Genomic DNA, 273950 nt, shown 5'->3' with positions numbered 1-273950 from the left:
TCCCCCAATAACCCCCTTACCCTGCTTTTAAGTCTCATTCATTTAGAATGCAACTAAAATCCTGCAAGATCCTATATGAATTGTCCCCAGGCACCCGCTCTGACAGAAGCTCCCAGCCATCCCGGTTTCCTCTGCTTTAAGGTGTCTCTTGTTCATCACTGCATCCCTTACATAGTTGTTCAGTTGCTAAGTCATGTCCAACTCCTTGCAACACTATGGACTGCAGCCTGCCAGGTGTCTCTGTCCTTCACCACCTCCCAGAGTTTGCATCAGTTCAGTTCAGTGCAGTTCAGTTGCTCAGTCGTGTCCAACTGTTTGCAACCCCATGGACTGCAGCACGCCAGGCCTCCATGTCCATCACCAACTCCTGGAGTTCACCCAAACTCATATTCATTGAGTCGGTGATGCCATCCAACCATCTCATCCTCTGTTGGCCCTTTCTCCTCCTGTCCTCAATCTTTCCCAGCATCAGGGTCTTTTCCAATGAGTCAGCTCTTCGCATCAGGTAGCCAAAGTATTGGAGTTTCAGCTTCAACATCAGTCTTTCCAATGAATATTCAGGACTGATCTCCTTTAGGATTGACTGGTTGGAGCTCCTTGCAGTCCAAGGGACTCTCAAGAATCTTCTCCAACACCACAGTTCAAAAATATCAATTCTTCAGCACTCAGCTTTCTTTATAGTCCAACTCACATCCATACATACTGGAAAAACCATAGCCTTGACTAGACGGACCTTTGTTGGCAAAGTAATGTCTCTGCTTTTGAATATGCTATCTAGGTTGGTCATAACTTTCCTTCCAAGGAGTAAGCGTCTTTTAATTTCATGGCTGCAGTCACCATCTGTAGTGATTTGGGAGCCCCCAAAAATAAAGTCTGACACTGTTTCTACTGTTTCCCCATCTATTTCCCATGAAATGATGGGACTGGATGCCATGATCTTCGTTTTCTGAATGTTGAGCTTTAAGCCAACTTTTTCCCTCTCCTCTTTCACTTTCATCAAGAGGCTCTTTAGTTATTCTTCACTTTCTGCCATAACGGTGGTGTCATCGGCATATCTGAAGTTACTGATATTTCTCCCAGCAATCTTGATTCCAGCTTGTGCTTTATCCAGCCCAGCATTTCTCAAGATATACTCTGCATGTACGTTAAATAAGCAGGGTGACAATATACGGCCTTGACATACTCCTTTCCCTATTTGGAACCAGTCTGTTGCTCCATGTCCAGTTCTGACTGTTGCTTCCTGACCTGCATATAGGTTTCTCAAGAGGCAGGTCAGGTGGTCTGGTATTCCCATCTCTTTCAGAATTTTCCACAGTTTATTGTGATCCACACAGTCAAAGGCTTTAGCATAGTCAATAAAGCAGGAATGGATGTTTTTCTGGAACTCTCTTGCTTTTTTTGATGATCCAGCAGATGTTGGCAATTTGATCTCTGGTTCCTCTGGCTTTTCTAAAACCAGCTTGTACATCTGGAAGTTCATGGTTCACGTATTGCTGAAGCCTGGCTTGGAAAATTTTGAGCATTACTTTACTAGCGTGTGAGATGAGTGCAATTGTGTGGTAGTTTGAGCATTATTTGGCATTGCCTTTCTTAGAGATTGGAATGAAAACTGACATTTTCCACTCCTTGTTTCATTAATATTTACACAGGTCTACAAAAAAGGTAGAGACATATATACATATATATATAAATAATATATTTGGGTGCATATGTATATGTAATTACTTCTTTATTTTAAAATTATTTCTTTATTAGGCTGCAATGGACCTTCTTTGTAGCACACAGGCATGTCTCCAGTTGTGGCTCCAGGACTCTAGAGTGCATGGGCTCAGTAGCCCTGTGGCTTGTGAGATCTTAGTTCCCCCCAACAGGAATCAAACCCACTTTCCCTGCACTGGAAGGCAGATTCTTAACCACTGGACCACCAGGGTTATTGATGTTATTAATTATACCCTGTGTAATTATTTAAATTGTAGTGCTTTATACTTTTCAAATTACCTTTACTTTCCCCCCTTTGATCTCTATCTTGTTTCCAGAAACTTTCTATCAGTTTCTACCAGTTTTTTAAAAACTCACCTATTCTTGATATCAGATTATTAAGAGGTTAGCAGTCAGTAGAAGTAGTTGATAAAATAAAGGAGTCAATCCTTGTGGCATGTTGGTGCCTTTGAGAAAATAAATTAGTACAGAAATAGATGGGAAAAAGTGTGTTTATTTTCCATTAGAAAATACATGAAAAAGTCAGTGGTTTGTTAGAGAAGGCAGACTGGATGTATTCAGTTCCTCTAAGGTAAAGGAGCTGCATTTAGGGGCTCCTTTAGGCTGTTGTCCATGATTCTCCTTTGTGAATCACAGACAGCAGTCTCAAATCAGAGCAAAAAGTCACACATCCTTAGATTGGAAAATCTGTCTTGTCTTTAAGCCTCTCTTGTATGGATGATGGTTCTATCCATCATGGTGTCATTTAATGAGATTGAAAGCCTGGGTCCCTGTGCCCTCAACAGGAAGAAAAATTAACACGTGGCTTCAGATTCTGTTTATGCTTCTGCTGTGACTGGAAGTCATTTTCTAGGTTGGATGAAAACAATCTTTATTTTTTAAACTGATGTGTAGTTGCTGTACAATATTATACAAGTTAGAGGTATGCAATATAGTGACTCACAATTTTAAAGGTTATACTCCATTTACTGTTATTATAAAATATTGGCTATATTCTTTCTGTTGTACAATACATCCTTGTAACTTATTTTATATCTAATAGTTTTGTACCTCTTCCTCCTAACCCTTATATTGCCCCCTCCCTTCTCTCAAACTACTCGTTTGCTCTCCATATCTGTGGCTCTGCTTTCTCTTTTTGGTTATATTCACTAGTTTGTTTTATTTTTCTAGATTCTGCATATAGGTGATATCACACAATATTTGTCCTCTCTCTGATTTATTTCATGTAGTGTAATGCCCTCCAATTCCATTCATGTTTCTGCAAATGGCAAAATTTCATTCTTTTTTAAGGCTGAGTAAATGTGAATGATGGCTTCCCTGGTGACTTAGCGATAAAGAGCCCGCAATGCAGGAGACTCAGGTTCGATCCCTGGGTTGGAAAGATCCCCTGGAGGAGGAAATGGCTGCCCACTCCAGTATCCTTGCCTGGAGAATCTGATGGACAGAGGAGCCTGGTGACTACAGTCCATGGGGTCACAAATAGTCGGACATGACTGAAGCAACTGAGCATGCAAATGTGAATGACACGAACGCTTTGAGGTAAAGAGGATAAGCCAGTAGTTTTCCTGAAGACCAAACAGGAAGGAATACACTGAAATAACAGGAAGGTTAGGACACCGGCTTCATCTGTGTTCTTCATTTCCACCTGAGCAAACCACCACAAAAACAGCTGACATTTATATCATGCTTCTTATATACAGTTACTACTTCAAAAGCTTTACATCTATTAAATTTTTAACTTTCATGCAACAGTTCAGGAAGGGATGAATTTTACTCTCCTCATTTTTTATTTTGTGGGCTCCATGAAACACAGAGTAATGAACTCTTTTCCCCAAAGTCACACAGCTAGCAGTGGCAAAACTGTCATTTCAATTTAAATTCTCTGAGTCCAACACTGCAATAAAACCTGGACAAAGCTCTCTGAATCTATTTCCCAAACATGAGTAACCACAGCTACTTCTATTTTTAACATCTTTTTATATGGCTTCCTCTTCTGCCACAAGAGAGGAACAAAAAGGGCAACTGATACTCTAAAACAACAAGTGTTTCTCCCCTAGGGTATTTCTTATGCTCCTCAAAGATACTAAGAACAAGAAATTCCTGTTGCTACTCCAGGGACATCAAGGAGGTGCCAGAATACTGTGTGGTTGCTGGCCTGGGAGCTGGAGGAGGGAGGTGTGAGAGCGTTAGAGGGGCTTTGAGTGCTTCTCCTGAGTCATCAGTGTTTTGGGTATTTACAAATTTTTTAAAAGATTTTTTTGACATAGACCATTTTTACTGAAAGTCGCTCAGTCGTGTCTGACTCTGCAACCAGTCTGTGGAATTCTCCAGGCCAGAACACTGGAGTGGGTAGCCATTCCCTTCTCCAGGGGATCTTCCCAACTTGGGATCAAACCCAGGTCTCCTGCATTGCAGGCAGATTCTTTACAGCTGAGTTATCAGGAATGCCCAGTTAATAAACAAAAGTCTTTTAAAATTTAAAATTTACATTTTAAAATTTAAAAAATTTTAATTAATTAAAAAAAAGTCTTTATTGAATTTGCTTCAATATCGCTTCTGTCTTATGTTTTGCTCTTTTGGCTCTGAGGTATGTGGGATTTTAGCTCCCTGGCCAGGGATTGAACCTGCACCCCCTACATTGGAAGATGAAGTCTTAACTACTGGACCACCAGGGAAATCACAGGATATTTATGATTCTTACAAAAAAAAAAAAAAAAAACGGTGCACATTGGCTTTAATTCCACTCTGGATCATTGGAAGCTCCTAAAATAGAAATTATTGCAAATGTTCGGCAAACATGGGAAAAGAATCTTCGATCAGTCTTTTACTGGCTTACACATAAAAGCCATGTCTTGCTGATACTCTTTGTAGAACGTGAGATGTTTTGATATTTATGTTGTTGAAGTTGTAAAAATAGAGAAGTGGAAAAATTGTATAAGTAAATCAACAAGAACCACTTCCTAATACTGAACATATGCCCATTCTTACAGACAAAATCTTTTTTTTTGGATGACGTGATTTTTCTTCTGCAAATCCAAATCTTTATTTTGTCTTTTTGCTCTTTGTACTGTAGAGCTTGGAAAAGGCGAATCTATTTTCGCATTTCAATAATAAGCCTCAACAGCCTCTGTTTAAATACTTCCTGTGATAAGAATCAAACAACTCAGAGGACAGATTTTCTATTTTAAGAAATACAGCTTGGAGTATGAGAACATTGATATTGACGGTTGGCAATTGTCAGAGCATGTTTTCGTGGTGTGTAAGGACAAAATATTCCTCATGACCTGTGGCTAAGGAAACGTCCATCTGACAAAAGTGTATGGAGGATATTGTTTGGGGTCTTTAACCACCAGGACTCCACAACTTCTTCTCCTCACAGCCTGTATCTGGCCCCATATTTAGCCTCTTGGTTGCCCAAATACTAGTGTTCATACTCTATGCTCACCCCAAGCTGGAACCTGAATCTAGGGACGTGCTTAACTATAGTTACTTTCTCCGTGACACCACTCTGCTGAGTTCTGGCCTAGAGTGATTCTTCTGGTAGCATGTTTAGAATAGCAAACTTCTGTAATTCTACTTCCTAATTTTCTTTTCTTAGAAATGTTATTTATTTACTTGGCTGTGCTGAGTCATGTGTTTCCCTGGTAACTCAGAGGTAAAGAAAGTGCCTGAAATGCAGGAGCCTTAGGAGATGCAGATTCGAACCCTGGGTGGGGAAGATCCCCTGGAGAAGGGCGTGGCAACCCGCTGCAGTATTCTCGCCTGGAGAATCCCCAGGGACAGAGGAGCTATAGTCCATAGGGTTGCAACGAGTCAGATACGACTGAAGCGACTTAGCCCTCATGTACACTGTCTTAGTTGCAGCACGTGGGATCTAGTTCTCTGACCAGGGATTGAACCCAGGCATTAAGAGTGTGGAGTCTTAGCCACTGGACCACCAGGGAAGTCCTGTCTATTTCCTAATTCTCTACTCGAGACAGTTTTTAATTTTTCTGACCTGAGGAGCCAGGCCTCTAGCACAAAGACCAGCCCTGTCTCAAAATCACATTGAAAAACTGTACTGGTAAACAAGAAAACTTCCCTTTTTAATTATAATAGTGATATGAACACTGAAAACTCAAATGAGACAAGAGCTTCCTTTTAAAAAATAAAATAGCCATACTCTAGTTCCAAGTATGGTTCTAAGGCAATGGATACTACTCAACACTCATGTGGAAAAAAGAGCCAAAGAAGTAACAACTGGAAGTAGATTGTGTAACACTGGATTTGAAAGTCATCCATGATGTGAGTGTTGTCCTGGAAGGCAAAGTTATGATAGCCCCAAACGCCACAAGAGAATATTTGTTACAAGTGGTGCTGGAAGAATATGTATGGGAAGAAAACATTATCCATATTTTTAGTTGTTTTCCTTCAAGACTGAGAGTGTAACAGATACCTACTTCAAACAGTGATATATTTTTCTTCTCTTTATTTTTTATTTTTTTAAAATTTTATTTTATTTTTAAACTTTACAATATTGTATTAGTTTTGCCAAATATCGAAATGAATCCGCCACAGGTATACCTGTGTTCCCCATCCTGAACCCTCCTCCCTCCTCCTTCCCCATACCCTCCCTCTGGGTTGTCCCAGTGCACCAGCCCCAAGCATCCAGTATCGTGTCCCGGGACTTTCCACTTAATGAACCAGTGGGTTTCAGTTCTTCAGAAGAAGGGTGTGTGTGTTGTGCTAAGTTGCTTCAGTTGTGTCAAACTCTGTGCAGCTCTGTAGTCTGCCAGGTTCCTCTGTCCATAGGATTTCCCAGGCAAGAATACTAGAGTGGGTTGCTTTGCCCTCCTCCAGGGTATCTTCCCAATCTAGGGATTGAACCCAAGTCTCTCGTGTCCCCAGCATTGGCAGGTGGGTTCTTTACCACTAGCACCACCTGGGAAGCCCCTCAGTGGAAGGCTAGGACACACTACTTAATTGCTTGGATATTTATAGGACTCTTGCAAAAAGCAGGATCCTGGGAGGCAAGGTTTGATGAGAGAGAAAGGCTTTCTACATTTTCAAACTCCTTAAAGATTGGTGGTCTGAACTTCAGCTTTCACTAGGGATTGCAGGAAGAGGGAGCAGATGGGCTGAGATCTAGGAAGGATATTGATTGCACAGGGAAGAACCGGAGATCCCCAGGGGTGAGTGGAGAAAAGGAAGACAGAGGACATGGTCAGATCAATGATTCCTTCCTCCCTGTTTCACGTCAAGGCCTGGAAGTGAGGTATTAAAAACAACCAGGTAAGGTTTCGGGCATGTAAGAGAAGAAGGGCTTTCTCTCCATTTTTTCTGGGCGCAGGCTGGAATTTCAAGTCCCCTCATTGGAAAAGACCCTGATGCTGGGAGGGATTGGGGGCAGGAGGAGAAGGGGACAACAGAGGATGAGATGGCTGGATGGCATCACCGACTTGATGGACATGAGTTTGAGTGAACTCCAGGAGTTGGTGATGGACAGGGAGGCCTGGTGTGCTGTGATTCACAGGGTCACAAAAAGTCAGACACGACTGAGTGACTGAACTGACTGACTGACTGACAGAAAGAAGAGCAACCAGCCAGGTGCATCCAGTTGACAGGTTAGAACAGATGTTGGGGGTGTTGTCGACTCCTCGCCTCTCCAACCAAGGCAGAGTTCAGTCATCGTGGAGGGACAAGCACAAGGATCTGATCAGGAAAGAGAAAAAACTGCAAGTTTTCCTCCCAGTGACTTTTAGCAACGAATAACAGAGACTGCAGTTTCGACCTCTGGGTCAGGAAAATCCCCTGGTGGAGGGCATGGCAACCCACTCCGGTATTCTTGCCTGGAAAATCCTATGGACAAAGGAGCCTGGTGGGCTTCAATCCATGGGATCACAAAAAGTTGAACATGACTTAGCACCTAAACAACAACAAACGAATAGAAAAATGCCCAGTGTCCAGGGAAGATCAGAAACAGCCTCAGAGAAGTCAAACAGTGCCGGGAGCCGGCATATTGCGTATTGAGTGCATATTGCATATTGAGTGCAGCACTTTCCACAGCATCATCTTTCAGGATCTGGAATAGCTCAACTGGAATTCTATCACTGCCGGGAGCCAGCGTGAGGAGCTCCACCATGACAAAGGTCATGAGGAAGGAGGCTTGGCATACGCAAAGGCGGGATTGAGCCTCAGGAGTCCCCCTGGAAATTCTCGAGCATCTACCGCCAAAACCAGAGTCTGCCTACTTTCTGCTTTGTGCTTTCACCTACACCTCTGACTTTACGGGGGGCTGTCCCCCACTACCTCTCTGAAAAAAGAGTTAGCTTACAGCTCCAGTTAATAATTCCTGGGTGTGACAGTGTTTCAACCTACAACTCCTTTGGAAGTCCTCTAGCCTGCCTGAATAGGTTTTTCCGGCCACATGTGATTATTCAGAGCCTCCCAACTGTGAGAGGCAGGAGATGTTCTGAACTGTCTAAACACAGATTCCTTTGAGTAGTTAAAAGATTGATTAGAAATTGTATTGGTGAAGGGTTTTTCACTTATTGGGCCAATGTTTGCTGCCGAGTCTCCATACTCCTTACCTACTGTGTCCTTGGCAGTATATTGATTGATATAATGGGTGTATAGAAATGTAAGTAGTAGCCTCAATGTTTGTAACCTTGGACCCTTGAGTTAGTTCTTTTCTTGATTGAGCCCACCTCACCTTTGCCCTATAGGAATGCAGCTTTGTCCAATGCTTTTTTGGAGGCTGGTGCCTGACTTTGGAATAATCACCTTTAGAGAAAAATAAGTTCCTTAAAATGTTAACCCGCCTCCTGGCCAGAAGATGATGTAAATCACCTGAACTTTTGCATATGATAAGTTTGAAAGCCTGGCTTCGATTAAAACCAGGAACTGCTGTCCTTGCATGACTCCACCCCTTCCCCCATTATCCTCTATGCACAACTTAAGGTATAAAAACTACTTTGGAAAATAAAGTGCGGGCCTTGTTCACCGAAACTTGGTCTCCCCATGTCGCTCTCTCTCTCAAATTCTGGCTGAGTCTCCATCTGGAGCGCGGAACCCGCCATGCTTGCTAATTATGCCTGGGCTTCTAAGATCCGACCGGGGAGGCCTTAGTGTCTCCTCTCCTTCGGGAGAATGGAAGGACGCCTGCGGCCTACGTAAGTGGTGCAAACTTCTTGTCTTGAAGTTTTATTGGTCTCCCGCGTAAACCAAGCTACTCAGCCTCTTTTCTCCACTGAATTTTCCTACTGAGCTATCCTCATTCTATTTCTCTTTATATCCTTAATTAACGTTTAATTAAACAGTTGTTTCCTGATCCTCGCCTACGCCGTCTCTCCTTCGAAGTCTCTCCTTCTACCCTGGATCAGCCGGGGCTGGACCCTGGCAAAACAGGGTGAGAGCCCCAGGCCTCAGGATCCTTTCCTCCTCATCTCCGCCTCCACACATTCTCTGATAGAGGAAACATTCTGAACACCTGAGCAATCACCTGAAATAAAAAAAGTTAAACCCGAGTAGAATTTTAAACAATATGGGTGCCCAAGTTATATTTCATTGGCAAATTTAATTGCACTTTTTGCTTCAAACCTTTACAGGTCAAGATGGGAAAGCTTTCCTCGTTCTCTAGAAAAATAGAGAATGCCGTGCGTTTCTTATTTTTTCCCCCTCTTCTGAAAGTGTTGTAGAAATGCTGATTCCTCCACAGAAAACAAAACTCTAGATGTGCTTGTTAACTTTATTTGGTCCAGGCACTAACTCCTATTGAGTAAATTCTAAAATTCCAAAAATGATTTCATGTTTTCCATGATCACATCACCTTGTTGGACTGTAGCAAGGAGATCCCTGTATCCTTTTCAAGACCTGTTTCTTTTTTACTCCTGAAAGTGGAAGTGTTAGTTGCTCAGTTGTGTCTGACTCTTTGTGACTTACGGACTGTAACTCGTCAGGGAGGCTCCTCTGCCCATGAAGTTCTCCAGGCAAGAATACTGGAGTGGGTAGCCATTCCCTTCTCCAGGGGATCTTCCTGACCACACAGATTATATCTCAGATTCCCATTAACAGGTTGGGCTATTGGCTATGGCTATGGCTACATTCCAGCCAATGGAATGTAGAAGTGATTTATTTTTTTATTGAAATATAATTGCTTTACAATGTTGTGTTAGCTCCTGCTGCATGACATAGTGAATCAGCTAGGTATTATACATATATGCCCTCCGTCTTGGATCTCCCTCCCACTCCACCCCCCTCATCACTCATCTCAGTCATCACAGAGCACCGAGCTGAGCTTCTTGTTCTATATAATAGCTTCCCACCAGCTGTCTGTTTTACAGCTAGCTTCCCACTAGCTCTTTGTACTTATGTCAAACAATCTCTCAATTCCTCCCACCTTCCCTTTCCCGCTCTGTCCATATGTCCACTCTCTACATCTGCATCTCTATCCTAGCCCTGGAGATAGGTTCATCTGTGCCATTTTTCTAGAATACACACGTTCATATACAATATTTGTTTTTCTCTTTATGACTTACCTCACTCCATGTGACTCTAGGTTCATCCACATCTCTACAAATGACCCAATTTTATTCCTTTTGATGGCTGAGTAATATTCCATTTTATATATGTACCATGCCTTCTTTATCCATTCACCTCTTGATGGACATTTAGGTTGTTTCCATGTCCTGTCTATTGTAAATGGATGGAAGCGATTTATGTTGCTTGGCGGTCTGGCCCCTAGAACCTCCTACACATTCCCTGTTACTTCCCTCACCTATCATTTGTGTGCTGAAGATGTAGGTAAGGACTCATTGGCTGGAAAAGCTGATATATGCCTTGATCCCTGAACAATTGTGTTTGGAACAGAGCCCCAACCTCCACCTGTCAAGAATTATGAAGGATCTGGGATTTTACAAGACTCACAGGATAACTGGTGTATCTGCTACTGTTCCGTGGATCTTGGAAGAAGACATAAAACTCCGTAGTCAGAAACAAAAGGCTTTACTATTCCTGGCAAAATCGGTAGCCAGAGCTTCCTGTTGGTTTTTATCTATTTTTCTTGTCTCCCAAGTTCTATTCAGGCTACACAGGACATGGGAGAGATGTCTCCACATGCAGTGAGCTACGTTATAGGGAAGGAAACTTAGCTTGGGGAAGTCACCACTTTTATTGTAAGCAGAATCAAGCCTGCCCTTTTCTATGGAGAAGACATTACTTCGTCTTTCAAGGCTGACACAGTAACTATAACCCTGCGGACGGTCCTGGTAAAGAATGGTAAAGGTCTGACTGAAATTTGCAATGATGCTCAGAGTCCAGGCAGGACTGGATAGGAAACAAACTTCTATAAGGTTAAGCCATTGAGCTCCTGGGTTGCTGTAGTATTTGCCAGTCCTACCTGATACATGGATTTACCCAGAAAGAACCTTCCTTGCTCAACCCAGAAATGTAGCAGTAATTTCTCCACTTCTGCCTCATTCCATAGATTTTATTTTCTTCTTCTTCTTCTTTCTTCTTTTATTTTCTTCATCTGCAGCTGTTAAGCAGCCAGGGGCTATATTTGTAGACTAAAGAAGCTATGCATTTCTTTCTAAGGTAACTTTATCTTCAAAAATTATGACTAGAATGCAAGTATCAAGGTTTTGGTTTAATTAGATTCAGTGTTAATTTTTTTATTTAAACATCTACACTTGAAATATTTGATGAGTAGCAGTTTGGACAAATTGGCAAAGATTTTCAAGGTGTCCAACTAATGAGTCATTTCTAAACATAATAAATAAATACTATTACTTTTATTATACTAGTATTTATATACTAGTGGTAGTATTTGCCTGATTAGTGTTATTATTAAGTTTTTAATACCTATTTCTTTAACTTACAAAGGAAAAGTCAAGTGCTAAAAGTATTGTAATGACAAGTGTCATGGAAAAGAACTAACAGAATGACATTTTGCAATATCAGGGGCAAGATCATTAGAATATGTTCCTTCTCCATGAGTTACTATGGTGAGTTCTTTTGATGTTTAATGCTGAACTAGGAAAATTGCAAAGAAGATATAGTTTTCAGTGTCCTGAAAACTGGGACACATTTTACTTTATGCCAAAAGTAAAAGTCATATTTCTGGAAATAATATTTAACATCTAATAATAATAATATTTGGAAGAGGGCATGGCAACCCACTCCAGTATTCTTGCCTGGAGCATCCCATGGACAGAGGAGCCTTGTGGGCTACAGTCTAAAGGGTCGCAAAGAGTCAGACATGACTGAAGCAACTTGGCACACACCCAACAATATTATTTAACATTTCCACCACTGATATGAATTACGAGTGTCTGCTGTGTTCATAATGATTGGTTCTCTCTTGTTTTAAAGGTGAAACTGCTGACCTGTCACTGGCAGATTAAGCCATTTGAATGGCTTTCCAGTAATAGAGATAGATCCATACATTCTCAATGCCCTCCTTTTTTTGACCTATTTAAGGGCAAATTGCACAGTGTAGCCTGAAAACACAGAAAATTGGCCTACCTGGGGTACTGAACACACAACTTTGACCTGGTTGCTAATACATTAGCACCATTTTCTACTCAAAAGAGCAACTCTGTCACAGACTCAAGATCTCTGCCCCTGTAACATGTGTGTTCTTAATCAATTTTGTATTTTCACAGGGTCCTATGCAGGCTGTACTGTGACTCTATCACATTGAGTTATATTTCTGTTCAAATAGAGAAGCATAAAAAATATATATTTTTTTATCCTAGAGGTGATCATTCTGGGATTTTATGTTTTGTATCTGGGTGATGTAATTTACAACTACCTCACCAACTTCCATGATGGATACCTGCTGTGCCAAGACTAGTAACTGTCTGTACTGATATATGGATGGATGCTATTTTCTGAACTGATTGGTTGATGTTTGTTTTCCCCAGAAGATTTATGTTGTCTATTAAATCTTCCACCACCATCTGGTATAATTAATGACTTGTGAAACTTGCCTCTTGTAGCCCCAAATCCATTGATGGCAGACAATGCAGGTGGGCATTCCATGAGATGAGCCAAGGTTTCAAAAATAAACATTTCCTCAGCCAGCAGAGGGCAGATATACAAAGAGCCCACCTGGAATTTATTCTCCTTCCCCATTCACTGTTCCAGAATCCCAGAACGTGGGGCAGCAGCTAGATTTTGACTATGACTGAAACTGAAGCTTCACTTTAGTACACTGAAGCCTAGTCCAACTTATGTCATCACCCAGAGGTTTTGACGTCAGACTTATTTGTTATTTGCTAGTACCTTTGTTTTTTTGTTCTTTATTCACAACTCTTTACATTACTCTGTGCTCTATTCTGACCTGACAAATTGCCATTTTCTTCTATCTCATTTTTTCCCCAGAAATAATGTATAATCATGATAAAACCATTCAAATATTAAAAAGTATTATAGAACATCCCTGATGGTTTCAGTGGTTAATAATCCACTTGCCAACACAGGGGACATAAATTCGATCTCTCATCTGGAAAGATTCTACATGCTGTGGGGCAACTAAGCCTGTGCACCGCAGCTACTGAGACCACGAGCCACAACTAGTGAAGCATACGTGCTCTAGAACTTGTGCTCTAGAACTTGTGCTCTGAAACAACAGCAGCCACCGCAATGAAAAGCCTGCACACTGCAGCTAGAGAGTAGCCCCTACTTGCTGCAACTAGAGAAAAAGCCCGCATGCATCAATGAAGACCTGGCACAGCCAAAAATAATAAAATAAACAGAAAATAAAATTTTTAAAATTTAAAATAAAGTAAGAGCCTAATATTATGCAAAAAAGTAAACATTGTTAATAGTTTGCTTTGTTTCTTTGGATGAATTTTTTATGCATATGACATGTAAATAATACATATGTATTTTGTTTTGCATAAATGGAATCATACTATACATACTATTTTGAATTATTTTTCTACTATCAAGTTTTTGAATATATATATATCACCCAATTTTTATATAAGGAGGGTCATTAACTATGTTATATAAACCAAAAATCCTGAGATAAGAAATCACCAAGGCTTTATTTACTCAGTTGTCATTGGCAAGTCGGCTTTCTCTTCCTAGTTACACAATGGCTGTCGTAGTAGCAGAAAGTGTATTCTGGCATATGCCAAAGCATTGTTTTGAAAGAGGAACTGTCTTTTCTTGTTTCTTTAAGAGTGAAGAAATTAACTGTACTTCAGTTAAAAAAAATAAAGAGTGAAGAAAACTTTTCCCCTTACACATCATTGGGCAGATCGCCAAACACCCACATTGAGGCAAAGAGGATGAGACATGATTGTCGATTGTCTAAGACCAGTTACAATGAGCCCTAGGAATGACATGGGAAAGGGGCATTCCTTCTGCAGCAAAGAAGGTGAACACAACTGGAGCTCTGGTAATGAGGAAGAATGGGGAAATGGTTGCTGTATAGGCAGCTAATAGTATCAGTTATAGTCACTTTAACCCTTTTTTTCAAAGCTGTGTCAATTATCCTTAAACATTTATTCCTTCTTTTAAATTTGAGAGTCTGTTTGTCATATTTTTCTCAAAGTCCACCTGGGTTTTGATTGGGACCATGAGGAATTTCTGGATTATTTTTCTTTATGTGTTTCTGTGTAAGGAAAAATATCTCTGCAATCTCAGGTTTTTCAACCATGAACATGGTTATCTCTCCTTTTATCGAGTTTGTTTTCAAAGTCCTTAACAGAGTTTAAAATTGTTGTAAAATAACAATGATCTTGTTGGAGGTTTACAGGAATAATATGACCAGACCTTCCAGATAGCTGCAAGAACAAAGGATTCTGGTGCCAAAATGTTTGCACACACCCCTTCCCCCTTTAGTATAAAGAAGCCTGCATTCTAACTTGGGTAAGATTTTTGGGGGACACTTGTCCATTATCTTCTTGGTTTGCTGGAGTTGCAAATAAAATCACTGTTTCTTGTCCCAACAACTCATCACTCGATTTATTGGCCTGCTGTGTGGTGAGCAGTATGAGCTTGTTATTCAGTTACAAAAGTAGTTGGTTTTATAGAAGAATTCCAGATGAAAATATAGGAAGAGTGATAGTATTATAAATGAACCATTTTATAACTTCTACAGTAATAACTGTTTCAAGCAATAATCATTAATGGATATCAAAACATCAAGAGGAAAGTTGATGACTATAATAGAAAGATCAGACAGGCACTCTTGAATTTACGTGTTAGTAAATGTAAACATGTCAATATTTCTTGCAAAATATCTTGGACTTGACTGTAAGTGAGATTATTAATTTAACTTCTGGTTTAATGAGAGAAGAAGAGCAGGGGGAAAGTTAAATATCACCAGGGGGAAGCAAATAGACAAATTCTGAAGGAGGATATTCTACAGAAGAACCATCTTATTTCATCCATAAGTCAATGACATGAATACAAAAGGGAGGATGACTGTTCTAAACTAACAGCGCATACTAAGTGGCTTCAGTCATGTCAGACTCTGTGACCCCCTGGACTGTAGCCCACCAGGCTCTTTTGTTCATGGGATTTTCCAGGCAAGAATAAGAAGTGGGTTGCTGTGCCCTCCTCCAGGGAATCTTTCCAACCCAGGGATTGAACCCACATCTCTTAGGTGCACCTGCGTTGGCAGGAGGGTTTTTACCACTAGCACCACCTGGGTAGCCCAAACTAACAGAAACCTAAGAAATATAACCATCATATGCCATGTGCGAACCTTGTTTTTTTTCTATTTCAAAGGAATCGCAAAAGATATTTTTGATACAACTGAGGAAATACTATTACAAACAAGTTATTAGATAATCTCAAAGAATTATTGTTAATTCTGTTACAAAAGAAAATAAGATTGTTATTACATGAATAATGCTCCTAATTTCAGTGACATCTATGGAAGTACTTGTGATTTTAAATAAGATAATACCAAGAATTTTCCTGAAAATTCTGTAGCACCAACTCCACCCTCCAACACATACCCCTAGAAAAGAAAACATAATGAAACAAAAATGAAGGAAAGAAAATGGGAAAAAAAAATTAGTTGAAAAGAGTATTTTTAAAGTGTTAATAGTAATAACAGTTTAATCTGAGAAATATGTAGTTCGCTTATACAATTAACTGTACATTTCTGTATGCTTGACAACTTTCATTTTAATAGATTTTTCTTTTAAAGTTTGAGTGATCTCTGGGAGATGGTGAAGGACAGGGAAGCCTAGTGTGCTGCAGTCCATGAGGTCACAAAGAGTCAGCATGATTGAGTGACTGAACAACAGAAGATTTAAAATCTAAAATCAAATTATTTTACTTTTGTGAGTCATAAATCCAAAAAATGTAACTCCTAATCAAATTTTCTTGATCTTTGAAAGTCCAAAGAAATTATAATCTAACTTTCTTAAATTAACCCCCTACCCCAATTTCCCAATCTTTTTTTCTGCTTAATCTCAGCCAGGTGCATCTCCAACTGCATGAATAGATTTAGCATTTGCTTTTTTTTTTTTTTTTTTTACAGTGGTCCTTAGTTTAGGTTTTTCCTCCAAAAATTCTAATTTCTTTTGCTTGAGATGAACTAGAGCAGTAGTTCTCAAACTTTTATGTATCTTAGAATCCCCTGGAAGGCTTAATAAAACACAGATTGCTGGACCCTATCCCCTGGTTTGTACTTTCTTTTTCTTTTCTTTTTGGTTGAACCACGTGGACTGTGGGATCTTAGTTTTCTGACCAGGGATCAAGAGGTGCCCCCCTTACAGTGGAAGCACCGAGTACCATCTGCTGGACTACTAGGGAGGTCCCTGATTTGCATTTCTGAACAGTTCCCAGATGCTATTGGTGGTTCTGGTAGCAGTCTGGGGACCAAACCCTGACACTCACTGCGCTGTGGAACTGGCAGTTTTTTAAAAGCTCCGAGCTGATTTTAATGTCAGTCAAGGCTGAGAACCACTGTTTGAAAATGTTCAGCAGGTACTATCTGTAACCGATGTGGGTGTGGTTCTTTGGGGACCTCAGAAAATTAAATATGACTCATCCTTGAATGGTTCTTCCCTCATAGCTCAGTTAGTGAAGAATCTGCCTGCAATGCAGAATACCCCAGTTTAAATCCTGGGTTGGGAAGATCCCCTGGAGAAGGGATAGTCTACCCACTCCAGTATTCTTGGGTTTCCCTTGTGGCTCAGCTGGGAAAGAATCTGCCTGCAATGCAGGAGACCTAGGTTTGATCCCTGTGTTGGGAAGATCCCCTGGAGAAGGGAAAGGCTACCCACTCCAGTATTCTGGCCTGGAGAATTCCATGGACTGTATAGTCCACAGGGTCACAAAGAGTCAGACACGACTGAGCAACTTTCATTTTCACTTTTCATCTTTGAATGACAGGCTACACAGGATAATCAGCTTCAGACCCCACACCTACCCCACCACAAGACTAAAAAAAAAGAAAAAAAAATACCTCCTAGAGAAGACCTATACCAAGCAAAATGATGTTCTTAGAACTTGCTGCTGCTGCTAAGTCACTTCAGTCATGTCTGACTCTGTGTGACCCCATAGACAGCAGCACACCAGGCTCCCCCATCCCTGGGATTCTCCAGGCAAGAACACTGGAGTGGGTTGCCATTTCCTTCTCCAATGCATGAAAGTGAAAAGTGAAAGTGAAGTTGCTCAGTCATGTCTGACTCTTCTCGACCCCATGGACTGCAGCCTACCAGGCTCCTCCGTCCAAGGGTGTTTCCAGGCGAGAGTACTGGAGTGGGTTGCCATTTCCTTCTCCATCTTAGAACCTAGAACTTGGTAAACTCCAAAGATGGGAACTCTGTAAGTGTATTAAGGAGACTGATGGAAAAGAGAGAACCATGAATGATTTCTGGCTCACCAGGATGCCAATCCATCTAAGTGAGTTGTTCGGATTCCATGGTTTGTCAACATTAATTCACCAGAGGTAATTATGTGCGTGTGTGTGTGTGTGTGTGTGTATTAGTTGCTCAGTTGTGTCCAACTCTTTGCGACCCCATGGACTGTAGACTGCCAGGCTCCTCTGTCCATGGAATTCTACAGGCAAGAATACTGGTGTGTTGCTATTTCCTTCTCCAAGGGATCTTCCCAACCCAGGGATTGAACCCAGGTCTCTTGTATTGCAGGCAGATTCTTTACCATCTGAGCCATGGGGTTTCCTGAGGCAATTACGCTACTGTGCATTTGTTAGAATATCCCCTGTCTATATTTTAAAATAGTTTTTTCTAAAGTTTTTTTTTTTTTAATGGGGACCATTTTAAAACCTTTATTGAATTTGTTACAGTATTGCTTCTGTTTTATGTCTTGGTATTTCTTGGTCTTGAAACTCGTGGGATCCTAGCTCCCACACTAGGATTTAAACCATATCCTGTGCATTGAAAGGCTAAGTCTTGCCAGGGAAGTCCCTGTTGTTGTTGTTCAGTCGCTCAGTCATGCCCAACTCTTCGTGACCCCATGGACTATAGCGTACCAGGCTTCCCTGCCCTTCACTGTCTCCCAGAGTTTGCTCAGTTTCATATCCATTTGGACAGTGATGCTGTCTAACCATTTCACCCTTCAATCTTTCCCAGCATCTGGGTCTTTTCCAATGAGTTGGCTCTTCACATCATGTGGCCAGAGTAGTAGGGTTTCAGCTTCAGCATCAGTCCTTCAGTGAATGTCCAGGGTTGATTTCCTTTACAACTGACTGGTTGTATCTCCTTGCAGTCCAAAGGACTCTTAAGTGTCTTCTCCAGCACCACAGTTCAAAAGCATCAACTCTTAAGTTCTCGGCCTTCTTCATGGTCCAATTCTCACATCTGCACATGACTACTGGAAAAATCACAGTTTTGACTATATAGATCTTTGTTGGCAAAGTGATGTCACTGCTTGTTAATAAGCTGTCTAGATTAGTCTTAGCTTTTCTCCAAGGGGCAAGCATCTTTTAATTTCATGACTGCAGTCACCATCCACAGTTATTTTGGAACCCAAGAAAATGAAATCTTCACTGTTTCCACTTTTTTCCCTTCTACTTGCCATGAAGTTATGGGACTGGATGCCATCATCTTAGTTTTTTGAATGTTGTGTTTTAAGCCAGTCTTTTCACTCTCCTCTTTCACTTTCATTAAGAGACTCTTTAGTTCCTCTTCGCTTTCTGCCATTAGAGTCGTGTAATCTGCATATCTGAGGTTGTTGATGTTTCTCTCAGCAATCTTGATTCCAGCTTGTGCTTCATCCAGTCCCACATTTCACATGATGTACTCTGCATATAAATTAAACAAGCAGGGTAACAATATACAGCCTTGACATACTCCTTTCCCAATTTTGAACCAATCCTTTTTTCCATGCCAGTTTTAACTATTGCTTATTGAGCTATATATATAGAGATTTCTCAAGAGACAGGTAAGGTGATCTGATACTCTCATCTCTTTCAGAATTTTCCACAGTTTGTTGTGATCCATACAGTCTAAGGCTTTAATGTAGCCAATGAAACAGAAGTAGATGTTTTTCTGGAATTCTCTTGCTTTTTCTACAATCCAATTGATGTTGGCAATTTGATCTCTGGTTCCTCTGCCTTTTCTAAATCTAGCTTGTACATCTGGAAGTTCTCAATTCACTTACTGTTGAAACATAACTTGAAGGATTTTGAGTACTACTTTGCTAGCATGTGAAATGGGCAGTAATTTGAACATTTTTTGGCATTGCCTTTTTATGGGATTGGAATCAAAACAGTTTTTCTACTCCTATGGCCACTGCTGAGTTTTCAAATTTGCTGACATATTGAGTGCAGCACTTTAACAGCATCATCTTTTAGGATTTTAAATAGCTCAGCTGGAATTCTGTTATGTCAGCTAGCTTTGTTTGCAGTAATGCCTCTGAAGGCTCACTTGACTTCACAATCCAAGATGTCCAGCTCTAGATGAGTGACTACACCATCATGGTTATTCAGGTCATTGAAACCTTTCTTATATAGTTCTGTGTGTTCTTGCCACTTCTTAATCTCTTCTGTTTCTGTTAGGTCCATACCACTTCTGTCCTTTATTGTGCCCATCCTTGCATGAAATGTTCCCTTGATATCTCCAATTTCCTTGAAGAGAGCTCTAGTCTTTCCCATTCTACTGTTTTCCTCTATATCTTTGCATTGTTCAATTAAGAAGGCCTTCTTATCTCTCCTTGCTGTTTTCTGAAATACTGCATTCAGTTGGGTATATCTTTCCCTTTCTCACCTGCCTTTTACTTCTTTTCTTTCCTCAGCTATTTGTACAGCCTCCTCAGACAACCAGTTTGCCTTCTAGCATTTCTTTTTCTTTGGAGTGGTTTTGGTCACTGCCTCTTGTACAATGTTGTGAAGCCCTGCCCATAGTTCTTCAATTGCTCTGTCTACTAGATCTAATCTTTTGAATCTATTCATTATCTCCACTGTATAATCATTATAGATTTGATTTAGGTAGTATCTGAATGGCCTAGTGGTTTTCCCTACTTTCTTCAATTTAAGCCTGAATTTTGCAATAAGGAGGTGATGATCTGAACCACAGCTAGCTCCAGGCCTTGTTTTTGCTGACTGTATAGAGCTTCTCCATCTTCGGCTACAAAAAATATAATTAATCTGATTTTGGTATTGACCATTTTGGTGATCTCCTTGTGTAGAGTCATATCTTGTGTTGTTGGAAAAGGGTGTTTGTTATGACCACTATGCTCTCTTGACAAAACTCTGCCAGCCCTGCTTCACTTACTTGTTACTCCAAGACCAAACTATCTTGTTACTCCGTGTCTCTCTTGACTTTCTACCCTCGCATTCCAATCCCCTATGATGAAAAGGACATTTTTTTTTTTTCGTGGTGTTAGTTAGTTAGTTTTTCATAGAACAGGTGAACTTCAGTTTCTTTGGCATAGTGGTTGGAGCATAGACTTTGATTACTGTGATATTGAATGGTTTGTTTTGGAAATTAACTGAGATCATATTGGCATTTTTAAGATTGCACCAAGTACTGCATTTTGGACACTTTTGTTGACTATGAGAGCTACTCCATTTCTTCTAAGGGATTCTTGCCCACAGTAGTAGATATAATGGTCATCTGAATTGAATTCTCCCACTTCCATCATTTTATTTCACTGATTCCTCAGATATGAATGTTCAATCTTGCCATCTCCTGCTTGCTGCTAAGTCGCTTCAGTCGTGTCTGACTCTGTGTGACCCCATAGATGGCAGCCCACTAGGGTTACCCCCGTCCCTGGGATTCTCCAGGCAAGAACACTGGAGTGGGTTGCCATTTCCTTCTCCAATGCATGAAAGTGAAAAGTGAAAGTGAAGTCACTCAGTTGTGTCCGACTCTTAGTGACCCCACAGACTGCAGCCTACCAGGCTCCTCTGTCCGTGGGATTTTCCAGGCAAGAGTACTGGAGTGGGTTGCCATTGCCTTCTCCTGCTTGAGCACATACAGTTTACTTTGATTCGTGGACCTAACATTCCAGGTTCCTATACAATAATTGTTCTTTACAGCATTGGGCTTTACTTTCACCACCAAATGCATCCAAAACTGAGCATTGTTTCCACTTTGGCCCAACCACTTCATTGTTTCAGAGCTATTAATAGTTATCCTCTGCTCTTCCCGCATAGCTCAGTCGGTAAAGAATCTGCCTGCAACGCAGGAGACCTGGGTTTGATTCCTAGGTCAGGAAGATCCCCTGGAGAAGGAAATGGCAACCCATTCCAGTATTCATGCCTGGAGAATCCCATGGACAGAGGAGCCTAGCAGGCTACAGTCCATAGGTTCGCAAGAGTTGGACATGACTTAGTGACTAAACCACCACCACTTCCCCAATAGCATATTGGACCCCTTTTGACCTGGGGGAGCTCATCTTCTGGTGTCATATCTTTTGCCTTTTCCTATTGTCCACGGGGTTCTCCAGGCAAGAATACTGGTGTGGACTGCCATTTCCTCCTCCAGTGGACCGCACTTTGTCAGAACTCTTCACTACGACCTGCCTGCCTTGGGTGGCTCTGCACAGCAAGTCTCATAGCTTCACCGAGTTACACAAGCCTCTTCGCTATGACAAGGCTGTGATCCATGAAGAGGAGGGATGTCCCAACCTGTGTACCTTATGGTCTTTCTCAAGAATTGAGGATTTCAATGGTGGCAATCCCAGTTCTCAGGTCTTTCGTGGGTCTCTAGTTTTACCTCAGCAAGAATGTACAAAATCTCTTTATTTCCACTGATCCTTTGAATTTGGGCGCTGTTCTACTTTTGTGAGCCAAGTTCAGCTCATGACACAGGGGCAACTGTGACTGCCTCTCATTGATGAAGTGTGTGTGAAACCTACTTCTTCTGGAAGATTTTTACCTAGTCTCCATTTAGGTTTCAACTAGAGAAGATGCCTGAACTGAGAAGACCCTCAGTTCCTGAACTGAGGGTCTCAAAATGTGCCACCAGGGGCATAAGGTGGATGGGCACCTCTGCCACCTGCTCCTTAAGACATGTTCTGTCAGCCTTTGTTTCATGCCCTAAGTAGCATTTCTTACTCTTATATCTTTATTTTGTCAATTGCAGGATATATCTTAAGTATTTTGCTTCCCCTCTGCTCTTTCTTGACCTCTTTCAGAAAGGTTTGGCTGAGATCCTTGCATTTAAAATGCTTGTACCCTTTACTTCTCTACTGTAGAAAAACCCCAAGATGAATGCATTTTTGTTTTTAATTCTTTCTTTCCAGCCCATATGTTTATTTTCTCATTTGTTCTATTGGAGTTTGCTTTGTGGTATTTCTCATAGTAAGATAGATGAGTCATTTAAGTTATGGATCTATTAAAAGCATCAATGTTGAAACAAACCTCATCCATCTTCACCTTTTTGAACCGACTAATTTGACAGAGGAGGTATTTTGTATTCTGTGAACATCTACCACAGGCCTATTTTTGATCTATTGTTGTCCTACCTGGCTCCCTTTTATCTTGGCTCATCCTGGTTGGGTCTTTCCTTAAGAGTCCCAAATTCCATACATTTCTTGGCATGTCTCTACAGGGCCTGGCTAATGCTTGCATTGTCTACTTAGAGTAAATGTGTTGTTTTGAAGCTCATCCAATAATTCTTTGAATAATTTACTCTGTTCTTGGTTTCCCCCATCAAATCTGTCCAAATTTTATTTAGCAATTTTGCAAACCTTTCCCAATCTTCAAGGGTAATTCTCCCAGTTAATTATACTGTGGTCTCTCTGCACCTTTGATCCTGTCTCCTGTTGGGGGTCAAAGGCTGGGCCCTTCCTGATGATGGTCTGAGACCTCACCGCTCTTCCTTTGTCCGATTTATTGGGGCTCCAGTCGCCCTTTCTGTTATACAGCTTGTACATCTCTCTTTTCCAATAGCTGGATAGATCTTTTTCTCCATTTTAGGTGTATTTTTGCTAGTCTCTAAAATCTCATTTTCCTTTCATGTTTCTCTAGTATGCCCTCAATCCCACTTCCTAAGAAAATATCTTTTTTTTCCCTTCAGTGTAATAAAGGTTTTTCCTTTCTTTTGATTTTATTCTTCTGCTGCTTCTGTCCTGATAGTAAGTCAGTCAGACTAGGTGGTTGAAATGTGTGTGTGGTGAATGTGTAAAGGACATATTCAGATGCTCCTATTTTGTTGAATTTTACATGTCAAGATTGATGTAAATTCTGTCCATTCCACCTTACTTTCTGAAAATTCTGTTCCTATTATTTTGTTTCTATTGTTTCTAAAGATGTTCGTGGTTTCTCCACCTACTATCTTCTTTCCTAACTCCTTTTTATATTTTCAAGACATCATTCCCTTCCTTTCTTCCTCTTTTATTATGTTACTATATAGTCTATTTCATTTTCAGAAGACAGTTTTACTTTCCTTGTCATCTGCTTCCATTATAATTCATTAACTGGACCATGGCTCAGTCAAAAGCATATTTATTTCCAAACTTGGAAGTTTTTTCCATTATATTTTTGTTACTGACTTCTAAGTTGAATTAAGGTCATAGTATATCATTTATGTGACTTCAAATCTTTTTGTAAATAATTCACGTGTATTTGAAAGAATGTGATTTGTAGAGTTTGTGCTTATGTTCCAGAAGCACTGCTGTTCATCAGGTCAGATTTGTAGGGTGCGCTATTCAAACATTTTATAGCTTTTTTTAAAATCTGAATTCTAATCTACTGAAGGAAGAGGTGTTAAAATTTTTCCATTCTGATTGCGCAAGTATTAACTTTCCCTTATAGTTATGTAAAATTTTACTCTCTATATTTTGTGGTTATAAACAGGAAAGTACACATTTAAAAAATTTATATTTTCTGAATGTTTTATTTTTATGAATAAATGTTTTCCTTTTAGGAATAAAATTTTTCCCTAGAATCTTCAATAAAAAGTTATATAAAAGTGATGAGCCTGTACTCAATGATCAACTGTAGCTTCGGTAAAATTAATACTTCTTGTAAGGTGCATCTGCTAGTGATGGATTTTTTAAGTTTTTGTTAATCTGGGAATGTCTTGAAATTCACATTTGTTTTTTGAAAGACAGTTTTTCTGGATATAATATTCTTGGCTGACAGTCTATTTCTCTCAGAACTTTGAATATGCTGTCCTACTGTTCCTTGGCTCCATGATTCCTGATGCAAAATCATGGAATGTGTGCATTTATTAATTATTATTTTTCAAATATTCCTCCTTCTCAATTTTCTCTCACCTCTCCTCCTAATATGCCCATTATATGTATGTTGAATGCTTGAGGGTTTCCCATAAGACTCTGAGGCTCTGTTCAGTTTTGTTTTTTCTCTTTTCTTTCTACTCCTAAGTGTATATAATATCAAGTAACCTAGGTCATAGTTTTATAGTTTTTTCTTCTGCCATTTCAAATCTGATGTTGAGCCCGTCTAGTGAATTTTTCTTTTCAGTTATTCTTTTCAACTCCATAATTTCTCTTTGGTTCTCTGTCATAATCTGTCTCTTCATTGACATTCTCTATTTGGTGACACATGGTTCTCACACTTCCCCTTAATTCTTTAGTCATGGTTGTTTTTATTTCTTTGAAAATATTTATAATAGCTTGCTTAAAGTTCTTGTCTAGTACATCCAGTAGAAATATTCAGGGACAATTTCTATTAACTTTTTATTTTCTGAGTATGGGTCATAGTTTCTTGTTTCTCATCATTTTTTTTTTGTTTAAGATTTAATATTTAAAATAATAAAATATTTTAATTCTGGGAATCACAGTCTCCTTCTTCCTCCTTTAGGGTTAGTTGTTGCTTTTCATTGGTATTATTACTGTTGTTGCTGTTTGATTGTTTAGTGACTTTCCTGGACTAATTCTATAAAGTTTATATTCTGCATTCTGTGCAGCAACTGAAATCAGTTAACTTATTGATCAGGTAATGATTCTAATAGTTATTTCAATAACTATCCCAGCCTTTGCTAAGTATCTTTGCGCGGATGCATGCACTGGACCTGTTTTCAATGCTACAGCAGGAAGTTCACAACTCTGCCTTAACTCTCTTCTTGCTTGCACAGTCTCAAGGTCTGTGAGAAGTTAGGGATTGTGTTAAACAATTGCCATTTATTGTTTCAAGAAATATGCTAGGACAGAATAGCTTGCACAGACCATGTGCTGAGTCAAGTCTTGAGAATGAAGCTTTTTCAGGAAACTAACAGATATTCAGATACTGACAATTTTCTGCATATGGGATTTTCAGGCAGCTTCAAATCTGTCTGTCCTCTCTAGGTTCTCTAGTGTGCTGGTTTTCACACCTATGACAGTTGTGAGGCTGTTGGCTTTCATGGCTACCATGGAGCTGGAAAGGCAGATGAGACTAGAGCAAATTAAAACATCACAAGGCTCATAATTACTACTGAGATGCAGCTGTTTTCTTGAATAATACCCCTTAGATTGTTGTAAACTAGTAGTTAATTTCCAGAGTTCTAAGAAACTTGATTTTGACAACATCTACTTTTATGAAGGAGATGATTTTCAGAGATCCATATTCCACAATTCTGGAAGTACTTTCCCCCCATGTTTTGAAAATCTTTCAAAAAATATTTTCAATTTCTTTTTCTCATTGTGCATCTTTCTGGATAATTCCTTCTGAGCTATCTTGCATTTTACCAGTTCTCTCTCTAGCTCTGTCTCATCTACTGTTTAAATTTCCAACGAATTTTCATTTCAGTGATGATGTTTCTTTGTAACAGTGTTGTCATAGCTTGTGAGCAACCTCTCAACTTCAAAGAAGTAAAAAGGAGAAATAAATACGTATTATGTTCATGAAATTGATTATTAGATTTTTTTCAATTCTAGAAGCTCTGTTTTCATGCTTTTCAAATCTCTTGGTCATTCTTTACAGTTTTCTGATTTCAGATACATTCAAATAAATCTTTTATGTTTTAAGCATAGTAATTATAGAATTATATATCTGATGATTCTACTATATCATCCTTTTTAATGTCTGTTTCTACTGTGTATTATTTCTGCTATTTTGCTGCTTTGTTTCTCCCTGTTTCCAGTGATTTTGGGGGGTGATTCACGAGTGTTTCCTGTAAAATTATTTTTGGAAGTTCTTTGATGCCCAGGATGAAGATGAGTTCCACAGAAAGAATTTTTGTTTTCATTTGATATTTCCAGGTAAAACTATTCAATATCATCTGAGATAATTTTAAGCCAAATTTTCAACTTGAGGTGTTTTTCGCTATCCAGGAAATAAGAATAGAATCTAATAATCCATCTAATAATCTAATAATCACTAGTTTTCCAATTTTTCAAGCTCATTCTCACTGTCTCCATTTTTTGTTCAACTTGAGATGGTGTTCCCTTTGTTTCCTAGGTTTAGGATAATAGCATGAATTGACATTGTTTTTATATTTATGGGGCTTAAGGGCTCTTCTTAGTCTCCAAATTTGTTAACATAATGCTCACAAGCTGCCCCAGCCAAAACCTGGGTGGTTTAAAAAAATAGAAATTTATTATTTTGCTCATGTCACAATCAGATGTAAGTCAAATGGCTCTCTTGGGTTAATCTCCATCTCAGTCCCTTTCTAGAAACGTTGAACTTTTAGCTTAACAAGCCAAGGACCTTGTGGATTATGCGAAGAGTCAGGCCTGAAGCTGCATACATTAAATTCTGCACCTATTCCATTGTCCAAAACTAGACATGTGCCTTCAACATTCCTATAAGTAGGAATGGGAAATACAGTCACCCTGCAGGTCTAGGATGAAGAAAGGGGATGTTTGGCACATACATTGTCTTTGCCTATTCCTTCCACCCGTGACTATACACTCCTATAGGTGGTGAAAACAAAATCAAAAGTTGTCTAGTTTTATCAAGTACTCTTAGGGAAAAATTAAGGCTTGGTTTCCCTCTGTGGGTCTCTGCCTTCATTTAGATTTAGACATTGAGATTGCTTACTATCTCTTTTTCTCTTTAGCGACTTTAAGATGAGATAAAAACATATAAATTGTATGCAACATTTGTAGTTATTTTCAGCTAGAGTGATGATAAAGAAATTCAGCCAGCATGAGGTCGAGAAGTGTCATAAAAACATTTTCCACTGCGTGGGCTTTTTAGGAATACCCCTAAGCGTGTGATTCCCAAGAGCTTAAATACCCTAAATTATTTGTTTGGAGCTGGTAATTATTAGTGTCTTGTTTTGCAAGTCTAAATAGCACATGTCTGAAGATAGAGTAGCATTACATACAGTTTAAGTGACCTCATCTTTAAGCCTCATACCAACAATTTCAGGAAGGGCTACTTTGTCTTTCTAGATGAATGAGGACGATGCTTGGTCCTACCATACATCTACTTAAAGCAGAGATGATGTGCTTTTCCATGAGGCTAATCATAATTACTCATTCTAGCCTGCATCTATCTGCCTCCCTCATTCTTGGGCATTGCTTTGTTTCTTCAGTTTTTCTCTGATGCTTTCTTTTTAAATTGGTTCTGCCAGCATGGCTGTGTCCAGGCTTTGTACGCCCAGGGATGAGGGAATCCCACAGTCTTACTGGAGTCTGGATACTACACATCGGCTTTCAGTTTGGGGATCACTTTCTCACCCCTCACTTCTTCCGACTCTTGGCATCTGGACTTCTGATGCATGTTGACTAACTCTGAAAATATAGTTTTTTTCTTTGATTAATGTCATTCATCTAGGGCTTCCCTGGTTGGCTCAGTGGCTAAGAATCTACTTGCCAATGCAGGAGACATGGGTTCAATCACTGATCTAGGAAGACTCCACATGCCTCGGAGCAACTAAGCCTGTGCATCACAACTATTGAGCCTGTGTTCTAAAGCCCAGGAGCCACAACTACTGAGCCTATATGTGTAACTAATGAAGCCTGCATGCCCTAGAGCTAGTGCTCCACAACGAGAGAAGCACTGCGATGTGAAGCCCGCTCACTGTAACTGGAGAGTAGCCCTCACTCGCCACAGCTGGAGAAGAGCCAGCACGGCAATGAAGAGCCAACACCAACAAAGATAAATAAATGAACAAATAAAGTGTCACTCATGTAACATCCCTCTTTTTATGAAAAAATGTAGAAAGGAGAATTCAAACTTCGACTTCTTTGTGAAACAGTTCAAAGCTACAGAAGCTGTGGCCTCAGACCAGGGTTTCAAACTACCTAAGCCAAATTATATTTTCCTCACTGCTTAAAATGTCAGTGAGGTATGGGTATGATGCCAGCCTGTTTCTTTTTTAAATTTAATTTAATTTTTATTTCATATTAGAGTATAGTTGGTTTATAATGCTGTGTTAGTTTTTGCTGTAGAGCAAAATGATTCCGTTATACATGTATCCATTCTCTTTCAGATTCTTTCCACATATAGGTTCTTACAAAACACTGAGCAGAGTTCCCAGTGCTGTATGATATTGCTGTTGTTTAGTCGCTAAGCAGTGTCTGATCCTTTTGCGATCCCGTGGACTGTAGCCTGCCAGGTTTCTCTGTCCAAGGGATTTCTCAGGCAAGAATACTGAGGTGTATTGCCATTTCCTCTTCTGGGGGATCTTCCCCATCCAGGGATCGAACCATGTCTCCTGCATTGGCAGGCAGATTCTTTACCACTGTGCCACCAGGGAAGCCCCATGATAAATTGTACATCCTCGTTGATTACCTATTTATGTATAGTAGTGTGTATATGTTAATCCCAAGGTCTTACTTTATCCCTTGCCCTCACCTTTCACCTTTAGTAACCATAAAGGTTAACCACCAACTTTTACATAAAGGTAGCGACTGAATCTGTTTGTGTTTGGTAAATAAATTCATTCAGATGATTTCTGTTATAGTTTATGAAGATCATTCTTACTTAACAAGATTTACACATGAAATAAAAAATAATAAAATAGAAATATTTGAAATATTGAAGATTAAAATAGAAAAATTGAACACTTTAGTAGCTTTCTCTCAGTGCCAGGTTTCAATTGAGTAAGATAGATTTTCATGCAAATGATGAAGCTTATAAAAGTCTCAAAGACATTTAATCAAGGTAATATTCTATTTTGCTTGGCCCAGATAAATACAAAGATTTACAAAGAAATTATTTTCTGTACACGTTGGCAATGAAAGTTTCAGGAATCTATTAAATACCTAGTTCAAATAGAGAAACATTTCTGTCTCTTGCTTCTGTCTTGAAGCAACACATTTTTCTTGAATCTAATTTGTTTGTATAAGTATTAGTGATTCACGCCAGGATTGTCACTAAGGAGAACAATTTTTAGTACACATTTGAAAGGAGTTAGATGAAAATATGAATTTATGAGCCAACATAGGAACTAAACTATTTCTCCCATAATTAGCCTTTTATTACTATTTTCAGATACATAATACGTATTTATCATTTACTGTTTTAAGGTAGAAAGACTATTTCTTTCATAGTAAGAGGCAGTATTCCTCTTGGATATAGATTTCTGATGCAACTTGACCCTTTTCCTTTCCCTGACATGGATACACCTTGGCAAGTCACTTAGCTTTCCTTGGGCCTTGGCGTCCTCATCTACAAGTTGGGTCAAATAACAGCAAATCATTTCCTAGAGTTTTGAGTGTGAAGAGAGCTAACATATGTAAAGCATTTGGAATAGCTCTTGGGGCATAGTAAGCATTAAGTGTTACCTGCTACAATTATTAGCCTAAAAAGCATTTTATTAACTTTATTGTTTCATATAAGTAAACTATTATTACAGTAATAAAAGTAATTTAAAAATATTATATTCTATGGTTACCAAAGGGGATGGTGGAGACAGAGAGATAAATTAGGAGTTTAGGATTAATGTATACATACTACTATACATAGAACAGATAACCAACAAGGACTTACCGTGTAGCACAGGGAACTATATTCAGTATTTTGTAATAAACCATAATGGAAAAGAATCTGAAAAGGGAATATATATATATATATCAATATATACTTGCATATTGGAGAAGGCAATGGCAACCCACTCCAGTACTCTTGCCTGGAAAATCCCATGGACGGTGGAGCCTGGTAGGGTGCAGTCCATGGGGTCGCAAAGAGTCGGACTCAACTGAGCGACTTCACTTTCACTTTTCACTTTCATGCATTGGAGAAGGAAATGGCAACCCACTCCAGTGTTCTTGCTTGGAGAATCCCAGGGATGGGGAGCCTGGTGTGCTGCAGTCTATGGGGTCACACAGTCAGACACGACTGAAGCGACTTAGCCGCAGCATACTTGCATAACTGGTTCAATTTGCTGTACACTTGAAACTAACACAATGTAGTAAACTAAGTATAATAAAAGACAAATGTTATACTCTTACAGACACAAGTCTCAACCTTTTTGGCGTGACATCTGTCACAGACCTGGGTAAACTTCTCAGTGTGTAGCTTCTTCATTTACAAAAATGAAAATCACACTCGTGTCCACTTACAAGGATGTTCTGAAAACCAGTTGAATGAATATGAGTGAACAAATACCTAATAGAGAGTGTGGGTACAGTAGACATCCAACAAATCAGAACCATCCCCATATCCCCATATCACCATCACTGTGAAAGTCCATATGACTCCTTTTATTCTAAGTTTTATCTCATTCTGATCCAGTCAAGTATTAAATGGAACTCAGTGATGTATCTTATGTTCTGTTTTCAACCTTCTACTTTTTTTGTTTGTATTTGTTAAATGCACTATTAGAACATTTTACTAAAAGTAACAGAACATTTCTTGTACAGTTTGGTGAAGTCAGAGGAATATTTTGAAAATTTTTATCTAGTTCCCCTTCTGATTTTCAGGATTGTGTCTCTGAAATGTAAAAATCAAAATCAAACAACAATAGCAAAAACAAACCCCCGCCAATTCTAGGGGACAGGGAGAAAGTTTACAGTGTTTTGAGTAATATAAGATTATCCATCTTTCATGTGTTATGCCAAGTCTTTAAAAAATTATCTCATTCTATCCTCATAGCTGGGCTTCCCAGGTGGCTCAGTGGTAATGAATCCGCCTGCTAACACAGGAGACTCGGGTTTGATCTCTGGGTCAGGAAGATCCCTTGGAGGAGGAAATGGCAACCAGCTCCAGTGTTCTTGTCTGGGAAATCCCCTGGATAGAGGAGCCTGCTGGGTTACCTTCCATGGGGTAACCAAAAACCTGGACACGACTTAGCAACTTAATAATAACAACAATTCTCATAACCACCCTATTATTCTCCCCATTTATAAATAAATTAACTGAGTTAGAGAATAATTGAATAAGCTAAATAATTTGTCCAAGGTGACACCAGTATTAAATGGCTGAGCCAAAGGAGTTAAATCTATGAAATCTAGTTCTCATACATGGACTCTTAAATAAAATATTATGATTCAGAGAAAGGATTTTGTAATGGGGTAATTTAATCTTTTATAACAAATGATTTTTCTCAGTGGATTCATGCTTCCTTATGACATTATAATCAGAGAAACCTAGAGTAAAGGGAGACAAATATGAAGTAGTAATTTGTAAAATGAACATTCTTCTGGAAGGTTTTTTATGTGTGTAGAGGAATCTTCACTTTTATGTTTGTTTAATCCTTAATACAAATATTTACAAATTATTTTTATAACTATATGTAGAAATTTATTTATGTAGTCAATTAAAATTTCCACATACTTAAACATGGTTGTAATCAAAGTTTTTGTAAGTCTAGCACAGCAAATTTTTAAAAATTTTTTGAAATCTTTAAAAAATGCATTTAAAATAAAGCAACGATTAAAAAGACTTTTTTCTTTGTTTTTATACCCAAGCCAGTTTTAAATATACCATGGCTCAAAATGTAGCTTTATCTTTTTACTCTTATAGAGAGGTTTTGCTACATGCAAACTAGAGAATTTTTCAGTTTTTACTCTCACTCCCTCCCCCATACTCTTTTGTTAGTAAACGTTTGATTTATTGAGACACTCTCCATTTTCAAAAATAAAGATTTTCTCTGATTTATTTCATACATAAATCATCTATCCACTTAACAGGGTGAACCTAAGTTTTGCACTTTCAGTGCCTCTCAGAGATGAATAGTATTACCTGAGCCTGAATACCCATTTAGGAGTAAATCGAATTTACTTATTATTATTCCAGGTAGTGTTAGTCACTCAGAGGTGTCTGACTCCTTGCGACTCCATGGACTGTAGCCTAGCAGCCTCTCTTGTCCGTAGAATTTCCCAGGCAAGAATACTGGAGGTCTGAGTTACCATTCCTTTCTCCAGGGGATCTTCTTGACCCAGGGATCAAACCCAGGTCTCCTGCATTGCAGGCAGATTCTTTACCATCTAAGCCACCAGATTCCAGGTAAAGAAGTACCAGTTTCCCAAGTATTTGAAAATATATTCATGCTGGCATTCTGCACCAAAAGCTAGTTTCCTTTTTAGCCCTCCTTTTTGCTATCATTTTAAAGAAGTGCCACAGGAATGATATTACCTCTCCAGTGGAGGCCAGCTGTGCAATCTTCAGAACTGTGGAAGCTGCCATTCCTGATCACAGGATCTGTTCCTTTTCAGGGTTTATGTGGTTGTATAAATCAGGGCTCTGTCACTTGAGTCAGAAACTAATTGCAAATGGTCAGTATGACTGAAAACATCTTTTTTTAAGGCCTTAGGAAAGTCTGGTAGTGGAGCCTGTGGTCTTTCACCCAGAACCTGTGATACTTATCAGAAAACCCCAAACATTGAAAACTGTAAAAGCCACCGGAAACCCAAACAAGTACTTGACCTAAAAATAGACACAAATAAGCATGTAGATGTTGAGAGACACAGATGAGAGTTTTCCAGCCTTGATTCTCGTGATATTTTGGACTGGGTAATTTTTTGTTGTGGAAGGCAGTGTTGTGCACTGTAGACTTTGCTGGCACCCCTGTTCCTGGTCTCTACCGCTAGATGCTTGTAGCACCCTCTCCCCCAGTTATCACAGCCAAGACTGTCTCCATCCAGACACTGCCCAGCAGCACCTGGAGAAAAAATCTCTTTGGTTGAAGACTGCTGACATACATATGTCATAATCCACTTGTATGGTGCTGAACGGAGAATCAGACACAGTTCAGTTCAGTTCAGTTGCTCAGTCGTGTCCAGCTCTTTGCGACCCCATGGACTGCAGCACGCCAGGCCTCCCTATCCATCACCAACTCCTGAAGTTTACTCAAACTCATGTCCATCGAGTCGGTGATGCCATCCAACCATCTCATCCTCTGTCGTCCCTTTCTCCTCCCGCCTTCAATCCCTCCCAGCATCAGAGTCTTTTCCAATGAGTCAACTCTTCCCATGAGGTGGCCAAAATACTGGAGTTTCAGCTTTAGCATCATTCCTTCCAAAGAAATCCCAGGGCTGATCTCCTTCAGGATGGACTGGTTGGATCTTGCAGTCCAAGGGACTCTCAAGAGTCTTCTCCAACACCACAGTTCAAAAGTATCAATTCTTTAGCGCTCAGTCTTCTTCACAGTCCAACTCTCACATCCATACATGACCACTGGAAAAACCATAGCCTTGACTAGACATAAGCATCTTTTAATTTCATGGCTGCAGTCATCATCTGCAGTGATTTTGGAGCCCCCAAAACAAAGTCTGTCACTGTTTCCATTGTTTCCCCATCTATTTGCCATCAAGTGATGGGACCAGATGCCATGATCTTTGTTTTCCGAATGTTGAGTTTTAACCCAACTTTTTCACTCTTCTCTTTCACATTCATCAAGAGGCTCTTTAGTTCTTCTTAGCTTTCTGCCATAAGTGTGGTGTCATCTACATATCTGAGGTTATTAATATTTCTCCTAGCAATCTTGATTCCAGCTTGTGCTTCAGAATCAGACACAAATAGAAGCTTTTTTAAAAATCGTCTCTTGGGCTTCCTTGGTGGCTCAGTGGTTAAAAAAAAAAAAAAAATCCACCTGCCAATGAAGGAGATACGGATTTCATCGCTGATCTAGGAAGATCCCATTTGATGTGGAGCAACTAAGCCCGTGCACCACAACTACTGAGCCTGTGCTCTAGAGGCTGGAGCCATCCTGTGCTCTGCAACAAGAAGCCTCTGCAAGGAGAAACCTGTGCATTGCAACTAGAAAGTAACCCCTGCTGGCCACAACTAGAGAAAAGCAATGAAGGCACAGCATAGCCCACCCCCTTAAAAAATGAAAAAAAAACTTTTCTCAATTTGATATTGCTGATGGGAAATGAGGCAGAGGGGCACTCCACACTTCCTGTTTCCCGACTCATTTTTGCAATCAGTTGCCCTATCTACTGGTCCTTCACTCTTACTGCTGGTTTTTCAGTTTGGTTTTTGTTTTTTTGAATCATAAATGTAGAAAAAGACACTTATAAATTGTATTAGCTTGGGTGCTTTCCATTAGATTTGGCAGATCCTAACTAAAACGGACTAACAAACGTAGTAAATTTATTCACTCAATAACTGGAAAGTTCAAAGGTAGAGCTACAGAAATAGACCCAGAGATGTACATGATACCATCAAGGACTCAGTTTCTATCTACATCTAGAGGCTCTACTTTCTCTGTGTTGACTCCTTGCTCAACTCTCTTTGCATGGTAGTAAAGTGTTAGTCTCTCAGTCATGTCCAACTCATTGTGACCCCACAGACTGTAGCTCACCAGGCTCCATGGAATTCAACAGGCAAGAATACTGGAGTGGGTTGCCATTTCCTTCTCCAGGGGATCTTCCTGACCCAGGGATTGAACCCAAGTTGCCTGTATTGCAGGCAGATTCTTTACCATCTGAGCCACCAGGGGAGATGGACACCAATATCTTAAGATATACACTCTACTAGTTCAAGTTCAGTAGAAAGAGAGCTTCACTTTCCCAACAAATTTTTATAAAAGTCTTAAAACAGAGTCTTATTGGCAGTGGTTGGCCCAGGTTGGGTCAGGTGCCCATTCCTGAATCAATCACTCTGGTACGGGGAGCCTCAGATTTTTTATTGTCCATGCTTTGTCCACAAGCCTTTTCCAGAAACTGGGATAATCAGCTTTACCTAAGTGACATCGACAGATATATTTTTTAAGCATGTATTTTATTATTTTAAAATTGCATTTATTTTTGGCTGTGCTGAGTTCTTTGTTGCTGCACAGGCTTTTCTCTTGGTTGCAGGGAGTGGGGGATACTCTCCAATTTTGGTGCACGAGCTTCTCATTGCAGTGGTTTCTGTTTTTGCAGAGCGCAGGCTCCAGGGCACTTGGGCTTCAGTAGTTGTGGCAAGTGGGTTCTGTAGCTGCGGTTCCCTGGGTTCTAGAGCACAGGCTCGGTAGTTGTGGTGCACGGGCTTAGTTGCTCCACAGCACGTGGGATCTTCCCTGGTCAGGGGTTGAACCCCTGTCTCCTGCATTGGCAGGCAGATTCTTTACCACTGAGCCACCAAGGAAGTCCTAACATGGACAGAGATTAAAGGATGTTCGACTTTCCTTATGCTAGGACTTGAAGAAAAAGAATTAGAGACAGGGAAGATGGAAAACTAAGTCGACCATTCTAAATGTGCTCATTGGAAATTCTAGGAAGAATGTTCTGATATATTTTGGTCCACAGTTCAAGAATGTTCTTAACAATTCATCTCAGTAGACAATGCATTTAGTAGAACTTCTCAGAATTTGATATATCATCTTCTCTTAGCTTTAATTTATAGTGCTCATGGCAGCCTCTCTGTATATATTTTCATTGTCATTTTAATTAATACTATTTGATTGAAAGGATTTGGTGTTTTATTTTAACGAAAGAGGTTACTTTCTTATGCCATAAATATATTCATGCCACACTGCAGTACTGTAAATGTTAAGCATCTCGTATTTTATTGATAACTTTGGTAATCTTATAAGTTGATTTTAATGTTGTTTTCAACCTAACAACTATAGAAAAAGCAATTTCTGCATGCTTAAAGAATATGAGAACTGGCATCAAAGATACTCATAGGAGAACACTTAGACAATTTCATTTTCTGAGAAACATAGCAATCTTTTATATGCCAGCTCTAAGGCAAAATAATTGACAATGTTTTTGCACAGAAGAAGACTTTTAGAAATTTGTTTTAGTGTGTGAGAAACTTAATTCAAATCCAAAAAACGATAATACTTTGTACCCAACTAAGGTTTTTGCTTTTGTATCTATATTATGGGAAATGTATTCTGCATAAGAAATAAAGATCTCATATACCCTATTTCTTCCATTTTATTTTCCCCACTTATCTTGTCTCCCCTTTCCAACTTTACCTCTTCTCCCCTTTTTACACTGCATTCTCCTTTTACCCTGATTTGTACTTTTCCTTTCATTTCTCTTTCCTTTTTTAAAAAACTCTTTATTTCACATTGGCACATAGCCAGTTAACAATGTTTAGTGATAGTTTTGGGTGCACAGCAGAGAGAACCAGCCGTACATCTACATGTATCCATTCCCTGGTGGCTCAGTTCTAAGCCACCTACAATCCAGGAGCCATAGGAGACACGGGTTTTATCCCTGGGTCGTGGAAAGAGTCCCTGGAGGAGGGCATGGTATATCCCACTCCAGTTTTCTTCTGGTGGCTCAGATGGTAAAGATCTGCCTGCAGTGCAGGAGACCTGAGTTCGATCCCTGAACCAGGAAGATCTCCTGGAGAAGGGAATGGCAACTCACTCCAGTATTCTTGCCTGGAGAATCCTATGGCTAGAGAAGCCTGGCGGGCTACAGTCCATAGGGTCACAGAGTCAGACACATCTAAAGCAACTTAGCACACATTCACCCCCAAACTCCCCTCCCATCCACACCACAACATAACACTGAGCAGAGTCCCTTGTGCCAAACAGTAGGTCCTTATTGGTTATCCATTTTAAATATTATTTCTGTTCCTTTCTGTTTTTTCCCTTTGGCTTAGTTTCTTCATCTCTTAATAGTCATTGAACAGCCTGAAATGGCTTTACTGAGTTTCTATATGAATGAGAGAATTGCTGCAATTATTTAATTCTACTGACTGCAGATTTTTAATCCTCTTACCATTTATCTTTATGGGCCTTTCCAAAAGGTTTTTCACTAGTGAATAATCATATACAGAATTAAACTTTCTACAGTGGACCTTACTGATTGTCCACAGAAGTCTGTTCTCCCCTTATAGTAATTATTGCTAGAAATAAGTGCCCAGGTGCAATCAAATGTACATGGAGATGGGATCTAACAAGGTTTTACTTAATACTTTATTGTAATATGTTGAATTTACATACAGTAAAAAGTGCACTTTTTGATGTACAGTTCTATGTGTTGTAAAAGATTAATAAAGTCATATAATCACCACCACTGGCTTCCATGGTGGGTCAGTGGTAAAGAACCCACCTGGCACTGCAGGAAATGGGGGTTCAATCCCGGTCGGGAAAATCCCCTGAAAAAGGAAATGGCAACCCACTCCAGGATTCTTGCCTGGGAAATCCCATGGACAGAGGAGCCTGGTGAACCTGGTGTGTCCATAGGGTCACAAAAGAGTTGGACATGACTTAGCAACTAAACAACAACAATCGCTGCCATCACAATCAGGAAACATAATCCTTTCTTTACCTAAGAAAAGGTTTCTCATGCTACTCCTTTGTAAACAAGTACCATCCAAACCCAAACCCACAACCAATGATCTGTCCTCTACCCTATGATCCTGCCTTTGCCAGAATATTATATATTTGGAATTGTACAGTATGCAGCCTCTTGAGTATGGCTTTTTAAATCTGGCATGATGCATTGAGGTTTACTCTTGTTTTTGTGGTATCAATAGCTCTTTTTAAAATATTGCTGAGTAATATTCCTTTTTATGGATGTAATAGAGTTTACCACTCACCAGAAGACATTTGGGTTGTTTCCAACTTTTGGCAGTTATAAATTAAACTCCTATGCACATCCTTGTACAGATTTTGAGTGAACATAAGCTTGTATTTTTCTGGATAAATATCTAGGAATGAGATTGCTGAATCACACAGTAAATGTATACCTGGTGATGGTGGTTTAGTGGCTAAGTGTCTGACTCTTAAGACCCCGTGGACTATAGCCCACCAGGCTCCTTTGCCCATGGGGTTCTCCAGGCAAGAATACTGGAGTGGGTTGCCATTTCCTTCTCCAGGGATCTTCCTGACCGAGGGATCGAATCCAAGTCTTCTGCACTGCAGAAGGAACCAAGGAAGTTCAAAGTGTATACTTAGCATTGTAAGAAAATGCAAACTGTTTTCCCAAGTGACGGTACCAATTTTGCATTCCCATCAATCGCATGTGAAACTATTAATTGCTTTGCATACTCACCAGCATTTAGTATTGGTAATGGCTTTTAATTAAACTTATATAATTAATCAATTAAGCTATTTAATAGATGTGTGGTGATACTACAGTTTTAAATAAGTATTCATTATTCATAATGAATAATGATGACAAACATCTATGTGTTTATTTTCCATTTGTATATCTATTTTTTAAAGTGTCTATTGATATCATTTGTCCTTTTTGAAAAACTGAAATGTTTGTTTTCTCATTCCTAAGTTTTGAGAGTTCTTTATTCTAGATACCAGTTTTTTGTCAGTAATGTGACTTATAAATATTTTCTCAAATTCTGTGGATTTTCATTTCATTCTCTTTATAGTGTCTGTCAGAGATATAAATACTGTAAATTCGATGAAATACACTTTATCAACTTAAAAAAAAATGACTTAGTGACTAGATCATAGTATCTTGCGAACTTGCTACTCATTTATTAATTCTAGGTGCTTTTTTATAGCTTACTTTGGAATTTCTGCGTAGATAGTTATTTAATCTAAAAGTAGAGAAAATTTTATTTGTTCCTTTCTTATCTGCAAGCTATTTATTCTTTTACTGTTTTATTGCACTGGTTAGAACTTCCAGTATAATACTGCATAGGAAGGGTGGAAGTAGATATCCTTACTTCATTATTGATCTTAGCAGCAAAATTTTTAGTCTTATCAATAAGTGTTATATAGAATGTAGGTTTTTCTGAGTATTTTTGTAGATGTTCATTATCAGGGGCAAAACATTCAATCATTCATCATTTAAGTGGGAGGCAGAATACAGGTTTTATGTAGATATATTTTATTAGGTTAATGAAGTTTGTATTCCTAGTTTGCTAAAGGTTTATATCATGAATGGATGTTGAATTTTGTAAATTGCTCGCTTTTTGTATCTGTTGAGATAACTTTGTAGTTTTTCTTCTTCTAAAATTATGAAATACATTGATCATTATCCTTCAATTCTTAGGAAACAGCCACTTGGTCGTGATGTATTATCCTTTTAACACATTGTAGGATTCTATTTGCTAATATTTTGTTGAAAAGTTTTGTGTTTGTATTCTTTTTAATTTATTTTTGATTATTCTTGATGGATAATTTTATCTAGTTTTTATTTCTTGTAATGTCTATGTGTGGTCTTGGTATTAGGTAGTGTGGTGTCATAACATAAGTGGAGAAGTGTTTCTTCCTTTTCTTTTTCCTGAGGAGCTTATATAGAACTGGTATTATTTCTTCTTTGAATGGCTGGTAGAATTTGACAGTCAAACACTTTGTATATGGAATTTTTGTTTTAGTTGTTTCTTTTTAAGTGAGTTTTAGTAGTCTTTCAAAGAATTTAAAAAATTCATTTAAGGGATTATTTTATTTTATCCACATTTAATATTATGGGCATAGAGAAATTGGTAGTGTTTTCTCTTTATCTTTTTAGTGTCTACATGGTCTGTAGTAATAGTTCTTCTTTCTTTTCTGTCATTAGCAACGTGTATTTCTGTGCTTTTCCCTGAGAGGCCTATCATTTTTATAATTTGATTCAAGTAATTGGCTTTTAGTTTTATTTATTTTCTCCTAAAAATTCTAAGTCATTGATTTCCGCTTTTTTGTTGTTGTTGTTATTTTCTTTGTTTTGGATTCAATTCGGTCTTCTTTTTTAGTTTCTTTAAGTGGAATCTTAAATGACTAATTTGAGACATTGTTTCTAGCACAAACTTTTAATTAATTATATTTATATAAAATATAAATAGTCTAAGCACATTTTATATATATATATATATATAATATATATATATCCCTCTAATTCCTGATTTAGTAGCCCACTACAAATTTTGATGTTTCATGTTCATTTTTATTCAGTTTAAATGACTTTTCCACAACTTGTTTAACCCTCATGGCATTTAGAAGAAGTTGTTTAATTTTCAATTGTAGGAGGGAATTTTCCATATATCTTTCTATTATTGACTTTTCCCTAGACTTCCCAATAAGTACAGCTAAAAATCCTGGACAGCATATTGAAAGCAAACAGAGAAGACTTTGAAAGACAGAGAGAAAGAAGAAAGACTAAGGACTTGGCAGAGTCACTGGCAGAGTTCCTTTCTGTTACTGCTGTTGCTGTTGTTGATTAATATCCCCTGGCCTGGGTGCTGCAGAAGAAAACGTGGAAACACCAATGTAATGATGATTAGTTGCTCAGTCATGTCCAACTCTTTGTCACCCCAAGGATTGTAAACTGCCAGGCTCCTCTGTCCATGGGATTCTCCAGGCAGGAATACTGGAGTGGGTAACCATTCCCTTCTCCAGGGTATCTTTCCAACCCAGGGATCGAACTTGGGTCTCCTGCACTGTAGGCAGATTATTTACCATCTAAGCAACCAGGGAAGCCCTTACTTTACCACTAGCGCCACTGAAACACCAATGTGTATAACAAAAAATGTTTCAAGAAAAACTGACTCTCTCTAGCCAAAGGACCAGGAAGGTGGAAGATGAGCAAGAAGGAAATCTTTTAGACACTAACAACCTTAATGCAACCCACTAAAACCCAGAATAAATAGTTGCCATATGTTCTTCTTCCAAGGCTGAGGAGGCTAGACTTCACCGTTGCCCAGCTGTAATGACTCTCCCCACCTCCTCCCACTGCCCGCGGTATCAGTAGAGAACATGGAGACGTGGACTTCAGTGCCCACCTGGGAGTAATAGGAAAGTTCCACTTCTCCCCAACTGGCCTGGTGTTAGAACATCTGCTAAATCAGAGGTTTAAATGAGTCTCATGACAATACTCAAAATGTCCAGAATACTATCAGAATCACTCATCCTAAGGATCAGTAAAATCGTAATATATGTGTGTGTGTTAATCGCTCAGCTGTGTCCAACTCTTTGTGACCCCATGGACTGTAGCTCACTAGACTCCTCTGTCCTGGGAATTCTCCAGGCAAGAATACTGAAGTGGGTTGCTGTTTTTTGGTCTGCTGGCTGGAAAAAGAAGATTTCTCTTTGAGTTTTTCTTATTTGCTGTGCACTGGGCCACACTTGGGTCAAAGTAGGGTGACAAGGGGAGGAAAAATTTTAAAACTTCACTCTTATACTGATTATTTGATTCTGCTTCCCAATCTCCCTGCTACTTTTTAATTTTCAAAGCTCTCAGGTGGGTGTGTCTTGTGTCTTGTCCAGAGTTGTAATTGGGCTATAGTAGATGGACACCATCCTGGCCAGAGTGGAAATCTAAACACATTTTGAAGCTAAGTTGCTAGTCCACCTGCCCTAGGTTTGGAGTTGTGAAAACTCTGTGACAAATTACCTGGGGCAAATCTTACCTATGAAATTTGGACTCTAAAATTTTGATTTTTTTTTGGTCTATGTCTGTTTTGCAAATAAGATCATCTATATGTGAAATCTAAAATTTTGACTTTTGAGGAATTGGTAAAATGCATTGAGAAGGAGAGGAAAAATAAGGAATAAGTGGCCAGAAATACAGTCCTTTGATTACAGCAAACTGCTTTCATGAAAATTAAATCCCTGATGGGGCTAAGGAAAAAAAAAACAATGTGAGACAACATAAAGTAGTTCTTTAGAAACCAAAGGAAAATATACTGACTCTGCACATTACCAGATTGCACATTATTGCTAGCTGGGAAAAGAAAAACTCCTTCCATAAGGTGACTAGCTTGCCTAAAGGGTCTTGTCAAATTCACTCTATTTGTTCCAGCTTGGATAAATTTAAGTTCAGTAGTACTGATGGGGCGTCGAAGAAGGATGTGTGAGGAGGGTGCTGAGGTTGCTCCACCTGTTAGGCGGTGAAAGAAAAAATGATTGACTTGAGTCCTATGGGAGGGGTCCAAGGCCATATGCTATGGCTACACTAAATAGCCTTGGGTGATACAGTTATAGCACACTGGTGAATAATGTACTGCAACACTTGCTCTATAGCGCTAGGAAAAATCAGGAGACCAAAACAAGTCTTTAGGGATATGGTGATTTACAATGTGAAGAACTAGCATTATGGCAAAACCGTTATTTGGAAAGTGAGAAACAAAAGAACCATATCAAAATAAATAAATAAAACCTCCTAAATGCAAAAACCTGTAGTGGCATTACCTATGTACTTGAGTGCATAGTTGGAATAAATATGTTTGTGAAAGAAGGGCTTTGCCATTGTGTGCAATCTCTGTTGCTTGATTTTAATTGGTCATATTAATTATGGATTTTTTAAATTGCCTACACCCTCCTTGCTACTAAATACTAAACACGACCAAGACCTAAGGAAATAACAAGAAATTTCAGTTTTAATTTTTAAATGTTTTAAATTTTAATTTAAGTATTTTAAAGGATATTAATTCCCAGAAACTGGCTCTGCAACCATCCTCTCTGGTCTGTGAGAAAAAAAACAGATGATTCATGGAGATGAAGTGCTGTTTATTGTGATTAAAGCAAGTACTTCCACTGATCACTCCTGCTGTGTCACAAGTGTGGAAAGCTGCTCAGAAAATGCAGTAAGCTAAGCTGACTGGGATGCTGTTATAGTCTCGGCTAATACTTTCTTTACTGTCCCAGTCTTGGAAGCAAGTCACGCAAAATTCTCCTTTTTCATAGAAATCACTGATATACATTCACCATCCTCTCCTAAGAGTTATTGAATTTTCCAGCGCCTTTTGACAACCTAGGGAAATTTAGCCCAACCACAGTCAAAGGCTAAGTGAATATGTGCATTAATGATCATGTAAAGGTTTCCCTCTCAGAGAAGGAAGACCCCAGGATTTGAAAACAGCACTGGTACATATGACTAGTTGAAGATGGTTAATATGTGTGGCTAAGACACAGAGCTGAGTTCATCATCTAAATGCTTGGGAACTCCTTGGGTTGGAGACCATAAGAGGCCACCCAAGGCAGGGAATAAACTGATATATTTGCCAAGCCCTGCTAATAAGATAGTCTTCACCGGTGGCACTAGTGGTAAAGAACCCACCTGCACTGCAGGTTAGACATAAAAGGCACAGGTTCAGTCCCTGGGTTGGGGAGATCCCCGGAGGAGGAAACAGCAACCCACTCCAGTATTCTTGCCTGGAGAATCTCATGAACAGAGGAGCTAATAAGATACAGAACTTGTGGGGCACTTTAGGTTTGGGGGGACACCATTGACTGTTCCTGAGCATCTTGCAAGCACTAATATATTAAATGACAAGAAAGAAATCTGAATGAGATACAAAACAAAACCAGGCTTTGAGAGATTTGCAGAGGAGGGTTGTGGCCTCAAATAGTACCATTTGGGTTACCCTAATGCACAGATTATTGTGGAGGCTTTTACTAGCTAAATACACACAGACTAGTCTCTTGCAGAAGTCTTTAATGCTACCCTTCCCTGCCCAAGTTGGTAGTTGCTGAAATATTGTATTCAAGGTTCCCTGATGCTGAAAAGAGATATGACTCTTGAGAGAGAATTACCAGCCTTTTACTGGGCATTAATGGATATTGTTCCTGCCACTCAGGTATTTAAAATAATTCTGAGATCCGAAATACCTTCATGTCTTGGGCAATGTCAGAATCATGCCGTTTAGGAAGAAGCAGCTCAGAAGAGTTCAGTGTTAAAATGGAAATGATATATATAGGAATATCCCACAGGCTATGGCCCTCGGGATGTATTAAGACATTGCATCCATAATTATATCACCACCCTGCCCTTAGAGCCAACCACAGGAGCCTCCCAAACTGGCAGCTCTTAGTGCTAAATGGTTTGAATCACTGGTTTCTCTTCTTGTTAAAGCAAAGTCAATTTCCTGATTTACTGGTAGAAGTTCCCAAACTGGAGAATGCTTTGCAGTCTCGAAATTTGCCCCATTTGATCAGTGGGTCAGAAAACCTGAGCTGCAAAAACCAAGGATGAGTTTGAACAGTGGTCAAAATTGAGGGTAATATATCTGTGGTACAGCAAGATCTTGATCTTACCAAGATCTTAATGTATAGTCAGGAAATGCTTTGTGGAGAATATAGTTATGAAAATTCCTATAGGAATTCCAAGGATGAATTGAAGTGGCCTACGTAGATGCCAATGAGGGAAGCCCAGTGGGTGCCTCAGAAGGGGACTGGAATGTAGAACTGTCGTTGTCCAGACCCTGGAAATAGCTACCCAGATACATGAACTGAGCTGCATGATAGATGCTCAAGTTATGAAATGTCGGTGAAAACATGACAAATTCCTTTGCCTCCTCCTGAAGCTGCTAATGAACTAAAAGATTGTATAAAACGTCAAGAAGAAAAGATGGCTGAAGACGGCTTTAGATAACAGTCTCTGAGTTCAAGAGCCAGCATTTAGCCGACAGGTGGATAGTAGGAATCTCATGAGTAGCCCTAGCTGGCTTCCAGTGGGTCCTCCCTGGAATAGAATGTAATTTTTTTTGGCCTGTGCTTCCCCAGTGACCTCAGCAATGGCTGAGAAGCTCATCTAAGGTATGGGGTATGCATTAGCTGGTCCACTGGACCAGAGTTCATTGGACTCTATAGTTAGCTGCTGGTTATGTACAGAACTGGACTAAAGAAAGTAATAACATGTGGACAGATGTCCCTGACCACATGCAGAGCCGAAGTTTGGTTGAGAGCTAGAATGAGCAATTAAAGCACCTAATAACAAACCTGGGGATGATAAGGCAAGAAAAGATGGCTGACTCATATGATGAATGTGTGTTTCATCTGATTATATGGGTAATAAAGGGGAGACACCTTTGGACAGGTTTCTGGAATGCGGATTGGGAAGAAAGGAGCGGAGTTTGATGCACTCACAGCAATTCTGCTTTCTTCCTGTCTCACAACATTTTTTTCTTGTTTTCCCTCATTCAAATGGGCTGGTTCTGAGACTGCTCTTGTGGGTCTGGAAAAGGAAAATAGTATTCAGAACACTACTTTTTAAAGAAGAAATGTTTTTTTAAATTATTTATTTATGTACTATTGGCTGCACTAGATCTTCGTTGCTCTGTGCAGACTTTCTCTAGTTAGAGCGAGCGGGGGCTGCTCTCTAGCTGTGGTGCATGGGCTTCTCACTATGGTGGCTTCTCTTGCAGCAGAGCACAAGCTTGAGGCATTCAGCAGTTGTGGCTGGAGCTCAGGCTCAGTAGTTGTGGCACATGCCGTTTGTTGTCCCGCAACATGTGGGATCTTCCTGGACCAGGGATCAAACTCGTGTCTCCTGCCCTGGCAGGCTGATTCTTAACCACTGCACCACCAGGGAAGTCCCAGAACACTGTTTTAATTGCTTTGAATTTGACTCAGTGTATTCTTAAGGGACAGTGAGTTGGGTAGCATGTCATGTGCTTAAACCAGGCTATCTCACTGCCTGGTGGTGGAAACAGGCTCATCACCCTTACTCTTTCTAACTCTAGTCCTGTTTCCTCAGCAAGGACAGAAGAGGAAACTCTGGCAAGGCTGTGCCTGCAGCTTGCTCTATGGTTAGGCTGGGACTCTCAGCCAGGAAGGCCAAAAAAAGGTAATAAATGAAAGCAAATGGAAACTGCAGAGGATGGAAAGGAGTTAGGTAGCAGGGTGATGATGCTAGGAATAGGCATCATCACATTTTTCCTGGGAGAACAATCTCAGAACAAGAGAATCAATACTTGTAGCTGTTTCAGATGTACTGTTGAGTCATGGCCAAGGCTAGGCAAAGCCCCGAGATTTGTTTTCCCCTGAGAAGGAGATCTGGACTGAAGCCATACTATAAGATTCATCTGAAGAATGTACTTGGGAAACTTGGAGAAAAGCTTAATCAACAGCATCTTATGATGAATCACTGGAATGAGAGCAGGTTGCAAGTGCCATTTGGGTGATGTTCTATTGATTGTGTTTATTGTATTGAATCTTTTGTGGTTTTAAAAGAAACCTATCTTTGAACTGGAAGAGGAATCACAGGTTTAGCATCTATAGCTGATACCATGGCTTGCCAAGATGACAGCCTGCTGAGGCAACTGGGTATGATGGGAGACGATTTGCTGCCTGCCTTAGATATCAGGATCTACTTTGCTCTTTCAATAATACCAGATGTGAATGCAGATAAGAGTGCTTTACAAGCCTGTCTTGATGGAATAAGGATGATCTTCCAGAGGGTGAATACTGGTTTGATATGATTATCATATATCATTGGTAATTTATGCCTGGAACTTCAAAAAGAAAAATTATGGAGAGTTTTACGGTTTACTTAAAATGAACTGTATCTAGGAGTTTCATAGGCTCAATGAACACAATTTCTGAATGTCACTCAAACCACAAACATATGGTGGGAAACATCTGTTGTGCCTTAATCAATATTAGCCATAATTTACTAAGAGGGACTTTCAGGTTTGGGGCGTTGGATTTGGTACATGAAAACAAGTGGAGATAGGGGGTGGCATCATGATAGTAAAGATCTGTTAAGCTGGAAAATGACAACTAGTGAGATAGCTACAGGCTTGGCATTGGGTCTGGAAAGATGATGAAGCAATAGGAGAACGGACTTTCCTTATTTCTAATCTGATGGAGGGCCAGGCTTGGTAATATCTCTGGGGGAAGGCATGAGCCTTGGCACGTTGCTTACAACAGAATCTGATATACTTAAAAGGGCAGTGCCCGAAGATACAATAGAGGTTCAGGCTAGGAGGGGGCATTTGCAGAAAAACTGAACCCAGCCTAAGCTATGGCAAGATATCACCAGAAAGTAGGTTCTTTTTTTTGGTTCCATTACACCACGGTGCCATTAATTAAAAATATATTTATATTCCCTGTGGCATATGTTGGTTAGATTTTTGACAAGTTAAGTATCATTGTTGACCACACAGAATAGCAGGCCCAGACTCCAAACCTTATGAAATCGAATCTGGATTTTAACAAGATGCCCAGGTGAACTGTATGTGCATTAAGGTTTGGGAGACACTGGAATAGGCTTTTTTAAATCCTTCTTATGATATAGGAATGCTTTCCTTTTCTGTCAGTAGATCTGAAAGAATAACTAGGGACTTTGCCTGGTTCTGATATTTGTGTGCACGTGTACTCAGTTGTTCAGTCATGTCTGACTCTTTTGCAACCCCATGGTCTGTAGTCCCCCAGGCTCCTCTGTCCATGGAATTTTTTAGGCAAGAATACTGGAGTGGGTTGCCATGCCCTCCTCCAGGGGATCTTCCTAACCCAGGGATCAAACACATGTTTTTTGTGCCTCCTGCATTGGTAGGTGGATTCTTTACCAATAGCGCCACCTGGGAAGCTATATTATCTAGTGTAAAAGAGATTTGTCAAGTGCCAAATGCTTATCCCGTCCCTTGTTTATCAGCTTCCCTTGTGGCTCAGCTGATAAAGAATCCTCCTGCAATGCAGGAGACCTGGGTTCGATCCCTGGGTTGGGAAGATCCCCTGGAGAAGGAAAAGGCTACCCACGCCAGTATTCTGGCCTGGAGAATTCTGTGGACTGTGTAGTCCGTGGTGTCACAAAGAGTCGGACACGACTGAACAACTTTCACTCACTCACTCAAATGTTTATCCACAATGCCCAGGTTAAGTTTTTCTTGCTTCATTTCACCCAAACATCTCTATTGGTAGATGGTTGGGGACAGCTCTGAGTTTCACTCAGACCACAAATACATGATGGGAATATCTGTTGTGCCCAAATCAATACTGGCCACAATATACTAAGAGGGATTTGTGGGTTTGTGGAGTTGGACATGGATACATCTAAATCCTCTCCTGCCTTTGACTTCATCTTCCCACATTTCATTTTCATCTTACAGCTTGTATTAGTGTTCTCCTGAGACACAGAACCAATAGAAAACACATGCATATATATATATATATATAGCAATCATGCATATATATATATTCCTATATATAGGAATTGTCTTGCATGATTATGGAGGCTGAGAAGTGCTGTGATCTTCCATCTATCTGCAAGCTGGGGACAAAGGAAAAAAGCTGGTGGTGTAATTCCAGTCTGAGTCTTAAGGCTGAAGTATCAGGGCAGTTTATGGTATAAATTCCAGTGCAAGATCAAAAGACGAATAATCCAGCTTGAGCAAGTAAGCAGAAAGATAGAAAGGAAAAACTCCTCCTTTCTCTGCTTTTTGTTCTGTTTTGGCCCTAAATGGATTGCATAATGCTTACCCATATTGTGGAGGCCAGTATATACTTTACTTAGTCCACTGATTTTGATGGAGGAAACAGAACAGGCTCTATCTTGAAAGCAGGACTCCCTCTTGGGCTGGACTGTGGACTTTGAGCTATATGCCCAGTATCTATGGAAACGACATACCAACTGGAAAACCAGGCCCCTAAAAGGAAGAGCCCAGGGCTCTCCATCACCTAAAAGAATACCTGATTATTTGTGTAACCTAATAGAATCACACATTCTATTATGATTATTGGGGTATGACCACAGTTCAGTTCAGTTCAGTTGCTCAGTCTGTCCGACTCTTTGCGACCCATGAACTGCAGCAAGCCAGGCCTCCCTGTCCATCACTAACTCCTGGAGTCCACCCAAACCCATGTCCACTGTGTTGGTGATGCTATCCAACCATCTCATCCTCTGTCGTCCCCTTCTTCTCCTGCCCTCAATCTTTCCCAGCATAAGGGTCTTTTCAAATGAATCAGCTCTCCGCATCAGGTGGCCAAAGTATTGGAGTTTCAGCTTCAACATCAGCCCCTCCAATGAACACCCAGGACTGATCTCTTTCAGAATGGACTGGTTGGATCTCCTTGCAGTCCAAGGGACTCTCAAGAGTCGTCTCCAACACCACAGTTCAAGAGCATCAATTCTTCAGCACTCAGCTTGCTTTATAGTCCAACTCTCACATCCATGCATGACTACTGGAAAAACCATAGCCTTGACTAGACGGACCTTTGTTGGCAAAGTAATGTCTCTGCTCTTTAATATGCTGTCTAGGTTGGTCATAATTTTCCTTCCAAGGAGTAAGCGTCTTTTAATTTCATGGCTGCAGTCACCATCTGCAGTGATTTTGGAGCCCCCCAAAATAAAGTCTGACACTGTTTCCACTGTTTCCCCATCTATTTGCCATAAAGTGATAGGACTGGATGCCATGTTCTTGGTTTTCTGAATGTTGAGCTTTAAGCCAACTTTTTCACTCTCCTCTTTCACTTTCGTCAAGAGGCTTTTGAGTTCCTCTTCACTTTCTGCCATAAGGGTGGTGTCATCTGCATATCTGAGGTTATTGATATTTCTCCTGGCAATCTTGAATCCAGCTTGTGCTTCTTCCAGCCCAGCGTTTCTCATGATGTACTCTGCATATAAGTTAAATAAGCAGGGTGACAATATACAGCGTTGACGTACTCCTTTTCCTATTTGGAATCAGTCTGTTGTTTCATGTCCAGTTCTAACTGTTGCTTCCTGACCTACATACAGGTTTCTCAAGAGGCAAGTCAGGTGGTCTGGTATTCCCATCCCTTTAAGAATTTTCCAGGTTTTTGTGATCCACACAGTCAAAGGCTTTGGCATAGTCAATAAAGCAGAAATAGATGGTTTTCTGGAACTCTCTTGCTTTTTCCATGATCCCGCGGATGTTGGCAATTTGATGACCACAGGCCTATTGATAATTGTCCACTGTTAACAACCTAGGCTTAAGGCCTATGATCACGGGTTAAGTTTGATTGTATCTTTCTTTTTCCTTTGTTCAGACTAGTTTCAAGGAACCTTACACACTTAGGGTATATAAGGTTTTCACAAAAACTGCTCAGGGTCCTTGGCTAAGAGGAGATTCTGTCTTGGGCCGCCAGTTTATTACACTGGCGGCCCAATAAACTCCACTATCTGCATTGTCCTTCTGAGTGAGTTTGTTTCCCAGAACATATGGCTACAACAATTTTAATGCTAATCTCATGAACAAATACCCTTACAGACACACCCAGAAATAAGGCTTAATTCTGGGCACCCTGTTGGCACAGTCAGGTTGACAAAGAAAAGTAACCATCACACAAAGAAATTTTTTTGTTCTTCACCTTTTCTACGTTTATCACTCCAATTTTAACTCTAGGTGGTGTGAATGTAAGAATAATGGCAGAATTTTATAACTAGAGGGATGTTCAAGATAAGCAGGCACAATTCCCTAATTTTAGAAGAGAGAACTATGTGGCCTAGAAAAATTAAGTGACTTTGTAATCTATTGGGGGTGGAATTTCATAGAGTGTACATATTGACATTTAGGAAAAATAAATTATGCCAGATGGAGTGGGCAATAGTCTGCAATGGGTCTCATAAAATAGATTATCTTACAAGGTACCCAAAGAATCTATTTGAAAAAGGCCGTGTGATAAAAATCACCGTAGGCCACTGAAACAGCATTCAATACAAGTTTCCCTCTGGATGTTTTTACTTATAGGATCAAAGGTATTGGACTGTGGAAGGTGGCTAGGCTCACCACTATACCATCAATGCCCTAAGGTATTTGACTCTAAAGAGAGGAAATGTCTTTGCTTTAGGCTGTGAACTTGGGGATACAGACTTGTCTTGATAAACACTTTTTTTCCTGTTTCACAAGCACTTTGTATAACATAAAAGTCTGTCTTAAGATACGCTATCGGAATTATGGGTAGGCAAAGTCACCGAATACCTGTTTTATCTCCATTAACACACAAAAGAAGATTAGTGCCAAAAAGGATGGGATTTAAGCAGTGTGTGAACTGGGACTGTGTCTGTTTTGTTCATAGTTGTATGTTTATACCTATAGTATTCTTGCCTGGGGGTCACACAGAGTCGGACACGACTGAAGTGACTTAGCAGCAGCAGTGGTTTAGCCTTAAAAGATAGCCTTTTATTTGTATTTGATGTTACCTAAGTCATTTAAAATTTAACTGAGAAGGCAAATCATGTAAATTTAATATATAGGTAGAAGGCGTAAGGTATAGTTCGGGTCGAGGCAGAAAAGAAGGAGAGATGATCTCAACGGAAGCAGGTTACCTTTATTTAGGCAAGGAGGAGTGACAGTCAGCCTAACAACCAGACTGAGAGCAAGAGGGATCAGGGAGGCTTCATACTGAAAGGGAGGTTTGTGGAAGCAATAAGGGAAACTTTAGTCAGGCGGGATGATTTGGATATTCTTTAGTTAAGATGGCATTTGTAGTTGGGCAGGGGGGTGATAAGTCCCTGGTATATACAACTGGCCTGGAGCATCAGGGCAGGACTAAAGTTCAGTTTTGTTTTCTCAGAAGTTAGATGATTCAGCAAGGGCCTTTGATACTGTTGTTTTCTTTTCTAGGCCCAAAGACTCCTTCAGGAAGACAAAGTGAAAATTCAAACCATGTTGAAATTGTTCTAGAAGCACTACTAAAAGAGATTTATAGATATTCGCATAAAATCAACCAGGGGAGTTATGACCGTGGCTTAGAATATTGTGGGGAGAAATGAACATTCATGAAAAAGATGGGATTTGAAGATGGGTGAGATCTACACAGGCAGAATGTTAAATGAAGCTTGTATAAACAAAGTAAACACAGGAAAAGTAGGAACATGAATAGAATGACTTGTTTGGAGGCAGTGTCTTGAATGGGAATACAAGTCTGAGAATAATGATTAGTGAGATTATGGTGCATGTAGCCTGCTTGACTATGGATTTAGACACACATACTTGGAAACTGGGAGTCCTTGTTTAATGGCAGGATGACACAATTAAGAGTTTCTTAGAAAGATAAGCATGTCAATAGTCCACAAGATGGAGGAGCAAAAGGACTGCAGGCAAGGATTAGTAAGATAAAATCAGAAGCAGACTCTTGGGAGCAACTCAGGAAGATTGGATTCTAAAGACACACAAAGAATTAGCCGAACTTAGTACCCATTACATGAGATACATTCACTAATGCTTCATTCTTTCTACCTATAACCTAGGGACTTAGAATTTTCTTAAAGAAAGATGAATATCATATGTAGAGTTAATCAATAATATAGTCTTTTCAATGTGAACAGATTCATTTCAGTTCAGTTCAGTTGCTCAGTCGTGTCTGACTCTTTGCAACTCCATGAATTGCAGCACGCCAGGCCTCCCTGACCATCACCATCTCCCAGAGTTCACTCAAACTCATGTCCACCGAGTCAGTGATGCCATCCAGCCATCTCATCCTCTGTCGTCCCCTTCTCCTCCTGCCCCTAATTCCTCCCAGGATCAGAGTCTTTTCCAATGAGTCAACTCTTCGCATGAGGTGGCCAAAGTACTGGAGTTTCAGCTTCAGCATCATTCCTTCCAAAGAACACCCAGGGCTGACCTCCTTCAGAATGGACTGGTTGGATCTCCCTGCAGTCCAAGGGACTCTCAAGAGTCTTCTCCAACACCACAGTTCAAAAGCATCAATTCTTCGGTGCTCAGCTTTCTTCACAGTCCAACTCTCACATCCATACATGACCACTGGAAAAACCATAGCCTTGACTAGACGGACCTTTGTTGGCAAGGTAATGTCTTTGCCTTTCAATATGCTGTCTAGGTTGGTCATAACTTTCCTTCCAAGGAGTAAGCGTCTTTTAATTTCATGGCTGCAGTCACCATCTGCAGTGATTTTGGAGCCCCCCAAAATAAAGTCTGACACTGTTTACACTGTTTCCCCATCTATTTCCCATGAAGTGATGGGACTAGATGCCATGATCTTCATTTTCTGAATGTCGAGCTTTAAGCCAACTTTTTCACTCTCCTCTTTCACTTTCATCAAGAGGCTTTTTAGTTCCTCTTCACTTTCTGCCATAAGGGTGGTGTCATCTGCATTTCTGAGGTTATTGATATTTCTCCCAGCAATCTTGATTCCAGCTTGTGCTTCTTCCAGCCCAGCGTTTCTCATAATGTACTCTGCATCTAAGTTAAATAAGCAGGGTTAGTTATTACATTATTTTCACGTTGGTTTAGTTTTTTATGTACCTATTCGTATTTCAACTCCAAACTACTTAATACAAGTGTCTAATCTCAACACATTCAAACAGAACAGGAGATCACTCAGGTTCTTTTTCTTTGCTTTCTTCCTTATTTTTCTTCTTCTTCTGTTTTTTTGAGAACTCCTTTCTCAGACCCTCTGTATTCCGGGTCCAGTTTGGATTGGCTACTCTCTTTCCTTCTCTTTTCCAGTTCTCTGTGGTTTTAAATGAGCATTCTTCTCCTCTCTTAACATATTATTAATAGTTATACTTCTTTCTAAAAATTCTTTGTTACCGCAGAGATTGCAATACACATTTTTAGTTAATCTCAGTCCATCTTTAAACAATGCTATGGTGATTCATGTGCAGTGCAGGTACCTTCAGATCAGTCATTCAGTCATGTCCGAATCTTTGCAACCCCATGAATTGCAGCACGCCAGGCCTCCCTGTCTATCACCATCTCCCAGAGTTCACTCAAACTCATGTCCACCGAGTCAGTGATGCCATCCAGCCATTTCATCCTCTGTCGTCCCCTTCTCCTCCTGCCCCCAATCCCTCCCAGCATCACAGTCTTTTCTAATGAGTCAACTCTTCACATGAGGTGGCCAAACTACTGGAGTTTCAGCTTTAGCATCATTTCTTCCAAAGAAATCCCAGGGCTGATCTCCTTCAGAAAGGACTGGTTGGATCTCCTTGCAGTCCAAGGGACTCTCAAGAGTCTTCTCCAACACCACAGTTCAAAAGCATCAGTTCTTCGGCGCTCAGCCTTCTTCACAGTCCAACTCTCACATCCATACATGACCACTGGAAAAACCATAGCCTTGACTAGACGGGACTTTGTTGGCAATGTCTCTGCTTTTGAATATGCTATCTAGGTTGGTCATAACCTTCCTTCCAAGGAGTAAGTGTCTTTTAATTTCATGGCTGCAGTCAGCATCTGCAGTGATTTTGGAGCCCAGAAAAATAAAGTCTGACACTGTTTCCACTGTTTCCCCATCTATTTCCCATGAAGTGATGGGACCGGATGCCATGATCTTCATTTTCTGAATGTTGAGCTTTAAGCCAACTTTTTCACTCTCCACTTTCACTTTCATCAAGAGGCTTTTTAGTTCCTCTTCACTTTCTGCCATAAGTGTGGTGTCATCTGCATATCTGAGGTTATTGATATTTCTCCTGGCAATCTTGACTCCAGCTTGTGCTTCTTCCAGCCCAGCGTTTCTCATGATGTACTCTGCATATAAGTTAAATAAACAGGATGACAATATACAGCCTTGACATACTCCTTTTCCTATTTGGAACCAGTCTGTTGTTCCGTGTCCAGTTCTAATTGTTGCTTCCTGACCTGCATACAGATTTCTCAAGAGGCAGGTCAGGTGGTCTGGTATTCCCATCTCTTTCAGAATTTTCCACAGTTTATTGTGATCCACACAGTCAAAGGCTTTGGCATAGTCAATAAAGCAGAAATAGATGGTTTTCTGGAACTCTCTTGCTTTTTCCATGATCCAGCAGATGTTGGCAATTTGATCTCTGGTTCCTCTGCCTTTTCTAAAACCAGCTTGAACATCAGGAAGTTCACATACCTTAGAGCAGAGTGTTTCCAGTTCCTCCCTCCTGATCCTTCCTATGATATTGCTGGCATTCATTCTACTTCTACATCTGCTGTAAATACCCTATAAATTGTTACTGCTATTACTTTTAGCAATTATCTTTAGCTAAAATAAGAATAAGAAAGAAAACATTTTCATTGTACCTTCATTTATTCCTTCTCTGATGGTCGTCCTTCCTTTATGTAGCTCTGAGTTTCTGACCTATACCATTTCCTTCTCTCAAAGAACTTCTAACAATATGTTTTGCAGGGTAGATCTACTGGTGATGAATTCCCTCATTTTTTGTCTGGGAAAGTCTCTTTGAGTTTTTTTTTTTTTTTTTTACTTTTGAAGAATACTTTCACTGAGTATACAATCCTAGGTGAGTGACTTTTTTTTTTTTTTCTCAACACTTTAAATATTTCACTACATTATCTTCTTGCTTGTATAGTTCCTGATGAGGAACTGGTTGTAATTCTTATTGTATTTCCTCTGTGTATACTCCTTGTTGACTTGTTTCAAGATTTTATGAGAAAATGTCTTTGATTTCTATAGTATATGATAAGTTTATATGCAGTTTTTTTGTGTGTGTGTATATTTATCTGGCTTGGTGTTCACTGAGCTTTCTGGATCTGTGGTTTGATGTCTATTATTACTTTTGGAACATTCTAAACTATTATTACTTCAAGTATTTCTTCTGTTCCTTTCTCTCTTAGTTTTCTTTCTGGTATTGCAATTAAACGTATTTAACACCTTTAAAAAAGTTGTTCTTGGTTGTTTGTTTTTTCTTCTAGTTTTATTGAGATATAATTGACATACTTCACTGTATAAGTTTAAGGTGTACAGTGTAATGATTTGACTTATATGCATCATGAAATGATGATCAAAATAAGCTTAGTGAACATCCATTATCTCATATGGAAACAAGATTAAAGATACAGAAAAAAATTTCCTTGTGATAAGAACTCTTGGCATTTACTGTTTAAATCATGTTCATGTATAACATATAGCACCGTTAATTAAATTTATCATGCTGTATGCTATATCCCTAGTATACTTATTAATCTAATAGCGACAAGTTTGCACATTTTAACCACCTTCATCCAATTCTTCTCTCCCCTACTCCAGAACTGGTAACCAAAAATCTGATCTCACTTTATATGAGTTTGTTTGTTTTTGAGGTGTAACTGACCTATAACATTATGCTAGCTCCTATTACAAAACACAGTGATTTGATACTTCTATACATTTCTATACAAAATGATCACCTTGGTAAATCTAGTTACAATATGTCTCCATACAAAGATATTGCATAATTATTGACTGTAATCACCACACTGTACATTTCATACTCATGACTCTTATATTTTGTAACAAAGTTGTATCTCTTAATCTCCCTCACCTGTTTCTTTCCTCCCTTGACCCCCTCGCCTCTGGAAACCAACCACCTGTTCATTCTTCATATCGATGACTCTGTTTCTCTTTTATATTTATTCATTTGTTTTTTAGGTCCCACATGCAAGCAAAATAACATAGTATTTGTCTTTCTTTTATGATTGATTTCAGTTAGCATAATACTCTCTAGGTCCATAATGTTGTTGCAGATGGCAAGATTTCTTTCTTTTTTTTATTCCATACAGTATATGCATATATATTACATCTTCTTTATTTATTCGTCTATCAGTTGACACTTAGGTTCGTCCATATCTTACCTTTGTAAATAATGCTGCAGTGAACATAGGGGTACATATAGCTTGTCTAATTAGTGTTTTGGTTTTCTTCAGATATATACCCTGATGTGGATTTGCTGTATCAGATTGTAGTTATATTTTAAATTTTTTGAGGAATCTCCATACTATTTTCCATTGTGGCTGCATCAGTCTATATTTTCACCAGCGGTGCATGAGGATTCTCTTTTCTTTACATCCTTGCCAACACTTGTTATATGTAGACTTTAACAATAGCAATTGGACAGATATAAGTTGATATCTCATTGTTGTTTGGATTTGCATTTCCTTGATGACTAGTGATGTTGAGCATCTTTTCATATGCTCATGGGCCATCTCTATGTCTTCTTTGGAAGAAAAGTTTATTCAGATCGTCTTCTCATTTTATTAAATTGAGTTACTTATTTGTTTGGTGTTGGGTTATATTAGTCTTTGTATATTTGGGATATTAATTCATTGTCAGATACATTGTTTGCAAATATCTCCTCCAACTCAGTAGATTGCCTTTTCATTTTGTTGATAGTTTCCTTTGCTATGCAAAGCTTTTTAGTTTGTTGTAATCCCATTTGCTTATTTTTGCTTTTGTTTCCCTTGCGTGAGAAAACATCCAAAAATATATTGCTTAAGACTGATGTGAAGGAGAGTACTGCCTATATTTTATTCTAGAAGTTTTATGTTTGGGTCTTAGATTTCAAGACTTTAATCCATTTTGAGTTTACTTTGCATATAGTGTGAAATGGTAGTGCAGGTTGATTCTTTTGCAAATAGCTCTCCAGTTTTCTCAACCCCATTTATTGAAGATACTGTCTTTTCTTCATTATATATTCTTGCCTCCTTTGTCATAGATTAATTGCCCATATAAGTTTAGGTCCACTTCTGGTCTCTCTATTCTGTTGCAATTAGTCCATGTGTCTGTTTTTGTGCCAGTACCATGCTGTTTTGATTATTGTAGTTTTGTAGGGTATTTTGAAATCAGGTTGCATTATACTTCCAGCTTTCTCAAGATTGTTTTGGCTCTTTGGGGTCTTTGGGCTTCCATACATATTAGAATTAGTTGTTCTAGTTCTGTGAAAAATGCCATTGATATTTTGATAGGGAATATGGTCATTTTTGGAGAAGGCAATGGCAACCCACTCCAGTGTTCTTGCCTGGAAAATCCCGTGGACGGAGGAGCCTGGTAGGCTGCAGTCCATGGGGTCACTAAGAGTCAGACACGACTGAGCGACTTCACTTTCACTTTTCGTTTTCCACGGGGTCGCACAGAGTCGGACACAACTGAAGCGACTTAGCAGCAGCAGCAGCATGGTTATTTTAATAATATTAATTCTTCAAATCCAAGAAAGCACTATATCTTTCCATACGTTTGTATCATCTTCAGTTTCTTTCATCAGTGTCTTGATTTTCTGAGGACAGGTCTTTTGCCTCCTTAGATTTATTCCTATGTATATTCTTCTTTTTTATATGATCATAAATGGGATTGTTTAGTTGGTTTCTTTCTGATAGTTTGTTGTTAGTGTATAGAGATGCAACAGATTGCTCAATTAATTTTAATTGCAACTTTACTGAATTTACTGATGAACCCTCATAGTTTTTTGGTGGCATCTTTAGAATTTTCTATGTATATTAGCATGTCATTTGCAAACAGTAACAGTTTTACTTCTTCCCTCCCATTTTGTATTCCTTTAACTTTTTTTTTTTTTAACTCCAATAGCTGTGGCTAGGACTTCCAATGCTATGTTGAATAAAGTTTGAAAGAAAGGGCATCCTTGTCCTGTTTGCTCTTAGGGGAAATGCTTTCAGCTTTTCACCACTGAGGATGATGCAAGCTGTGGGCTTATCAAATATGGCCCTTATTATGTTGTGGTATGTTCCCTTTATGCCCACTTTATGGAAAGTTTTTTTTTTATCATAAACAGATGCTGAATTTTGTCTAAAGCTTTTTCTGCATCTATTGAAAAACACTTGACTTTTGGTTTTCAATTTTGTGTGGTTTGTGTGGTGTATTACATGGATTGATTTGCAGATATTGAGCCATTCTTTGATGCCTAAGATAAAACCTACTTTAACATGGTGTTTGTTCCTTTTAATGTATTGATGAATTCAGTTTGCTAATATTTTGTTGAGGATTTTCCACCTATGTTCATCAGTGATATTGGCCTGTAATTCTCTTTTTTACGGAATATTTGTCTGGTTTTAGAAAGTGATTTAGAAAGTGAAATTTACTTGGTCGTGTCTGACTCTTTGTAACCCCACAGACAGACAGAATACCAGACCACCTTACCTGCCTCCTGAGAAATCTGTGTGCAGGTCAAAAAGCAACAGTTAGAACTGGACATGGAACAATGGACTGGTTCCAAATTGGGAAAGGAGTACATCAGGGCTGTATATTGTTACCCTGCTTATTTAACTTATATGTAGATTATATCATGTGAAATGCCAGGTTGGATGAAGCACAAGCTGGAATCAAGGTTCATGGGAGAAATATCAATAAGCTCAGATATGCAGATGACACCCTTATGGCAGAAAGTGAAGAAGAACTAAAGAGCCTCTTGATGAAAGTAAAAGAGGAGAGTGAAAAAGTTGGCTTAAAACTCAACATTCAGAAAACTAAGATCATGGCATCTGGTCCCATCACTTTATGGCAAATAGATGGGGAAACAATGGAAACAGTGTTAGACTTTATTTTGGGTGGCTCCAAAATCACTGCAGATGGTGACTGTAGCCATGAAATGAAAAGACGCTTGCTCCTGAGAAGGAAATCCATGATCAACCTACACAGTGCATTAAAAAGCAGAGATATTACTTTGCCAAAGAAAGACCCATGTAGGCAAGGCAACAGTTTTCCCAGTAGTCATGTATGGATATGAGAGTTGAACTATAAAAAAGCTGAGTGCTGAAAAATTGATGTTTTGAACTGTGGTGTTGGAGAAGACTCTTAGAGTCCCTTGGACTTTAGGGAGATCCAACCAGTCCATCCTAAAGATCAGTCCTGAATATTCATTGGAAGGACTGATGTTGAAGCTGAAACACCATTTGGCCACCTGATGCGAAGAGCTGACTCATTGGAAAAGACCCTGATGCTGGGAAAGATTGAGGGCAGGAGGAGAGGGGACGACAGAGGATAAGATGGTTGGATGGCATCACTGACTCAATGGACATGAGTTTGGGTGGACTCCAGGAGTTGGTGATGGACAGGGAGGCCTAGCATGCTGCAGTTCATGGTGTCGCAAAGAGTCGGGACACGACTGAGGGACTGAACTGAACCGAACTGATAATTTGTTTCTTCATATTTTCTATTTCTTCCTGGTTCAGACTTGGGAGAGTGTACATTTCTAGGTATTTTTCCATTTCTTCCAGATTTTCCATTTTGTTAGTATATAGTTCTATGCAGTAATCTCTTATGATCCTTAGTTATATTTCTGTGGTATTGATTCTAACATTTTCGTTTCTGATTTTATTTATTCAGGTCTTCTCTTTCTTTTTCTTGATGAGTCTAGGCTAAAAGTTTATAAGTTTATCTTTTCAAAGAAGAAGTGTTTGGTTTCATTGATCTTTTCTGTTTCTTTGGTCTCTATTTCACCATTTCTTCTCTGATCTTTATGCTTTATTTCCATTTACTAACTTTGGATTTTGTTTGTTCTTTTTCCAGTTCCTTTAGGTATATGATTTTATTTTTATTTGACATTTTTCTTATTTCCTGAGGTAAGCTTGTACTGCTATAAACTTCCCTGTTACAACTGCTTTTGCTGCATCTCTTGTATTTTGCATCATTGTGTTTTAATTTTCATTTGCCTCCAGAATGTTCTTTCATCTTTGGTTTCTTCAGTGATCCATTTGTTGTTTAGTTGTATATTGTTCAGCCTCCATTACTTGTGTTTTTTACATTTCTTTTTTCCTTGTAGGTAATTTCTTGTGACATAAAATTGTCAGAAAATTTTTTTTCCTTTTTTTTTTTTTTTGCCACGCAGCATGTGGAATATAAGCTCCCTGACCAGGATTGAACCCATTTCCCGTGTGTTAGAAGCACTGAATCTTGACCACTGAACCACCAAGATTCTTGATATGATTTCAATTTCCTTCCATTCACTGAGACCTGTTTAGTGTTGTAGCATATGATCTATATTGGAGAATACTTCATGTGCACTTGAAAATATCGTGTGCTCTGCTGCTTTTTGGATGGAATGTTTCATATATATGTAAAATTCTTCTGGTCTAAAGTGTCCTTTAGCCTTGTATTTCCTGATTATGAATGATCTGTCCGCTAATGGAGTAGTAAAGTCCTCCACTACTGTTGTGTTACTGTTGATTTCTCTGTTAATGCTTGTTAATATTTGCTTTATATATTTAGATGCTTCAATGTTGAGTGTCTATATATTTATACTTCTAATATCTTCTTGGGTTGATCCTTTGATCATTACACAATGGCCTTCTTTGTCTCTTACTACAGTGTTTGCTTTGTGGTCTATTTTGTCTTATATAAGATTGCTACCCCAGATTTCTTTTGATTTCTATTTGCATGATATAATTTTTCCCATTGCCTCACTTTCAGTCTCTGTTTGTCTTTAGATCTGAAGTAAGTCTTTTTTAGGCAGCACACATATGTATGTATTTTGTCTTTGTATCTATTCATCCATTCTATGTCTTCTGATTAGAACATCTAGCCTATTAAAATTTAAAGAAATTATTGAAAGGTAAATACTTTTGCTATTTTTTCTATTTGCTTTGTTTTTGTAGCTCTTTTTTATTCATTTCTTTTTCTTTTCCTGTCTTCCCTTGTGATTTGATGACTAGCTTTAGTATTTTGTTCAAGTTCCTTCCTTTTTATTTGTGTGTGTATATATGTGTGTGTGTGTATCTAATATAGATTTTTGGTTTGTAGTTACCATGAGGTTTATATACAGCAATCTCTACATATGTGTGATTAAGTTCCTGATCTCTTAAGTTCAAATGCATTTTAAAAATCTGGTATTTTTATTTCCTCCCCCACTTTCACTGTTTTTGACATCATATTTTACATCTTGTTCTGTGTATTCTTAACTACTTGTTGTGGAGATAGATACTTTTACTACTTTTGCCTTTTGATCTTCCTACCAGCTTTATAGGTGGTTGATTTACTACCCTTCCTACATATTTGCCTTTACAAGTGAGTTTTTTCTTCTTGTAATTTTCATATTTCTAATTTTGGCTTTCTTTTCTTTTGCTTACAGAAGTCTTTTTTAACATTTCCTGTAAAGCTGGTTTGGTGGTGCTGAACTCTTTTAACTTTTGCTTGTTTGTAAAACTTGTGATCTCACCATCAAGTCTGAATGAAAGCCTTGCCAACCAGAGTTTTCTTAGTTGTAGGTTTTTCCCTTTCATCATTTTAAATATATCCTGTGACTTCCTTCTCGCCTGCAATTTTCTGTTGATAAGTCAGCCGATAGCTTTATCAAAGTTCCTTTGTATATAACTTACTATTTTTACCTGGCTGTTTTTAATATTCTCCCTTAGCTTTAACTTTTGTGATTTTAATTACAATATGCCTTGGTGCGGTCCTCTTTGCGTTGATCCTGTTTGGGACTCTCTGTGCTTATTGGACCTGTATATTTGTTTCCCATGTTAGGAAAATTTTCAGTTATTATGTCTTCAAATATATTCTCAGCCCCTTTATCTACTTCAATAATATGAATGTTAGACTGCTTGATGTTGTCCTTGAGTTCTATTAAACTGTCCTCGTTTCTTTTTTATTCTTTTTTCTGTTTAGCTTCAGTGATTTCCACTACTCTCTTCCACCTAGCTGATACATTCCTCTGTATCATCTAATCTACTGTTGATTCCTTCTAGTGTACTTTTTATTTCAGTTATTATATTCTTTATCTCTTTTTGTTTTCTTTTTATATTTTTAACTGTTAAAAACTTTCAACTTCTCTGTTCATCTAATTTTCTTCCAGGTTCTTTGAACAGTTTCAGTGGCTCAGTGGTAAAGAATCTGCCTGTCAGTGCAGGAGACATGGGTTCAATATCTGATGTGGGAAGATCCCTTGGAGAAGGAAATGCAATCCATTCCAGTATTCTTGCCTGGAAATCTCCATGGGCAGAGGAACCTGGCATGCTGTGGCCCATGGGGTTGCAAAGAGTTGGACACAATTTAGCGACTGAACAACCAACAACCAACAGTGATTATTACCTTATGCTCTTTATTGGGTAGATTTCTTATCATTATCATCACTTTACTTAATTCTCCAGGAATTTTATCTTGTTCCTTATTTTGGAACATATTCTTATGTTGCCTCATTTTGCCTACTTTGCTGTATTTATTTCTATGTATATGGTAGGTTGGCTGTTTCCCAACCTTGGAGAAGATGCTTTTTTTTGGGGAGAGGGTGAGACATCCTATGCATCCAACAGTGTACTCCCCTCTGATCATCAGAACTATATGCCCCAGTGGTGCTCTCTCTGTGGTCTGTGTGTCCCTCTGCTGTCATGGGCTCACTACTGTGAGCAGTCTGCTAAGTGTGGCTGGCCCTTGGTCCACTTGATTGCCAGGCCTTGTCTTGTGTAGAAGTTGGTGCCAGATCATAAGGTGGCTTGTTACAGAGCCCTATCATGTCTCAGAACTAGTGCTGGCCCACTGGTGGTTGGAGCTGGGTTCTGTGGCAGAAGCTGTGGGACCAGGGATCCTGGATTTAATTTTGTCCTGGTGGTGGATGGGTCCAGTTCTTGATACAGCTGGATGTAGTGTTAGAGATGTCGCAAAGCTGTTGGATCCTAAGGAGTTCAAGGTGTCTTGGAGCTGGTGTTGGTCTGCTCGTAGGCAGAGCCAGGTTCTGGGGTCTCTGGTTGCAAGGCCGTGAGGGTCCTGGAGCTGGTGCTGGCCCTCTAGTCAGTGGGGCTAGTTCCTAACACTTCTTATTGTGAGATCAGGAGTGTCTCAAAGCTTGTGCTGCCTTTCTGGTGGGTGAGGTCAGATCCCAGGGTGAGTAGCTGAATTGTCCATGGTGTCCCAGAGCTGGTGTTGGCTTAGTGGTGGATGGGTTGTATCTTTACATGGCAGGCTGCAGGGCTCCCACAGTTCTGAGGCTTGTATCTGCCTGTTGGTGGTGGGTCTGTGTCCCTACCTGCCTAGTTTCTTGGCTGTGGGAGATCCAGTGCTGGTGCCAACGGTGCAATAGGTGGGGCCAGGTTCTGGCATGAAAAAGCTAAAGGGAATATTTCCAAATGGTGATTTCCAGCAACATTTTTCTCATAGCAGAACAAGCTTCTGCAAATTACTGTCCCCAGTGTCCTTGTCCCCAAGGTGAGCTCCAGTTTCTTCTTGTCTCTCTGGGAGGCTCTCCAAAAGCAGGGTGAGTCTTTCCCAGTCTCCTTTCACGCTGTCGCCTCTGACCTGTGTCCTCAACCATTTGCGATTTTGTGTGCATTCTTTAAAAGTGAAGTCTCTATTTCCCACACCCCTCTGGATCTCCCTTCCCAAGAGTAAGACCCACTGACTTTCAAGGCCAAATGTGCTGGGGCCTCATCTTCCCAGTGCAGGACCCCCAGGCTAGGGAGGTCTTCCCCTTGTTCCTTGGGAAGAACCTTGAAATTGTAATTATCCTCTCATTTGTGGGTTACCCATTTAGAAGTATGGGTCTTGGCTATATCATGTCTCCACCCTTTCTGCCCACCCTTTTCTAGTTTCCTCATTATAGCTTTAGTTGTAGAATATCTTTTCTGCTAATCTTCTGGTCTTTCTCATCAAAAGTGTATTGTATATAATGGTAATTATATATATATATATATACAAAATTACCATGGGATTGCAAAGAGTCAGACATGACTGAGTGACTGAACTGAACTAAATAATATATTGTACATGGTTTTAGTTTTGGTATGTCTGTGGAAGGTGAATTCAATCTTCCTACTCCTCAATTTTGGTCATCCTCCAGGAAATGCCTATTTAATATCTTTTGAATTAACTATTTTCTATTGCAGCCATGAAATTAAAAGACGCTTACTCCTTGGAAGGAAAGTTATGACCAACATAGATAGCATATTAAAAAGCAGAGACATTACTTTGCCAACAAAGGTCCGTCTAGTCAAGGCTATGGTTTTTCCAGTGGTCATGTATGGATGTGAGAGTTAGACTGAAGAAAGCTGAGCGCCGAAGAATCAATGTTTTTGAACTGTGGTGTTGGAGAAGACTCTTGAGAGTCCCTTGGACTGCAAGGAGATCCAACCAGTCCATCCTAAAGGAGATCAGTCCTGGGTGTTCATTGGAAGGACTGATGCTGAAGCTGAAACTCCAATACTTTGGCCACCTCATGTGAAGAGTTGACTCGTTGGAAAAGACCCTGATGCTGGGAGGGATTGGGGGCAGGAGGAGAAGGGGACAACAGAGGATGAGATGGCTGGATGGCATCACTGACTCTATGGACATGAGTTTGGGTACTCAGGGAGTTGGTGATGGAGAGGGAGGTCTGGCGTGCTGCGATTCATGGGGTCGCAAAGAGACAGACACAACTGAGTGACTGAACTGAACTGAACTGATCCCACATTTAGTTTGGGAATTTACTTAGACCTGTCTTCTAGCTTGCTGATTCTCTCCTCAGCTATATGCAGTACTGATAAGCTCATCAAATATATTTTTTATTTCCATTATAGTGTTTTTCGTTTTCCAGCATTTTCATTTGATCCTTGCTTAGAGGTTCTATTGCTCATCTTACATTAGCCACTGGTCTTGTGTGCTATTTATCTTTTTCATAAAAGCTTTTAACATCTTAATCACAATGATTTTAAATTCTCTGTCTGATAATTCCTACACTTGGGTCATATGTTCTTTGCTGGGTCTGGTTGTGATGCTTGCTTTGTTTTTCATGCTGTTTTTTCTTTTCTTGTTTTGTAATATATAATGTATAATTGTCTTGCCTTATTATTTTTCTTGAAAGCCAGAGATGATGTATTGAGTAATAAGAACAGACATAATTAGGCCTTTAGTGTAAAGTTTTGTGATAATTTAGCAGATTTTTTGCCCATGTTTAATGTTTGTAGTAGCTCCAAAGTGCCATAGGCTTCAAATTGCTCTAACATCACTTGTTTTAACTCATCTATTGACTTGGGGCTTCCTCTAAGTGCTTTCCTCAGAGAGAATTTGCATCTTGTAACTTTTCAGCTATATCCTCTGCTTAGAAACGTATTAGTCTGGTTGTAAGGGGTAGAAGGGGCTTTCCTGGTAGCTTGGCTGGTAAAGAATCCACCTATAGTGCAGGAGCCTGCTGTTCAATTCCTGGGTCAGGAAGATCTCCTGGAGAAGGGATAGGCTCCCACTTCAGTATTCTTGGGCTTCCCTGGTGGCTCAGATGGTAAAGAATCTGCCTGGAGTGCAGGAGACCTGGGTTTGATCCCTGGGTTGGGAAGATCCCCTGGAGGAGGGCATCACAACCCACTCCAGTATTCTTGCCAGGGGAATCCCGTGGACAGAGGAGCCTGGTAGGTTACAGTCCACGGGATCGCAAAGAGTTCGATACAACTGAGTAAGCACAGTACAGCACAAGATATGGAGGAAGGCAAACGTTCCATGATATTATGATCAAAGACCTGTGTCCCTGGGCTGTGAACTTCACAAATGTTACATAGTTTTGTTTTCTCAGCTTAATTGAGGCAGGAAGATACCTGTTAAAATGGGAGAAGTGCTCTTCCTCTAGATGGGATAGAGATATGATGGGACTTTGCTATCAAGAATCTTCTGAGCATATTTTACATATTTTACAATGGTTACTCTTCTCTACCCCTACCAGAGCCTTAAAAGGATCTTTCTCAGTTTTTTACCCTGAGAGCCTGGTGGGATTCCTGGAGTTAAATTTTACAAAATAGGGACCCACCTCATTATTACTCCTAGGAGTTTCTGACTCTTGGTTATCCACATTCAACTCCCAGAAATTCCGTTTTTACCAACTCCAAGTTATGATTCTTTGCTCCTACGAGTTTTTGGCTTCGTATCTTCTACTTCAAATAGACAGGTCTGAGCTCTGGCTTTGGATCTGCCTATGTCTCTATACATGGACATCACCAGATGGTCAACACCGAAATCAGACTGATTATATTCTTTGCAGCCAAAGATGGAGAAGCTCTATACAGTCAGCAAAAACAAGACCAGGAGCTGACTGTGGCTCAGACCATGAACTCCTTATTGCCAAATTCAGACTTAAATTGAAGAAAGTAGGGAAAACCACTAGACCATTCAGGTATGACCTAAATCAAATCCCTTATGATTATACAGTGGAAGTGAGAAATAGATTTAAGGGCCTAGATCTGATAGATAGAGTACCTGATGAACGATGGAATGAGGTTCGTGACATTGTACAGGAGACAGGGATCAAGACCATCCCCATGGAAAAGAAATGCAAAAAAGCAAAATGGCTGTCTGGGGAGGCCTTACAAATAGCTGTGAAAAGAAGAGAAGCGAAAAGCAAAGGAGAAAAGGAAAGATATAAACATCTGAATGCAGACTTCCAAAGAATAGCAAGAAGAGATAAGAAAGCCTTCTTCAGCGATCAATGCAAAGAAATAGAGGAAAACAACAGAATGGGAAAGACTAGAGATCTCTTCAAGAAAATCAGAGATACCAAAGGAACATTTCATGCAAAGATGGGCTTGATAAAGGACAGAAATGGTATGGACCTAACAGAAGCAGAAGATATTAAGGAGAGATGGCAAGAATACACAGAAGAACTGTACAAAAAAGATCTTCACGACCCAGATAATCACGATGGTGTGACCACTGACCTAGAGCCAGACATCCTGGAATGTGAAGTCAAGTGGGCCTTAGAAAGCATCACTACGAACAAAGCTAGTGGAGGTGATAGAATTCCAGTTGAGCTATTCCAAATCCTGAAAGATGATGCTGTGAAAGTGCTACACTCAATATGCCAGCAAATTTGGAAACTCAGCAGTGGCCACAGGACTGGAAAAGATCAGTTTTCATTCCAATCCCAAAGAAAGGCAATGCCAAAGAATGCTCAAACTACTGCACAATTGCACTCATCTCACACGCTAGTAAAGTAATGCTCAAAATTCCCCAAGCCAGGCTTCAGCAATATGTGAACCGTGAACTTCCTGATGTTCAAGCTCATTTTAGAAAAGGAAGAGGAACCAGAGGTCAAATTGCCAACATATGCTGGATCATCAAAAAAGCAAGAGAGTTTCAGAAAAACATCTATTTCTGCTTTATTGACTATGCCAAAGCCTTTGACTGTGTGGATCACAATAAACTGTGGAAAATTCTGAAAGAGATGGGAATACCAGACCACCTGACCTGCCTCTTGAGAAATTTGTATGCAGGTCAGGAAGCAACAGTTAGAACTGGACATGGAACAACAGACTGGTTCCAAATAGGAAAAGGAGTTTGTCAAGGCTATATATTGTCACCCTGTTTATTTAACTTATATGCAGAGTACATCATGAGAAACGCTGGGCTGGAAGAAACACAAGCTGGAATCAAGATTGCCTGGAGAAATATCAATAACCTCAGATATGCAGATGATGCCACCCGTATGGCAGAAAGCAAAGAGGAACTAAAAGGCCTCTTGATGAAAGTGAAAGTGTAGAGTGAAAAAGTTGGCTTAAAGCTCAACATTCAGAAAACGAAGATCATGGCATCTGGTCCCATCACTTCATGGGAAATAGATAGGCAAACAGTGGAAACAGTGTCAGACTTTATTTTTGGGGGCCCCAAAATCACTGCAGATAGTGACTGCAGCCATGAAATTAAAAGACACTTACTCCTTGGAAGGCAAGTTATGACCAACCTAGATAGCGTATTCAAAAGCAGAGACATTACTTTGCCAACAAAGGTTCATCTAGTCAAGGCTATGGTTTTTCCTGTGGTCATGTATGGATGTGAGAGTTGGACTGTGAAGAAGGCTGAGCGCCGAAGAATTGATGCTTTTGAACTATGGTGTTGGAGAAGACTCTTGAGAGTCCCTTGGACTGCAAGGAGGTCCAACCAGTCCATTCTGAAGGAGATCAGCCCTGGGATTTCTTTGGAAGGAATGATGCTAAAGCTGAAACTCCAGTACTTTGGCCACCTCATGCGAAGAGTTGACTCATTGGAAAAGACTGTGATGCTGGGAGGGATTGGGGGCAAGAGGAGAAGGGAATAACAGAGGATGAGATGGCTGGATGGCATCACTGACTCGATGGACGTGAATCTGAGTGAACTCCGGGAGTTGGTGATAGACAGGGAGGCCTGGCGTGCTGCGATTCATGGGGTCGCAAAGAGTCGGACATGACTGAGCAACTGATCTGATCTGATCTGATCTGATGTCTCTAGATTGGTGGTTTGCCTTGTGACCTCAGTTCTCTGATGGTGCAAGAGAAGTTGATTTATAGCTTGTTCAGCTTTCTGGGAAGGATGAGAGTTACAATTTCCAAGTTACTTTTGAGCTAAAACCAGACATTATTAATTGTTCTTCTGATCTGAGGCTATTTCCTGAGGAATTCCCTTTGTTCCCCTCTTGTATGAGAATCTTGGATCCCTAATTCATTTTTTTCTTGGTAAACTTATTTTAGTGGACTCTTTCCAGTATCTTCCCAGGAAAGAGTGCCCAGGAGTAAAATTTTTAAGACTTTTGAAAATTTGAAATCTGCAGTTGAAAATTCTATTCTATCCTCAGGTTTGAGTCACATGTTGACTCTACAGAGAACTTGAGGCTATAAAAAAATTCCTTAAGAATTTTGATGACTTAACCCCATTTCCTTCTGGTTTCTAATGCTTTTTTTGGATAAATCTAATGCCATCATTATTTCCAGTCTTTTGTGTTTAAAAAAAATCTTTCAAAAATTTTTCTTCCTTGCTTTCTAAAATTTCACTGTCATATATCCTTTGTTGTGGGGTTTTTTTTATTCCTTATGTTGAGTCCTTGATGGACTCTAATTTTAAGACTTTTTAAGTATGTCTTTGAAAATTTTCTCCTAGTTTTTTTTCTCTTCCATTCCTATTATTTTGGATGTTTATTTTTCTGCTCAAATCTGTTCTTTTTTGCTCTTTTATCATTTTGATCTACTTTCTGGGAGACTTCTTCAAATTTGTGTTTCAACTCTTCTATGAATTTTGTGTATGTGTGTGTGTGTTTACATGTTTTTAATCTGGTCATCTGAATATGCCTTTTTTTTTCTCACTTCATGGATTGTCTCTTAACCCTGTGAAGATTTTATTATAGTTTTTATTGGAGATTTCCCCACTCTGGGTTGATTTTTTTTTCTTTTGCATTTTTTTAGATCCTTGACTCCCCACTCTTATTTAAGATTGAAGCCTAACAAAGAAGCCAGTGGGTCTGTGTGAGTTGACTTTATCTACTGATGGGATTCACCACAGGGTGTGAGGTAGGGATATGGCTATTTGGATGGAGACCTCCTGCATATATCACAATCTGTAGGTCTTCTTCCTTGTGCTGGTCAGTCTCTCTAGAAAGCTGATCTCTTATGTTAAGCCAGGCTACAGGACACGACTCTTCCTAGAGACATTACTTCCTTCTAAAGACTTTCAAACAAACCTCTTATTTTCTTTCATCCATTACTTACAGAGCCTTTGAAGAACTCCATCGTGCCAATTAGTTTGACTCTTGTTGGCTTCAATCTATATTGCTCTATCCTGTGTGCCTACACACACACACACACACACACACACACACACACACACACACACACACTATCACTTGAAGGCCTAGAGTTTTCTCCATTCTGATAAATCAGTTATCACTCTTCAATTGCTTACTCGCTTGTGAACTTCTTGACATCATTTTTCTCTTTATGCATCCTTTCCTTTCTTGTTTTTTTTTTTTTTTTTTTTTGAGTTTATGCCTCTTTTATTCCTTTATTGTCCTTTTAGTGGGGTCACAAGATGGAGTGAAGATAAGCAAATGCATTTATTCAGTCTTTCTCACACTACAACCCTATTTACTTTGGTATTATAACTTGTTGTGAAAAGGGCATGGTTTTGGCTTTTATCTCTTCATTCCAAGTCATTCTGACAACAAGAACTTGAGAGGAGACTGAAGAAAGGATGACATTTTTGAATTTTTAATCTTCTAATGAGATACTTCTATGTGACTATTAATATTTCTCTACATACCATTAGTGTCCAAGCTAACTTGTAAGTTGCACCTGACCCATTCACTCTGATTATCTTTCTGCATTTTGGTCTCTCTTGACTGTTCAATGAGAGGGGCTCTTTTTCTCTCTCTTCTCCATGGCTTTAGTTCTGTGATGGATGTATCTTAGACCACTTTCAGAACTCCAATGTCACAAAAGTGCTGCCCATCAAGTTTACTTATGGTATCAGGTAGTTTTGCCCATGGTGTTTACATGATGTTTACTGGTCCAGTAAAAGACATTTATAGAGCAAAGCCCGCTTGTGTGTACTCAGATGCTGAACTATAAAACAACACCTAAACTGCCTACTAAAAGTCATATAAGCCAAAGGGCTAAATATCAGGTAAAATATTTTATTTAAAACATTAAACATGGAGGTTTATACCTTTCCTTAAACAGTGCTGCCTTAGCAACAGCTGGAATAAATTAGAAATGCTCAGATTTATCAAGAAAGGAATCAAGCAACAATTGTTGAGTATGTATGTGTTCAAGCCTGAGATGGCACCTGGAGGAACATGAAAAAAATGTAAAATATTGTTTCTGCTCTTCCCCAGACATTGATCCTCCTTTGGATGAAAAGTATAGGCTTGTTATTTGATACATGAGACCCAATATTCTTACTACCCCATTGCTGAGACAAAGTTACATATGAAAAATGCTAGCAACAGAACACGACACATCTAAATGTTTAATCATCTGTCAGAGACAGGTAACTCTACAGACATTCAGATCAGGAGGTCAAAGGGAACAGAAGCAGAAATCAGAAACGTTTAATGAGTTCCTACTCACAAAGTCTATGTTTTAGGTGATCTGGGAACACATAGAGGGAGAAATCCCCAGCACCTTGGATTGGCCTTCAATGATGCACTGTATTTGTATGGAGGGAGAAAAAAAGATATCCCATACAAGAAGTACAAGGACCACAAAACACAGTGACAAAAGAGATGCCTGTGAGACTTGGAAGGGGGACAGGCAATGGTCTGCCTAGATTCAAGTGTTCAAGCTCCAGAGAAGCAGATAATGAGGCTGGATTGTAGGGAAATAGAATCTTAATTTTCAGAAGAAGGAAAAACAGCACACTGCATCACAGAAGCCCCTCAGTTTAAGGCACAACTTTGCTGCATTTTTAAATGATGTTAAATAGGGGAACATTCACACAGACCCTTCATAACCATACCATATTTGTGGTTTCTGTCCTATTGATTTGTAGCCCTTAAATTGGAATAGGCGTATCCCTTGGACTAGCGGGGGGAAAAGAGAAATTAGGATAGTCTGGGTTCGATTTAAATCACTGAAACAAAGGAGGCATATGATTTATCCAGTCTGGCAACTATGGGACACGTTTCCCTGGCCCCTTGGACCACCCCCGTTCCCTGAATCCCCTTCCCAGAGCAGAAGAAAGTGGGTTGGGTATTTTGCCGGACTTCAGGTAATCATCATTTTAAAGACTCTGGATTAGGTTCCACTGTGTAAGATGTAACTTTGGGGTTTCACGCTTTTTCGTCTCTCTTGATTTGCCTAAAGTAAGTAGGAGGTATTTCTGGGGCATGCTTGCAGGCGGAGGGCAGTGGGCTTTGGAGGGAGGATGAAACTTTGGTGGTGATTTTTGATAAATAACTTTCCATCAACTTCTTAAGTCCCATCTCTCAGTAGATAAAGATGCATCAGGCCACCTAACAGTCACTGTAGATTTGAGGGACGCGGTAGCCAAAGTGGGCTTGAGCAGCTGAAGCTATGGCCTTAAATTGTGATCTCCTGACGACGAAGGCGACCCCGGTAGCAGGCTGCGGGATTTCTTTGTCCCTGCACACTTCATGCTTGACGCGATGCCTAAGCAAACAGTACAGGCAGCCGCTAGGAGGTAGCCGCGCTATTCGCCCGGCCACCAGTGGTCGCAGACACTAAGGGTCTCTGGACTCCGCCGGCCCAGGCGGGTGGCGCTTTTCCAAGGTCGGGGTTGCGATAAGCTGGTCGCTTGAGCTAGAAAGACGTCGAGGAACAGACGGCCCTGTCGTCTAACAGGGAGAGAAGGCGACCGGGCCTCCAAGGCATTGTCACGTCCGTCCCGAGGTCGGCTCGCTTGGCTACCAGCCGACCTCACATCTGGATGCGGCAGCGCCTTTCCCCGCAGGGCGGAGGCGAAGCGGAGGACCCCGGGGTGCAAGTACCTCCTCGTGAGCGCGCGCGGGCCCGCGAGCCCGCGAGCGTGTGTGCCCGCCTGTGCGCGCGCACGGGGACCACGGGAGCCGCGGCTTCGGGACCGGGGAATGGGGGTGGGGGCCCAGCAAGGACTCAATCTCCGCCGGCCTCCTCGCGCCTCACTGCGGGTTAATAACCAACCAGTTAGAGAGAGCCGAGCGTGACGGCGGCGGGGTGACAGCCCCAGCGAGCCGGCTGCGTGTCGGAGGGTCAGACTGTCCGCCAGCTTCGGCCACGCTCAGGGATTTGAATATATACATTTTGGGGGAGGGGGGTTATTATTTATTGTTTTTATTTTATTGTTTGCCTCTACCTCCGGAGGGACCAGAGCAGGAGAGGGGGGTTCTTTCTCCAGCCGAGCGTCGCGGATCTGAACGGGTCAAAAGAGGCAATTTTGCGGGTGGGGGAAGGAGGGGAGACCTTGATTTCCACCAATCCCCGGGCGTGTGTCTGCGAAGTCCCGGGCGCCGCGGAAGGCTGCGGCGCGCCGCTGAATTCACTGATGAGAGCGAGTTCTTTTCTTCTCCGGGAGGGGTGGGGAGCGGGGGTCCTGGCAAGCCAGGAGGAGAAGCCCGGGGCGGGCTAGCGGTCCCGGCCGCCGTGGAAATTTCCAAGGACTTGGCGCGTCTAGGGGGCGGCGTGGGGCGGGCGGGGGGGTGCCTGGCGGCGCAGCAGAGCGGGAGGCGGGGAGAGGCGGCGAAGGGCGCAGGAGCATCGCTCGGAAGGGGACGCCGCGGGCCAGATGTCTGGGAGGGAGCCGAGCCTCTCCCCGGACCCACGCCGAGGGCGACGGTGATGCTGCAGAACCGGCGGGAGCAACACCCCGCCGCCGCCCCCCACCCCCTGTCCCCGCGCTCTCGGAGACCCCGGCGCCCGCCTTCTGCAGGGAGAAACGACCATGGCCGTAGCTCGTGACTTGCTCCCCGGCTACTTACCCTAGCAAGATATCCTTGAAAAAGTTGCATTGGAAAAAAACATCTTTGCGCTGACCTTTGGGGTCCTGGGCGCCCAAGGAGCGGGCGTCCCAGTGCGTGCAAGAAAGCGGAAGGTGTGTGTGAATGGAGGGCCGGCGGGGCGGGAACCCTCCGCTGCCGCTGCGCCTAGCCTGGTGCTGAGGCTCCGGCCCTCGCCCCCAACCCCCACCCCGGGACCCCGGAGCTGCGATGAGCCCCTGCGGGCGGGCCCGGCGACACACATCCAGAGGGGCCATGGCCGTCCTGGCGTGGAAGTTCCCGCGGACCCGGCTGCCCGTGGGAGCCAGTGCCCTCTGCGTTGTGGTCCTCTGTTGGCTCTACGTCTTCCCTGTCTATCGGCTGCCGGACGAGAAGGAGATCGTGCAGGGAGTCCTGCAACAGGGCACTGCGTGGAGGAGGAACCGGACGGCCGCCGGAATCTTCAGGTACTCCTGCCTTCGCGGCTCCACCCCACTCGTGTCCTTTCCTCCCCGGGGCGCCGAGGACAGGGTCACCGGAGAGGACTGCCTCGCAGCGGCCCTTTTTTCCGGGTCTTCTTATCCTTCTGCCCTTTCCTTGTCGTTCCCCAACCTGGAGACGGTAGTCAGGGGGCCCTTCCCCAGCTCTTAACCCCCAGAGATGTGCGGACACCCGCCCTGGCCATGAAAAGTCTTTTCGCCTTTCTTCCCAAGCCTGACTGGTAGTCAGCGATTTGCCGATGACCGAGGGGAATAAAAAGCTAGGCTAACTTTGTCCCTTGAACTTAATGAGAATGTATCTTAGGCTCTGTAGAAGTTCAGAGCAGTGGAGAACTAGAAGCAGGTACCAGGCATCTTCCTGGGGTTTGGTGAATGGTTGGTAAGAGAAGTCACTAACGAGGGAGTCGTGGACAGTGAAAACATGGACACCCAGCCTGGCTCCGCTGCTTTGTGCAGTGAGCCCATAATAAACACAGGACACTCGTTGATAACCCTATCTGCTAAAGAGTCAGGGACTAGGTGATTTTTATTGGGGCTTTATCAACTTTCTAATAATGGATATTATATCCTCATTGTACCCTCTCCGCCCCCCAAACTAAATCTTCAGAAGGAGGAGTTAATTTCCCCCAAGGTCAGGTACCTTTGCGGGATCAGGGCTGAAATTTTTGTCACATAAAGCAATTTTGCTCGGCTTAAACGGTGGCTGTCTTCTGGTGACCGGGAGATTGCTTTAGGCAGGGGGTTGAACTCAGAAAACACACAGAACTAAAACCAGCTTGGAAATCAGAACTCTGAGGATCACTCAGAGGTCGAAGTTTCCCTTCCTTTCTGGGACGTTCAGCCTAAGGGTCTAAAAATGAGTTCTTGGCGGGAGGAACTGTGCGGGAAGACTGGAGGTAAGGCTGACCTGCTTCCCTCTGCTGCTTCTCAGTCCTCCTGGTCATGTTGAAGGGACACCCTGGTGCTTCTCTCACTGTCAGGGGCCCCTTTCACCTTCAGTCCCTTCAGCTGAAGATGATGCCCTTGGCTCTTCCAGGGATGGTTGCAGTCTAGGGATATGGAGGGGGTAGACAGTGCTTTCCTATGCGGAGCAAAGGAGTATAGGGCCAGGTGAGAACCAACTGAAACAGTTTCACAGCTGTTACAAATGCTCAGAAACATCTGTAAATTAAACAAGAAAACAAACAAACTTTGAAAACATATGGTTTCCCTCCCTTTCTCAGGCCTGCTCCTGAAAAGAAGGTCAAAGAGGTAACAGCCAATCCTTGCAGGGAAAGGCAGCGGAATTCTCTAAACTGGGAATTTCCTTTGCTCTCTTCAGAATTCTGCTATCATTAAGTTTAAAAATAACTCCACTCCCCTTAAAAATATATAAGAGCTCATTTTCTCTCACCTTCACGATATTGATTGTTTTACTCAAAGGGCATAGCATGCAGCAGTTCTTTGCTCTAAAGACAGAAAGCACTTTCATTTCAAGTACTATAAGGAAATGAGTTCAGAACTTCCCATTCGTTTGCAATGAATGAGCCCATTTTTTTGTATAGGAGGAGTAAGAATGAAGCTCTGTTAGAGACTGGATTTCTTTCGGAGGACATCATCAAGAGGAAAATGCTTCATTTTCTGAGAAGCCCAGGCGGGTTGTTCCTGAGACACACTTGCCTCTTACTGTCTGTAGCCTGGGGTGATGTTCAGTGTGCTTGGCTGGCATGTGGGCTAGTCTCTCTGTGCAGAGAATTACTTATGAAAATCCACATGAATTTGAGCAGACTCAGGGAGATAGTGGAGGACAGGGAAGTCTGGCATGCTGCAGTCCATGGGATCGCAAAGAGTCCGACATGACTTAGCGACTGAACAAGGACAACAAATAAAAACTGCCTGAACACATGTCTCTCAAAGTTAGTATTTATAAAACTGTGTAAGAGGTACCGTTGAATGCATGCTGCTTGACTCAGGCAGTAAAGAATCTATTTGCCATGCAGGAGACCTGAGTTTGACCCCTGGGTCAGGAAGATCCCCTGGGTAAGGGAATGGCAACTCACTCCAGTATTCTTGCCTGGAGAATCCTATGGACAGAAGAGCTTGGCGAGCTGAAAAAGAGTTTGGGCTTCAGAGTCGAATCCTGAGTTTATCCTAGACTGCCATGACTAGGTAAACAGCAGAGTATCTTCAGCAAATTACTGTATCTTTTTGAGTTTTAGTTTCATTATGAATAAATGGAGATAATAACATCTACCTGGCAGAGTTGGTGTAAAGTTTAAATAGGAAAAAAAAAACCAACACTGCCCAGTGTCTGGCACATATAATCAGTCAGTAGTATCATTCCAGTTGTTATAAATTGTAAGTTGTATATGTTACAACTTAAATAAGGGCACTTGGCCAGGCCAAAAGAACTTGGAATGTTTCACCTGGCAGATTTGCAAAGAATCATTATTAGTCCTAATATGCCCCACTGCCCTCCCCACCCCACCCCGACACTTTACACTGAAGCTAATAAACAGGGAGGAGGATTTTGAAAGATAGTCAAAATATCATTGTTTGTTAAGTCTTTTTTTTTTCTACTCTGAATGATTAATTGATTTTTTAACATCTGGATCATTAGTATGTATATAGTAGTGTTGTTCAGTCGCTCAGTTGTGTCTGACTCTGTGACCCCATGGACTGCAGCACGACAGGCCTCCCTGTCCATCACCATTTCCCGGAATTTGCTCAAATTCATTTCTATTGAGTCGGTGATGCCATCCAACCATCTCATCCTCTGTTGTACCCTTCTCCTCCTGCCCTCAATCTTTCCCAGCATCAGGGTCTTTTCTGATGAGTCAGCTCTTCACATCAGGTGGTCAAAGTATTGGAGTTTCAGCTTCAGCATCAGTCCTTTCAATGAATATTCAGAATTATTTCCCTTAGGATTGACTGGTTTGATCTCCTTGCCACCCAGGGACTCTCAAGAGTCTTCTCCAGCACCACAGTTCAAAAGCACCAATTCTTTGGCGCTCATCGTTCTTTATGGTCCAGCTCTCACATCCATACATGACTACTGGAAAAACCATAGCTTTGACTACACGGACCTTTGTTGGCAGAGTGACGTCTCTACTTCTTAATACACTGTCTACGTTTGTCATGTGGTGGTGGTTTAGTTGCTAAGTCGTGTCCAACTCTTGCGACCCCATGGACTGTAGCCTGCCAGGCTCCTCTATTCATGGGATTCTCCAGGCAAGAATACTGGAATGGATTGCCATTTCCTTCTCCAGGGGATCTTCCTGACCCTGAAATCAACCCGGGGTCTCCTGCATTGCAGGCAGATTCTTTACTGACTGAGCTATGAGGGAAGCATTGTGAGCTATGACATTTGTCATATGTTTGTTAAATATGAAACAGGTCAGCCAGAAGCCTTTGTTGCGTTAAGGAGACACAACTTTGGCAAACAGGTATCTGTGTTTTCCAGTCTGACAAATCTTCTGCACAAATACAAACACGTGTACATAAATGTACAATGTACACATATGTGTGGGGATATACACACATTTATCCATAAACCATGGAATGATGTATGTATATGTATTGACATAAATACATATATTCATATATGTGTGCATGCACGCTACGTCTTTGTGATGCTATGAACTGTAGCCCACCAGGCTCCTCTGTCCATGGGTTTCTCCAGGCGAGAATACTGGAGTGAGTTGCCATGCCTTCCTCTAGGGGATCTTCCTGATCCATGGATTGAATCCACAGCTCCTGCGGCTCCTGCATTGCAGGTGATTCTTTACCACTGAGCCACCTGGGAAGCCCGTATTCATATACACACACATGCAAATAATTGCAGCCAGTCAGTCAACCCATATTTAATGAGTGACTACAGTGCACCGGATATGAGTTAGGATAGCAGTGGACAGGATGGACAGCTGCTTTCTCTGAGACAGCTTACCTCCTCCTGGGTGGTGACTGACAAAAACATATGAGGAAAGAATGGGATGGTCTTTAAGTCTTGTAAAATCCTGTGAGGACAAAAGAAAGTGTTTGCTTAGGTTTATAAGCATCAGAATTTCAGATTCCATTTTGCCTTTTGTGCTTCCACTTACTTTTGTGATTTTCTTCTCCAAGCTTAGAGCTTGTTAAGTGCTGATCCCTCAGAGGGGAACTTTGACAAATCCCCCCTGAGGATGAGGAGCAGCAAGAAAGCAACCAAGCTTTAGGAGTGTTGCTAAACAGAAAGTTTCCCTCTCATCCACATAGCGGTAGAAAATACATAAATCAGTTCACCCTACCACAGAAACTTAAACTTTCTAGGCAACTCGTGCTGCTTCTGATTAAACAGTCAGGTAGTATGTTCTGTGTTGTGTGCTCAGTCATGTCCTGTTCTTTGGGACCCCATGGACTGCAGCCCACCAGGCTCCTCTGTCCATGGGATTTCCCAGACCAGAATACCAGAGTGGGTTGCCATTCCTTTCTCCAGGGGATCTTCCCTGATCCAGGAATTGAACCCGCGTTTCCTGCATCTCTTGCATTGGCAGGTGGATTCTCTACTGCTGAGCCACTTGGAAGGTCCTTAAGTAGCATGAGGAGAGTGGCATTTGTCTCTTCTGTCAGGTCCTTACCCATTGTGTTTGTTCCTCAGAAATAAGCTTCTGTTCCAGGTTTACATGCAAGGCTTTATTCTTGGCACCTGACGTGGTAACAGTGACAGCAAAGCCAAAGAATTATTAGGCCCTGTTATGCGCATGGCACTATGTTCAGTTCAGTTCAGTTGCTCAGTCCTGTCCGACTCTTTGCGACCCCATGGACTGCAGGATGCCAGGCCTCCCTTTCCATCACCAACTCCTGAAGTTTACTCAGACTCATGTCCATTGAGTCGGTGATGCCATCCAACCATCTCATCCTCTGTCGTCTCCCTCTCCTCCTGCCTCCAATCTTTCCCAGTATCAGGGTCTTTTCACATGAGTCAGCTTGTTGCATCAGGTGGCCACAGTACTGGAGTTTCAGCTTCAGCATCAGTCCTTCCAATGAATATTCAGGACTGATTTCCTTCAGGATGGGATGGTTGGATCTCCTTGCAGTCCAAGGGACTCTCAAGAGTCTTCTCCAACACCACAGTTCAAAAGCATCAATTCTTCGGTGCTCAGCTTTCTTTATGGCCCAACTCTCACATCCATACATGACTACTGGAAAAACCATAGCCTTGACTAGACGGACCTTTGTTGGCAAAGTAATATCTCTGCTTTTTAATATGCTGTCTAGGTAAGTCGTTAACTTTCTTTCCAAGGAGTAAGCGTCTTTTAATTTCATGGCTGCAATCACCATCTGCAGTGATTTTGGAGCCCCCCAAAATAAAGTCTGCCACTGTTTCCACTGTTTCTCCATCTATTTGCCATGAAATGATGGGGCTGGATGCCATGATCTTAGTTTTCTGAATGTTGAGCTTTAAACCAATTTTTTCACTCTCCTTTTTCACTTCATCAAGAGGCTCTTTAGTTCTTCTTCACTTTCTGCCATAAGGGTGGTGTCATCTGCATATTTGAGGTTATTGATATTTCTCCCGGCAATCTTGATTCCAGTTTGTGCTTCTTCCAGCCCAGCATTTCTCATGATGTACTCTGCATATAAGTTAAATAAGCAGGGTGACATTTCCCGATTTGGAATCAGTCTGTTGTTCCATGTCCAGTTCTAACTGTTGCTTCCTGACCTGCATACAGATTTCTCAGGAGGCAGATCAGGTGGTCTGGTATTCCCATCTCTTGAAGAATTTTCCAGAGTTTGTTGTGATCCACACAGTCAAAGGCTTTGGCATAGTCAATAAAGCAGAAATAGATGTTTTTCTGGAATTCTCTTGCTTTTTCGATGATCCAGCAGATGTTGGCAATTTGATCTCTGGTTCCTCTGCTTTTTCTAAAATCAAGTTGAACATCTGGAAGTTTACGGTTCACATATTGTTGAAGCCTGGCTTGGAGAATTTTGAGCATTACTTTACTAGTGTGTGAGATGAGTGGAATTATGCAGTAGTTTGAACATTCTTTGGCATTGCCTTTCTTTGGGATTGGAATGAAAACTGACCTTTTCCAGTCCTGTGGCCACTGCTGAGTTTTCCAAATTTGCTGGCATATTGAGTCCAGCACTTGCACAGCATCATCTTTTAGGATTTGAAATAGTTCAACTGGAATTCCATCACTTCCACTAGCTTTGTTCATAATGATGCTTCCTAAGGCAGTATGTTAAGTGTTTAAATATCCTGTCTGATTTAATTCTCCTAAGAATGTTATATAAATGGGTACAGTACTATCCATTGTTTACAAAGATAAATGTGCCCTGGTCCCTGCCATCAAGGGACTTGCTGTCATCCTGTGCGACAGGCATATATGTATTTAATCAACCAATGTCTTGGCAATAGAGCTGTTAAAGGGAGACAGCATAACAGAGTGAAAAATTTAGCAGATTGTGGAGCTGTCAGCAAATGCTTGGAGTTCCCTGTCTGGTTGTATGACCACTGGTAAGTTCAACTCTCAGAGCTTCACCATCCCTGTTTGTAAAATGGGGCTTGTAGTCATTTCTTACAGGTTTATTGTGAAAGTTACCTGATAGCATACAGATAGCACTTAAAAGGACGTTGCTTGCTTCGTACCTCTGTTTAATAAGTGATCCTTGCAACAGTCAAAATAGAAAGCAAAGGGCTGGGGAAATTCACAGAACTTGGCGCTTGATTCTGGGGAAGGAGGGAAGCTGAAAGGAAGTGGTATTTGTACTCAGGCTTGAAGGTTGTTAGGATGGGGGAGTAGTGAGAGAGGGCAAAAGATGTTCCGGGCAGAGAGGACACCAGTAGTGAGAGCGGAAGGGTGGCGAAGGGTCAGGTGTGTGCTTCCTGCCTGGAAAGTCTTTAAGTTGCTAGTCTTTAAGTCTTTAAGCAGTTATAGCTTTCTGCACGTTCCTTTCTGTCCTTGTGTTTAATCTATGGTTTCCAGAAGCTTTGGGTGTTTCCACAGCTGCCCTGGTGAGTGCAGAAGGGCATTGGGTGGTGGTAGTGAGGGGATGAGAGGCGGGGTGCAGACGTCTGTGCATATGGAATGTAGGTTCATCTTTGTTAAGTGTGGAATTCGTGGAATTCACTGCAAAGGTCCTTTAGGAAGACAATGGTTTCATAAATTTGGTGCTTAATGAAAATAAGCTGCCATTATGTTGCAGATTCACACGTGAAAAAACTTGACCAGCAATGACCGTGGTGGGGTCAGTTTAGTCAGTAAGTCATGTCTGACTCTTTTGACCCCATGGACTGTAGCCCTGCAGGCTCCTCTGTCCATGGAATTTCCCAGGCAAGAATAATGAAGTGGGTAGCCATTTCCTTCTCCAAAATAGCAAAAATAAGTCATGAACATTGCTTGGACTCATGATATGTATCAGCTCCTGTTCTTAGTGCTTGTATTGGTTATCTTGTTTTTCCATAGCTATTTTATTAAGTTCCCATTTTATATTTGTATGTTCTTTGTTTTACAGTTGAGGAAATGGAGGTTCAGAGAGAACCATTAACAAAGTGATGGAGTTGGGATTCCACCTAGAGATATTAGACTCTAAGCACATGCTTGTTCCCTGATAATCTTGGGGAAATGATGCATTGCTGATGTCTCTTACGATCTGGCCATGATTACTCCTCTGCCATCATCTTTCATCAGTATTCCCCTTTATGATTTAGTCAGATTGATAAAGGATACAGTCCCTGAAACAAGCCAGGCTGTATTGGTTTTGCTTGTACCATGCCTTCTACCTGGAATCTTTTCTTTCAAGACCACAAGGTCCAGCCTTCACGGGGCCAATCCTTACTTCTGTCTCCATAGTGCCTAATAGTGGTTAAGAACAAAGTTTCCGAAGTTAGCTGTGTTCAAATCCTGATTCCACTGTTTGTTTTGTTCTTGAGCTAACCGGCCTTCATGGTCCATTTTCTCACATGTAAAGGCTGGCTTTTTGTAGAAGTGTCGTGAGTTTAAAATAGATAGTGCGTTGAAAATGCTGAGAGCTGTTTCTGGCATATAGAGTTGGCCCTTTGTATCCACAGGTTCCATATCTGTGGGTTCCACCTCAATGGGCTGAACCAGCTTCGGGTTGAAATTCAAGACCGCAGTTGGCTGAATCCTCCAATGCAGAATCCGCAAATATGGAGGGCAGACTCTACTAGCCATTGTACATCAGGGACTTTAGCATTGGGGAATTTTGGGAGCTGGGTGGGGGTGGGAGGGTAGGGAGCTGGGATGGCGGCCTGAAACCAATCCCTCGAGGGTCCTGAGAGCTGAGTGTAATAAGTGCTTGGTTCACATTAACTTCCCTCAAGGCAGCTTTCCTTCCTTCTCCCCCAGGCTGTGTTAGACTCTTCTCCTTTAAAACAAACCAGACAAAACCAGCAAGAAGAAAACATTATGCCTATTATTGCATTTTTTTCCACTGACCCAAAATATCTACTACTGTTTCTACCACTATTAACATAGAAGGTGCTGGAACCACAACAATGAACTTAACAGAATCCTTACTTTCCTGGAGATTTATAGGCTGATGAGGGGAGACATAAACAGATATATATATATAAGTATCTGGTAATTTCTCAAGCTGTATTAAAAGTACCAGTTTATTTGTCTGCCTTTTCTGCCAACTCCTTCATATTTGCGTACCTGGAGCTGAGCATGGTTACTGTCACACTCATTTTGCTTGAGTTACTGTGTGAATGAACATTTTATAAAGGAGTGGGCCCGGTTAGCCAGTCAGTTACCTGCAAAGATTTATTGAGGTTCGACACTCTGCTTGGCTGTGTGGGGTCAAAGGAGTAAACAGCATCCTCTGTAATTTCTAAGAGTTCTTCCTCTAGAACAGTTTCCTAGTCTTAGCACTACTAACACCCGTGTGTGTGTGTGTGTGTGTGTGTGCGCGCTCAGTCGTGTCCGACTCTTTGCGACCCCATGGACTGTAGCCCACCAGGCTCTTCCGCCCTTGAGATTCTCCAGGCAAGAATACTGGAGTGGATTGCCATGTCCTACTGCAGGGGATCTTCCCCACCCAGGGATCAAACCTGTGTCTCTTGTCTCTCCTGCAGTGGCAGGTGATTCTTTACAAACTGCGCCACCTGGGGAGCCACTAACATCCTGGGCTGGATAATTCACTGTTTTGGCAGCCCGTCCTATACATTGTAGAATGTTCAGCAACACCCATGTCTTTTGTCCACTGAATGAAACAACCAGATATGTCTGCAGACTTAGTAAAATGTCTCCTGAGGGGGGCAGAATGGCCCCTGTTTGGGAATCACTACTTTAGAGAAACAAAACCAATCCAGTTGACAAGATTTAAGAAATCCAGAAAACATCACGCAATTAACAGTGAAATGCAAACTGCAAACTGTGAATGCTCTGACTACCAAAAGAGGAGTGAATGAATGGTACTTTGATAGATGGCCAGGTCTTGGTTAGGGAAGGGTAGGGAACCCGGGACACATTTGGGGAGATTTATGATAAGCATCTGTGTCTTTTGAAAGCTTGTATGTGAGCCTGTCAGTTGCCCCCTTAGACCTTGGCGAGAGGAGCCCGTGCTTCATGTCCTATGTTTTGGGGAAGCTCACTTGGCTCTTTTCTCATCTCACCCCTTCTCAGTCAGGCAAGGCTCAATGGGGTCTTTGTAGCCTGCCTGCCCTCAGGGAGCGTTTCCCCCTTCTCCATCCTAAGGGTGGCTTGCCCCTCTGCTGTGTGCACTCCTAGACCCCCAGACAAGGAACAGTTCTTTGCAAGAATGGGAGGCTGTGAGAACAACTTGCCTCTGGGGTTAGGGGGATTCATGTGTACACATGTGGGGAGAAGTTCTCCTTGTGTTGCCATGTTTCAGTATGAAATGCTCTGGGATTTGAGAGGCCTAAATTGGAATCTGGCATTCCAGGTTGTTATATAGGTATGTTTGTCCAGGGAAAAGATTAGGAGAGAATATATATTTTACTTGTTTGTTAATGTGATTATAACTTTTAATTAAATATTAGACACATTTGTAATACCTTTGTCTTCTGCCTTGCAAGTAGGGTCTTTTTTTTTTTTTTGGCAAGGTGGGAGCCTATTTGTCTTAATTTTGCAGAGGGGTATTTAGGAAGCTAGTTGGATCAACTGGATAATTGTATATGTTAGTCTAGAGCACGGCCAGTTTGTCTTCTGACAGAGTTCTGTCTGGAAGCCAGAGCTGTTGTATCAAACTAAGAACATGCAGATTGGAACCTGCTAAAGGAGGCAATATAAGCTTCCCACTGGGAGGGCAGGTACCTCCGTCAGTATCCAGTTCCCATTTTGGGGAGGTGAAACCCATGGTCAAATTGATTTAGGACAAGGTTTTAATACACTCAAAGAAGAGTCCAAGATATGTTACTTACAGATCTAAGAAGCCAGGGGGCGCTGTGAGCTGGGGGAGGGGCTGCCCTCCATCCCAGGCTAGGAGCAGGAGATAAGAGAGCCGTGTTGCTGCTGTTGTTCAGTGGCTCAGTCGTGTCCGATTCTTTCCGACCCCATGGACTACAGCACTCCAGGCTCCCTTGTTCTCCACTGTCTCCCTGAGTTTGCTCCGAGTAATGTCTACTGAGTTGGTGATGCCATCCAATCATCTCATCATCTGCTGCCCCGTTTTGCTTTCAGTCTTTCGCAGCATCAGGGTCTTTTCCAGTGAGTGGGCTCTTCACATCACGTGGCCAAAGTATTAGAGCAGGGTAACAAGCATCTATTACTTATAAGGTGGTGGCGGGTGGGGGGTGACTGGAACTTTTCGCGGGCTTAAACTCTTAAGTGGTTATTTTAAAAGGTGCCTGGGAAAAGGCAAAGAGGGAACTTATGGCAGGCATCCTAAACTTGAGTCCTAATCAGAATGTCCAGACTCTTGAGTGTGAGCAGGGTTATCATACTGTTAAATGCCTAGGCAGCAAGTCAGTAAAACGTTTTTTTCTTTTCCTCAAGGGTCATTTTTCTCATCACAACTGTGAATCGTTGTGGAAGTGATGCTGACTATGTATGTATCATCAATGCAGTCCTTAACAATGAAGTTGATCTATTTACAGGAAAATCCTTTTTAACTTTTTCATTCTATTTTGGCTCTTCTGGGAGCTGTGTGACCTTGGGCAAGCTGCTTAACCTCTCAGTTCCTTTGTTATGTCATCTGAAAAATGGTGTACTTTGCTAACCCACTTCCTAGGTTTATGATGTTAATTAAGGGAGATAATTAGTGTACAGTCTGGAGCCATCCTCAGCCTGGCTTGGCGAGGTGACAAAATGATTGTTCCCACCTGGAAAGAATCTGGACTTCAGAGCCCCAGAGAATCAGGTTTTAATCCCAATTCTGTCATTTATTAACTTTGTGACCTTGAAAAATTTATCTGGCTTTTCTGAGCCTTAGCTGTGGGTGGCAGTTTTTACCGTGAGAGTATTAGGTGCTGAATAATTGCTAATTATTAAGCCATAATGATGAGAAATGCTGCTTCCTGAGACACATCCTATGCCTGTTATTACACTTTTAGTAATAGAATAATGACAATAAAATGTGACCTTATGATATCGTTCTTCCATAGTGTTAGAGTGAAGGCTGCTATAAAGTGGCCAGGAGAATTTTAAGCGAGAGAGCAGGCCCCTGGCATAAATCTCCTGTTCATTCATTCATTCAGTCATTCCTTTATCTACATTTAGTAAATGCCTCCTGCGTGCCACTTAGGTGCTGGGATACATGATGAAAGTTAGACATGGTTTATGATTTTATAGAATTTACAGTTGCATCAAGTGTCATTAGTTAAGTCACTAAGAAATTGAGTCATGTGTTCCAAGGGTGAGAGTTTGTTTTAAGTAATCATGCTGAGTTTTGAAGCAACCGATTTTCTCCCCTTTCTGTTGGACCGTCTTCTGGCTATGGCACTGCGTGAGAGGGAATCAGCCAAGACCGTAAGAGCTGTGTCACTCCTTTAATTGGTGCCAGGAGGAAGCTGAAATGAATTCAGAGCTACAGTTCTCCATTATTCAAGGCTTAAGTAACAGACTGCAAGCCAGAGATTTATTTCCAAGTGAATGTAATGAGAAAGGGCTTGTTTTGAACAAAGTGCTTGTTTCAATTATTGATAAGACAAATGTATACATGATTTTTATATCCCTCATGCTTATTTAAAAAATTTATAATGTTTATTATTGGTCTGATTTTGGAAGTCAAAGATACCGACTGTAGGAAAATTTTTAATGTAGGAAAAAGAAGAAAACAATCACTTGTAATTCCGTCCTTCAGAAGTACTCATTGTGAACAGTTTTTTGTGTTTGCATGTGAATGTATGCTAAATTGTATGTATTTTGTATATTTAGTTTTATATCCTTTTAAAATCATTCAGTGTTATATCTGTAACATTTTCTCATATAATTAATTTTTAACTTACAACCTTGTGATAGTTTTGTGATTTTCATTTTGGAAAAAGATTATTTACCTATGTTTTTAAAAAATTTTTATTGGAACAAATTACTTTCTTAAAAAGGATCCTTAAAAAGGATATTGACAGGATATGTTAGATTCTTTTAAAATTTCTTCATATATATGGTGAATACTGAATGTGTTAGTCACTTACTCGTGTCTGACTCTTTGAGCTATAGCCCGCCAGACTCCTCCTGTCCATGGAATTCTCCGAGGAAGAATACTGGAGTGGGTTGCCATTCCCTTCTCCAGGGAATTTTCCCGACCCAGGAATTGAACTGGGGTCTTCTGCATTGCAGGCAGATTCTTTACCGTCTGAGCCACAAGGGAAATACTGAATATGGAAAATCATAAAGCCTCTTTAAAGAGTTCTTCTTTCTCAAAGTTGACACTTAATGATAAGAGCAATACTGTTTTTATTTGTGAAAGTGACTGACATGTATTCACCCAAAGAGAAACATTTCTAATATTTTGGTATATGTTCTTCTAGACTGTTCATTCTATGCCTGTGTGTGTATACAATGAATTTGGACAGGACATTGTGAATATTTTTGTAGTAACAGTATATGTAGATCTTCATCATCCCTTTTTAATGGCTGTAAGATTTTCCTTTTGTGGGAGAGTAATTTATTTAAGTAACCACTGTCATTGGATATTCATGTTGCAATTTCTCACCTATGTAAATAATGCTTTTATGAACATCTTGTATAACTTTAAGTATTTATTTATTTTCTAAGTATAAATTTCTAAAAGTGGTTTCTTGATAGTTTTTCCCCACTAGCATCAGTTCTTTATAACTGGTGTGTTTGGTTGTGCATAGGAAGTTTGACTTCGGCTAAAGGGCAGATTTGAGTTTTCCTCCATTTCAGTGTGGATAGCAATTGTGTAAATAGTCAGGCATACAATGATTGTTAACATTAAATGATGAAATTCCCCTTAGGGAATTTTCAAGAAGCCAAAGCAGCTAAGAAAGATTCCCACAAAACAGGATACTTACAGTGGCAGTTTTCCCTTACTGAGCATTGCAGGCCTATTAATAGCTATGAGGAATTTATTTAGTGCAATGGAGCATGTACCTTTATCTGCCATGGTTATCCTTCCCATTAGCATGGTCTGTCATGTAGTTTTAAAAAGCAGTGCCTTATTTTGTAAATAAGTTCATTTGTATTATTTTTTCAGATTTCCCATATAAGTGATATCATATAATGTTTGTCTTTACTTTACTTAGTATGATCATCTCTAAGTCTATACATGTTGCTGCAAATAGCAATATTTCACTCATTTTTATGGCTGAGTAATATTTCATCATAGAAATATGTGTGTGTGTGTATATACATATATATATTATATATGTGTCTATATCACATCTTCTTTACCCATTGATCTGTTGATGGACACTTAGGTTCTACATCTTGGCTATTGTAAACAGTGCTGGTGTGAACATGGGGTTTCATGCATCTTTTTGAATTTGCATTTTCATACTTTCCAGCAAGTAGACGCACAGACACAGAAAACACACTTATGATTATGAAAGGGAAAGGAGTGGAGGGATAAATTAGGTGGATGGGATTAAAATTAAGATGCATGCTACTATTTATAAAATAGATAACCAACAAGGGCCTACTATATAGCACAGGGAACCATATTCAATATCTGGTAATAACCTAAATAGAAAAGAGTCTGACAAGAATATATATATGTGTGTATACACACACACACACAACTGAAACACTTTGCTGTATATCTGAAACTAACACAGTATTGTAAATCAACTATAGTTGTTTTTTAACAGCTATATTAGTTGTTTTAATAACTAATAAAAAACTGTTTAATCAACTATATAGTTGATTAACAACTATATCTCATAAAGGCACTGCCTTTATGAGATCATTTGTATCATTTTCCCAGAACTTAAGCAGTTAAATAAAACTGTGATTTAAAGGGGAAAATGGAATTCCCTGGCAGTCCAGTGGTTAGAACTCTGCACTTTCACTGCCAAGGGCTCGGGTTCAGTCCCTGGTCAGGGAAATAAGATCCCACATGCTGCATAATGTGGCTAAATAATAATAAGTGGAAAGAAAAGGGAAATGAACTTTTGCTTCATTATAGAGCTTTCAAGGAAAATTGCAACTGTGTTAAAGCAATTGTATTTTCTGACTCTGTTAAGAGTTTTTTTCTTGTTTATTGAAATTAAAACTCTTGAGCTTGAATCTGGAGCAGAGCATAACCACATGAGTGGAGGGTGAAGGTGCAGTAAAAAGGCACAAAACCCTCATGATGATATTTGGTTGGGTTGGGTTTTTGGAGGTTGAGTGATGATGATTGAGTTGACGTTGCCTGTCATTCCTGTCCATGTCCTTGTCCCCTTGCAGCTTTTTGAAGCAACTTACACATTGTTGCTTTGGTGTTTTAGGGTCAGAGATTGAGTCTTGTTTTAATTTGTTTTAGATCCCTCATCACAGTCATTACAAATTTAAGAAGTGTTTGTTGATGTCATATAAATATTCACTCCCAATTCATTCGTTCACTCCTCCACTCATTCCTTCCTTCAGCAAATATTTCTTCAGTGCTTTCTATGTGCTGGGTGCTGTTGCTAGGCTCTGGAAATAAAGAAGTTAGTCAGAAGGACATGGGCCTTCCTGCAGAGAACGTAGAAGCACACAGTATTTTTAGGAACAGCCATGGTCTCCAAATACCCTCTCAATTCCTTTTGGGAGGAAAGCCAAATGCCGGTTGACCTTCACTTTCAGAACTGAGCTGTGATAATGTCTGTATTCGGCAGAGTCCAGAGAAGGCCCAAGTTCCTCCTCTGGCCCACTGAGGTTTTGACCTGCATGGGGAGATGCACCCAGAGGTCTCCACACAGTTCAGTGGTATAATATCTTTTGACTCTGGGTAAACTGTGCAACATATGAGATGTCAGAGAGGAAAAGCTCTTTAAAGCATTGCTAAAAGATACATGAGGGGAAAGCACAACAATTACTATGGAATAAAAGAGATGGAGTAGCCAGCTGGGTTGGATGAACAGCTGATCTGCCCTCCTCTGGCCAGGCTGCCATAGTGAGAGGGAGCTCAATAGGACTTGGAGAGGCAGGAAGCAGGAGGTGTCCACTGGGATTGGGGAGCCTCAATTTGGGGGTAAAAACATGGTCATTTTATTCTTTTCCTGGTAACTGCTCCAACTATGCCTTGTCAAATCTATTGCTTGACCCTCACCCTTAAGCCCCTTTAGGATGCCAATGGATCTGTGACCAACCTGGCCAGACTGTATCAATTTACATCCACCTTGATTATTGGGATAGTCTTATTCTGGTATTTAGCTCAGTTATGTTGCTTTTAAAGCACAATGAAAACTCTTGTGTGTCTACCACTTCTGCTAGCTTTGAGGGCTTCCCAGGTGGCACTAGTGGTAAAGAATCCACCTTCCCATGTGGGAGATGGAAGAGACTTGGGTTTGACTCCTGGGTCCAGAAGATCCCCTGGAGGAGGGCATGGCAACCCGGTCCAGTATTCTTGCCTGGAGAATCCCATGGACAGAGGAGCCTGGAAGGCTACAATCCATAGGGTCGCAAAGAGTTGAACATGACTGAGTGAGTGAGCATGCATGCACACATCTGGGGTGGGAGTGTGCAGGGCACCCTCTGCTGCAGAGCCCCAATCTGTCCCCTGCCTGAGAACTACTCCCTTCCCGCTGTGCAGGGAGAATGAGACTATTTCACAGTCCGTCTCTTGGTGACTGCTGCTTTTCATGTGAACCCTGATGGGCTGCCCACATCTTTTTTTTTTTTTTTTTTTTTTTGCTACATACCACCATTCAGTTCAGTTCAGTTCAGTTGCTCAGTTGTGTCTGACTCTTTGTAACCCCTTGGACTGCAGCACAACAGACTTCCCTGTCCATCACCAATTCCCGGAGCCTATTCAAACTCATGTCTATCGCGTCAGTGATGCCATTCAATGATCTCATTCTCTGTTGTCCTCTTCTCCTCCTGCATCTTCAATCTTTCCCAGCATCAGGGTCTTTTCCAGTGACTCAGCTCTTCACTTCAGGTGGCCAAAGTATTGGAGTTTCAGCTTCAGCATCAGTCCTTCCAGTGAACACTCAGGACTGATCTCCTTTAGGATTGACTGGTTGGATCTCCTTGCAGTCCAAGGGACTCTCAAGAGTCTTCTCAACACCACAGTTCAAAAGCATCGATTCTTTGGTGCTCAGCTTTCTTTATAGTCCAACTCTCACATCCATACACGACTACTGGAAAAACCATAGCTTTGACTAGATGGACCTTTGTTGGTAAAGTAATGTCTCTGCTTTTTAATATGCTGTCTAGGTTAGTTATAACTTTCCTTCCCAGGAGCACCATACGCAGGCTCAGATGCCTGACTAGGGATCACACTCGTGCTCCTTGCAGTGGAAGTGTGATTCTTAATCCCTGGACTGCCAGGGAAGTCCTTGCCCATGTCTTTTAAGAGCAAATTGTCCCTATTCCTTTGCTTGCTGGGAAGTCTTCTAAGGTGGAAGAAAGATGCTGTCCTTGCCATACCAAAGGGAATTTCACCACCTTTCAGCCTCAGCCTCACCATATCTTTCCATGTCTGTTTCTTCTTCCCAGACAGCTCAGGACCAGCACATCAAAGCATCTGGGATGAAGTGACAGTTTCTTTTTTAATGCAGACCCTCAGGCCCTTGATAAGTGGTTCTTTTGTTCCCCCACCCCTCTTCTTCCCTAGTTGGCAAGGAAGGAGAGGGATATCTAGCCTCTCTGTAGAGTGGGGAAGCAGTGGCATCATGGCAGAAGTGGGACTGCTCATTCCTCCTACGCCTTCCGAGCGTGGCTCAGTGGCATGGTGCCAGTGCTGCTCCTCTGTCAGGTACCATCACTTACAAGACTTGTAGAGGGGTGGTTGCTCTGACTTCTGGCAGCTTCCTGAACTTAAAGCATGGGGAACTTATTGCCCACTTTGGTCTCAGTTTTGGGCAATGATCATAATGCCCAGATAGAAGAAAAACCTTCATGTTTTGTTCTATTTGTCCCCTGGATGAGTTTGTGCATCCTTCTAAAACTCAGTTATTGTGTATTGTTTCTTAAAGGATCCTCATGGCCCCAGGAACAGTGAAACTTTCAACCTAGTTGATTCACTTTATCCTGAGCAGGTGATCAAGGTCTCATATCACAAAAGGCATCCATGCTCCCCTCCCTCTCATTTTGGGGGTTTACCATGAGTGTTTCCAACTGTTGCCTCATAGTTTAGGGTCACTCTTCTGCTGCCAGTTGGTTTTCATTTCCTTTTCCTTTCACTTTATAAGCTTTGTTGTTGTTGTTTAAAAGCTCTGTTGTTCAGTCACTCAGTCGTGTCCAACTCTTTGAGACCTCATGGACTGCAGCACACCAGGTTTCTCTGTCCTTCACCATCTCCTGGAGCTTGTTCAAACTCATGTCTATTGAGTCGGTGATGCCATCCAACCATTTCATACTCTGTTATCCCCTTCTCCTGCTTTCAATCTTTCCTACAATCAGGGTCTTTTCTAATGAGTCAGCTCTTTGCATCAGGTGGCCAAAGTATTGGGACTTCAGCTTCAGCATCAATCCTTCCAATGAATATTCAAGATTGATTTCCTTTAGGATTGACTGATTTGATCTCCTTGCAGTCCAAGGGACTTTCAGTAGTCTTCTCCAACACTACAGTTCAAAAGCTTCAATTCTTCAGCATTCAGCCTTCTTTATGGTCCAACTCTCACATCCATACATGACTACTGGAGAAACCATAGCTTTGACTAGACGGACTTTTGTCAGCAAAGTAATGTCTCTGCTTTTTAATAAGCTGTCTAGGTTTGTCATAGCTTTTCTTCCAAGGAGCAAGTGTCTTTTGCTTTCACAGTTGTAGTCGTGAAATAAAAGCTTGGGGAGTGTGAAATGAAAATATCTCCTGCCGTATCAATAAATAAGAAATATCACAGCCAGCCTCGAATTCTGGCCTCCAACTGTGAATGAGGGCTCCCTAAACTACGATCCAGTGGATGCTGCCACCCACCAGGGTAATTGCTGAGGAGCTGGGGGAATGCAAGAAGCAAGATGAACAAGGAAACAGAATTGGCCCCAGATAACTGAGGTGCATATGAAAGGAATGAATTCAGTGAGCCCAGAGACTTGAATCTTCCCATACATAGAATGCTAAATTGCTTAACTTGATACCTGATCTTTGATGTTCAGACTGCCCAGCTCCCTTTGTTGCAAACTGGAATATAGCCTGAATTCCTCTCCTGCCTCTTTGGAGCAGTTTTATGAGAGCTACTGACATGCTGTCTCCCTGGCTGGGAGTCCTAAACATTCCCACCAAATAAAATAACTCTGTACATTCAAGTTGTGACTATATTTTTTAGTCGAGAGGGGACAGATCAACAAGTGTGTTGGCTTAAGCCAATCCTATGGAAGGATACCCCTTTGGCTAGGTACCCCCAGTCTTGATTATCTTGGGTGCTCCCTCTTCATCAGAGTAGGGGAGAATCCCCACTAGTGCCTCAGCAGGGTTCTCTGACTCCAAGTTTTCTCCTTTTCTCTCTTTTTCATAGACATATAGTTAATTTACAATGTTGTCACAGTTGTGCAGCAAAGTGATTTATATATATATATATATATATATATATATCTACTATATATCTATATATTTATCTCTCTATATATATCTACTCCCAGGTGGTGCTGCTGCTGCTAAGTCACATCAGTCATGTCCGACTCTGTGGGACCCCATAGACGGCAGGCCACCAGGCTCCTCTGTCCCTGGGATTCTCCAGGCAAGAACACTGGATTGGGTTGCCATTTCCTTCTCCAGTGCATGAAAGTAGTGGTAAAGAACCCGCCTCTCAGTGCAGGAGACCTAAGAGACACGGGTTCAATCCCTGGGTCAGGAAGATCTGCTGGAGAAGGGAATGGCAACCCACCCCAGTATTCTTGCTTGGAGAATCCATGGACAGAGGAGCCTGGCAGGCTACAGTTCTTGGGGTTGCACAGGGTCAGACATGACTGAAGCAACTTAGCATATATATAGACACACACACACATACACATATTATTTTTCAGATTCATTTCCCTTAAAATATCATTAGAAAATACAGCATCTAGTTCCCTGTGCTATACAGTAGGTCCTTGTTGGCTATCTGTTTTGTATATAAGTAATGTGTGTATGTTAACCCCAAACTTCTAATTGGTCCCTTCCCCTTCCCAGTTTTTTCTTTTATTTTTCTTTCTGATGAGGCTATGGTGTGGTAGTAGTAGGGCCCTTGATTGCTAATGAATGTGCCTCAAGCCCTCCTGGGGGACTGACCACATGTCCAGTGTGACTCTTAACTCAGAATATGGCTTACTTAGCATCTGTGTCTCCAGTTTTGGACTTCAACCATAATTCCAGCATAAAATCCCACTGAAAATCTTGTTATGGAAAAAAGAGAACTTGTAGATAAGCCAGAAGATAGCTCCTGGTGTATCAGATTTCAAGATTTAGAACTTTAAGCAGTCTGAAAGATTCTCTTTACATTTTAAAAATAGAGATGCAATATGGAAAATTAAGTTTATATTAATTAGCATTTATTGAGCACCCGTTACGTGCAAGCACTGTGTTAGATGGTCTTATACGCAATATATCCATCTAACCCTGGATTTTAAAATCAGCTCCATTTTTCAAACAGTAATGCTGATATTTTTAGTAGTATTGTCATTATTTATTTTGTGTCTGCCATATGCCAACCCCTGCTTTAAGCACTTTACACAGTGTAATCATTTAACATTCACAAATGCTCTGGGAGGGAGATATTATTGTCCTTATTTTATAAAGAAACAGGCTATGAGTAATTACTTGCTAAGTCCATTTAGATTGTAGGTGGTGCTGAGAGCTAGCATTTAATGAATGCTTACTATGTGTCAGATCCTCTTTTAAATATTTATGTGTGTTACCATCATCATAGGAACTTTGTCAGTTAGTCCTTCCTCACTCTGGAACAACACAAATTTATTATTTTACATTTTTACAGAAGAGAAGTCTAACATGGGCCTCCTCTCAGTGGGCTTAGATCAAAGTGTCAGCAGGCTTCATCTCTTTTTGAAGGTTTTAGAGGAGGGGCCATTTCTTTCCTCATTCAGGTGGTTGGCAGCATTCACTTCCATGTGGTTGAAGGAGGAGGTCACCGTTTCTTTGCTGGCTGCCAATTGAAGACTGTCTTTGACTTCCAGAGTTTGTGTGCTCTTGCTTAGTCACTTAGTCGTGTCTGATTCTTTGTGACCCCATGGACTGTAGTCCACCGGACTCCTCTGCCCGTGGGATTCTCCAGGTAAGATGCAAACGCATGGACTGTAAGTCCACCGGACTCCTCTGCCCATGGGATTCTCCAGGAAAGAATACTGGAGTGGGTTGCTGTTCCCTTCTCCAGGGAATCTTTCCGATCCAGGGATCGAACCCAGGGCTTCTGCACTGCAGACTGATTCTTTACCACCAGAGCCACCAGGGAAGCCCCAAAGGCCACCCTTATTCCCTGGCCTATGTTTCCCTTCTTCTTCCTTAAAAACCCCCAGGGGACTTCCCTGGGGACGCAGTGGATGGGAATCCACCTGACAATGCAGGTGACTTGGGTTTGATTCCTGGTCCAGGAAGATCCGACATGCCGAGGGGCAGCTAAGCCCATGAGACACAACTACTGAAACCTGCACCCCTAGAGCCTCTGCTCCATCCACAGCAAGAGAAACCACAGCAATGAGAAGCTGAGCACCCCAAGGAAGAGTAGTCCCTGATTGTGCAACTAGAGAAAGCCTGTGTGCAACACCAAAGGCCCAGTGCAGGCAAGTAAATAAGTCAGCTAAGAGGAAGGAAAAACTCCCAAGAGCTGGCTGGGTTCCCCATCCCACCTCTCACCTCCTGCCCCTGCCTTTTTTAAGATGGTATTTTTAAAGAGCAGTTTTAGGTTCACAGCAAAATGGAGATGGTTATAGGGATTTCCTGTATATCCTCTCCCCCACATATGAATAACGTCCCTCATTATCAACATCCCCCACCAGAGTGGGACATTTGTTGCAATTGATGAATTGACCTAATTACTCAAAGTCCATAGTTTAACTTATTAGAATTCACTCTTGGTGTTGTACATCCTACAGGTTTAAATAAATGCATTATGACATGTATCCATCATTATAGGATCATACAGTGTACTTTCACTGCTCTATTAATGCTCTGTCTATTCACCCCTGTCCGTTCCTCCCAACCCCTGGCAACCACTAATCTTTTACTGACTCCAGTTTTGCCTTTTACAGAAAGTCGTATAGTTGTGTATATACGTATATATATGTATACACACACACACATATATATATAACATCATATAGTATATGAGCTCTTCAGATTGGCTACTGTCTTTTAGTTATGTGCATTAATGTTTTTCCATATCTTTTCAAAGCTTGACAGCTCATTTCCTTTTAGCCCTGAGTAATATTCCATTGTGTGAATCTATCACAGTTTATTCATCCATTCACCTACTGAAGGGCCTCTTGGTTGCTTCCAAGTTTTGGCAATTAGGAATAAAGCTTCTATAAACATGTGTGTGCGGATTTTTATGTGGACATAAGTTTTTAAACTTGTGTGGGGTAAATATCAAGGAGTTTGATTGCTAGATTGTATGGTGTGTGTGTGTATGTACTCAGTTGCATAAGAGTATGTTTAGTTTTGTAAGAAACCGTCCAGTTGTCTTGCAGGGTGGCTATACCATTTTGCATTCCCACCAGCAACAAATGAGAGTTCCTGTTGCTCCACACCCTCACCATCGTTTGGTGCTATCAGTGTTCCAGGTTTTGGCCCTTCTAATAGATATGCAGTGATATTTCATTGTTGTTTTAATTTGCATTTTCGCTATTACGTATGATGTGGAGCATCTTCACCTGTTTATTTGCCATTTGATAAGGTGTCTTTTAAGGTCTTTGGCCCATTTTTTTCAATGTGAGAACTAATTGACATGTAACATTATGTTAGTTTCAGGTATACAAAGTAATGATTCAGTATTTGTATGTATTGTGAAATGATTACCACTATAGGTCTAGCTAAAACCCACCACTGTACATAGTTACAGACTTTTTTTCTTCTTGTGATGAGAGCTTTTAAGCTCTACTCTCTTAGCAACTTTCAGATATACAATACAGTGTTACTGACTGTAAATACTGACTTCCCAAGTGGCTCAGCTGGTAAAGAATCAACCTGCAATGTAGGAGACACAGGAGACTTGGGTTTGATCCCTAGGTCAAGAAGATTCCCTGGAGGAGGGCATGGTAACCCACTCCAGTATTCTTGCCAGGAGAATCCCATGGACAGAGGAGACTGGTGGGCTACAGTCCATGGGGTCACAAAGAATCGAACACAACTGAAGTGACTGAGCTTAGCACATTACTCAGTTACTGTGCCATGTATTATATACCCAGAATTTATTCATTTTAAAACAGGGAATTTGTACCTTTTGGCCTCTTTCACTCATTTTACCCACTTCCACCCCCAGCCTTTGGCAAATAGCAATCAGTTCTCTGTATCTATGAGTTGGTTTTTATTTTTTGTGTTTTTTTTTTTCCATTTAAAATTTGAGTTATTGTTTTCTTGTTGATATATTTTGGATAAGTCATTTATCAGCTATGCTTTGCATATATTTTCTCCCAGTTTCTGGCTTATCTTTTCATTCTCTTGACAAGTCTTTCACAGAGCAGAAATTTTTAATTTTAATAGAGTCTAGTCAATTATTTGGGAGAAGGCAGTGGCACCCCACTCCAGTACTCTTGCCTGGAAAATCCCATGGGTGGAAGAGCCTGGTGGGCTGCAGTCCATGGGGTCGCTAAGAGTCGGACACAACTGAGCAACTTCACTTTCACTTTTCACTTTCATGCGTTGGAGAAGGAAATGGCAACCCACTCCAGTGTTCTTGCCTGGAGAATCCCAGGGACAGAGGAGCCTGGTGGGCTGCCGTCTATGGGGCCACACAGAGTCGGACACGACTAAAGTGATGCAGCAGCAGCAGCAGTCAATTATTTGAAAATAATTATCAGTTATTTCTGTCATGGATTGCACCTTTGGTATTGGATCTAAAAATCATCACTACATCTAAGGTCATCTAGGTTTTTTTCTATGTTATCTTCTAGGAGTTTTATAGTTTTGCATTTTACATTTAGGTCTGTGATATATTTTGAGTTATTTTTTGTGGAGAGTGTAAGTTTGTGTCTAGATTAATTTCTTTTGCAGGTGGATGTCCAATTATTTCAGTACCAGTTGTTGAAAAACCTGATAGTCTTATTTTATTGATGGAGAAAATGAAGCAAAGAGAGTTTTTAAAGACTTTGCTTGGGCTTATGCAGTTAGTAAGAAGTCTGTCTGGCTCTAGAGCTCGTTGGATCTAGGGTTCGGGGGCTCCTTACTATGCTGGATGCCCCCTTTGCTGTAGAATCAATATCAACATTCAGGGCTTTCAGTTAAAGCCTAGTATATCTCCTTGTGTGTGTGTGAAACTGTTAGTTGCTCAGTTGTGTCCGACTCCTTGCAACCCTATGAACTGTAGCGCGCCAGCCTCCTCTGTCCATGAGATTCTCCAGGCAAGAATACTGGAATGGGTTGTCATGCCCTCCTCCAGGGGATCTTCCTGACCCAGGGATCAAACCTGGGTCTCCTGCCTTGCAGGCAGATTCTTTGCTTTCTGAGCCAGCAGGGAAGCCCGTATCTCCTTATATTGAAATTTCAACAATGGAAAGAATCTCAAATGGTAAAATTTCAGTCTGTGAAGGTGAATTATCACTTGCTGTATCTTTACTTTATTATTATCCAAGACTGTTTTTACCTGCCCACTTTTCAAGGATCCTGCAAGTCAAACAAAGATCTTGGGTTCAAGTCAGTGGGAAGGTGCCTCCTTCCTTCTCTCTCTGCCTAACATTTCTTGTTCATCCCAATGGCTTAGTTTTAGAATTGGTTTTATTTTTTTCTTTCTTATCTAGCTGTCATAGCTTACTTACTTAATTCTCATTCACTCATTCAATGAATTCTCATTCATTCTCTGAGATGGATGCTAAGAAATGATACCAACTATGCCATGGTCAGGGAACTGAAATCTATAAAACTGAGAAGCTGAAGTGGGACAGCCAGCCACGTGGAGGCCTTTTCTGTGTCACCTGAAAAGGGAAGTTACCCTCTCTCTTTTATCCATTGCTGAAATCCCCAGGGGCTTCTCTTTTGGTGTCAGTCTCTGTGTCTGAAATGGAAGCCATGTGATAATATTTGAGTTATTCATGACCAACCTAGATAGCTAAGAGTCAGACATGACTGAGTGACTTCACTTTCACTTTTCACTTTCATGCATTAGAGAAGGAAATGGCAACCCACTCCAGTGTTCTTGCCTGGAGAATCCCAGGGATGGGGGAGCCTGGTGGGCTGCCGTCTATGGGGTTGCACAGAGTCAGACACGACTGAAGCGACTTAGCAGCAGCAGCAACCTAGATAGCATATTCAAAAGCAGAGACATTATTTTGCCAACAAAGGTCCATCTAGTCAAGGCTATGATTTTTCCAATAGTCATGTATGGATGTGAGAGTTGGACTGTGAAGAAAGCTGAGCACCGAAGAATTGATGCTTTTGAACTGTGGTGTTGGAGAAGACTCTTGAGAGTCCCTTGGACTGCAAGGAGATCTAACCAGTCCATCCTAAAGGAGATCAGTCCTGGGTGTTCTTTGGAAGGACTGATGCTACAGCTGAAAGTCCAGTACTTTGGTCACCTCATGCGAAGAGTTGACTCATTGGAAAAGACTCTGATGCTGGGAGGGATTGGGGGCAGGAGGAAAAGGGGATGACAGAGGATGAGATGGCTGGATGGCATCACCAACTCGATGGACGTGAGTTTGAGTGAAGTCCGGGAGTTGGTGATGGACAGGGAGGCCTGGCGTGCTGCCATTCATAGGGTCACAAAGAGTCGGACACAACTGAGCGCCTGAACTGAACTGAAAAGGTAATTCATCAATCCAATGTGTAATTTCTGCTTTTTGAGAATTCTTTATTAAGGTAATGCATTTTTATTGTAAAAGTTAAAACTCACAAGTGTGCACTGAGCAAAGAGAAAATTCTTCTCAGTCTCATTCCCTGTAGGTAAAGAATGTTAATGTTTTGATGTGTATCATTCTGATGTTTCTTCTGTTTAGAGTATAATTTAGTACCCAAACTGGATACATGTGGTAAAATACTATCATTATTCCAGGACAACAGCAATAAAATAGGACTATTTCAAACAAGCTGGAATGTATTGAGACAGCCCCTCTACTTTATTTAAGTGTTTTTATTCACATCTCTGTAAACATCTAGATAAACTCCATATATATTATATAGTGATGGCTTCTAAGATGGCTTCCAATGCTCCCTACATCCTGGTATTCATGTGTCATCCCCTCTTTTTGAATGCAGGCTGGGTTTAGTGACTCACTTCTGGAATAGAATAGATTACTGTGGAAATGATGGTATGTCATTTCCAAGATTAAAGTATTCTTTTTTCCTCTCTCCATTGGGTCACTTGCTCTGGGAGAAACATCTGCCATGTTGTAAGGGCACTCAGGCCGTTCATGGAACTGGGGTAAGAAATTGGCACAGAGTACATGGCAGGGGACTGAGGTGTCTTGTCAACGGCCAGTGAGAAACCAAGCCTCCCAACAACCACAGGAAGGAGCTAGGAAGTGGGTCCTCTGGTTTTCTGCAGCCAACATCTGCAGTGACTGCAGCCAACATCTTGACCTGAGAAACCCTGAGCCAGACTCTTGTAGCTCAGACACTCCTGACCCTCAGAAACTGTGTGAGAACTATGTCTTTATTGTTTGAAGCTGCTGAGTTTTTGAGGAACTTGTTAATGTAATAATAAAGGGCTAACACATTTATAAAGTAATTATCAGATCACATAAAAATTATTTTTAATAGCATCCATCTTTTCCTGCCCACAAAGTATCAATCAGTTGATACCTCATTTAGTTTGTGTAGCACAAAGCAGTACTATCTCATTAAACAAAAAGATGGCGAGAATATAAAATTGCATTTTAGAATTGACCATGATGGGTTTTTTTCCTTCTTTTTAAAACCAGGAGCGACGTAACATTCTGGAAATAGGTGTTTCTGCTCCTCAATTGTCTCCACAGGATAGTGTCTTTTTTTTTTTTTTTTCTGATTGATTGAAAAGATTTATATTATAAAGATACCAGTTTTCTCCAAATCTAAGGCATATGTGTAATGCAATTACAACCATGATATCAATGCTATTATCTTTCTTTTGTAACTTTATGAAACTATTCCAGTGTTTTGGAAGAAGAGTAAATAAGCAATAATGAAATTAGTGGGGGAGAGAAATAGGTATGATTGGGGGCAAAGGGTGAGAGGGTACTTGCCCCAGCCTGTAGTAAGGCATGTGAGAGCTACACTGGTCTTAAGAGTGTGTGGTGCATATGAGGAGATGGACCAGACTGAAAACAGAGCCAAGGATGTATAAGAAAGACATGGCAGGACTGACACCCCAGTCATTGTGGCATAGTTGTGGCTTCAGTCTTCCTTTAGAGACGAATCTTCAGGGTTACTCTCTGGTCTCTGGGGTCGGGGTAGGGGCTGTGCATGATTCTTGAAGGCTGAGGCAATATTAATTGTCCATATCAAATTTAGGCTGGGGAGGGCCAGTTAATAGATATCGTAGGTGCTCAAGTCTCCTAATCCACCCTTTCTCTCCAACCCAGATGGAGAAATGATGACGTTTCACAAACAGATTAAACAGAAAAATACAGCTAATCCTGAGCTTAAGTGTTAAACCCAGTTCAATTCTGGACAGATTAAAAATTTACATGTTAACTAGTGTTAGTTGCTCAGTCGTGTCCGACTTTTTTCGACCCCATGGACTGTAGCCCACCAAGCTCCTCCGTCCATGGGATTCTCCAGGCAAGAATACTGAAGCAGGTTTCCATTTCCTTCCCCAGGGGATCTTCCAGATGCAGGGATTGAACCCATGTCTCCTGTGTCTCCTGCATTGGCAAGCAGATTCTTTACCCCTGAGCCACCAGGGAAGCCCAATAAAAATAAAAAGAATTAAAAGGAAAGGTTGTTTTTTTTTTTTTTATCTGTAAACACAAGAATCGGGCAATCAACTTTACCAGTTTTTTTGTTGTTTTTTTCTTTTATGGTTTTTAAACCTTCTTATCGTGATTCCAGCAGCCTAGGATATTTTCATCTGGTAATTTTCTGATTTAACTTTTTACATTTAAATTTTAGATCTGTCTGTGACTTATCTTAGTATAATGAGGTAGAGATCCAGTATTTTCCCCATATGTTCTAGCATCATTACTTAAAAACAAAACAGAAAACTTACCCTCCCTGCACTGATTTGAAATGTCAAGTTTATCCATGCTAAATAATTCTATATGTGTGGGTCTGTTTTGGAAGTTTCACTTTCCTTGCAAAACTCTATCTCAGTAGTTCTGTTTTACAATCCTACTCTCTCAATTACTGTAGCTTTATAGTAAAGGCTAGTCATCATTTCTTTGTCAGAGTTTTCTTTGTAATTCTTTCATGTTTTTCTCTTACGTACACTTGAGATTGCTTTTGAAGTTCAAGTGATTCCTGTTGATATTTTCATTTGAGTTTCATTAATTTATATGTTACAAAGTTGATGTTCTCTACCCAGGAATAAGATATGTTTACTTACATATTCAATCCTTCTTTTATTTCCCAAAACAGAATAGTGTTTTCTCTTAGATTCTATACATTTCTTATTGAGATTGCTCCTAATTATTTTATCTTTTTGATGCTTCTTTTTTTATACCCACTAATATCTTCTTTTCATAATTATTTGTGATTATTTTTTGATTAGAGGAAATTTATTAATTTTTATTTATAACAGTCTACCTTATTTAAGTTTCTCAAGTGTTTTTATTTTCAGTTTATCTTCTTTGGGTTTCCATATATGCACTTGTATTTTTATATGTAATAAAAATACTTTATAAATAATAATTTGTTTTCTAATATTTACCATTTCTGTCCTATTTTTTAATGGGCTTGCTTGTGGTGTTTCTTCAGTGGATTTGGCGCTGGATTCCTTTCTTCTTCTGTCTCTTTCTTCAGTTGAATCTTGTCCCTAGTCAGTTTCTAACTCTGGGACCTGGGGCAAGTCCCATGGGGACTTTCCTCAAGACTCATGAGGAAAGTGGAGCTCAGAGAGGTAGTGAGTGGCTAAGTCAGGATGCAAAACTCTGACTCAGGACTCACTCTCTAAGCCTATCTCTAAATGTGGCCTCAAAAATGATTTTGGAAGCTTGTTTGCTCCCCATCTCCCTCTTCTCTTCCCCTTCCTTCCTGCCTGCCTCTCTGTCTCCCTCTGCCTGCCACCGCCCCCACCCACTGCTCCGCGCACTCCTCCCCTTCCTCCTCCTCCTTATTCTTCCTTCTCCTCCTCCTCTCATTCTCCCCCTCCCTCCCTTCTTCCCTTCCTCTCTTCCCCTTCCCACCCCTCCTCCTTTTCATCCCCCTCCTCCTTTTCATCCCCCTCCTCCTTCCTTCCTCATCCTCCTCACATTGCTCCCAGTCTCTCCCACTCCTTCCCTTTCTCGCTCTCTTTTTCCACTCTCCCCCTCCCCACTGCTTATTGCCTATAGATCCTCTAAATCTAGTCACCAGACCTCATCCCAGATTGCATCCTGTTGGAACAGTGGTGGTGGGATTCTGCAGTTGACATAATAAACATCCAGATAAAGCCTTATGGTGACTGGAAACAAGATAAGATGGACCTCTGACTTGAAGAAACAGCAGATTTCATCATATAGCATCTCCTCTTTTTGAGGGCCTTTGGGAGGAGGGTCCTGAGTTGGCTGGTTGGTTTGCCCTAACCATTTTCATCTTCTCCAGATTATTCAAAGTCATTATTTCTTCACTCCTTCAAGGACTCTTGCTGCATATTCCCTCCTTAGCCTTCACTACTGTAAGGTCCTCAGTTGGAGAGGGAAACACAGCTCACTGTGAGAGGCTTACATGAATCTGGTTTCTGGAAATGTCATTATTTTAGGAGGGAGCACAAGAGGGGGGGCAGGAAAATAGTTTAGATTTTTGTGGGGAAATGGAAAGCAAGAGGCAAAATAGAAGTTCTGTTCAGAAAAGAGGAAATTGGTGATAGGTTTGAAACATCGGTATGTGTTAATTTTGTTTTTTTTTTCTGCACGTGTCTTACTTCAGAGAGAGATCGGCTGCTCTGAACCAAGTTGTTTTGTTAACGAAGCACCGGTTTATCATAAGTGGCTGGGATGGGGCTGGATAAGGAGTAGGAAAAATGAGAAAAATAGCAACTTCTTACTTGCAAATGATAGAATTTCAGCTCTGCTTAGTGCATCTTTTATTCAGCAAATTATTGTTGCTCTCCTACTATGATGGTGACTTTGAGGAGGGATACAGAGAAAGGGTAAGGCATAGTCCCTGACCTCCACGTGCTTGTAGGGAGTGGGTCAGACAACTCAGTGATGGTACTTGGTGGTAGAGAAGACCACTGAACCTAGGCCTGAAAGACGAGTGGGATTTGAATTGGCAGAGAAATAGTAATAGCACACTCTGCGACTAAGAAATGCTTTCTGGTTGTGAGCTAGCGCTGAATGGTTGGTTTCAACAGAATTATGTAAGTGTGAGAATGAGAGAAAAGCTCAAGCAGTTCGGATGGGGTTCAATAGGCGTTTAAGAGCCACTGTAAGATCCTGGATGTGGAAATTACTCAGTAACTGTGATTAGGAGCAGACGTCTGGTAGTGGCGTGGGGGCAGATTGGCAGAGGCAGGAGTGTGAGTTAAGAGCCTGGCATGCCAAGAGCTTGATGTCAAGTGCAGAGATGGAATTGGCATAGAGTGGAGATCTAAGAGGCCTAGGAGATGCTCAACACATACACACTATTGATACTATGCATAAAATAAATAACTTATGAGAACATACTGTATCGCACAGGGAACTCTACTTAATGCACTATGGTGATCTGAATGGGAAGGAAGTCCAAAGGGAGAGGATACACGTGTATTATGGCTGATTCCTTTTGCTGTACAGTAGAAACTAACACAGCATTGTAAAGCAACTATACTTCAATAAAAATTAATTACAAAAATAAAAGACCTAGAAGAAAACCCTCTGGACTGAAAAATGGTTTGGTAGGGTTAATGGACAAAAAGGAAGATACAGCATAATTTAGATTTGAGCCTCAGGTGCTACTATACAAATCTGGACCAATAGACCAATTTGGCATTATCTGCATACTCTCCTCCTGAGTCATGGAGTCTGCACTGGAATCGAATTTTCTTCTGCTGGTTGAGCCAGTTATCATTCCGTCTTTCTTCTTTAAATATTTGCTCCATTTTAGATGGGATTCTCAGTGCATTCCCTTAGCTCTTGCTTCGGCTATGTGTTGACTTGTCCTTAAGTGATCCTCCAGAAGATGCTCCAATGAGTGAAAAGTCAAAGCTCTCACCATGATGGCATAAATAGAGGGGCAGTTAGGAACCTCTGTTAGGAGACACACAGGCTGGCTTCCTTTTCTGTCTTTGATACTGTGTTTGAGAGCTCTTGGATGAGTGAAGATCTACAGTGAATGCTGAGACCAGTGATCATGGGCTTCTCTGGTGGCTCAATGATAAAGAATCCACCTGCCAATGCAGGGAACACGGGTTCGATCCCTGGGTCAGGAGGATCCCCTGGAGAAGGAAATAGAAACCCACTCCAGTATTCTTGCCTGGGAAATCCTGTGGACAGAGGGGCCAGGCAGGCTACAGTCTGTGAGATTGCAAAGAGTCAGACACAACTGAGAGACCAAACAACCACCACCAGTGATCATGGAGGAGGGAAGGGGAGAGTATAAGGCTGGCCCAGTTCCATGTTAATCACTTGGTCGTTTGCTCTGTTCTGGCCCATGAGCTCTGGGTGTTTGTGTACCAGGTGGGCCTGAGCTGGTAGGGTCTGGATGGATGGCACAGGCAGACATCTTGGCATATTTATGCCCTTCCTTTATCCATCTTCTGATAAACCAACTCAGTGCTCTAACGATCACAGGGCACTTATTCCAAATGCACCCCTTTCCCTTCAACACACTCAAACATAGACACATACACACACATGCACGTGCCCACATGAAGCAAATACTTTCTCACTAGACATTTAATAAAAATGAAAGTCACTAAATTTGCATTATCAGCGCATTCCAAGGCATAATCAGAGCAGGTCTGCTGATGCCAGGTATCTGACCACTAATTGGTAGCCCATATGGCCTAGGACCTTCCTGCTGGCAACACATGCCCTTGGCTTCATGGACATTCCTAGCGTATTCCAGATATAAAAGTTCCTGGTGAGAAGTTTCAAGTACTTTCCATTAAAATTGGGAAATTGAGCTTAGGCACACATTCATCAATTTTGGTACAAATTAGTTTACATTTCAGTAATTCTCTTTTGTTGTTGATCATCAGGTCTGTCTGGCTTAGTAATCCATTTCCCTGAAATAGGGTGACATTTGTGGACAAGTGGTTACCCAAGTCCTTTGGCTCAGGCTGGAATTCTCTTCTCATTTTCTGCTCCCTTGGGTCTTGTCCCATTTTTTCTTCCTGATGGTTTCTGTGTGGAAATAAGTCCTCCATCATTTGTTCTGCATTTTTCCTATTTTCTTGTTGGCAGAACTCAAGTGTGTTATTTGGTAGCTTTAATCCATGAATTCTTCTTGTCCTTCTTTGTAACCTAGTTTACTTTATGTTTAAAAATGAATTAAAATTATAATTGTAATAAAGGCTAATTAGTTTGGGCAATGTGACAGGTTCCCCAAAAGGAATTTCTATGACTGATCTTGTTTTGTTTTCTCCACTTAGCTATGTGGTAGATACTGTTTTACTTATATTTCCAGTTGAGAAAACAAACACAGGCTTAGAGAGTTTAAGGAAAGTGCCTAAGGTCTCCTATGTATTAAGAGTAGGACCAGCATTCAAATTCAGGGCCACGAGCTATAACTATACCAGCACACTTATGGATGATTCACATTTGAACTGTAAATAATAGAGGTATGTCTCAAAGTTATTTGAAAATTATAGCATATGACACTGTCAATGTACATACTCATCTCTACCTGCCAAAGAGTTAGTCTAATAATGAACGAGAAACTAAAGTTGTTGGCTAAATTAATCAAAAGTTCTGCTTAAAATTTTAAAGGACCTAAAAATTGAAAAGAATATAGGATGCTTGGTTCAGCAAAGTTTTTTGAATTTGCCCATGATTATTTCAATGCTTTTTAGGAATTCAAGTATTAAGTTATTAAAAAAAATTTTTTTTTCCATTTCTGTCATGCCCTTTCTTGGTTGGCATGCCACATACAAACATCATCTGCCTTAACCAAAGGTTAATCCAGCAAACACTAAAGTAATTTATATTTACAAATGAGCAGTAGCCATTGAAAATCACAGCCAGTTCCCCACAACACTGATGACTCGCTAATATGACACGTCTTTTCTAGCAATTGTGGGAATCTCAATACTGCCTGTGTCGGGCTCAAAGGAAGCATTGTTCTACAGCCAAGTGTGGCACAGCAGCCAGGCTTCTCTGTAGAATGTTGAGTGGGAATTCTTGATACCCTCTAAAAATGTCATAATTCTAGTATTTGAAGACTAAATTTTTCATCGCTCTCAAAAGTTAACTTGGTAGATTGTTGGGAGGTGGTGCTTTGTCATATAGTAACATCAGACTCTGGTAGAGAGACTTGTTATTCATCAATTGGGACTCAACAAGTGTCTTACTGTTTATGTCACTTCATGTCCTATCGGTAAGACCTGTTGGTCTAGTATTTTGGCCAAAAGGGATGGGGAAGGAGGTAGGAGTTTAAAGCTGATTAGTTTAAATATTTATGTAGAGAAGAGTGAGGATCCTATTAATATTAACCCTTTATCTTTGTAATAAGCAGTCGAATTTAAGAAATATTTCATCAACTTGAGTTTGATTTAAGCACCCGTAAGTCTGGTAGGTGTGGTGTGGTTACCAGCATCAGTATTTTCCAAATAGTTCAGTTCAGTCACTCAGTCATGTCTGACTCTTTGTGACCCCATGGACTGCAGCACGCCAGGCTTCCCTGTCCATTACCAACTCTCAGCTTGCTCAAACTCATATCCATCGTTGGTGATGCCATCCAGTCATCTCATTCCTCTGTCATCCCCTTCTCCTCCTGCCTTCAATCTTTCCTAGCATCAGGGTCTTTTCCAGTGAGTCGGTTCTTCACATCAGGGGGCCAAGTACTGGGGTTTCAGTGTCAGCATCAGTCCTTCCAATGAATATTCAGGACCGATTTCCTTTAGGATTGACTGCTTTAATCTCCTTGCGGTCCAAGGGACTCTCAAGAGTCTTCTCCCACACCACAGTTCAAAAGCATCAATTCTTCAACAGAATGAAAACCACAATCACAGAAAACTAATCAAACTGATTACATGGACCCAGCCTTGTTTAACTCAATGAAACTATGAGCCATGCGTGCGGGGCCAGTCAAGACGGGTCATGGTGGAGAGTTCTGACAAAATGTGGTCCACTGGAGAAGGGAATGGCAAACATTCAGTATTCTTGCCTTGAGAACCCCACGAACAGTATTTGCCGAATAGTGAAGTGAAAGTCACTCAGTTGTGTCCGACTCTTTGCAACCCATGGACTATATAGTCCGTGGAATTCTCTAGGCCAGAATACTAGAGTGGGTGGCCTTTCCCATCTCCAGGGGATCTTCACAACTCAGGTATTGAACCCAGGTCTCCCGCGTTGCAGGCAGATTCTTTACCAGCTGAGCCGCAAGGGAAGCCCATTTGCCATAAGCAACTTGTCCAGCATCATACTTAAGAACTACTCTCCCTTTTGAATGTTACTCCTCTTCTTTTTGTTGTCGTTGTTTAGTCGCCCAGTTGTGTCCGATTCTTTGCGACCTCATGGACTGTAGCCCACCAGGTTCCTCTGTCCATGGGATTTCCGAGGCAAGAATACTGGAATGGGTTGCCATTCCCTTCTGTAGAGGATCTTCCTGACCCAGGGATCGAACCTGCATCTCCTGTATTGGCAAGTGGATTCTTTACTACTGAGCCACCACAGAAGCCCTCTCTCCTTTTTGCTGGTGGGATAAAGTTTAAACTTATTAACTAGCCATATAAAGTCCTTCATAATTTAATCTGGTCCTCACCTACTTTTTAAGTTCATTCTCCTGTGTAAACTAACGCATGCTTATTTGCCATGTATATTTTGCCTTCTCGGAGTACTTGTGGCTCTGTTCATTGTGTTCAGGGTTACTCAAATTTAAAACTTAATGGACTAGAAAATTACCAAAGAAATTAAGCAGTGGACATTAATAAAGTGGATAATTTTGTATTCTGGCAAGTAAGGAAATTCTAAAATACCACCATTTCATTAAAGACTTTACTCATTACCATAAAAATGTATAAAAGACAGGGACGTCCCTGGATGTCCAGTGGTTAAAACTCCATACTCCCAATGCAGGGATAGAGCGGGCACAGGTTCAATCCCTTTTTGGGGAACTGACATCACACATGCTGTGTGGTACGGCCAAAAAAATAAAAATAAAAAATAAAATTTGAAGTAGAAAGGACATAATCTCAGGAAAAACAGGCTGCTAATTAAAGTAATATATGAAAGCCTCATTCATTGCCTGTATTTTCCTCATTTTACCAGAGTTGGTTGAAAAAAATGTTCTGGACTGGCCCTGGCCTGTGGAATTTAGGAGCTTGGTGCTTTTGTACATGCTGTTTTCTTGGTCAGAAAATCTCTGTTTTTCTCATGCTTCAAGCCTTTGGTCTGTCTGGCTAAATCCTCTTAGTCCTTCTATTCTCAGCTTACGCGTTGACCTTAGAAAATCTTTTTCCATCTTCCTCCACCTATTCTTTGCCACACAACCCAGCCCCTCAGTTATCTCTCCTCAATGGTGTTCTGTGCATCCTCCTCCAGACACTGATAAATGGTGCTGAGGTTGTTTATTTGCTGCTGTCTCTTGAAAAAGACTGTGAGATATCAGGAGACAGAGACCCATCTTATTCACCTTCATTCATAAGGTTTAGCATACAGTCTTTGCACACAGTGTGAAATAAGCATTTAATCAATGAATAAGTGAATGAATGAATGCATGGCTATCTGGGTACCCTTTATGCCCTTGGCTTGTGTCTTGTTCATCTTTTGTGACCTGCAATTTCCAGCACAGAGGATTTATTCAAACAAACACAAGCACTCATTGAACTGAATTAATTTATGGATTTTTGACCTCATCAGTTCTCCTATTTTTCTTTGTCAAGGAAAACTAATTACATTCTCCATTATCAGAGTGTCTGGGAAAAGTCTGCAGCTGCTGTCTAGAGTACTTCCACAGGCCATAATGCTTCTGTCAGCTTTTCTGGTCAGTTTGTCTTTTTCTTGTAGTCTGTTCACTTTTGGTTCACTATGTCAGTGATCACATTTTTATGTATTTTTATGGCAAAGGAATGTTAAGACATGCTATAAGGGAGGTATGGAGAATATTTAGCATTTGTTGTAGTCTGATCTTTCTAAATCCACATGGGCTTATGATACTTTTCCTTTTTGTTATTATTCCTTCAAAAAATACATACCTTTTTTGCCTTTTAAAATGTATGTCAAAATAATTTATCCAGAAAGGATAGCCACAGCTTGTCTTGAGATTCAGTAGTGACACAAGCCCCCTCTTTTGGGGACATACAGTCTCTAGGCAGTAGGAGGTCCTGGGCTGAGCACTTTCCCCACTCACAAGATGACTTTAACTCATGTTATTTCACTGACTTGCTCGGTCACAGTGGGACCCATTCATCGACCCTTCTCACAGAGATACTCCATGTAAACAGCAAATGACTGAGAGTTCTTCTCTAAAGTTGTGCAGCCACAGGAAGCCCGGGCTTCACTCTGGGCTTGGGTCTGTGCCTTGGAAGAAACATTTGCTCCTCTTCTTGAAACTCTCTTCCTTTGCTTCCCATGGCATGCCCTTTTGTTATGAAAATACCCCTACTTTATATTGTCAGAATAATAATAATCACAACAACTTATGAGCACTTCCTATGTACTAAGTACTTTATATGTCTTATTTACAATCTTTTCAATACTTGTCAACTAAAATTTCCCCATTTCATCAATGAGAAGATTGAAAACAAGAGTGTAAAGTAGTTTGGCCAAACTCTGCAGTAAGTGGCAGAGTTAAAGCTGTGTGATCCCAAAGCCTCTGTTTTTTCCAGCACTGTGCCTCCTTCTTCATCAGGTGACCTGGGTTTTCTGCTTAATTCTTGTAAAGAGAGATAAAGTACCTGACTATGGGATTGTATGGAGAAGGCAATGGCACCCCACTCCAGTACTCTTGCCTGGAAAATCCCATGGATGGAAGAGCCTGGTAGGCTGCACTCTATGGGGTCGCTCAGAGTCGGACACGACTGAGTGACTTCACTTTCACTTTTCACTTTCATGCATTGGAGAAGGAAATGGCAACCCACTCCAGTGTTCTTGCCTGGAGAATCCCAGGGACGGGGGAGCCTGGTGGGCTGCCGTCTCAGGGGTCGAACAGAGTCGAACACGACTGAAGAGACTTAGCAGCAGCAGCAGCATGGGATTGTGTCGAGAACTAAATGAGGTAGCATATATTTGAAAGGACTTGGCATAGTGTCTTGTGCCTCATAAGAACTGAATGCTTTTCTTGTGGTGGTGGTTCAGTAGCTAAGTCGTGTCCAACTCTTGCGACCCCATGGAATGTAGCCCGTCAGGCTCCTCTGTCCATGGGATTCTCTAGGCAAGAATACTGGAGTGGGTTGCCATTTCCTTCTCCAGGGGATCTTTCCAACCCAGGGATTGAACCTGGGTCTCCTGCATTGCAGACTGACTCCTATATTGCAGGTGGATTCTTTACTGACAGAGCTGCATAGGAATGCTTTTCTTAATTCCTTCTTTTTTCTCTATGTCTTCCTTTCTCCATTAGTCCAACCTTGACCCCCAATTTTAGATATCTCCTGATGGTCCATTCTAGATTTGTTCTCTTTTGTAGCTCTTGACGTGATATTGTTAGTGTTCTCAGGTTGAGTGTAAGGAATGTGACTGTGATTCGTTCCTTCATTATTAGTAGAATCAAATAAAAGTACTAGGAACCAAAGTTCGAGCCTTGGGACATAACCACATTTAGGTGATGGGAGGAAGAAGTGCTATTTTGTCAGGAAAGAGAGAAAAAGCAAATAGGAGGTGGTTAGGTGGGTTGATACACTGTTTTGGATATCCAGGGCAGAGAAACTTACAAGAAGAAAGCAGGTGGTCAACAGTGTTAAATGCTGGAGTGACCAGAATGAGTAAGGAATGAGGAAAGGCTATCTGACTTGGTTTGCTCATTTGGATATATTTGAAGACATTAGAGAGGGTAGTTTCAGTCAAGTTGATGCACTGGAGGCAAGTGAAAAGATTAATGAAGAAATAGAAACAATGAGTGCATTGAGATGTTTTGTTTGTAAAAGACTTCAGAGAGATTTTAGCATATCTTAAAGAAGGAGGCATTTTGGGGGGAATTTTTCTTCTGTTAAGGACAAATATAAATATTTTTATGGTCAAAAGCTAAGGACTTAGATAAGAAGGAGCCTTGGAAGAAGCTGGAGGCAGGGGGGTAAGTGATTAGTCAATCTAAATCAATTTTAAAGAAAATCTGAGAATATGGTCTTAAGATCACAGAAAGAAAAAAATTATTACTTACACTTTTCTCAGTGTGGATGTATTGCTTTTTAAATTTCAATTTCCTATTTGTCCTTTTAAATATTTTTCAGATTTTCTATAACAAGCATTTATTAGCTTAAATTTGTAAAAGCTCTAAAAATTAATCAAATTTAACCTGATAAAGTAACAAAATGGTAAATATAAATACATAATGTGAATGAATAAAAATAAATTTGACAAATGTGATAAATTGATAAAATAACAAAAATGATAACTTTCAGAGCACTAAAAAGGTATAGAAACATAGAAGATAAATAATAAAAGTCCCTACATATCCTAATAGCCCATTTCTATTTCTTTAAAGCAACCATCATCAGAATGATTTTCCCTGGCAGCCTTTTAGTTTTATACACATATGTTTTCAAATCAGAAAACATTATTGACAATCACCAGTAAAGAAGCTAAACTGGAAAAGGTTAATACCACTTGGCTTCTGGTTTTCTGACCTATCTTGAAAGACTAATAAATAATAATAGAAGAATATAAATATGAATAAACTTGTAAGAGTGAATAAAATGGAAGAGGAGACAATAGCAGACAAAAGACATCAACACAATTTTTGGAGATAAGAAGCAGATGGCCCAATCACGTCTGACAACATGTAGAGTACAGAAATTTGAAATACAACAGGGTAACCCAGCAAGAAGGAAACCAGTTTATGTTGCAGAATTCCTGATAGACTCAGCACTTAGAGGTGAGTGCCAATGACACTAAAAGCAGGAAGATTGATTGAAAGTGTTCCTGATCTCCCCTTGCCCACAGACACAAGGAGCTGCCTTTGTCCATGTGTCAGACGACTAGAGATGAGACAGAGAGGCTGTGCACCTGGTACATCAGCTGAGAACAGGGGAATTAAGAGAAAGGTTGTATTCTGGAGTGAGATATCAGCCTCCTCTTTTCACTTAGCTCCTAGAATGTTATCAACCAGGCTTATGTTGATTGGCCAAGAAGTTCGTTCTGGTTTTTCCATAGTATCTTTTTGGCCAGTGAACCTTTTGGCCAGTCCAATAACATCAAGAAATTGGAAGATTCCTCAATGGGAAAACTGACTAGTAAAAGAGAAAAAGATGTGGATACTGACATTTAGGGATCCTCTCATGAAATGACTGGGTCCCTATTGGATCATACTCTGATGAGGCTCAGCAGTTGGTAATTACACACAAAGATCTTTTATTCATCACTTTAGTACATTATTTTTAACTGTAAACATGTATAAATCTGTAAATATTTTTAGAAAATCTCTAACATGAAAGAGACCAGTGTAAACCAACAGGAAAAACATACATGAAACAAACGATAAGGAAGCAGAAGAATATATAACAAATGATACGGTTATGAGTCTCACAAATTACATTGCATTAACAAAGGTTAGGAAGCTATGAACAAAACTTTCTGAAGACCAGAAAGAACTTTTTGATATTAAAAATGTGGTAGTGGAAATTAAAAGTTGAGTAGGTGAATTTGTAAAATAACGTTTAGAAAATAATATCATCTCGAAATAGGAAAGAAAAATAAGACAGTGAAAAAATGGGGAAACGGTGAGACGTTTGATATAGAAAGAGAAGTGTAGAAGAAAGGGAAGGTAAAAGTTACTAAAGACATAATATAAGGTTGTTTCCAGAACTGAAGGACGTGCTTCCTGATTGCAAGGGAATACCAAGTGTCTAGTACAGTGAATGCAAAAGACCTATCCAAGCCATATTATTGTGAAATTTCAGAATCCCTAATTTAGGATCTTAAGAAGATGAAAAATGATTAAAATCAAATGATTAGAGATAAGAACAATCCCACATTTCTCAACAAAAACACTGGAAGCTAGAAAACATGGATAATGCCTTCAAAATTTGAAAAAAAAATTCTAAATTGTAATTTTACACCCAGCCAAACTAAGTAAGAGTGTTTTCAACATTCAAAGAGTCAAAAATGTACTTTGCTGCACTGCTTCTCAAGAAAGAAATAAAATATATGCTATACCCAAATAAGAAAGTACTAAAAAAGAGAAAATATGGATAAAGTAACTGAACAATACAATACAGAAAAGAGGTGAAGGCAGTTTTCAAGATGACATGTGTTTATCAGAGCTAGAAAGAATGCAGCCCAGATTGGAACTAGAGGGCAAAGGGCTCCAGAAGAGATGTTCCCAAGAAAAAAAATCAAACTGACTGATTTCTTGATGTGTTTGACCACATTGACAAAAATTTACAGTTCTTTGAAGAATTAGAAGGGGAATTATTGGAAAGCGCATGTTATTAATAAATGAAGCTAATGAAAAAAGTTAGGCAATATTTAACTCCAGGAAGAGCAAATTTTAGAAAGCCTTCAAGACAGGAAATACAGTGATAATACTCAGCTATTAAATCATACTTAGAGACTCATAATACTGTAATAATGTTGGTTAAGTTAAATAGTTTATGTAATTCTTTAGGGAATGTGGAATGAAGAGAAGTCTGTGCATGTTAATTTGGGGTGGGACTGAAAAGTGACATCTTCATCTTCCATAGTTCAGTTAGTTGATAGTACAAATAATTAGAAAATAAAAATAGCATTATTTGAATGGTAGTCAGAAATAGGAATACCATTGCTTTTTAATCTAGACATCTTTGTGAAGAATATGAAAGGGAACATTTGTTTTTGTTGCCTTATAGTAGCTTAAGCTCTGTAACTATTTTGTGTAACAATATTTTTTTGAATCAAGAGGAACCTCATTAGTATAGAATTTAAAGTAAATACTTTGAAAAATTTATCCCAGGAAAACAATCATGTGTATGTTTACAAATCTAATAATGCGAATGTTTACCACAGTGTTGTATATAGCATCAATAAATTATAAGCAGACTAAATTCCCATTTCTAAAGGGCAACTACTGAGCATTTTGTTTACTGCTGTGTCTGAAATCTTTGATGCATGGTAGGTACTCCATAAATATTTGTTGAGTATTTACTGACTAAGGGAGTAATTGACTTAATGCATAGGAAAAATGCACACAAAAATCTATTAATAGTGATTCTCTCTCCCTGGAGGGATAATGTTTTTTTGTATTTCCCTCAGTTGAATGCAGTCTTGTTCACCTCTAAGCAGTGAAAGCATTGAGTAGGCTTATCTGGTCTCTAGTTTGCAGCTTTTTTTTGTCTTTTATTGACAAACTAAAAATGTTTTTTTTTTCCCTTTAATCTATCATTTTTCCTTCTCTTTTTCCAATTGTTTCTTTATCCACTCTATCAAATGACTCATTCCATCTACACTTGTAATATCCTTTATTTTCTCAGTGCTTTTAGCTTTTAAAAGTCATCTCCACTTTTGTTTCCATTTTTAAGCATATGCTTCTCCTTAACTGTTGCTGTCAACTCTCTCAATGCTTTTCTATGTAGATAGGGTCAATGATATCCACAAAACAATTCAAAATTGAGTACGAATGTAGTGAACCTAGCAACAAGAAGAGGGATAATAGATAGATGAAATGAAAATGCCTGCCTGATTGTTTTCACAACATGTTGCAGGTAAACTGAGTTTATACGTTTGACCTGGACAACAAGGTGTATTCTCATCTATGGAAGTTTATAGAGTGGACAGTTAAAAATAGATACTAGTCATGCAAATAGCTGACTTGTTTGTGGTTTGATTTGATATAAAGAAAATGTAACTCTAACTCCAAGGAGAAACCAGCTAACACATCCCTATGTCTCTCTTCCTTTAACCATACATTAAATGGAAACTAGATAATGGTCAATTGAAGGTTGTTGACAACCTGAATGGCTGATATTCTGTACTGAGTAAAGAGAGACCCATATGTTTTGGACAAGCAGGTGGCACAGTTAATATTCTGGTAAGAAAACTGAGAATCCCTGGTTTGTGTTGTTGCACAGAATTCCATCCTGTGAAAATGGGTCATAATGCAAAAGCCAAAATTTTTATCAGAAAATAATTTTGAACATGTTCAAATACCAGAATGATTATTCACTGAAATGCCAGGTGTGTGTGCCATAAATCATAGAAGAGACAGCCATGGTCTGGAAAAATTTTAGGACTAATGCTCCAGTCCTGCACTGAAGGCAAAGCTGAGGTGAATCCAACAAACTTGACTCCTGGGCTTGAACTTCTAAAATTTACCACTTAGGTCATCTTATGTTTGTTGGTTCAGTTTCCTAGTTTAGAAAAATCTGTATAGTTTGGAAGACTTACGTGATTTCCATCACATTTGTCTCCTTTTCTACTAACTCCTTGCCACCTACATTTGTAATATCCTTTATTTTCTCACTTCTTATCTTTCACAGATAATAATCTCAGACCTAGGCCTTACTATAATAAGAAAAGTGGTTCTGAAGAGAGATGTTTTTATTTTATTTTCAGCATAATGACTTACATGCATCATGAAAGGATTATCACAATAAGTTTACTGAGCATCCATCATCTCATAGCTACAACATTAAAGAAATAGAAAAAATATTTGTCCTTAGGATGAGAACTCTTAGGATTTACTCTTTTAATCTTTATATATATATCTGTGTTACTTATATTTATCATGTTGTACATTATATTCCTAATATTTATTTATCTTGTAACTGGAATTTTGTACATTTTGTACAATTGCCTTTTCCCCACTCCATCACCTCTGGAAACTGAAAATCTAATCTCTTTTTCTGTGGGTTTGTTTTGTTTTTGAAGTATAATTGACCTACAACACTATGTTAGTTCCTGTTATACAACATAGTAATGTGATATTTCTATACATTTCAAAATGCTCACCATGGTAAGTCTAGTTACCATCTGTCACTATACAAAGATATTACATAATTACTATCTTCCCCATACTGTACATTATTTTTAAAATTTTATCTTTTATTGAAGTATAGTTGATTTACAGTGTTGTTTTAATTTCAGGTGTACAGCAAACTCAGCTACATACATATATATATACACACACACATGTGTGCATGCTCAGTTGCTTCAGTTGTGTCCAACTCTTTGTGGCCCTATGGACTGTAGCCTGTCAGGCTCCTCTGTCTATGGGTATTCTCCAGGCAAGAATACTGGAGTGGGTGGAGTAGGTTGCCTCTAGGGGTCTTCCTGACCTAAGAGGGTTCTTTACCCCTTGTGCCACCTTGGAAGCCCATATATATACATAAGTACATATACTTAAGATTCTTTTTCCTTATAGGTTATTATGAAATATTGAGTATAGTCTCCTGTGCATACAGTAGACCCTTATTGATAATCTGTTATATGTACAGCAGCCCCACACTGTACATTTCATACCTGTGGCATTTATCTTGTAACTATGAATCTGTACATCTTAATCTCCCTCACCTATTTCTCTCCTTTGCTGACCCCCTTTCCCTCTGGCAACCACCTGTTTGTTCTCCATATCTATGAGTCTCTTTCTATTTAGTTACATTTGTTCATTTGTTTTTATATTCCATATCTAATTGAAATAATACAGTATTTGTCTTTCTCTGTCTGACTGATTTCACTTTTAGCATAATACATTCTAGGTCCATCCATGTTCTCACTAATGACAAGATTTCACTTTTTATGGTGGAGTAATATTCCATTGTTAGAGAAGGAAATGGTATTATTTCCAGCTCTGGTATTATTATTGCCTGGTAAATCCCATGGACAGAGGAGCTTCATGGGCTATAGTCCATGGGGTTGCAAAAGAGTTGGATGTGACTCAGCCACTACACAACAACAGTGTTCTGTTATATATGTACACTGCATCTTCTTCATCCGTTTATCCATCAATGAGCACTTAGGTGCTTCCATATCTTGGCTAAACCCTTGGTGCCACTGGACTCTCAGTATGAGAAACACTTCCTGCCCACACCTGAGGAGCTGGGCCTCCTGGCCCCACTGCAGGCTCCAGGCTCCAGCCTGAACCGACCTCAGGAGGGGAGAGGGGAGCTCCTTTGACAGATGAAGACATAGAGGCTCAGAGCTGAGTCACTTGCCCGGGGACACCCAGCCAAGGAAGAGCTAAGACTAAAGGACCCCTACCGAGAAGGGCCTGGCCCTACAGGGAAAATGTGGATGGATGAGGGAGCAAAGGAAAAATACGTGATATCCAGAGTGGCAGCTACTCCCCAGATCTGTCCTGCTGCTATAACAGAACTGTAGTTGGATGTACTCCCAGCCTCCCTTGCAGCTAGGTGTAACCATGGACTGAGTTCTCACAGGTGAAACATAAGCAGATGTGACATGTGCCAACGCTGGGTCTGGGTGGGGGCTCTTCCACATTCCCTTCCCTTTCCCATGAGCTGGAGCACTGATGTGCCCTGTGATACAGCTTTGGCCACACCCAAGGTGAAGGCAGCTCAAGAAACAGAAAGAAAACAGAGTTTCCAAGTGATCCCATCAGTTCAGTTCAGTTGCTCAGTCGTGTCTGACTCTTTGTGACCGCACGAATCGCAGCACGCCAGGCCTCCCTGTCCATCCCATAGAAGTGTCCAAAGAAATAAATTGTTTTCTCTTTTTAGATAGCTGCTGTGGCTTGAGATCTTTTTGTTACAGCAACCACATCTATTTAACTCTCACTGACTCAAACTTTGCTTCTAGCAGAGTCAAGCCCTCCACTTCCCACCAGGAGACAGTGAGGTGGTTCTGGGTCAACAACACACACACTCACACTGTCCGAATGCTTAACATTTATAGCTTTTAGAATTGGTGTTTTCATTTTTCAGATAAATGCCCAGGAGTGGAATTGCTGAATCATATAGTGGTTCAGTTTTTAACTTTTGGAGGAATCTCCATACTGTTTTCCATTGTGGCTGCGTCGGTTTACATTCTCACCAACAGTGTACGAGGGTTCCGTTTTCTTCGTATCATTGCCAACACTTGTTATTTGTTGTCTCTTTGATGATAGCCATTCTGACAGATGTGAGGTGATATTTTATTGCAGTTTTGATTTGCATTTCTTTGATGATTAGTGATGTGGAGCATCTTTTCATGTGCTTGTTGGCCATCTGTATGTCTTCTTTGGAAAAATGTCTGTTTAGGTCCTTTGCCTGTTTTTTAATCGAAATTTTTAATGTTGAGTTGTATGTGTCCTTCGTGTATTCTGGAATTCAACCCCTTATCAAATATATTTCTTGCAAATATTTTCTCCCATTTAGTAGGCTGCCTTTTTGTTTCACTGATAGTTTCCTTTCCTACGTAAAACACTTTTTTTTTAGTGTGATGTAGTTTCATTTCCTTATTTTAGCTTTTGTTTCCTTTGTTTAAGGAAATATTGCTTAAGACTGATACTGAAGTGCTTAGTGCCCATGTTTTCTTCTAGTCATTTTTTGGTTTCAGGTCTACATTTAAGTCTTTAATCCATTTGTAGCTTATTTTTTATATAGTGTGAGCAAATAGTCCAGTTTGATTCTTGTGCATGTAGCTGTTCAGTTTTCCCAACACCATTTAATGAAGAGGCTGTCTTTTTCCCATTGTTTATGCTTACCATCTTTGCCATAGACTAATTGACCAACCTAGATACCATATTAAAAAGCAGAGACATTACTTTGCCAGCAAAGGTCCATCTAGTCAAGGCTATGGTTTTTTCAGTAGTCATGTATGGATGTGAGAGTTGGACTGAGAAGAAAGCTGAGTGCCGAAGAATTGATGCTTTTGAACTGTGGTGTTGGAGAAGACTCTCGAGAGTCCCTTAGACTGCAAGGAGATCCAACCAGTCCATCCTAAAGGAGATCAATCCTGGGTGTTCACTGGAAGGACTGATGCTGAAGCTGAAACTCCAATACTTTAGCTACCTCACGCGAAGAGTTGACTCATTGGAAAAGACCCTGATGCTGGGAAGGATTGGAGGCAGGAGGAGAAGGGGATGACAGAGGATGAGATGGCTGGATGGCATCACTGACTTGATGGGCATGAGTTTGGGTGAACTCCAGGAGTTTTTTTTTTTTGACAAATATGTATTGGTCATGTTTCAGATCTTAAGCTCAAAGGGGAATATATACATTTTTGTTTTATCAAAAAAACTTTGTATATCTAAAATATTTCATTAATATAAGCATCAGTGAAATATTAACTCATTCAATATTAATTAATATCACAAACCCAGACAGAAGAGAAGGAACTTGTTGCATGAGTAACAGAGCTACTATAGACCCTTGAGTAGTTAAATAACACGATGAAAGGAATATTCTGAAAACTAGTCTGCCTTGAGAATAAAGGACGATACAGACTGAGCCCTCAATATATATGTTGAATGCAGCACCTTAGGCCTGGATGGGTGAGGACTTGGACTGGAGATACCAAAAGTGGAAATGGATAGGACACCCTAGAAAGTTCCACAAGAAAATGTTAAAGAGTTGGTGAAGATTCAGTGAAAACCACAGAAAAGAATGGAAAAAGGAGAACAAAGAACACCCTCTGTGAGATGCTGTGCAAGGGCCTCGGAAGCAATTACACCACACGATTACCAGACTGCACACAGCTAAGTGTGGACACCAGGAAAATGGCATAACTAGTAACAGAAGTAGAGTAGCCATGAGTCACGAAACAATGGGGAAAATATTCATCGGTTTTTGACATCATGGAAAGATAAATATTTAAGTAAAGATGCCTTACTAACAGCTTCAAATATGGGATGGAAACAGGCCCAAGTCAGAGCTGGAGAGGTGAATTTTTCCGTCAACTACACAGAGATTAACTGAAGTCATAGATGTGATGTGCTGACCAGAAGAATAAGTGAAGAAGTGAGCCAGAAGCCACGGCTCTGAAGGGCACTCAGAACTGAGAAAAAGAAAAATTAGAAGAAACAGGTGGTCAGAGAAACAGACACACAAAAGAACCCAAAGAGCTCTGCTTTGGGAAAGCAGAGAGAAGAGGGCGTGAAGGAGGACGGGATGACAAGGTCACATGCTTGGGAAGGCTGAAGAGGAAAGGCCACCAAATGTGGCAAGGTGACCCGGTGACGTCTCAAACCACCTCAGGAGACTGGTGCAGGTGGAAGCCAAATGCAGGCAGACAGGTAACAGAAGGATGTGAAATCAGAGGCTGGAATAAAAAATGTGATTTAAAAACAAAAGACCAAAAGAAGGCAGGAGAAAGCATGGACTGTACATGGAGGGAAAGGCACAGAAGTAGTTGAAAACGTCATGCAAGTGAAAGTGTTAGTCCCTCAGTCATGTCCAATTCTTTGTGACCCCACAGACTGTAGTCTGCAAGGCTCCTCTGTCCATGGAATTCTCCAGGCAAGAATACTAGAGTGGGTTGCCACGCCCTTCTCCAGGGGATCAAACCAACTGGTAAATCCTCTAACACTGCAACAATGTCTTCTCTTGTTTTCCAGAACCTCCTTTAAATACAGGACAGTTGTGTTATTCAGCTTGATGATGGCCATGGACTCTTTGTCATAAGCACTTCCACTTCCATCTTCCTTTAGCCCATATATACAAGACACATCAATTACAACATCAATCATGTCACAGCAAAGTTCATACGACTGCATATCCACAGGAGAACTGTCTGTTGCAATGTAGATTTTGCTGACAACATCGAAGAGAAAAGCTTTTTCAATACCTGAATTTGATATAAAGATATTTAATAGGTTTTCCAAGGTCGGTAGCTGTAGGATAAGTTTCTGCACCACCTTACTAAAGGCTTCAAATATTGAATGGTCATAGATACTAGTCAAATAAAAGCTAAGGTGGAGTTTTTCTAGCCCAGCATCTGCAAGGTCATCATTGGCCCTTTGATGAATGTCCCTCTGTGTTTCTATTTTGTGATCATCAGACAGACCATCAACTTTGTGAATAAAAACCTCAAAATTCATGTCTGGGTTACCTTTGTAGGCTTTAGAAACAGTAATGTGAAGTCTTGTTAAAGCCTCCATGTAGTCATCCTGTGCATCAATGACATATATCAATGCTCCTGTTCCTCTGAAGATCATCTCGTAGTCAAAAGTTGGGTCAAAAAAGTCCATTTGCCCAGGAAAATCCCATATTTGGAAATTCACAAAGGAGCTATTAGAAATGTCATCTTTGTAAATCTTGTTGGTACTTTCCAAAAAGAGAGTCTCATTGGGTGACATTTTATGAAACACCACCTTCTGGATGGAGGACTTGCCGCTGCGCCGGAGGCCCATGAGCAGAATCCTCGGCTTGGAGCTGTCAGCGCCCCCCGGGCCACAGCCTCCTCTGGCCCCCGCCCCAACCCCGCCGCCCGCGGCTGCCGCCTCCTCTTCCTCCTCCTCCACGCCGTAGCCGAAATCCTTTGGGAACGAATCCGCCACGCCATAACTGCGACAGGGAGGCCTGGCGTGCTGCGATTCATGGGGTTGCAGAGTCGGACATGACTGAGTGACTGAACTGAACTGAACTGAATTGATCATTTAAGTGTGGGTTTGTTTCTGAGCTCTCTATTCTGTTCCAGAGATGTGTATCTGTTTTTCATCAATGTTATGCTGTTTTGATTACTGTAGCTTTGTAATATAGTTTGAAATCAGGGCTACCTCCAGCTTTGTCCTTTTTTATCAAGATTGCTTTGTTTTTTGGGGTCTTTTTGTATTCCATACAAATTTTAGAATTGTTTGTTCTAGTTCTGTGAAAAACACCATTGGTGCTTTGATAGTGATTACATTGAGTCTGCAGATTGCATCTGGGTATATAGTCACTTTAACATTATTAGTTCTTCCAGTCCATGAACACAGTATATCTCTTACTTTGTGTCATCTTCAACTTCTTTTCATCAGTGTCTTACAGTTTTCCAAGTAAGTCTTTTATCTTTTAGTTAGATTTATTCTCAAGTATTTTATTCTTTTTGATATGATTGTACATGGAATTTTTTCTTGATTTCTCTTTATGATAATTTATTTTAGTTATTAGAAATGCAATAAATTTTTGTTTATTGATTTTGTATCTTGCAACTTTGCTGAATTCCTTGATGAGTTCTATTAATTGTTTGGTGATGTCTTTAAGATTTTCTGTGTATAGTATCATGTCATCTGCAAGCAGTGACAGTTTTACTTCTTCCTTTTTGATTTGGATTCCTGTGATTTTTTTTCCCCTTGTCTAATTGTGGCTAGGAACAAAAAGAGGGGAAAAATCCAAAATAAGTTTGTGTAATAGATCTTCTCATACCTAAGTTTGATGTTAAATGATTATGAAAGGAGTCAAAGTTAGAGGGCTTAATCAAGTGAAATTTCTCTGGATAAGAGAGAGAGAGGTGATGGAGAAAAGGCCAGTTTTTGGATTCAGTTCAGTTCAGTCGCTCAGTCATGTCTGGCTCTTCACAACCCCATGGACTGCAGCATGCCAGGCCTCCCTGTCCATCACCAACTCCCAGAGTTTATTCAAACTCATTTCCATTGAGTTGATGACGCCATCCAACCATCTCATCCTCTGTTGTCCCCTTCTCCTCCCACCTTCAATCTTTCTCGGCATCAGGGTCTTTTCCAATGAATCAGCTTTTCACATCAGGTGGCCAAAGTATTGGAATTTCAGCTTCAACATCAGTCCTTCCAATAGTCTAGAGGAAATGATAGAATTGTACCCAGGGGAGAGATAGATATTGAAGTTTCTGTTGTGTGGCGACCCAGCCCCCTCCATTACAACTTCAATAAAATCCAAATATTTGTATGATTTTGGAGTTGGATTTATTCTTGGCAGTCTGTGGATGATGCCACAAGAAGTTTAGTGGTGAGTACAGATTCTGCTCCTTTCACTGGAGTAAAAGCCACATACACAATCTGACCTGATCCTCCTTCCATGAACCCCTCTCCCCAACCCACAGTCTAGCTTCGTTGGTTTCCTTCATGTTCTTTGAACATACCAGGGTCGCTCCTGCCTTGAGACTTTTGTACTTGTTCGTTCTTCCTAATGCTTTCTCTGGGATATCCTGGATATCTATATGACTTACTTTCCTCACCTCCATCTGAGTAAACTCAGTTACCCAGCGAGGACTTACTTAGCGCTCTGTTGAAAATCACACCCCACCCCTTACCCACATACTTTATTTATCATTTGTCTATCTTCTCTGTTAGAATTTACAAGGGCAAAGTATTCCCACCTCTCCTTTTCCCACCTCCCATTCTGGCTGTAGTGCCTGGGATAGCACTGGGCACATAGAAAATGCTCCATAAATATTTATTGAATGAATAAAATAATGAATGCTGGTCAAAGGAGTCTAGTCAGTTTCAGTTACCAAAAAAGCAAACAGGTGATTCTCAAAGGATAATATTAGAGTTTTTCTAGTTGTATAGATATATAAGCATAAGTAGGAAGATTGCAGGTAAGTGCTTATTGAGATTCTTCCTGGAAAAATTGATGCTCTTCAGTTCAAATAATCATATGTACTTGTTAAGCACATTACAGAACAAATATGTATTTAGGAAAACCAGATCACCTTTGAAATACTTGTTTTCCAAAAGTTCCTTTCTTAAAGTCTGCTCTGCCTGTGGTAGAGAAATGCAAATTACACGTGGCATAAATTGATTTCTCTTTGGAGTACTTTTTCCTTATTATGTAGTCATTTCAAATGTGAAGAATAAAATGCTGCTAAATAAAAGATTGCTTGCCATCTCAAGTAGTACGCAAGAGTTGTTTTTCCCTGTTTTTGTAGTCCTGGCAAATTATACAGAAGATTAATCTTTGAGAAGCTTTTTTATTATAACTGTGGAAAAGATTATTGTAAGCAGTAATCTCATGAAAGTAATTCTCCTCCACACCATTCAAGAGAATTTTGCAGAGAAATAAGATGAATACAGGTCTCTCCCCTATATTGAGGGGGTATTTTGAATCTCTTAGGTCAGGGATCTAAGCCATCTATGGGACCGTGCTGTGGACAGAAGATGTGGTCTCTGCCATAGAGATGGTATTGTCACCACCTGCTCCCGCGTCTGCTGCAGGCAGGGCCCTGCTGTTCGTTCACTTCAGAGCAACTTCTAGTGCTTGTTCCAGATCCTGGACTCTCAGTCAGTAGTGACTCCTGATTTCTAAACTCGCCTCAGAACGGGTAGTTTAAGACACAGATTTCTTTATGTTAGGGCAAAAAAAAAAAAAACAACTTCAGAGTGGTCCAAACTCTACCTGCCGTAATCTCTGTGAAATCTGTAATTTACATATATATAAAAAAGAAACTTGTCTGATTTCTCTTAGGCCATTAGATTCTTCACTTAAAGGAAGGCCCTCTTTTACAGGATTCTCTGTTTATCTTCTACTCTTAATGGAGTGAACACATAATTTATCATCCAAATAGGGACATATTTGGGAATGGAAGGGGGATAACTATTAATTATTATATCTAGAAAGCAATCATAACCTCAGATCATGGGAAACAAGCAGAATCATATGGTGCCTGACTGTTAAGGAGAATGAATACTTACGGAAAGCATATAATGTGCTAAGCATTTTATATATATTACTTCACTTTCAAAACCATCCTCTGATGTGGTTATGTGAGCACATTTTTAGCAATGAATCTGGGCTCTATGACGTTAACCCAAGGAGTTAACATATACTAATCTAAAAGGAATTTTATGAACTCAGTACAGTTTACAATAAGAACCATTGATTGAATGGAGGAAATGCATTAGATACACATATGGCCAAAAGCCAAATGTTAAAATCAATACTTGACTAAAGTCAGGTAGCGTTAGAATAGAAGGGACTTTTTGGAGGCAAGATTAAAATCTGAAAACTTACCTAACATTTTAGAAGTCAAATTTTGAAAGTTTGACAGTGGTGAAGGAAACAGAATTTACCGGCACCATTCACTGATGGAGCACTCCGGTGGTCCCTGTGCTGCAGGCCTGTAATCCCAAAGACATGCTCACTTTGATCAGAGTAATGTTTGTTAGTGCACAGTGTTAAGGAACTTTGGATTCACCCGTCATCGAACCTTAAAAATCCTGGATCTGCTGCTACTGAAAATGTTTACTCACCTGTAGCTACTGTTTTGTCAGGCTTTTGTTTTTTGGTCTCCATAGTCTAAAACTGTAAAGAATTGACTTCCTCAATTTGAATTTTGACCAGTGGGAACAAAATGTGCATTGAGGTTCTCTTGATTCTCTAACGTGTGTTTTTTTTCCTTTTCTTCCTACTTGTAATTTATTCATCCAGTTGATCAGCATATATTAAGCACTTATTTGGTGTAAGACAAAAGTCTTTGCCCTCAAGGAGTTTAAATCGTGGGACTTGGGGAGACAGACAATAAGTAAAACTATAGATAAAATGTATAACGTATAGGGACTTCCCTGGTGGTCCAGTCGCTAAGACTCCGTGCTCCGAGTGCAGAGGGGGCCTGGGTTCAATCCCTGTTCAGGAAACTAGATCCCACATGCTGCAACTAAGACCCGGTGCCGCTAAGCAAATAATTTTTTTTTTTTAAAGTATATAAATAGTGTTAAGTGCTTTTAAGAAGAATCAAGCAATTAAGAAGGATATGAGGAATTCTCTACTATGACTGGGTCATGATGATTTCTCATGATGTTTGTGGGGTTTTTTTATTTTCATGAAGTTTTTAGGGGCAGATTTGGCATTTGACAATCTTGCATATGAAGATTTCCCAACTATGGCTTTTTTTCCCTGAACAACTCACTCTCTAAATGTAATTAAATAACTAAAAATCAAATATAGTTCTTAAAGGTTATTTTTTTTTAATATTTTGAATGCTAGTATATCAACTAATTATACAAAGATTTGGATTTTCATGAAATTTCAACTCTGTTATACTGTCTTATATTATTATGTAGAATTTTGTAAGCATTTATTGGCAAAAAAAATGCAGTATTTTCCTTAAAATTATCGTCTAGGCACACTTAATATTTTCTTTAACTGACAGTTTATTCTCTTCTGTAATCAATAATCCTTCATAACTTTTGTATGTAAAATTAATCACCTTCACAATAAATTTATTATTACAGCATTTTCCTCTTACAGTATTAAAGATACATTGATTTATACTTCATCTGATGGCTAGAATTTCAATACAGAAAGCACATAAGGAAATCCTCATTCCATTTACTCCTAGGTTGCTTATAGAATTTTAAATTACACACTCAGTTATAAACATTATGGTATTTCCTGTTTGGGTTACTTCAATACCCTGTTTAGATATGATAATGAAGGGTGTGATCACACAAGCCTTTGTCACATACGTGTTCAGGAAGGCCAGAGATGGCATCAGATCAGATGTTTAGCTGAGTCTAAAGCTGAACTCTTTAGAGGTAGAACTCTTCTTCAAGTTTGCTTTCTCAAATTCAGTTCTTCCTCCGGAGGGGCACGATAGAGTCAGTCACTGGAATGGGAGCCTCCCAGCCTTCATCGTGTCTGGTGCCTAGAGCAATGAACATGGCATCTAAGAGATCTTAGCAGGGTTCACATTGCTTTGTTGTTCAGTCGCTCAGTTGTGTCTGACTCTTTGCAACCCCATGGACTACAGTACACGAGGCTTCCCTGTCCTTCAACATCTCCTGGAGTTTGCTCAAACTCAAGTCCATTGAGTCGATGATGCCATCCAGCCATCTCATCCTCTGTCACCCCCTTCTCCTTTTTGCCTTCAGTCTTTCCCAGCATTAAGGTATTTTCCAATGAGTTGGCTCTTTGCATCAGGTGGCCAAAGTATTGTAGCTTCAGCTTCAGCATTTGTCCTTCTAATGAATATTCAGAGTTGGTTTCCTTTAGGATTGACTAGCTTAATCTCCTTGCTGTCCAAGGGACTCTCAAGAGGCTTATCCAATACCACAGTTCAAAAGCATCAATTCGGCGCTCAGCTTTCTTTATGGTCCACCTCTCACGTCCATACATGACCACTGGAAAAATCATACCTTTGTCAGCAAAGTGATGGCTTTTCTTTTTAACATGCTGTCTAGGTTTGTCATAACTTTTCTTCCAAGGAGCAAGCGTCTTTTAATTTCATGGCTGCAGTGACTGTCTGCAGTGATTTTGGAGCCCAAGAAAATAAAGTCTGTCACTGTTTCCATTTTTACCCCATCTATTTGCCATGAAGTGATGGGACAAGATGTCATGATCTTAGTTTTTTGAATGTTGAGTTTTAAGCCAACTTTTTCACTCTCCTCTTTCACCTTCATCAAGAGGCTCTTTAGTTCCTCTTCACTTTCTGCCATAACTGGGTGTTATTAACTGAGTGATTGGGTTTTCACTCTTGTCTGTTACTCTCTCAGTCTTTCTGGCACAGTAAGCCAATATGGTCCTTTTGGCTTTGTTGATATGCATGGCTTTCACTGGTAGGCAATGAGAACCTGAGTGAGTTTTTAGCATGTGGCTCCTAATTACTTAACTTCACAAAGCAACTATAGCGTCAATTGGTAGGAGCTCTGCTGAAGCTTGAATTCAAATAATAAAAACCACTTGCATTTTAACTCCAATACTCACCTTACACTCAACTGGTAAAAATGAATAATCTGAAGATTTAAACTTGAACATAAAAATGGATTTACTTTTACCATTTTAACCCTGCAGTTTCATTGCCTGCCATAAAAATTGGGCTTCCTAGGTGACACTAGTGGTAAAGAACCAGCTTGCCAATGCAGGAGACATAAGAGACATAGGTTTGGTCCCTGGGTTGTGAAGATCCCTTGGAGGAGGGCATGGCAGCTCACTCCAGTATTCTTACCTGGAGAATCCCATGGACAGAGGAGCCCGGTGGGCTATAGTCCAGAGAGTCACAAAGAGTCAGACACGACTGAAGCAGCTTTGCTCGAAGGCATAAGAGAAGCAAAGAATAGGCAGCATCAGTGCCAAGCATGAAAAAGGGGGTGGGAATAAAAATTGCTAAACATTCTAAAAGCTGGTATGTGTCTTCTCTCCAGGATCACCTGTAGGATGGCAGGAGGTGAAGCTCAACTTTCTCTTCCCCCAAACCTAGCGGTGGTAAGCAAGATCTCAGTAAAAATCATTGCTACCACTACCCTGATTCCCACTCCTACTGCTGGGAGAACTATTTCCACTTCTGCTTTTGCTTCTGTGGTTATATAGCCATATGGCTGGTGAGCTCGTGGGGCCCTTCTCAGGCATGGAGGGTGAACACACTTTTACATTGTAGTCTTTTTTCAGCCACCCTCTAGACAATGGGCCTGACAGACGGAAGATGCAGAGGCACTCTGGATGGAAGATAGAGGGAAAAGTTCATAACTTTCTAGGGAAAGCACTCCCATACTGCAAATGGTGCTATGGTTATTATGAATTTGAATTCATAATTCTTTCTTGAATTTTTAAAAGTAGTTATATGCATGTGATGCTTTCTATTTTTGTCCAGTGTCTGGTTTCCCTCCTCAAGGTATAGTTGACCTGAGCATGATGATGCTGTAGGAAAAGGTGTGAACTTGAGTCCATCTAAACATACAATTTGATCGATAATTAAGCAAACATTTATTTACCTCATGAACTTGACTTGAGCAAGTCTCTTGGACCGAGTTTCGGTTTCATTGTCTGTAAATTTAGGATAATGTAATCATCTCTATCTTAGTTTTTTATGAGGATGAAAAGAGGAAGCCAGTATAAAGTGATATGTAAGTGGCTAGGTCACTTACATATCACTCTCCACTGGTAAAGATTAAATGGGGTCTTATTATGTAGCTGGGACAAATTTTTCTTCTGAATTTTCTGTAGCACTTTGTGCTAAATGGCAAGTTTAGCTTGGTTTGGAGGCGAGAGCTTTGGTCTGGCTGAAAGTAAGTACCAGACATGAAGTGAGAAGACCCGGGAGCAAACCCATGCTCCACCCTGCTTTGTTAGTTATGTGCCCCAAGTTAAATTGCTGAAAAAAAAAATCCTAAAGCTATGTAGCTCCAAGGTCACTCACTGTGAGAATTAAGTAGAGAAAGATCTAGGAAGGCATCTGGAATGCTTGGTGTTTAAAAAGCATTTCTTCAGGGAAGAGAAAGGTAAGGGTAAGTCAGAATGGTCCTGATAGGCAGCCTTGCAGAGAGGAAAAAGCATGTCCTGCAATCACCCTAATACCGTTTCCTCAGATGTGAATTGGGACTAATAATAGTTAGTGCTAGTCACTCAGTCGCGTCTGACTCTTTGAGACCGCATGGACTGTAGCCTGCCAGGCTCCTCTGTCCATGGAATTCTCCAGGCAAGAATACTGAAGTGGATTGCCATTTCCTTCTCCAGGGATCTTCCTGACCCAGGGATTGAACCCAGGTCTCCTGCATTGCAGGCAGAATCTTTACCTTCTGAGACACCAGGAAAGCCCATGTATTCCCTTAATTATCTCTTAGGACCACTCTAAGAACTAAAAGGTATTCCATTTCTGGTTATTTCCATTTAACCAGAAAAGGATTAAGGGCTCAAAAATTTCCTCACCTCACAAAGCTCAGAGTCATGCCTAAGATAATTCTCCTAATTTTTATTTATTTTATTTTATCATTGACTGTGCTGGGTCTCGTTGCTGTGCAAGGGCTTTCTCTAGTTGCCCCTCTGCGGTGAGTGGGTGGCCACTCTAGTTACGGTGCATGAGCCTCTCACTGCATTGGCTTCTCTTGTTGGAGGGCACAGGCTCACTTTCCCCGAGGCACGTGGATCTTAGTTCCCAGATCAGGGATTGAACCCGTGTCCCTCACACTGGCAGGTGGACTCTCAACTGCTGGACCACCAGGGAAGTCCTCAGTTCTCATTTTTAAAGACCTTGTTCTATGTTAACTGACGATATTACCCAGGATGCCCTTTTGAGAAAATGAAGGCAATTCATTGTAAAACTTTCCTGCCTCTGTTCAGGCTGCCTTTTGGGTAATGAAACACAATAAAAATTATTGAACATAGAGGAGGCAAGAGAAGAGGGGCACTTGGAGGAAATGGGATGATGATGTAGGAGCAGGACGGACACAGATGCTGGCAAATGTGAAAGAAGAAGGCCACCTTCCCCAGACCCCAGCCCTGTCCTTTCTGTTGAAACCTTTGTGAAGTTGCCCTGGTGCCAAACAAAAAGCACCAGGTGGTGGGAAGAACCCCAGACTATGACTTGGTTTATTTGTCCCTGCGTTGAGCTTGAACTTGGTCTACATGCTGCACCTGTATGTCCTCGGGGGAATTCCCAAGAATAATTTCTGAGACCATTTCTGAAGCCCAGTAACATTCCTGGGTAATAGAGTTTGTAAGTTGCAGAACCAGGTTTTGAACCCAAGTACTGCTGCTGCTGCTGCTAAGTCGCTTCAGTCGTGTCCGACTCTGTGCGACCCCATAGACGGCAGCCCACCAGGCTCCCCCGTCCCTGGGATTCTCCAGGCAAGAACACTGGAGTGGGTTGCCATTTCCTTCTCCAATGCATGAAAGTGAAAAGTGAAAGTGAAGTCGCTGAGTCGGGTCCGACTCTTCTCGACCCCATGGACCGCAGCCCACCAGGCTCCTCCGTCCATGGGATTTTCCAGGCAAGAGTACTGGAGTGGGTGCCATCGCCTTCTCTGGAACCCAAGTACAGTTGCCCACAAATCCTCATCCTCAGATTTTGCATCCAAGGATTCAACTGATGGGTGGATAGAAAGTATTTGGGAAAATTAAAAATGCCAAAAGATCTAAAAAGCCAACTCGAATTTGCTGCACACTGGTCACTATTTAATGGCATTTACATTGTCTTTATAACTATTTACATAATGCTTGTATTGAATTAGGTATGATAAGTAATCTAGAGATGATTTAGGGTACAGGGCAAGAAGTGTGTAGGTTATCTGCAAACACAGTGCTGTTTTATGTAAGGAACTTGAGCATCCTTGGGGTTTGGTGTTTAGGTGGAGGGGGGGTTACGGAACCAACCCTGTGAGGCCGAGCATGACCATATTCCAATTACCTGCCACTTTTCAGCTCCAAGCTTGGAGCCACCCCTGGTGGCTAAAGATGTCTGAGCCAGCAAGTCTACTTGGGGGTGCCATTCAGAAGTGGTTTATGTCAGCAGTTTATTTTATTGGTCCTTCTAGAAGTGGGACTGGGGAATAAGCTCTTTTATTCCTGAAAGCTCAGTGAGGAAACAGAGTTGGTTTCTGACAGGCTTTGAATTTGAGGAGAATGTGAAGATTGGCTTGTAGAATAGTGGCCTCCATGTGAGGGACCAGCAGAGGAACAGCTGTGAGCCATTCCAGGAGGGTGGGTGGGGGAGATCCAGAAGACCCTGGTGTTTCAGAGAGAAAGGGAGTGAGGAAGGAGTGGGACTTCTAAGCTCCTTCCTGTGCTCAGCTGTGTCCCACCCTGCTGAGAGGTCAGACAAAACAAGAACAGGAGAAGCACACGAGATTTACCAGCTGGAATGCAGGTTGCTTCGTCAGTGCCTGAAATCACATCCCTCATCTCATTCAATTTCTGTTTCCAGAGATTTCTCAGGGCTTGTTCTTGGATCATATCCTCAGTTTTGGGGGTGTGTACCCTTTTTAGGGCCAGTCTGTGTATTTCCTACTCTGTACAGTTCTCCTAAAATCCCTGATCTCTGAAAGTCACCACTTGATGGTTACATCACCATGAAGAGATGTTAGCCATCCAAGCCTTGGATATTTAAATCCATCAGTCTGCAATTACAATGACTAATTCAGACACATTTCAGCTGCATATGAGAGCTGATATGTTTCTTTGTTTCTGTTTAGTTATGTCAGTTTCAGGTGTAAGGTGTACAGCCTTGTAATTTGACATCTGTATACACTACAAATTGATCACCACCACGAATCTAATTACCATCCATCACCAGACAGGTGACCCCTTTACTCATTTCACCCATCCCCCAGCCTCTTTCCCTTCTGGTAACCACTAATCTGATCTCTGTAACTCTGAGTTACCAGTTCCCTGCAGATACCAAGGGACAACTTTAATGCTGTAGTGAACATAGGGAGTGCATATGTCTTCTTTTCAAATTAGTGTTTTTGTGCACATGTGATAAATACCCAGAAGTGGAATAGCTGGGTCACACGGTAGTTCTAGTCTAAATTGTCTGAGGCATCGCCATACTGTTTTCCATAGTGGTTGCACCAATTTACAATCCTACCACCTGATGTCTTTTCTTCTGAAACTTTTTAAAACATGAAATACTCCAGACGTGCATTCCGATGGCTGGAAGGGTGAATGAATAGTTGTCTAATCACCCTGGAGACACAGATGCTTTTGTGAGCTGGTGGTGAGGTAAGGCTGCACATCTCTGTGGGAATGACAAGTGGATGAGTCTGCTGCTCTCTTAACCTGCTGTTCTTTTCTCTCTCCATTTTCTCTCCTAGGAAACAGATGGAAGACTGCTGCGACCCCGCCCATCTCTTTGCTATGACTAAAATGAATTCCCCCATGGGGAAAAGCCTGTGGTACGATGGGGAGTTTTTATACTCGTTCACCATTGACAATTCAACTTATTCTCTCTTCCCCCAGGTTAGTAAAGAGTTTACTGCCTTTCAATATAATTTCTTACATGTCTTGATATCATAGGAAAGGGATCACTGACCTTTTCTTACCAATCAGATCTACTTCTTTTCATCTTCTTTTTCTAAAAAAAAAAAAAAATATTTATTTACTTACGACTGTGCTGGGTTTTCATTGCTTTCTCTCGTTGCACATCACCAGCTCGAGACATGTAGGCTTCAGTAGTTGTGGCTCACAGGCTTGGTTGCCCTGTGGCATCTTCCCGGACCAGGGATCAAACTTGTGTCCCCTGCCTTAGCAGGCAGATTCTTAATCACTGGACCACCAGAGAAGTCCGTATTCTCTTCTTAATTATAAATTCTCCCCTTTATAACTGTCATTTGTGTGTGTATGTGTGGGAAGAAGTCAAATGGTGTTTTGATACAGGGGCAGCAGTAGCATAGTATAGAATAACAGATTTCCTAGCGCTTCTGATTTGAGTCATATGAGACTGAAGGAGGCAAGCAGAGAAGGAGGCGAGGCCAGGGAATTGTGGAATTCTAGTGTTTTGAGGTTGGCTGTGGAACGATCTTGAAGATTTGCAATACTGGAATGTTTTCTTAAGGCTGGTATTGCTCTCAGGGAGTGGGGACCATATGGTCAGAAGTTGCTTCTTAGAGCTCGTGAATCTTAACCCTGTGGTTAGATTACTGCTCTGAAGTGGAGGAGTGGTGGTGATGGAAAGAGAGTATCTGACCACTTTTGAAGTGGTCTAAATCAAGCTTTGCTCCCTTAATGTTTTCCTCTGTGGTTTTCCAAGCACTGAAATCAAATGTTTTATTAAAATAGATCTATGTAGCAGTGGACTTTCCCGGTTGCTTAGTGGTAAAGAATCTGCCTGCAATGCAGAAGACACAGGAGATACAGGTTTGCTCCCTGGGTTGAGAGATCCCCTGGAGGAGGTCATGACAACCCACTCCAGTATTCTTGCCTGGAAAATCCCATGGACAGAGGAGCCTGGTGGGCTACAGTCTGTGGGGCTGCAGAGTTAGACACAACTGAAGCAACTTCTTGAGAAAACTATATGCAGGTCAGGAAGCAACAGTTAGAAATGGACATGGAACAACAGACTGGTTCCAAATAGAAAAAGGAGTATGTCAAGGCTGCATATTGTCACCCTGCTTATTTAACTTATATGCAGAGTACATCATGAGAAACGCTGGGCTGGAAGAAGCACAAGCTGGAATCAAGATTGCCTGGAGAAATATCAATAACCTCAGATATGCAGATGACACCACCCTTATGGCAGAAAGTGAAGAGGAACTAAAGAGCCTCTTGATGAAAGTGAAAGAGGAGAGTGAAAAAGTTGGCTTAAAGCTCAACATTCAGAAAATGAAGATCATGGCATCTGGTCCCATCACTTCATGGGAAATAGATGGGGAAACAGTGGAAACAGTGTCAGACTTTATTTTTGGGGGCTCCAAAATCACTGCAGATGCTGACTGCAGCCATGAAATTAAAAGACACTTACCCCTTGGAAGGAAAGTTATGATCAACCTAGATAGCATATTCAAAAGCAGAGACATTACTTTGCCAACAAAGGTCCGTCTAGTCAAGGCTATGGTTTTTCCTGTGGTCATGTATGGATGTGAGAGTTGGACTGTGAAGAAAGCTGTGGTGTTGGAGAAGACTCTTGAGAGTCCCTTGGACTACAAGGAGATCCAACCAGTCCATGCTAAAGGAAATCAGTCCTGGGTGTTCTTTGGAAAGAATGATGCTAAAGCTGAAAGTCCAGTACTTTGGCCACCTCATGTGAAGAGTTGACTCATTGGAAAAGACTCTGATGCTGGGAGGGATTGGGGGCAGGAGGAGAAGGGGACGAGAGAGGATGAGATGGCTGGATGGCATCACCGACTCAATGGACGTGAGTTTGAGTGAACTCTGGGAGTTGGTGATGGACAGGGAGGCCTGGTGTGCTACAGTTCATGGGATCTCAAAGAGTCGGACACGACTGAGCGACTGAGCGACTGAACTCAACTGAACTGAAGCAACTTAGCACAGCACAGAGAATCTATGTAGCAAGTGAGGGGGAAAGAAAGGAAATCCTTATTTCTAGGGAGCCCTAGAAGTCATTAGGTGAAAGGTGGAGTAGGAGTCATGAGGTCGCTCCTGAAATTACTTAGAACAAGAAGTTACTGCCATAATTGTGGTTTAGAGATTAGGAAAACACAGTGGCCACTGCCATTAGCAGAAACGAGCCCCGAGAAGTTGTTTCAACTCACCTCCTCCCTCCAGACCTTCCTCCAGTGCATCTAATGGGGAAGATTAATTTGCATCCGGAACACTAGTTGCAGAGAATCCAAGAGGGGCAGTTTTCTTTAAAGCAGTCAAGCTTTAGCAGGAAGCTAGAAAAAGAGTGGAATTGAGGTTGAATGAGCCAATTTGCAGTATCTTCTTTGTGCAAAAACTGATACCAACTTGCTATGAAATAAAGATGAGATAAGGAAGCAATCTCCTTTAACAGCGCATCAAATAGAAAAATATTTAAAGAAATCCAAAATAGGATTTTATAGATGAAGGCTTTCAGTCATACTAACTGACTCTGTGCTAGGAAATAGATTTGAAGAAAAGAAATGATTAAAGAAATACAAACTAACCTCCCATCTTATCTGTAAGTTGCAGCAGTCAGATAGCAGGAAACATTGTCCTTTTCAAGTGCATGCGCATGAATTCTGTGTCTCTCCCTGCCAGCTTCGAGATCAAGGAACCATCCCTGAATAATAAAGGAAACGTACCTTTTTCTTAGAAAGCGTTAAGCCATTCTATCACTGTGTGTGCACAGTCATTCCAAAGGCCTGAACCAGTTCAATGGGTGGACTTGAAAAAAAAAAAAGTTACATGTATATTCTTCTGATGAGATTCTGAAATGACTAATTAATTTATAGAAACCCTGGAAAATCAGTTTGCAGCAACACAAAAGGTATATATCCCTGGGCCCTCTTATTTCTTAGTGAAAGAATTCTAGTTTGTTATCAGGAAGCTAAATTGTCAGTTAATTGTTAGGCTTCATTCATGCTCCTGGCGGGAAGAAACTGCCATGTGCTCATTAGGCAGAAATGCAGGTGGGTGAGCTGGGCTCCATGTTGTCAATTGAGTATAACATCTCTCCTTTCCCTGTATTTCAGCAAAATAATGCTAAATCACTCCTTCTCTAACTGAGATGTATAGCTTTATATTACACTTTTAATTATATATTTTAATGTATTTATTTTAATTATGTATTATACGTCTCCCCTAAAGGCTCAATATAAGTTAGCTACCGTTCTTATTGGTATTATTCCTTCGCCCATTTTTATCCACTGCTTTTATTGTTGTTGCTGAGGTGCAATCCAAGATTATGTGTTTGATGTGTAAAGTAATAGGTCCTGAATCAAGGTTGGAGGGTCCACAGAGGCCCTGTAGAGATGGTGTGTATTTTGTAATTACAGTTAGCGGCTTCTTATTTGTACATCTTACAACATCCCATGGCTTTATTATCTGCTGCTGCTTCTGCTGTTTAGTCGCCAGGTCATGTCCGACTCTTTTGCAACCCCATGGACTGTAGCTCACCAGGCTTCTCTGTCCATAGGATTTCCCAGGCAAGAATACTGGAGTGGCCATTTCCTCTACCAAGGGATCTTCTTGATCCAGGGTTCAAACCTGCATCTTCAGCGTCTCCTGCTTGGCAGGCAGATTATTTATCACTGAGCCACCTGAGTAGCCTGGCTTTAATTTATTCAGTTTCACGTCGTATGCAATTATCTGCATAATTATCTATCACAATTTTCTAAAATTCTTTATTTGCTGATCTCAATACTATCTTGTGAGGTTTTGTGGGAACTCATTTTTGTGCCTCGTACTGTGCTTTGCACTCAGTGTAGAGGTTCATTTCTAGCTGCTCACGGTTGCCAAGATCTCCTCTGAAACATCCCACCTGGGCTGGACCACTGCTCTGCTCTGGCTTGAACCACAGGAGACCAAGCAGGATAGTTAGATGTAGTTGTTTCCAAATGGCTCTATCAATGTATTTTGATGAGATACTTCTTGATTATTATTAGGTATGAGGTGGTGCAGTGACAAAGAATCCACCTGCCAATGCAGGAGCTTCAGGAGATGTGGGTTCAATCCTTAGTCAAGAAGATCCCCTGGAGTAGGAAATGGCAACCCACTCCAGTATTCTCGACTGGGAAATTCCATGGACAGAGGAGCCTGGCAGGCTACAGTCCATGGGGTCGCAGAGAGTTGGACATGGCTGAGCATGCACGCATGCACCGTTTAGACATGAAGGGCTGAATTATAATCTTTATGTGAGTTTTCTAGAATGTACTGTGTGTGTGTGTTTGGAGGGGAAGGTGTGTTCGTAGGTGTTTCCATTTTGAGAATACTTTAGGATCCCTCCATCCCCTGGGTTGGAATCAACTCCTTGCTCTGCCTGTCTCTTTGAAGCCTGCATGGTCCATATTTGTAGATAATGCCGACTAAATACTATTTTGGGGCTTCCCTAGTAGCTCAGCTGGTTAAGAATCCATCTGCAGTGCCGGAGACCCCGGTTCGATTCCTGAGTCGGGAATATCCGCTGGAGAAGGGATAGGCTACCCAGTCTAGAATTCTTGGGCTTCCCTGGTGGCTCAGCTGGAAAAGAACCCACCTGCAATGTGGGAGACCTGGGTTCAGTCCCTGATTTGGGAAGAACCCCTGGAAAAGGGAATGGCTACCCACTCCAGTATTCTGGTATTCTGGGCTGGAGAATTCCATGGACTGTACAGTCCATGGGGGTCACAAAGAGTTGGACATGACGGAGTGACTTTCACTGTCACTTGACTTATAACATATTTTTGCCCAGAAAGAGCATAAATTTCTTTGGGAATGAGTGAGGAAGTAGCAGGAATGTTAGAAACCACAACTGTGCTAATATAATCTGAGAAATATTTTTCATTGGTGTAATAAAAACATGGTCAGCCTACCATTCTCTTACATCGTGCTGGATAATCACGTGATATACATCACAAACTAGATGAGTCATTTTTCCTCAAAATATCCACCCAAGGCCATATGTAAGGAATCACATAATTAATGCACCTCAAACAGACACTCATTTCCAGTTTCTCTGGTTGCCATAGACTTCCACTTGGCCTAGATCCACCATACCCTTGGCCCGTGGGAAACCCAGCAGAACATGTTGAAGCAGTTTTGTCAAAATGACTTTGTTAAAATGAAAATACACATTTTTATTTTCCTTCTGAGTAATGTGCTTAATAGAATCCTCTGAGCTTCTGGACATTCACAGAGCAATTTTTTTTTTTTCTCCTAACAAAATTTAGATTCAACTGTGCGATCTATGGCTTTCAGTAATTCAGCTTTTTTACTTACCAATATGATGGTAGTCATTTTCCAAATACATACCATTTCAGCTGAAGGAAACTAAAGAGACTAATGTTTGGTGGGCATAGATCTTTGCCAAGCCAGTGTTGGTTCATGCTGTCAGACTTGTGTTTGGCTAAACTTTGGACCTCTTACGATTCCCCATGGCTTTATTATCAAATTTCTCCAATTCTGACACAGGGACTTAACCAAATAGGTACTTATTTATCTCAAGCAGTAATTTGAAATTAGGTGAGTAGTTTAAGGCTGGGTGGTGGCCACACAGTGCCATCTAGTTCTCAGGCTCCTGCCTTAGCTGATGGCCAGGTAACCCAGTTTTGATCCAGGATCCCTGTAGGACTGAGAGGAAACAGAAGAAGAAAATTTGGATAGACTCCTGCTGATGTGCCAGTGATCAGAACTGAGTCTCATGGCTGTGTCTAACCAAAAGAGAGGCTAGGAAATTTTAGTATTTCATCTCTGGACAGATGCACTCCATGTGCTGACCTGTGCATGCCTGCTAAGCCGTTTCAGGACTCTTTGTGACCCCATGGACTGTAGCCCACAAGGCCTCTCTGTCCATGGGATTCTCCAGGCAAAATTACTGGAGTGGGTTGTCATGCCCTCCTCCAGGGGATCTTCCCGATCCAGGGATCAAACCCGTGTCTCTTGTCTTCTATGTTGGCAGGCAGATTCTTTACCACTAGTGCCACCTGAGAAGCCTTGTGTTGACCTGCACTATCTGCCTTAGTTTTTTTCACATGTTAGCTCGCTTTATCCTCATAGCAACTCTGTGTGATGGTTACTGTGGTCTTCATTTCATAGGTGAAACTGAGAACTGAGATGGGCTAAATAACTTACGCACAGTTCTAGAGATTGCAAGTGGAGGGCTGACATGTAAAACCCGGCCCATCTGATTTCCAATGTATTATTGTTTATTCTCTTTTTTTTTTCTTCTTGAACAATCATGGGTTCTGGCTATTTATTGTTAATTTATATCAGTCACCTTGAAACCATTTTAAGTTTTTTACTTCCCTTAGATGAATATTCTTAAAGGAAATGGAGAAATTCTTTTTGTAGCTATCTGAGAGAAAAAAAAAACAGAGTACAGACATGCAGGCTCTAGGATCTCGTGAAGCAGTGTAGCTTCTCTTTGACTTTGAGTGCCTTATGGCCCACTTAGGAAGGAGAAATAAGACTAGTCCCTTTATTTTGGTTTCTATTAAATGGGTTCTTGGGCCCAATTCCAATGTGTGTGACTGGAGACTTCGCCTCACCACCAAGCAATTCTCAGACACCAACTGGTGGTCTTACAATTCAGCTCAATTCTGACACTACATACCTGGAATTAGCATCAGATTCCAAGGACTAAGAGATGCAGGTTTGATCCCTGAGTCAGGAAGATGCCCTGGAGGAAGGCATGGCAACCCACTCTAGTATTCTTGCTTAGTATTCAAGGACACAGGAGCCTGGTGGGCTACAGTTCATGAGGTTGCAAAGAGAGGACACAACTGAAGCACACCAAGGATTCAGTCCAATAAGACTGCCCTCCTCTTCAAACATCAGTGGCAAGCCCAGGTTATGGCTTTTGCTTTTGACTGACTGACTATGCATTGGAGGTTCCAGTGACTCCCTCCAACTCAGGCTGCCAGTCGCAAGTCCAGGTCTTATCCTGACTGACTTTTGACTGACCCTCTATAAATCAGAGGTTCCTATGACCTCCTTCTTGCGTTCTGTGAGTTTGCTGGAACTGCTCACAGAACTCAAGGAATCCGTTTACTTTCTCCATTACCGATTTATTACAAAGGCTATTAGAGGATATAGATCTACAGCCTGATGAAGAGTTACATAGAGCAATGTCCCCAACAAAGGAGCTTCTGTTCTTGGGGACCTTGAGGCCTTGCTTGGTTGCAAGCGGAAGCACCCTGTTTCCACAACCTGGAAGTTCTCTGAACCTCATCCTTAGGGTGTTTTGTGATGGTTCTATTATGTCAGCATAATTGATTACAACATTGACCATTGGTATTTGATTCAACTTCTAGCCACTGTCCTCTCCCTGGAGATCCAGGGAGTGAGACTGAAACTTCCAATCCTCTGTTCATGATGAGTTCCCTTGACAACCAGCCCCCATCTGCATTAACATAAAGCCAGTTGTGGTGTGAAGGGGCTTGTGATGAATAACAAGACACCCATTTCACCTTTATGGCTCTGAAGGAGTTTCAGGAACTGGGGAAGTGAAGCGAAGTGAAGTGAAGTCACTCAGTCGTGTCCGACTCTTTGCGACCCCGTGGACATAGCCTGCCAGGCTCCTCTGTCCATGGGATTCTCCAGGCAAGAATACTGGAGTGGGTTGCCATTTCCTTCTCCAGGGCATCTTCCTAACCCAGGGATCAAACCCGGGTCTCCTGCATTGCAGGCAGGCGCTTTATCCTCTGAGCCACCAGGGAAGCCCCCAAGAACTGGGGACAAGAGACCAAATATTATAAAAGATGCTCCCTTCACTCATTACTCAGGAAATTACAAGAGTTTGGGGAGCCATAAGACAGGAGACCAAATATCTTTCAGAAACATATTTTGGTCATCTGAATGACCAAATATATTTGTTCCTTATAAATCACATCACATCTGTCATAGAGAAGTCCAGGCTCTCAGAGGGAAGCACTTTATTCTCTGTACATTGCTTCTTTATTACAGGAACCCAGAACACGATTCCACTGCCATTAACTACCTCAGGGCATTTATTCTTTCATCGTTGGTTGAGTGCCAGCGATAGAGAAGAAATATGTAGGGAATGGAATCTAAAGATCTGGGGTTTAGACCTGGCCTTTCTATGATGGTATTTGTCATCTCAGGTAAGTCATTAGTGGTTGTAACTATTCTCAGCCTGAATTTTAGAATTTTCAGTTCAGGATTGATAATACCTGGTGTTCATAGTTCAGTGTTCTTATGAGAAACTAAGTTAAAATGAGATTAGGGATGTAAAAGTACTTTGTAATGAATGCACAATGCAAACATATAATAATGTTACTTTTATTATCTTTTTAAGCATTTATGGCATGTAAGCATTTCTTAGGAATTTTAGTAATAAAGGAACCAATGGGGGAGTGGAAGCACTAGAAAAGGGGTCAGTTTTCCATGCTGGTGAGTAGTGAGGAGATAAATCTGTTGAGTCTTGGATTTGGGAAAATATAAGGAGTGATGGAGAATGCCTCAGACTCTGGCAGTCAGACATTTGTATCATTATAGTTGGATAATAATGATGATATGCTGAAATGTGATGTGAGAAATATGCAGTGTGAGAAATATTATTAATTTCTAGTGAATTAAGATTCTATGTCTAAACAGTGGATTAGCTACTGTTCCTCATACTGTTCTGTAACTGAGAAGATAAGGAGAGTGGGTCATCCCAGGATTTCCGCATGTCTGTTATCCTCAGAGGAGAGGAAAGCACAAGATTATAAGTGAGTTGTGGATGAATCTAGAGTCTTTCATTCAGCGTGAAGTAAGTCAAAAAGAGAAAAAACAAATATAGAATATATCACGTATATTGGGGCTTCCCTGGTGGCTCAGTGCTAAAGAATCTGCCTGCCAATGCAGTTAATGCGGATTTTATCCTTGGTCGAGAAGATCCCCTGGAGCTGAAAATGGCAACAGGCTCTAGTATTCTTGCCTGGGAAATCCCACGGACAGAGAAACCTGATGGGCTACAGTCCATGGAGTTGCAAAAAAGTCAGACATCACTTAGTGACTAAACAACAACACTTATATGTGGGATCTGGAAAAATGGCCCTGATGAACCTATTTGCAGGACAGGAATAGAGACACAGAAGCAGAGAATAGATGTGTGGACACAATGAGGGAGGAGGGTGGGACTAATTGGGGGATTAGGATTGATATATATACACTACACTACCATTGTAAGACAGATAGCTAGTGGGAGCCTGCTGTATAGCACAGAGGGCTTGGCTCAGTGCTCTGTGATAACCTAGAGGGGTGGGATGGGGGGCGGGTCTCAAGAGAGGAGATATATGTATGCATATAGCCGATTCACACTATGGTACAGCAAAAACTAACACAACATTGTAAAGCAATTATACTCCAATTAAAATAAACATAAAAGGAAAAAAAAAAAAAAAGAAGTGAGTTGCCCCACAGAGTAGTTGAAGGTAAACTGAAAGATGTGTTTGTCTTTCAAACTTAAAAATAATTACAAATTAAGATCTTTCTGTAATGAAAATTGGGCTTCCCTGGTGGCTCAGATGGTAAAGACTCTGCCTGCAATGCTAGGAGATCTGGGCTGGATCCCTGGGTAGGGAAGATCCCCTGGAGGAGGAAATGGCAACCCACTCCAGTATTCTTGCCTGGAGAAGTCTATGGATAAAGGAACCTGGCAGGCTAGAGTCCAGGGAGTCCCAAAGAGTTGGACATGACTGAGCAACAAACACTTTCACTTTTCTGATATTTATCATAGGTTGTCTATGGTTGAAGATAAAATGAAAATGAGATGTAATGAGTGGTCTATCTTGCCATGGTGTGGACCTTTCTAAAATGTTTGCAGTGTATAAAATTTAGTGCAAAGACTGATCATGGCTCAGACTTACAACTTCCTGGAAACAGTTGAAAAGCCTGCATGACACCAGTTACCACTGAGTCAGGTCTCATCTGCAGGTGTGATGGGAGCGATAACTCTTTTCAGGAGGTTTGCATGTTCCATAGAACATTTTCTTCTTAGATTTGGTTGACATGACAGGGTGTTTTCCTGCAGAGAAAACTGGTATATCTCTGTTTTTCTTCAGCTGGTGTCTTTATCTTGGTCCTTCTTATGAGCCAATGTCCAGATGTAGAGAGGTATTTCTGATTTTGATTTCATTTTGAGCTTTTGTTTTCATACCAGGAAGCCTCTGTTTCTTTTTTGCTCTTGATGTACTCATTTGTACTTCTTAACTCTATTAGGGATCTCACAGAGTCGGACACGACTGAAGTGACTTAGCAGCAGCAGCAGGAACTGCATAACAGAGAAGGCAATGGCACCCCACTCCAGTACTCTTGCCTGGCAAATCCGTGGATAGAGGAGCCTGGTAGGCTACAGTCCATGGGGTTGCTAAGAGTCGGGCACGACTGAGCAACTTCACTTTCACTTTTCACTTTCGTGCATTGGAAAAGGAAATGGCAACCCACTCCAGTGTTCTTGCCTGGAGAATACCAGGAACGGGGGAGCCTGGTGGGCTGCCATCTATGGGGTCGCACAGAGTCGGACATGACTGAAGCGACTTAGCAGCAGCAGCAGTAACTGCATAAAGATACATTTGATTAACTTAGAGCATACACTAAATTTTCTCTAACTTAATTAGTTTGGTCAGGGAATAAAAATGAGTATGGAGAACATTTTCTTAATGTTTGTATCTGTTCAAATCAATTTACTCTTTCTTCTGCTAATTGGCCTGTAGTCTTTAGGTCCCTTGGGAGCTGATGCAATGTTCTTGTCATCCTTCATGGCCTGACACACCTTATCTGCAGGTCAGAACTTCAGGGTAGACTTGCCCAACAGGGTGAAGAGGGGGTAGGGACGGGATAGAATAGGGAAGTGAATTTAGCTATGGAGACTAAAAGGAGGTCCAGCCAGTAGTAGCCAAGTAGATTAAGATTCTCAATTTAGGTAACTATTGTCAGTAACCAGGAGATAATAAGAAGCAAAAGAAAGACAAATACCATATGGTATCACTTATAAGTCTGGAGTTGAAAAGAGGACACAAATGAACTTATCTGTAAAACAGAAACAGACATAGAAAACAGACTCGTAGTTGCCAAGGCAGAGAGGGAGTGGTGAAGGGATAGAGCGGGAGTTTGGGATCAGCAGATGCAAACTATTATATAGAGAATGCATAAACAAGGTCCTACTGTATAGCACAGGGAACTGTATAGTCAATGTCTGTGATAAATCACAATGAAAAAATATGGAAAAGAATGTATACATAACCAAATCGCTTTGCTATACAGTAGAAATTAATATTATAAATCAACTATACTTTAATAAAATAAAAAGGGAATAAACGAATGGTTACCAAAGGGGAAAGGGAGGAGAGGGAAGGTTAATTTAGGAGTTTCGGATTAACATATACACACTTCTATATATAAAAAGATGAACAACAAGGACCTATTGTACAGCACAGGGAACTATATTCAGTATCTTGTAATAACCTGTAATGAAAAGAATCTGAGAAAGAATAGATGTATATGTACACCTACATCAATTTGTTGTACACTTGAAAGTAACACAACATTGCAAATCAATTATACTTTAAAAAAGAAAAAATAAAATAATGTTCCACTAGTGTGAAGCTCTATCCAGAGAGCCAGATTCATCTGTCAGTGATTTCAAGTTTCCAGCCACTAGGCTAGACATTTTGGGAACTGGCAGCTTCAGGGAGGTACAGACCAGAGGAGGGCAGGGTCCCATCCTTCTAGAGACTTGGGAGCTGATTCTTTAATCCAGGCAGGGACCCAGGGGAACAGGATGGACGTTTCCAGCATGGACATTGTTAGGACTTGGCCAAGTCATAATGTCCCTCCACACCAAGCTGCAAAAACAAGGAGCATATGATTGAGGCCCTCTCCAGGGCCGAGTTCAAGTTTCCTGGCCACCAGAAGCTCCACAGCTCCAAAAAGTAGAGAATTACTGGCTCTTTCCCTTTGCCACCACCGAAGTTTCTGGTGTCCCGTATTTCTGGTGTCCCAAGTTTCTGCTGCTGCCCCGCACGGTGTTATGGATACTATAAGAAAAAGCCATACCCAAAGTCTCCCTTTTGCCAACGTGTCTCAGATGCTAAGATCTACATCTTTGACCTGGGGTGGAAGAAGGCAAAAGTGGATGAGTTGCCATCACATGGTGAAAAGCTGTGGCAAAGGTGGTTTTCACATCCTGGTGTGGCTCCACCCCATTATGTCATCTGTTTCTATAAGATGTTGTTCTGTGCTGGAGCTGATAGACTCCAGACAGGTATGTGTGGTGCCTTTGGAAAGCCCTAGGGCACAGTGGCCAGGGTCCACTTTGGCCAAGTCGTAATGTCCATCCCCACCAAGCTGAAGGACAAGGAGCATGTGATTGAGGCCCTCTGCAGGGCCAAGTTCAAGTTCCCTGGTGGCCAGAAAATCCATATGTCCTGGAAGTGGAGATTTGCTAAGTCTAACGTGGATGAATTTGAAAACATGGTGGCATGAAACACTATCCGTATGGCTGCAGGTTCAAATGCATCCCTGTTGTTGTTCAGTCGCTCAGTCATGTTTGACTCTTTGCAACCCCAGGAACTTTGTGACCCCAGCATGCCAGGTCTCCCTGTTCCTCATCATCTCCCAAAGTTTGCCCAAGTTCATGTTCATTGCATCAGTGATTCCATCCAGCTGTCTCATCCTCTGATGCCCTCTTCTCCTTCTGCCCTCAGTCTTTCCCAGCATCAGGGACTTTTCCAATGAGTCGTCTGTTCCCATCAAATGACTTCAGCATCAGTCCTTCCAAGGAGTGTTTGAAGTCAACAATGTTAATTTCATCGCTAATCCTGGCCTAATTGGGACAATTTTTGAGAACAAGGCAGAGGCACATTTCTAGAACTGAGTCTGAGCTGGGTACCAGGAATCTGGAAGAGCAACGTGGGAGTGTTTTGAAAATAAGACAGAAGCCAAGTTACCAGCGTCACACCAAAAGGCTGGAGGCAGAAGACTGTGGGTAACTTGATGTTGGTTCCCACAGCTTTGGGTGGCTACTTCCCCTGATCATTTCCCTGAAGCCAGGGCTGGTCCACATTTCCCAGGGCTCCTGCCAAGTCTGCAGTGACCTGAGTGTGGGTTCAGGCTGAAGAATTAGGCCTGATAAAGAAGAATTTTCTGACAAAATATTAAGTTCTTACCCTCTCCTGGGTCACCTCTGTGGACTGACAGTCCAGAGGACACAGACACTCAGTGAAGGAGAGAATCTGGGCAAATTGTTAACCAAGGCAATGTATTAGCAGTTTGTCTGAAAAATATGGGACTTCCCTGGTGACTCACACAGTGAAGAATCCGCCTCCAATGCAGGAGACCCGAGTTTGATTCCTAGCTGGGGAAAATCCCCTGGAAAAGAGACTGGCTCCCCAGTCCAATATTCTTGCCTGGAGAATTCCATGGACAGAGGAGGCTGGAGGGATAGGTGACCGGCTAAGTGTGGTGAAATTTAGGATGGATAGAGTGTGGCTCAAGATTCACTGACTATAATGGAAACAAAAGTGCTTTCTGAGAATAACCAACATTTTATACTCTGAAAACTATTACACATAAAATTTTTCTTGCTACATTTTATTTTTCCTGTCTGCTGAGACTCAGACTTTTAACTCTTTGCTAAGGAAAATAAAAAGGTGCTGAGCAAAAAGACAATAGCAAATTAAATTCATTCGAGAATTTTTACTCTGGGCGATCTGCTGTTAATGCATTGGCTAGCAGCTCCTTATAAGTATATGACTATTTTGCTTAAAATTTTCTCTTCTTAGGGTTCAGTCTACTCTAATGAGTTGGCCAAAAGTTTCATTTGGGTTTTTCCATACCATCTTACAGAAAAACCCAAATGAACCTTTAGACCAATCTAATACAATTTGGGGTCTCATCTACTATTCAGATGATAGCACATTCACAAAGTATTATTATTCTGGAACTGTAAAACATATACATTTCCAAATTGTTTTGTTTTGTTTTGTTTTGTTTGTTAAAGCCTGACATAGATGTTGACTGTTACACACAAGGTCATTAAGAAATGAAATAACTGCAGTTGGCAGGTGCTTCCAGATGAGATGGAGATTGTTGGAGTTCTTCAAACCTGAAGGCCAGTGATATGTATGGACTCCAGGGAAAAGTATAGTATTTCTTTTCCAATAAAAATAAGCTTTAATCTTAATTTTATTTGTATTTACTTATTTATTTACAAGTATCTATTGGTCCTGTTCAAGTGTCATTTTTTTAAAGAAGTATAGCTGATTTACAATATCATGTTAGTTATGGGTATACAGCACAGTTGTACGTATATATACATCTATATAGACATATGTATTTTTTTTCATATTCTTTTCCCTTGTTACAAAGAATTGAGTATAGTTTCCTGTGCTTTCCAGTAGGTCTTTGTTGATTATATAAAAACTATAGTACTTCTATGTGATCCATAAAATTTAGTACAAATCGAGAATCAACAACATATAATAAGAGTTGAGTTAAATTTTAAAATAAGGCTTTGCTGCCCCAGAAATTCCCTTTCTTGTGTGTTGAACTTGCCACCAAAATGAATATGCCCTGTGCCAGAAAAACTATGCTTTCTTAAAATTTGGGTAATTCTGTACAAAATAGAGAGTTGACACATTCATTCATCAGGCATTTATTAAGCAACTTCTATTGTGTACTAGGGACTGGACTCACTCCTGGGGAGGTGGTGGTGGGTGAAAAGAGACCTTTCTCTCCCCTTATTTGGGTCCTGTCTTCAGTGTCCCAGAGACTCCTTACCTTCCACATGTTCAAAATTTAACTCCCTCCCTCCCCATCAGCTTCTCTTTATTCTCTGCTGCAGGAAATGATACCATAACCCACTCAATCACTGGAGTTGTACTTAACGTTTGAGTCCATCCTCTGTACCAACCACTTTTCCAGTGCCGTTTCCTTTTGTAAATATCTCTTGATTTCACCCCTTCTTTCAAGACCTCTCTGCCACTGCAGTAGGTCAGGGTTTGTCATCTGTTACATGGGTTCATTCGAGAACTTTCTGACAAGTTTCACTGTTAACGAACTTGCTTCCCTGCAATGCCCTGCACCCTGATGTCAGTGGCTGTCGTGACAAAATGTAAATGGTTTGTGTAGCTTCTCTTAGGCTGCTCCTCTCTGCTTGCCATGCAAGCAAACAAAAGCAAGTGGCCAGACTGAACACTCGCCAAGCCTGCTGGAACAGGGTCAGAGCAGGAAACTCATGGAGAAGGACAAGTAGCAGCTGGCAGATACTCTGCTGCCTTTGCATGATTAAAAATGATGAGATTCTAGATGTTCTAGACTCCAGGAGAGGGACCCTTAAGCTAGGCTGGCATATTAATCATCTAATTAGGAGTGCTAACCCTTCCCCTCATCTGGTCCCATCACTTCTTGGGAAATAGATGGGGAAACAGTGGAAACAGTGTCAGACTTTATTTTGGGGGGCTCCAAAATCACTGCAGATGGTGATGGCAGCCATGAAATTAAAAGACGCTTACTCCTTGGAAGGAAAGTTATGACCAACCTAGATAGCATATTGAAAAGAAGAGACATTACTTTGCCAACAAAGGTCTGTCAAGTCAAGGCTATGGTTTCTCCTGTGGTCATGTATGGATGTGAGAGTTGGACTGTGAAGAAAGCTGAGCACCGAAGAATTGATGCTTTTGAACTGTGGTGTTGGAGAAGACTCTTGAGAGTCCCTTGGACTGCAAGGAGATCTAACCAGTCCATTCTGAAGGAGATCAGCCCTGGGTGTTCTTTGGAGGGACTGATGCTAAAGCTGAAACTCCAGTACTTTGGCCACCTCATGCGAAGAGTTGACTCATTGGAAAAGACTCTGATGCTGGGAGGGATTGGGGGGCAGGAGGAGAAGGGGATGACAGAAGATGAGATGGCTGGATGGCATCACTGACTCAACGGACATGAGTCTCAGTGAACTCCAGGAGTTGGTGATGGACAGGGAGGCCTGGCGTGCTGCGATTCATGGGGTCGCAAAGAGTCGGACACGACTGAGCGACTGGACTGAACTGAACTGAACTGAACTGAACCCTTCCTCTCATGTGATCAAAACACTGTGGTATTTTTGTACTAAGATGCAGCAGAGCTTGACTTTGTCTTGGTTTATCATCTCAGTGTTTGTGGCTGATAGAGAGCCCTCTGTAGTCATGACTAGCAGCCAGAGGACAAGCCTTGCACCCATGGGTGAATGACATAGCTTGCCAGAAAAGGATTTATCAGTTGGCTCAGGGATGGATAAGAGTTGGCCTCTTCCCTGGCATGATGGGAGGGCTGGGATCCTGCCTTGCTATTGGCCTGGATTGAGGGCCTTCAGTGCCAGACCACTGCTGGCCTCAATGGTGCTTTTCCCAGAGGCCACTTCCTTTTCTAGACTGCAGGCCCTCAGTCTTGGACAAGTTAATCCTGCCTGATTACCACCTATAGATAAAGGTCAGACTTCATGCAGTGGCACACAGGCCTTCAATATCTGAACTCTTGGAGAATATAAGATGGTATCAGTTTAGTAATAGCCATCCACCTTCTTCCCCTGCTGCTTATTACTTTATACAATTGATTCTCAAACAACACGGGTTTGAAGTGCATGGGACTACTTATATGCCGATTTTTTTTAATAGTAAATACTAAAGTACTACTTCATCTCCTGTGGGTTGAAACTTAGGTTCAGAACCATGAATACAGAGGAACCATGTATAAGAAGGGCTTATTATAAATTAACATGAGAATTTTTTTGACTGTGCAGAGGATTGGGCTCCCTAACCACCCCTCCCCCTACATTCAAGAATCAGCTGTACTCTGTGATTACCACGTGACTTGCATTTCCCCTCAGAAGTTGTGCTTTTTTATTCCCTCTGCCCAGCATATTCTTCCTTTTGTTGTCTGATAAATTTTTCTTCATCTTTCAAGATCCAGCTAAAACATCTTCATATGTGTATAATCTTCCCAGTTTCCTCTCCAAAATCTCTGTTGCCTGCCGTGTCAATTAAAAATCTGTTCTCCCCCTCCTCTGCCCTGTATATCTCTGTCACTGTACTACTGAATAGCAGTGATTTGTTCACATGCTTTCTGCACACCAGAAAGCTTCTGAGGGCAGTATCTAGACAGGTTCTGGCACATAGCATGGCAGATGGTAAGTGAAAACAAGCTGAATTAACAATAGAAGGGAGAGTTGTTCTTCCAGAGCCTTTGCAACCACATGACTGCAGCTTCATTCTTTTGGAAGGAGATGCTGCCTGTACTGGAAGGACCCAGGATCAGTCCTGTGAAGGCCACAATACTGGGAGAAGGAAAGGGAGTGGGTGTTAACAGTGATCCACGTTGTGTGGGATGTGGCATGTCCGAGATCACTTAGGGTTTCATTCTAGATTTGAGATGAACACAATCATACAGTTGTAAAGTTAAGCCACAGTTTTGGTGCTGGACATGTAGTTGTTATAGTAAGTCCCCTACATATGAATGAGTTTTGTTTCAAGGACGCATTCATAAATCCAATATTTTTTAAATCCAACAAAGTTAGCCTAGGTACCTAACTAACAATCACCTATATAGTAGAGTACTGTAATAGATTTATAATACTTTTCACCCAAATAATACATAAAAATACAAAAATAAAAGCATTTTTAGCCTTATAGTACAGTACCTTGAAAAGTGCAGTAGTACAGTCCAAGGCATATGGGGCTGGCATTGAGTGAACAGGCAAGAAGAGTTACTGACTGGAGGAGGGAGAGGAGGTGGGAGATGGTAGAGCTGAAGGATGGTCAGCAATAGGAGACGGAAGGCAAACTAAAATGTCACTGATGCCTGACATTGATGAAACACACATTCACATCTTTAAAAGTTTGTAACTTGAAGGTTTGTATATAAGGGGATTCAGTTCAGTTCAGTCGCTCAGTCGTGTCCGACTCTTTGCGACCCCATGAATCACAGCATGCCAGGCCTCGCTGTCCATCACCATCTCCCGGAGTTCACTCAGACTCACGTCCATTGAGTCAGTGATGCCATCCAGCCATCTCATCCTCTGTGGTCCCCTTCTCCTCCTGCCCCCAATCCCTCCCAGCATCAGAGTCTTTTCCAATGAGTCAACTCTTCGCATGAGGTGGCCAAAGTACTGGAGTTTCAGCTTTAGCATCAGTCCCTCCAAAGAACACCCAGGGCTGGTCTCCTTCAGAATGGACTGGTTAGATCTCCTTGCAGTCCAAGGGACTCTCAAGAGTCTTCTCCAACACCACAGTTCAAAAGCATCAATTCTTCAGTGCTCAGCTTTCTTCACAGTCCAACTCTCACATCCATACATGACCACTGGAAAAACCATAGCCTTGGCTAGACAGACCTTTGTTGACAAAGTAATGTCTCTGCTTTTCAATATGCTATCTGGGTTGGTCATAACTTTTCTTCCAAGGAGTAAGTGTCTTTTAATTTCATGGCTGCAGTCACCATCTGTAGTGATTTTAGAGCCCCCCAAAAATAAAGTCTGACGCTGTTTCCACTGTTTCCCCATCTATTTCCCATGAAGTGATGGGACCAGATGCCATGATCTTCGTTTTCTGAATGTTGAGCTTTAAGCCAACTTTTTCACTCTCCTCTTTCACCTTCATCAAGAGACTTTTTAGTTCCTCTTCACTTTCTGCCATTACTGTATTGTATTTTAGTTTGTTTTGCTATTATTAAACCAGTTTTCAAATATATTATTCTTGAGAAATTGTTATTGGATAGAGCTGAAGGGCGTTTGAATGTTTGCGAAGATCATTTCTTTCTCTTTCACACCCTCTTCCTTATTTTCCACCGTTGCCTCTCCGCTCCTGTTCCAGGTGACAGTGGCCTCTTGCCCAGGATTTTATAGTCGTCCCTTATCAGCCTTCTATCTAATCTGGCCTCCTCTCCAGTCGATTTCCAAATTGCAGCCTGAGTTACTATTTTAGAATGCAAACCAGATTGTGTCATCCCATTGTTTAAAATCCTTGATCAGCTATTCCATTGATTTCAGGATAAGACAGCCTTCTTAGGCCACAAGGCTCTGCCTACTCTGTTCCCTGCCCGGGGCTCTAGCAGCAGTTTGCATGGTGCTCCCTCTCACCCTTGACTCTTCACCTTTCTGGCCTGCTTTCAGTCCCTAATAAATACTATGTGCTCTCTTTCTATACAGCTTTTTGACACTCTGTCCCTTTCCCTGGAAAGCTCTTGTGTTCTCTTATCTGGTTCACTCATGTTAATCCCTTGGATCCTGTTTGAGTATCAGTTCCTCCAGGTACCTTTCTTCAGACACCTCTCATTCATCACTTCACATTTAGTTGTTTAGGTATTTGATTCAAGGTTCTCTCTCATTTGAGACAGTATTCACTGTCCCACGGACAGTATTTAATTTGGGAGGATAGGGAGCTCTGTAGTACTTTCTATTACCGAGTCCCAGCTCATATTGCTTGCCACACGACAGGCCAGTCAGTGGAGAGATGAGATGTTTGGACAAGGAATCATGACTTTATCCAGAAAACCCGCAGACGGAGAAGATGACAGACTAGTGTCCCAAAGATCCATCTTACCCAAATTCGGATTCAGTCTTCTGTACTAAAAGGGGAAGAGGTATGGCTGGTTTTTGCAAAATTCTTGGTGCAGAATCCTTTTGTTCTTCTAGTTGTCTCCACAGGTCAGGTAAATATACAAGAAGACAAATGTTATTCTCTAGGACATCCTGTAAACATCCAGGAAGTCAAATGTTATTCTCTGTTCTGCAACTTTTTATCTCGATATGAATGAAAGTGTTATAGCTGTAAAAGTCAAGCCTGGGAGGCAGAGCTTTGAGAAAGGGCTGTTGAGTATATTTCAGGTTTGTTCTCTGTTATAGTATCTCAGTTATTACCCTGAAGCTTGGGATGTGATAGAGGGTCAGTAAATTTTAGTGGAAGGAATGAAGCAGCTTGATTTTACTGTGTAAAATCACCAACTGTAATCCTGATAGACCTCCCAGCTAGGTGTGGCATATATATATACACACACATATATATATACACACGCACATATATATTTATATGTAAGAAACTTGGAGTTCATTATCACAGAGCAGAGGGAGAAAGCCCCACATTGGATGCAGTCACTTGGGAAGCCCCTAAATGATTGTCTGAGACTGAAGCCTATAAGAGAAGCCTGGTGGTGATGCTCAAGTAGGGTTGAACAGCCCAAATAGACATTGAACCCCTATTGTTGCTATAACTATTATTGCCCTTAGGTGGTTATTTATCAATACAGGGTCTCAGGTGTTGCAGTGAAATCAATCTTGCAATCTTAACAATGAAGAAATTGCTTCTCTTTTCAAAGATTTAAAATCACTGTCAGTGATGTCAGTTCAGCCAGGCTCTGCCCTCTGCCCAAGCAGAACTAAAGGGTAGGAGCAGTGATGGAGCTAGAAGAGTAGGTGTCCCCTGGGTCTCCTCCCTGCCTGGAGCTGGCATCCCCCGGCTCTAGGCCCCTGTGTTGAGGCCATCATGCTCTCTTCTTCAGTTTTCCAGCCATCAGATATCCCAGCACCAATTTTCTTGCAAAACAAACATGTGGGATTTGTATTTTGAAATGACGGCTCTTAAAATACCACCATCTTTTCAATTAACATACTCCTTCCCTGCTTGTTTTCAAGGTATCTTGCCTCAGCTGCTGGAGGGAAACATTTTTTAGTCTTTGTAGCACTGCAGAGTCAAGATATTTAGGAAACAAACCAATCAATATAGCTCCCAAACAACCTCTTGCCAGAGACTGTGATAATATTTTAGCCCCTTGGAACTCTAATAAGGAAAAATATTTCAGCCAGATTATAGACACTAAACTAGTATGTTGAGTGTGTGGTTAGAAGAATCATCTTTTGACTTGAAAACTTCATGACTTTTCCAGGAAGTAGTAAAAGCCAATTAAGTAATCCTCTAAGACTTCTTTTTTTCAGATTGTAATCCTATTTCATGGAAAAGACCTTGCAGCTAAAATAGTGGAATGCTCTATAATATTCAGAAGGAAGAAGATAAAACAGGTCAAAAATTAAAAGTCAATGACAGGCATTAAGTTCTTAAGGCATTTTATCACTTCATTGCTGACCTTTCCCTTAAGGAACAAATAGAGGCAAGGAAAGGTTTGGAACATGAAGATTTAGGTCCAGAAAATTAAATCATGGTGAGGATTTGTCAGCAGTGAGGTGGATTAAGTGAGGACTAGGAGACCTTGGGGGCAGGAAAGGCAAACTGTTATCATATTAATAAAAAATAGTGGCATTAAAATGTAATGGATAATGTCATGTCTTTAAAAAGAGAGTGCCTGAAGGAAACTCGGGTTTTATGTTTTAGTTTGTAAAAACCACTGGAATCTTGGTCAATCACCCTTGCAGATAGTTGAAAGAAGTTGTAAGCTGAATAGGGCAGGAGTATGTAAGCTACGGGGATAGGCAGAGCAGACATGGGGAAGTGGGCACTGGAAAAACGGTGGAAAACAGGGAGGAAATCAAAGCAATGTGGCTATTGGTTACGACCAGTCCATCCTAAAGGAAATCAGTCCTGGATATTCACTGGAAGGACTGATGCTGAAGCTGAAACTCCAATACTTTGGCCACCTGATACAAAGAGCTGACTCATTTGAAAAGACCCTGATGCTGGGAAGGATTGACGGCGGGTGGAGAAGGGGATGACAGAGGATCAGATGGTTGGATGGCATCACTGACACAATGGACATGAGTCTGAGTGAACTCTGGGAGCTGGTGATGGACTGGGAGGCCTGGCGTGCTGTAGTCCATGGGGTCACAAAGAGTCGGACTGAACTGAACTGAAGTGGTTAATTAAGGTTAGTAATTGCTAATATTTACTGAGTAATTTTGAAGTGCCAGGCTTGGCACGTTTTTTCATTATCATCTTATCTAATTCTCTTAATACCTCTCAGAAGGTACTTTTATTTTCATTTTATAGAAAAGAAAACTGAGACTCAGCTTCAGTAGAAAGCTCAGGGTCACACAGTTGGTGGGAGAGTCTCTGACTGACATTTGTGTGTTACGCCCTCCACGACTTGAGTCCTTTCCATGACCTGGACACTTAGAGAATGATTGACAAATAATATAGAGTGTTATGTTGCACGTATAAATATGCAGTCTGTATATGTTATTCTTCTATCTGTCTGCAAAGTTTTCTTCAGTTAGGATGTGTTTGAGAAGCGCTGAGGGTTAAATTGGCCAACCTCGAACTTTCTATTGCCAGGGCTGCTATGGGGTTGGCATTATGTTTAGTACACTTGAATTCGTTCTAGCCTTGAAAATCACCCTGTCAATCACAGTTTTTCTCAGTAAGTCAGTTGAGGGTTATGTGAGCCAAATGGTCCCTCAAAGCTGCTGCTGACAAAACAATGAAGCTTCATTTACTTGAGAATCTTATTGGTAAGTGCAAAAAAATCTGTGTGTCTCTGGGAAGTGAAAGACATCATGGAACTATCCTACAGCACATGAAAGGCTGCCGTAAATGCAGGAGAGACAGGGGAGCAGTGAGGAGTGTATGCAAATGAAGATGGCCAAATAAATAGAAAAAAGACATAATGGAGTTTCAAATACGTTTCAATTTACTAATTATGACTCTACAACAAGCATATATGCAAATAAAGCAATGAGTATAAGCTGCTTATGACTCCTCTACAAGTTCCTTAATTGCAATACTTCTATTTAGAAGAAGAATAATGTTGAACATATTTTTGTTTTAATTCACTGTTCTTATTTTAAATTAGAAACAATAGGTACATTTATTTAAATAATGTATTATTTCTAATTTAAAGTAAACACATTTATAAAACTGTTATCTTTTAAGTAAAATGTCTAATAAATATTCATGAAAATCAAATATGTTAAATAAAATCTATGAAAGAGGGAGTTAATTATATTTTTGTAATTGGTGCCTCAGATGGTAAAGTGTCTGCCTGCAATGTGGGAAAACTGGGTTCAGTCCCTGGGTCAGGAATATCTCCTGAAGGAAGGCATGGCAGCCCATTCCAGTATTCTTGCCTGGGGAATTCCATGGCCAGAGCAGTCTAGCGGGCTATAGTCCATGGGGTCTCAAAGAGTCCGACACGAGTGTGCGACTAACACGCACAGTGAAGTGTAGATATACTGTACAGCTGTAGTTGGCTGAGGACTTACTATGTGCTAGGCTTCTTGCTAAATGCTTCATCTGATAAAGGTTTTATCATCTCCATTTTACATGTAGAAATTAAGGCTGAGAGATGTTAATGGGACCCAGGTCTCCCAGCTAGAAACTGGTTCCAAGCTGAGTCTGGATTTGAACTTAGGCCCACTGATGCCAAACTGTGAATATATCCATTTAAACTGCACTGCCTTCCTTCAGATTAAGTAACTGCCACAGAATGATTACTACACAATAAAGTCTCTCCTTTAGTATGTCTGGGAGAGAGAGCTATAAGTATACAAGGAAATTTCCATTGTGCTTTTCTTATGGAAATGGATGAATACTTGGTCAGTTGCTCCCTTTTATTGATATGACCCAAGTTATTTTCAATGCAGGGTACACTGGTGTCAGTGAACCTGGTACAGTTTTTTTCTGGTGAGAAATTTCACAGTGTATATCAAAAGCCTTAAATACGTGCTTGTTATCTGACCCAGTGATTCCATATAGTAAGGATTTACTTTAAAATAACTGATCAAGTTCTCAAAGTTATATGTATCAGGTCAGTATATATATTCCTCATGCAGAATTCTGTGTGTATGGGTTAGGGATGACAATCCATGAGGAATTCTGTGTGGAATGGGTTAGGGATGACAATCTTTCTGGAAGGCAGTCGTGAAGAGACTCTTGCATGGTGCTTTACATAAAATTAAGCCAACTTGATTGTTTATACAAAAGGAGAAAGAAGAATGGATTCATCTGTTCTTCCCCATCCACCTTCCTGGATTTGCCACAATCTGAAGATGTTTCTAGCAGTGTTATTTAACACAAGTGAAAAATTAGGAACCACTTAAATACTCACGGGACTTTCCAGGTGGCCCTAAGTGGTGAACAACCCACATGCCAGTGCAGGAGACGCCGGAGACTCCAGTTTGATCCCTGGGTTGGGAAAACCCCAATGGGAGGAAATCACAACCCATTCCACTATTCTTGCCTGGAGAATCCCATGGACAGAGAGGAGCCTGGCAAGCTATGATCCATAGAGTCAAAAAGAATTGGACACAACTGAAGCAACTTTGCACTAAAATACTCACAGTAAGGAACTGGTTAAATTATGAGCCACCTATCCAGTCAAATAATATCCTGGCATTAAAATAATGCCCATCATATCTTGTTAAATAAGATATGCTCATATCTTTAAATAAAGATATGGTATGGGCCCATACCATTAAATAAGCTTTGCGCATCATATCTTGTTAAATAAGCTTGTATGTTGCAATAGCAGGGATAAGATGATCCCATTCTGGTTAGAAAACAAACAACTGTTTGGAATGAGAGGCTTCAGCCACTAAGGGTTGAGAAATCACAGTGGGTAATATCTGAATATGACAATATTACTTTAAAGTAAGGCTTAGGGAGACTTCTCAAAAAACTTTCCATCTGTTGTCTCTTCATGTCCTGAATTCTTCACAGACTGCCTTCTGAAAGGACCTGTTTCTTCTCTGGGCCTGAAAAGGGGAAGAGAGTCTTCCTCAGTTTTTGGCTAAAGGTTCTCTAACACATGTCTTTTCCTATGTATGTCTGAATAACTTGAGATTTACTCTCATCTCGAGCTTCCTGTGCTGTGTGCTGCGCTTAGTTGCTCTGTCGTGTCTGACTCTTTGCGACCCCAGGGACTGTAGCCCACCACGATCCTCTGTCCATTGGATTCTCCAGGCAAGAATACTGGAGTGGGTTTCTATGCCCTTCTCCTCTAGCTTCCTACTCTTTGAATAAATATAAATCTGCTAGGGCCCTCCTTGGGTTCTAGAGGAAAAATTGCTACCAGCAAGGCAAAACTGGCCCTCAAATGTATTTTGTTTGGCTTTTACTGTTTTTTTTTTTTTTTTTTTAAAGCCATGTGAATTATACGATCAATATTAAAGACTAGATTTCATATAAAAATATGGGTTTTTAGTTTTCCTTAGAAAAAGCATCAGTATATCTGGCAGCACTGAGTTCCAGTGCCCATCAACAGAATATGGATCAGTTCCTGATCTTTTCAGTTTTATCAGGTGTCTTCTGTTTACCCCAGTCCTCAGCACTCCCTGTTATTTTCCTTCCATTCTGCTTGTGCTTCCAACCTGGATTCTGTAGATGTGTGATTTTGCAACTTCTCTATGCTAGACTCTTTTTAGCTCAGCTGTATATCCTTAACCTTTATACCAGTGGCCTGAGAAAGTTAACAGATTTGCTTCATTTGCTTATATTCTTGGCATTTTTGGGTAGGTACATCAATCATCTCAATAGACATGGGATTGAGCAAGCTCTGGGAGTTGGTCAAAGACAGGGAAGTCTGGCCTGCTGCAGTCCATGGGGTCGCAAAGAGTCAGACACAACTGAGCAACTAAACTGAACTGAAACCAGTCAAATGAAAACATCTATATATACTGACCACAGTAAGTACGTAGATGCTTTCATCGTACTTACTGTGGTGAGTGTATAATGTCTGAGGACATTAGGAGTTACAAGACGTGCTTTATACTCTTGGGTGGCTTATTCTCCATTTGTGGAGGATGTATACGTACAGTGGAGGATAGCAATTGGTACTAAATGCCTAGTGTCCAGAGTGTCTGGTTAGAGGGTGTAGGTTTTTTGGTGGCAGTGGGCAGGACTGTGGATGACAATCCTAGAAAATGAGATTGGTCAGGGGAAGTTCTAAGGAAGGAAGACCTTAGCCTGTATTTGAAAGTTGGCAGAATCTGGTGACTCACAATCTTTATTGTGCACGTGAATTTTATAGAACTTCAGCTTTTCAATGGGCTTCCCTTGTGTCTCAGCTGGTAAAGAAGCTGCCTGCAATGCGGGAGACCTGGGTTCAATCCCTGGATTGGGAAGATCCCCTGGAGAAGGGAAAGGGTACCCACTCTAGTATTCTGGCCTTGAAAAGAGTTCAGACATGCCTGAGTGACTTTCACTTTCACTTTCAACTTTTCACGCTGTACTCAGAGATAGTGATTCAAGAGGGCTGAGGTGGGACCAAGAATATTGTTGTTGTTTAGTCGATTCATTGTGTCTGACTCTTTTGACCCCGTGGACTGTAGCCCACCAGACTCCTCTGTCCGTGGGATTTCCCAGGCAACAATAGTGGAGTGGGGTTGCCATTTCCTATTCCAGGGGATTGAACCAGCATCTCCCACAATGGCAGGTGGATTCTTTACTGCTGATCCACCAGGGAAGCCCAGGACCAAGAATCAGTTCAGTTCAGTCACTCAGTCGTGTCTGGCCAAGAATACTCATCTCAGCTATGCATGGCAGGGTGATTCTGATGTCCCAGACAACAATACTGAAGTGAGTTGTCATGCTGTCTTTCAGGGGATTTTCCCAGCCTGGGGATCAAACCCACATCTCCTGCAGCTCCTGCATTGCAGGCAGATTCTTTACTCACTGAGCCATTTTTTATATATAGTAGTGTGTATATTTCAGGGCTTCCCAAGTGGCTCAGTTAATAAAGAATCCGCCTGCAATACAGGAGACACAGGCAGACACCAGTACGATCTGTGGGTCGGGAAGATCCCCTGGAGGAGGGCATGGCAACCCACTCCAGTATTCTTGCCTGGAGAATCCCATGTACAGAGGAGCCCAGCAGGGCAACAATCCAAAGGGTCACAAAGAATCAGACGTGACTGAGCATGCATTCATTCCTGTATAAAACAGATAAATAATAAGAACCTACTGCGTAGCACAGAGAACTCTATTAGATACTCTGTAATAACCTTTATGGGAAAAGAATCTTAAAAGAATAGAGACATGTACATGTATAACTGATTCAGTTTGCTGTATGCATGAAACTAGTGAAACATTGCCAATCAACTATACTTCAATAAAAAACTAATAAAAACATTTTTTAAATGAGGAAATCAAGTGGGGAATATCTCTTCCAGAGTTACTGGCTTCTGAGCTTCCTACCTCCCCTAACTGTATTTTTTTAAAAATCTGTCATCCTTACTTGTGAGAAAAAAGGAAACGTTCTTTCTAGAACACCCCTTTTCCCAGTTTTGCTCCCTTAGTCAATTCCCAGGAACGCCCTTACCCGACAAACCTCCAATCAGCTAAATTTTACAGCCTCTAAATTCCATACTCACATCCTTACCTCTGTTTATTTCACCCTCCCACCCTCCCCAGTTCCTTCAGTGTGGCCCATGTATGTCAGAGTCCCCCCGCCATGCTTATTAGAGATGCGTATTCTTGGTCCTGGGCTTCCCTAGTGGATCAGCAGTAAAGAATCCACCTGCCATTGCGGGAGATGCTGGTTCAATCGGGAAGATCCCCTGGAATAGGAAATGGCAACCCCACTCCGCTATTGTTGCCTAGGAAATCCCATGGACAGAGGAGTCTGATGGGCTATATAGTCCATAGGGTCGCAAAGAGTAGAACATGACTGCAGCGACTGAGCATGTGTATATGTCTATCCCAATCTCCCAATTTTTCCCTCCTTTTTCATTTTTAATGGAAATAGTTATATATGGGACAATACTGATTTTTAAAAATGTAATAATTAATAGTTAACTAGCAGGCAGTTGCTACTTCAAGTGCTTAATCAGTTAAATTGGATTAACGGTTTAACAGACTGCTGCATTACTGAGTAACTGTGCACTATTTATAGTTGAAAACAAAACAGATGTCTTAATTCCCACCATGTTTTAGTGGAATAAACATTGAACTGGGGGTCAGGGTTTTTGCCCCAACACATCATATGGTAACTGGTTTATGGTTGGTTGGCACTCAGTAAATACTTGTCACATTTTCTTAGCTAAAAGGTGTTTGATGTTTGTGGTTCTTCATTCCTGGGGGGAAAAAGGAATTTGATTAGGTTAGTAGTTTTCTGCAGTATCAAATTCCTTACTGTGTCTCAGTGTCACTTTCAAAACTGAGAGAGACCAAGAGGTCAGTTGGAGAAGGAAATGGCAGCCCACTCCAGTTTTCTCGCCGGGAGAATCCCATGGACAGAGGAGCCTGGTGGACTATAGTCCATGGAATCTCGAAGAATCAGACACGACTGAGCAACTAACACAAAAGGTCAGTGTGGAAGGATGCCCACCTTGACCTCAAAACATCTTCTCATTTGTTTTTTGTATTTCTTTTTCTTTTTATGGAGTTTTTCTTCATACAATCTTGTTTGAAAAAACAAGAGACTTCCATTTCAAAGCAAACAGAATAACAACATCAACAGTAGTAAGTTTAAAAGTCTCTGAAGTATTGAAGAAGTGATTTGATTCAATTCCACACATATTTACAAGCCTCCGTGCAGAGCTTTAATACCTAATTCTCATGACTCATTGAGCATAAATGAGTTACAATGTTTTTCTCTTCTGCTTTAGTTTTTGGAGTATGACCAACCTAGACAGCATAATAAAAAGCAGAGATACTACTTTGCCAACAATGGTCCATCTAGTCAAGGCTATGGTGTTTCCAGTAGTCATGTCTGGATGTGAGAGTTGGACTATAAAGAAAGCTGAGTGCTGAAGAACTGATGCTTTTGAACTGTGGTGTTGGAGAACACTCTTGAGAGTCCCTTGGACGGCAAGGAGATCCAACCAGTCCATCCTAAAGGAAATCAGTCCTGAATAAAGCGTCTTTTAATCTCATGGCTGCAGTCACCATCTGCAGTGATTTTAGAGCCCAAAAAATAAAGTCAGCCACTGTTTCCACTGTTTCTACATCTATTTGCCATGAAGTGATGGGACTGGATGCCATGATCTTTGTTTTCTGAATGTTGAGCTTTAAGCCAACTTTTTCACTCTCCTCTTTCACTTTCATCAACAGGCTCTTTAGTTGTTCTTCACTTTCTGCCATAAGGGTGGTGTCATCTGCATATCTGAGGTTACTGATATTTCTCCTGGCAAACCTGATTCTAGCTTGTGCTTCCTCCAGCCCAGCATTTGTCATGATGTACTCTGCATACAAGTTAAATAAGCAGGGTGACAATATACAGCCTTGACGTACTCAGTTTCCTATTTGGAACCAGTCTGTTGTTCCATGTCCAGTTCTAACTGTTGCTTCCTGACCTGCATACAGATTTATCAAGAGGCAGGTCAGGTGGTCTGGTATTCCCATCTCTTGAAGAGTTTTCCAGTTTATTGTGATGCACACAGTCAAAGGCTTTGGCGTAGTCAGCCAAGCAGAAATAGATATTTTTCTGGAACTTTCTTGCTTTTTCAGTGATCCAGCAGATGTTGGCAATTTGATCTCTGGGTCCTTTGACTTTTCTAAAACCAGCTTGAACATCTGAAAGTTCATGGTTCACGTATTGCTGAAGCCTGGCTTGGAGAATTTTGAGCATTACTTTACTAGCGTGTGAGATGAGTACAATTGTGCAGTACTTTGAGCATTCTTTGGCATTGCCTTTCTTTGGGATTGGAATGAAAACTGACCTTTTCCAGGCCTGTGGCCACTGCTGAGTTTTCCAAATTTGCTGGCATATTGAGGGCAGCACTTTCACAGCATCATCTTTCAGGATTTGAAATAGCTCAACTGGAATTCCATCACTTCCACTAGCTTTGTTCGTAGTGATGCTTCCTAAGGCCCACTTGACTTCACATTCCAGGATGTCTTGCTCTAGGTGATTGGGAGTGATCACACCATCGTGATTATCTGGGTTGTGAAGATCTTTTTTGTATAGTTCTGTGTATTCTTGCCATGTCTTCTTGATATCTTCTGCTTCTGTTAGGTCCATACCATTTCTGTTCTTTATTGAGCCCATCTTTGCATGAAATGTTCCCTTGGCATTTCTAATTTTCTTGAAGAGATCTCTAGCCTTTCCCATTCTGTTGTTTTCCTCTGTTTCTTTGCATTGATCACTGAGGAAGGCTTTCTTGTCTCTCTTTGGTATTCTTTGGAACACTGCATTCAAATGGGTATATCTTTCCTTTTCTCCTTTGCCTTTCACTTCTCTTCTTTTCACAGCTATTTGTAAGGCCTCCTTAGACAACCATTTTGCTTTTTTGCATTTGTTTTTCTTGGCGATGGTCTTGTTCCCTGTCTTCTGTACAATGTCACGAACCTCCATCCATATTTCATCAGGCACTCTGTCTATCAGATCTAGTCCCTTATATCTATTGCTCACTTCCACTATATAATTGTTAGAGATTTGATTTAGGTCATACCTGAATGGTCTAGTGGTTTTCCTTACTTTTTCCAGTTTAAGTCTGAATTTGGCAATAAGGATCTGAGCCACAGTTAGCTCCCAGTCCTGTTTTTGCTGACTGTATAGAACTTCTCCATCTTTGGCTGCAAATAATATAATCAATCTGATTTCAGTGTTGGCCATCTGGTGATGTCCATGTGTAGAGTCTTCTCGTGTTGTTGGAAGAGGGTGTTTGCTATCTTCAGTGCGTTCTCTTGGCAGAACTCTATTAGCCTTTGCCCTGCTTCATTCTGTACTCTAAGGCCAAATTTGCCTGTTACTCCAGGTGTTTCTTGACTTCCTACTTTTGCATATATAAATACTCGGGCTCCCCTGGTGGCGCAGAAGGTAAAGAATCTGCCTGCAGTGCGGGACACCTGGGTTTTGATCCCTGGGTTGGGAAGATACCCCGGAGGAGGGCATCACAACCCACTCCAATATTCTTGCCTGGAGAATCCCATGGTCAGAGGTGGTGGGCTACAGTCCATGGGGTCACAGAGTCAGACTGAGCAACTCAGCACAGTACAGCACATATAAATACTCAACATCATTCAGTTTCCAGAGATGCATCCTGTGTAGCAGAACTATTAATAGTGAACTAGTCTTTTTATAATCATAATTTTATTAGTGGAATGGGGAATACAGCTCTTAGCAACAGCTTTCTGGAAATTCATTTTGTGTAATTGAAGAACAGTTAACCTTTTTTAAATGGAAGGGATGTGCAAATATTCTATCATTAGTATTTATAAATATATATCCCCAGGCAAAATTTGGGGTAATGCTTTTTTAAAGGGCTCAATAATTACATATCTGTAATGAGAAGCATTTGTCTCTGAAATAAATTAACTAATTACTAGATCTTTTCATCACAAAAATGCTTAAGCATGCAAAGTTTAAAAAAAATACAGCTGAAATTTTAATTTTGACTTCCAAGGGCCTGGCTAAATAAAACTGAAAAAACGAATACCGGAAAAGCTTATTTACTTGAAAGCGCCAAAGCTGCTTTTGATTCAGCTGCATCTGAACATGCATCATTATTTTGCATGTTTATCTTGGTGCCATACTTGCTAGGAATTTGCTTGTGGGAAGTTGGCAGTCTCTAGTTGAAATAATAAAGTGGGGTACAGAGATAAAGAGATGTGCATCTGAAGAATACGGTTGGAGGGTTGGGGGCTTAATTGATGGACTGGTTAGAATGTAATTAGGTCCTTGAGCAGGGCAGTGCAATTAAATACGTCAAGGAGGGCATAATTAGATGGGTGGCTGAATGGTATAATTACATTCATAAGAGGGGGGGCTGTAATTAGATGTGAGGCAGGGGGTGTATTTAGATGCTTAGACTGAGGATATAATTAACATAGGGATGAGAAATTAAATTATGTGTGTGGGTGAAGCATAATTATATGTGGGAGTCCATGTGGATATGTGGGTGAGGGTACATAGAAATGAATGGTTTGGACTGCAGTTAGGTGTGAGTTCATCTTCTTTTGGACAAAAACTTGATATTTTCATCAAGTAAGGGCAAGCATATGTTTTGACTTCATGAGTAATAACAGCTGACATCTAGTGACAGCCTTTCAGGCCATTCTAAAGGGCTGCAAATCGAACCCCCCTGTTTTTCTATTAGAACTTGAGACCCACATCCAACAATGACATTGATTATTCTTCTTAATCATGGCACTTTACGGTGTTCTAAGTACTGAAAGATTTGGTAAATTTTCCAGCTTGAAAACACAACTGCATGACAAGGAAGACTTACTTTTCCTTCCTATCAAAGAGGAGTTTGAAAGGTAACAAAAAAGATTTCCCTTGAATTGTGAAAATAGAAATGCCAACTCTTCTAGCTAAAAGTATCAGTGTAAAGTTACGTGCGTAACAAAACCAACAAAATTTCGCTTGACAGCCTCATCTTTTTTTGTTTGTTTATGAAACCATGTTTATTCAGAAATATTTATGGCATTTCTCCCCTTCCCTCCAAGTATAAAAGCAACAAGGTGAGGAATAGAGGTTATAGATACAGTAGGGATAGAAGAAAGAGGGAGAGAAGAGGGAGAGAAGAAAGCTAGACGAGGAAGAATCTAGAGTAGCGGGTAAGTGAAAATCACTCAGTGAGTCTGAGAAACTTATATTGAATCAGTGAAGTATGGTGAGAATTATAATAACCTAAGTATCCTATATTAAACTTGAAACAGTGGTGTCTTTTGTTGCCATCTTCAAAAGCAAGAGGGCATTTTAAAATACAAGTTCAGAAGCTGGCTTGCTTAACTATAAAGCCATAAGTAAAAGCACAAAATATGCCCCAGGCCTTTAGGTGGAAGAAAAATGTCACAAGGCCCAGCACTATGGTAATTCTAGTTTGACCTCATAGGGTCAAACACTCTCCTGCTCAATTCAAAGGAGGACCTAGTGATGTAAGCCTGAAATCTTCTCAAAGAAGGTGGTCTTTTCCCCCTCTCTCACTTCCCTTTGATTATAAAATTGTAGTCCACTTAATCCTGGGGGCAGAGCCCCCTTGCCTGCCCATTTGCATCTCTCACAAGCATCCTATATTAATACATCTACTCCTTGTCTATCAAAAACATACAAGTTTATTGCTTACAGAAATTTCTTGATATTAAAGTGTTTTAATTGGCCACTAGTCTGCTTAATCTAATTCAGTCTGTTACTTAATTTTCCTAATGCTAGGCACCCCAGAGCCGCTTCTCACCTTTTGAGAGCCTAAGTTATTTCTGGTTGAACTCCACTGTAGAAAGAATCTAAGTGGGACACTTACAAGATTTCAAACTTTTTGACTTCCTGGTGTTCCTACTTCTGCTGCTGTTGCTGCTGCTGCTAAGTCGCTTCAGTCATGTCTGACTCTGTGCGACCCCACAGATGGCAGCCCACCAGGCTCCGCCATCCCTGGGATTCTCCAGGCAAGAACACTAGAGTGGGTTGCCCTTACCTTCTCCAATGCATGAAAGTGAAAAGTGAAAGTGAAGTTGCTCAGTCATGCCCGACTCTTAGCAACCCCATGGACTGCAGCCTACCAGGCTCCTCCATCCATGGGATTTTCCAGGCAAGAGTACTGGAGCCTAGATCTAAGGTTGTGCTTGCACGCTAAGTTCCTTCAGTCGTGTCCGAGTCTTTGTGACCCTATGGACTATAGCCCACCTGGTTCCTCTGTCCATGGGATTCTCCAGGTAAGAACACTGGAGTAGATTGCTAGGCCCTTCTCCAGGGGACATTCCTGACCAGGGATTGAACCCGTGTCTGCTGCAGCTCCTGCATTGGCAGGTGGGTTCTTTACCTTAGTGCCACCTGGGAAGCCCCTGGCTTTAAAGTTAGTTATATTTATTACTTCGATGTAGAGACATTACAGCCTGCAACCTAGTCCTCAGTTTTGCCCTACCGTGGTTCTGTAGAACACTTTTTATTCTTTGATTCTGAGTTTACATCAGTGTGTGATGCTAGTTTTTTACACTGAATGCCTAAAAGTTACCCTCTCTCTCCAAGACTGTTGTAACTTAATTTTCAGTCAGAGGCACTCTTACTGAAATGTTCTATATTCCCGTGAGAATAATTAACGGCAACATTTTTTAGCCCAGTTCTTTCTATATTAAATGGTTTGCATGTTTCTTTTTTCCCATGCCTGTCCTTCCTCCCCTCTTCCCAAGGCCAGCTCAAGCTCCTAAGAGTTTTAGAGATTGATGGTGGTCGACTCAGTCCTCCACAGAGGTAGTGTAATTATCATTCAGGACATCTAGTTAGGTCTGTGGGATGGAAGAGGAGTAAGTGATCGTGGTCACTGTGTCTTACTACTTTGTTGTCTTGTGTGGATTGCCCATGAGGAGGAGGCAGAAGTCAGGCACTTGGCTTTGGACATGACTTGTTAAATAAGGCTTTTAAGGGCTTCCCTGGTGGCTCAGCTGGTAAAGAATCCACTTGCAATGCAGGAGACCCCGCTTCGATTCCTGGGTCGGGAAGATCCGCTGGAGAAGGGATATGTTACCCACTCCAGTATTCTTGGGCTTCCCTTGTGGCTCAGCTGGTAAAGAATCTGCCTGCAATGCGGGAGATCTGGGTTAGACCCCTGGGTTGGGACGATCCCCTGAGAAGGGAAAGGCTACCCATTCCAGTATTCTGGCCTGGAGAATTCCATGGGGTCGCAAAGAGTTGGACATGACTGAGCGACTTTCACTTTTCAAATAAAGCTTTTATTCATTTAATTATAAAATCCATTCCTGGATCCTCTGGAGCTATTTATGTAAGGCAGGAAGAACCGGGTTTAAGTTCTTCAGTTTTTAATAGCCTTTGTCAAAAGTCGTATTCTCAGCCAGGAATATTTTCACAGTTGGCATTTGTGGTTTTTATCTGAAAAAGTCTTCCAGCCTGTAACAAGTCTTTTTACCTTCATTCATGCCATAAGACATCAGCGACTCTAATTTTTGTCTTTTTTTTTTAATCTTGGCATCTGGTCCGATCACTTCATGGGAAATAGATGGGGAAACAGTGGAAAAAGTGTCAGACTTTATTTTTTGGGGCTCCAAAATTACTGCAGATGGTGATTGCAGCCATGAAATTAAAAGACGCTTACTCCTTGGAAGGAAAGTTATAACCAACCTAGATAGCATATTGAAAAGCAGAGACATTACTTTGCCAACAAAGGTCTGTCTAATCAAGGCTATGGTTATTCCAGTGATCATGTATGGATGTGAGAGTTGGACTGTGAAGAAAGCTGAGCACCGAAGAATTGATACTTTTGAACTGTGGTGTTGGAGAAGACTCTTGAGAGTCCCCTGGACTGCAAGGAGATCCAACCAGTCCATTCTGAAGGAGATCAGCCCTGGGATTTCTTTGGAAGGAATGATGCTAAAGCTGAAAGTCCAGTACTTTGGCCACCTCATGCAAAGAGTTGACTCATTGGAAAAGACTCTGATGCTGGGAGGGATTGAGGGCAGGAGGAGAAGGGGATGACAGAGGATGAGATGGCTGGATGGCATCACTGACTCGATGGACATGAGTCTGGGTGAACTCCGGGAGTTGGTGACGGACAGGGAGGCCTGGCATGCTGCGATTCATGGGCTTGCAAAGAGTCGGACACGACTGAGCAACTGACCTGAACAGAACTGAAGATTATCTAATAGGCCAGAAATCTCAACTGTCTTTCTTATGCCTAAAAACTGTAGTCCTCAGGTCCCAGCGTCATTTCCTCAGAAAGATCTTTTTCTTAACCTTATATAACACTCTATACTTTCCTATTTGTTAAATTTTGTTTCCTGTTTCCATGAGCAAGATATATGTCAGGTTTGTTCATCAGTCCCTTTCCAGAATTCAAAACAGCTCCTGCTCCTTAACAGGGCTCAACAAATAATTGTTGAATTAAAGGCAAACCAGGCATCAGAGCTATTTAAGAAGAGACACAGAGAGTGTAGGCTATGGACAGTGATGAGGATGAGGTAATCTCAGAAGCAAGATTCTGAATGGCTTCATTAATTGACTCTTATTTAGAGAGTGGTGGAATTTGTGTTTGTTCTTAAAGTTTGGAGATTAAATTATATATCCATTATGGCAGAAGATTTAAATAGACATTTTTTCCAAAGAAGACATACAGATGGCCAATGGTCACATGAAAAGATGTTCAACATTGCTAATTATTAGAGAAGTACGAGTCAAAACTATGGTGAGGTACCACCTCACGGTGGTCAGAGTAACCACCATTGAAAAAATCTATAAACAGTAAGTGCTGAAGAGGATGTGGAAAAAAGGTAACCATCCTACAGTGCTGGTGGGAATGCAAATTGGTGCAGCCATTGTGAAAAGCAGTGTGGCGATTCCTCAAAAAACTAAAAATGGAGTTGTCATGTGATCCAGTTATTCCATTCCTGGGCATATGTCCGGGCAAAGTGATAATTCAAAAAGATACGTGCACCCCTAAATTCATAGCAGCACTATGCACAATAACCAAGACATGGGAACAACCTAAATGTTCATCAAAAGACAATGGATAAAGAAGATGGAATACTGCTCAGCCATAAAAAAGAATGAAATAATACAATCTGCGGCAATATGGATGGACCTAGAGATGATCATACTAAGTGAAGTAAGTCAGACAGAGAAGAACAAATACGTGATATTGCTTATATGTGGAGTCTCAAATACGCCACGAGTGAACTTAACCTACGAAACAGAAACAGGCTCACAGACGTGAGAACAGATTTGTGGTTGCCAAGGGGAAGGGGGAATGGGGAAGGGATGAAGTAGGAGTTTGGGATCAGCAGATGCAAACTATTATACACAGTATGGATAAAGAACAAAATCCATCTGTATAGCACAGGGAACTATATTCAGTATCTTGTGACAGACCATAATGAAAAAGAATATAAGTAAGGAATGTATGTATATGTGTAACTGAATCACTTTGCTGTACAGCAGAAGTTAACACTGTAAATCAACTGTATTTCAATAAAATATATTTTAAAAATAAATAAAATAATATATCCATTATGATGTTAAGAAAATGCCACTGTTTAGGGCAGACACTGTTTCAAGTAGATTGGATGCTCAACAGAACTCTTCGGATTAAATATAAATAATTAGCTTATTGAGCAAGCTGTTGATCATCTCATCTATTCTTAATTTGTGTGTAGAGCAGTGAGCAAAAAAAAAAATATGGTATTTGGAATGATTCATACAAATATGTGCATTTAAAAACTCATTGACTGGGCTCCCTGGTGATCCAGTAGTTGAGTCTACCTTGCAATGCAGGGGACACTGGTTCAATCCTTGGTCCAGGAAGATCGCACGTGCTGCAGGACAGCTAAGCCTGTGCAGCACAGCTGCTGAGCCCGTGCTCTAGAGCCCGGGAGCCACAACTACTGAGCTCGTGTGCTGTGACTACTGAAACCTGTGCATGCTGGAGCCTGTGCTCTGCAACAAGAGAAGCCACTGCAATGAGAAGCTGGTGTGCTGCACCTAGAGAGTAGTCCCTGCTCTCCAAAACTAGAGAAAACTCGTGCACAGCAACAAAGACCCAGCACAGCCAAAAGTAAAAATAATAAATAAATAAGATAAATAATTATTAAAAAAAAACTTTTTGGTCAAGTAGATACACCCTCAAAGGGCCAATGATAAAAAGTGCTTTGTTTAAAATCTATATAAAACCTTTGAAATAGCAAGCCCCTCACACAAGGATAAACTACGTGTAATAGTAGGGATCCAGCAATGTAATGATATTTTTTCTCCAGAGAATTTAGTTTTTTAGTGTTTAGTAATGTACTAATCTCATTTATATAGGATTTCAGAGTTTTCTGAGAAGTTTCAACACCTCAGTTCATTTTTAATTTTCATAATCATACTGAGAGACAGATGGGAATGGTTATTATCATGCCTGACTTCCAGTGAAGCACTGAGAGTTTGAGGGGCCTGGCAAACCATAATCTGAATCCAGATGGTTAATATAATATAGTCATTAAGAAGATGGCCATTAACAGATGGAAGAGTGATAGGTGAAAAAACGTGGACAAAGATTTATAAGGTGAATTGGTGGTCATGCAATATTTTGAGCCCATGGCTGTAATCAATTCGCCTAATCCAGTCTTTCATTTAGAGTAGTACTTTTAAGGTTAGCACGAGGAGTGTTGTAGCATAGTGCTGTGTTCTCAGATCTAGTAGATATTTTCTTACATGGATGCAAGGAGATACCTTTGAAAAGAAAGAATGAAGTTAGTACCTTAATAAAAATACTCCTTAACAGAATCACAATCTTTATGTGGAAATGGACTATCCAAAACATTATCAGTTCTTTCTGTGTGGATGCGTATGTGCTAAGTTGCTTCAGTTGTGTCTACTCTTTGTGACCCTATGAACTGTAGCCCATCAGGTTCCTCTGTCCATGGGATTCTCCAGGCAAGAATACAGGAGCAGGTTGCCATGCCCTCCTCCAGGGGATCTTCCCAACCCAGGGATTGAAACCACATCTCTTAGTTTCCTGCGTTGGCAGGTGGGTTCTTTACCACTAGCACCAACTGGGAAGCCCCCCTTTCTGTGTAATAAACAACCAAATGGAGAACACCTTGTTCACACATCATTCTAATAAGCATTGACCATTGCCAAGATGAGATATTCTGCATCTTAAATAGAATAATGGTAGTATTATCTCAATTAGTTAAAAAAAAATTCACAGTATTTTCCCTATTAAGTTTTTCCTTTTTAAACTTTGGTGAGCTCTTCTGTTTGCTGCTGCCAATGCCCTGAAGAGTGCACTCAGGGCACTGGAGAAATAGTTATTGAAATGAAATTGCTGTGTGAGGGCCAGTATTGACCAAATGAAGAGGAAGTAAGCAAATATTACCACCTCCAACTCATAAATGGCTTCCTCCTCAACCAGACTTCAGTTCAAAGGCTTTGAAAAGTATATATATTTATATACATATATACATACAGAAGGGGCTTCCCTGGTGGCTCAGACAGTAAAGTGTCTGCCTGCAATGCAGGAGACCTAGTTCAGTCCCTGAGTCGGGAAGATCCCCTGGAGAAGGAAATGGTAACGCACTCCAGTATTCTTGCTCGGAAAATCCGATGGACAGAGGAGCCTAGTAGGTTACAGTCCATGGGGTCGCAAAGAGTCAGACACGACTAAGTGGCTTCACTTTATACATAGAGGAAGATTACATATGTATGTGTGTGTGTTCAGTCTTGTCCGACTCATTTGCAACCCCACAGACTGTAGCCCACCAGGCTCCTCTGTCCATGGGATTTCCCAGGCAAAATGGAGTGGGTTGCCATTTCCTCCTCCAGGGGATCTTCTCGATCCAGGAATCAAACCGACGTCTCTTGCATTGGCAGGCAGATTCTTTACCACTAGGGTCACCTCAAATAGGTAAACACCATAGAAAATAGGTAAATTTTCTGCCATAAGATCATCTGTGTTAAGACAGATTTTGAGAATCACTCTTTTACCATATATTCCCCAAAACTCATGGAATCTGAGTATTCTGCGGCTTTAACAAGTCAGTAACCTTGCTAGGAGAAGGAAAAAGGTGAAAGAAGAGGGGGAAGGGTAATGGGGGAACCACCATGCTAGTAGCTTGGTGAAATGCTTTACCTCTGTCGTTTCATGTAATCCTATGCAGGATGTTCCCTCTTTAGAGACAGGAAGTGAAATGTCAAGGGGTCCCAAAATCTGGAAGTTAGGAGGTAGTATTTGTGCCCAGGTTTATGCTGTTACTACTGCTTTCCAGATTTGCATGTTCTGTGCCCAGATTCTTGTTCAGAAAACTGAGATTGCCAGTCAATCTGGTCCAGGGACTTTTCCTTAACAACGGGGGTGGGGTGGGGGTCTGGAAGTGGGGCTTAAGTTGACTTTTACAAAGCAAACTAAATATTAGTTGAGCATGAGTGAGACCGTACTTTTCATATAAACTATATAAGAATAGTTGCAAATATCCACATATTACTCACTGTACTCCGATCAGGCTTCCATCCTCACTTCTGAACCAGATCTGTCCTGGTGAAGGTTACCATTGACCTCTGTGTTCAAAATCCCATGGCAATTTTCAGCTCTTATTTTATATAATCTATCAATAGCATTTGCTGCAGTTTTCTCCTGTTCTTCTTGAGTATCTTTAGGTTACTTTTAAAAAAAGAAAAAACTTACTTCTAAGACACATTACTTTCCTGTTTTTTTTTTCTCCTCCATTGACCACTCCTCAGTGTCTTTTACCTATTTCTTCTCAGTCTCCTAATTTCTTTCTTGGAGCATCTGGAGATTCAGATCTAAGACCTCCTCTCTTTCCTGTCTAAACTCGCTCACCAGGTAGTCCTCTGATTTTAAATACCAATTGTATGCTTTCTATCTTCAGGAGAAATAGGTTCCCTGACTGTATTCTCATATATTCAACTGCTTATTTGACATCACCACTTAAATGGCTTATGGAGATTTCATATTTTATGTCCTTAAAAGTGAACTCCAAATCATCTCACCCAGACCTGCCTCTCTGTTATTGTCCACGTCACAGTAAACGGCAAGTCCCTCTTTGCAGTTGTCTGAGCCCCGGCCTTGGCATTGTTCTTGATTCTTCCCTTATCCTATTTTCATTGCAGCTCTGGTCAGCTCTTCCTCCAAAACATCTCCAGAATCTGCTTACTTCTTGCCACCCCCACTGCTCTGACTCTAGCCCAGGCCACCATAATCTCTAGCCTGTCATTTCAGGAGACTGGTCTCTCTTTCTGTGCGTGACATCTTGCAGCCTATTCACCCAGCAGCAGAGTGATTGTTCTAGAATATGACAGAATGCCACTCCTTTGCTCACCCTACCTTGACTTGATTCTCATCTGAGAATAAAACTTAGAGTCTTTACAGTATCCTCCAAAGCCCTTAGAATTTATTCCCCAACCTTCCTACCAGCTAAGTCTCTGATCTCTTCTCCTCTGTCCCTTGCTTACTCATCTCCAGACACAGTGACCTCTTTCTCTTCATTTAAAACCCAGGAATGTCCCTCTTCCATGTCTGCCCCAGCGACTCCCCCAGGTACCTGAAAGGCTCACTACCCCCTCACTTTCAAGGGATTTGCTTCCATATCTCCTGACCACCCTAGTTCAATGGCAGGTTTTCTTCAAAAGTATTTCCTGATTTTCTCATGCCAGTGATTTCTTTCTCTCCACCATATGATATTCTGTTTATTTTATTCATTTGTCTTTATCATCCATTTTCCACTGGAATCTGACCTCCTTGTGAACAGGGATTATTATATCCTGGTCACCCAGGACAGTGCTTGGAACATAGTAGGAACTCAGTAAATATTTGTGGAATAAAAGGGCAGTTAACTTGAGCATAAATACCTTAATCTACATCTAGCAAATTACAGATCTGACTTGTGTATTTCTAGTATTGATTCAAATCTTCCTCCCAGGAGTGAGTGAGAAAAATGCCATGTATCATCCTGGCTCATCCGGGAGAGCTGGAGTGCAGCCCTTTTCCTGACCCTCCTTCTCTGTATCCTGCTCTGGAGGTCACTGGACAGTCTCCGGAAAGCCTTTCCATCTGCAGGCATATGCTTAACACTGCAGTTTCAGTGCTGTATCTTCATTACCTTTATTGTCAGAGCTCTGCCTGTTCCTTTTACAAACTAGAAATCAAGGAAGTTAAATTTCCTTCTTGAGCTTTGCTGAGTGCCCCTCAGCTCCCAGTGACTATGTACATTCCTGGAATTTCATTTTTCTGCTTTAATTATTTATACCTATGTGCATATGGTCATATAATCATTTATTCTTTTGGTGTAATCCATATGATGCCCTCAGATTCATCAACAGTGGTGACTTAATATGGTCATGGTTGTTTTATACAGATGTAAGGTCTTCCGCCAGAGACTGCCAGCCACTGTGCCTGGTTTCAGCAAGCAGGAAATGCTGTGCTGGTGGTTCTTGCTGACCCAGCTAAAAGAGACTGAATGTCACATTTCACTTCCAGGGCTGTTACTGGGTTTTGATAGTCCCTGGTACTATAAATAGCACTCCAGGGAACATTCAGGTACATGGGACATTTTCTTTGCAGTCCAGGTCAATGTCTGCAGAAAGTCACATGCTGCCTGGTTAGATACAAGTCACTTGCCCCTGAGTCGCTCCTAAGTTCTAAACAGACCCAGAGTGTGCATTTGCTCATAAACACTGCACTCGCTCTCAACATACTTCTGCACCTCTGTTGATGCTGCTCTCCCTGCCTGCAAAATCCTACTCATCCTTAAAGATTCATCTCAAGTTAGAAAGCTCTCCCTGAGTCGGCTTCACAGACGTGCCTTCTCGTCCCTCTCTGGCTTCTACACCTCATGTGAAACATTCCTGTTGTACAGCGAGGTCACCTTCACAATACGGTCTGTTACATAAGCTTATATATTCACACTCTCCTCGCATCCCAAACTGTGAATCCTGAGACCTGTGACTTCGCTGTCTTTGTGTTTATCCCCAACAGTTAGCATAGGAAACGCTCAGCAACGTCTGTTGAGTGAATGACTGATTGTATGAACGAATGAAAGTGCATCTAAATAGGGGAGTAGAATTCATTTGAGTTTGTTCCCAGCTTAATGCCTTTGAAAAGAATCCAGTGTCTAGTGGGGATTTTCCCATTTTCCTTAGCAGTCACTCCCTATTATATGCATGGCCAGTTTGAGACCCAAAATGTGGTTGTATTGAAATCCACTTCAGGGAGTTAAAAAAGAAATGTTTTTATTTCAAAGGAATGGGCTAGTTTGCTCCTTGCAGGCTTCCTGGCATCTTTCTTTCTATGCAGTCTTTTCACTTTGCCCAGTCTTCAATCAAATTCTCCGGCCGGGTCTGCTGTAAACAATGATTTGGTGAGCGGTTGTGTGTTCTCTGCAGTGAAAACCCGCCTTGTTTTCTGTTGCTAGGCAACCCCATTCCAGCTGCCCTTGAAGAAATGCGCGGTGGTGGGAAATGGTGGGATTCTGAAGAAGAGTGGCTGTGGCCGTCAAATAGATGAAGCAGATTTTGTCATGCGGTAAGAGAGAGCTCCCACAGCGCGGCCTCCGCCTTCTCTCCTCTCCCTCACCCCTCCCGCCAGCCCCGGGGCCTTTGGCGACCAGTCACTGGTGATTAATCAGCTGTAGCTTCTCTTCGACTTACCTCCAGGTTCACATACAAGTGAGTTGAGGAGAGGGCCAGGGAACCAGGGAACAGGCCCCAAGAAAGCACAAAGAAAAGAAACACTCAGAGGCCAAGGGGAGATACCCAAAGTGGAAACACTCATCTTATTTTAGATGATACAGTTGGGTGACTCCAACTTTAAAACTTGTCCTTAAGATGAATTCTCAATGAATAAACGATTTCATTTCATTCTGCACACTTTGCTGCTTTGTTTTTCACAAAAGCATTTGGAAGTAGTGAGTGGAATTCAAAGAGGGAGTGGATCTGTGCAGGACTAGGAAAACTGGAAGGAAGGAGGGGGAATGCATTTTGAGCAAGGTGGCAGCTTAGTAAGGGGACTGAGTGGAGTGGTGACGTGATGTCGCTTGTACTGGAAAACAGGAGGTTCCTGCAAGGGTGTGTAAGGGGACTGCTAGGACACACCCAGCCGAGGATAGAGACCGTGACACTGAAATGGTGCCAACCTGCACCACTGGGTGATTTTGACCAGAAGGAAAGACAGTGAGTGATCAGATGGACACAGGCTTAGGATTGTCTGGGGGAGAGGGGAGAAGGGTGAGGAGGGACAGCATGGCTGGAGAGAGCTTTGGAATCTGAGCTGGAAGGAAGTTGGCCCTGAGAGGCATGGAGAAAGGAAGGGGTGCAATGGGGCCATACGACAGGACCATTCAGACCTGAGGGAGTGGAAATGGGAAAGATAAAGGAAGATGGAAAAATGAGAGTTAGTGTCAAAGAATGGCCTGCTGGAACATGTGACTTCTTAAGAATCTGACGTCAGCTTCTCTGGGATGAGCAGATATGTTATAGACAAAGAGGACACTTGTTACTGAAGAAATGTAGGAGCTTGGAGGCTACTCTGGGGAGTGTCTTACACGATGGCCCCAAAGTCTCCTTGAAGTGGGAATAAGTGAGGCATTGAGGCTTTGTTTTGGTCGCTCAGTTGTGTCTGACTGTGGCCCGCCAGACTCCTCTGCCCATGGAATTCTTCAGGCAAGAATATTAGAGTGGGTTACCACTTCCTTCTCCAGAGGATCATCTCAGCCCAGGGATTGAACCTGGATCTCCTGCATTGCAGGCAGATTTTTTACCTTCTGAGAAGGCTCTGGGGCCAGGACGACTGACTCTCAAGCAACACAGAAGGTGGAAAGCTGAAGTGGGGTGGAGGTTGGGGTTTTGTGTTCATTTTTAAGGATAATAAGGATAAATAAATAATGGTCTAAAGTGACGAAACAAACCAAAAAAAGGTAGCTGAGGGAACATTTGGCCTCCTCTGGACTCTGAGCTAAGTGGAGTAGGGGAGAGTAAAGCTTGTCTGAGAGTGTTTCAAGGAAGCCATTTCAAGGGGAGGGTCAGATTCCTTCTGAGAGAGCAAGGGTTGGCCTCCTCAGAAGACTTCATCTCACTGGTGAAGCCTGCAGCAGAGGGGGAATCCTTTTGTATCTTTCCTTTATGGAGGTACCCTGCCCTAGTTTTTCCAGTGTGAGACTGTGTTTTCCTCTCCACTGTAATGATTAATTTTTGCAATAAAAATAGAAGACAAGAAAGATAAAAAAAATAGAAGCGAGGAGAAGAGAAAAATGTAGTTCTCTTAATTCAGGTCAACATCTGCTTCACAAGTATCTGATCTGTATTGGGTCTTCACTGGGGTTGGAAATGGTATGTTGGACAGGTCCATCATGGACTTAGAATCTGGAGCTGTGTCATTGCCGAGGTCAGGGTGGCTCAGAGGTGAACGATGAGTGAGTGGGGTCCTTCTGTGGGGAAGGGGTGTCTGGATGGAGCCCTCTGTCCATTCCACTCTGGGTACAGGCCAGCCTTTCCAAGCTCTGATGTGGGAAGGACACCAAGGCTCCACAGGGTTGTGAGCCATGGGGTGAGCATGGTGAGATGGTAGCTATAGAAGCGGAGACGATCACCTGGAGAGCAGAGTGGAGGAGGAGAGCAGAGGCACTCCCTCCATGACACTGGCGTTAGGGGGGGTCTGAGGGCAAAGAACCAGCCCTTGCCACAGACTCGCTCTGTGACCCACAGCGCACCATGGTACCTTTGCTGCAGCTCAGCTTTCTGATAATCTTGCAGAGGTGGCTGCAGACAATTCCCTAAGCCTTTCCATTGTGGAAACTCTGATTCTGTGATAATGTGACTATCACACAACTGTAACACATTCGTGTAGTCTAGTTTGATTTTTCATATTGCTCTCGAGTATAAGTTGACTTGCTTTTTCCAGAAACTATGTAAGGAGGAAGTGGAAATATTATATTCACAGATTCAGGAAAGTTAATTGATTTTAAGATGTCTGAGTACAATGTAGAAGAAGGCAGTACAATAAATGTGTTTTCTTAAATTATTCCTGAGCACACATGTGTGTGGCACCACATTTAGGAAGATGGATATTTTTTAAACTTAATGTGTAGAAGATCAGTATTAAGCATCTTATGGGGTTATCCACATTTATTTATTACAAATACACAAGACCACATTTGCATTGTATACAATCACTGTTGATATATTCACATTCAAAATTAACAAGTGCCTGTGATTAGGGTGCACAGCACAGGATTAAACAATGTTCATGGGATGTTCATGGGATGATGAGAGAGGTGAGGATTGAAAAGAATTCAAAAAAGACAGCATCAAAACTAGAGGTATATGTGCATGTGCCTTTGATTCAATTTCAAGAATGGTGCCATTGTCATAACACATTTGAATCTTTAAAAAGCTTTATTTATAGTTCATGGCAAATAGATGGGGAAACAATGGAAACAGTGACAGACTTTATTATTTTGGTCTCCAAAATCACTGCAGATGGTGACTGCAGCCGTGAAATTAAACGACACTTGCTTCTTGGAAGAAAAGCTATGACCAACCTAGACAGCATATTAAAAAGCAGAGGCATTACTTTGCCAACAAAGGTCTGTCTAGTCAGAGCTGTGGTTTTTCCAGTAGTCATGTATGCATGTGAGAGTTGTACTATAAAGAAAGCTGAGCACTGAAGAATTGATGCTCTTGAACTGTGGTGTTGGAGAAGACTCTTGAGAGTCCCTTGGACAGCAAGGAGATCCAACCAGTCCATCCTAAAGGAGATCAGTCCTGAATACTCATTGGAAGGACTGATGCTGAAACTGAAACTCCACTACTTCGGCTCCCTGATGGGAAGAACTGACTTACTGGAAAGACCCTGATGCTGGGAAAGATTGAAGGCAGGAAGAGAAGGGAACAACAGAGGATGAGATGGTTGTATGACATCACCGACTCAGTGGACATGAGTTTGAGTAAGCTCGTTGGTAATGGACAGGGAAGCCTGGCATGCTGCAGTCTGTGGGGTCACAAAGAGTTGGACACGACTGAGTGACTGAATGGAATTGATAGTTTATGGGGCTTCTCCAGTGGCTCAGCAGGAAAGAATCTGCTTGCAGTGCAGGAGACATGGGAGACACGGGTTTGATCCCTGGGTCGGGAAGATCCTCTGGAGAAGGAAATGGCAATCCCCTCCAGTATTCTTGCCTGGAAAGTCCCAAAAACAGAGGAGCCTGGCAGGCTACAGTCCATGTGGTCACAAAGAGTCGGACACAACTGAGCGCACACACACACACACACAAACACATACACACAAAGAATTTATAATATGGGAGTAATTAAATGTTGATTAATTGTAAATTATTCTTATTTGACCACTTATGGATCTATTTATACATGGTTGATTAATACACATTTTGGGGGCACCTTGCGAAAATTGAGGTAATAGCATATGTTCAAAATGAAACACTTAGTGAATATGATTAGAAACATGTATGTCTGATCCTAGACTATAGGGTACATGCACCATTACAGTGAAAGACGAGATCCCAAAATAGCCTTACCTATACACAATGGTGTACCGGATTACAGTTCAAGATGTTTCCCAGAATTGTAACAATGCCATAATTTCCTTTGCTTGGACATTTTCAAACACGTCTTTTAATGCTAAAATATACCTTCCCATATTTCAAAGTAAACATTTGCTCTAAACATTTGTAACCAAAAGTGACACTTAAAAAAAATAATATTGTTAAATATCATTTAGCTTGAAGTTCTGAAAGACAGAGGTAACAGTGATTATATCCTGGCAAGAAATTGGCTGGCTCAGGAATATGAGTGAAGACAATATAATTTTGGTGCTTGTGAATTATACTCAATTATATGTGTTTTATGTATTGAAGTATACATATAATTTAAAAAGGAATTTTTAAATGTATTCTATTCCATTCTACCCATTCCCCACCCATCTTCACTCCCCACTTCAAAGAATTTTCATTTCTCATCAATTCTGTGGTCACATCCTCTATGATCCCGGGCACAGTTACTAAGACACTTCAGCCAGTAATATCCGTTCATTGTGCCAATAAGCAATAAAGCAAAGTTTGAAACACTTTTACACAATTATGCCTTATAAGAAACAATTTGATTGTATTAAATGTGCCTTTTATGTAAATCTATGTAATTATCAATTTAGGAGTTGAGCTAAAAATTACAGTGTGCTTTTTTTCCTCTGGGAGCTGCAGGGAAGTATCACGAGCATTCATACTTGAAGACAAAGTTTACCCAGAAGAACAGTTATTTATACCAGAGTACAATGGCATTATTTTCCAGAAATGGATGTATAAAATATTATCCTTATTGTTTTAAACATTTCACTATGTTACAGAATTTGGCCTTTAGTCTCTGGAAGTGTATTTCTGAGGTTTTGCTTTGTAATAGGAGGTGTCTGTATAGTCAAAGGTGTGATTTTTTTCAGTAGTCATGTATGAATGTGAAAGTTGGATCATAAAGAAGGCTGAGCGCTGAAGAGTTGATGCTTTCAAACTATGGTGTTGGAGAAGACTCTTGAGAGTCCGTTGGACAGCAGAGAGATCAAACTAGTCAATCCTAAAGGAAATCAACCCTGAATACTCATTGGAAGGATGGATGCTGAAGCTCCAGCAGTTTGGCCACCTGATGCATAGAGCTGACTGATTGGAACAGACCCTGATGCTGGTCAAGATTGAAGGCAGGGAAGGGGATGATGGAGGATGAGATGGCTGGATGGCATCACCGACTCAACGGACAGGAGTTTGAGCAAACTCCGGGAGATGGTGAAAGACAGGGAAGCCTGGTGTGCTGTAGTCCATGGGGTCACAAAGAGTCTGACATGACTGAGCCACTGGACAACAAAGGAGGTGTGAAGGGATCCAGACATATGAGCCGTGGATCAACCTACAAGGAACACATGGAAAAACAAAGTTGTTATCCATGAACACCAACTCCTTTCATTTACTGATGACAGAATAGGTTGACTGCACTTTCTAGCAATAGAGTTTACAGTTTTAATATAGTGAGAGTGATTCTCAAATGTTATGAAGGGCCATCAAGATCGAAGGGGATGTGATAAATTAGGAGTTTGGAATTAACATACACACACTACTATATATAAAATAGTCAACTAAGAAGGACCTACTGTATAGCACAGGGAATTATACTCAATATTCTGTCATAACCTAAGAATTTGAAGAAGAATGGAAATATATCAATATATATGTATAACTGCTGTACACTTTGCTGTAAACACTTGAAATTAACAGAACATTGTAAATCAACTATATTCCAATAAAAACTAAAAACAAACTAAGTAAATAATTATATTCATCCAAGAAAAGAGAGAAAAAGGTGCTCGAATTTTAGCCTGTGTTTTATCCTGGGAGTTCTGTTCATCTTAGCAGAGATAGTTGAATCCCAAGGTCAGCACCATGGTCAGATGAGCCTGGCCATTATGAGTAAGCTCATTCCCCAGCACAGCCCTCAGAAACCGCATGGATGTGATGGGACCGTTAGACTGTGGATGCCTCAAGTAGGCTCTGAGACTCCGCTTCCCCCGGGCTTCTCACAATGCCCATTGTGTTTGTTTTCAATGGGCACTCAGCGAAAGTCACCAACTGGCTGACTCATTACTCTGTGGGGAGCTGTCAGAAGAATCAGGATCTTATTACCAAAGAGCAGATGAAAGTAAGATTCCAAATCAAGTGAGACAAATTTCTACCTCAGATGCCCTGATGTGGTGGGAGTCACGGGGGTAAATACAAGAAAACATCAAGGAACTTGTGCTAATCAGCTGAGTCGATTCTGGACAACCCCATGTCCTGAAGGAAATTTGTCCAGGAAATTTTAATGGTTGGGAAGTGGCTGAGGCCTTGATATTTGTAAGATCTCTAACAACAAATAAATGATTCTTTACTTTGCTGAAATAATACAAAGTTAGAGGTGCTCTGATGGTTGGAGTCAACTTAGAGATATGGCTAGAGAGGAGAAATCAGTACTCAGTAATAAAAGAAAAGTCCAGTGGAAGCTATAGACTTATTTGGGGTGGTCATAAATAATAAATATGTATTTAGTTATATTTATATGATCATGGCAACCCACTCCCGTATTTTTGGGGCTTCCCTGGTGGCTCAGTGATAAAGAATCTGCCTGCCGACAGTGCAGGAGACTCGAGTTCCATCCTTGGGTTGGGAAGATACCTTGGAGGAGGTAATGGCTACACACTCCAGTATTGTTGCCTAGAGAATTTCATGGATGGAGGAGCCTGGCAGGCTACAGCCCAAGGGGTCGCAAAGAGTCAGACATGACGGAGTGACTAACTGAGTTACCAAGATATGATATTTCTGATACGGAATATTTTTGAGCTTTTGCTATGTGTGAGGCATCAAGGTAGGGACTTTTTAATACATTTCTTACTTTAATCCTTACACCCAGCTTATTGAAGGAAAAGTCATTATCTTCATTTTGTAATGGGGAAACTGAAGCAGATGTCATAACTTGGGTGACAGCCCACTAGTAGAAAGCCATGAGATTGGATTTGCAGTTGCAGCATTTTCCATTGTAAGCATTCATAAGACATTGCAGTTAAGGAGAGCACCCAGGGCAGGGTGTTGTGTGTGGGAGGGAGGAGGGGCTATTTCTGTCACCTGCACTCTTTCCCTTGTTTAGACTGGGATGGTGGAGAATCACTGCATTTTTTTGGATGACAAAACATTTTCACTGGAAGTCAACCATACGTTGGTCATGCATGCACTGATTTAGGTGGCAGAGTTTGCCTCAAATGTACTCCTAATTTAGAATTCGGGAAAAGAATGAGAAACACAAGCAAATACAATTCTTCGGTTTCTCTTGAGGCTTGTTGGTATCCACAGAGAGGACTGTAGGTCCTGTATCTTCTAGCACAGGGATCCCCAACCTCGGATCTAATGCCTCATGACCTGAGGTAAAGCTGATGTAATAATAATAGAAATAAAGTGCACAAAGTGTAATGCGCTTGAATCATCTTGAGACCCTCCCTCCCACCCAGTTCGTGAGAAAGTTGTCTTCCATGAAAATCAGTCCCTGGACCCAAAAAGGTTGGGGACCACTGCCCAGGGGCCACACCCCTAAATGCTCATTTCAAGTCTAATGCACCCTGACTTCTCACCCCAAAAATATTTTGAATGGAATAAATTCACTCTAGTTGTATCTTTCCTTTAGTAGATTTCTTACCTCTCTTGCTGACATTTTCTTTCTTCTAACACAGAAATAGTTTTTATGACAACATTCTGAAGATTCTGTAATAGTCCTCTAACATCTATTAAAAGGAAGAGGTGACAAAAATCATTTATTTGTGAATTGAGCTAGACTTAGTAAATTCCTATTTGCCATGATAGTTGACTTGTTTTAAAAGTATGTAAATCATTCTGAAGTGCTTGTTTTTGTTTTTCTAGATGTAATCTTCCTCCTTTGTCAAGTGAATACACTAAGGATGTTGGATCCAAAAGTCATTTAGTGACAGCTAACCCCAGCATAATTCGACAAAGGTAAGAATTTATGACTTCTGCTTGTGAGGAATTAGAAAGAAGGCTTTCAGGGTATTTAACATCTTAAAGACAGTGAACATAAATCAGCTTGGGAAACAGAAAAAAACCATCTGGACAGGCAGGAAGGATGAAGGAGGGAATTGTAAATAAACTAGGCAGGATTAAGGGAATCCAAACACTGTTTCATGCTTCTGCTGGGTTTCTGTTTTTTGCCTTTAGAGATGGTAAAAAATAACATGCGAATCCACCATTTTTGCTCAAAGAAGTAATAATATATCATGTTTACTCATTACTACTACTTTCCAACTTGTTGGCTTCAGTCCCAACTCATTGATTGGCATTGATTGGTGAACTGAAATCAGATCAGTTTTATTAAAGACAAAGAAATGACGACTTTGCTGCATCTGCATGCATGAAAATAGCAATATTGTGGGAGTGTACAAGAATGTGTGATTATATGATAATACAATATAGTACATCAAATGATATCCAGTCAGATTTTGGGGAAGAGATGGGAAATTCCTGCTCTAGTATCGATTCCAGAAATCTTGGCAGCTGCTGTGGGAGCTTTTGGGGGTCAGTCTCTATCTGATGAAGCCCAGCGGTGAGCCGTGAGCTGTTTTTCCAAGGACTGCTCATGTGGAGATTCTTGATCTCTGTGAAAAGAAGACTTGAGCATCACCTTAACGCTGTCTCATGTACACCAGCAGTTAAGGGTAAAATATCCAGACAGTCTGGGCGCAGGCACTTGTCACCTAAGGAAGTCTTATCCGACTGAATAGCACTTGAGTGTCACTTGGTAAACAATGCTGCGCTCCTTGTTTCAGTTCTGAAGTAAGTATTCCCATAAAATAGACGTTCAGAAACACAACCAAACAACATTTAATTTGATAGATACCATGAAATTACACTTCCAGAATGTACCATTACTTCCTCTTCCATAATGCATCAGACTGCCTGTTTCCCAGTATTGAAAACATTACGTGCTATTCATCTTTTCTTTTCGGTTTGATGAGTTAAAAATGATACATGATTTTTTACTTCATATGCATTGTTTTCTGAATACAAGAAAGCTGAGTGGGTGTTGACTCTGTATTTTTTATTCTGTAAATTACCTGTATTTTTTGCTAATTTTGTGCTTTTTTCTTTTTAAAAACTATTTTCCTGTTGATTTATACAAACAGTTTATATTATGTATATAGCAAATATTAATGTTTTCTTCTAACCTGACACATATTGTTTAGCTTATGTTCTGTCAGATTCAACATTTCTATACAGTGAAATTTATTAGTCTTTTTCTTCAAAAAAATTTTTCTGTAGAGAGTCTTCCTTACCACATCCACTTCAATGAGAAAATATTATCCTAATATTTTTTAATTTATTAATTATTGCTAATATTTTAGTGCATTTATAGTTTCACTTTTATATTAAGAAATTTAATCCATTTGAATATCTTTATTTTATAACAATGATCTTAATTTTTTCAACAAAAATATATGATCATTATAAGAAATTAAAAGAGAAAAAGAAGAAAAAGATGGTAACAAAAAATTTACCCCAAACCTCACCATTTGTAGATAACTGTAATTAACATGAGGTGAACTTTTTTCAGATATTTCTTACATTCTTCAGAACTTTGAGTGTACTGTTTCATTTCACTCAAAGTTGCCAGTCAGAAACCTAATAGAAATTTATTCATTTTTTGTTTGAGGGAAATCTTTATCTCCTCCACTAAAGTTTTTATACATTTCCTTTTATCATTGAAATTCAGAAAGTTTACCAAGACATGTTTTATCTTAGAGTGGGTCTTCTTTCATTAATGTTGCTGGACGCATTAATGGAGTTCCTTTGAGTTGGAAGACGTGGGATGTAGTGGTTGGGATGTAGTGGTTAGGAGTCTGTCCACTAAAGCATGATGACTCAGGTTGCACTTCCCTCTCACCCACTCACAGCTGTGTGAGCCTGACGGAGTTACTTAACAGCTTCTCCTTCAGTTTTCTCATCTATAAAGCAAGGATAATAATTCTTACATAATAGATATAATGAATTAAACTATGTATGTATGTATATGGTAAATATGTGGGTATATCTGTATCAATATATTATATATGCTTATTTATGCCTGCTATATGTGAGCAATATATAAATGTTAGTTATCATTAGCATTGTTTTTCATGTTTGTGAGCATTCTTTCAGATGCCTGATAATGTCTTCTTCTCCATTATGTTTGCTCTGTCTTTCTAGTCCTCCTATTAGGTGGATATTAGAACTTCTGGGCATATTACCATTATTTGTAACTCTTTCCTTGTACTATGTAGCTTTGTGTGTGTATACGTGTGTGTGTGTGTGTGTGTGTGTGTGTATTATGTCCCAAGTATTGTAGTTGTGTTCATTCTGCTATGTAGTCTACTACTTCCATTTTTTAATTGTGTTTTTGTTTTCCATGAGCCAAATTATTTTTCCGTATCATTTTTTATGGCTATAATGTCCTCTTAGTTATCATCAAGACAACTTTTGTGTTTTTGTTCTTTCTATATGCAGATTATTCCTCCTATTTTTTTGGACTTAATGACATTTTCTAAAATTTATACTTTAATTTTCTGTTCATTTTTATATGATAAGCCTTTTTGTTGGTGGAGTATATTTAAAATAGTTGGTTTTAAAAATATCACTGAAAACCAAAAGTGCCAGTCAAATTTATGAGTTAGTAACTTAACTGAATTTCCCCAAATTAGTGCTCTGTATTATTTTTAGTGTGATTTGTTTGTTGACATAGCTAATGTTGCATAGCAAGGAATTAGTAAGAGTAAGAAAATGAAACATTTCTATTTTATAGTTTAGTTACTGACCCTCACTCAGTCTTGGTTTTCTGTGGTTATTTTATTTTTGAGGGGAATGAGAGGTCTGATCAGGAAAATATTAGAAAATCACCAGGGATGATGGTGATGTCTCTTTAATTCAATTAAGTGGATTGAGGTTCTGGGAAAATTGAGGATTCATATCAGATACAAGAGAATGAGCAAAAGATCAAGAGAATATTTGCAGAATTATTTTTCTTTGCTTATTTAAATTTTTAAAAATAATTTCAGATTCACAAGAAGTTGTAAAACAAACAAACAAAAAATATGTAGGCAAGTCCTTTGTACTCTTCAACCAGTGTACCCAAATGGTAGTGTCTTGTATAACTGCAGTATAATACTTTAACTCTCATTTTGAGTAGGAAATAAAATCACTTTTAAGAACAAATAAATGTTCTTATGAAGGGAAATGAAACGTTCAGTACATTATATTGAAGGATAAAAGATTCTATTTTTCTACCTGACTATGTGGAATTGGTGATAAGATTTTTAAAAGCATGTGAAAAAGAGTATTTATCTAGAACAAGACTTAGAGCAAGATGAGAGGTTGAGATGGTGATTTTGAGAAATGTTTTAACTACAGCAGGAGAAAGCAAAGTATTTCTTTCCTTTAAACACAATAATTAAGTGTTTAAAAGGAAAAAATTTAATATAAAAAATTAATACCAGGCAAGCAAGAGTTGTTATGATTAATCTTGGGTCAACATTTAGTCAGTGTTTTGGCATGCCAGGTTCTGTGTTCTTTTTGTGCTTTGCTTCATTTAATCCTCAGAATAATCCTAATAAGGAAGTGTCTTAATGTGTGCTTTTACGGAAAACAAGATGTAAATTTTGTCGTCTGCTTATGTTCACAGCTGCTACTCATCGGTCTGGGACCTCACCCAGACTTGTCTCAATCCAAAGTCACTCTTAACCAGTGACCATTGCACACCTGATCTTTCCAGATGAGCCATATATTGCACAAGGAGACAATTAAGTTTTCACAAGTGATGTCATTTTGGAAAAGGGAGTGAAAGTTTTTCATTTAACAAAATGTATTCAATGTTGCAAGGTTTTTGAAGACAAAATCAAAATGCATACAGCAATTCCATTTTGTGAAATAAGGAAAAACATACCACTTACAATAATATTAGAGAACTTTATATACTTAACAATTAGCCAATAGGCATTCCTTGATGGTCCAGTGGCTGGGAGTTGGCACCTTCACTGTTGGTGCCGAGTTCAATTCCTTCTCAGGGAACTAAGATCCTGTATGCCTCAACTAAGAGTTTGCATGCTACAACTAAAGATCCTGCATGCCACAACCAGGATGCAAGATCCCCCGTGACCCAGCTAAGACCCAGCACAGCCAAATAAATAAATACACATTTTTTAATAGAAATTTTCACTCAGTAAGAAGGAGCTCTGCTATAGCCTTTGTCAGGATATCTTGTCCAGCATACATTCTTATTTTTAAAAAAACAGCTTTATTGAGGCACAGTTTATATACCCCCAAAACTGCATATGTTTATTGTGTACAATTTGATGAGCCTGGGCATATGCAAACACCCGTGATACTATCACCATCATTAAGGTCATAAACAGCAATCACCTCCTAAAATTTCCTTGTGTCCTTTTTTTTATTTTTTTGAGTGTGTGGTAAAAATAAGAACACTTAACGTGAAATCTGTTCTGTTAACAAATTGTTGTTCAATGGGTAGAAAGTGAACTCCTTTTGATAGCACCCAGAATGAAAGGATTAGTCAAGGTGTCTGGGACACAGATTAGAAAGGGCTCTGCAGTTGCAGTCACCCTCTGGATTGTACCTTAATGGCCTAGGAGAAGTGAGGTTATTCTAATGTGGCAGCAGGGTCTGTTGGATTTTTAGACCCATTGCTGTCATCGTCTTCTTTCCTTTGCTGGGTCTTGCAGGTAGAGGCAATAAGGATCTCTTCATGAATTTACTCTTCATTAACATATACCGGCTCTAACCCATTGGTCTGCAAACATTTTTGTTCAAATACTCTTTAAAAGAACTAAGAGAGGTTCAAGAGGGAGGGTGTATTATGTATATCTATGGTTGATTCATGTTGATATATAGCAGAAACAGCATTAATATAGCATTAATATTATAAAGCAATCATCCTCCAATTAAAAATAAATAATATTTTTAAAATATAATTTTTTAAATCCAACATTATTTCCTTCATCTTTTAAAAGTTACCTAATATTTTTGGCATAAAGTTAAATTGTTGCCAAATATGTACTTTTAGAGCATGCTGCATTGTCCATGTTTAAATATATGGTTACAAAATCTCTGAAGTGCAGTGCGGATTTAACTTTTTGTATGCTACATGTCCTTAGAGCAAAGCCAAAGCTCTTTGTCAAATTGATTCATTAAGTTGAGTTGGCTTTCTGTCAGAAAAAAAACCTGACTACCTTCTATTCAGTAAAGTGTTAACATATAACACCTTATATGGTTACAAGGTTAGCATATAACCTCGCTTCTGAATTCTAATTATTCAACATATAAATAAGGTATAGAACTTTCCAAGAATTGTCCCCCAGATAAAATAAGGCACAGCCTCTTTCTATTTCTTATAAAGATCTTTTTGCCTTTTCTCAGAGGACACTCTTTCAGAAGCTGTGTACCTTACCAATATTTCTTTCCTGGGTGACCAGCTGGTGTTTGCACTCTGGGGCAATGCATCATTATAATATTTGGGATAATAGGAGGTATGTCTTTCTTTTGTGAAGTGGAAAAGGGAAAATTATGAAAGTGGAGTTTGGAAAATAGTTGTTTAGACCATCAGATTAGTCTTGAGTAAATGTTTTCAAAAAACATGTATGTAGAGGTTGAGGTTTAAAAATTCATGGGGGGGAGGGGTGTTAATATGGGAGCTTTACAGGAACAGAGTTGCAGAGGTGCTCATTCGACAAATATAGTTTGAAATCTACTCTGGGACAGAATATACAGAGTTGAAGAAGATGGACAACTTATACCCTGAAGTTACTCCCAATTAAGAGATATTCTGTGGTCTAAGTGTTCATAAGGGGCTTAAGGGGATCTCTGAACACCTTCTGAAGTTTATTTTAAAAATTTATGTGTATGTATTATATATTATTTATCAGCTTTTTGAAGGTTTCCATTACTCTTAATCGGTTTAAAATTCACTGGCCTAAACTGAGTTATTTTATCCTAACATGATATAAAAGGAGAGATTATAGTTCTCAAAGCTTGTTTCTCAGTTTCTGAATAGAATTGAAAACTCAGCCATTTTGCCCATAACAGAAGGTCAATACATATTTGGGCCAATGATGGTTAAACAAATAAAAACTGGAACTTAATTGATTGCTTTATTATGATATTAAGAATTCACTTTCGAACTTTGAGACTTCAACTTGGGAAGTTATTATTTGCAGCCACAAAAAGGAGCAGCAATGTTCTGTTTGTGTGTTTCCATGTAGGCATTATAGAGACAGTAGTATCAGGGTGAACAGCTTGGGGTCACTAATTGTTTATCTTTGCTTTTGAGATCTCAGCGAATATATATGGGCTTCCCTGGTGGCTCAATGGTAAAAAAATCTGCCTGCCAATGCAGGAGATGCAGGTTTGATCCCTGGGCCAGGAAGATCCCTTGTAGAAGGGAATGACAACCCACTCCAATATTCTTGCCTGGAGAATCCCATGGACAGAGGAGTCTGGAGGGCTACAGTCCATGGGATCCAATGGTTATCACCTCTAATTTTACTCAAAGCAGTTGGGATTATGGAGATATTATCTGGGAGAACAATTATTTGTTTTATTGATGTACTTTTTAAAAAATAATTTGAGCTTTGAGGAAAATGACTTGGGTCCAAAAAAGGGTTATAGCAACTTCTGTTTAATATTTTATATGACTCATGCCCCAGACTGTGTTCCTAAAATGTCCTCGTCTCTTCTGCCAGCTGACTTCTTTTTCCTTTTCTCTCCAAACTTAGAGCAACTTATCAGTGTTTGCACCAAGTTTTGGCAGTCACTGATAGCCATTCTGTCTTAACATCTGCCATGATGTAAGGGAATTTAAAAGACAGATGCTAAAACTGGAACTACAGAGAACAAACAGAAGACAGAGAAGAAACACCTCTGAAAGGGTGTAGATCTGTATGGGGTTTCAAACAGAAATAAGCTCTTAAGAAAATATTGAAATTAGCAATATTGAGAGTCCTCAGAGATTAAAAAAATAGAAAATAAAAATTGTGGATAAACATGCCTGAGAACTTACTGAAATTTTCAGGTGCAATATATTACTAAGTATGAAATTCTTATAGAAAAAAAAAAAAAAACATGAGTTAAAAGTCAGTAGTAAAACATGAAAATTACATAGATAGCTTTAAAAAAAACCAAATAGGAATTTTAGAAATGAAAATATAATTGTTAAGATGAACAGACATCAGATTAGACATACCTGAAGAGAGTATCAGTGAACTGGGAGATAGAGCAGATAATTTGCTAGATACGAGATATGCTAGAAAATATGCTAGATTTGCTAGAAATTATGAAGATAAGACAAAGAAACTTGGATGATGGAATAGAAGTTGCTCAGTCATCTCCAACTCTTCCGGACCCCACGGACTGCAGCCTGCCAGGCTCCTCCATCCCTGGGATTTTCCAGGCAAGCATACTGTAGTGGGTTGCCATTTCCTTTTCCAGGGTATCTTCCTGACCCAGGGATTGAACCGTGGTCTCCTGCATCATAAGCAGACTTTACTATTTAAGCCACCAGGGAGGATGGAATGAGAAGGCCTAAAATCCAATCTTTATTTAAATGGAATTGTGGAATTATAAAATAGAGGTGCAATGCAAGAGACCAGAATTCAATCTCTGGGTCAGGAAGATCCCCTGGAGAAGCAAATGACTATCCATTCCAGTATTCTTGTCTGGAGAATTCCACGGACAGAAGAGTCTGGCCATCTACAGTCATTGGGTCTCAAAGAGTTGGACATGACTAAGCAACTAACACTTTCACTACTTTCAATGGCTGAGACATCTTCAGAATTAAAGAATAATATACTCCGTAAATAGAGAAAGCAAGGTATCAAACATGGGTGAAATTAAAATTAAAAATGCAATTCAGTAAAATTGAACTAAAGATAATAAGAAGCTTTTAAAAGCAGCTAGAGGAAAAAAGACATTATCTGCCAAAGAATGATTAGACTAAAAACAGACTTCTTCCAACAGTCAATGGAAGTCAGAAGACAGTGGGACAAGATCTTCCAAGTGCTGAGAGAAGGAAGCTATCAACATAGGAGTGTGTACAGATTATCTTTCAAATAATATAAAACCTTTTCTAGAAAAACAGTAAAATTAATTATCATCAGCAAACCTTCACTGAAAGAAATTCTAAAGATTGTATCTCAGGAAAAAGGAATGTTACTTCAGAAGGAAAATTTGAGATGCAAAGAAGTTGATAAACATATAAACAGATCTAAACAAACCTCACCTGCATGAAGTAATAATTATATGTTATCTTTACATATGATATGTAGAAGCCACAGATATGGAGAGCCTAGTTTAAGGGCTGTGAGCATCCATGAACTGGGTCCTGGAACCAAGGGATGACTGTACTGGAAAATAGCATCACTTAAATTGAGGAGAGACTGATGTTTTTTAAAACTCTTGTTTCAGTTTTTGTTGCTCAATAGCAAGTCATTCTCCATGGCTTAAACAACAGTCGTTTTATTGTCTTTCACAGTTTCTGTGGGTCAGGAATTCAGGAAGGACCAGGCTCGGGAGATCTGATGCATCAAATCAACTTCAGAGGGTGGCTGGAGTTGAAATGGTGAAGAACTGGAGCAGCTGGGATAGGCTGGGCATCTCTCTTTCTCCTTGTGGTCTCAGGAATCTCTTTGTGGTCACTCACAGCATGCTCGCTCAGGACAGTTGCACTGTTTATATGGTAGTTGGCTTCCACCAAAGCTAGTATCCAGAAAGAACATTGCAGGCAGAAGTCATGGCGTTTTTATGACCTCACGTTGGAATGACGTATAGGTCAGTTCCATCACACTTTTTAGGTTGAGGCAACCACAAAGACCCATCCAGGGTTGAGGCGGAAGAGTCCTGGCACAGATCTTCCTGATATTAGGAGAAGTGCCAAAGTCACATTGTTAAAAGAATATGACTTCCTTCGTGGTCCAGTGGTGGGGTCTGTCTGCCAAAGCAGGGCATGCTCAGGTCTGGTAGGATCCCACATTCTGCATGCAACAACTAAGACCTTTTGCTGGAACTACTGAGCCTGTGCTCTAGCGCCTGTGCTCCTCAACAAGAGAAGCCACTGCAATGAGAAACTCACGCACTGCAACTAGAGAAAGCCCATGTGTGGCAGCGAAGACCCAGTGCAGCCCCCTCCCCCCCAAAAAGAATATGTATGCTGCTGTGCTTAGCCACTCAGTCATGTCTGACTCTTTGTGACCCCATGGGCAGAGGAACCTGGAAGGCTACAGTCTGTGGGGATTCTCCAGGCAAGAATACTGGAGTGGGTTGCCATGGCCTTCTCCTGGGGATGTTCCCAACCCGGGGATCGAACCCAAGTATCCTGCATTGCAGGCAGATTCTTTACTAGCTGAGCCATAAAGGAATCCTTGTGTATGCTAGGTCATCTTTGGACAACATAATCTGCTACTGTCTGCCTTACGTCACAACAATTCATATCCCTCGACTATTCAGAATAAACTTAACTCCTCCATGAAGACTACCAAGACTTACTTCATTATAGCATCAGTTTCAAGTCCCAGGATCTTTGAAGAGTTGAAAGAAGGAGCAGCAACAATAACAGAAACCCAAAAAGAATAACTTGAAAACAAAAGTACAACAAAGGGGATCCAAAAAGCTAAAATCAATTCTCTGAAAAGTTGACAAAAATTACTTAAAAGAGACATTTTATCATTTTTCTACAAATCTATCCTAAAAACAAAGAGAAAAATCTCTAGTGTGTGCAAGCACATATATCATGTTGTAAGTAATTTGAAAATAGTTGCACTCTTTAGATATCCAAAAATATAGCAATGGTTTTGTAACTTGTGTCCATGTTGATGGAATATTATGCAGTGATGTTATGGAATAATGTTCATGAATAATTTTAGCAAATGGTAAAATGCTTATTTAAGTGAAAAATAAATATATAAATGCATTGCTTCAATTATATAAAATTACGTGCCTAAGGAGATAAATCAACATTTTCTGATTTTGCTGCAAAGGTTTATAATAGGAAAAAATCTTTAAAAAGAAAGCCTAGTTGTTTTACATTATCTCCTAATATTAACTCATTTTGATGATATAGTAGCTCCTCCAGCAATAGAGGAGCAAACAATAGAATGAAGCCCTGATTTTCTGTGTGTGTGTGTGTTCCTGCTTTTCCAGATCTAAGTGGGATTGGCTTGATACCCAAATTTTATATACCAAATTCCGAAAGTTAGAACATTCTATGCATCTTTTTGGGAACATTGTACCAGGAGCAGCAGAAGTGAGCCTGGCAATAAGAACCCAGCTCCTGACATGGAGTAGTTATCACATCAATGTCCATTTGTTTCTTCCCTTTCTCTTTCCTTCTTGTTATTGTTGTTCAGTCGCTAAGTCGTGTCCAACTTTTCGTAACCCCATGGACTGCAGCATTCTTTCCATCTATGAAGTTCTGATCCTCAGAATTAAGTAGCTGGTCAGATCAAATGTAACTGTAAAAAGAATAATTAGTACTTAATGAATAAATAAATATTGAAGTAGCCTAAATTCTCATGATGCTTTCATGCAGGTCCATTGAGAGTAAGTTACACTCCATTGAGAAACCTTAAGGGGTTGACCCAGCAGAGTTACTAAGTCTATATTTACTTGCAACAGGTTGAATTATAAGAGCATGCCTCTGTAAGTTTTTATTACTAAATTGCTTTCATTTGTTTAGTAGAACTTTTAAAAAATAAGAAGTCTATTCTTTGACCCTATAAATTGTGATATGCATTTTAATTTAAACGATATCTGGATATGCTCTCATATCTGATCTCTGTATGACTCACACCTGCACACACAACCACAGCCCATGAGAACAGGCGTCTTAAGGATCAGAGTCATGATGTAAATTATTGACGTGGGAGGAATGTACACTTGTGAGAGAGAGAACATATTTGATAAATATGATCCTTGGTGACTCAGACAGTAAAGAATCCGCCTGCAATGCAGGAGACACAAACCCTGGGTTCCGAAGATCCTCTGAAGAAGGGAATGGCAAGCCACTCCAGGATTCTTGCCTGAAGAATTCTATGGACAGAGGAGCCTGGTGGGGCTATAGTACATGGGGTCGCAGAGAGTCGTATACAACTGAGCTCCTAACGTGCATGCGCACACACACACACACACACACACACACACACACACTGCAAGTACTAATGAAGGGAAGGGCAAAAAAAAGGGATACACACAAGATAAAATAATTGATCAGAGGAGTCCAATTTCATATTATACCATTAGTGAAACTGAGCTGCCTTTTACAGTCTCTGGTGACCAGTTAGAAGCTGAGGCAGAGTTGACACTGCCTGTGTAGGCCTTGTGCATTGTGGGTCCTGCATGTTAAGTTTGGTTGACATTTAAAATATAACCAAAATGTTGGAGTGTCTGTTGTGTATAAAGGAAGGCATGGAAACAGCAATGAGTTGCCAATTTGATTTATAAACAAGTTATTTCAGAGAAATGCTGAAAGCAACTCTATATTTTCTTGTAAGGCCGCAAAATGAAGCGAAGGAAGAAAATACCCACAAGTAGATGAAACTGTATTATAAATAGTTACCAAGATGGGTGCAAAATGATTGTCTTCATATCAAATGTCAAACAGTGCAAAGTGAAAGTAGGAAAAATTGCTGGTTCCTTTTTGTGTTGCTTGTGTGTGCTCAATTGTGTCCAACTCTTTGCGACCCTATGGACTATAGCCCGCCAGGCTCCCCAGTTTCTTAGAATGGATCAAGGAAATGTCTAAGTGAGGAAGTTCAGCTAGTGGCAACTTCTCTGGTGGTCCAGTGGTTAAGACTCCATGCTGCCAATGCAGCGGGTACAGGTTTGATCCCTGATCAGGGAGCTAAGACCCCACCTGCTGCATGCCTAAAAGATTAAAAAAAAAAAAAAAAGAGGCTAGTGTAGGACTATCTGTAGCACTGTTGTAAAATCATTGAGTTGTAGTTTCATTGCAGTATTCTTTTTTGTGTGTATTATTGTTAAATACCATAATAACATCTCAGATCTGATTAAATACTATTTCTTTTATATAAATAATACTTGCTAATTACTGAGAAATAAAAATTATTAGGTAGAAGGAAAGAATAAATGGAGGAAGAGTGACCCATACCAGAAAGAAACACTAACCATTGCATAAGCATTAGGTATATAGGACTGACCCATGGAGAGGCTGCTAAGACAAGTATTAGCATTATCCTGATTTTTCAATGACAGGCAAGTGAAGAGATTGGCTTCAATCAAATATTGTGTCAAATTGGCTTGAACCTAGGACTTTGGACTCCTTTCTTTTCCTGGAGAGTAGTTGGAGAACTATCACCTAGGGGTTTATAGTTGCTATCACAACTTATAATTGTTATCTCTGGGAGAAGAGGGAAGAGAAAAACTCCAAGAGGCCAGGAAGGAGTTTACCATTTGAAAGGGAAAGGGAGAATTTTTTATTAGGAAACAATTGGGTGAAACTCCTGAGGACATAAAAAGAAGTGATTTATGCATTTGTAATACTACATACTGCAGCCAAGAAATTAAAAGATGCTTTCTCCTTGGAAGAAAAGCTATGACAAACCTAGAGTGAGTGAGTGAAGTCGCTCAGTTGTGTCCGACTCTTTGTGACCCCATGGACTGTAGCCTACAGGGCCCATCCGTCCATGGGGTTTTTCAGGCAAGGGTACTGGAACTAGGTTGCCATTTCCTTCTCCAGGGGATCTCCCCAACCCAGGTATCGAACCTAGACAGCGTATTAAAAAGTAGAGACATTATTTTGCCAACAAAGGTCCATCTAGTCAAAGCTATGGTTTTTCCAGTGGTCATGTATAGGTGTGGGAGTTGGACCATAAAGAAAGTTGAGTGCCGAAGAATTGATGCTTTTGAACTGTGGTGTTGGAGAAGACTCTTTTTTTTTTTTTTTTTTTAACTGTATAAACTATTTATTAACACAAAGCCCACACATTATTTCTTCTTGGACACACCCACAGTGCGACCACGGCGGCCTGTGGTCTTGGTGTGCTGGCCTCGGACACGGAGTCCCCAGAAGTGGCGCAGCCCCCTGTGGGCCTGAATCTTCTTCAGATGCTCCAGGTCTTCATGGAGTTTGTTGTCTAGACCGTTGGCCAGGACCTGGCTGTATTTCCCGTCCTTCACGTCCTTCTGTCTGTTTAAGAACCAGTCTGGGATCTTGTATTGGCGTGGATTCTGCATAATGGTGATCACACGTTCCACCTCATCCTCGGTGAGCTCCCCAGCCCTCTTGGTGAGGTCGATGTCTGCTTTCCTCAACACCACATGAGCATATCTTCGCCCCACACCCTTAACTGCAGTGATGGCAAAGGCAATTTTCCGCCGCCCATCGATGTTGGTGTTGAGTACTCGCAAGATGTGCTGGAACTTCTCAGGGATTACTAGAGACATGGCGGCGGCCCTAGCAGCGGCGTGTAGGCCTGCAGTGGAAGAGTGGAGAAGACTCTTGAGAGTCCCTTGGACTCCAAAGAGATCAAACCAGTTAGTCTTAAAAGAAATCAACCATGAATATTCATTGTTCCAATGACTAACGCTGAAGCTGAAGCTCCGATACTTTGACCACCTGATGGGAAGAGTTGACTTATTGGACAAGACCCTTGATGCTGGGAAAGATTGAGGGCAGTGGGAGAAGGAGGCGACAGAGGATGAGATGGTTGGATAGCATCATCGACTCAATGGACATTAATTTGGGCAAACCCTGAGAGATACAAAGGACAGGGAAGCCTGGCATGCTGCAGTCCATGGGGTTGCAAAGAGTTGGACATGAGTAAGTAGCTGAACAACAGCAAAAATACTGTAGTAGCAAGATTCTGACAGCAGCAGGAAAGAAAGAAAGAACGCAATCTCGATAAATGTTAAAAAAAAGAAAAACAGAAAAAACCACGGGATTACTACTGAGACATGAAGAGTCAGAAAGAAAAAGACCCTGGCCACTGCAAGTTAATACAGAAAACTCTTGTATTAAGGCTGAATTTACCATCTCTCCTATTTCAAGTTGTTTTGTTGGGGGCTGTTTCAAAGAGAAGCACCCCTTCACTAAATACTTGCTTTTCTTCTTTATAGCTTTAAACTCACCCCTAAGCATTTCCCAGGCTTCACCTGTGGTTCAGCAGTAAAAGAATCGGCCTGCGAATGCAGGAGACTTGGGTTCTGTCCCTGGGTTGGGAAGATCCCAGGGAGAAGGAAATGGCAACCCACTCCAGTATTCCTTGCCTGGGAAATCCCATGGACAGAGGAGCCTGGTGGGCTACAGTCTATGGAGTCGCAATAGAGTTGGACGTGACTTAGCAACTAAACAACAGCAACAAGTATTTCCCACCTGCACAAAAGGAAATTGATTACTCGTTTTCAGGATAAATTGTGATTACCCCTCACTGGGTTCTCTTCTTCTATTATGATTCACCTTTTTACAGTCAATTCTCACGGCCAGATTATCTTGTGATATTTTAACGGAGATCTTTAAATGCCTCCAATTGCTTTCCTTCAGATGAGGCCCTTGTCAGCACCTTCTAGTTCAATGCGCACTGCTGTGGGAATACTCTTCCCCGGCGCACCTCCTCTCCTGGACCACTCCTGCCGTTTCTCCACTGGAGCTGACTTCCGCTCTTCTTTGTGACCACTCAGGCTTGTGAGCCACACTCTCTGCTTAGTGTCCTTCTTTCTCATATTGGAGGAGTTTCTCTTTCTTACTGCTCTCCCCTTCCATTAGCGGTATTTATCAGGCCAAAGAAACCAGCTTTCCGATGTGCCACTAAGAACTGGTAGGCAGTCCCACAGCATTTTCCAAGTCCATTTACTCTTCTACTTCTAGATGATTATATACTGTCTTCTCTCTCAGACTTCCAGCATCTCCTGTTCATCCCGCTTCTTCAAGGTGATAACGTTGCTTTCCACTTTCCAGAGAAAATAGATGAGAAGGAAACCTCCCCGCTCCCCCTCCACAATCCCAGTTCCTCTTGCCTGGAGTTAATCCACCTCTTATTCCTTCTTTTTTTTTAAAGTACCTGTTTATAGTACAGCTTCCCAAATCTTAACCATTTGTTTAAGTCAGCAGTCCCCAACCATTTTGGCACCAGGGACCAGTTTCATGGAAGACAATGTTTCCATGGACCAGGGATGGCCGATAGCTTCAGGATAATTCAAGCTCATTTCATTTATTATGCTGCCATTGGTCTGACAGGAGGCAGAGCTCAGGCAGTAAGTAGTGCGAACAGTGGGGAGTGGCTGTAAATACTGATGAAGCTTTGCTCACTCGCCCACCTCTTACCTCCTGCTGTGTGGCCCAATTCCTAACAGGCCTCAGGTTGGGGACCCCTGGTTTAAATGACATTTAGCTGTATCAGCAATTTCAGCTTTTTTAAAGAATGAGTCCTGGAATCTTTTCACGTGTTCTAATATGTGTGTGCTGCGTGCTCCATGTCCAACTCTTTTGCAACCCCATGGACTGAAGCCCCCCACGCCCCTCAGTCCATGGAATTTTTCAGGCAAGAACACTGGAGTGGGTTACCATGCCCTTCTCCAGGGGATCTTCCCAACCTAGGGATGGAACCCACATTGTGTCTCCTACATTGGCAGGTGGATTCTTTACCATTGCACCACTTGGGAAGCATCATTCTAATTCTACTAGATGCAAGTTGGTAGTCTAGAATCTTCCCGTGTGTGTCTGTATATGTGTATGTGTGTGTCTGTAGAATCTTCCCGTGTGTGTCTGTATATGTGTATGTGTGTGTCTGTAGAATCTTCCCGTGTGTGTCTGTATATGTGTATGTGTGTGTCTGTAGAATCTTCCCGTGTGTGTCTGTATATGTGTATGTGTGTGTGTGTAAATCTTCCTTTACTATCATCCTAAAGATTCCCTTCACCTTTTATGTGTATTGATCGCTGAATTCATGTAATCTGTATCATCTTGCTTTGATTATCTCTTCAGTTTGCTGGTGCATAGTCTCCGATAGCTTACCAAGAATAGGTACAAGGGAATTAAAGGTTTTGAGACCCTGTGTGTCTGAAATTCTGAGAAGGCAATGACACCCCACTCCAGTACTCTTGCCTGGAAAAATCCCATGGATGGAGGAGCCTGGAAGGCTGCAGTCCATGGGGTTGCTAAGAGTCGGAAACGACTGAGTGACTTCACTTTCACTTTTCACTTTCATGCATTGGAGAAGGAAATGGCAACCCACTCCAGTGTTCTTGCCTGGAGAATCCCAGGGGTGGGGGAGCCTGGTGGGCTGCCATCTATGGGGTCGCACAGAGTTGGACACGACTGAAGTGACTTAGCAGCAGCAGTGTCTGAAATTATCTTTATTCTGCTCTCACACTTGATTGACATTATTGTTAGAATTTTACTTCTTGTTTGGAAGTCCTTTTAGCATTTAGAAGGCATTTTTCCAGTATTTTCTAGATTCCAGGGTTGCTTTTGAGAAAAGTGATGTCATTCTGATTCCTTACTTTTGTATATGACCGGGAGTTCTGTTTCGCCTTGCATTCCAAGCTGGTCTTATCTTTACCTCCTCGTCTTCCAGCACCCCCAGTATTTTGAAATTTCACAATGATGGGCCTTGTTATTATTGGCCTACTTTCATTTATCATGTTAGAACTCTGGACCTTTTAAATCTGAAAGCTCATGTCCTCCCACTTTAGGAAATTGTCTTGGGTTATTTCTTTAATTCCATGTTGTTACTTGTTAGTTCTCATCTTACTTTTCCTAGTAGTACCATGTGACACATTTGATCCTTCTTCTTAATGCGTCTTCAGTTAGCTTCCTGAAGCTTCCTTCACTTAGTTAGCTTCACTTAGCTTCACACTCTTGATTTCATGCTGTTTCAAAAGCCACTGCTTCTTAGTAGCGTTTTCTGGCTTATCTTCTAAATCTATAAACATTGGAGTGGCCCAGGAATCTATCCTCTAACATTTCTTTTTCACTGTTTGTTCATTCTCTACAGGATTTCTCCCAGTTTCATGGCTTTAAATACTATATGTACTCTGATGACTCCTAAATTTGTACTGTAGCCAGGACCTAATTCTATAATCTCCAGGCTCATATACCCGACTCCCAGCTTGGCTAATCTATTTGGATATTGAATATGAATTTCAAACTTAAAATTATCTGTGCAGAACTCTTTTTTTTCTCCCTTTAAGACCCATGGGTTCTGTCATCTTCTTTGTCAGAAAAAACAAAGAAAAATTTTCAGTTGTTCAGTTCAGAAGATTCCACTCGTTCAGTTCATAAACCTTCGAGTCTATCTTGGCTTATCTCTTTCTTGCATACCTTGCATTTGATTAACTCCACTGCCAGTGCTGATGAACCTTCTCTTAAACATTGTAACCATTTTTCACCTTATCCACAGCTACCACCTGGTCCAGGCCACCACGGTCTCTTTTCTGGTTTATGCAGTAGTCTTTCAACAAATTTTTATGCTTCCACTCTTACCACGTGTGCCATTCAGTAGGCTACTGTCTCTTAGCTATGGACACAATTTCCTATACAGTGTTTTGTGATGTTGGAACCAGGACTCTACAAATCATATTTTTCCCTTGCCAGCTGGTTCCCTGAGGCTTTCCAATAGGAGGCAATAGACAGAGACTAGAGGAAGAGGGCCTTTCTTCTTCCTCTTGGCATCCTGTGGATTTCCTATCTGTATCCTTGAGTTTCCTGTCTCCTTATGATTCTTATAGCATTACACTAGCAACCGTCCCTTTCCATAGCAGTAGCTGAATCCATTGGCAGTTTTTCTAACACTTTTAAGCCAGTCACCACACAGATAAGAAATTCTTATTCTTGTCTTCTTGTAAACCCACAACAACCCAATCTAAGTATTAGCATAAAATGAAAGAGTTAGTCTTGGCCATCCCAAATTCTTTTGTTTCCTCATTCTCTTTTCAGGCACTTTCTTCCCACATGGGCTGGTTTTTCTGCTTTAAATTTTGGCCTCAGCCTTAAAACAATTATTTTCTGTGATGTTCTTCAGCTCAAGGGTGGGAAAATGGCTAGTATTTGTTAATCTGATCAGTTGCTTGCCTCTTACCTGTCTGGGAGTGCAGATGTTAGTGACGGGGTAGTGATGGTAGCACAGATGGTATTTCACATCAGGATCTCCAGCAGGACATGGGTCTTTGGGAAAACATATGCAGGATTATAATATAATTGTATATTTAAATATTTACATTTGGGAAATTTAAGAAACGTTTTTGTTGTTTTCACAATTCAAATTAAATGAAATCGTGTTCAGCCACATTTTATTTTGGTTGTTTGGGATTTAAAGATTTGTGATTCTTAGTGGAGGTCACAGCTGCCTTGGGAAGTACAGTGTAGGGACAGTGATCCAAGAGATCATAATGTTTATTTGTTTATTTTTGGCTACATTGGGTCTTTGTTTCTGTGTGAGGGCTTTCTCTAGTTTTGGCACACGGGCTTCTCACTGTGGTGGCTTCGCTTGTCATGGAGCATGGGCTCTAGGGATCTGAGTCATGTGGAATTTTTCTGGACCAGGGATGGAACCAGTGTGCCCTGCATTGGGAGGTGGATTCTTTACCACAGCCCACCAGGGAAATCCATAATGTTTATTAAGGAGAAATTTGGTTTGAGAAACTCTGCTTTATATTATCTCTTTCTCTTATTTCAGCATCCTATCTCCCATTCCAGTGATGGGGAGTTCCTTCTTTACAAGAGCCCTGTCCCAGAGGCAGGACCCTTTGATTCAGATCTTTTCAACGCCCAGTCCCTACTCTTTTTTCCCTAAGACAGTAACAAGTCATTTGATGAACAGATCTTTATTGACATATTAATGACTGATAATGGGTTAGTGTTTTACTCCTCTCAGTGTCTTTATGGAACCACCTGGAGGAATCTAAGTGCTTTAGCAAATGAGAATAATTCTCTAACTCTGGAAATGGCAGACACCTCCACTATCTTAGGAGTGGGACCTGGGGAGGTATTTTATGTGAAGGATTGGAAAGGAGTCAACTTTAGGGCTGTTTGTGCCACAATAGGTATACAGCTGGTTATTCCTAGAGCTGACCCTGCTGCCACAAGATTAATGATGGTTTTTGGAGAACTAATAGGAAACAGACTCTGCTTTTTTTCTATGTCACAGAGCCTGTGGTCTGCTGCTGTCTTCTAAGACCAGAGGCTCCTGAAAGGTTGTCTCCTTCTTAGGTTACATCTCAGCTCATCACTGCAACAAATTCTGTGAAACAAAAAGGCTGCCTTTTTCAAATCTTTGCTATATAATAGCCTGTGCCAGATATCATTAAAAAGTCCAGAAGGCATAGGCTTCCTAATGAATTCTCATTAGATACTTGTTTTCTGATTAGAAACACTTGTGTTATTGTGAAGGAGCTTTCAGTTATTATTTGTTTGAACATTTTTCTCCTCCCTTGAGATGCTTTTCTTTCGTTTAAAATTGAGGTACAATTGATTTGGGCTTCCGAGGTGGCTCAGTGGTAAAGAATCCACCTGTCAATGCAGGAGATGTGGGTTCGATCCCTGGGTCAGGAAGATTTCCTGGAGAAGAAAATGTCAATCCGTTCCAGTATTCTTGCCTGGGAAATGTTAGGGACAGAGGAGCCTGGTGGGCCACAGTCCATGGCATCACAAGAGTTGGACACACCTGAGAGACTGTACCATCACCACTACCACCATGGTATAAGAGTGGCCATGGTGACCAATTTTAAGCTGCAAGTGTGATGTCTGATTGGAATTGAGAAGTGCAAAGGACTCATGTGCCTGTAGGAGCTAACTTCAGCTGATCTGTTATTCACAATTTGAGAAAAAAAAAATAGTTTAAACATTCTCTCTAAGCTCAAATACCAAAATCCTTGGTATGTATTGTATACTCCTTATATTAGTTTGTGCGCTGCCATAGCAAACTGGGTGGCTGAAACCAACAGTTGTATTGTCTCACAGCCCTAGAGGCTGGCAGTCTGGAATCCAGGTATCAACTTGTAGATTCATCATTCCCGTCTCTGCCTTTGCCATCACATGGCATTCTCCCTGTGTGCTTCTGCGTGGCTGTGTCTTCTCGTCTTACAAGAGTATCAGTCATTGGATTAGGGCCCATCCTAATCTGCTGTGACATAATTTTGACATAACTAATTACATCATGAAGGCCCTATTTCCGAATAAGCTTGCATTCTGAGTTTCTGGGTGGACAGAGATTTTGGGAAGGACTCTATTCAACCCAGTGTAAGGATTAATACATGAAACATAAGAAAACAGGGACTTGCCTGGTAGTCCATTGGTTAAGAATCCACCTTTCAATGAGAGAGACGCAGGTTTGACCCCTGGTCAGGGAACTGGGCTCCCACATGCCACAACTGGAGAGAAGCCTGCACTCTGCAACCAGAGAAAGGAAAGAGCCCTCTTGCTGCAATGAAGGTACTGCATGCTACAACTAAGACCGGATGCAGCCAAATAAATAAATATATAAATGAAATCTTAAAATAAGAGTAAGTTTTTTTAGAAAAAGACAACCACCACACAAAAATAACATTAATGTTACTATTGTTCTGAGGATGGAATGTTTTCTGCTGGCAGAAATCACAGGAGGATGATTATTTGACTCCAGAACTTTTAAATTTCTTCATTCCCGGAACATGAATAAAGTAGAAAATCCAACAATGATTTGGGGGAGAATTTACATCAGCTATGAAAAGAAAAAGGGTAAAACTCTTCCATATTTAAAGATAGTATGTAAATAGACACCAAAAATATTACAGCCCAGGAGATAATTGGATATAAAGGTGGAAAAGTCATAAAGAAGTACAGAGGGCCCATGAGATGAGTAAGTATTCACAGTATTGATAGTTAAATACAATTATATCAAAGTAGCAAGCTATCTATTTTTAACCATCAGAATAGCAAAAATAAAGAGAAACAATAATGATGTTCATTCTCACAGGAGAACAATGGGGGACTAAATTAGTGCAATCTTTTGTTTTAGAAAAACAAAAGAATTTACATCTATTAAGAAACTTAAAAATGTTCTTACCTTTTGAATTAGTAATAACACTTCTGAAAGTCAATCCTACAATGATAATCTTGAAATCTGTATAGCAAAACAAAACAAAAAAAAATAGGAAGGAGGGAATCAAAGAATTAAGTCTTTTTTTGAATAATTAGAAACATTCTATTGTTGAAGATTTATTGTGGAGAATGTAATCCATTCTAGGTAGTCTAAGCATAAAGGGACTTTTAAAAATGGATCTTAAAATCATTGGGAGGCTGATGAAACATTGAGGAAACAGAGAACAACTCCCAAAGCTAGACTGCAGAACAAGTGTGATCAGTAGGGTGCAGAGCAGGAAGCCTGCCACAATGAGAAACCACACCAGCAGCTGCCAGCTCCAGACTCCAGCTTCTTTAGTCAGAATCTGACTTGCAAATAAAGACAGTTGTTTCCAGTTTTGTTCTGCACTCCCAAGACTGAAGTTGTTCATTTGGCTGAATTTCCATAGGAAATGACCAAGCAAACGCACCCAGTTGGAGTTAGTTGAGTTTCCGCAGCCTCGGTAAGGTCCTTCTGGTCTTTTTTCCCCCACTTCTGTAGAATTTCTTGCGGCCAATACTTCTTTCTCCTTGCTTGCCTCAGCTATGATGTTCAGATCAGAAATGGCAATCGGAGAATATCTGTCTCTTAAAAAAAGCTAAACACTTGAAAAAAGAACCTAGAATCTTCAACTGAACAGTCACTATGAAAATCGTTAGAGTTGGACCACAAAGAAAGCCGTGTGCCAAAGAATTGGTGCTTTTGAACTGTGGTGTTGGAGAAGACTCTTGAGAGTCCCTTGGACTGCAAGGAGATCAAACCAGTCAATCCTAAAGGAAATCATTCCTGGATATTCATTGGAAAGACTGATGCTGAAGCTGAAGCTCCAATACTTTGGCTACCTGATGCAAAGAACTAACTCACTGGAAAAGATCCTGATGCTGGGAAAGATTGAAGGCAGGAGGAGAAGGGGACGACAGAGGATGAGATGGCTGGATGGCATCACCGACTCACTGGACATGAGTTTGAGCAAGCTCCGGGAGTTGGTGATGGACAGGTAAACCTTGTGTACTGCAGTTTATGGGGTTACAAAGAGTCAGACATGACTAAGTGATGGAACTGACTGAATATTACTTGCTTTTCTTCCACATTGAGTTCTTATTTAATTAATATTCCTTTGGTATTTTGAATGAGTAATTTTTACCAACTATGACAAAGACACAAACTCTTTAGTGTCTTTACTCTCTTCCTTAAGTGTTGGAGATTTTCTTTTTGGAAAATTAGGGGTTTTCTCATGTACCTTGATTCCTGGATTAAAACTACTCAAGAAGAGCAAAAAGGGTTTTTGTTTTTTTTTCCCCCTATGACGCCTTCTTGTGAGTCAGCTTCTCTTGCTGAACATTTCTCTGGACCATGCTTTTTCAACTCAGCATATGACCTAACAAGACTTTTTTCAGAGATTCTGAGGAGCACTTAACTGCTCCACCTAGTTGCAAGAAACCCTTACAGGATGATGCTAAATGATATTGACTCATGTGTTAAAAATAAAATTAACCCAAAAGCAGATATAATACATCAATGCATTTTCCCCCAAAGTGATCCTTCCTACAAATATATTTGGTCTATCATCCTAAAACACTGTGATTATAGAGCACGATATTAAGATGATTTCAGCATATGTGCTGTTCTCTTTTTTTTAACCTTTCTTTCCTAGTTTTGAACAGTGGGAGAAGTTGATATTAACCATGTTTTCAAGAGATAGGAGAATGACTTTTGTGTATATATAAAATATTAAATTTGTTATCAAAATACTTTCTAGCTTAGGTAGGCAGTGACTCAGGACGGAGAAATGGAAGAAATCGCTATTTGCTCCACATCTACGTGTAAGTGCCAAAGATGGTTAACTTTAAAAGCTGATGTAATCTACTAAAACTTGAATCACAACATTAAAATAGACGTTCTGTTTTCAACAACTGTAATATAATTAACTCTTAGCCTCTGTTCTTGCCTAGCCATAGAATCAACTGTTTTGCAGTCTGCTGAGGTCTGTTTGGGGCTGTTTGCAGTTCATGATTAGAAAGAATTAGAGGTGAGAGGAATGGGTGTATAATTAGTCCTTGAAGTTGAAGAGAGCAAGTGGGACAGACCTTTTCACCTCCTCTTCTTTATTATTTTCTTCCCTTTGCTATTTCTCTCTAGACTGTTGATCATTGTGGCATATAAAGAATGGAGTCAGTGATAGGGAAAGAAGTGAAGTGATTTTTGTTCCTTTTCTCTATTTATTTCTCTAATTCTGTAGCACACAAGCTTTTGATCCCCTGATTTTATCTTCCCATTTGTTCTTGGTAGCATTTTTCATTCACCTCTTCTTCTTGTCCCTTTGTTTCCTATTCTTCTGTTCTCTTTGTTTTTTCCTTTCTTCTCCATCTGTCCTCATGCCTCCTTTTCTTTTTTCCAGGTGATGGTATACATTGGAGAGTTGGGGTATTAAGAGAGTGTATGAGCAGGGTGTGTGTCTGAAAGGACCACATATCTCTCCAAGGCAACTGGTAGCCCAAGTGGAGTCCATGTTGGTGCTGGGAGGTGAATTAAAAATGACTGAAGAGTGTGCCCAAAGGTGGGCTTGAGATAATATCTCCAGATCTCCATAGCCTCCCTGGATATTTTGAGAATTATGACATTTCCATATTTCCAGTAGAAAGATACAAAAACATTAGAAATACCAATGGAGGGGGAATTCTCTGGCAGTTTAGTGGTTAGGACTTTGCACTTCCACTTCAGGGGCATGGATTTGATCCCTGGCAGGGGAATTAAGATCCCATATGCGGTGCTGCCTGGCTGGGAAAAAAAATAAATAAAGTACCAGTGGAGAAGAAGAGGCCCCACACTGGGGAAAGGCAGGCAGCCATGGATTACAGAACAGCAGAGGGGACCATGACTTGAGTAGAAGTCAGCTTGGTGTCCAAAAAAACCAGAGATACTAGCCACATCTCAGAGACACTAGAGCTAAACCCTAAGAATCCGATAACAGCAACCACACCAAGTTAGAGATGACCAGAGAATCCATTATTACTATGAGACTCAAGAAGAGAGATGAGCAGGAGAGACTCCCTGAAAGAGGAAAAATAGCTCTGATGGAGTTTTGCATTTTATTTTTTTTTATCTTATTTTATTAAAGATTTTAAAAATTTGGACCATTTTTTAATTCTTTATTGAATTTTTTACAATATTGCTTCTGTTTTATGTGGTTTTTTTTTTTTGGCCATGAGGCATGTGGGATTTTAGTTCTCCTACCAGGAACTGAACCCAAGCCCTGCATTGGAAACTCAGAGTCTTAACCACTGGACCTCCAAGAAAGCCCCAAGTTTTGCATTTTAAATGGATAAAATATTTACCCCAAAGACTGTTTTACTTCAAAAGACACTGAATTACTTTAAACTGACAAATTGAAGGTTTTCTTCTGTCATTAGTAAGAATCTAACAAGATGAAGGCAACTGTAAAGGGTAAAAAGTGAGTGAGACTTTTCTGAGTAGTATATAAATTTCAGTCCTGCTTTTAGGGGGTGTGTGTGTGTGTGTGTGAGTGTGTGTTGAAAGATGGAAATCGGTGTGTTAATAGAGGTCAACTCTGAATGGTGAAATTGTTATGTGATTATTATTTTATTTTTCCTTCTCATCATTCAACATGTATTTATTGAACATTTACCATATGCCAAACATGCTTCTTTATGCTTATCTATATTTCTTAATTTCTCTACAATTATACAATTACTATGCTTCACTTACATAAAGAGAAAAACATCATTTAATGCTACTTAAAAATGAGTTTATCCAGTTTACTCAAAGATGGGGTATTTCAATGATCTGTATCCCACCATGTGAGTTGTAAACAAGCCTTGAAGTTGGATTCTTCTCTTCCCGAGCATATGTTTATGAGTTTCAGTTCAGTTCAGTCGCTCAGTCATGTCTGACTCTTTGCAACCCCATGAATCACAGCACGCCAGGCCTCCCTGTCCATCACCAACTCCCGGAGTTCACTCAAACTCATGTCCATCGAGTTGGTGATGCCATCCAGCCATCTCATCCTCTGTCTTCCCTTTCTCCTCCTGCCCCCAATCCCTTCCAGCATCAGGGTCTTTTCTAACGAGTCAACTCTTCGCATGAAGTGGCCAAAGTATTGGAGTTTCAGCTTCAGCATCAGTCCTTCCAGTGAACACCCAGGACTGATCTCCTTTAGAATGGACTGGTTGGATCTCCTTGCAGTCCAAGGGACTCTCAAGAGTCTTCTCCAACACCACAGTTCAAAAGCATCAATTCTTCGGTGCTCAGCTTTCTTCACAGTCCAACTCTCACATCCATACATGACCACTGGAAAAACCATAGCCTTGACTAGACGGACCTTTGTTGGCAAAGTAATATCTCTGCTTTTTATTATGTTATCTAGGTTGGTCATAACTTTCCTTCCAAGGAGTAAGTGTCTTTTAATTTCATGGCTGCCATCACCATCTGCAGTGATTTTGGAGCCCCAAAAAATAAAATCTGACATTGTTTCCACTGTTTGTCCATCTATTTCCCATGAAGTGATGGGACCAGATGCCATGATCTTAGTTTTCTGAATGTTTATGAGTTTAGTTAATTGTAAATTCCAAGCTTCTCAGTAATCATTTTGTAGAGTTTATACAGAGCTTACTTCCTACACAGACCTTTTCATTCACAATTTTAGACCTACCGTGTTGTGATTATATACAAACCAGCATTCTGTCTTGATTTTCAGAAGTAGAGCAAGCTTGCTGAGTAGCACAAAACCCTAGTGATCAAATGATCGTACACAAGAATGGATTAGAAAGGTTCAGTGGAAGTTAAGTCTGGTAGTTGATTATGTTTTAGAGATAATGACCTTTCTATGTAATGACCACATCAAATACAATGAGTGTTCTTTGCAGATCAGTCATGGACACCCTGACATGTCTTGTGGCTGCCTGTACAAGTATTCTTTGCAAGGTACAGGTGGCACAGCTAGTGGGATATTTCCATTAGCTCTCCCATGACTATTAAATACACTCTCTGGTGGCTTTTGGGATTTGTAAATGATTAGTTGATAATAATTTCATTTTAAAAAATTCTCATGAAGATATCTCCCCAAATTAGTCATATCTTTTGGTGGTAGTATCTAGCATTCAACCTGCAAAGTCATCCAAAGTCGAGTAGAACATGAAGTCTTTGTTTCTTTGGATCAGTCAGCAGACTGCACAGTGGTATCAAGTGCCCCTGCCTTAACTATTTCTTAGCTCTTAAGTTCAACTGATTATCCTCCTCTATACCCCTGCCCCCAGATTCCTAGAGGGAAAAGATCCCTTTCTTCAGACTTTTCCCAGATTTTCAGTTTGAGTTGAGTTTATACCACAAAAGAAAAATGTAAGTTATCTTCTAACTTTTTGATTGAGAAGTAATCAAAGAAATAAAGACTCTACCCACTCCAATATTCTTGGCTGGAAAATTCCATGGACAGAGGAGCCTGGCAGGCTACCATCCGTGGGATCACAAAGAGTTGTACTAATGCGTGAGCGACTAACACATTCACATTCAATGACATTAAGACATTATTTACTTTAGATTTATGACAGTGATTTTATTGACAGATTTTTAAATTAAATAGTCAAATAATGAAATATATCATTAATTAAGTAAATGTGATACCTAGAATAAACATTAAAGGTGTTCGTACAAGTGGTTCCATTAACTTTTAAATTACATTTTGGAGGGCACAAATACATTCTTTGTGATAAATAGAGATGCTACATTTTATTGTATTTTGGAGAAATCTCATTCTTTCATAAAACTTTGATGATATTTAGCTTTTCTCTTTTTGATTATAGAAAAGATTGTTTGATATTCCTTTTTTGCTCTCAATAAATCTCTGACAAATTACCTGACATTGACCATTTTCACTGACCCTTAGACTTATTCTTTTCTTGTTATTTCCAAGTGTTCATTGACAGTTTGAATATCAGTCATGTATTTAATTTTTTTCCACAAAATAGTAAAAACTGACAAATGTACAGTTAATACTCACTTCAGTATTCTAGTAATGCCTATATAAACTTGTGCCAGCCATATCCTGCCTAGGAAGTAGCTTTTCTGTTCATTTATAACTTGTTCCTTTGGCAGTAATATTTGCTTTCTCTGGGTTCTTTAAGAATCAGTTTTTCATCACTTGTTCTTGCAGAGAAAAGAGATAGAAAGATGATGACAGTGATGACGATGATAATTCTGGTGATGATGTTGATGCTGATGACAGTGTTAATAGTGGTGATGATGGTGATGATGATGGTGGTGATGATGGTGATGGTGATGACAGTGTTAATAGTGGTGATGATGATGGTGGTGGTGATGGTGATGGTGGTGAATATGATAATGGTGCTGATGGTGGTGATGATGGTGATGGTGGTAATGATGGTGAATATGATAATGGTGATTATGATGATGATGGTGGTGGTGATGATGGTGGTGTGATGGTGATGATGGTGGTGATGATGGTGATGGTGATGACAGTGTTAATAGTGGTGATGATGATGGTGGTGATGATGCTGGTGGTGATGATGGTGATGGTGGTGATGGTGGTGAATATGATAATGGTGATTATGATGATAATGCTGGTGATGATGGTGATGATGCTGGTGATGATGGTGATGGTGATGACAGTGTTAATAGTGGTGATGATGATGGTGGTGATGATGGTGATGGTGGTGATGGTGGTGAATATGATAATGGTGCTGATGGTGGTGATGATGGTGATGGTGGTAATGATGGTGAATATGATAATGGTGATTATGATGATGATGGTGATCGTGGTGATGATGGTGGTGATGATGACCATGTTGATAGTAATGATCATGATGGTGGTAATGACGAAAGAGAAAAAATTGTAGAATTCTTATGTGCCACACACTCTTCATATCATATATATGAACTCAGCTAGACCTCACAGTGACCCTATAACTATGACAAGTGCTCTTGTCATTTCCATCTTTTTTCAGAGAAGGAAAACTGAGGCATAAAGAGATGAAGTAACTTGCTTGAGGTTGCATAGTTTGCATTAAGCAAGGAAGAGACTGAGTGTGTAGTCTTAAAGTACCCTCTCTATAATTGGAAGCCCATTACTGTATTAAAATCTTCGTGAGATACAAATATAGCAAAATCTGTTGGCTTTTAAAATGGAATCTATTTTTTTAAAATACAGTATTACTGTTTGGTACCAACATTGCCATATATTGTTACTTATATGGTCGTATTCCACAGATTAGAATATACCTCACTTAACTTTATATCTTAAAAGAAATCAATATCCGTTTTTAAAGTTTACTGTGGCATTAAATTCCCACAAAGATGGAAAGCAGTGAAGCAAGTAAAGTGTTTATTGCATGCATGCTAAGTCCCTTCAGTCGTGTCCAACTCTTTGTGACCCCCGTGGACCGTAGTCCGCTGGGATCCTTTGTCCATGGGATTTTCCAGGCAAGAATGCTGGAGTGGGTTGCCATTTCCTTCTCCAGGGGATCTTCCTTACCCAGGGATCAAATCTGTGTCTTGTATGTCTCCCGCATTGGCAGATGGGTTCTTTACCACTAGTGCCACTTGGGAAGGCCAGGCTTTAAATATGGAAATTTAGAGAAATGAATATAACTGTTATTCTGAGAACTACAAAAGAAGCCACAAAAGAACAACTTTGATCAGAAAAATAAGCACAATTTTATTTGTCCTGGAAAACAATGAAATTTTTCTAAATGGTTCCTGAGATTGAAAAATGATTATTGGATTCTTAGAGAGTTTGATGTTTGTCAAGAATTATCATATTCTTTTTACAGGAAAATGAACCAGCTTCTAATGAGAGATTTGTATTTAAGTGCGTTATTCAGTTTCTAATTACCCATTTTCTGGTAAGGCAGGGTAATAGTTTGCATAAAAGCTAGTGAAAGAAAATGTTGCTTGACAAATGTGAAGGCAATCAGAAGTATCTCTTGTATTTTCTTAGTATTCCTGAAAAAAAAAAAAAAAAGACATTTTGTTCTGCAGAATATTTTGGAATGGATTAAATACATTCTGTGACAAAGATGCAAACATGCTTAGGAATTCCTTGATTCCTGTATGCATTTATTCACAGTGAATGCTTTCACTGTGTCAGGCACAGTATTTGGCTTAGGGAACACAGAGATAAAGGATATTAGCCTTTTCTGAAGGAATTCAGTAAAGGAAACATAAAGAGAAGATTACATGACAAGGTAATTAGTACCTTAATAAAACTAAAGTGCTAGAGGAGTGCTAAAAGTTAGCTACCTAATCGAGGCTTGGGGTCATGGAAAACTTTCTCTAGCAGATGCTATGAGTTGAGTCCTGAAAAATTAGTAGAAATTAGCAGGGCAATAGGGGTGTTCACTTCAGACAGAAAGCTAGCATGTACAATGGCTTGGAGGCATGAGTGTGTGTGGACCGCTTGAGCAACATCAGGTAATTGGCCTGAGCAAAAGCAAAGAGTGCTGATGGTGATAGCAAAAAGAGATGCTGGAGAAGTAGACAGGGATTATATCATGAAAGGTTTTGAATATCCAGATTGGTTGGACAAGCTAAGGACAAACCATTGAAGAATTCCTCCTTGATAGGGAGTGATATGGTCACACTGGGACCTGGGACAGTGACTTGGGGAGCCTTGAGAAGGATGGACTGGAAACTGAGAGATCAGTTTGGATATTGTTGCTATGATACAGAGGAGGATATATGATTATCTGAAATAAAACTGTGGCATTGAGGATATACATTAGTTAGGGTGTGCTAATTGCTCTAATGAACTACTCCAAATCTTTATTGATACAATAATATAACCTTTCCCATTCAAATATAATTTGAGGTCATTTGAGGAAGGGGAAGGGATCAATTCCATGTTGTCATTTATGAACCTAAATTTCTCCACAGTGGTTCCACCATTTTCCTAGAGCCATAGAATCCTTGACTATGTCTACTTTATTCTGTCTTACTGACAAAATAAAGACTAGGGCAGCAAATATTGAGTATTAGAGATTTGAGGGTCTTTGCTCAGCAGTGTCATACAGTAGTTCTGTCCAGAGCACATCATGTGGCTCTACCCAGCCACAAGGGATTCTGGGATATAGTCCTTCTGTGTGCTCTGGAGCTTGGTGAGCATGGTTCTGTCACTTAAGTCATGTCTGACTCTTTGTGACCCCATGATTGCAGCACACCAGACTTACCTGTCCTTTACTATCTCTTAGAGTTTGCTTAAACTCATGTCAATTGAGTCAGTGATGCCATCTAACCATCTCATCCTCTGCTGACCTCTTCTCTTTTTGCCTTCAATCTTCCCCAGCATCAGGGCCTTTTCCAGTGAGTTGGTTCTTCACATCAGGTAGCCAAAGTATTAGAGCTTCAGCTTCAGTGTAAGTCCTTCCAGTGAATATTCAGGGTTGATTTCCATTAGGATTGACTGGTTTGATCTCCTTGCTGTCCAAGTTCTCAAGAGTCTTTAATAGCACCACAGTTCGAATGCATCAGTTCTTTGGCACAGCCTTCTTTATGGTCCATCTCTCATATCCATACCTGGCTACTGGAAAAACCATAGCTTTGACTATACCTATATATACATGCATAAGTATGTAAGTAATGGGCGAGCACATACCCATATTCAACTATTTTTCATCTATAAAATGTCCATTTCATGTGGCTCAATCTGTATGTAATAGAGACAAGAAAGTAGACTCAAAGGATGTTATAAAAAGGAAAATAGTGACCAATTGGGTACAGAAGCTTCGAGAAGGGAAAGAATGTATGTTTATTTGTTCACATAAGTAACATGGTCATTGCAAAAGATAATGAGAAGAGGATGCTGAGTTTGAGATGCTTCCTGTAGATCTCCACAGGACATGCTGTCTCATTTTCTTCAGACCTCTGCTAAAATGTCACTAAATAAAATAGCAGCATGCCACCCTCTCTTTCCCTATGATCCTCCTTTATTTTCTTTATGGAACTCCCCACATAGTGTTCATTTTTTGCTTATTAGTTGTCTCTTCTCACTCAAATACAGGATCCAAGAGAGCAAAAATGACTTTGTTTATATTCACCACTGTCTCCCATATTGCATAGAACAATGCCTGGCACGTAACAGGTACTCAAAAAGTAAGTGTTGAGTGTGTAAATGAATCAAAGTGGAAGTTGCCAGCAGTCTATTGGTTGTGGTAATGAACGCTAATGTTTATTGAGTATTGACAATGGGATAGATACTGCTCTAAATACATTGCAAGTATTAACTCATGTAATAAAGCATGCCTGTAAGCTAGATACAACTAGTATCTCTATTTTACAGATGAAGAAACTATAGTGCATACAGCTTAAGAGACTTGGCCAAGTTCACAGTGCTAGATATGAGATTCAAATGTAGGTATTAGGGTTTCAGAGTTTACACTCTTAACCATTATGCTATTCTGACACTTAATTTTAAAACGTTTGGGAGCTGGACTGGAGCCTGAGATTAGGAAGTTATCAGTGCATGTGTGCTCAGTTGTATCCAACTTTGTGTGACCCTTTGGACTGCAGCCCACCAGGCTCCTCTGTCCATGGGATTTTCCAGGCGAGAATACTGGAGTGGGTTGCCATTTCCTCTTTCAGGGGATGAAGTCATCAGATGAATTTAAATGTGAGTAGAGGTCAACTATGCATTGAAATTTTTTTCAGATTGACCTGGAACTCTTACCCTGAATTTGCCAGAGTTCATTGCTCTCCCCATTATTTTGGGAATTTCCATAAGCTTAAATTTACTAGACCATTGTCTATTACAATTACCTATTTCCTTTAGTTACTTTTAGTTTACTTGTCTCCTCATAGGATTTCCTGTGACTGTTCCTCTCTTTCTGCTTCACATCAGTGTAGACATGGATGAAAGCTTTCTTTCCCTAGCTTTTCCAGAATAACTGTTCCCAAAGGCATTATGCAAGTAGCGAAATCTATAGAAGGTTAGAGGTAAGAGAGCAGAAACACTGAAAAACTCAAGCAAAGAATATAAAGAGGAAACATCTGACATTTCTGTTTGTAAAAGTATTTGAAGGACAATTCTTCTCCGTACCTGTCACTGAGAAGGTCCCACTGGGTGTATTACAGCTACTCACTAGCCTCTCAGGGTGTTGTTACTCTTTATTCCTTTCTTAAGTTCTCCCTTCATTTCAACCTTTGGCTCTCTCCACCTCCAAATTCCCCTTAATTACATATGAGGAGAGGTTAGTTACTTATTTTCCTTTCTGTTTCCAGGACCTATTCTTAAAATATAACCTTAACACCCAAAAGCACCTCTAAACTTGTTCAGTTGCTAAGTCATGTCTGACTCTTTGTGACCCCATGAACTGCAGCATGCCAAGCTTCCCTGTCCTTCACTATCTCCCTGAGTTTGCACAAACTCCTGCCCATTAAGTCGGTGATGCCATCCAACCATCTAATCTTCTGCTCTCCCTTTCTCCTCCTGCCCTCAATCTTTCCCAGTATCAGGATCTTTTCCAATGAGTCAGCTGTTTGCATCACATGGCCAGAATATTAGAGTTTCAGCTTCAGCATCAGTCCTTCCAATGATATTCCGGGTTGATGTTCTTTAGGATTGACTAGTTTGATCTCCTTATTGTCCAAGCGACTCTCAAGAGTCCTCTCTAGCACCACTTAAACAAGGGGAATTATCTTTCCAAAAGAGACTCTGGTGTCTGTTGTTAAGATGGTATTTTCCACCCTATTACAATCAAGGCCAGAGGCGGTGGGCGGGAGGAGCTTCCCCACACCCCCACGCCTGAGGCAAGGGCGACAGCCGGGAGAAGCAACCCCATGCCCGAGGCCAGGGGTGGTGGCCAGGAGGACCAACCCCATGTCCAAGGAGCCGTGGCTGCGCGGGCGCAGGGGGGCCTAGAGGATCTATCCCACGTTGAAGGTCAGGAAGGGCGGCGGTGAGGAGATACCCCTCATCCAAGGTAAGGAGCAATGGCTGCGCTTTGCTGGAGCAGCCATGAAGAGATACCCCACGCCCAAGGTAAGAGAAACCCAAGTAAGACGATAGGTGTTGCAAGAGGGCATCAGAGGACAAACACACTGAAACCATACTCACAGAAAACTAGTCAATCTAATCACACTAGGACCACAGCCTTGTCTAACTGAATGAAACTAAGCCATGCCCGTGAGGCAACCCAAGACGGGCGGGTCATGGTGGAGAGATTTGACAGAATGTGGTCTACTGGAGAAGGGAATGGCAAACCACTTCAGTATTCTTGCCTTGAGAACCCCATGAACAGTATGAAAAGGCAAAATGATAGGATACTGAAAGAGAAACTCCCCAGGTCAGTAGGTGCCCGATATGCTACTGGAGATCAGTGGAGAAATAACTCCAGAAAGAATGAAGGGATGGAGCCGAAGCAAAAACAATACCCAGCTGTGGATGTGACTGGTGATAGAAGCAAGTGGTCCAATGCTATAAAGAGCAGTATTGCATAGGAACCTGGAATGTCAGGTCCATGAATCAAGGCAAATTGGAAGTGGTCAAACAAGAGATGGCAAGAGTAAATGCCGACATTCTAGGAATCAGCGAACTGAAATGGACTGGAATGGGTGAATTTAACTCAGATGACCATTATATCTACTACCGCGGGCAGGAACCCCTCAGAAGAAATGGAGTGGCCAACATGGTCAACAAAAGAGTCCAAAATGCAGTACTTGGATGCAATCTCAAAAATGACAGAATGATCTCTGTTTGTTTCCAAGGCAAACCATTCAATATCACAGTAATCCAAGTCTATGCTCCAACCAGTAACACTGAAGAAGCTGAAGTTGAACGGTTCTATGAAGACCTACAAGACCTTTTAGAACTAACACCCAAAAAAGATGTCCTTTTCATTATAGGGGACTGGAATGCAAAAGTAGGAAGTCAAGAAACACCTGGAGTAACAGGCAAATTTGGCCTTGGAATACGGAATGAAGCAGAGCAAAGACTAATAGAGTTTTGCCAAGAAAATGCACTGGTCATAACAAACACCCTCTTCCAACAACACAAGAGAAGACTCTATACATGGACATCACCAGATTGTCAACACTGAAATCAGATTGATTACATTCTTTGCAGCCAAAGATGGAGAAGCTCTATACAGTCAGCAAAAACAAGACGAGGAGCTGACTGTGGCTTAGACCATGAACTCCTTATTGCCAAATTCAGACTTAAATTGAAGAAAGTAGGGAAAACCACTAGACCATTCAGGTATGACCTAAATCAAATCCTTTATGATTATATAGTGGAAGTGAGAAATAGATTTAAGGGCCTAGATCTGATAGATAGAGTACCTGATGAACTATGGAATAAGGTTCGTGACATTGTACAGGAGACAGGGATCAAGACCATCCCCATGGAAAAGAAATGCAAAAAAGCAAAATGGCTGTCTGGGGAGGCCTTACAAATAGCTGGGAAAAGAAGAGAAGCGAAAAGCAAAGGAGAAAAGGAAAGATATAAACATCTGAATGCAGAGTTCCAAAGAATAGCAAGAAGAGATAAGAAAGCCTTCTTCAGCGATCAATGCAAGGAAATAGAGGAAAACAACAGAATAGGAAAGACTAGGGATCTCTTCAAGAAAATCAGAGATACCAAAGGAACATTTCATGCAAAGATGGGCTCGATAAAGGACAGAAACTGTATGGACCTAACAGAAGCAGAAGGTATTGAGAAGAGATGGCAAGAATACACAGAAGAACTGTACAAAAAAAGATATTCACGACCTAGATAATCACGATGGTGTGATCACTCACACTCACCTAGAGCCAGACATCCTGGAATGTGAAGTCAAGTGGGCCTTAGGAAGCATCACTACGAACAAAGCTAGTGGAGGTGATGGAATTCCAGTTGAGCTATTCCAAATCCTGAAAGATGATGCTGTGAAAGTGCTGCACTCAATATGCCAGCAAATTTGGAAAACTCAGCAGTGGCCACAGGACTGGAAAAGGTCAGTTTTCATTCCAATCCCAAAGAAAGGCAATGCCAAAGAATGCTCAAACTACCACACAATTGCACTCATCTCACACACTAGTAAAGTAATGCTCAAAATTCTGCAAGCCAGGCTTCAGCAATATGTGAAACGTGAACTTCCTGATGCTCAAGCTGGTTTTAGGAAAGGCAGAGGAACCAGAGATCAAATTGCCAACATCCGCTGGATCATGGAAAAAGCAAGAGAGTTCCAGAAAAGCATCTATTTCTGCTTTATTGCCTATGCCAAAGCCTTTGACTGTGTGGATCACAATAAACTGTGGCAAATTCTTCAAGAGATGGGAATACCAGACCACCTGATCTGCCTCTTGAGAAATTTGTATGCAGGTCAGGAAGCAACAGTTAGAACTGGACATGGAACAACAGCCTGGTTCCAAATAGGAAAAGGAGTACGTCAAGGCTGTATATTGTCACCCTGTTTATTTAATTTATATGCAGACTACATCATGAGAAACCCTGGACTGGAAGAAACACAAGCTGGAATCAAGATTGCCGGGAGAAATATCAATCACCTCAGATATGCAGATGACACCACCCTTATGGCAGAAAGTGAAGAGGAACTCAAAAGCCTCTTGATGAAAGTGAAAGTGGAGAGTGAAAAAGTTGGCTTAAAGCTCAACGTTCAGAAAATGAAAATCATGGCATCTGGTCCCATCACTTCATGGGAAGTAGATGGAGAGACAGTGGAAACAGTGTCAGACTTTATTTTTCTGGGCTCCAAAATCACTACAGATGGTGACTGCAGCCCTGAAATTAAAAGACGCTTACTCCTTGGAAGTAAAGTTATGACCAACCTAGATAGCATATTCAAAAGCAGAGACATTACTTTGCCAACAAAGGTCCATCTAGTCAAGGCTATGGTTTTTCCAGTGGTCATGTATGGCTGTGAGAGTTGGACTGTGAAGAAGGCTGAGCGCCGAAGAACTGATGGTTTTGAACTGTGGTGTTGGCAAAGACTCTTGAGAGTCCCTTGGACTGCAAGGAGATCCAACCAGTCCATTCTGAAGGAGATCAGCCCTGGGACTTCTTTGGAAGGAATGATGCTAAAGCTGAAACTCCAGTACTTTGGCCACCTCATGTGAAGAGTTGACTCATTGGAAAAGACTCTGATGCTGGGAGGGATTGGGGGCAAGAGGAGAAGGGGACGACAGAGGATGAGATGGCTGGATGGCATCACTGACTTGATGGACGTGAGTCTGAGTGAACTCTGGGATTGGTGATGGACAGGGAGGCCTCATGGGGTTGCAAAGAGTCGGACACGACTGAGCGACTAATCTGATCTGATCTGATCTCTGAGTACAATCCTAGTTTGGGAAATGAAAGTGAATGAATATTCTCAGAGTATGAGTGACTTGAGATAAGAAGAAATCAGTTATGGAGGGAAGGAAAGAGATCTGGAAGCAGCTAGAGAAAAATACACTCTTGAAAAAATGTTTGTTTGTTATTAGTTGGTTTTCAGTGAGGAAGACTTGGTCAAGAGCTCATGTGGGTGAAATGGGCCAGTGGGAGGAAATGGATGAAGACAAGGGCAATAAAGAGGGTAACGTGGACCAAATCCATGAGAACGTGAGAAGGAGTATATGCTAGATCATGGGAATGAATTCCAATCAGTGCAGGAAGGATCTGTGTTTCCATCAGGGAAAAGCTACACAGTGTAATTGAAAGAGTGTTAAGTCAAGAGTCAGATTGAGCTGAGCTGAAATCTGGAGCCTACTGTATACATTCCATCTATGAAACTTCGCTGGAATACTTAACCACTCGCTCCTTAGTTTCCTTCATAGCAGAAAACAGACAATGCCCTTTTCATAGAATTACTACAAGGCTTAAGTAGGATAACATGTGTTAAGCAAGCATCTTATGATAGAATTTATTATTTCTGTAATTTGATTATAGGTCTTCCTGTTTCTTATCTGAGACTATCACTAACGTCATAAAAAAGAGACCATATCTACTATGTTTGTTTTTTCATCTGCCTCAAAGGGATTGTAGTTCCATGGTGTCATTGTCATTCAGAATTTTGAATAAGTTTTGAGGGTTGAGCTGTTATCATTGGGTCGGACCTGGTCTGCATAACATTTACTTAGCCATTACTTTTTAGTTAGAAATCCTTTTAAATTGGACACGGACATTCCATTTTCAGATCCACTCCCTCTTGTCTGATTCTTTGTCCCTTTACATATTTTCCTAATTAGCTTGGCCCTGGACATGTGAGTTTTCAACCCATGATCTAGATTGATTTCTACTAAAATAGCTGATGCTGCCGAAAATGGGTATGTTGTTGAATCTCCAGGTAGCGTTTTCTATCTTCATTTCGCATAATCTCTCCTCACCACCTACCACTGTTGACAAACTTCTGAAACTCGTTTCTCTTCTGTTATTGATCCCATTCCTGGTGTCCCCTTACCTCACTGCCCATCATACCTTTTGCTATAATTTCTACCCACATTGCCCACCATTTAAATGCTATGATTTGTCAATATTTTCCTGGGTTGGCACATTGTTCTTCCGGGTGATCCTGTGCCCAGAGTTCAACAGGTTCAAACCTGGGTAATAATCTTTCCCCTCAGACAACCTTCTCCTCTTGTGTTACATATCATTGTAAGAGCCACAAGAACCGAAACCACCGGCACATCTTAGAGGGACAGAAATCTGACAACTGGTACAGAATTCACACTAAATCAGCATGGACACTGCATCGTAGACCTCCACTGCTTACACCACTTTTCAGTGTCCCTTTCAGTCAGCAGGGGCAGCTATTCCTTCCTCTGCTGTAGCTCTGGGGGTAACACCCTCATCATCTTCCTCACAGAGTGATGATTGCTAATTAGTCTCCATTTTTCCTTTTGAGTAAAGTCTCAACCTTGACTGGCAGTGAAGAGGAACTAAAAAGCTTCTTGATAAGGGTGAAAGAGGAGAATGAAAAAGCTGGCTTAAAACTCAACTGAAAAAATACTAAGAGCATGGCATCTAGTCCTATCACTTCATGGCAAATGGAAGGGTAAAATATGGAAACAGTGACAGATTTTATTTTCTTGGGCTCCAAATCACTGCAGACAGTGACTATAGCTATGAGATTAAAAGCTGCTTGCTCCTTGGAAGAAAAGCTATGACCAAACTAGACAGCATATTAAAAAGCAGAGACATCACTTTTCTGACAAAGGCTGGTATAGTCAAAGCTATGGTTTTTCCAATAATCATATACAGATGTGAGAGTTGGACCATAAAGAAGGCTGAGCACCAAAGAACTGATGCTTTTGAAGTGTGGTGCTGAAGTCCCTTAGACTGCAAGGAGATCAAACCAGTTAATCCTAAAGGAAATCAACCCTGAATATTCATTGGAAGGTCTGATGCTAAAGCTGAAGCTCCAATACTTTGGCCACCTGATGGGAAGAGCTGACTCATTGGAAAGATTGGAAAGATGCTTGGAAAGATTGAGGGCAGGGGGAGAAGGGGACAAGAGAGGATGAGATGGTTGAATGGCATCACTGACTCAATGGACATGAATTTGGGCAAACTTCAAAAGATAGTGAAGGACAGGGAAGCCTGGAGTGCTGCAGTCCATGGGGTCGCACAGAGTCAGACACAACTGAAGTGACTTAACATGCACATATGTGCACCACACTAGCTTCAACTCTAGATACTCCCAAGGTGCTAAAACTCTATCATATTAAATTAATTGCACTTCCCAGAACCCCCTCTCTCCCTCTGTTCCTTTGCCCATGCTGCTTTCTCAAGGCAGAAATGCTCTTTTTTTTTTTTTTTCAATTTCATATACATAGCTAACTTCTGCTCAGTCTTCAAAATTCAGTTCAAATATATCCATCTCTTAAAGGCCTGTCCTAAATTTCTCTCTAAGAGGAACATCCTCTAGCAACATCCTCAGTTTAGGTTTGAAAGCTTCACCCTGAAAATATTTTTAAAGTTTGCCTTATTAGGGCATATTTTAATATGTACTGTATATGAAGAGAATAGCTTCTTATTATGTGTTGTTTGCCATCTGGTAAAATATTTCTTGTGGAAAAGACACCCCTGTAGGTTGAGAAGGTCCAGAGGAGGAAGGTATTATAAATTAACAGAAAAATCAGTGTTCATTGACAGAGAAAAAGGAAGCAACAGCTGGTAAACAGCTGCACAGAGATAGAAAAATGACAGCAACTATGAACATAGTAGTTGATCCAAAATATTAAAAAGCAAGTAAATAACACAAGATCTCTTCAAGAAAATTAAAGATACCAAGGGAACATTTCATGCAAAGATGGGCACAATAAAGGACAGAAATGGTAGGGACCTAACAGAAGCAGAAGATATTAAGAAGAAGTGGCAAGAATACACAGAAGAACTGTACAAAAAAGATATTCACGACCCATATAATCATGATGGTGTGATCACTCAGCTAGAGCCAGACACCCTGGAATGTGAAGTCAAGTGGGCCTTAGGAAACATCACTATGAACAAAGCTAGTGGAGGTGATGGAATTCCAGTTGAGCTTTTCCAAATCCTGAAAGATGATGCTGTGAAAGTGCCGCACTCAATATGCCAGCAAATTTGGAAAACTCAGCAGTGGCCACAGGACTGGAAAAGGTCAGTTTTCATCCCAATCCCAAAGAAAGGCAATACCAAAAAATGCTCAAACTACTGCACAATTGCACTCATCTCACACGCTAGTAAAGTAATGCTCAAAATTCTCCAAGCCAGGCTTCAGCAATATGTGAACTGTAAACTTCCAGATGTTCAAGCTGGTTTTAGAAAAGACAGAGGAACCAGAGATCAAATTGCCAACATCCACTGGATCATGGAAAAAGCAAGAGAGTTCCAGAAAAACATCTATTTCTGCTTTATTGACTATGCCAAAGCCTTTGACTGTGTGGATCACAATAAACTATGGAAAATTCTGAAAGAGATGGGAATACCAGACCACCTGACCTGCATCTTTTTTTTTTTTTAAACTTTACAATATTGTGTTAGTTTTGCCAAATATCGAAATGAATCCACCACAGGTATACATGTTTTCCCCATCCTGAACCCTCCTCCCTCCTCCCTCCCCATACCATCCCTCTGGGTCGTCCCAGTGCACCAGCCCCAAGCATCCAGTATCGTGCATCGAACCTGGACTGGCAACTCATTTCATACATGATATTATACATGTTTCAATGCCATTCTCCCAAATCTTCCCACCCTCTCCCTCTCCCACAGAGTCCATAAGACTGTTCTATACATCAGTGTCTCTTTTGCTGTCACGTACACAGGGTTATTGTTACCATCTTCCTAAATTCCATATATATGCGTTAGTATACTGTATTGGTGTTTTTCCTTCTGGCTTACTTCACTCTTTATAATAGGCTCCAGTTTCATCCACCTCATTAGAACTGATTCAAATGTATTCTTTTTAATGGCTGAGTAATACTCCATTGTGTATATGTACCACTGCTTTCTTATCCATTCATCTGCTGATGGACATCTAGGTTGCTTCCATGTCCTGGCTATTATAAACAGTGCTGCGATGAACATTGGGGTACATGTGTCTCTTTCCTTCTGGTTTCCTCAGTGTGTATGCCCAGCAGTGGGATTGCTGGATCATAAGGTAGTTTTATTTCCAGTTTTTTAAGGAATCTCCACACTGTTCTCCATAGTGACTGTACTAGTTTGCAGTGTAGGAGGGTTCCCTTTTCTCCACACCCTCTCCAGCATTTATTGCTTGTAGACTTTTGGATCGCAGCCATTCTGACTGGCGTGAAATGGTACCTCATAGTGGTTTTGATTTGCATTTCTCTGATAATGAGTGATGTTGAGCATCTTTTCATGTGTTTGTTAGCCATCTGTATGTCTTCTTTGGAGAAATGTCTATTTAGTTCTTTGGCCCATTTTTTGATTGGGTCATTTATTTTTCTGGAGTTGAGCTGTAGGAGTTGCTTGTATATTTTTGAGATTAGTTGTTTGTCAGTTGCTTCATTTGCTATTATTTTCTCCCATTCTGAAGGCTGTCTTTTCACCTTGCTTGTAGTTTCCTTTGTTGTGCAGAAGCTTTTAAGTTTAATTAGGTCCCATTTGTTTATTTTTGCTTTTATTTCCAATATTCTGGGAGGTGGGTCATAGAGGATCCTGCTGTGATGTATGTCGGAGAGTGTTTTGCCCATGTTCTTCTCTAGGAGTTTTATAGTTTCTGGTCTTACGTTGAGATTTTTAATCCATTTTGAGTTTATTTTTGTGTATGGTGTTAGAAAGTGGTCTAGTTTCATTCTTTTACAAGTGGTTGACCAGTTTTCCCAGCACCACTTGTTAAAGAGATTGTCTGTAATCCGTTGTATATTCTTGCCTCCTTTGTCAAAGATAAGGTGTCCATATGTGCGTGGATTTGTCTCTGGGCTTTCTATTTTGTTCCATTGATCTATATTTCTGTCTTTGTGCCAGTACCATACTGTCTTGATGACTGTGGCTTTGTAGTAGAGCCTGAAGTCAGGTAGGTTGATTCCTCCAGTTCCATTCTTCTTTCTCAAGATAGCTTTGGCTATTCGAGGTTTTTTGTATTTCCATACAAATTGTGAAATTATTTGTTCTAGCTCTGTGAAGAATACTGTTGGTAGCTTGATAGGGATTGCATTGAATCTATAAATTGCTTTGGGTAGTATACTCATTTTCACTATATTAATTCTTCCAATCCATGAACATGGTATATTTCTCCATCTATTAGTGTCCTCTTTGATTTCTTTCACCAGTGTTTTACAGTTTTCTATATATAGGTCTTTAGTTTGTTTAGGTAGATATATTCCTAAGTATTTTATTCTTTCCGTTGCAATGGTGAATGGAGTTGTTTCCTTAATTTCTCTTTCTGTTTTCTCATTATTAGTGTATAGGAATGCAAGGGATTTATGTGAGTTGATTTTATATTCTGTAACTTTACTATAATCATTGATTATAGTGAATCAACTAATCATTGATTAGTTCTAGTAATCTTCTGGTGGAGTCTTTAGGGTTTTCTATGTAGAGGATCATGTCATCTGCAAATAGTGAGAGTTTTACTTCTTCTTTTCCAATTTGGATTCCTTTTATTTCTTTTTCTGCTCTGATTGCTGTGGCCAAAACTTCCAAAACTATGTTGAATAGTAATGGTGAAAGTGGGCACCCTTGTCTTGTTCCTGACTTTAGAGGAAATGCTTTCAATTTTTCACCATTGAGCATAATGTTTGCTGTGGGTTTGTCATATATAGCTTTTATTATGTTGAGGTATGTTCCTTCTATTCCTGCTTTCTGGAGAGTTTTTTATCATAAATGGATGTTGAATTTTGTCAAAGGCTTTCTCTGCATCTATTGAGATAATCATATGGCTTTTATTTTTCAATTTGTTAATGTGGTGTATTACATTGATTGATTTGCGGATGTTGAAGAATCCTTGCATCCCTGAGATAAAGCCCACTTGGTCATGGTGTATGATCTTTTTAATGTGTTGTTGGATTCTGATTGCTAGAATTTTGTTAAGGATTTTTGCATCTATGTTCATCAGTGATATTGGCCTGTAAGTTTTCTTTTTTGTGGGATCTTTGTCAGGTTTTGGGATTAGGGTGATGGTGGCCTCATAGAATGAGTTTGGAAGTTTACCTTCCTCTGAAATTTTCTGGAAGAGTTTGAGCAGGATAGGTGTTAGCTCTTCTCTAAATTTTTGGTAGAATTCAGCTGTGAAGCTGTCTAGACCTGGCTTTTGTTTGCTGGAAAATTTTTGATTACAGTTTCAATTTCCGTGCTTGTGATGGGTCTGTTAAGATTTTCTATTTCTTCCTGGTCCAGTTTTGGAAAGTTGTACTTTTCTAAGAATTTGTCCATTTCTTCCACGTTGTCCATTTTATTGGCATATAATTGTTGATAGTAATCTCTTATGATCCTTTGTATTTCTGTGTTGTCTGTTGTGATCTCTCCATTTTCATTTCTAATTTTATTGATTTGATTTTTCTCCCTGTGTTTCTTGATGAGTCTGGCTTGAGAAACCTATATGCAGGTCAGGAAGCAACAGATAGAACTGGACATGGAACAACAGACTGGTTCCAAATAGGAAAAGGAGTAAATCAAGGCTGTACATTGTGACCGTACTTATGTAACTTCTATGCAGAGTACATCATGAGAAACGCTGGGCTGGAAGAAGCACAAGCTGGAATCAAGATTGCCGGGAGAAATATCAATAACCTCAGATATGCAGATGACACCACCCTTATGGGAGCCTCTTGATGAAAGTGAAAGAGGAGAGTGAAAAAGTTGGCTTAAAGCTAAACATTCAGAAAAAGAAGATCATGGCATCCAGTCCCATCACTTCATGGCAAATAAATGGGGAAACAGTGGTAACAGTGGCTGACTTTATTATTTTGGGCTTCAAAATCACTGCAGATGGTGATTGCAGCCATTAAATTAAAGTACACTTACTCCTTGGAAGGAAAATTATGACCAACCTAGACAGCATGTTAAAAAGCAGAGACATTACTTTGCCAACAAAGGTCCGTTTAGTCAAGGCTATGGTTTTTCCAGTGGTCATGTATGGATGTGAGAGTTGGACTGTGAAGAAAGCTGAGCCCCAAAGAATTGATGCTTTTAAACTGTGGTGTTGGAGAAGACTCGTGAGAGTCCCTTGAACTGCAAGGAGATCCAACCAGTCCATCCTAAAGGAGCTCAGTCCTAGGTGCTCACTGGAAGGACTGATGTTGAAGCTGAAACTCCAATACTTTGGCCACCTGATGCGAAAATCTGACTCATTTGAAAAGACCGTGATGCTGGAAAAGATTGAGGGCAGGAGGAGAAGGGGATGAAAGAGGATGAGATGGCTCGATGGCATCACCGACTCGATGGACATAAGTTTGGGTAAACTCTGGGAGTTGGTGATGGACAGGGAGGCCTGGTGTGCTGCGGTTCATGGGGTCGCAAAGAGTCAGACACGACTGAGCAACTAAACTGAACTGAACTCAATAATACATGATGTAGAACGTCTTTTCATGTGCTTATTTGCCATCTGGTGAATTGTCAAAGTCTTTGGCCTATTTTTTAACTTAGTTGTTTTCTGCTTCTTGTGTTTTAAGAGTTCTTTGTCAGCTGTCTCTTTTGCATATATTTTCTCCCAGGCTATAGCTTGTCTTCTCATTCTCCAGGCATTGTCTTTCACAGAGCAAAAGTTCTTAATTTTTATGAAGTCCAGCTTATCAATTATTTCTTTCATGGATTGTGCCTTGGTGTTTTATTTAAAAAGTCATTGCCATACCCAAAGTCATCTAGATTTTCTGTTCTGTTATCTTCTAGGAGTTTTATAGATTTTCATTTTACAATTAGACTTATGTTGCATTTTGAGTTAATTTTTGTGAAAGGTGTAGTCTGTGTCTAAATTCCTTTTTTTTTTTTTTTTTTGGCATGTAGATGTCCACTTGCTCCAGCACCATTTGTTAAAAAGACTGTCTCTGCTCCACTACCTTTGCTCCTTTGTCAAAGACCTACTGTATTTTTATGAGTCTCTTTCTGGGTTCCCTCTTCTGTTACATTCATCTCTTTATTCTTTTTCCACTTCCACACTATCTTGATTCCTATAGCTTTATAGTAAGACTTGAAGTCAGATAGTGTCAGTCCTCCAACTTCATTCTTTTCTTTCCATATTGTATTCGCTATTCTCAGGCTTTTGCCTCTCCATATAAGCTTTAGAAATGGTTTGTTGATAGCCACAAGAGAACTTGCTGGACTTTTGATTTGAGTTGCATTGAATCTATAAATCAAGTTGGGAAGAATTGACGTCTTGAGAATATTGAGTCTTCTTATTTGTGAACATGTAGTGTCTCTCCATTTACTTAGTTGCCTGATTTTTATTTAGCTCATTAGAGTTTTACAGTTTTCCTCACATAGATTTTGTACATATTTTGATAGGTTTCTGGCTAAGTATTTCATTTTGGGGGTTGCTAGTATAAATTGTATTGTATTTTTTTATTTCAAATCCCACTTGTTATTACTGGTGCATAGGAAAGCAATCCTACAACCTTGCTATAATCACTTATTAGTCCCACCAGCTTCCATTCTTTCAGATTTTCTATATGTGTCATCTGTGAAGACAGTTTTGCTTATTTCTTCCACATCTGTGTACTTTTTACTTACTTCTCGTATCTAATTGTATTAGCAGTGACTTCTAGGATAATGTTGAAAAGTAGTGGTGAGATCCTTGACTTGAAGGTATCCTTGACTTGTTCCTGACGTTAGTGGGGGAGCTTCCAGTTTCTCACCATAAAGTATGATGTTAGGTATAAGGTTTTTTGTAGATATTCTTTATCAAGCTGATGAATTTCACCTCTATCCATGAAGTTTAACTATGGATTTTTAGAAGTTTATCCAGTCTTTTTTGGTTTAAATAAATAATTTTTCAGTTGGTTCTCTTATATATTCTAATAGGTAATTATGTCATCTGTAAAAGTTGACAAATTTCCTCTTAAAATATGTTTTCTATGGCATCTTGTCCCATCACTTCATGGCAAATAGATGGGGAAACAGTGGAAACAGTGTCAGACTTTATTTTTTGGGGCTCCAAAATCACTGCAAATGGTAACTACAGCCATGAAATTAAAAGATGCTTGTTCCTTGGAAGAAAAGCTATGACCAACCTAGACAGCATATTAAAAAGCAGATTGCCAACAAAGGTCCATCTAGTCAAAGCTATGGTTTTTCCAGTAGTCAGGTATGGATGTGAGAGTTGGACTATAAAGAAAGCCGAGTGCCGAAGAGTTGATGCTTTTGAACTGTGGTGTTGGAGAAGACTCTTGAGAGTCCCTTGGACTGCAAGGAGATGCAACCTGTCCATCCTAAAGGAAATCAGTCCTGAATGTTCATTGGAAGGACTTATGCTGAAGCTGAAACCCCAATACTTTGGCCACCTAATGTGAAGAACTGACTCATTGGAAAAGATCCTGATGCTGGGGAAGATAGAATGCGAGAAGAAGGGGACAGCAGAGGATGAGATGGTTGGATGGCATCATTGACTCGATGGACATGAGTTCGAGTAAGATCTGGGAGTTGGTATTGGACAGGGAAACCTGGCGTGTTGTAGTCCATGGTGTCGCAAAGAGTCAGACACAACTGACCAACTGAACTGATTGAACTGATGTGTATTTTTATTGTTGACTTCTCATTTTATTACATTTTTGATCAGATGATCTGGACTGAATGGTGGTAATTATTTTAATATATTTGTGTATACATATATATCATACTATATGTTTTCTTTTCTGACATAATATCTGATCATTTTAGAAAGTTTCTGTTCATGTTTAAAAATAATAGACAGTTTAAAATTAAAGAATTATGAACGTGAATTTGTGAATATCTATCTGAATTTTAATTAGTTTTGCTATGTGTATATTTGAAACTATCTGGTTAGGTGCATAAAGTTCCTTGACTATTACTCTTTTGGGTGGTATTGTTCTTTGGATTAATATACATTCATTTATGTTTTTAAAACTTATTTTATTGAAGTACAGTTGATTTACAGTCTTGTGTTAATTTTTGCTATACAGCAGAGTGATTCGGTTGCACACATATATATTCTTTACTTCATATTTTTATGATTTAAAAACTTTAGATTCTAATTTTACCAAAATGTGTATACAGTTTTCAAGATCAAATGATATGACAAAGCTTCATACAGAAAGCAGCAGTCTCCTGTCATATACTCTCTCAAAAAATGTTCCAAAGCCTTCAGCTTCTCTAGCTGATTTTTCTCTTCTCACATTTTAAAGCCACATGATTAATTGTAATTTAAAATTTTTTCCATTTACCTATTGATTTCTTGTGGAAAATTAAGATTTTTCCTCTTAAAGTGCTCCTCACAGCACCGCTCCCCACCTCATACACTTATACTTTCCTGATCTCTCAATCCAGATACATCACAATCAGATCAATGGTCAGTGCCTACCTTAGTGTCTAAGTCCTGTTCGCATCTGAGACCAAAAAAAAAAAAAAATCTATTACAAATATTTAATATTTGGTTCAACTTTTAATGATACTTCCCTGATAGCTCAGTTGGTAAAGAATCCGCCTACAATGCAGGAGACCCCGGTTTGATTCCTGGGTCGGGAAGATCTGCTGGAGAAGGGATAGGCTACCCACTCCAGCATTCTTGGGCTTCCCTTGTGGCTCATCTAGTAAAGAATCTGCCTACAATGTGCTAGACCAGGGCTTGATCCCTGGGTTGGGAAGATCCCCTGGAGAAGGGAAAGACTACCCACTCCAGTATTCTAGCCTGGAGAATTCCATGGACTGTATAGTCAATGGGGTCACAAAAAGTCTGACATGACTGAGTGACTTTCACTTTCAACTTTTTTAATATTTCCCCAAAGTGAATAAGGACTTTTGATGCAACAGTCACTAATTCATCTCCAGACTCTCATTAGAGCTGCAAATCTTCTTTCATTACTGCCAGCATGTAATCTATCAGGGGCTCTTTTTTACTGTTGAGACATCCTTTTAGAAACTTTTCTCTCACTAGAATCTGATTGATGGCTTTCTCAGCCTGCTGTGTACGCTGACTTTCTGGGGCTTTCCTTTACCAGAATCCATCTGTTATTATGTATGTTAATTACCAGTAGCTCTTTCTTTCTACCTAAATGATCTCTTTCATTTTATAGCATCCCAATCTTAGTTCATAGGTGTGATAATTATTACTATTTCTAAACAAATTATGGACTTCCAAGAGTCTTCTGATCTTGGCCTTTTCTGAGTTCTTTTTTTCTTCCATTCTGTTCTCTAACCCTCATACTGAAGACTTCCCTTCAGCATCTTCTCATCCTGAGTATCTGTTCTTGTTTGGAGCTCAGTGAGAGACTGGACCTGTCGACAAGTGGGCTTCACTTTCAGTTGAAAAAAAAGTGGCAAGGTGGCTTTCTCTTGGGTGACTCTCAGATGTCATAATATATAGATCTCTCTCTTGACCCATCAGCGTCAAGCCTGGTATAAGCCTGGCTGCCAATATTGTATGAGTTGAAAAGAAGCCTCTGTTTCCCATAGGCTGAGCCAGCTGTCACCTATGCACACAGCCACTGCCCTTCCCTGGAGATCGACACTCCCTCCTCACTAAACACAGTGATAATTGGCCAGTGCAGGATTTTAGGGTTCAATGCATCTGCATGTCCCTGCTGCTCCATAATCTGAATAATAACCTTGTTGATTGTTCCAAGACACCTACATTCTCCAGGGTCTCCTGCCTTAAGGCATAGGGCACAGCTAACTTTTAGACCAATACTTGGCAAATTAGTTTATGTTCTGCTTTTTTTATGTAAGCGTTCTGTTTTCAGAAGTATTCCAGATGTGGGAATTCACTGAAGGTTTGCTTTCTTTTTTCTTTTTTTTTTTAGAATAAATATAGATTTTAAAAATGTCTTTTCTCTCATTTCTAGAGATTTGCTGTAGGAGAGGAGAGCTGGACCTTTAATCTTCCTTGATTCTATTCAGTTTGCATCTTGACTGGCAACCTGAAGCTGAATATTTTATGAATTTCAGTTCAGATTTTCTGTTTTTGTCCATTTTCATGTTGGTGGCTTCCCTAGTGGCTTCAGACAGTAAAAAAAAATCCGCCTGCAATGCTGGAAACCGAGGTTCGATCCCTAGGTCAGAAGGTTCCCCTAGAGAAGGGGATGGCTATCCAATTCAGTATTCTTGCCTGGAGATTCCATGGACAGAGGAGACTGGTGGTCTATAGTTCTTGGGGTCGCAAAGAGTTGGACATGACTGAGCTACTTTCTTTCTTAGTGTTTCACACTTTCTTTCATACTTTCTTTCATAATGTTATCAACATTAACATTCTGTTTGTCATGTTGGCTGAACATATTTTTTGGAGTCATTCCCTCTTTTATTTCATTTATCTTATTTTTCATGGCAATGAAATTTCACATCTCAACATAATTTTGTCAGTATTTTTCTTTGGAAAAAGTACTTTGTAAATGATAAGATTTTGATTGTTTTCTTTAGTTTTAGTTGTATTCTTTAATATAGACTTTAAATATTTATCCTATCTTTTTTTTTTTTTGAAATTTTCTTGTCAAGTACAAATATGTTTCCCCTCAAATTTCCAAACTGTTAACTATTTATCTTGACATAAGAAGGAGAAGGAAATGGCAACCCACTCCAGTATTCTGGCCTGGAGAATCCTATGGACAGAAGAGCCTAGCAAGCCCTAGTCCTTGGGATTGCAAAGAGTCGAACATGACTGAGTGACTAACACTTTATCTTGATATTGTCTATTAATTAATTTTAAAAATTTCATCAACTTTCTACTACCACATATTAAATTCATTTGTCAAATGTGCTGTATTTCTGTGCTTTGTGTTGTGTTTTTCTACTACATGTCCATATTCATGATATATTAATCATTTCTATGCTTAATGATTTATTGACTGGTCAGTTTCATTTTTCTTATTTTTCAGTTGTTATTTAATAGTTTTCCATTCATACAGTATACAGCAATTCTGAGCTATTCTGAAGAATGAGGTAGATAAAAATAATAAAATACATAGGTTCTTTTTAACCACACCAATAAAATTGGGAGTATAGTACATTCAAGATGTGTGTTTCTTTTCAAGGTTAAAACTCAAGGAAGGAAGACTGCCTTCTTTGTGAATAATCAGTCAGCTTTAAGACAGGGAACACAAACTCAATTGCCCTGATTTTATTGGAGCTGTCTGTTATTCTCTTTAGTATGTAGTCTACTACAAAAATAGGGATAAGTTGCAACTGCCAACAGAACCCTATGGAATACAAACCATTCTGTACAGCAATGAGGAGGGAATGCAAGCAAGAAAGAGAACAAGCAGGAGTATACGTACTGCTCTAGAATGTTGATGATGAAATGAGAGGACTAGAGGGTAGCTCTTGGAACAGCCTGGGCATACAATGAATTTTCTTGTATTAAGTTAGAACCATGTTTAGTAGATAAAAGGGAATGATTCAATAGAGATGGAGAGTTTGACTGTTTTCACACCCCCGCACTAGGGGGTGTGAAACAGCCTGTTTCACAATTTCTAAGAGAAACTTCTTCCTCTTAGAAAAGCAACAAGGATGAAATTAGAAGATGTAAAGAAAGAGATGCCCATAGATGTGTACAGAGAGTTAGATAACTTACATTGATGGTGTTGATCTTCTGAATAACTGTAGCCTCTGACGTCTGCATCAGAATCAGCAGGGAGGGCTGGATAAAAATTCACCTCCCTGTGTGACCGTCATCAAAGTCTAGGAATCTGTGATACAAGTTATTCTAACTAAAGTTGGAGAACCAAAGTTCAAATTAAGTTGGAGGTAATTTGCAGGATATGTCTATATGATCAGGAAAGCATTGGTGAGCAGCAGATATGGGTGGGCAATGGAGAGAAAAAAAGAATATTAGACAGAGCCTATGGAAGTTGGAAGTAGGCATTTGTGTTGAAGAGGCTGGCCCAGTTCCACGGTAGGGATCAGTGTGCTTCCATGGCTTCTTATAGGTTAAAGTAATCACACCTAAAAACCTGTTATCACTTCTCTATTTGTCATGGCCCAGGAAAAGTTACTAAGGCAGGCTGCTGAATCAAGGACATGAAGAAAACCTGAGCAATTTCCTTTCCTATGGGATTGAGAGACCCACCTTTCTTGGCAGGCAGAGTTCATAACACTGATTGCAACATAAAATCCTGTGGATTTGTGTATTCAGAATTTCAGTTTCACTTATTTCTGATGAGCCCTGCCAACCCGTCAGACCAGACTTTCCTCTGCTGATATGGCTCAGTTCCATTCTCAGATGCTGCTGCTTTTTTTTTCTCTTTTATAATTTCATATATTTATTATACTTGACACCTTTTCTGCATATATGTATGTCTTGACTTCTGTATACATGTGCACTACCTCATTTTCTCTGATAGCTACATATTATTCCCTAATTAGTTTTTCTTTTTAATTAATTAATTTATTTTAATTAGAGGCTAATTACTTTACAATATTGTGGTGGTTTTAACCATACACTGACATGAAGCTTTTTGCATTTCTTTTCCATGGGGATGGTCTTTATCCCTGTCTCCTGTACAATGTCATGAACCTTGTCCATAGTTTATCAGGCACTGTCTATCAGATCTAGTCCCTTAAATCTATTTCTCACTTCCACTATATAATCATAAGGGATTTGATTTAGGTCATACGTGAATGGTCTAGTGGTTTTCCCCACTTTCTTCAATTTAAGTCTGAGGAGGCCTTACAAATAGCTGTGAAAAGAAGAGAATCCAAAAGCAAAGGAAAAAGGGAAAGATATAAGCATCTGAATGCAGAGTTCCAAAGAATAGCAAGAAGAGATAAGAAAGCCTTCCTCAGCAATCAGTGCAAAGAAATAGAGGAAAACAACAGAAAGGAAAAGACTAGAGATCTCTTCAAGAAAATTAGAGATACCAAGGGAACATTTCATGCAAAGATGGGCTCAATAAAGGACAGAAATGGTAGGGACCTAACAGAAGCAGAAGATATGAAGAAGAGGTGGCAAGAATACACAGAAGAACTGTACAAAAAAGAGCTTCACAACCCAGATAATCACGATGGTGTGATCACTGACCTAGAGCCAGACATCCTGGAATGTGAAGTCAAGTGGGCCTTAGGAAGCATCACTACAAACAAAGCTAGTGGAGGTGATGGAATTCCAGTTGAGCTATTTCAAATCCTAAAAGATGATGCTGTGAAAGTGCTGCACTCAATATGCCAGCAAATTTGGAAAACTTAGCAGTGGCCACAGGACTGGAAAAGGTCAGTTTTCATTCCAATCCCAAAGAAAGGCAGTGCCGAAGAATGCTTCAACTACCACACAATTGCACTCATCTCACATGCTAGTAAAGTAATGCTCAAAATTCTCCAAGTCAGGCTTCAGCAGTACATGAACCGTGAACTTCCAGATGTTCAAGCTGGTTTTAGGAAAGGCAGAGGAACCAGAGATCAAATTGCCAACATCCGCTGGATCATGGAAAAAGCAAGAGAGTTCCAGAAAAACATCTATTTCTGCTTAATTGACTATGCCAAAACCTTTGACTGTGTGGATCACAATAAACTGTGTAAAATTATGAAAGAGATGGGAATACCAGAGCACCTGACCTGCCTCTTGAGAAACCTATATGCATGTCAGGAAGCAACAGTTAGAACTGGACATGGAACAACAGACTGGTTCCAAATAAGAAAAGGAGTATGTCAAGGCTGTATATTGTGACCCTACTTATTTAATTTATATGCAGAGTACATCATGAGAAACGCTGGGCTGGAAGAAGCACAAGCTGGAATCAAGATTGCCGGGAGAAATATCAATAACCTCAGATATGCAGATGACACCACCCGTACAGCAGAAAGCAAAGAAGAACTAACGAGCCTCTTGATGAAAGTGAAAGAGGAGAGTGAAAAAGTTGGCTTAAAGTTCAACATTCAGAAAACTAAGATCATGGCATCCAGTCCCATCACTTCACGGGAAATAGATGGGAAAACAGTGGAAATAGTGTCAGACTTTCTTTTTTTGGGCTCCAAAATCACTGCAGATGGTGACTGCAGCCATGAAATTAAAAGATGCTTACTCCTTGGAAGGAAAGTTGTGACCAACCTAGATAGTATATTGAAAAGCAGAGATACTTCTTTGCCAACAAAGGTCCATCTAGTCAAGGCTATGGTTTTTCCAGTAGTCATGTATGGATGTGAGAGTTGGACTGTGAAGAAAGCTGAGTGCCGAAGAGTTGATGCTTTTGAACTGTGGTGTTGGAGAAGACTCTTGAGAGTCCCCTGGACTGCAAGGAGATCCAACCGGTCCATCCTAAAGGAGATCAGTCCTGGGTGTTCATTGGAAGGAATGATGCTGAAGCTGAAACTCCAATACTTTGACCACCTCATGTGAAGAGTTGACTCGTTGGAAAAGACCCTGATGCTAGGAGGGATTGGGGGCAGGAGAAGAAGTGGACGACAGAGGATGAGATGGCTGGATGGCATCACTGACTCGATGGACATGAGTTTGAGTGAAATCCAGGAGTTGGTGATGGACAGGGAGGCCTTGCGTGCTGTGATTCACAGGGTCGCAAAGAGTCGGACATGACTGAACAACTGAACTGACATGAATCAGCCATGGGTGTACATGTGTCCTCCCATCCTGAACCCCCATCCCGGCTCCCTCTCCACCTCATCAGATGCTGCTTCTTTACCTGCATGTAACCTGAGACAAATGACTTCCATGTGGAAGAAGAAGAAGTTGCAAGGTCTTCCTCTCACTCTCTGTCTTTTTTCATTTGATCTACATCAGCAGTCCCTTAACTGGTCTCCAGGCCATCAGCTTCTTCCTTCCCCAGATCACCAGAGTCAGCTTTCTTGACAAAGACTGAGAGCTAAACAAATGATGGAATATTTGTAATCCAGGTAGTAAAGTGCTGTGCATACTCACTTCTGTGAAGGTTCCCCATCATCAGAGTGCAGTCCAAACAAATGAGAGACACACAAGGGTTTCTGCAACACACCTCATCTTCTGCCACTGCCTCCTCCAGTCATCCCTGCCTCGCTCATTCCAGAGACACAGAATCTCTATCACAGGATCTTTATCATTGCTTCAGGACTCTGTGCACCCTTGCAATTGGTATCTTTTATAGTCTCGTGGTTATTCTTCTTTTGTTCCCCTAAGGAAATGTATTTAAGTGCCATCCCCTCAATGTAGCTCTTTTTGGAACCCACTCTCCCAAGGCAGAATTATTTTTTCATCTGTATTCCATAGTAATTTATATAACTGTCAACTGTTTGTCTTAGAACATTAAAGTTATTATATTAAGTGCTTAATATATAATGTTAATGTAATATTATTATATTATATTAATGTGCTCAGTTATATTTTTGTTTCTAAAACTGGACTTGAATTTCTTTAGATCAAAAATTTTACTTCCCCAATGCCTGACACATAGGATGTCCACCATAAGTTTTAACTGAGTACATTTCAGTCAAAAATCCTCCTATATAATCCAAATTGAAAGAACATAGAAAAGTAGAGTTCTTTGGAGCTAGCAATGTGAGCAGCTCTCAGCAACCTTGTTTAATAGAAACAAGTCTTTCTTTTTCCATATATTATTATAGTTGTAGCATTCATTGATAAAGCTTCGTACCTGTAGAATCAGAGCATTTCAGTAGGAAGAATATCTCTGAAATGGTTCTTTTGATTTGCAGATGAAGAAAAAAGTCCTGTGTTTATGTCTGCCCCACAGGTAGCTTTTATCAAGTCTATTCAACAACCAACAACCTTTGTGAATTCATGAGTATTATATCATTTTTATATTCCAGGCAAGTAAATTCTAAAAGAGAACAGCATGTGCGATGCATTTCAGTTCAAACAGAATCTCATTAAGAAATCTTAACCTAAGATGTTGGGGTGGGGGAAAGCCAGGCTACTTGATGAGAGATAATTGGTAAGTTCAAGGTGGGTTTTAAATCAAGAGAAGTGCTTTTTATGTTTTTTGCAGAGATGACATGCCTATCAGGGCATCAGAAGAACTGTAGAGTGGGTATTGATGAGTTACTTTTCCCCGGGTTTAATTGAGCCTCTTCTCTTTGATAGGTTTCAGAACCTGCTGTGGTCCAGAAAGACGTTTGTGGACCACATGAAGGTCTATAACCACAGTTACATCTACATGCCTGCCTTTTCTATGAAGACGGGAACAGAGCCATCCCTCCGGGTTTATTACACACTGTCAGATGTTGGTGCCAATCAGACAGTGCTCTTTGCCAACCCCAACTTTCTGCGTAGCATTGGGAAGTTCTGGAAAAGTAGGGGAATTCACGCCAAGCGCCTGTCCACAGGACTCTTTCTGGTGAGCGCAGCCCTGGGCCTCTGTGAAGAGGTGGCCATCTATGGCTTCTGGCCCTTCTCGGTGAATATGCATGAACAGCCCATCAGCCACCACTACTATGATAATGTCCTGCCCTTTTCTGGCTTTCATGCCATGCCGGAGGAATTTCTTCAACTCTGGTATCTTCATAAAATTGGTGCACTGAGAATGCAGTTAGACCCATGTGAGGACAACTCGCTCCAGCCCACTTCCTAGGGACTGTGGAAAAAGAAAGGACTGAGCCAGGGTATTTTTGTTAGGTTTTCTACGTAACTTCAAAAGGAAATGATCAGGTCATTTCATGGATTTGCATGGACAACTTGGAAAAAAATGACAACAGAAACCCAAGGGAAACTCTACTTTGACTATGGCTTGGAAGACAAAAAAAGAAGTGAACCATCCCATGAAATATTTGGCACATGGTGGATTTGCAACTAGTAATATGCTGATGAAGTGATGTTGGTAAAGCACATTTACATGAGAAGGTACAGTTCACAAACTAGTCAAAACTAGTTATTGAAGCTGAGGAATTAAGGTAGATTAAGTGAAATGCCAGAGTAGAAGTGTTACTGGTTATCAACCTGAACTGACTTAGTTTAAAAAAAAAAAAAAAAAAAGCTATCTTAATCAGACTAACATTAGAACTATAGGTTTTTAAAAAATTCTTATTTAATTTTGCCCTATTTAAGGGCAGTGAGTAGGTGATGGGGTACATTTTTAAAAAATCCCTTACTGAGTAATATGGATACAAAACACTACAGCTGATAATTGTAATTTGTTGAACCAAGTCTTTGTTAACTAGAGTTCCCCTCCCTTCCATTTAAAAAATTGTTAAATAAGAATTACTTCCTCCCCTTTTGTCAAGTCCACTTAGACAATGTGAAACATTGTTGAATTTAGATTGTGTTGATTCATTGTCAGGAGGACAAATCACTTTCCCTCCTCAGAATTTAGGGCATAAACTCAGTTTTAGGTCTGCATTATGCAAGCCTATTTGCATTATTATTGTGTGTGCTCAGTTGCTCAGTTGTGTCCTACTCTCTGTGACCCCATGGACCATAGCCTGCCAGACTTCTCTGTCCATGGGATTTGGAGTGGGTTGTCATTTCCTATTTCACAGGATCTTCCTGACCCAGGGACCGAAACCCATATGTCTTGCTTATTATTTTAGTGCAAAAAACTAGAAATACAAGTGCATTATTTGTTTGCAAATTGGCATAATTATCTTCATAATTTAATATTCGGAGATGAAGTAAAGCACAATGACATCAAGCTTAGTCTCTGGAAGACAGACTGGAAGATACTCCCTTTTCTTTCTGCCATGGTAAATAGGTTCTCTCCAAGATGAAGCATATGCATGCACAGATAAAAGCATGCATAGACTCATGTACACTCATACACACACTCAGACAAAGCTAATTCCTGTGCAGCTATGAAAGCGGAACCCATATGACCTGGGATGGCAGAAATCTGTAACTCGTGTTGGAGAGCTATGAATGCATTACGTGCTACCTACCACACCTTGCTACAAGACAAACCAGCTTACTGGTTGCTGCTCTGATGCTCATACCAGCATGAGATGTGAGCCTTAGCCCCAAATCATTCCAAATGAACAGAACTGTTTTAGTGTATGTGACTCCCCCCCACCAACATCTCATGAGTAAATCCTGTGTCACATGCAGTCATCAACACATGGTTCACAGCAGTACAGGGATGTGAGTTAGTAGTTGTTGATTCCCTTAGTAACAGGTAGGACAGCTTAGAAGGCTTGCTACCTCAGCTTTGACACACTGCACACAAACTCTGTGGACAGTTTACAGGCAGCCAGATGTGTTTACATACAGAGAAAGGTAAAAGAAACCTCACATGGTCTTTGTGTTTGGGAATATCTTAATCTAAAAGGAGACAGTACATATCACTAACTTGATTCTTTGAAGTGTCACCAAAATGTAGGTAAACTGTACCCAAAAGTTCTGCTTCATTTTCCATGAAAAAGACGTAGTATACAATGTAGACCAAACCAGGTGGCAGTTTTGGGGTGGATTCATTTAAATAATACCGAGATGACAAAGCCCTTGGGAAAATTCTACATCATTGGGATGTGGTGGTGCTCAGTCGCTCAGTCGTGTCCGACTCCTTGCAACCCCATGGACTGTAGGCCGCCAGGCTTCTCTGTCGATGGACTTTTCCAGAAAAGAATACTGAAGTGGGTTGCCATTTCCTACTCCAGGGGATCTTCCTGTCCAGGCAATTTCTAAATAAGATTGAATATTAAGGTTATTATAGAGATCAACAGTTAAAATATGACTGGTGACATAACACAGATTCTATTGATACTTAGAAAGTTAAGAATTTAAGGATATTGATTCTGTGCAGATCCAATTTGCTCTTTTGATCCTATTTGGCAGCAAAAATGTAATGAGAATGTGCTATGAGTGAGTTGCACTAAATATGCACTGTATGTGCAATCCTGAATATATTTCCTCTTTTGAGCTGTTATTATTATTTAATAACTACCTGAAAAAGAATGCATTTTTACCTATACACTTCATCAAAATATAAAAGGCCTAACAAAAAACACACATAAAAGTTAATAAAATAGATAATACTCAAATTAGTGCTTTAATTGTTGATTGTTAAAATCAGTAATTAATGAACTCCATCGAACTCATGTGTCTTGGCTCCATTGAAGATGTCTTCTGGAAATTTTGCATTTTGTAATTCCTGGGCTAGGTTTGTGCAAGAGATTTGTACAGTGGTTAGTTGTACATTTGGGGCTTCTGAAAGGCAAGCAAATGGATAGAGTATAATTAGATCACGGCTTCTTAACTGGAGTGATTCTCCTCCTCTATCTGGTGACATTTGCCAGTGCTGGAGAAGGCGATGGCACCCCACTCCAGTACTCTTGCCTGGAAAATCCCATGGATGGAGGAGCCTGGTAGGCTGCAGTCCATGGGGTCGCGAAGAGTCGGACACGACTGAGCGACTTCACTTTGACTTTTCACTTTCATGCATTGGAGAAGGAAATGGCAACCCACTCCAGTGTTCTTGCCTGGAGAATCCCAGGGACAGGGGAACCTGGTGGGCTGCCGTCTATGGGGTCACACAGTCAGACACGACTGAAGCGACTTAGCAGCAGCAGCAGCAGCAGACTTTTTTGTGGGATCTTAGTTCCCCCACCAGAGATGGAACCCAGGCCCTCGGCAGTGAAAGCTCAGAGTCCTGACCGCTGGATCACCAGGGAATTCTTAGGAGACATTTTTGATGGTCGTGGCTTGGAGGGTGCTGCCAGTATCTAGTGGATAGAGGCCAGGGGTCCTACTAAAGATCTACAATGCACAGAGCAGCCCCCCCAACAAAGAATTACCCATGTGAAAATCCCAGTAGTGCCAAGGTTGAGAAACCCCAGATTAGACCAAAATGATATTTTGATTATCCCATATTATCTTCACTTATATGCTCATGTCATTCAAAGTATGACTACAATTTAATGGGAATGCTTTCTCAGAGTAGATTACAGTTTGGCATTATTTTATAGTGATAATTCACAAGTATGCCATACATATTTCCTTTTCTGTGGTTAGATATATCTCAATGTAGGAGTTGTGAGTGTGTATGCTTATGTGTGTGTACATGTGCTTATAGCATAAAGTTAGTATATCCATCCTTATTGGAATATATGTGTTCCTAAGTGAGGATCTTTCTAGAATTATCTCGCACAGTACTCTGGCATACTCTATTACTCTTAAGTTAAATTCTAAGCTCCCATTATTTTATTTTTTTGAAATTGAGACCTTCAGAATTGGGCCTCATTATTTGTCAAATTTGGTTGAGTACATTTTAATGTTACTGACCCTTAAGATTCAGCTCAGAAGAGAGTTAGGTTGCACACATGTGTTGTAGACACATTTCATAAGAAAGTATTTCATCACTTTTGATGCACCTGCAAGGAGAAGGCATCATCCTCTAACATATTAGTCTAATTTTTAAGTTACATTTCAGTGGCAAAAATTAGGTTGCTCCATGGGGATAAATGAGGGGATGAAGAGACTGAAAATGAGTACCTGATGTGAATTTTTATTTTTATTAGCTCCATATGGAGAACTGCACTAATATTATGGATCATGAGTAAGAAAGACTTCTGTTTGATTTTAATCAGACTTAGGTCAAATTAAGATGCCTGAAGGATTAAGTCTTTCATAAGAAAGTAATTTTTTATATGAAAGATTTTTTATGGAAGAAGACACTGGACACATGCTTTCTATAGAGTATTTGACCAACAGTTTATACAACACTGTGCGTCTAAATTGAAAGTAACACAAGAAGTTAAGGCGTGCTTCCTGGATTTTTTTTCTGTATAGTTCACTTTTACCTGTTTTAACAAGGGCGAATGATTCAAAATGATACAGAGATCCAGAGTGACAGATGTTCAAACAGTACTCTGTTTTTTGGCTTTGTGCTGTTTTAGGCCCTTTTCTGGACTAAAAACCTTGTTTAGGTTAAATATAACTTGTACCTGAAGCAATGGGCAACCTGGCTTAAAAATCTATTTGGAAAACAACTGGGGAAATCCTAGGATTCTGAATTTGCCAAAAGTATTCTGAGATTAGTCCAAAGCTTTACAGTAGTATTAGTGATAATTTCAAACAGAAATAATAACCCATAACATTGTCAGCAACTCAGGTAGGTTTGTCATTCTATTATATACCACCTCCTGTTTCTCAGTTTGGAAAATCAGTCACCTAGGGTTTTCATTTCTATGTTTAAAAATACTGATTGTATGAAAATTTTAACTGATAAACCCTTGTTAGGAGGGACCTAAAGAGGAAAAAAAAAGTCACAGTCCACTGAAAACTTCAGGAAATGCTTATTGGATTGTATAAAAACTTTCCCACCAAAATCAGGTAATGTATGCTCTCTGTCAGTAGAGTTTCAAAGATCAAACTCTAAGAGGACTTTTATGGGAGCTTTAGGAAGAGCATGTGGAGGTATAAGGCTTGAGAACAATACTGTGCTTTTTATTTCTTCTTTTTCCCAGTGTAGAGGTCTCCTCTGAGATTATCTGATTTTGGTGGGCACACATCAGGAATGGACATGGGCGGACAATACTGAGGCACCTGCAACGTGGGTCAAGCCTCTTAGAAGATGAACAGTGTGTGTGGTGTGTGTGTGTGTGTGTGTGTGTGTGTATGTGTTAGTCACTCAGTTGTGTCTGATTCTTTGCATACCCATGGACTATAGGCCGCCATGTCCTCTGTCCATGGGATTCTCCAGGCAAGAATACTGGAGTGCATAGCCATGCCCTTCTCCAGGGGATCTTCCCAACCCAGGGATCTAACCCAGGTCTCCTGCATGGCAGGCAGATTCTTTACCCTTTGAGCCACCATGGAAGCCCCAAATGAACAGAAAATACAACTGAATATGACTAGCAGTTTAGGCAACTTCAGTGAACAGCATGCTGGGGTGAAGAAGAGGCAAATGGAAAGGAAGAAAAACCCAGTCCCCAAGCTTTCCACGTACAAAGGGTCAGAGAAGTCTCTGCTCTTGGCTTTGGCCTTCCAGCACTCTCTATCTCTGTCTGCTACCACAGAAGATCTCCAGGCTTTGAGGTCAAGCTAGTAGTCTTGTGATTAGAGAGTTGGTGTGCAAATTTGCTGGGAAGCTTAAAATTTTACACTTAAACATTAAACATTTCTTTTTTTTTTTTGATTTATACTTGTGCTCTGTAAATTTGGGTGTCCCATAATAGAATTCTGATCATCTTGACCTAATTATGGCCCTGCCAGCCTTTATTAAAAATGAAACATTTTCCCCCCACTTTGATGCATTTTTTCTAAGTTCTCGAACCTGGGAAGATATCAAATATTCTACTAGTTCTCCAGTAGCCTGGAGAAAGCTCTGGAGATGCATGCAAAGGCCTAGACTGCCTGTTTATAAATTCCTAAATAAGAAGCTACTGTATTTAGGTTGAACACCATAGAATTTCTATTTTGTAAGTGAGAGGAAATTTATGTGAATCTCCAATTGTGTTGGCCATTTTTTTCCCTACTGTAAGAAAATGGATACTACTGACTTTACTCCCAGCGTAGGCCTATCTGAATTTTTTACCTGAAATAAATACATGAGTGGAAAACTCATTCACACATAACACAAAAATTCCACTTGTCATTGCAATAAGAAAAAAATATGTGCTTCCATTTCCTTCTGATTTTCTGGTGCCAGCATTTCTGATTTGTTCTGCTCTAATAGTTAAGGAATAAATAACATTATAAATTAACTTACAATACTTGAGATCACTTGTACGATAGCCAAAGCCCATAACTATAAATTCTAAAGCACAAAAGAGGAATTATATTTTGGCTATGGTCAACTCATTTACCTACCTCCTGTATTCATATTGATCTCTACATTGTGCTAAAATTCTTTCTGATTTGCTTTCTTGTTGAAGCTATGGGATATAATCAATAATGTGCAACGACCTTGAAGTTTTATAGAATACTGTCTAAATGTATTGATCATGTCTCTTTCTGCTTCTATATAATTAGATTTTCTCCAGTTATTTGTCATTTTAAAAGCTCCTGTTTCACATGATACGAATAAACATCTAAGAGATGTGATTTTATCCAGGGCAGAGAAAATTAGGAGATAGATATGTCTGTTTTTCTCTCTACCATAAGACAAATGGAGAACTGTCATTAAAAAAAAGGAGTTTAATGAAAATGACAGAACAAAAATCAGGGCTTTGAGAGGGACCACTGGGAGGAATCTTTATTTTTTTAATCAAAGTACATTTGCTTACAATGTTGTGTTAGTTTCTACTGTACAGCAAAGTGAATCAACGATACATGTACATGTATCCCCCCATTTTGGATTTCTGTCCCATTTAGTTCCCCATGGAGGATTGGGTAGATAGAGTTCCCTAAGCTATACAGTAGCTTCTCATTAGTTATCTATTTTATACACAGTGTATGTATGTCAGTGGGAGGGATCTTAGTGTGCAGTGAAGAGGAAGCATGGAGGTGGTTGTCCTTGTTGTCAGCCCCAAGAACCTTTTCAAAACATTTTAAAGGAAATACATTGTCATGTAACTGTTATTGCTAATGATGGAAACATGCTAGAGGAAGCAGTGTGAGACTGTGCAACGCTTGGGGAAAAAAGAAGAAGTGGTACCTCTTTACCTCTTTACCTACTTGGACCCTCAGGGTCTAAACTCTTCCCCACTTCCTGTCCTCTCCACGTTGGGTTTTCTTTGGTGTTTGAGCCTGAATATGCAAACACTCCCATTCTCACACCCTTGTCCATCTCTACCTTGATGCATACTCACAAAATAAGGTGATTTTGATCTTTTGTCATGATGAGGCAGCAATATAGTAGCAAGTGTCACCTTGAACTTGACCCTTTGAAACATGATCACCATGTGCTATGCATAAAGTTAGCTTTCATTACTGCTCCCACAATTATACCTCAGTAAAAGGCTTTTATATTCATTATTACTTAGGCAGACTAGATGTGTTTTCTCTCCTATGTGCTAGTGTAAACACACACATACACACACCCCTTACATTAGTTAGGCCCATTGAAAGAGAAAGATGGCTGACCTGGTTGGGGGTGGCAGAGGGTGCCTTAACTTTTTCTGGCTTGGCTCCCACTTCCTTATGTATTTCCTTCGTGTACCCCTGTCACTCTAGAGGTGTAACCATGTCTGTTCCAAGTTGTATCTTTATCATCAGCAAGAACTCTTACAAGTGTAGTGAATGTGACTTTTATATAAATGCACAATAGTATCTAGGCCTTGGAGACATCTGATAACAGTATGTAAATATCCTTTGTTGAAGTAGTAGAACCTGCTCATAGGGAATGCCTTAGGTGATAGCTGCAGAAGGACACAGACTAAAAATGCTTGTTTTTCCAGCAAATTCTAGCATTCGTGGAAGCAAGAAAACAATTTTTTTCCCATTTCTCATTTATTCTTTAACACCAATCCATTGGGCTTTCTTGTTGAAAGGTTTCTAGAGACTTTCATAATGTGTATTGTTGTTGTTTAGTCACTAAGTCATGTCAGACTCTTTGTGACCCCGTGGAATGTAGCTTGCCAGCCTCCTCTATCCGTGGGGTTTTCCAGGCAAATATACTGAAGTGGGTAGCTATTTCCTTCTCCAGGGGATCTTCCTGACCCAGGGATGGAATGCATGTCTCCTGCACTGGCAGGATTCATTACCACTTAGCCACCAGGGAAGCCCTCATAATAATGTGTATAGGGTTCACAATTTGTGATGATTGATGACCACTGGGGTACGTCAGAGACACTAAAAAGGGGTGAGAACAGACAACACGGAAGCTCCACTGAACAACAGAGCTCCACTGAAGAGCTAGCCTCGGGGCTTCCCTGGTGGTCCACTGGTTAAGAATCTGTACTTCCACAGCAGAGGGTATGGGTTCCATCCCTGGTCCAGGAATTAAGATCCCTCCTGCCAAGCGACACAGCCCAAAAATTAAAAGGAAAATTAAAAAGGAAAAAAGAAAAAGCTTGCCTAAATTTTTGAAAGTCTGGAACATGACTAGAACTTCAGTCACCATACAACATAGTTGGTCTGAAAAGCTTTGAAAAAGAAAATTTCTCTTTAACTTGATGATTGAACATTATATATTATTCTGCATGTGTGAAGGCTATTTTTCAAGAGTAAATTTGCAGAGACTAGAGCTCAGGAAAAAAATAGAAAAATTCAAATAGACTTTCTCATGCAGTGTAGTCTGACTCCAAGTCGATAGATGCAATAATTCTGGAAAAGATGTTAGATTAGACCATAAAATTGAAATCACTTTTGAACTGTATGTAAAATTACTTCTTCCTAATAAAGCCAAACTCCACTGGCAGTAGGGTATGGGGAAAATCAGTGCTCTTCATTTATTTTTTTTAGTTTCATAGAAAATGTAGCAGGTAAGAAAAAAACTTTAATTGGTACTTTTTATAGTATGACTTGAAAAAAACGGTATCTCTGTTGGTTCTGCTGAGTTGTTCTTTCCACAGAATTTAAATGCAATGTCATAGGAGGAGGTTTGCTGTTAAAACATGTCTTTTTCTTTGCTGTGTTCATTGTAATTATGGCTGGTACTGAGAAGTTTCAGTAAGTTTCAATTTCTCTACCTCCCTTACTTGGAGAAATTTTGGAAATGTACTCTGTGAATAAAATGTTTTTTTATATAGCTTGTGAAGTCTTTTTATTTCCCAGAAGCATTTGGGTAATTCTATTTTCTTTTCTTCCTTTATTTTTGTATGCATATCAGCTACACTTTTTTTTTTCTTTCTGGGTGCAAATTCAGTGCTATTTAGTGAGAAAATTACTTTAGAAATACAGAATTATAAATGCTGTGTCTAGGATACAAGGACATTATTTGTACTTCTTATGCCCGTGAAAGTTACTATCTACTGGGCAACATAAAGTAGAAAGAAAATGGAATATTTATTTAACATGGTGTATGTACATGAACCCACTTTTTCCAGGGATAACATTTTTCCTGAATGCAATAATTCAGTATCAGTATGTGTGTCCTTGAGATACATTAAAAAATTTCCAACAAGGTTCAAAATATTTCAATTCAGTGACTTGGACAAGCCTAAGTGTGCCTTCTTGCCTAAATTATTTAGATAACTGCTTCAAACTCCCATTTTCCCTTGAGCTCTGGTGGCCCCATTCTGCCACTTTTTCAAGAGGGAGAGATATCAGGAAAAATGACCTTGGTCCATCCATTACTATGCACTTCACCTCAGAAATGACCAGGTGCTTTGTGCAGTTCTCCTTATTAATTCTCTGACTTCATTTTCACATAACAGCTTTTTGGACTGTAGCTATTTTAGGAAAGGACATTCTATTACCTAATGTTAAATCTTCATGAGGTTTAGCTGAATCACTTGGGAGAAAAGGACAGAGCTCCAGCATAAATGTGGGTTACTCTAATCTATTCTCAGATCACATGAGAAAAATAGATCCTGCTTGTTTTCACCAACTATTGTTAAGTAAAAAAATCTAGGTATTACTGAATCTTGCTGTTCTACGTTATTTTGATTTAAGCCTTCAAAAGCAGATATTAAGAGTCCAAAGACATTAATTACTCAAGAATTCCTAAACCGAAGTAAAGGGTAATTACATGTCACAGACTGTATTTTTGCTTGAAAAATTATTATTTGGATATTCAGTTAGATTCCTGGTGATAAAGGTCTAAACACATAGGATGATTGAATTAAATCTTGTGAAGTTCATTGTGAGTGATCAGGAAACCATGGAATGAAATTGAGGCCCTATCTCCTAATGCTTAATGCGTGATTCTGAAACATATTAACTAGTTTCTAGGATTTTGAAAATATGGGAAAACAAATACTTCGTTAACTCTTTTATATGGATAGAAAGTTAATTTCTGTCCTCCACAAGAGTCATGGTTTCCAGGCATGAATTAAAAAATCAGCCTCAATATTTGGAAACTTTTTCATCATAAACAATGAAATCAAAAATTATGTTACAAAACAATCAAGAGTTTATTGGTCTCAAGATATCCTTTGATCAAGAGGATTCTGACCTTTGTGTGTGGTGGAAGAGGGCACAGTAAGAATGGAGTATGAGTGTTCCTTTGGTGAGTCTGCTGTAATTAACATCACACCAGGTGAATTACTGATCTGTTTGGAAATGGTTTTATATTGGCCTATGCTGTTAATGCTTGGGCACCCAGCAGTGGTGAAAGCAGGATTATTGATTGTATGTACAATCTCTATCAGTTCCGTTCAGTTCAGTCACTCAGTTGTGTTCGACTCTTTGCCACCCCATGAATCGCAGCACGCCAGACCTCCCTGTCCATCATCAACTCCCGGAGTTCACCCAGACTCACACCCATCGAATCAGTGATGCCATCCAGCCATCTCATCCTCTGTCTTCCCCTTCTCCTCCTGCCCCTCAATCCCTCCCAGCATCAGAGTCTTTTCCAATGAGTCAACTCTTCGCATGAGGTGGCCAAAGTACTGGAATTTCAGCTTTAGCATCATTCCTTCCAAAGAAATCCCAGGGTTGATCTTCAGAATGGACTGGTTGGATCTCCTTGCAGTCCAAGGGACTCTCAACAGTCTTCTCTAACACCACAGTTCAAAAGCATCAATTCTTCTGCACTCAGCTTTCTTCACGGTCTAACTCTCACATCCGTCCATGACCACAGGAAAAACCATAGCCTTGACTAGACGGACCTTTGTTGGCAAAGTAATGTCTGCTTTTGAATATGCTATCTAGGTTGGACATAACTTTTCTTCCAAGGAGTAAGCGTCTTTTAATTTCATGGCTGCAGTCACCAACAATTACTAAAAGAATTTTGTATATAGAAGACTATCAAGAACCGAGAAAAGAGATTCATGGTATCTGTACAACGTACTGTTTTGTCTCGATCTCTTATAAAGGTTAAGACTGAGATGGGGGCAGTTAATACCTTAAAAGGTCAAGAGTGCTTTCAGTGCTTTCCATCATGGAGATGCAGCAGTTTGTTGTCATTGAAGTAGACATTTATTCTGGATTTGTCTTTATTGTCCTCAGTGCTCCTGCTATCACCACCATCTTCTATGGCTTATGTATATATTACATACATCACCATCTACAACGACTTATGTACCATATTGGTATATATAACACACAGCGTCCTTTTGACCATGGACGTATTTTACAGTAACTGCAGCTGCAAAATTAAAAGACATTTACTCCTTGGAAGAATAGCTATGACAAAGGTGCTGCTGCTGCTGCTAAGTCGCATCAGTCGTGTCCAACTCTGTGCGACCCCATAGACGGCAGCCCACCAGGCTCCCCCGTCCCTGGGATTCTCCAGGCAAGAACACTGGAGTGGGTTGCCATTTCCTTCTCCAATGCATGAAAGTGAAAAGTGAAAGTGAAGTCGTGTCCGACTCTTAGCCACCCCACGGACTGTAGCCTACCAGGCTCCTCATCCATGGGATTCTCCAGGCAAGAGTACTGGAGTGGGGTGCCATTGCCCTCTCTGATGACAAAGCTAGACAATGTATTAAAAAGCAGAGACCTTACTTTCTTAACAAAGGTCCGTATAGTCAAAGCTATGGTTTTTCCAGTAGTCATGTATGGATGTGAGAGTTGGACTATAAAGAAGGCTGAGCACCAAAGAATTGATGCTTTCGAACTGTGGTGCTGGAGAAGACTCTCTTGAGAGTCTCTTGGACAGCAAAGAGATTAAACCAGTGAATCCTAAAGGAAATCAACCCTGAATATTCATTGGAAGGATTGATGCTGAAGCTGAAGCTCCAATATTTTGGGCATCTGATGTGAAGAGCTGAGTCATTAGAAGAGACCTGGTTGCTGGGAAGGATTGAAGGCAGGAGGAGAAGGGGATGACAGAGGATGAGATGGTTGGATGGCATCCCTGACTCAATGGACATGAGTTTGAGCAAGTTCTGGGAGATAGTGAAGGACAGGGAAGCCTGGCATGCTGCAGTTCATGGGATCGCAGAGTCGGACACAACTTAGTGACTGAACAACAACAATATTTTACAGCAAAATAAGTGCAGAAAGGAGCTTATGTCTATGGAATTAACAACTATTACTCTTTATCACAGGCTTCCCAGGTGGCACTAGTGGTAAAGAACCTGCCTGCCAATCCATTAGACATAGATGTGGGTTCAATCTCTGGGTTGGGAAGATTCCCTGGAGAAGGGCACTGCAACCCACTCCAGTATTCTTGCATGGAAAATTCCATGGACAGGGGAGCCTGGCATGCTGTAGTCCATGGAGTTGCAAAGAGATGGACATGACTGGGCAACTGAAAAACAACAACTACATGCTTGTATTGCTGTTTAATTCAGAATATTTTCTAATTACATTGTGACTCTTCTTTAGTTCATGGGTTTTAGACATATACATTTCAATTTCCAAATATATGGAAGGTTTACTAGTATGTTTTTGCTATCTCTTTCTAAATTTAATTCTCTCATGATCAGGTAATATGCTATGCATGATTTAAATTTTTTGAAGTTTATTGAATCTGGTTTGATAGCCCAGTGTGCACGAGCACAGTTGTTGGCAGGAGTGTACTAAAACTGTTTACTCGGTCAAGTGTATCCTTACTCACACTTTACCTGTTTGCTCTTTCAGTTACAGAAAAAAGAAGTGTTAAAGTTTCCAATTGTATTCCATTTATTTTTAGTTCTATAAAACTTATCCTTATATACTTTGCATTTCTTTTGTAAACTACATACACTGAGGAATCTGAGTCCAGGCCAAACAATTGTCTGATCTTTTATGCCCCAACCATAGGTAATTCAAGGCCTTGCCTGGCAGGCCTCATGAGGAGAAACTGTCCCGGCCTCACCAGGTTTGTACAGAGCCAAAGCATTGATTTTCTGGAGTCCCTTGGCCTGCAAGAAGACCAAACCAGTCAAGCCTAAAGGAAATCAACCCTAAATATTCACTGGAAGGACTGATGCTGAAGCTGAAGCTCCAGCACTTTGGCCACCTTATGTGAAGAGCCGACTCATTAGGAAAGACCCTGATGCTGGGCAGGATTGGGGGCAGGAGGAGAAGGGGACGACAGAGGATGAGATGGCTGGATGGCATCACCGACTCAATGGACATGGGTTTGGGTGGACTCCAGGAGTTGGTGATGGACAGGGATACCTGGCGTGCTGCGATTCATGGGGTCGCAAAGATCGGACATGACTGAGCAACTGTACTGAACTGAACTGAAAGGAGATAAAACATGTATAAAAATTAGAATAAATGAAGCCATGAGACAAATGTTGGCAAAGAATTCAAAAACAAAGAATTCTAAAAATTCAAAGGAGTAGTGAACGCTTGCCCAGTTTAAGTTTCACTGACTTGGAAAAAAAAAAAAGTGGCATTTCCATAGTGCAGTGGCCAGCCCCTGTATTTCAAATGATTCTTCTCACTGGGGTTTGAGCAAGAATCAGCCACTTCTTGCTAGTGCCTTCAAGGGACAGCTGAGGTAGTGGTGGCAACATGTGCTTATTCTTGTCTTTCTCTCCCTTTTTCTCTTCCCTTCACAGACTTCCCTTCTATCTGTGTCTTCTTTCTTGGAGTATTTATTCCAAACCACAGTGGCCCAACAGTGACTGTAATATGCAGTCTTAATCTTAAGGGCCACATTGTGGACCTAAGAATTTGTCTACCCCAGTTCCAAGGTAATTTCTGGAGCATATTTTTCTCCCCAGGAAAAGACTGTGGCCATCAGCACCTCTGATTAATAATACTAAGTTTTCCACTCCAGTTCCAGGGTAAATTCTACAACATTTTTCTCCCCAAGAAATTATGGCCATCAACACCTGTTATTAGTATTACTGTGTATGCATTTTCCAATCTTGCCAAAACTGCAATGAAATGTTCAACTCCCTCTGAATTAAAGAAGCAAATTGTCAGAGCAGGAGCAGAAATAGAGCTGAAGAAATATTGACCTCTTTCCGTTATCATCATGCATACACATTTTTGCCCACTTCCTATCCCAGCTATACTCTGGCCTTACTTTCTGAGCTCTTAGACCTCCCAAAGCTATAATCTTTGGGACATTTTGAAATCTTTCCTGAGAATTCAAGAGGTCTACTCAATTCTAGGGGCCCAGGGCAAAAAAAACCTCTGTTTTCTTATTTTGGCTTTCCTTCTTCATTGAGAAACTATCTAAAGATTCATTTAAATTATGTATTTAAAAATCCAAATTTAAAAAAACCATCAGATTTAAAATGTTCTGAAAATCCTGCTGTCTTATAACCTTTACTCAGAGGCAACAATCATTAATGTTTTGCCCATATTTATCTATCTCTCTAATCTTTGCTACTGTTATTATTGATGAAACATCTCAGAGTAAATTCTAGACACCATAATCTTTTAACCCTTTAATTCTTCAGCATATATCTCCTAACAACAAGGACATTTTCCTACATAACCACAGTATAAAGATAATTTCAGAAACTTAATATTGATGTAATAGTATCATATAAGTATTTTTATTCATATTTTATCAATTGTCCCATTTGTGGTCTTTAAAATTAGTTTTCTTTTTCCTGTTTCAAGATCCATTCTAGGATCACATATTGCATTTAGTTGTCATATCTTTTTAGTTTCCTTCAATTTGGAACTATTTCTCTGTCTTTAACATTGAAAGATTTTAGGAGTTCAGAGTCATCAGAAAGTCTCTGAGTTTGGGCTTGTCTGATAGCCTCACCTGATTAGATTCTGTTAATGCATTTTTTGGCCAGAATGCTATACATTCTGAGAATATTATATAAAGAGGCATATGATTCCTCTCCTTAGGGCTTGAAAGATTTTTTCCTCCCTAAGCAATATGAGTATTCATTAAACCCAACCTCACCAAAAACGTATGCTGTCTAGCTTTTGAATTTTTTGCTAATGTGATAGGTTAAAAAAAATGGTATCTTAATATAGTTTTTAAAAATCTTTATTGAAGTAGAATTTAAAAGGAAGAACATGAATATGTTTTAAATGCACAGTGTGATGAGTTTTTGGAAATGATGTAAGGGATAGATTTGTCCATCACTCTAAAAAGTTTCTTGTTATCCTTTTCAGTAAATTCTCCCAATATTGGCCCCGGAAAACCACTTTCTGACACTATAGATCAGGTTTTTGTACTGTAGAACTTTATACAAATGGAATCATATGGACACATTTTTGTCTGTAAGGAAGAAAATACTGGTGGTATCCCTATGGTAGATTACACAAAGAAAACGAGATTTATTTTTAGTATGATTAAATTCAGGCCAGATGACCTGAAATACATAGATTATAAGTAAAACTGAATTCTTCTAATTTTAAATAAAATACACTTTCTATTCTAAATGTTTTAGTTGGTCTTCCTACTATACCAATATAATAAGCTACAAAGGATGGCAGAATTTTACTATCTGTAGGAATGTTAAGACATCATTTTTATAAGTTCTACCCTTACTCTGGAGTAACTTTTTGTAAACCTTCTGTGACAAGGATTCTGTATCTTCCAAAGAAATTAATCTCCATTTAAAATAACCTTCTTTCTCCCTTGGGATGCTATATTAAGATCAGTGGTTATTTCTGGAAAAAGGGAAGAAAAGACTGAGTTTAATTCTACCTTTCCAAATAAAGGCATTCTGAACAAGTGTTGCAAGGGTTATATGATGGGGGATGTGGGATATAAGTGCTCTCATTTGTAAAATTGTCTTTTCTCTAAAGGTCCTCAGTTTGTCAAGGGGCACTAAGGATTTTATTGAAACATTGATTCCATATCATTCTTAACTTTTCATTGTGTCATAGGTGTCTCTTCTGGGGTTTAGGAGAAAAAAAAAGAACTTTGCATCTTTGATACTTCATTTAGCACTGACTTCACTGGGTGTTAGTGCTGCTTTTAGCAATCTTTGAAAGTACGTGGGTGAGCACGGTGAACAAACCGAGCTGATGCAATAAAAGAAGATCCAGTTGATTGAAACATCTAATAACCCCCTCACAAATCAATCCCTACCATACTTGAATTCAGAACTAAGCTTCTTGGTAGCTATGAATCAATATCTGTGTGAGATTCAAAAGAAGAAAAGCAATTAATCTTCAATACTAGCGAGAAATATGCACTGTTCTGGTGTAAAATACTTCCCCAAACTGAATCTTGTCTGCATAAAGTGTATCTCTGATTCAACAGCTAAATGAGGAAATAAAGCCCTGATATTTAAAGTCAGTGATGCTTTGGTTCGCTTTGCTTTTCAGATGGTACTTCTGGGGGGCTGGGAGGGAAGTTGACAGAAAATGACACACTAGAAGGAGGGGAGAGTGGCAGGCTGGGATGGCAGAGAAAATAAGGGCATGTAAAAAGCCTCTTGATGAAAGTGAAAGAGGAGAGTGAAAAAGTTGGCTTAAAGCTCATCATTCAGAAAACAAAGATCATGGCATCCGGTCCCATCACTTCATGGGAAATAGATGGGGAAACAATGGAAACAGTGTCAGACTTTATTTTTTGGGGCTCCAAAATCACTGCAGATGGTGATTACAGCCATGAAATTAAAAGACGCTTATTCCTTGAAAGTTATAACCAACCTAGATAGCATATTCAAAAACAGAGACATTACTTTGCCAACAAAGGTCCGTCTAGTCAAGGCTATGGTTTTTCCTGTGGTCATGTATGGATGTGAGAGTTGGACTGTGAAGAAAGCTAAGAGCCAAAGAGTTGATGCTTTTGAACTGTGGTTTTGGAGAAGACTCTTGAGAGTCCCTTGGACTGCAAGGAGATCCAACCAGTCCATCCTAAAGGAGATCAGTCCTGAATATTCATTGGAAGGACTGATGCTAAAGCTGAGACTCCAGTATTTTGGCCATCTCATGTGAAGAGCTGACTCATTGGAAAAGACCCTGATGCTGGGAGGGGTTGGAGGCAGGAGGAGAAGGGGATGACAGAGGATGAGATGGCTGGATGGCATCACCGACTCGATGGACATGAGTTTGAGTGAACTCTGGGAGTTGGTGATGGACAGGGAGGCCTGGCATACTGTGATTCATGGGGTCGCAAAGAGTCAGACACAACTGAGCAACTGAACTGAACTGAAACCACTGAAAATACAAACGTAAAAAAAATCAGTAACTTTAAGGACCAAGATGGCAGTGCCCATGTGTGTCCCGGAAGTGGAACCTGCAGTGTCTCTGGCCTGCCCTGCACACCTGCATGGCCGGCGCCAAGAACCGCGAGATGGTGAGTTCTAGCAGGCGAGAGGGACAAGCCAGTGACCTGCAAGGAGGCACGCACCTCGCTACATCACCCACCCCAAAAATTGGCCATGCCTGCACATAGGTAACTTGGATGGGGAGGACCATACTGCAGAGCGAACGGTGGAAGATATTTTCCTTCGCCAATTTCTGATGGGCATCTTCCCAGCCTGCCTGGCCAATCAGCTTATTCTAAAGCTCAGGGCTAATCAGGTTTGCTCAACTCTGGGAGATAGTGGACGACAGAGGAACCTGGCTGTGCTGCAATCCACGGGGTGGCAAAGAGTCAAACAACAACCTAGCCACTGAACAGCAACAACAAAATCAGGTGGAGATCTGTGCCCTGGTCCCTGCCACATAAGTTCTACTTCCTTGTGGGCTATGGTGAGACACTGTCCCACTTTTACAACTGTCCTGTGCCTCTCCAAATTGTGCCCTCAAAGGTTATGTATATCTATGACAACCACCTTTTGGAGGGGTTGGGGGAGGACAAGTGGTAGCTTGCAAAGGACAGAAACTTGTGGAAAGATCAGAGTACATCATGAGAAACACTGGGCTGGAAGAAGCACAAGCTGAAATCAAGATTGCTGGGAGAAATATCAATAACCTCAGATATGCAGCTGACACCACCCTTATGGCAGAAAGTGAAGAGGAACTAAAAAGCCTCTTGATGAAAGTGAAAGAGAAGAGTGAAAAAGTTGGCTTAAAACTCAACACTCAGAAAACTAAGATCATGAGATCTAGTCCCATCACTTCATGGCAAATAGATGGGGAAACAGTGGAAACAGTGTCAGACTTTGTTTTTTGGGGGACTCCAAAATCACTGCAGATGGTGACTGCAGCCATGAAATTAAAAGATGCTTACTCCTTGGAAGGAAAGTTATGACCAACCTGGATAGCATATTCAAAAGCAGAGATATTACTTTGCCAACAAAGGTCCATCTGGTCAAGGCTATGGTTTTTCCAGTGGTCATGTATGGATGTGAGAGTTGGATTGTGAAGAAGGCTGAGCGCCGAAGAATTGATGCTTTTGAACTGTGGTGTTGGAGAAGACTCTTGAGAGTCCCTTGGACTGCAAGGAGATCCAACCAGTCCATCCTAAAGGAGATCAGTCCTGAATATTCATTGGAAGGACTGATGCTGAAGCTGAAACTCCAATACTTTGGCCACCTCATGCAAAGAGTTGACTCATTTGAAAAGACCCTGATGCTGGAAGGGATTGGGGGCAGGAGGAGGAGGGGACGACAGAGGATGAGATGGCTGGATGACATCACCGACTCAGTGGACATGAGTTTGGGTAAACTCCAGGAGTTGATGATGGACAGGGAGGCCTGGCGTTCTGCGATTCATGGGGTTGCAAAGAGTCAGACACGACTGAGCAACTCAACTGAACTGAATTGAGAAATAGGAGAAAGACATCCACTCAGAGTATGAAGGCTGTGTCTTCAAGGTGGCTGTTGAAGAAATGGATCTTCATCTTGTCTTGTCTCTGGGTCCTTCTAAAGAATTAGACTGGGGTTTCTTTGAGGATGCTCCAGGGTTCTCAGGTAGGATGCCAGTTACCTGAGGTATGTTATAGCTACAGTTCAGTAGTATCTTGTGCCAAACACTGTGTCAGGAACTTTACCTGAAGATTTTTGCCTTCTCTTAAAATGGAAAGATCCATTTTTTGGCGATTATAAAGCAATGTTAATTTTAAAAAAATCAAAACAATAGGGATATGTGATAAATCAACTATGTCATTTACTCGTAATTCTGCCCCAGAGAGAACCGCTGTGAACAATTTGTTGTGTTTTATTATTAGATATACTTTCATCCCCCAGAAATACTGTAGTGTGTACTCATCATTTGTTAAATAAGTTTTTAGCTGTGCAAAACTAGTAACTCTAATAAGAAAGACACCAACACAATTACATGATATTTCTAATCATGTGGCATTGTTAACTTTAAAACTGCTAATCAAATTTCTAAATAAAAAACTTCTAAACAATTTGTAAAGATAAATGATTTATCAAATAATTTCAGTAGCACTGGTAAAGACCAACCTCATATTGACTACACACACACATTAAATAGGAAAGAGTCTGCAGTAATCTTTGATTGTCAGGTTCTACATATTGAAATATTTTCCTTGATAATTTTAACAGCTTCATTGAGGTACAATTGGTATACAATAAACGGCACATATTTAAAGTATACAGTTGGCATATGTACACACCTATGAAAAACATCACTACAATCAAAATAATGAGTATATTCTGCTGCTGCTAAGTCGCTTCAGTCGTGTCTGACTCTGTGCGACCCCATAGACGGCAGCCCACCAAGCTCCCTCGTCCCTGGGATTCTCCAGGCAAGAACACTGGAGTGGGTTGCCATTTCCTTCTCCAATGCAGGAAAGTGAAGAGTGAAAGTGAAGTCGCTCAGTCGCGTCCGACTCTTTGCGACCACATGGACTGCAGCCAACCAGGCTCCTCTGTCCATGGGATTTTCCAGGCAAGAGTACTGGAGTGAGGTGCCATTGCCTTCTCTGAATGAGTATATTAATCATACCCAAAAGATTCCTTGCACACCTTTGTACTTCTGCTTCCTGCCTATCCCCACCTCCTTCCAATCCCTGGCAAACACTGATCTATATTCTGTTATTATAGAAGAATTTACTTTTTTTTTAGGATTTTCTGTATATAAGATCGGAGAAGGCAATGGCACCCCACTCCAGTACTCTTGCCTGGAAAATGCCATGGATGGAGGAGCCTGGTAGGCTGCAGTCCATGGGGTTGCTAAGAGTCGGAAACGACTGAGCGACTTCACTTTCACTTTTCACTTTCATGCATTGGAGAAGGAAATGGCAACCCATTCCAGTATTTTTGCCTGGAGAATCCCAGGGTGGGCTGCTGTCTATGGGGTCACACAGTGTCGGACACGACTGAAGTGACTTAGCAGCAGTAGCAGCAGCATATATAAGATCACACAGTGTATACTCTGTGTTTTCTGGCTTTTTATCTAGCAAAACTACTTTGAGATGTATCCATGTAGTGGCACGTATGTGTGCATGCTCAGTTGCTCAGTTGTATTCGATTCTTTGCAACCCCATGGACAGTAGCCCACCAGACTTCTCTGTCCATGGAATTTTGGCAGGCAAGAATGCTGGAGCAGATGGCCATTTCCTACTTCAGGATATCTTCCCAATACAGAGATCAACCCATGTTTTCTGCATTAGCAGGCAGATTCCTTACCGCTGAGCCACCTGGGAAGCCCCATGTATCAGTTGTTTATTCCTTCATATGGCTCTACCATGATTTGTTTTTCCATTTACTTCCTGATGGACATGTGTTTTTTTGTTTTTTGTTTTTTGTCTTGTTTCTCAGTTTTTGGCTATCAGAGACCAAACTGCTATGAGCTATATGTACACATCTTTGTGTGGATGTTTGTTTTCAATTCTTATACCTACGTGTGAAATATCTGGGCTACATGATAGCCCAGATATGTTTAACTTTCTAAGAAACTACTAAACTGTTTACAACATGGTAGTAACAAAATTTTACATTCTCACTAGAGACCTAGACCAGTCAATTAAATTTAGTAATTTAATAAGAAATATGCAGTAATATGGGCAGGATAAACTACTAATCCCCTGTTTCCAATGTCTTAAAAATCTATTGCTTCTTGATGTCCAACTCTTGTGACCCCATAGACTATAGCCTGCCAGGCTCCTTTGTCCATGGGACTTTCCATGCAAGAATACTGGATTGGGTTGCCATTTCCCTCTCCAGGGGATCTTCCTGACCCAGGGATCAAACCCTGGTCTCCTTCTTTGCAGGCAGATTCTTTACCAACTGAGCCACCAGGGAAGCCCTATTGCTTCTTAGATCTTCTATTTTGTTCTTTTGTGCCTGTTTTATTTCAAGTTGGAAAGTAAGCCAACTCCCAGGTACTCCATCTTTGCCAGAAACCTCTCTCAATTTATGTTAAAGGCAAGAAAACACTCCGTGAGAGAAAAATAAAACACTGAAGTAAACAAATAAATTAAAAACCAATTTTCACTTGCCAATACTGCATTGGAATAATGGCTGTATCTGTGTTCAGCTGAGAATTTTCCCTACCAGTGAGCGCAATTTAACAGTGTCAGGACTCTCTTAGCAAATTCCTCAGGCTCTGTCCTCCTTGGCTCAGGGTGATTTTCTTTTCACTTACTCATATAACAGTACACGTTTAGATTCTAGATGAGGACCTCCTCTTGAATGTAGAAAATGGAAACTGGCCCCTCATAGAGAAACCTCTCCTGACCACCCAAATCAAAGTACCCCTAGTTATTCTGTACTGCATCACTGTGGTTTTTCTTTGTATTTTACTTATCATAACTTAATATTTTCTATTTAAAAAAAATTATCTGACTCCTGAACTAGAATTCTTTTCACGAAAGTACAGACTTTACAATCATATTCAGATTCTATTTCCTGTAGTCAGAATAATGTCTAGTGCATTAGAAGTGCTTGATAAAATATGTCAGAAGAGTATTTTCTGCCTCTGGCCTTGGAGCAACTGTTGCTTTATTAATTAAAAAAAAAGTGTCCTTAAAGATAAGGAAACATTAAAAAAAAGTTGGTATCACAAGACAGCTCCGTATTCACTGACATCCAAACTCCTTTTTACTTCAATTCTTGTATTACCTCTGAACCTTTCCTGAAATCTTCTTGTCTGATTTCTTTCTGCCTGTTACTGCTCCTGTGGCTTCACATCTCCTGTTCGGGAGTACTTGAGGTCTTGAGGTCACTGTCATACCCTCCCTTGGTATCAACATCATGGGAGAAAGAAAAAAAGAAATCCTTTTTTCTTTCTCCCCACATCCTGCTACCAAATCCTAAGTCTCTTTCACAGTCCTACCCCTGGAAACACCTTTCCATTTCCTTAGCATCCTACTCATTTCAAGCCAAGCTTTTTGAAAGATGCCCTAACTGGTTATCTGCTTTCAGTTCTCCTTTTGCTTTAGTTCATTTCATATATGACCAGCAGATATGTTCCTAAAGTAAATTCTAAATGTGTTATCCTTCTATTCAAAAAGCATTATTTCCTAAACAAAGGTGCAAATTAGGAGCCTATAGTTCTAATGTAGATGGAATATATATTTTGTTTATTTGGCTTACTCAGTTTTTTAATTTTTTAGCCTTTGTTAAGCAATCAAATGACTTTACATCAAAACCAGAACTTCTGATTTTTCATGAAAACCTAAAAGATCTGCAAGTCCTGGGCCCAGGCTGTCATGAGGCAGTAAAGAGCTGAGTACTGAGTACCTCCTAAAGATAAAACAAGTCCACGCCAGTTTGTCCAAGTCCTCAACTGTCCCTTTTGATTCCTGATTCTGGGACTGATTTGTTACTTACATGTATGCTTGTGCTGTTGTTCTTCTTAGAGTGGAGAACTATTCTCTTTCCTCATATCACTTTCAAAGATAAGACGATGAAAGATAGCCTGAGAAGCTATATATTTAAGTTATAATTGAAAAGTAACGTATTTGCTTAGGAAAGTAAAGATAATTTCGAAGTGGTTAATATAAATTAAGTGTATGCCTGTGTCTTATACTAGGCCCTCTTCACCCACTTACGTTACCTACCTGGCCTCTGTTGCGGTGAGAATTTGTGACCCTGTCCCATTTCAGATTGAGAACAGACTCCTCACTTGGAGGAGTCAGGGCAGAGACCTAGTCTGACTTTTTAACCTCATCTTCTGCTGCTCCTATTCTATCTCCAACCCAAGTTGTTGCACCTGCACTTCTCAGCTACTGTCCTCTAGGCCTAAATCTCCCTCCTTCAGCGCCCCTACAACTTCTTTCTAAATAAAATCCTTACCCACTTCAGTTCAGTTCAGTTCAGCTCATTCGCTCAATCACATCCAACTCTTTGCGACCCCATGGACTGCAGCACACCAGGACTCTCTGTCCATCACCAACTCCCAGAGCTTGCTCAAACTCATGTCCATCGAGTCAGTGATGCCATCCAACTATCTCATCCTCTGTCATCCCCTTCTCCTCCTGCCTTCAATCTTGCCCAGCATCAAGGTCTTTTCCAATGAATCAGTCCTTCACATCAGGTGGCCAAAGTATTGGAGTTTCAGCTTCAGCATCTGTCCTTCCAATGAATATTCAGGACTGATTTCCTTTAGGATGGACTGGTTGAATCTCCTTGAAGTCCAAGGGACTCTCAAGAGTCTTCTCCAACACCAGAGTTCAAAAACATCAGTTCTTCGGTGCACAGGTTTCTTTATAGTCCAACTCTCACATCCATACATGACTACTGGAAAAACAATAGCCTTGACTACATGGACCTTTGTTGGCAAAGTAATGTCTCTGCTTTTTTTACCCACCTACACTTTGTGAAAACCTTCCCATCTTTGAGACCCTGGTCAAAGTCCACCCTCTCCAGGACCCATTATTGACTGTTTATTAGATGCTCTCTTCCTTCACTTAGCTGCCAGAGCACCACCTTTCTCCTTCACAGAGCCTGGGTCTGCTCTTGGGTTTAGTTCCCTACTGAGGATTATCCCTAGACTTCTGGAAGGCCCCAGATATGCAAATCTTGCTTTTAGAAATGGAGGGAATGAACAGAGTTTATTTACAGTAAGTCCCCTACATTAAAATGAGTTCTGAGAGCACATTCTTAGGTCCAATTTGTTTGTAAGTCCAACAAGCTTAGCCTAGGTACCCAACTAATACTAATTATCTATATAGTACTATACTGTGATAGGTTTATAGTACTTTTCATACAAATAATACATAAAAGCAAACAAACACAAATAAAGCATTTTTAATCTTATAATACAGTAGCTGGAAAAGTATAGTAGTCCAGTACAGCAGCTGACATACAGGGGCCAGCATCCAGTGAACAGGCAAGAAGAGTTACTGACTAGAGAAGGGAGAGGAGGTGGGAGATGGTAGAGCTGAAGGATCATCAGCAATAGGAGATGAAGGGCAAACTTCGATTTCATCCATGCCTGATGTTGATGGCACAGGTTCTGGTTCCTTGCTGAATTTAATTCTGTCTACCCTTTTGAAAAAATGATCCAGTGAAACCTGGGTGGTAGCTCTTTTTTTCTCACCCATAGATATCATGGTAGCACTGGATTGCATTCTAAACAGCTGATGCAACCTTCGGGTACCATTCTTTGTTTGGGTCCTGTGATTCAAAAACTAATGGTGGAGGTTTAGGTGCTAAGTCGTGTCTGACTTGTTGCAACCTCATGGACTGTAGCCCGCCAGGATTTACTAGGACGTTAAATATCAGATAAAAACTTCTAATATTTACAGACAAAGGAAGACACTTTACTCATACATTAGTGCACATACACACAGGCACATGCTCTCACGCAAGTGAGACCAGAAGGACTATTTCACATGGGCAAACACACACAGACACGTTCTGTGTGGTTAAGAGCAGATGTTTTCAAGCTAATAATATTTACCACTGACGGTGATATTCTAAGTGTATACTTAAGTAAATTACTTAATTCCCTTGCTGTTTCTTTTCACTAAAATACTTGAGTTTAACAATATTTCTTGTATAATGTTGTTGTAAGGATGTGCATATAGAATACTGCAGTGTCTGACATGTAATAAGTTCACTGTAAATGGAACTTGTTGTGATGGGGTAACATTTTGGTAATATTACCAAAATATTTGGTAATTTTTAAAAATAATTACTATAATTTCCTCTTTTGAATTTCCAAGCACATGAACTTTACCTCAGTACTCTTAGAGGTAGGAAAAGGGAATTATGCAATGTTACAAAAGAAAGCAAATAAAAGATCATTTTCCACATTTGACATTGAAAACAGAATTATGCATTAAGATGTATTCTAGTGAACACTTTGTCATTTTGAAAGAAGACTTAAATTTTTCCTTAATATTCTCCTCCCACCTTTTTTTAAAGCCTATGAAGGCTAGCTTCTTTACTTTCCCAACCAGTCCTTCCAGGTGAGGGTCTTCCTTCCGGAGGTTCAGACAAGATGGCTACGGAAGAGAGTCTGCCCCTTTCTGGCTCCAGGGGATTATGGGAGGAAGGAGAGGGAATGAGGGCAGAGTTAAGGGCTTGCACATGTGTTGCTATTGGCAGTTGTCATTTCTTGGTCATCACTGCCACACACACTGATACCCAGTCGTCACACCCACAAGGGCCCTGGCCCTCTCTCAGGCAAGAGGAGAGCACTCCTATCTGTATGATGGGTTTTCCTTCCCATACTATTAGATCTCTTTTGGTCAACTTTCAGTTCTTGAGCTATCAAGGCTCTCTTGCAGGACCATCCAGTGCTACATCAAAGCATATTTCTGGCTGATGGTCAACCAGGCATCTTTGCAGCCCTTTTCTAATGTGTTCATTAAAGTTTTATCTAGTCTTCCTCTCCACATTTTTGAGGATGTGAGGATATTGTCTGTAAAAATAAAATTCAAATGATTATTAACATGTATGTAAGAAAAATTATAGATATATATATTATATTATAGATATAATATATTATATATATATATATAAACTCCTTTCTGCAAATAGATACACATTTATTATTGTTGCTGTTCAGTCACTAAGTCATGTCCGACTCTTTGCTACCTCATGGACTGTGGCACACTAGGCGTCCCTGTCTTCCACCATCTCCCAGAGTTTGCTCAAATTCAAGTCCATTGAGTCGGTGATGCTGTCTAACCATCTCATCCTCTGCTGCTCATGTCTCTTTTTGCCTTCAATATTTCCCAGCATCAGGCTCTTAACATCATGTGGCCAAAGTGTATGTCTATGTAATTACATAATTTGTGCCATATCATGTTTGCTGTTTTTCTCAGAAACAATCTTCTTGATCTTTTTTATTACCTCTTTCTTCTTATGCAGTCATAACATCCATGTGTTGTAAGTTTTTGTGTCTTTCTCTGACTCATATTATCATATACAGACAAATACATATTTTGTAAGGTTTTGGGGGAAATACTTGCTTTATAAAAATGGGATCATATTATGATATTTCTTTTTTATGCTTATAACTTTGATGTATCTTTTTAATGGTACTATAATATTTTTACTGTATGACTATATCCAAATTAATATAGCCATTTCCTTATTGATGAAAGTAAGGTTCCTATTATATATTTACTTTGATTTGGATCTGTAGTTTGTCTCATATTTTTATCAAGTTTTCTTTTTCAAAATCAATTTTAAGTCTTTTTATTATAGGTAAAAACACTATCTGCCATAGTGTTTGGAAATAGTTTGCATGCATTCATGCTGAGTCACTTCAGTCACATCCGACTCATTGTGACCCTATGGACTGTAACCCACCAGTCTCCTTTGTCCATAGGATTCTCCAGGCAAGAACACTGGAATGGGTTGTTGTGTCATCCTCCAGTTGGAAATAGTTTATATTATCTTAATTTAGTTCATAATTTATGATCTCTTTTCCCATTGTCATTGTTCATTTGCTAAGTTGTGTCCTACTCTGTGACTCTACTGACTGCAGCATGCCAGGCTTCCCTGTTCTTCACTATCTCCTGGAGTTTTCTAAAACTCATGTCCATTGAGGTAGTGATGCCATCCAACCATATCATCCTCTGTCACCACTTTCTTCTCCTGCCCTCAATCTTTCCCAGCATCAAAGTCTTTTCCAATGAATTGGTTCTTTGCATCAGGTGGCCAAAGTATTGGAGTTTCAGCTTCAGCATCTGTCCTTCCAATGAATATTCAGGATTTATTTCCTATACAATTGATTTTTATGATATCTTTTCTCATTAAACATTTATTTTCTACCTAGGCAAATATGTCTATTTTTTCTCTTATGTCTTGTAATAAAATGTTATGCCTCCTGGATCTGTCCTCCATTTATATTATTTTTGCTTTATTTCTTTTACATTCTGCTCTGTGTTTTGTGATTTTCCTTTGAGTGGCTCTTATAGGTTACCTGTGGGGTATTCATCAAGAAACAATCTCTCCTTTGAATCACTTTCTAACGTTTGTGATTGTGAATCATTTCTAAAGGTCTTTAAAAAGGGTTTTAATAGAATCTCCTTAAATACTCTGATTATTTATTTTCTAAATTTGTCACTTATCTCTTCTAGCAATTCTAATCCACAAAGTTCTTCCAAGTCTGGGTATTCCATTTGTTTTTCTTCTTTCTGGCTATTTGCTGATGGATTATAATTACCCATCACTTATTTGTGGTTTTACAGCCTTAGGTCTCAAACCAAGCTTTAGGGACCCCATGTGGCACAAACCTACTAGTGATGGGCGATGTACCATGCTCTGCACCTGTGGGCCAGAAACACATTTACTGACAAATTGTTGATATCTAGTCAAGACACAAAAATGATGTCTCTCTCGTCTCAGGTTTCCTCACTGCAAAGACTAAAGTCTCAAAGTATCAAATAGAAAGAATGGAAGGAAAGAGGAGGAAGGGAGAAAGAATGAAAGGAAGAAAGAAATAAAAGGAAGGAGAGAGAGAAAGAAAAGAGAGGCAGGAAAAGGAAGGAAAGAGAGAAGAAAACAAAGAGAAGCAAGAATAGGAAGGCAAGAGGGAAGGAGGTAAGTTTATCTGGTAGGCAGTCTAAGATGAGCTCCCAGCCAACAGACAGCATTAATTCTTACCCATGTAGGGGAGCCATCTTGGATGATCAACTCAGTCTTCCTGTGACTCTAGTCCCAGCTTCCATGAAAGACTCCAAATCTGAATTGCCCAGCTAAGCCCATAACATCATAAAACCCTGAGAGATTATACTGTTAATTTAAAATGCTGCATTTTGGTAGTTGTTTGTTAGTCAGCAAATATATAATGAAATAGAAATTGATACCTGTATGTGAGGTGTTTTTGTACCAAAAACCTAAAACATGTAACATTGATTTGGGGACTGGACAGTGAGAAGAAGCTTGACAGAGCATAAGGAAACTGTTATCAAACTTCTGTGAGGGACTGTGAGGAAGTTATTATTGGCGTCCAGATGAGAGAGGATATATGGCAGGAAAATTAGGAACACCATCCACTGAATACATTTGGAAAATAGGAGTTCTTAACAAACATGTAATTTTTCTAAGGAGAATTTCAGGCAAAATTTGAAAGTGATAAATGGCTTCTTCTAGTGTCTATAATAAAAAGAGGAGAGAGTTGAATTAAAGAAGGAACTGTCCAGTTTTGTTTTTTCTAATCAGAATTTATGAAATAAGACCCATGACAGTGTTTCTAGCTAGCAAAATGTTCTCAGCATAACAAATGACCTCAGAACAAGATTTGGCGCTATCAGCAAAAGATGGTCTCAGGGTAAAGATGAAGTCTAGGATGTGACTGTAAGATCTTTTGCTGATAACTCAGAAAGATAGAATGTTTCCCATAGACCTCATAAACAATAGACTTTTAAGAATCTTAAGAGCGTGACTTTCAGGCCCTATCTGCTAGACAAAAAGGCTTCTAAGAATCTCAAAGACATCATCTCAAAGCATTCTGTTCCTCATTCCAAAGAAGAATGTGACCTATCTGGGAGATATTTTGGGGTGTGCCTTTTTGTCTCACAAGCAGAGCAACAATAATAATCACAGAAAGCTTACACCATTTTCCAAGAGCATTGTATTGGAAAAATAAAATAACAAACAGACAAAAACAACCACCTGCTAGGACTTCAGGGACAGAGACAGTTCAAAAGAAAAAGAGCCCTTATAACCCTTAACTTCCTACAAGAATGAGTCAATCTGAGAAATGTGCTCAGCTCTTAGAGCTCAGAGTGTAAAACCAAGAGCCCAGAACAACACAAGAGAAGACTCTACACATGGACATCACAAGATGGTCAACACCAAAATCAGATTGATTATATTCTTTGCAGCCACAGATGGAGAAGCTAAAAACAGTCAGAAAAAAAAAGACAAGGAGCTGACTGTAACTAAGACCATGAACTCCTTATTGCCAAATTCAGACTTAAAATTGAAGAAAGTAGGGAAAACCACTGGACCATACAGGTATGACCTAAATCAAATCCCTTATGACTATACAGTGGAAGTGAGAAATAGATTTAAGGGACTAGATCTGATAGATAGAGTGCCTGATGAAATATGGATGGATGTTCACATTGTACAGGAGACAGGGAACAAGACCATCCCCAAGAAAAACAAATGCAAAAAAGCAAAATGGCTGTCTGAGTAGGCCTTACAAATAGCTGTGAAAGGAAGAGAAGCAAAAAGCAAAGGAGAAAAGGAAAGATATACCCATTTGAATGCAGAGTTCCAAAGAATAGCAAGGAGAGATAAGAAAGCCTTCCTCCATGATCAGTGCAAAGAAATAGAGGAAAACAATAGAATGGGAAAGACTAGAGATCTCTTCAATAAAATTAGAGATACCAAGGGAACATTTCATGCAAAGATGGGCTCGATAAAGGACAGAAATGGTATGGACTTAACAGAAGCATAAGATATTAAGAAGAGATGGCAAGCATACACAGAAGAACTGTACAAAAAAGATCTTCATTTTCATCCACCTCATTAGAACTGATTCAAATGTATTCTTTTTAATGGCTGAGTAATACTCCCTTGTGTATATGTACCATAGCTTTCTTATCCATTCATCTGCTGATGGACATCTAGGTTGAAACTGGAGCCTATTATACAGAGTGAAGTAAGCCAGAAGGAAAAACATCAATACAGTATACTAATGCATATATATTGAATTTAGAAAGATGGTAACAATAACCCGGTGTACAAGACAGCAAAAGAGACACTGATGTATAGAACAGTCTTATGGACTCTGTGGGAGAGGGAGAGGGTGGGAAGATTTGGGAGAATGGCATTGAAACATGTATAATATCATGTAAGAAACAAGTTGCCAGTCCAGGTTCGATGCACGATACTGGATGCTTGGGGCTAGTGCACTGGGACGACCCAGAGGGATGGTATGGGGAGGGAGGAGGGAGGAGGGTTCAGGATGGGGAACACATGTATACCTGTGGTGGATTCATTTTGATATTTGGCAAAACTAATACAATTATGTAAAGTTTAAAAATAAAAAAAAATAAAAAAAAAAAAAAAAGATCTTCATAACCCAGATAATCACGATGGTGTGATCACTCACCTAGAGCCAGACATCCTGGAATGTGAAGTCAAGTGGGCCTTAGGAAGCATCACTATGAACAAAGCTAGTGGAGGTGATGGAATTCCAGTTGAGCTATTTCAAATCCTGAAAGATGATGCTGTGAAAGTGCTGCACTCAATGTGCCAGCAAATTTGGAAAACTCAGCAGTGGCCACAGGACTGGAAAAGGTCAGTTTTCATTCCAATCCCAAAGAAAGGCAATGCCAAAGAATGCTCAAAGTACTGCACAATTGCACTCATCTCACATGTTAGTAAAGTAATGCTCAAAATTCTCCAAGCCAGGCTTCAGCAATATGTGAACCATGAACTTCCATATGTTCAAGCTGGTTTTAGAAAAGGCAGAGGAACCAGAGATCAAATTGCCAACATCCGCTGGCTCATGGAAAAAGCAAGAGAGTTCCAGAAAAACATCTCTTTCTGCTTTCTTGACTATGCCAAAGCCTTTGACTGTGTGGATCACAATAAACTGTGGAAAATTCTTCAAGAGATGGGAATACCAGACCACCTGACCTGCCTTTTAAAAAATCTATATTCAGGTCAGGAAGCAACAGTTAGAATTGGACATGGAACACCAGACTGGTTCCAAATAGGAAAAGGAGTACGTCAGGGCTGTATATTGTCACCCTGCCTATTTAACTTATATGCAGAGTACATCATGAGAAACGCTGGGCTGAAAGAAGCACAAGCTGGAATCAAGATTGCCAGGAGAAATATCAATCACCTCAGATATGCAGAGGACACCACCCTTATGGCAGAAAGTGAAGAGGAATTAAAAAGCCTCTTGATGAAAGTGAAAGAGGAGAGTGAAAAAGTTGGCTTAAAGCTCAACATTCAGAAAACGAAAATCATGGCATTTGGTCCCATCACTTCATGGGAAATAGATGGGGAAACAGTGGAAACAGTGTCAGACTTTATTTTGGGGGGCTCCGAAATCACTGCAGATGGTGACTGCAGCCATGAAATTAAAAGACACTTACTCCTTGGAAGGAAAGTTATGACCAACCTAGATAGCATATTCAAAACAGAGACATTACTTTGCCAAAAAAGGTCCGTCTAGTCAAGGGTATGGTTTTTCCAGTGGTCATGTATGGATGTGAGAGTTGGACTATAAAGAAACCTGGGCACCAAAGAATTGATGCTTTTGAACTGTGGTGTTGGAGAAGACTCTTGAGAGCCCCTTAAACTTCAAGGAGATCCAATCAGTCCATCCTAAAGGAGATCAGCACTGGGTTTTCTTTGGAAGGACTGATGCTGAAGCTGAAACTCCAGTACTTTGGCCACCTGATGCAAAGAGCTGACTCTTTTGAAGAGACCCCTATGCTGGCAAAGATTGAGGGCAGGAGGAGAAGGGGATGACAGAGGATGAGATGGCTGGATGGCATCACTGACTCAATGGACATGGGTTTGGGTGGACTCTGGGAGTTAGTGATGGACAGGGAGAGGTGGCGTGCTGTGGTTCGTGAGGTCGCAAAGAGTCGGACACGACTGAGCGACTAAACTGAACTGAAGAAGGCAGAGCCTAGAGCCTCAGAGAATCACTTGTAGAGAGGAGTACCAAACCCAACAGAATTTCTCTAATTCACTGACAGTTACATGCTTTTAAAGTAGAAATGTCTCCTACAGGTACCTTCTCCCTGTCTTCCCACTGTATGTTGGGTGTGTATGAGGAGATAACCTGTCTCTTTAATTCACAAGTCTTCAGAATTGAGAAGATTGTGTTCTAGGTGCTATACTCAAGAACCTTCAGGAGAGGGACTGGCTCCAAGGAGCTCCAGTCATGTCTATACCTGATTTAGGTAATGAGATCACAGACTTCAAGCTTGACCCTGATGACTTAATACAATGAGGATTTGGAGATCTTGAGAAGGTTTTGAGAGCATTTTGCTGCTTTCAAATGGACACGGAGGTCAGAGGATGATGGTAAGAGCTCATCTTCCAGCATTCATGTGCCCTGTGGTCCTCTTCTCACTGAGTCTGGGCTGACCCTGTGTAGCTTATAGACTGTAGCTGAAGTGCTGCCACATGACTCCCAAGAATCCGTCATAAGAAGCCTTGTAGTTACTGCTTTGGTCTCTTGGAGGGCTCACTCTTGGAATGCTCTGTCTTCAAATCCAGCTGGCATGCTGTAAAAAGCCCAAACCATATGGAAAAGCCACATACAAGCACTCTGATAGAGAGCCCCTGCTAAACTCCCAGCTGACAGCCAGAATCACCTGCCAGCCATGTGAACAAACTGTTTTCTACATCAAGCTCAGTCAGGTCTTCAGAAAAATCCCGTTCTTAACTACCATCTGAGAGTGACTGCACCAAAGGCCTGAAGCAAGAACCACCCAGCTGAACATGGTCAACCAATAGACCTGGGAAAGAACAGACTTTTGCTTTTAAGTCACTGCAATTCATGGTGGTTTGTTACCAGCAATAGACAAATGGAATACTACCAAACACTTTGCCAATGTATTTGTAGGTGATTTATATACTCTTGCAAGTGAAGTACGATGATATCACATTCTGGCAAGGATTTGAATCAAACTAGGATTCTTGTATTTTGCTGACAAGAGATTTTGGAAGATTGTACAATACTAGTTGTTTTTCTTCATATGACAGATTTATTTATATATACTCACATATCCTGGAATCCACCCATTGAAGTGCACAGTTCAATCGTTTATATTAATAGTATATTCACAAAGTTGTGCAAGCATGTCACAATCAATTTTGAAGCATTTTATCATCTCAAAAAAAGAAATCCCATACATATTAGTAGTCATTCCCCATTTCCCTTCAACTTCTCCTGTTGAAGGCAACCACTAACCTACTTTTGTTTCTATAGATTTGAATATTCTTGGCATTTTATATAAATGGAATCATAAGATTTGTAGTCTTTTGCAAATGGTTTCTTTCACTTAATGTAATGTTTTCAATGTTTACTCACAGTGAAGCCTGTATCAGTATTTAATTTCTTTTCATTGCTGAATAATATTCCACTTTATAGTGTAATAGATGGAATAATAGCCCCACAAAGATGTCCATATCCTAATCCCCAGAACCTATGCATATGTTACCTTATGTAGCACAAGAGACTGAAGAGATAATTAAGTTATGGCTCTTGAAACGAGGAAATTATTCTGAAGTATCTGAGTACACCTATAGAATCACAGGAACTTTATAAAAGGGAGGCTATGGGGTCAAAGTTAAAGAGAAAATGATGTGACAATAGAAGCAGAGGGGAAAAATGTTTCAGATGCAGGGCCATGAGCTAAGTCTAGAGAAGCTGAAGCGGCAAGGAAATGGAATTTCTCCCCACAACCCTCAAAAGAAGCACAACTCTGCATTTGAGTGGTTTTCACTTTTGGCTATTGTGAATAATGCTGCTGTGAACATTTATTTACAAATTTGTGTTTGGACACATGTTTTCATTTTGGGGTATATAGTTGGGAGTGGGATTATTATATTATATAATAACTGCATGTTTAC

At 40.4% G+C, this 273950-nt stretch overlaps 2 protein-coding genes and 2 pseudogenes across 2 annotated transcripts; 2 read left to right on the top strand and 2 right to left on the bottom strand.

Moving 5' to 3' along the window:
- Positions 1-73357: 73357 nt before the first annotated feature.
- On the top strand, positions 73358-248818 carry ST8SIA1 (ST8 alpha-N-acetyl-neuraminide alpha-2,8-sialyltransferase 1). Its single transcript, XM_070371176.1, has 5 exons — positions 73358-74210; positions 133599-133743; positions 176550-176659; positions 184569-184661; positions 239371-248818. The coding sequence occupies exons 1-5, from the start codon at positions 73975-73977 to the stop codon at positions 239855-239857; spliced, it is 1071 nt and encodes a 356-aa protein (XP_070227277.1). The 5' UTR covers positions 73358-73974; the 3' UTR covers positions 239858-248818.
- On the bottom strand, positions 121372-130736 carry LOC138988009 (ras-related GTP-binding protein C pseudogene; annotated as a pseudogene).
- LOC138988007 (large ribosomal subunit protein uL16-like) lies at positions 145711-146331 on the top strand (annotated as a pseudogene).
- LOC102266269 (small ribosomal subunit protein uS13) lies at positions 197659-198199 on the bottom strand. Its single transcript, XM_005893236.3, has one exon. It carries the CDS (start codon positions 198156-198158, stop codon positions 197700-197702), a length of 459 nt encoding a protein of 152 aa, XP_005893298.2. The 5' UTR covers positions 198159-198199; the 3' UTR covers positions 197659-197699.
- Positions 248819-273950: the final 25132 nt, after the last annotated feature.

This window comes from Bos mutus, chromosome 5 (genome assembly GCF_027580195.1).
Source record: "Bos mutus isolate GX-2022 chromosome 5, NWIPB_WYAK_1.1, whole genome shotgun sequence".
Taxonomy (NCBI): Eukaryota; Metazoa; Chordata; class Mammalia; order Artiodactyla; family Bovidae; genus Bos; species Bos mutus.
The sequence above is the reverse complement of the archived record's forward strand: the minus strand, read 5'-3'. Positions and strand labels throughout refer to the sequence as shown.

Bases quoted from the DNA above. Each gene is read 5' to 3' on its own strand.
- LOC102266269 (XM_005893236.3), bottom strand. From the start codon at position 198,158: ATGTCTCTAGTAATCCCTGAGAAGTTCCAGCACATCTTGCGAGTACTC.
- ST8SIA1 (XM_070371176.1), top strand. From the start codon at position 73,975: ATGAGCCCCTGCGGGCGGGCCCGGCGACACACATCCAGAGGGGCCATG. The intron at 133,744-176,549 runs GTTAGTAAAGAG...TTCTGTTGCTAG, and splicing joins CTTATTCTCTCTTCCCCCAG to GCAACCCCATTCCAGCTGCC. The intron at 176,660-184,568 runs GTAAGAGAGAGC...TTGTTTTTCTAG, and splicing joins GAAGCAGATTTTGTCATGCG to ATGTAATCTTCCTCCTTTGT.